The following is a 240,261-nucleotide window of genomic DNA, read 5'->3' as shown; positions in this document are numbered from 1 at the left end:
AGCCATTCACCCCTAATCCTCTAGATTTGCTTCAAATTCTACGTCACAAACGCGCGTGCCACGCACCCCTTAATCCTCTAGATTTGTTTCAAATTCTACGTCACAAACGCGCGTGCCATTCAGCCCCCCCTCCTCCATTGAATTTGCCTCAAATTCTACGTCACAAACCAGTTCGCGCCGAGAAATAAATGTGGTGCGTGTTTTAAGGTGAGTGATATATCCATGAAGCGTAAGCATCTATACTAAATCCTCGCTAGAATTGACTACACTCGGTTTTGTAGTCCATCTTCCTATTTAGTCTTTAGTAAGCCTTTGACAGCGCCTCAATAGGCGTTTACGAGAGTCTATTTCGCTTCACCTACGTCCCTTCATAACAAACTTTCAGTAAGCAGTGACAAACTTATGGTACATATCTTATTAACTTATGTTGGAAAGTAATGGTATTTCTATGTAATAGGCCTATTATACGTAGCGTACTTTCTTTTGTTGTTTCCATTTGGGACTGTCCGTAAAATACGTCATGCCAAAATAGCATTTACTGACCCCCCCCCCCAATCACGCTTCGTTTTTCAAAAGTTGTATGAACTCTGTATAGAATACTGTAGTTTTGAACCTGTCCTACATGATCCTATAACTTCATGAAAGGTCCTATGAAATACTATAGCTTTGAACCTGTCCTACATGATCCTATTATTTCATGAAAGGTCCTATAAAATACTATGGCTTTGAACCTGTCCTACATTATCCTATTACAGGGTTCGTACGAAACCTGGAAAACCTGGATAAGTCAGGGATATGGAAATAGGGGAATAAGTCAGGGATTTAAAAATAGGGGAATAAGTCAGGGATTTAAAAATAGGGGAATAAGTCAGGGATTTAAAAATAGGGGAATAAGGCAGGGATTTAAAAATAGGGGAATAAGTCAGGGATTTAAAAATAGGGGAATAAGTCAGGGATTTAAAAATAGGGGAATAAGTCAGGGATTTAAAAGTATTTTCTAAGAAGTCAGGGATAAGTCAGTGATGTAAAAATATTTTCTAAAAAGTCAGGGATATGTTAGGGATTATATAAAACCATGCTTCGAGCAATGCTAAACATGAGCTAATTATGAAGTGGGCTCTGATAAACACCTTAAAATGGTCAGGGATATTGCCAAAATTTGGTCAGGGATAACCAATGAGATAGATAGAGTTACAATTCAAATCGGCTTACCGCGAAACACATTGTTTTTATCAAGCACGTTTATCAAAACATGACAGCACCACCTGTTAGCCTCTAGCGGAACTAACTTGCTTATTTGCAATCAGAAACATCGTTATGATTTTTATTTCATCTATTTATTAGATTAAAAAGAACTAGAGTTTTTATTATTTAACTCGCGTATTTTATTTAACACGGTAAAAAGAACTATCTTGACAGCTTGTTACACAGATTATAGCAGCAGACGGTAATAAAAAAGATCTTAGGGTGGCGCCACTCGTATTTGATAAAGATTCATGCTCGACAAAAGGTGTATTGCGAAACGTCGATCTCGAGATCTCACGTTGTCACTCTAGGTTTCATATTTATATTCTATCTCATTGGGGATAACCTGGAAAAGTCAGGGATTTTCAATGTAAAAATTTCGTACGAACCCTGTTCTATAATTAATTTAAAGTTGTTTCTTTAATTAATTTTACTGAATTTAATTTAAAAGGTGATTGGTCCCACCTCTTGGCGAAATATTTGCGTGCTACTATGATTGTGCACGTTAATTCAACAAGGATTTCGCGGAAAAAAAGTCAAGATGACGTCACAACATCGGCCTATTTTCATTTCACCTCTAATCTTACTATATCATCTTTTATGAACTCTTGACATCTCAATGCAATGGATGCTTTAAAGCTTGGTGGTACCGTGAGTCTTTGAGCAAATTTTCTTGCTTGAACTTTAATTAGGCCATGAGAATAGGGTTTTTATTTTTAAACTAATCTGACTTCGAAGGAAGCAGTTTATTTATAACAGGCGCTGAGAACTCAGATTGGTTTATTTGTCAGGAAGTGTATATTTATTTAGTTAGTTGAGACCCGCGGGGCCTAGGTCTTCCGGGTGCTTGCATGTGCGCTCGATGTGACTGGGGTCGCCAAGGGTTAAAGTGTTTTTCTAGTCAAATCAGGAGTGTTTTAGTGTTAGTTAAATTTAGTTATAGTGTAGGTTGAGCTATTTCGTGTTAAGGTTTATAGGTTATTTAGTTAATGTTAAGAACTGGTTTGTTCTGCGGAGGTTTCGGGTCAGAGGTTAAATAGGTTATAGTTATCTACACGTCGATTTGTCTTTGAGACCTTTAAATTTGATATAGTTTTCGCTTAAAATATTCATTTTACACGTCGACATATTAAATTAAAAAGTTGTTAAACTTGTCAACTCTTCAAAAAAAAAAATACATTCTTCAAGTTGTTGTGTCAATTTCTTTTGGGAAACGCGGCGGGAGGGGAAGTGGAGTAGTTCAGTTCAGTTAGTGGACGCGTTATCGAGGAAGTAGCCGGGCCTCGATCGTAGTTAGTTCCTTTTAAGTCATCGAGACCTTCCGGAAGACATCGCCGCCGCCAGAATCGTTCTTCTTTATCGATTCATCTTCTATCTTATCCAATTTTCCTCATCCTCATTCTTCTTTCACTCTTGATTCTTGTAAATCATTCTTTATGATTTAGAAGAATCTTGCCTACACTTTTTTACGTTAGCTCTTAGCTAGGACCTATTACTTACAATGGTTTCGCGGTGTCCTTGACTGCGTTAATTGCGAATTGTAATTAAGTTCCAATACCAGACTCGGACGCTCGAACCATTAATTATGTTTTAAAGTGTTTAATATTGTACTAATCTTTTCCCCCGAAGCTCAACAGAGACCTTCAGTCCTCCTAATGCGAGGCAAATAGAACTTTTCAATCCTTTTGATCTCCCTATTGGTTGAATTTAATGACCAATGGGAAATTCAATTAAGGATTTAAAAGTTCTACTCTATGTTTACGTGTTGTGTTGTGTCCTACCAACAATAAATTGTACCGTATACGTTATGTATCTGCGCGTGGTACTGGTACAATATTATCGTTGGGAGGACCCCCTCTCCGGGGGCTTCCACTAACGTTGGTCGACTTCCGGTTTGGGGTCTTTGCTTAACTATCTCTGATTTTACTAACATGGGACAATGGGACCCACTGCACACTTCCCATCACCGTGGGAGTTGGGTCCCGAGTAGGTGCCCACTTACAATCCCCTTTACTAACGTCTTTTAGTTTTAAGTATTTTGATAAAACCGAGTAAAGACATTGTTTTAAACATTGTTTTTGCTCTTGCGTCTATTGTGTCCTATATGTTTGTTTATTTTTATGTGACGTTGTTTGGGGGGAGGGGAATTTATGACTGACTGACGCGTTTGCCGTAAATAATCGCGATTTTGATGTGATATTAACTATACTATGATTGATATTAATTATTTTAACTATTATTAATAATTTGATGATTTATAAAAAGAACTTTTTTTAAAAATAAAGAAAATGTGTATTTATTTTTCTTGTGTATAATTTAATATTTTCCCCCACAGGTGTCGCTTTATAATGATTATAATTTTTTTAATTGAATTATTATTGTTGTTTTGTTTGGTATTTTATTATATAGATAGTTTTCACACATGGAGAATTTATACATTTACACCAGGAGGTCGGGCTACCTATGGGACAAAAACCCGTCTGCTTTTGTCCTTCAGGTAGACCGGCCTCCTGGTGTAAATGGTATGAATCCTCCATGTGTGAAAACTATCTATTGTTATTTTTATTGTATTTCTAATGTTTATTTTTTTTCTCCCTACAGGTGTCGCGCACTAACCTTTTCTCTCCCCACAGGTGACTCTGGGTCTACCTTAAGGCGGGCGTATTCGGTGTAGGGATTTTACGGTTTACCCTTGAAGGAGAGAGCAATGGAGTGGAAACCCCCATACCTATAGCCAGAAGGGGATAATAGAAGAAGGATGACACTCTGTATCCTCTTAATGCTTTAGTTATGTAACGTCATTCTTCCCAGGCTTACCCTTTTAGTTTGCTTTCCCGCTCATCAAACTACAAATGGGCATCGCACCGTAAGGTGAATTCTATAGTTGTTGGCACTAAATCCCCAGCAATCATCCCACACCTCGTCTTGACGTGGGACAAAATGCACAAGCACGTCTTGCCAAATATTTAAACGCTAATAGAGTAATGATGAGGGAACTATTTATCGTGCACTGTGATTCGGTTTAGTAACCTTGCTCTAAATGTTCCGATGTTGGGAAGAGTGACGTTACACTTACCCCGCTTTGTGGTATACTTCTCTCGAAGAGAAGAATTATATACTTCTGCTATAGCGTTGCCTCTGTACCCCCACCTACGGCACCGTAGTCCTCCCAGCATCCTCAGCGGCTAGGTAGGGTCGTACCGGACGAAATTGTAAAGGACGCTCCCTCTATCTTAAAAATAGAAGCTAGTTTTCATACAAATAAAATGGCGCTAGGCGGCAGCACTTAGCAATCGCCTACCGAAGGGTAGGGGCGTGCGCGAGGTACACTGGGAGAGATACGGTGCCGCAGGTCGCCCATCATCATTTCCAATCCTTCTCACCTCCCTTATCCCTGGTTTACCGTTCTAGCAACCTCTCTCGTCTAGCTCTTTTCATTGACGTCATACGTGGGCTCCAAAGCATACGCCAGCTGTCTTATATGAGATGTAAAGTTTGTGTGTCCGGAAAATGGAGAACGACGTTAAAGGCCTTCGTATACATGTAAAGAATACGTGTCTTTTGTTTTCAAAATTGCTACATTTAATAATGTTCAACGTTATTTAGGATAATAATAATGCGAAGCGGTATACAGACCTTGGGGTCTACCTTCCCGAGGTGAGAGTTGTTAAGGTTGTCGATTACATTTTTTTAATTATCTCCCTTAATTCGGCAAATCTTAGTTGAAAAATAAATTCACCCAATTATTTTGGTATTTGAAATTAAAAAAAAAAAAAATGTGGTCTACGACCAACCAAATGACCCACGCACTTTTGCAGGGTTCGTACGGAATAAGTAATTGATTTGGAAAATGGGATTTAAAAGTTTTATACGCCTTTTTCTAAAAAGTCAGGGATATGTCAGGGATTTCGTTTGGTACATTGAGCTATGCTTCGAGCAATACTAAATATGAGACAGGTGTGATGATGTTTGCTCTGGCAAACACCTTAAAATAGTCAGGGATATTTTCAAAATTTGGTCAGGGATTTTCAATGTAAAAATTTCGTACGAACCCTGTGTAAACTCATGGCAGGTCCTATAAAATACTACAGTTTTGACTTTGTCCTACATTATCCTATAATTTCATGAAAGGTCCTATAAAATCCTATGGTTTTGAACCTGTCCTACATAATTCTATAATTTCATGAAATGTTCTATAAAATCCGATAGTTTTGAACCTGTCCTTTATTATCCTATAATTGCATGAAATGTCCTATAAAATCCTATTGTTTTGAAACTGTCCTACATGAGGGTTCATACAAACCTGGAAAGATCAGGGAAATAAATAGTTGACAAAGACCTCAGGGAAATTTAGAATTTTTAGTAAAATTCATTATCCTATAATTTCATGAAAATAGTATAGTTTTGAACCTGTCCTACCAAGAAGTTTTATCAGTATCTCAGAGAGAAGGTATAAGAGGCCTAAGTATTCTCGTGCCATAGTCCTAGTTCCCTTTCAAAATACAAGGGGGGGGGGACGTAAAAGGAGGCGCCGGGCTATTTCGCCTCTCCTCCGTTGGAAAATACGTAATTTTCGTCATTCGCGTCGTCGCGCTAACGTGAGTTTTCAAGAACCAATGAGATGCTGGTTGCAATTTAGAGGCGGGGCTTAACTCCGGACCTACGTTTGGACTGGAGATAAAGCTGGAAATCTGGCGAATTTATACCTTCTCTCTGAGATACTAGATATAACTTCTTGGTCCTACATTATCCTACAGGGTTCATACAAACCTGGAAAACAGGGAAAACGTGGAAATGTCGGGGAAATAAATAGTTGGGAAAAACATGGAATACTCAGGAAAATTTAGGATTTTGGTAAGATTCAGGGAAATTTGCGTCAGAGGCTTAATTATTATTAATTTTTGTTAGGATTAGTATTAAGGGAAAGCTTACATCCACGAAGGCATAGGAAATTCATTACAAAGCTGGGTTCGCGCAAACCTGGAAAACCAGGGAAATAAATAGTTGCTTCCTTTGTTATTAGCATGGGTTTAATTACACGCGACTTTGGAGGCTCATAACTCTGCTTCTATTACAGATACGAAGTTGTTCTTTGCTTATGTAAAAGTGCTATTTTTCAATTTTTCTTTTTCCAACGTTATTAATTTGGGGTTAAAGCAAAATTTTCATTACCTTCCCTGCATATTCCATATAGTTTCGAGCCAAAGTTGCTTTGAGATTTTGTTAGTGGTTCAATTCTCGTACTTGGTATTTATTTCTGGCTATTTAAATTTTAATTGTAGTTAAATTTAAGGCCGTTGACGTAGAAGGTTGGTGTGTTGGTGGCGGAGAAGGTTGGTGTGATGGTCCGCCCGGAAGGGTGTTAGGTCGCACATTGGTGACTAACGTCCCTTTCGTCACCCCTTAGCTTGACCATATTTTTTTTAGATTAGTTTTATAATATCTTCAGTGCCTGGATAAAACGTCATAGGCTTAGCTTTGGTAGTGGGCGGCCATGTTTGGTACCACTTTGTTTCTGTGGGCATAGGAAATTAATTACAAAGCTGGGTTCATGCAAACCTGGAAAACCAGGGAAATAAATAGTTGCTTCAACCTTTAAGAACCACTTCCTTTGTTATTAGCATGGACTTAATTACACGCGACTTTGGAGGTTCATAACTCTGCTTCTATTACAAATACGGAGTTGTTCTTTGCTTATGTAAAAGTGCTATTTTTAGCCACATCAATATATATGATAAGGCTACTAGTCTGTCCCGCGAGCCTGTGGTGGTGGTGGTTTTCGCGATTTGGAAATGGTTATGTCAGAGCTAACCGAAGAAATGGTTGTTTTATGCCTTTGGCAGTACAAAATGTTTCGTTCGTCATTGAAGGGAGGGAGAGTGAATGTGAGAGAATTGTGGTGTGGTGATATTTTTCGTTCTTGTATTTTAAAAGGATGGGGATTATATTACTATGTTTAAGCATTGCATTTAATTGTACCTGTAAGGTTAAGCTTTGTGAATTGTGGTTTACGTTTGCTCGATATATTTAAAGCTAGAGAGAGAGGATTTTAGTATTGCCTTAATTTAAATGGAAGGTTTAATACTCCCTTTAAAATTCAGGTCACCCGTGGACAATGAGAGTTTCACGCTTTCACAGGGTTCATACAATCCTGGAAAACTGGGATAACCTGGAAAAATCAGGGAAATAAATAGTTGACCAAAACCTCAGGGAAATTTCGAATTTTTAGTAAAATTCAGGGAAGTCAGGGAAATTTGCGTCAAACAGGAACCGAGTAATTAAGTAAAATATTCATAAACATACCCTCCATAGGATTAACATTACACTATACTTTGGAGGCTCATAACTCTGAGATACGGAGATGTCCTTTGAGTATTTTATAGTCCAATTTGTCCCCTATCCAACCATACTAAGAGCTTAGGCCTACTACAAACAGGGATCGAGTAATTAAGCAAAGTGTAAACAAACAACCCATCCATAGGAATAGCATTACACCAAACTTTGGAGGCTCGTAACTCTGGTTCTACTAGAGATACGGGGATGTCCTTTGAATATGTTATAGTCCAATTTGTCCCCCATCCAACCATAATATAAACTTAGGCCTACGACAAACAGGGGCCGAGAAATTAAGCAAAATGTTCGTCAAGTTATGGTATCGTCTCACTTATTGTTATTATGTTACTTATGATTTTTAACACTGAACTTTGGAGGCTCATAACTCTTGTTCTACGATAAACAGGGGCCGAGTAATTAAGCATTTCCTATAATTGCATGAAATGTCCTATAACATTAACATTACACTAAATTTGGAGGCTCATAAATCTGGTTCTACTAGAGATATGGGGATGTCCTTTTTATTATGTTATGGTCCTATTTGCCCCCCCCCTCCTTCCATGTGTGCCATGACGTAGAAGGTTGGTGTGTTGGTGGCGGAGAAGGTTGGTGTGATGGTCCGCCCGGAAGGGTGTTAGGTCGCCATTGGTGACTAACGTCCCTTTCGTCACCCCTTAGCTCGACCCTATTTTTTAGATTAGTTTAAGACGATTCGAAAGCCAAGATGCTTATTTTGTTCTGCCTTGGGACCGAATTATGATTAATTAATTTAGTTAAATAATATAGTTTTGACTTCAAATGGGTTTACTGCCAAGATGGCTTAGCCCAAGCTTAGCTCCTTCTTAGCTCGACCCTAGATTAGCTTAGTTTCACGGGAGTTGAAAGCCAAAATCGTTATGTAATTCTGCCTTTGTGATTCTTCCTGTTAAAGTAAGTTCCAATTGGTTTTACTTCTCTTTTCCTAATTCTTAAGAAAAATTTTGCTATTTATATTCTAGCATCTGCGCGTCCATTTTTTAAACTTCTCTACATTTGAATGATATTTTGAGGAATAGGTTTTCATTGAGATTTTGAACCACAGGCTTCATCATTTAAAATTACTATTAAGGTAAATATGTTTTTCAAGCTGAACTTTGTGTTTTTGGGTTAAAATTGTAGGCGGTCAATACTCTAATTAACTAAGGTGCAATAAATCGCGCAATTTATATTGCTTTCAGGTCTTAATTTGACCTTTGGAAATTTATTCGGAAGGGCCACGTATGGCCATCATCGAATTAATTACGAATTTAGCGGTCCAGTACCTGGAGGATCGCGGGAACCCAATCTTGATTTGATTATTATAAATGACGTCATGATGGTTCCCAAACGCGTAGTGTTCCGCGGTAATTTTTAGTCGGGTTACTTATTTAAAATTCGCGACGCGTAGTTACCTTCCAACGGTTATATGTTCTATCATCTTGGTGAGTACATGTTTATGAATTTTCAAATTGATTTACATTAGCCATTGTTTCGTGGCACAAACACAAAAACAAACAAATAACATAAATTGATAAAACATAAAACAACATTAATACAAAACACAAATACAAAGAATAAGGAGAAAGTAAAACGAAAAAAAAAAGAATGTCAACAGACCAAAAAAAAACAAAAAGAAAAAAAAAGAAAAAGAAAGAAAAAAAGAGAAGAGAATTTTTTTTACAGCAACCTTTCCCCTACAACAGCCTTGGATTAGCCATAACTGCCTATTGCACTGGCTATATAATTAAAGGCCGAGTGGTCAATGATTAAATTCCCTGAATATTAAATCAGGATGATCTTAGATTAACATAGAGCCCTAGCTGCATATCGCAATGGCTTTTGTATTTAAGACCGAGTGGTCAATGGTTAAATTCCCTGAAAATTATATCAGGATGATCTAGGATTAGCTTTGAGCCCTAGTTGCATATCGCACTGGCTTTTGTATTTAAGACCGAGTGGTCAATAGTTAAATTCCCTGAATATTAAATCAGGATGATCTAGGATTAGCTTTGAGCCCTAGCTGCATATTGCACTGGCTTTTTTTATTTAAGACCGAGTGGTCAATACCTAAATTCCCTGAATATTAAATCAGGATGATCTTGGATTAGCTTTGAGCCCTAGTTGCATATTGCACTGGCTTTTTTTATTTAAGACCGAGTGTCAATACCTAAATTCCCTGCATTTTAAATCAGGATGATCTTGGATTAGCTTTGAGCCCTAGTTGCATATTGCACTGGCTTTTGTATTTAAGACCGAGTGGTCAATACCTAAATTCCCTGCATTTTAAATCAGGATGATCTTGGATTAGCTTTGAGCCCTAGTTGCATATTGCACTGGCTTTTTTTATTTAAGACCGAGTGGTCAATACCTAAATTCCCTGCATTTTAAATCAGGATGATCTTGGATTAGCTTTGAGCCCTAGTTGCATATTGCACTGGCTTTTTTTATTTAAGACCGAGTGTCAATACCTAAATTCCCTGCATTTTAAATCAGGATGATCTTGGATTAGCTTTGAGCCCTAGTTGCATATTGCACTGGCTTTTTTTATTTAAGACCGAGTGTCAATACCTAAATTCCCTGCATTTTAAATCAGGATGATCTTGGATTAGCTTTGAGCCCTAGTTGCATATTGCACTGGCTTTTGTATTTAAGACCGAGTGGTCAATACCTAAATTCCCTGAATTTTAAATCAGGATGATCTTGGATTAGCTTTGAGCCCTAGTTGCATATTGCACTGGCTTTTTTTATTTAAGACCGAGTGGTCAATACCTAAATTCCCTGCATTTTAAATCAGGATGATCTTGGATTAGCTTTGAGCCCTAGTTGCATATTGCACTGGCTTTTGTATTTAAGACCGAGTGGTCAATACCTAAATTCCCTGCATTTTAAATCAGGATGATCTTGGATTAGCTTTGAGCCCTAGTTGCATATTGCACCGGCTTTTGTATTTAAGACCGAGTGGTCAATACCTAAATTCCCTGAATTTTAAATCAGGATGATCTTGGATTAGCTTTGAGCCCTAGTTGCATATTGCACCGGATTTTGTATTTAAGACCGAGTGGTCAATAGTTAAATTCCCTGAATATCAAATCCGGATGATCTTGGATAGTTAAATTTAGGGTCGTTGGTGTGTTTGGTGGCGGAGAAGGTTGGTGTGATGGTCCGCCCTTGGGGTTCTTTGGTCTCGTTTGGTTCCCAAAGGCCCTTATGTGATCCGTTTCCCTGAACCAGACGAAAATCCCTGAAAATTATATCAGGATGATCTTGGATTAGCTTTGAGCCCTAGTTGCACATTGCACTGGCTTTTTTTATTTAAGACCGAGTGGTCAATACCTAAATTCCCTGCATTTTAAATCAGGATGATCTTGGATTAGCTTTGAGCCCTAGTTGCATATTGCACCGGCTTTTGTATTTAAGACCGAGTGGTCAATAGTTAAATTCCCTGCATTTTAAATCAGGATGATCTTGGATAGTTAAATTTAGGGTCGTTGGTGTGTTTGGTGGCGGAGAAGGTTGGTGTGATGGTCCGCCCTTAGGGTTCTTTGGTCTCGTTTGGTTCCCAACGGCCCTTATGTGATCCGTTTCCCTGAACCAGACGAAAATCCCTGAAAATTATATCAGGATGATCTTGGATTAGCTTTGAGCCCTAGTTGCATATTGCACTGGCTTTTTTTATTTAAGACCGAGTGGTCAATACCTAAATTCCCTGCATTTTAAATCAGGATGATCTTGGATTAGCTTTGAGCCCTAGTTGCATATTGCACTGGCTTTTGTATTTAAGACCGAGTGGTCAATACCAAAATTCCCTGAATTTTAAATCAGGATGATCTTGGATTAGCTTTGAGCCCTAGTTGCATATTGCACTGGCTTTTTTTATTTAAGACCGAGTGGTCAATACCTAAATTCCCTGCATTTTAAATCAGGATGATCTTGGATTAGCTTTGAGCCCTAGTTGCATATTGCACTGGCTTTTGTATTTAAGACCGAGTGGTCAATACCTAAATTCCCTGAATTTTAAATCAGGATGATCTTGGATTAGCTTTGAGCCCTAGTTGCATATTGCACTGGCTTTTTTTATTTAAGACCGAGTGGTCAATACCTAAATTCCCTGAATTTTAAATCAGGATGATCTTGGATTAGCTTTGAGCCCTAGTTGCATATTGCACTGGCTTTTGTATTTAAGACCGAGTGGTCAATACCTAAATTCCCTGAATTTTAAATCAGGATGATCTTGGATTAGCTTTGAGCCCTAGTTGCATATTGCACTGGCTTTTGTATTTAAGACCGAGTGGTCAATACCTAAATTCCCTGAATTTTAAATCAGGATGATCTTGGATTAGCTTTGAGCCCTAGTTGCATATTGCACTGGCCTTTTTTATTTAAGACCGAGTGGTCAATACCTAAATTCCCTGCATTTTAAATCAGGATGATCTTGGATTAGCTTTGAGCCCTAGTTGCATATTGCACTGGCTTTTGTATTTAAGACCGAGTGGTCAATACCTAAATTCCCTGCATTTTAAATCAGGATGATCTTGGATTAGCTTTGAGCCCTAGTTGCATATTGCACCGGCTTTTGTATTTAAGACCGAGTGGTCAATACCTAAATTCCCTGAATTTTAAATCAGGATGATCTTGGATTAGCTTTGAGCCCTAGTTGCATATTGCACCGGATTTTGTATTTAAGACCGAGTGGTCAATAGTTAAATTCCCTGAATATCAAATCAGGATGATCTTGGATAGTTAAATTTAGGGTCGTTGGTGTGTTTGGTGGCGGAGAAGGTTGGTGTGATGGTCCGCCCTTAGGGTTCTTTGGTCTCGTTTGGTTCCCAACGGCCCTTATGTGATCCGTTTCCCTGAACCAGACGAAAATCCCTGAAAATTATATCAGGATGATCTTGGATTAGCTTTGAGCCCTAGTTGCATATTGCACTGGCTTTTTTTATTTAAGACCGAGTGGTCAATACCTAAATTCCCTGCATTTTAAATCAGGATGATCTTGGATTAGCTTTGAGCCCTAGTTGCATATTGCACTGGCTTTTGTATTTAAGACCGAGTGGTCAATACCAAAATTCCCTGAATTTTAAATCAGGATGATCTTGGATTAGCTTTGAGCCCTAGTTGCATATTGCACTGGCTTTTGTATTTAAGACCGAGTGGTCAATACCTAAATTCCCTGAATTTTAAATCAGGATGATCTTGGATTAGCTTTGAGCCCTAGTTGCATATTGCACTGGCCTTTTTTATTTAAGACCGAGTGGTCAATACCTAAATTCCCTGCATTTTAAATCAGGATGATCTTGGATTAGCTTTGAGCCCTAGTTGCATATTGCACTGGCTTTTGTATTTAAGACCGAGTGGTCAATACCTAAATTCCCTGCATTTTAAATCAGGATGATCTTGGATTAGCTTTGAGCCCTAGTTGCATATTGCACCGGCTTTTGTATTTAAGACCGAGTGGTCAATACCTAAATTCCCTGAATTTTAAATCAGGATGATCTTGGATTAGCTTTGAGCCCTAGTTGCATATTGCACCGGCTTTTGTATTTAAGACCGAGTGGTCAATAGTTAAATTCCCTGAATATCAAATCAGGATGATCTTGGATAGTTAAATTTAGGGTCGTTGGTGTGTTTGGTGGCGGAGAAGGTTGGTGTGATGGTCCGCCCTTAGGGTTCTTTGGTCTCGTTTGGTTCCCAACGGCCCTTATGTGATCCGTTTCCCTGAACCAGACGAAAATCCCTGAAAATTATATCAGGATGATCTTGGATTAGCTTTGAGCCCTAGTTGCATATTGCACTGGCTTTTTTTATTTAAGACCGAGTGGTCAATACCTAAATTCCCTGCATTTTAAATCAGGATGATCTTGGATTAGCTTTGAGCCCTAGTTGCATATTGCACTGGCTTTTGTATTTAAGACCGAGTGGTCAATACCAAAATTCCCTGAATTTTAAATCAGGATGATCTTGGATTAGCTTTGAGCCCTAGTTGCATATTGCACTGGCTTTTTTTATTTAAGACCGAGTGGTCAATACCTAAATTCCCTGCATTTTAAATCAGGATGATCTTGGATTAGCTTTGAGCCCTAGTTGCATATTGCACTGGCTTTTGTATTTAAGACCGAGTGGTCAATACCTAAATTCCCTGAATTTTAAATCAGGATGATCTTGGATTAGCTTTGAGCCCTAGTTGCATATTGCACTGGCTTTTTTTATTTAAGACCGAGTGGTCAATACCTAAATTCCCTGAATTTTAAATCAGGATGATCTTGGATTAGCTTTGAGCCCTAGTTGCATATTGCACTGGCTTTTGTATTTAAGACCGAGTGGTCAATACCTAAATTCCCTGAATTTTGAATCAGGATGATCTTGGATTAGCTTTGAGCCCTAGTTGCATATTGCACTGGCTTTTGTATTTAAGACCGAGTGGTCAATACCTAAATTCCCTGAATTTTAAATCAGGATGATCTTGGATTAGCTTTGAGCCCTAGTTGCATATTGCACTGGCCTTTTTTATTTAAGACCGAGTGGTCAATACCTAAATTCCCTGCATTTTAAATCAGGATGATCTTGGATTAGCTTTGAGCCCTAGTTGCATATTGCACCGGCTTTTGTATTTAAGACCGAGTGGTCAATAGTTAAATTCCCTGAATATCAAATCAGGATGATCTTGGATAGTTAAATTTAGGGTCGTTGGTGTGTTTGGTGGCGGAGAAGGTTGGTGTGATGGTCCGCCCTTAGGGTTCTTTGGTCTCGTTTGGTACCCAAAGGCCCTTATGTGATCCGTTTCCCTGAACCAGACGAAAATCCCTGAAAATTATATCAGGATGATCTTGGATTAGCTTTGAGCCCTAGTTGCATATTGCACTGGCTTTTTTTATTTAAGACCGAGTGGTCAATACCTAAATTCCCTGCATTTTAAATCAGGATGATCTTGGATTAGCTTTGAGCCCTAGTTGCATATTGCACTGGCTTTTGTATTTAAGACCGAGTGGTCAATACCTAAAATCCCTGAATTTTAAATCAGGATGATCTTGGATTAGCTTTGAGCCCTAGTTGCATATTGCACTGGCTTTTTTATTTAAGTCCGAGTGGTCAATACCTAAATTCCCTGCATTTTAAATCAGGATGATCTTGGATTAGCTTTGAGCCCTAGTTGCATATTGCACTGGCTTTTGTATTTAAGACCGAGTGGTCAATACCTAAATTCCCTGAATTTTAAATCAGGATGATCTTGGATTAGCTTTGAGCCCTAGTTGCATATTGCACTGGCTTTTTTTATTTAAGACCGAGTGGTCAATACCTAAATTCCCTGAATTTTAAATCAGGATGATCTTGGATTAGCTTTGAGCCCTAGTTGCATATTGCACCGGATTTTGTATTTAAGACCGAATGGTCAATAGTTAAATTCCCTGAATATCAAATCCGGATGATCTTGGATAGTTAAATTTAGGGTCGTGGGTGTGTTTGGTGGCGGAGAAGGTTGGTGTGATGGTCCGCCCTTAGGGTTCTTTGGTCTCGTTTGGTTCCCAAAGGCCCTTATGTGATCCGTTTCCCTGAACCAGACGAAAATCCCTGAAAATTATATCAGGATGATCTTGGATTAGCTTTGAGCCCTAGTTGCATATTGCACTGGCTTTTTTTATTTAAGACCGAGTGGTCAATACCTAAATTCCCTGCATTTTAAATCAGGATGATCTTGGATTAGCTTTGAGCCCTAGTTGCATATTGCACCGGCTTTTGTATTTAAGACCGAGTGGTCAATAGTTAAATTCCCTGCATTTTAAATCAGGATGATCTTGGATAGTTAAATTTAGGGTCGTTGGTGTGTTTGGTGGCGGAGAAGGTTGGTGTGATGGTCCGCCCTTAGGGTTCTTTGGTCTCGTTTGGTTCCCAAAGGCCTTTATGTGATCCGTTTCCCTGAACCAGACGAAAATCCCTGAAAATTATATCAGGATGATCTTGGATTAGCTTTGAGCCCTAGTTGCATATTGCACTGGCTTTTTTTATTTAAGACCGAGTGGTCAATACCTAAATTCCCTGCATTTTAAATCAGGATGATCTTGGATTAGCTTTGAGCCCTAGTTGCATATTGCACTGGCTTTTGTATTTAAGACCGAGTGGTCAATACCTAAATTCCCTGAATTTTAAATCAGGATGATCTTGGATTAGCTTTGAGCCCTAGTTGCATATTGCACTGGCTTTTTTTATTTAAGACCGAGTGGTCAATACCTAAATTCCCTGCATTTTAAATCAGGATGATCTTGGATTAGCTTTTAGCCCTAGTTGCATATTGCACTGGCTTTTGTATTTAAGACCGAGTGGTCAATACCTAAATTCCCTGAATTTTAAATCAGGATGATCTTGGATTAGCTTTGAGCCCTAGTTGCATATTGCACTGGCTTTTTTTATTTAAGACCGAGTGGTCAATACCTAAATTCCCTGAATTTTAAATCAGGATGATCTTGGATTAGCTTTGAGCCCTAGTTGCATATTGCACTGGCTTTTGTATTTAAGACCGAGTGGTCAATACCTAAATTCCCTGAATTTTAAATCAGGATGATCTTGGATTAGCTTTGAGCCCTAGTTGCATATTGCACTGGCTTTTTTTATTTAAGACCGAGTGGTCAATACCTAAATTCCCTGAATTTTTAATCAGGATGATCTTGGATTAGCTTTGAGCCCTAGTTGCATATTGCACCGGCTTTTGTATTTAAGACCGAGTGGTCAATAGTTAAATTCCCTGAATATCAAATCAGGATGATCTTGGATAGTTAAATTTAGGGTCGTTGGTGTGTTTGGTGGCGGAGAAGGTTGGTGTGATGGTCCGCCCTTAGGGTTCTTTGGTCTCGTATGGTTCCCAAAGGCCCTTATGTGATCCGTTTCCCTGAACCAGACGAAAATCCCTGAAAATTATATCAGGATGATCTTGGATTAGCTTTGAGCCCTAGTTGCATATTGCACTGGCTTTTTTTATTTAAGACCGAGTGGTCAATACCTAAATTCCCTGCATTTTAAATCAGGATGATCTTGGATTAGCTTTGAGCCCTAGTTGCATATTGCACTGGCTTTTGTATTTAAGACCGAGTGGTCAATACCTAAAATCCCTGAATTTTAAATCAGGATGATCTTGGATTAGCTTTGAGCCCTAGTTGCATATTGCACTGGCTTTTTTTATTTAAGTCCGAGTGGTCAATACCTAAATTCCCTGCATTTTAAATCAGGATGATCTTGGATTAGCTTTGAGCCCTAGTTGCATATTGCACTGGCTTTTGTATTTAAGACCGAGTGGTCAATACCTAAATTCCCTGAATTTTAAATCAGGATGATCTTGGATTAGCTTTGAGCCCTAGTTGCATATTGCACTGGCTTTTTTTATTTAAGACCGAGTGGTCAATACCTAAATTCCCTGAATTTTAAATCAGGATGATCTTGGATTAGCTTTGAGCCCTAGTTGCATATTGCACCGGATTTTGTATTTAAGACCGAATGGTCAATAGTTAAATTCCCTGAATATCAAATCCGGATGATCTTGGATAGTTAAATTTAGGGTCGTGGGTGTGTTTGGTGGCGGAGAAGGTTGGTGTGATGGTCCGCCCTTAGGGTTCTTTGGTCTCGTTTGGTTCCCAAAGGCCCTTATGTGATCCGTTTCCCTGAACCAGACGAAAATCCCTGAAAATTATATCAGGATGATCTTGGATTAGCTTTGAGCCCTAGTTGCATATTGCACTGGCTTTTTTTATTTAAGACCGAGTGGTCAATACCTAAATTCCCTGCATTTTAAATCAGGATGATCTTGGATTAGCTTTGAGCCCTAGTTGCATATTGCACCGGCTTTTGTATTTAAGACCGAGTGGTCAATAGTTAAATTCCCTGCATTTTAAATCAGGATGATCTTGGATAGTTAAATTTAGGGTCGTTGGTGTGTTTGGTGGCGGAGAAGGTTGGTGTGATGGTCCGCCCTTAGGGTTCTTTGGTCTCGTTTGGTTCCCAAAGGCCCTTATGTGATCCGTTTCCCTGAACCAGACGAAAATCCCTGAAAATTATATCAGGATGATCTTGGATTAGCTTTGAGCCCTAGTTGCATATTGCACTGGCTTTTTTTATTTAAGACCGAGTGGTCAATACCTAAATTCCCTGCATTTTAAATCAGGATGATCTTGGATTAGCTTTGAGCCCTAGTTGCATATTGCACTGGCTTTTGTATTTAAGACCGAGTGGTCAATACCTAAATTCCCTGAATTTTAAATTAGGATGATCTTGGATTAGCTTTGAGCCCTAGTTGCATATTGCACTGGCTTTTTTTATTTAAGACCGAGTGGTCAATACCTAAATTCCCTGCATTTTAAATCAGGATGATCTTGGATTAGCTTTTAGCCCTAGTTGCATATTGCACTGGCTTTTGTATTTAAGACCGAGTGGTCAATACCTAAATTCCCTGAATTTTAAATCAGGATGATCTTGGATTAGCTTTGAGCCCTAGTTGCATATTGCACTGGCTTTTTTTATTTAAGACCGAGTGGTCAATACCTAAATTCCCTGAATTTTAAATCAGGATGATCTTGGATTAGCTTTGAGCCCTAGTTGCATATTGCACTGGCTTTGTATTTAAGACCGAGTGGTCAATACCTAAATTCCCTGAATTTTAAATCAGGATGATCTTGGATTAGCTTTGAGCCCTAGTTGCATATTGCACTGGCTTTTTTTATTTAAGACCGAGTGGTCAATACCTAAATTCCCTGAATTTTTAATCAGGATGATCTTGGATTAGCTTTGAGCCCTAGTTGCATATTGCACCGGCTTTTGTATTTAAGACCGAGTGGTCAATAGTTAAATTCCCTGAATATCAAATCAGGATGATCTTGGATAGTTAAATTTAGGGTCGTTGGTGTGTTTGGTGGCGGAGAAGGTTGGTGTGATGGTCCGCCCTTAGGGTTCTTTGGTCTCGTATGGTTCCCAAAGGCCCTTATGTGATCCGTTTCCCTGAACCAGACGAAAATCCCTGAAAATTATATCAGGATGATCTTGGATTAGCTTTGAGCCCTAGTTGCATATTGCACTGGCTTTTTTTATTTAAGACCGAGTGGTCAATACCTAAATTCCCTGCATTTTAAATCAGGATGATCTTGGATTAGCTTTGAGCCCTAGTTGCATATTGCACCGGCTTTTGTATTTAAGACCGAGTGGTCAATAGTTTAATTCCCTGAATATCAAATCAGGATGATCTTGGATAGTTAAATTTAGGGTCGTTGGTGTGTTTGGTGGCGGAGAAGGTTGGTGTGATGGTCCGCCCTTAGGGTTCTTTGGTCTCGTTTGGTTCCCAAAGGCCCTTATGTGATCCGTTTCCCTGAACCAGACGAAAATCCCTGAAAATTATATCAGGATGATCTTGGATTAGCTTTGAGCCCTAGTTGCATATTGCACTGGCTTTTTTTTTATTTAAGACCGAGTGGTCAATACCTAAATTCCCTGCATTTTAAATCAGGATGATCTTGGATTAGCTTTGAGCCCTAGTTGCATATTGCACCGGCTTTTGTATTTAAGACCGAGTGGTCAATAGTTAAATTCCCTGCATTTTAAATCAGGATGATCTTGGATAGTTAAATTTAGGGTCGTTGGTGTGTTTGGTGGCGGAGAAGGTTGGTGTGATGGTCCGCCCTTAGGGTTCTTTGGTCTCGTTTGGTTCCCAAAGGCCCTTATGTGATCCGTTTCCCTGAACCAGACGAAAATCCCTGAAAATTATATCAGGATGATCTTGGATTAGCTTTGAGCCCTAGTTGCATATTGCACTGGCTTTTTTATTTAAGACCGAGTGGTCAATACCTAAATTCCCTGCATTTTAAATCAGGATGATCTTGGATTAGCTTTGAGCCCTAGTTGCATATTGCACTGGCTTTTGTATTTAAGACCGAGTGGTCAATACCTAAATTCCCTGAATTTTAAATCAGGATGATCTTGGATTAGCTTTGAGCCCTAGTTGCATATTGCACTGGCTTTTTTTATTTGAGACCGAGCGGTCAATACCTAAATTCCCTGAATTTTAAATCAGGATGATCTTGGATTAGCTTTGAGCCCTAGTTGCATATTGCACTGGCTTTTTTATTTAAGACCGAGTGGTCAATACCTAAATTCCCTGAATTTTTAATCAGGATGATCTTGGATTAGCTTTGAGCCCTAGTTGCATATTGCACCGGCTTTTGTATTTAAGACCGAGTGGTCAATAGTTTAATTCCCTGAATATCAAATCAGGATGATCTTGGATAGTTAAATTTAGGGTCGTTGGTGTGTTTGGTGGCGGAGAAGGTTGGTGTGATGGTCCGCCCTTAGGGTTCTTTGGTCTCGTTTGGTTCCCAAAGGCCCTTATGTGATCCGTTTCCCTGAACCAGACGAAAATCCCTGAAAATTATATCAGGATGATCTTGGATTAGCTTTGAGCCCTAGTTGCATATTGCACTGGCTTTTTTATTTAAGACCGAGTGGTCAATACCTAAATTCCCTGCATTTTAAATCAGGATGATCTTGGATTAGCTTTGAGCCCTAGTTGCATATTGCACTGGCTTTTGTATTTAAGACCGAGTGGTCAATACCTAAATTCCCTGAATTTTAAATCAGGATGATCTTGGATTAGCTTTGAGCCCTAGTTGCATATTGCACTGGCTTTTTTTATTTAAGACCGAGTGGTCAATACCTAAATTCCCTGAATATCAAATCAGGATGATCTTGTATAGTTAAATTTAGGGTCGTTGGTATGTTTGGTGGCGAAGGTTGGTGGGGAGTCTTCCTGTTAAAGTAAGTTTAAATTGGTTTTACTTCTTTTTTGGTATTTCTTAAGAAACCTTTTGCTATTTATATTCTAGCATCTGCGCGTCAATTTTTTAAACTTTACATTATATCATATTTTGAAGAATTGGCTTTCATTGAAAGATTTTGAACCACGGGCTTTAAAATTACTATTTAGGTAAATATTATTTTCAAGCTGGACTTTGTGTCTTTGGGTTAAAATTATTGGCGGTTAATACTCCAATTAATTAAGGTGGTATTAATCGCACAATTTATGAATCTATAATTAATTTGAATTTGTTTCTTTGATTAATTTTACTGAATTTAATTTAAAAGGTGATAGGTCCCACCTCTTGGCGAATTTCGTAAGATATTTGCGTGCTACTATGATGGTGCACGTTAATTCAACAAGGATTTCGCGGAAAAAAAGTCAAGATGACGTCACAACATCGGCCTATTTTCATTTCACCTCTAATCTTACTGTATCTTTTATGAACTCTTGATCATTCGAGCTTTTTTCGCAGGACGTACAAATGGACATTGCAACAATACAACACGAGGAACTATGGCTCGAGGTTTTAATTGGGAATTTATAGGTACTAGTTTGAATTCAATTTGCACCAATACGTTCCCAGACGGTTCGATAATGGAAACTTTTAACCAATTGATACATAATACCTTTCCCATAGACCAATACGTTTCCATCTAATGACCGATTGGTGACCAATTTATTTTTTCGTAAGGGTCAAATGGACATAAGAACAATACTACACGAGGAACGATGGCTCAAATAGACATCTCAATGGATGCTTTAAAGTTTGGTGGTACCGTGAGTCTTTGAGCAAATTTTCTTGCATGAACTTTAATTAGGCCATGAGAATAGGGTTTTTATTTTTAAACTAATCTGACTTCGAAGGAAGCAGTTTATTTATAACAGCTGGCGCTGAGAACTCAGATTGGTTTATTTGTCAGGAAGTGTATATTTATTTAGTTAGTTAAGACCCGCGGGGCCTAGGTCTTCCGGGTGCTTGCATGTGCGCTTGATGTGACTGGGGTCGCCAAGGGTTAAAGTGTTTTTCTAGTCAAATCAGGAGTGTTTTAGTGTTAGTTAAATTTAGTTATAGTGTAGGTTGAGCTATTTCGTGTTAAGGTTTATAGGTTATTTAGTTAATGTTAAGAACTGGTTTGTTCTGCGGAGGTTTGGGGTCAGAGGTTAAATAGGTTATAGTTATCTACACGTCGATTTGTCTTCGAGACCTTTAAATTATGAAATAGTTTTCGCTTAAAATATTCATTTTACACGTCGACATATTAAATTAAAAAGTTGTTAAACTTGTCAACTCTTCAAAAAAAAAAATACATTCTTCAAGTTGTTGTTGTTGTGTCAATTTCTTTTGGGAAACGCGGCGGGAGGGGAAGTAGAGTAGTTCAGTTCAGTTAGTAAACGAGTTATCGAGGAAGTAGTCGGGCCTCGATCGTAGTTAGTTCCTTTTAAGTCATCGAGAACTTCCGGAAGACATCGCCGCCGCCAGAATCGTTCTTCTTTATCGATTCATCTTCTATCTTATCCAATTTTCCTCATCCTCATTCTTCTCTCACTCTTGATTCTTCTAAATCATTCTTTATGATTTAGAAGAATCTTGCCTACATTTTTTTACGTTAGCTCTTAGCTAGGACCTATTACTTACAATGGTTTCGCGGTGTCCTTGACTGCGTTAATTGCGAATTGTAATTAAGTTCCAATTCCAGACTCGGACGCTCGAACCATTAATTATGTTTTAAAGTGTTTAATATTGTACTAATCTTTTCCCCCGAAGCTCAACAGAGACCTTCAGTCCTCCTAATGCGAGGCAAATAGAACTTTTCAATCCTTTTGATCTCCCTATTGGTTGAATTTAATGACCAATGGGAAATTAAATTAAGGATTTAAATGTTCTACTCTATGTTTACGTGTTGTGTTGTGTCCTACCAGCAATAAATTGTACCGTGTACGTAATGTATCTGCGCGTGGTACTGGTACAATATTATCGTTGGGAGGACCCCCTCTCCGGGGGCTTCCACTAACGTTGGTCGACTTCCGGTTTGGGGTCTTTGCTTAACTATCTCTGATTTTACTAACATGGGACAATGGGACCCACTGCACACTTCCCATCACCGTGGGAGTTGGGTCCCGAGTAGGTGCCCACTTACAATCCCCTTTACTAACGTCTTTTAGTTTTAAGTATTTTGATAAAACCGAGTAAAGACATTGTTTTAAACATTGTTTTTGCTCTTGCGTCTATTGTGTCCTATATGTTTGTTTATTTTTATGTGACTTTTGGGGGGAGGGGAATTTATGACTGACTGACGCGTTTGCCGTAAATAATCGCGATTTTGATGTGATATTAACTATACTATGATTGATATTAATTATTTTAACTATTGTTAATAATTTGAAGATTTATAAAAAGAGCTTTAAAAAAATGTGTATTTATTATTTTTTCTTGTGTATAATTTAATATTTTTCCCCACAGGTGTCGCTTTATAATGATTATTATTTTGTTAATTGAATTATTATTATTGTTGTTTTTGTATTTTATTATATTATATTGTTATTTTTATTGTATTTCTAATATTTAATTTTTTTCTCCATACAGGTGTCGCGCACTAACCTTTTCTCTCCCCACAGGTGACTCTCAAAGACGTGGGTCTACCTTCCCGAGGTGAGAGTTGTTAAGGTTGTAGATTACATTTTTTTTTAATTATCTCCCTTAAAGCAAAGTGCGGGTCTAGGGGATCCCCTACAAGTTGACTTTCCTTACGAACTCAAGTTTTGGCTTGGCGAAGGCAGGAGACATTTGTGGGCCGGATTTATAAGTGCACTTATAAATCCCGCCCACTAGCCTTTTCCAAGCCAAAATTGGAGTACGGGGGGAAAGTCGCCTTGTAGGGGACCCGCTGTACCCGCGCTTTGCTTTAATTCGGCAAATCCAGGTTGAAAAATAAATTCACCTAATTATTTGAAATAAAAAAAAATGTGGTCTACGACCAACAAAATGACCCACGCACTTTTGCAGGGTTCTTACGGAAGTTAGGGATTTGGAAAATGGGATTTAAAGTTTTATTCGCCTTTTATCTAAAACGTCAGGGGTTTCGTTTGGTATATTAAGCTATGCTTCGAGCAATACTAAATATGAGACAGGTGTGATGATTTTTGCTCTGGCCAACACCTTAAAATAGTCAGGGATTTTCAATGTAAAAATTTCGTACGAACCCTGTGACATTGCATTTTATTTTATAATTTAATTATCTAATACATCAGTAAATGGTAAGTGAAATAACCTAAACCATAAAGAAAACTTTTAATTAAATTTTTTGATAAGTTTGTTTGCTTTTTACTTGTTTGTTTATGTTTATTTGCTTATTTATATTTGCATAATATTATTGCCTTTAAGGGAGACTAAAATGCGTGCTCCTGGTCCAAATTTTTAGTAAAAATAAAACCCCATGATGTGGTAACTATATTATATAGAGAGAAGCCAGAGGGGTGTAGTTTAATATGGCTCCCTCCCCTTTATATGTATAAATACATATCCATGACACAAGAGTAACAAGTTTGCTATATTATCCACCCAAATCATCCTTATCTAATGGAAACGAGAACATTAAGAATTCCTTGTGTCTTCTCTATATTTTTTGGTTATTTTTAGTAATTTTACCGTAGTTATTCTCTTCTTCCGCTATTTGCCGTGAAAAATCGTATATATACATTTGAAAATGGCACTCTGACGTGAACCATTACTTCCGCGGAAAATTTGCATTTCATTTAATGTAGTGAGCTAGGGCTTTTCACTATGGCTCCCAGCCTATAGAGCTACTTCAATTCGGGCAATCAATTTCTATGGTGTTTTGACCATGTCCTCTGTTCTATTGTTCGAAATGACGTGAAATTTTAGCGTCACGCGTGTTTCAACGTATTCTATTATACTAAAACAGGTTAAAAAATTTAGAGTGGATAGTTTTTTTAAATAGATGTAAATTTTCCACGACAAATAAAAACAAGTTGGGAAACAGAAATTTTAACTCTCCGAGTCAAGAGGAGGACCCCTAATTAAGGCATTTTCAGATGATACAACTTTTGACTCAAAGTAGATGATGTTAAAAAGTTGAGTGAGCAAAAATTGGTCAGTGACTGATCAATTTATAATTTGGTGATTCAACAAGTCCAACTTCCGTTCACAAGTCCCAACTAGTTCACTCAACGCGATTTGACCCATCTGAATGAGTCAAAAAGTTGTATCGTCTGAAAGGGGCTTTATTTCCTCACGCGTATCCTTTATCCATAATAGAGTTGAAAGACAGTATATTTGAAGTTGTAAATTTTTAAGCCGTTTGTTAATAAAAGAAATATTTTGTTCATTTTCAGGTTCTTTACGCAACATACAGAAAATACACATTTTTAAATTATTTTATTAATTTATTCAATCAAATCGAATGTATAAAATGTAATGTTTCAAAATAAAACTTGCTCCAATAAGTCTGTGTTATAAAATCATTTTTATTTATAAGCTTACTAGGGACCCACTATAATAGAGCTATCTCTAAAGACTTGGTGTGACGTCACCCACGCTATTTGTGTATAGAACCAAAAAAGGGACCAAAAATGGCCGCCCTTTGCCAAAGCTTAGCCCTAGACACTGACGAAACAACTGAGATAGCTCTATTAATTGTTTAAGAAGCTAATTATTAATATTTCACAATTTAAGAAAGGATCAGATCTTAAATAGAAGGGTTTTGTTAAACGTATTTAAATGGTCTTGCGTTATTATATTCAAATGAAGTCTGTTATTTAGCTTTAATCGTGGCTCTTTGGATTTTACCGCCTAGTCTTTTGATTTGCCGAATTACTACTCTATTTTACCGCCTAAATTGAAAGTCAAGTCAATCTAGCCAAAGGGTGTTTTCTAGCAGACGACGCACAGTGGAAAAAGTACTATTGTAGAGTTTTCTACTGTCGGCAGATTTCAAGTTGGCGGTAATTTAGTGAATGCCCCTTAAAAGTTTGTTTTAAATAAGCAGACGACACTGCCTGTTCACTCAACAGCGACCAGGCTTGGAAATAAGGTTTATTTCTGAACTAGTCCTCCGGACCAGTGACCCCTGATGTCTTAAATATGAAACTGGTCCCGGGACCAGTGACCCTTCCCCTATTTAGTTTTCTACTGGTCCCAGGACTTGTGGTCGTTCTCTCTTCTAAAAAAATCTCTCTCGGCTTAGGGTTGTATACACAACTAGACTCATGGAGTCGAAATTTATGTTAAAATGAAAATAATTAAAGAGGTCCCCATATCAATTTTTAATAAAAGTAGGAATTAATAAACTAGTCATTGGGACCAGTGACCCTCACGTTTTGAATAAAAAAAGTGGTCCTAGCTATTAATAAACTGGTTTTTGACCTGTAAACCTGTCTTATTTCCTAGCCTGACAGCGACACCCATACCGTTTTCCATTGGCTGCTAGCAATCTGTCACCATGGAGCAATATTAGAGGATACATATACTTATTTAATGAAATTTTAAAGGAACTTTGGTTTTCATCCCGTAAAACTACTCCATGGAAAATTCCAATGCAAATCGGCAAAAGTTTTTTTTTGTAGTTCATGACGGTTGTCGCCCTCTTCTGGGATTGAAAAAATTGAAAATGCTGCAGTTCGCTTTGTTCGGTCGTGCCATGGTCGTGCGGCCTACGTTCGCGGTCGTGGTTTTGTAGCGATTTAAGTTAGGTTTAAATCAATATTAACGTAAACAAATTATCATAAGCCTCAAAAAACCTGCAAACACATTATTATAGACAAATTATAGAGATAAAACATCGAAAATTAAATTTTTTTGTGGTGTTTTCCGATCTTTGAAAGCAGGGCCTTGGCTCGTAAGTTTTTTGACAAGAGTCGCGAGTCTTCGGACAGAAACATTGGTCGGAACCAGGTGTGAACTGATAGGATAGCTAGAAATCCCAGGTGCTGTGTGTTTCAACTAGAACGTCTCTGTTCTAATGGATACTTAATATTTTCAACTTCCTGTAGGTAAAATACATCTTGAATTATATAATTTATTAAGTTATCAAAGAGTTCCGTTAAAAATTGAGCTCACAGAGCCCAATCCAAAGTTTGATTGCAGACAAGCATTATCATATCAAACTGTCAATCAGACTATGGGTGTGGGTTCAAAAAGGCAGTTTTAGATTATTTAAACAATGTTTCATGCTAATGGAATTCTGTTAACACTGTAAACTTCGCGCTATCTTAAGAAAAACACTTAGAAACTGGCTTCAATATATTGTATGCTTAGCAACACCCTTTTTACTAGCAAAATTCAGGAAACGCGCTAATTTAATCAGGTGCATGGTATCAAAATAAGCAATCTCATCATTTCCGGGATGAGATAACATTGCGTTTAATTTATTGGTATCATTTTAACCTTCCTATCTACGGCCAAAATTATTCCATTAATATGGGAGCCATTAAAATAACCACCCTTTTTTGGTATTCTAAATATATTGACCTTGGATATGTTTTTAATTAATGCTAGGGGAATTTAATAGAGTTAACGGTTTTTTCTTACACATTATGAAAAAATGAACCCAGTATTTTAATTGAGGGTTGTCCCGACAAAGAAATTCCGGGGGGGGGGGAAATATTTAAAATTCTTTTGCTCGTTTTCTTGTAACTCTTCATTTATTCATTATCATTGGGAAGGTTTCAAGCTTTTCCGGTTTGTTCGTTTTTTTTTTGTTTAAAAACGTAATTTTAACTGCTACTAAGTTGCACAAATTTTATGACATTCGTGGGAATTCTTCAGTAGAGACGCTTCTTGAGAAAAATATTTCAAAATAGGATGAACTCTGTGAGCTTGTCCGCCTTCATGCAAATGTACTCTAAATTCAAACCGTGCCATATCTAATTCATTCTTAATTTGAACTTAACGGTAATTAGGCCTGGGGATGAATCTCACCCTGGCTTTTTATATTTAATTATATTAATAATAAGACTAGACATCAATTAATTTAATTTAATCTATTAAAAGAAACCTTGATAATTAAATTAATGGGTGGAAACGAAATTATAATAATATATTGAAAGTACATAACACGATGTAAAAATACTATAATATTTTCTAGCCTTAGACATAAATATTTATATCTATTCCACTTTTGACCTAAATTTCGTCTAATTATTAACGAATTCCGGGCGTGTACTCTGATCTTTTCCACACTTTATTTGTTGCACGGAGAAATACACTTTTACAATTTTAATAAATAAAACTGGGAATAAATATGAAGTTCTTGGTCTCAGCTACTCATTCATTCATTTGAAACATAATATACCGTGTCATTTCCTAGTCTGTCCCAATGTAAAAGACTTATCAAGATATATGGGGTCAAGTAGGGAAGCCCTATTTAAAATTTTGGGGCTTCATAGAAATAACCCACTCTCGTAGAACAGGACGAAATAACCCTATTTCAAAGTGGAGAAGAATCACTTGTGTATTATTTTCTAGCGCCAAAGTTGATTACATCATTCTCAAATGGGTTTTAGTGATAAATTTAGCGCGATGTTTTCCCCTCTAAGTCTAGGGGTTTAGACCATTCAAGCAGCCAGCTGTCTTGGGGTCGGTTAACCCCTCTTTCGTTTTTTTTTAGTCTAAAAATAAATATATTTTGCTCTTCTGTAACTGTCGCCAACGAGAGAGAGAGAGAGATAGTAGTGTATCTTCTTTTCTACCTTTAACGACGTTAAACGGTTAGAATTTCAATTCCTACAGAGACGTAACTCTCTCCTAACCATTGAGAAAATTATTTTACCAACCACGCGGAAACCCTAAGGGCCTTCTAATTATTATTATTTTTTATGGTCGATAAGGGACTGTAAGTCTGTTGTAACCCATAACAAGAAGTGATATCTAGTTTATTTGGGAGAAGGTATAAGATGCCTAAGTATTCGCACGCCATAGTCCCAGTCCCCCTTTCAAAATACAAGGGGGGACGTAAAAGGAGGCCGGGCTATTTCGCCTCTCCTCAGTCAGAAAATATGACTGTAATTTTCGTCATTCGCGTTGCGCTGACGTGAGTTTTCAAGAACCAATGAGATGCTGGTTGTAATTTAGAGGCGGCGGGGATTAACTCCGGACCTACTATACGTTTGGACTGGAGATAAAGCTGAAAATGTGGGGGCGAATTTATACCTTCTCCCTAATAAACTAAATATCACTTCTTGCAAATAGCTTGAAGTTGTTGAAGAGGTCAGCATTTACCTGCAGTTTTGTTCGTTTTAAATGCTTGGTAGTGTGGTTTTTTTATTGTCCAAATTTAACACATAGAATAATAAGATATTTGTGTCAATCGGTGGTGCACTTCTTGGCTTAAATTAAAGTTAAGTGGTCGTATATTAAAGGGTGTGATGGTCTTATGGGCAAAATGAGTCTAAGAACATGGAGTCTACAACATTTAGTTAAGGAGATATGGCCCCTTAAACAAGAAAACAGTCGTACATGTGGAGTAAGACATATCAGTATTCAATCTAAGAACATTATTGAACCTTAATCTAGCAGCAGGAATGTGTAGTGTGCTTAAATAAAGCTGATTACACCACATATGTTATTACTGTCTCATTATTTTTTAGGACCTAATCAATGTTTGGGCACCCATACCTCCGTAACCAATTATTGTAAACCCTATGATCTTTGACACCTCAACCCTAGTTTGACCCCTAAGAACACAGCACCCTTTATATTATGGCAGACTTATCAGAAACACACTGTCATGTCCTGTTTAATAAAATAATTTTCAAAAAAAAAAAAACAAGTTTTATAAACATAGGCCTAGTAAATAATGTTTTAATTTATGGGCTTCTATTTAGAAGCTTATCCTAATGAGTTTTTGGTGTAGGCATGCACGTCTAGCACGTCTCGTAACGTAATTAGACACTTAACACGAGTTTCAAATATCAATTTTGTTAACCTCGTTGTGTTTGCAATGCAACGAAGTTACAGTAAGTATATATAGGAAGTTCATGAGAAGGTTTTTCAAGGAGCGGGTGGGGGTTTGATGATATAGAGGCCGCACCAATCCAGATTCCGACGACGACACTTCGTCGGGAATCGATCTATCCGACTTTCAAGAGTGTTCTTTGGTTATGTGTTTTGACTCTTGTATTTTTCTTCTTCTTCTTAAGCCGCACAATAGGTCGGTACTCTTTTTAAGTTATTGCGGACAGAAAACGACCTCCCACTCCCTCTAAGACGTTGAGCAATTGTTGATAGGGTTATTGAATGAATAGTTTAACGGAGAAATGGTAGTTCAAAAGTTGAGAATGTCGAAAATGCGTTTTTTTTTTTTTTTAATATAATAGGGTTTTGCCAATGAATTTGAAGAAAATAGACCATTTTGGAAATTACATACAGAAAAACTAACACACAGGGGCGAGGATGCCATTGTGGTATTATACCTCCCTATTGATAAGAAGCTACTGCAGACGGAGTCAAGAGCTCACTACGCGTTGGAGGATAGCCAACTCGCACTGCCTCTGGTGGAGCTTCTTGGCGAGACGAAGGATACCCCAATGGTGGCCTCGCCCCTGGTTGTTGGTTTCTCTGTTTGTAATTTTGGAATTGGTCTATAGGCCATTTTATTAATTCCAAACGTGAAGCGAACACCATCACAGGATATTAACGAAATAGACTTTAGTAGGATCCAAACCTGCTTTTTAGCCATGCTCATCGTGGGGGTACTCACTCACGTTTTCCGTTCGTGTCACACTATTAATTATTATTATAACAGAAGTAAAATATTGAAGTAATCATTTTAAAACAGTTAAGGTAGCGCATCGAGGGGCTATTCACTCAAATTTTCTGTACGCCTGTTAAGTACGGTACGATGTGGCTACTATTACGAGCCCAGCCCTTGGGTCGTCTTGTTTTTTTTTATTATAAATTTCACCAGCTCCCTCGAGTCCCGCTAATTTAATTATAAAATTGTGAACCTTCAAATTTATAACAAGTACTCTTTAAAACCAGGAATTATCAGGGCTGGGGCAATCTGTTTTGGAAGTTTCCTACGAACTCTAGCTGTATTAAAAAATCATATTTCTTTCAAACACAAGTTTTTGGTTGGTGACTGAGTGAGAAACGACTCGCACAATACCATGTACTATCTGATACGATATTAGATTTGTCTCGCTAATTCGCGACAATAAATGTCGTTTTTCCCTCCCCCCTCCGATTACATTCATTCTTAGCTAGTAGAAACTCAGACAAAATCATTGCCATTGCCCATACCATAAAAGGAAACATAATGGTTCATTGACTTTCCTCGTTGTCGGTGGCTCTCTCTCTCTTTCTCTAAATGGTAACAATGGAATATGATAAGTTTTAAATTTCGGGGGAGAGGGGCTACCCAATTTATTCTCTTGTAATACGCCATTGGAATAATAATTTACGTTCGTTTTGAACTATTGTTAATTAAATTATAAATAATTGTATTTAGCTTTGTGGCCTGTTTTCCTCTAATCGTGAGGGAAATAATTTATGTCTGTTTCATTCATAAGTATGACCCTTCGTAATAGTTTTAAGTTTGTTTGAATTTATTCATGAGTTTATCAAGAAAGATGCGCGGTTTATTTAAAGGGCAAGTCTAATTTAAAATGCATTTTCTTTAAATACAATTTTATGAGGTAGGGAGTCTTTTTCTGTTTAAAATAAGACCAGTTTCGTAAAAATCGGTTAAGATTTCACGAAGATATAAATTTTGGAAATAATTTATGAACCCAGTTCACCCACTATTATACTTGAAATGCTCGGTATTATTACTGTGCTAAGCTTTGAGAGTCCCTCTCTATAATTCCTGACGTTTGACCAACGAAAAAGCTCCCAGTAACCCGTTATAAACTATGGAACATAAATGATTTATAATTGAACTTATTAATGGTTACTACTGTTTAATTTGTTTTTGTCTGAAAACGTGTTTTCCTTATCTGCTTACAGAATGAGCTATTTTCTGGAGGCCCAACTGAAAGGTAAACGTCGGTGACTCGATGTTTCAACATGTCTCTGTGTCTTTTACAAGGCAAGAGATTCTTCTGTCGAGAATGGGCCTTCGCCAAGATAGCCCATTGCCTGGACAACCGGCCAGCGTCCAAAACTTGCGGGGCTCTTATTATGGGAGGCCCAGGTTGCGGCAAAACGGCCCTGTGTTGCGAATTAGTCTCCCCCACCGTTACGCGGGGCAAACAGTTGGCTCTAAGCCGACGCGTTCTAGTCTATCATTTCTGTCAAGCTCATGACACGGACACTCTTTCCTTGGTCGATTTCATTCTAAGCCTCGCGCGGCAAATAACCGATTCCGGATTGATACCGGGATACGGGGACATAACTGAGAAACCCGAGTTTCAAAGCTCCCTCGAACCGGAAAATATTCTGAAAGATCCTGACGAATGTTTTCGCAAAGCTATCTTGTTCCCTTTAATCGAGGCTGACAGTCCCAAACAAACTCGATTCTTTCTAGTCGATTCGATCGACGAATCATTCTTTCACTCCGAATCGATTAATAAATCGAGTAGAGGCGTCAGCGGGACCATCGCCGAGCTCTTGGCCAATCATCATCACATGTTCCCTAGATGGTTACTCTTGGTTTGCTCGGCGCGAAAACAGAGTAAAAGCGTCACCAAGATGTTTACCGGTTTCCGCAAGATTAGTTTGGACGATCTCAGAAAGAGTCACGTGGTTCATGACGTACAACAGTATATACTCTGTCGGTTGGACCAGGAACCCAGATTAAGGCAACATTTAAGTCGAGAAACAGCTGAGATGTTGAATCAGTTGCACATTAAAAGCAACGGATGTTTTCTATATCTCGAAAAGGTAAGGCCGCCCTCGTCATTTGCGTCATAATTCTTCCATCTGTTGGCCCAGAGTTAGAGACCGACATCCAATATTTTTTATAACAGGTTCTTGACGGTGTTGCCGAAAACTTCATCATGTTACGCGAAATTCGCGAAATCCCTGGTACCCTAAATGGTCTCTACTTATGGTTGTGTCAACGGCTTTTCGTTAGGAAGCAATTTAGTCGCGTTCAACCCATCTTAAACGCGATTCTGGCAGCTCGCAAACCTTTAACTACCGAACAATTATACCATTGCGTTTGGACTAGAAACACGTTACTCACTTGGATAGAGTTTCAAAAAAGATTCAATCTCTTATCTAAAGTCCTAATCGACGGACGAAACGAGACGAAAATACTGTTCCACCATAGCTTCGCGGAATGGTTACTGGATGTTAAACATTGCACCCAAAAGTATTTGTGCCACGCGAGTGAAGGTCATGGAATGTTAGCCATGAGGTACACTTTGAAAGCCAAGACTCTAGACCACGAGGAAATTATGGATTTCGCGTTACATTTGAGTAAAATTAATACCGTACCTCCTTTGCAACCTTACCATTTGCCCTTATGGATGATGCTGTGTCGAACCCCGGTTCGTGACGCGTTAACTAACTTTTGGCAACCGGTAACGGACCCTAAAATTATTAAGTTACTAGTTCAAGCCGGAGCCAAACCAACGGATTCGCCTCAAGACGAAAATTTCAAAAGGAAAGAGAAAGAAGGAGGTGTCGGACAAGGAGGTGACGCGAGTCCATCGGCGGTTATACTGCCCGAAGATCCTATAGATGCCTTGCTAGCGACCGGTGGAGATATTGACGGGACAGATGCTAATCAAAGGACCCTATTGCATACAGCCGCTCATAATGGTGACGCGCAGTTGGTTCAAAGGCTAATAGCTAATAATGCCTCGCTGGAAGTAGTCGATAAGAATTGTCAAACAGCTCTTAACTTAGGTTAGGCTCGTCTGCTTTTAATTTTATTAACATAAATCACGTGTATAATAGGCCTTGGGAACTGGTACATTGTACCGTTTCTATTTTAAGTCAAATTTAGTTTAGCCTTTCGCCAAAGTCATTATAACACCGCCTTTAAAAACTCATATCCGGTTCCAATTAGGATATTGCCAGTAGCTTTGGCTTAGCTTAGGCCTAACGTAATTTTTGATACTAACCTTTATGGTACATACCTCAAAGGTTCTCATAGTTAGGATTGTAATATAATTGCTTTTGGGGTAGCTTCCCGACAAGGATACGGAGAGGTTGTGAAAGCCCTTTTAAAAGCCAAAGCGAACCCGGACCACGCGGACAACGATGGCTGGACCCCTCTAAGGTCTTCGGCTTGGGCTGGACATACCGAAGTGGTTAACGCCTTATTGGAAAGCGGCGCGGAAGTTGATCTCTGGGACGCCGATCAAAGGACGGCTTTGAGGGCGGCAGCTTGGGGTGGACACGAAGTGATAGTCCTAAAGTTATTGGAACACGGAGCTTGTGTCAACCAAGAGGATAATGAAGGCAGAACAGCCTTGATCGCGGCGGCTTACATGGGACATACGGAAATAGTTGAACATCTGTTGGATCAAGGAGCTGAGATTAATCACGAAGATGCCGATGGTAGAACTGCCTTATCCGTCGCCGCACTTTGCGTCCCTGCCTCAGAAGGTAAGTTTCTTTAGTGCGGGTAGGCAAACTCTTTCTTGGCGCTGCGCATTCTTGTTTGAATTTCGGGTACAAACTCAATTGCCCCCTGTTCAGGTCACGCTGGCGTAGTTAGTTTACTTCTCGAATGTGGCGCTGAAGTCGATCACCGTGATAAAGATGGCATGACGCCATTATTGGTCGCTGCATTCGAAGGGCATAGTGAAGTGTGCGAATTACTTTTGGAAGGGGACGCTGACGTAGACCATACTGACAATAACAATCGGACACCGTTATTCGCCGCTGCTTCAATGGGACATCCTGCTGTGGTGAATCTCTTACTCTTCTGGGGAGCGGCCATAGATACTATCGATTCCGAGGGTAGAACAGTCCTGTCGATCGCCAGCGCTCAAGGAAACCCCGAAGTCGTGCGACAACTTCTGGACCGAGGTTTAGACGAAATGCACAGAGACAATGCTGGATGGACACCGTTGCATTATGCCGCATTCGAAGGACATCAGGAGGCTTGCGAGATTTTGATTGAAGCGGGTGCAAGGATTACGGAAGTTGATAACGATGGTCGAATCCCTTTGATTCTCGCCGCGCAAGAGGGACACACGCAATTGGTTGGAAGACTACTGAAGTTCAACCATTCAATGGTAGATACGAAATCTCATGATGGTAAAACGGCCTGCAGGGTAGCGGCGTTAGAAGGACACAAAGAAACTGTAAGTAATTGACCCTTAAAATAGTTAAACTTTGTAGTTGTAAAAAATTAATATAGGCATATATTTTTTAATTCAAACTTTTATTTAACAAAGGTTGGTCTTCTGATTGCCGAAGGAGCTGATGTAAATTATAGAGACGCTGATGGCCGTTCCACACTGTATCTCGTTGCATTAGAAAACCGGGTAGAAATGGCTGACTTTTTATTGAATCACGGAGCTGATGTTGACGCCAGGGACTTGGAAGGTCGAACCCCGCTTCATGTCTCTGCTTGGCAGGGACATTATGATATGGTGGACTTGCTTTTATCTCATCGCGCTAACGTCAACGCTGTTGATAATGACCAACGTACGGCGCTGCAATCAGCGTCCTGGCAAGGACACGCGTCCGTTGTTAGGTTACTATTGGAAAGAAGGGCACACGTTGACCATACTTGCAATCAAGGCGCGACGGCTTTATGCATCGCCGCCCAAGAAGGACACGAAGAGGTTGTTCTGGTACTTTTGGAATATGGCGCCGATCCAAACCACGCCGATCAATTTGGACGTAATCCACTGAGGGTGGCTACAAAAGGAAACCATAATTCAGTCATCAGGATCTTGGAAGAGTACGCGAGCCAAACGACCGAATACGGACGTCCGGCACAATGCCATGGTAGTACCAGTACTACGTCTTTGACTTCGGCGTCGACTGCTGAAACTAAGCCTTGTTCGGCCATCCTATGCCAACCGGGAATTACTCCCGTCTCAAATGAGGTACTGCTTGAGTCACCGACGTCAGGCGGAGGAAACAGGAGGTCCTTCGTGTCCAATCATTCTTCCTCTAGGTATATTACATTTATTAAATAGTTTAGCGATTGAACAACACCAATTGTTATGGGAAGGCTTGAGTTTTCATTCCACAAGGTTTCCTTTTTCTTCTTGTAGGTCATCTAGTAATTTAACTACTTCTACGAACAAGTCAACCCAGCAATTACCGTCTCAAATGGTAATTGAAAAGGCTAACTTCAATAATTCTTCAGGTAATCCTCAGCAACCTTACCAACCATCTACGCAATCTCAACAACCCGCGCAACAACAGTTGAGAGTAACTTACCAGCCTAGTGTCCCTCAAAACATGACATTTACCCAACAATTGCAACAATGCACTCGTAATCGCAATCGATCAAGTAGATTATTATCTCCTTTAAGCGAACCTCAACATAGTCCAGTTCCTAGTCCACCCCAATCGCCTCTCAGCGAGGTTTTAAGTCAAAGACTTTCACCCGCTTCCCTTAGTCCTCAGGGTAATTCGGAGGGACACTCTCCCCTCCATCATTCGAGAGTTCCGGTTCTTATTAACCCTCCACCCCCTATCAACAATCAGCCAATCACCGCGCAGAATAGATCTCCCCAGCGACAAATTGATACTGCAATTCCCAGGCCACCTGAACCAAAGTTTAGGAGAAATGGGATTGTTACTAACCCTAATTATAAGGGTGGTTACGTCAAAACTAAGGACTCGAATCAATCCAATACTGGGGTTGTTGTCGTCAGTGGTGGTACTCAAGGAGTTAAGAATCAGGTAGGGAAAAATAATAAACAAAATAGTTCCCACGTTATGCCTATTTACGAAGAAGCTATCAATTTACCAATTAAGAAGGAAACGCCTTTGTAATTTCGAAAATTATATTATAATATTATGGAAATAGGCTTAAAGTTCTGCCTTTTCAAAAATATGAAGAATTTAAAATAATAAGAAAATATACTAAATTGTATTAGATACTGGTATGTTAGTAGAGATTAAAAATAAAGTTTCACGTTCCATAATTTAATTTACGTTGTATCTCATTGTGTTTTATCGGAATTTTATCCAAAAACGAAGAATTGAACTGGCATTCACGTGTACGACACGAGTTTAAAATTCCCCGCCAAATAATTTCGAACTACGCTTCAACCGCCATCTTCCTGCATACCGGAAATTTCCTATTTGCATATTATTGGAAATAAATATTGTAAAATAACGTGAATTCGATAAACTTATTCTATTAATTATCATACATTTTTATTAACATATATTATAATAATTAAATTAGTAAGTTTAATCATAAAATTTGCATAGATGTCGCTAACTTACTATCATTTCCACAATCAAGGCACGCCAACTTCATCAAGCTTATAGTTGGTGTTTGGTGGTGTTTGCTTGGTGATGAAGCTGTGGACAGATTCAGCAAGTGCTACAAAAGCAAGTCGCGTAATTAATTGCAATGTTTCGCGTTAAAATATATTCATTGCGCGGAAATAATCCTCCTAATAAAGTCAAATATAATCAGTTTAACCTTCACAATTAACGGTGAACTTTAAGATACTCCTTGTGCTCTAGTTTTTAAATTAGATCGTTTGTGTGACAGCCAGGACTCCCTAAAGTCCCCATCATCTTCATCATCGGAACTTCGGAAGTAGACCTTTAAATATAGCCTAAAGTGCCGAGGGTTAACTTTCACATTAGGCTTACTGTTATGACTAATTTCTCAGTGAAATTAATGAATGTTGTGAATAAATTAACTGTGGATTAACTATAATAAAAGGTAAGCTTTTCAAATAATCAACGTTAAGCCTAATCTAAGTTGTATTTCACTTCTAACTAACCTAATCTTACTTATACTTCACTTCAAACTAATTCACTTCAAAATAACTAATCTTACTTAATTTTACAGTTATTCCAAACCGAACTATATTTTTATTGCCAAAGAGTCTAGACTCATTCATTCTAAATAAATATGGGTGAGTTAAATTTATTTTCAGTAGTTGTGCATGTAGTGGTATATTATTTAGGTTAGAGTTAAATGTTTGCTTAAGTTAAAATAACCTATTAAGCATTGCCTAGGCCTATATGTGATACCACAATTTAACTGATTTAAACGGAGAAATAGCTTTAGAATAGTTGTACAACATAAATAAGGTTTCAACTTGACTAAATGAAAAGATAGAAATGTTTGTTATCGTTAAATTTGAAGTTTCTTGACCATTGGGACATAAAGTTTTAATTGAGCAAATCTTATATTATCAACAGTTATAATTCAGGGCACAGAATAATTGGTTTTGAGTTTAAACTAAATTTTAAACCATATTATAATCCTAGTAACCAAATTTTCTCGGTAGCTCATACAGTTCAATCATGCCTCCTCAATAAATATGAGGCCTTTTCCGCTTTCACCTTATTAATTTTTACGCTCAATTAGACAACGTTTTTAAAACGTTTTAATAGATTATTTTCTTTAAAAACTCCTTTTTAAAAACCGGCTGCAGTTTTAAGGAATATATTAGAAAGGTTTTTAACACCTGACTAAGATAGTTTAACTTAGAGAAAAAAAACATTTTCCACCCTCAAAAAAATGTTCTAAAAGCAAAAAAAAATAAAGGAAGTTTATCATAAGACACGCGAATTTCGTGATCCATGAACTGAAGAATACCCTGGACACGATTTTACGTGAAAAACGTTTTCTCTCTTTTTTTATATGGGTGGAACATTAGTGAAAATGTTCTTTTTAAAACGGACAGAAAAAGCTAGCCTTCCAGTAAGGCGTTCTGGGTCATTCTACTTTCATACCTTTGTTCACTTTTAACTGTTGAATACTGTTTAATGGGGGGAATAGGTGTCAGACCTTATGGGTGTTTTACCTCTTCTCCGAATCCTCTTTATTCAACTGAACAACTTGAATAGAGTAGGCGGTGGTCGTATTTTATCTCTAATCGTTTTCTTCCAACATTGAGTTGAAAATTTTGTTGTGGCTGTTACGCTGATATTTAGGCGATTATTTTATGTGCCCCCTGCAAGCCTGCATTTGATTTTTATTTTTTTTATTTTTTGTTCATGAGATGCGCAGGTAAATTGTTATTCATGCAGAAACAGCTAGGGGCCCGTACTTGAAAATATCTTAGCAGTCTTAGTATTAGATAGGGCTAGACACGATGTATTCTAACAAAGGAAAGGTGAACGAAAACCTGACCTGACCTGACCTGACTTGAGTCATTAAACTTCAATTCAATTAAAGCTTATAAAAATTAAGTCAAACTTAACTATTATTAATCAATGAAGCAAATTTCCCTAAATTTTAATGTATAAAATAAAATTTAGCTAGTTACGAATTTCATTTCACCCGCACTTTAACTTAAAGATGAGAGACATTCCGATATCATCTGTCAGAAGCTGTAGACTTCCCTTGTACAAATTTCTAATTGTAGAATGTTAGACCGCCGATACTTTAAACATAGCTTAAAATAAATATAAAAACATTTGATAAGGTGGTCAAATATCGTTTGTTTATTTCAAATATCAAATGAGGAAGTACAACGTCATAAAACAGTCAAAGGTTTCGATGGAAAAAAAACCCACCCCATCCGTAACCAATGATACCAATACGCGTAGAACGAAAAAGGCTTAACCAAAATTATAGGGAAATAACCTTAACCAATTAAGTCAATGTTTCTTCGGAATTTCATCTTATGTAGTTTAATTTTTTTTAATGCCTTGCTATTTGGTTTCGGTTGATCAAGTTTATGAGAGCCTCTTCTTGTTGATAGCTTGGGTATCATAAACGCGGGGGCGTGTTTGTGTCTGTGTGTATCCACATCACGTGACGGGAACAGCGTAGTAATCGGTAAACCGTGACTAATATTGGCTTCTTGAGAAAAATAAAAAGAAATAATTTTCATTGTAAAGTGGAGTATGCATGCACTCTCGTAAGAGTTAAGTAACGCTATATGGTAACGGACGGACAACTACACTAGGAAATAGTGAACGTCACTAACTGTGAAATTTTGATTGTCTTAAACCAGTTAAAGTTTAATGGATTCGTGGTATAAAAAATTTAAATTTCTCGACCTAGAAATACACAAATATAGGCCTATACGATTGAGGATATTGGAATGTTTCTTACTAGCTGAATTTATAATTTTAATTATACTAATTATGAGTTAATTAACTGAAAGATAATGCTAATTTAATAGGGACTTGACAGTAATATGTCATGCAACTACGTCACTCTACCTTCCACTAGTGCTAAAAACATACCAAGGGTAGGGGCCTTTATAGCTTTAATTCTGTAAAAAAACACCACCATAATGGCGCTGGGGGCGGAGTTAAGCCCGAATTGGCTCCATATTAAAGGGAGGGTGAAGTGGAAATTTAAAAAATTAAGTGATTTTTTTATCGATTCTTCTACTAATTATAAGACCATTCTGCATAGTGAAACATCCAGGAATTTATCTCCGAGTGATTTTAAAATTCAAATTAGGTTCAGTTTCTATGGATAATTTGAAATAAGGACCTCCAACCAATCGCGTAACGCCCTGCCTTCTTGTTAAAAAATTCTAGTGGCACTCTCTACATCTCACGCGATGATTGTCACATCGCGAGCAAATTTTATCAAATCTCGCGCCTAAATTTCATTCGGCATGGAGCGTGCCACGAGAATTTTGTTAACAGGAAGGCAGGGCGTTACGTGATTGGTCGGAAGGGCCTATTTCAAATTATCCATAAAATCTGAACCTAATTTGAATTTTAAAATCATTTCTTGGATGCTCTGCAGATTGGTCTTATAATTAGTAGAAGAATCGATTAAAAAATCACTTGATTTTCCACTTCACCCTCCCTTTAAGGGGTCATATGTAGAACAGTCCAGTTTCGGTACATTTTGAAATCGGTATTTATTTTTATTACGTCAGAAATTAGCAAATAAGAAACCTAGCACTCGGAAACACTACACCTGCATTTATAAAGATCGAAGTTCAACAAGAAATAGTTTTAATCGCAACCCACATCCTACACAATTTCCCTTGCTGTTCCTTAGATAACGTTATTGTGATATTATAAAACCCAGCCTATAGTTATCATAATAGACTTAGTTCTCTTCGAGTCTCTATATATACATTAATTGTGGTTATCATCGTTAAGAATTAAAAAATGTCTCTTGGAAAGATAATATCAAAAGGTTCGTAAACTCTCATTTAATGTCGTGCCGTGGTATTTCTAGTTATGTTAAAACCCGTACACGGCAATTAAAGTGTAATTTTATTCATGGCCATGTAGGCCTATGCCAGCCAGGACTTCAGTAGAGTATAGTCTGAAACAACTATGTCCTAGGCTAGCTATGTCTAAGCCAATTCCCCTTCCCCTCTTTCTCTCTTGTGACGAAGCTAAAAATACAATTGAAACTTTCAAATACAAGAAAGAAAACTTTCTTATTAACTGCAGCATCTACATCTAGGTTAGGTATAGGAATAACGCTCCAATAGTTAGGCCTAAAAAACGAGAAAGAACAATGATTTATGGTATCATTGAACCGGCACAAAACAGGATGTGACGATTTCTTTTCTAATTTGTTTGGTTTTAATTTGAGTCATAAATATAATAACTCTGGTACAAAGGTACGACTTTATTATGTAGGAAATGTTTCTTAGATTTATTTTTTACAAAACAAAATTAATTTCAATTTAGCTATAAATTCAATACGAATTTTAATGATAATAATTAATTTCTTACGTGGTAGATTTCCCCCCAAAATTATATTAAATTCTATAATGTTATTGCTCCATGCTTTTAGTAGTATCTACTCCATTATCGCAAGTTTCACTCCTCCATGTCTTAAACAAATTTCGATTTTATGATCTTGGGGCGCCGTTGTATTTCTTTCTAATTTTTATCCCCTAGACGCTTCCACTTTGAGAAATTTCACATAGCTTTAGGCGTATTACCTGTGTTTTTAATGGTTTTCGGGCGTGATAGACGCGTTGCCGCTCAAAGTGTAATCTTTCCTTATCAAAAAGGGGATTTTGGCGCGCCGTTCCCAAAAGCATAGCCTCCTAGATCACGCGACTCGCGGACGTAGGTTGCACGCGCTAGAGAAGCCCGTTCGAATAGTTATCTTTCTATAAAGCACGTATCGTGGATTACCGCTTGATAAATCGAAGGAGTTCAAATTTGACATGCTCGTCTATAAGAGAAACCCCATTTTGGGCCCTAATTTTGATAATATTGGTTCAAATCTCTTGAGATAAGGCTTCTTATGTTCGTGCAAAGTTTCTAAAGTCTCTTTTTCATAATTTCTTTGTAAAAAAATATGAAGGGAAAGGAACGTAATTAAAGTATTTAGCCTATAATCGAAGGGAATACGTTTTCTTTGCCTTCGCTGGTTCAAATCTTAGAATTGATACGCGTTTTTGGGCCGATTAAACGGGCTTTTATAGCACGAGCAGCCTTCGTCCGCCGAGGCGCGCGATCTAGGGGGCTATCCCAAGAGGCAGCCAACGTTAACCGTAACCGCCAATGCGATTCGGCCATATTCAATTTGTTCATATTGAATGATGTCAAACGTCTGATGCAGTTCAAAACCAGTTAATTAATCAAAGTCGGTGGCTAATTTAATGTAAATTAAGTTCATAACGGTAAAAAATAACCGAACGCTATCAGTGAATAGATTTAAAACCATTATTAGAGTTAGTAAAGCGGAAGAAACACAAGATTCGGTTTCGTGACCAAGGCTTAGTAGTTTTCTCAGGCGGCGGCCGTCGGCCGAACGCACGGCATAAGCATTTGTATCTTGACCGGATTTTTTTAAACCTTTCGTCCACAGTACAAACTACTGAAATTTAACGCTATCTAGGGCGTCACCGCGTGTTATTGACCCACGGTTTTTGTCCATAAAAACGGAACAATCGTAAACTAAAAGAACTACGTAAGAACTGAGGCAAAGTTGAAAGTTACAAAAAACTAAAAAAAAAAAAACAAAATGTTTGGCAAAACCTACTCTTACTCAAGCATGCCCGTCGTTGGAACCAGCAAAAAAGGGTGTCATTGTTCATGTAAGATATAATACCGGTTTTAAACTAGTTAAAATAACGCGTAGGGGTCAGACAATTGAGACAAATGGTTAAATATATGTCAAAAGGTCAAACCTGGATGGGTAATTTACCAGGTTGGGTTCCAAAATCCTCCATGGCCATCACTCCCTTAATCTGTATAGAGTGCTGTCAGTTGTGACGTCAGATCCAAGGTTGAACGTCACGAGTCTGCCTTTAGCAATGGACGGCCATGACAGTTACCGTTTTTTCTTTATGGGAAAACAGCATGGGTGACGTCACACCGGCGCTTCTGACAGCACTCTATATGGAGCTAACAACTGGCTGGGGTGAAGAGATAGTCTGACGTCACTCAGCCCCCCCCCCCCCTGGTTGGCATTCTTGCGTACAGAATACGGTTTCCAACCATTAGGGGGGATGAAACTCCAGTAAGAGATAGAAGGGTGTGACGTTTCAGGGTCAGAACTGTTAGCTCCCTATTGAATGAAACCTTGAATTTCAAAGTACTTAGGATAATCCCTATGAATAAAGTGGGCGAAAAAATTCGAAACATCATACCTTTGATAATATCTGACCCCCTGGTCCAGTCTAAACTTAGCACACACACACCTATTGAAAATTATGATTCCAAAAGCAATTGAATTGAACTGTCGCTCACCACCTGCTCTAATATGGCTACACTTGACTTGACTTATAACTTGTTAACCCCCTGCAAGCCTGTGTGTTAATTCAATTATGTGAAGCCATACTAAGTATCTGAGCTCAATTTTCGATGTTCGATGTTCGCTAACCGGGTCTGCCATCTCTTTTAGATGCAGTTTCCCCTCCTTAAATGAGGGTTTATCATGAAATATTTGTAATTATAAAAATCATGAAATGCACCGGCGTATAATTAGGGATAAAGTCAATCAATGCTGGACTTGCAAATTAAAAATGGAGACATTTGCTAAACATAATTGGAGCGATCATTGCTTGCTTTTACCACCAACTGGACCCATATGGAGTACCAGTTGCGATGATTTGAGATCAATTTTAAATGGTCCCTGTGGTTCAGGGGTCGGTTTAGAAAATAGTGGTGGAGGTGGTGGTGGTGGTGGTAGATCGAACCAAGATAATTGGAAAAAATTGTGGTTTCAATATACCGGCAAAAAAATTAAAAGGCCTTGTAAGTTTAGGGTTTTTTTTTTGGGACTCTTGGGGAAGTTATCACGACACGTTTTTGACCTAAAGACTAATGGCACCCCATGTTATTTCCCCATAGAGATTAATACAGTCGAAGGCAGAGGGCTGCAATTACCCTATTTTAGATTTATTTAAAATATTTTTTTTTTTGAGTAATTAATATTAATTTCTTTTAATTAGCTTGTTGCGGTGGATGTTTGAGATGTTTATCACGAATCCCTTATGCCACGTTGATTGCCACAATATTATGTTGCGCTGGTGTTGGAATCTTTCTTGGTTCCATGTACAGAGGTGTTGCTCTCTCTTTGAAAATGTTTGAAAGCGTTTTCAAGTTCCAGTTTTATGGGTAAGTGAATTTCAACATGAAGTCTTTTATATTTTTATTATTGTTATTATTATTATTATTCTACATCTATGCTTATCATGATTAAATTAATTTACTTAATTAATTAATTAAATAATCAATCCAAGTAGGGAAATAATTAGATAATTATCTTATGAAATTAATTTAATTTAATTTAATTTAACTAACCGTAAAAATGAAAGAAATCCCATACTCTTAAAATTTTTATGGTATTCTGATACCGGTACCGATGTACAACTTATTTTTGGTTTGTTGGTTTTATTAATGCTTTTCACCCACCTTTTATCATTTGCTGGTAACTTCTGTTGGCTTCGATACTTTTTTTTGTTAAAAAATTACTTATAACATTAGTACTATGTAGAAATAAGATCTTAATTTTTCCCCATCGGTGAAATCTTTTAAATCTCTTGCACATTTTATTTCTTGGGTCCTTTTTTATCTTATTTTATATAAAAAAAAAATGGTCAGCTACATTGGTCCAGAGGAACGCAGTTCAACGAGGTGAGATTTGGTGTACAAATTTCTTGAGAATGAACTATTATATATAGTTCATGGAAAATGCCTTAAATTTGCTTGAATGTCGGTTATACACGCACAAACTCTGCTTTTTATCGCAGTCTTTTGTTTCTGCATTGCTTATTTGCTGTTGTTTTCATTGGTTTCACGTCACTCAGACGTCATTACTTAAAATTTCACTCCATTTGCTTATCCATTTTATTTTATTATTTTGAAAATATCGTAGTGTTACGTAGCCATGCTTTATTCGCACGTTTACCCTAATGTAGATAAGAGTACCATTATTTCAGAACAATATAGATTCAGAGATATGATTGATTGATTGATATTTTGGCCTATATTTTCAAGCATGTACAGTTTTACTTGATAGTTACTAACTGGATTTTCTTTCAAAGTTCCGTCAAGTATTTTAAAAGTAATGTTTTACCTTGATAATTACTTTCAGTTTGAACGATCTTCAAATTGTCTTCATCATTGTCGGCGCTGCCATGGGCTTCCTAAGTTTAGTTTTACTCCTAGTCGGATTTTTAGCCACTGGACCTACCAGAGAAAAGGTTTACCGGGGTTGGAGGGCTCGACTTGGCGGAAGGATATCTTGCGCAGCTGTAAATAACAGGGTTCTAAATATAAACCTGAAAAAACTATTTCTAAATGAAACAGGGTTCATACAAACCTGGAAAACCGGGAAAACCTGGAAAAATCAGGGAAATAAATAGTTGACAAAAACTTCAGGGAAAATTCAGGGAAATTTAGAATTTTTAGTAAAATTCAGGGAAATCAGGGAAATTTGCGTCAAACAGGGGCCGAGTAATTAAGCAAAATGTTCAATATAACACATCCTCCATAGGATTAACATTACACTATACTTTGGAGGCTCATAACTCTGGTTATATTAGAGATACGGGGATGTCCTTTGATTATGTTATAGTCATATTTGTCCCACCCTCCTTCGTTAACATTTGCTCCAAAAACCTGGAAAATTCAGGGAAGTATATGGGGAAATACCTGGAAATCTCAGGGAAATTTGTTTTCCAAAATGTGTATGAACCCTGATGAAATTAGGTCTATTTTGGCCTATTTTTTAAATAGTTTTTTAGGTTTATATTTAACGCGAGTTTCTTTCTTCCGATATCTAAAAGAATGTAATTATCATCATTCTTTAGTTCTTGATCATTACTTACTTGTTGGAGTTGGTTTGGTTGATCGTACTTGGGGTCATCGTCGTTTGCACATTCATTTGTTCAGTTTTATGGGGAATGTGTAATGATTTAAGACACGAACCTGATCCTGAGAAGAGATGTATTGATTTAACGCAGTTTGGTTAGTGGTGATGATTTTCTTCTCGTAGTGTAGTTTTGGTGTTCGTAGGCTTAATTGCTAGTGTTTAATATAAACATTTCACTCGTAAGACTTCATGTTTCCGAACACGACTGATATAAATCACCTCAAAATGTGTGGGGAAGGTAAACGTAAGGAATTCTGCAAAGATTACATTGAGGAAGCACTCGTCATGTTTATATTATCTCTGTCTGCGTGCGTTTTGGTCTTGCTGAGTCTGGTAAGACTTTCAATTCTTATTTCGATGTTTTACCACTCTGATGGGGTTCATACAGGCAAAGTTTTACAGTGATTTATTGCTGTTAAGTATCTTAAATATAATTCCATATGATGCTAAGTATTCCTGCAAAATAATTGTGGAGTTTTATGATAAATGCTCCATGATGTTCCTTCCTGAATGTCATCTCCCATTTTTTCCAAATTTTCTAAAATATTCCTCTTCTCCTGAAAGTACCTTCAAAATATAGTGCATAATTTTTCTGCCATAAAAGTGCAAAATGTTGTTTCTGTGCGAAATGTTTTCTGCCATAAAAGTGCAAAATTTTGTTTTTTTGTGCGAAATGTTTTCTGCCATAAAAGCGCAAAATTTTGTTTTTTGTGCGAAATGTTTTCTGCCATAAAAGTGCAATGTTGTTTCTGCTGTAGTAGTGCGAAATTTGGTTTCTGCTGTAGTAGTGCGAAATTTGGTTTCTGCTGTAGTAGAGCGAAATTTGGTTTTTGCTGTAGTAGAGCGAAATTTGGTTTCTGCTTTAGTAGTGCGAAACGTGGTTTTTGCTGTAGTACAGCGAAACGTGGTTTTTGCTGTAGTACAGCGAAACGTGGTTTTTGCTGTAGTAGAGCGAAACGTGGTTTTTGCTGTAGTAGAGCGAAACGTGGTTTTTGCTGTAGTAGAGCGAAACGTGGTTTCTGCTTTAGTAGTGCGAAACGTGGTTTCTGCTTTAGTAGTGCGAAACGTGGTTTCTGCTTTAGTAGTGCGAAACGTGATTTCTGCTGTAGTAGTGCGAAACGTGGTTTCTGCTTTAGTAGTGCGAAACGTGATTTCTGCTGTAGTAGTGCGAAACGTGGTTTCTGCTGTAGTAGTGCGAAACGTGGTTTCTGCTGTAGTAGTGCGAAACGTGGTTTCTGCTGTAGTAGAGCGAAACGTGGTTTCTGCTGTAGTAGTGCGAAACGTGGTTTCTGCTTTAGTAGTGCGAAACGTGGTTTCTGCTGTAGTAGTGCGAAACGTGGTTTCTGCTGTAGTAGTGCGAAACGTGGTTTCTGCTGTAGTAGTGCGAAACGTGGTTTCTGCTGTAGTAGTGAGAAATTTGGTTTTTGCTGTAGTAGTGCGAAATTTGGTTTCTGCTGTAGTAGTGCGAAACGTGGTTTTTGCTGTAGTAGTGCGAAACGTGGTTTTTGCTGTAGTAGTGCGAAACGTGGTTTTTGCTGTAGTAGTGCGAAATTTGGTTTTTGCTGTAGTAGTGCGAAATTTGGTTTTTGCTGTAGTAGTGCGAAATATTTATTCTATAATAGTGCGAACTCATTTGCATGAAGCCTTATTACCAGTTTATCGAAATCCATTGCTATGTATGAACTCTTATCATGGGTGGTTAAATTTCAAACCCCTCCATACGTAAATCTAAAATACACCGTGACGTCATTTAAGGTGCATTACCTAATGTGCTTGTCCGCCAACTACGCTCACATTAAGGACAACGAGAAACTGCAAGACTTGCAGGAGCTTCAGTACTTGCAAGAGACTGAAATGGGAACTTTGAAAGACAGGTTTTAGGACATAAGCCAAGAAATCTTTAAAGAAGAGACAGGTAGTACCAGACGATACAGCGGTTATCGACATTAGATTAAGTTTAATTATATTACATAATTAAACGACCAAAATTTACCAAAAAAAAAAAATTTTTATTCATAATGCAAAACGACAAAAAAAATCAAACCATCCCTTGCAATGAAAAAAACAAAAGAAAACGAAAACAAAAACACATCTGATATAAAATCATTCCTGCAAAATTTATTTACATTTTGGGTTATTTATTTTAATTATTTTTAATCCACTTTAATTTGATTTAATTTGAATTAATTAATTAATTTGGTCTTTTCTTTTGAAGGTTTCTTGGCATATTTTAAAAATGTTTTCTTTTTAATTTTCCTCCGTATTTTTCACACATTTTTGGGGGAAAATTTAAAGAAATGACGAAGAGTTTGTTTAAATATTATTTAGACCAATTATAATATTAGTTTATATTATCGTACTATATATAGATAATTCAAGTTGTACATAGCAATCAATGAAAATGAAAATGTGGTACATAACTGAACATATAAACTATATATATATATATAATTTTTTTTCAGACAATTAATTAATTATTTCCCCTTTCCCAGAATACAACAAATGTTAATGGTGGGGAAACTTGTCTCATTATTTTATTTTCTTTTATAGATAACCTAGAAAGGTTTGTTTTGTTTTGTTTTGTTCACACACCTTAATTAATTTTTTTAGGCCTAAATAAGTGATATCAGAATTTTAGGCCTTAAGGATTTTAATTTAATTTAGTTAATTAATTCATTTTTACTTTTGCGCTCTTTAGAGCAGCGAAAGTATTGTTCAAAATTACTAGCTAGTTATTTTGTGGTGAACATATTTTTAATCGATTATATTACACTTTAATTCATTTCCATATATATTAAATTTAAAATGAACAAAGTTATTTCATAGAAAACCAAGTTAATTAATAGGAACCTAATTATTTTTATTTTGAATTTAATGAATTTTCAGTATAAGTTTACTTTAGGTTAAGTTTAAAACACTTTAATTAATTAATTAATTAATTAAAGAAAAAGGATACAGTTTGAGTTTTAACACATGACGAAGTGCCTGAGAAAGTTTTTTGGTTTAGTTAAAATTGACACAAACTATTAAAATCCCTAGTCTTGTCACGTCACGTTACGTTACTTCACTTCATTTTTGTTTTTTTTTGTACATAAATGCATGATTAATTGATAATTAATTAATTAATTTAGACAAGGATTTAAATTTAATTACAATTAGTTGAAGGGAGTTCTTTCTTCAAATTAGTTGTAACTTAAGGTTCTTCTAACACAGGATTGAAGTGAATCTAATTCATATTTGATCTCTTTTCATTAAATAATTTCATCCAATTAATAAAGTAATTAATTTGGGGGACGAGTTTAATTAAAATATTTACTAGAGAGTAATATTCATTGGAATCTTACACAATTTTTAACACCTCACACATTTGACTTTAAACACTAATTAAATACACTAATTAGGTCAGGGAAATTTTAAAACTAGATAATTACTTAATTAGTTATCATAGTTTATTAATTTTTCCATAGTTAAGACATATTTCTCACTTAAATTTAAGTTAAATTCATTCATAATTGACGTTAAATTAATTAAGCCTATTCTTAAATATTTTCTTCATTCATTTCTCATTAATTATTTTAATTCTTCAAATTATCTTTTGGCACCAAATTTAATAGTTCATCAAAATTAAACCAGTTTTGAGGCAATAGATTAAAACACTGTGATTTTAAATTAAGCAAATGTAGTTAACGAGCAATTAAGACACACTTAGTTGAGAAGAAAATTTGTGTGGCACTTCTACTGTAAAGACACTGGGTGCTTCGTGTTAATTAACATTTAAAATTAAGTAATTAATTCATTCACTAATATACAAGTCGACGGATACTCAAAATTTGAGGTAAAAACAAACATGTCACGTTTTAAGACTGAAAATGATTAGCTCAAGAAATATGAACAAAGTTGGTTTAATTTAAAGTTTTAAACCAGATGAATTTAACTATATTTATTTTAATTTTAGCTTAATTAATAGGCAACTTTAGACTAAGCTTATTACAAATTTAATTAGTTTGGAAAGGCTAAATATTGAACTTTGACTTTTGGTATTGAAAGTTATTAACTATAGGTCAAATACTGCATGGGTTTTAGGCTTAAAGTTTGAACTTTGACCTATGGCATCAAAAAACCAAATTAATTTGGGTTGTGTATTATTAGCTTACAGTTTGTAAAGGCTAATATTTTAATTATTGGTACTATTTGTTATAGGTCAAATATCGGGTTTAGGCTTAAGGTTCAAACTTTGACCTTTGGCCCTTAAATTACTTGAAACCATTTCCACCCCCCTATAGGTCAAATATTGATGTGGGGTTAGACCTAAATTTTAAATATTGACCTATTTTGTTATAGGTCATATATCGGGTTTAGGCTTAAGGTTTGAACTTTGACCTTTGGCCCTTAAATTACTTGAAAACATTCTCCCCCACCCCAAGTACAACTTTATTAATATAGGTCAAGGTAATGGGGTTGGAGTTAGGCCTAAAGATTAAATATTAACCTTTCACCTATGGAATCAAAATTAAATTTGGGTTGAATAATATTATTATTATTATTATTAGCTAAACTAATTGAAAATAGCTTTGGCCTAAAAATGACTTCAAATCATTTTCCCCCCAAGTACAAGTAAATAAAGGTGTGTGGGTAATCTTTGCCAAAAAAAATAGTATAATGAATTAAAATATACAAGAACATAAAGTAGTTTTATAAAAAAACATTTACGAAGGACTAAAACCAAAAAAATAACAAATCTGTTTAAACTCTTTGAAATTTTATTTTTTTCTCTGCCGTTAATTGACCATAATGAAACAAAAAATTAAATCTAATTATACCGAAATCAAAATCTTTAAAAAATATACCGAAATTATTTATGAACAAAAACGTAACGTTAAAAAGATATTTTCAGGTTTATTCCAACATCCCTTAAAACGTTTGCGTAGATGTTAGATTAAAAAAAAATGGTCACAAGTAGTTTTTAAAATATATCGCTTGTTCTCAGCATTGCCGTCCATTGCAAATCTATAATAACATATAAGTATATTAAATATATATTAATCACGCTCCTATATGTAGCTTTAAATGCCATTTTTCCATGTTTTACAGTGTTTTTTATTTTACCCTTACACTACTATAAAAATAATAATATTATTAATAGTTCGTTATCATATTCAAACACATTTTTATTTTTAAAATTAATTAATTAATGCCTATTGTATTATAAACAATTAATATTAACGAAAAAATAATAATTATTATTATATATGAATTAAGCAATGCGCTGGGCCACAAATTGCGAATATTGTATATTTCATGATGATGACAGTTTTAGATGTTTATTAATTATTATATTGCAAGTGATAATTTGCTACCCCTTTCCCCATTTTCCCACCTTGCCAATTATTATAATATGATGGACAGAAAAATACAATACAATTGACAACAATTATCATAGCATTGTATTACACATTGTTGTTTGATGGTATTATCAGTAGGACATGGTCAATAAACAAATGTTCATTTTCATCCCGGAATTAAAGTCAATAAATTTTTATGACTAATTAAGTACCTGCAGTTCATGTGGGACAATTCTGTCTTTGAACTGCAACAGGCTTGGTTTATTTCCATAAAGGCAGCACCCCAAATTGTTAAGGTTGACTTTCGGTTATTTCAGAATTAAAGGTGATAATAGAAGAAGTATGACACTCTGTATCCACTTAATACTTCAGGTACGTAGCATGATTCTTATCAGGCTCATGCACCCTTTTTGCATGCTCTCCCTCCCATCAAAATTCAGATGGGCATCGCACCGTGATAGGGTGAATTCTATAACTGTTCAACCCACAAACCTAGCTCGTCTTGACGTGGGACAAAAATCCACAAGCGCATGCTGCCTTGGCAAATAATTAAGCAGCGCTAATAGAGTAATGATGAGGGAACTATTTATCGCGTTATGTGATTCGGTTTAGTAACCTTACGTGCTTCAAATGTATAAGGATGTTGGGAAGAACCGTGTTACAATTATCCCACTCGCTTTGTGGTGGTACACTTCTCTCTCGAAGAGATGTATTACATACTTCTTATTACATCATGTAGATTTCCTTCATCCGTCTTGATTTTTGTTTCAAAATTCTTTTAATAAAAAAAGAGGGAAGAATCGATTTTTGCTATTATCACTGACAGTGTAAAGAGTCCAGAGTGATTGCGCTGGAAACTCCGTCCATGTTTCAAGGGGTTAAAATAACAATACTTGACCCTGTAGCTTAGTTCTTCCTGTCTTCTTTCTTGAGGGGTTGAGCCCCAAAGGAAACGGGCATCAAGATATGTGTCCGTTTTTCCCAAGATGTCACAGTGTCACTTGTCCAAACTCTTTAGAGTCTATCTACTTTTTACACCGGTCGAACAATAAACAATTCGCAGAGGGATCCATTAAAGTTACTATCGGTGCCCCAAGAAAGAAGAACAAAAAAAAAGCCTTTGAATGTTTGCTTCTTTCGACAAGGTCCATATAAAGGAAGGACTTAGACCCTTTTCCAGGAAGGAGGGGAGGGGAAGCAGTATTACAAGTCCACAATTTCCTTTTGTTTGTAGTCTTTTCTATTGTCTTTGGATCCACAATGGATGTTCCGTTTTAAGAAAAGGTGGTCAAGACTATACCAATGAAGGAGGTTCAGATTATTTACTCGCAATATCTTGTAGAATGAAGATGGCGCAGCAGTCGCGTTAATTCTTTTCTCGCATGGACAATGCCCATAGCGTAAGACCCATACTTATGTATGATAGGGTTTAGATCCAAGCAAAAAAGCAACCGCATTAAATTTCTGTTAAATTTTTCTTTTTCAATCATTGCAAAAATATTGTTTTTTAAGCGGTTTTTCCAAGGCATCAACCTAATTGCCTAGCATTATAATTCGCTTAAAAATCGCTTGAAAAAATAAAGGGGATATTTAATATCCAAAGAGCGAGGGAAGAAATCCATCCTTAATGCCTTGGAACAATGTGAAAAATCGCTCAACAGATTCAAGAGTAAATCAAGAAAGAGTAGGGAAAGGAGCTTCTAATCCAAATCGAAGCATTTTTAGGCGGCGGCCTGGCAAGCCAGAGAGGAAGTTGATTCCAAATTTTTGGACAAACTTCGACTCCGTAGATATCTTCGTGAGAAACTTACTGGGTTTCGCAGAGAAGGGAGACGAAATTTAAACTTTGATGACTCTGAGAGTTTGTTAAGTAGACCTATACGTGCTAAATTGGGTCGCCAAGGTTTCTGCAACGTTTGCTGGGTCCTGATACATATTAGTTGATTCACTCTTGGTAGAATCAACGGGTAAAAGTTTGTTCGACACGCAAACTAACCAAAGTTCATTTTGAAAGTGCATTTGGAAAATTCGTTGTCTTATAATATAACCAATGGAACATGGCCACGCAGATGTTAACGCTAAAATTTAGCAAAGTATCAGTTAGAATTTTCATTTAATATTACAAATGGCTTTGTACTAAATTGTCAGAATGAAGTTCGGTGACTTTTCAAAATGCCCTTACTAAATATTTAGATGAAAGTGAGCTAAAAAATTACGTTAGAACTTATTTTGAAGGGTTACTAATCCCTGTAGTATGAATACACGCTAAAGGTCACGGGTGTAATTAATCCCAAAACAGTAATTAAAGTTCGTAAAAGAGATTTATGGAATAGTTTTTAATATCCGTGACTTTCCCAGACCCAACAATAATCGATGGATCGACCAATTATCGATTCCTAATCGAAGTAACGGATGCCTGAATATACCACGTGATCATTTGTACTTCAGTTTGTTTGTACGATAATTTTTACTTCTCTATGAACTTCTCTTGATCAGTTAGGCTAAGGCCTTTGCCAATCATTCTTTTGGGCATCCATACCATACTCGAATTACGTTTACCATCACCAGGCCTCGCCTGCTTCATCATCATTGCGTCCACAGTCCACACACTATCTACCAACCCAGAAGTGAGATGAGACCAGAAGTACTGAGCTAACCAAATTCTTCACTCGGCGAAAGTGAATATTCTTGATAACATACCAACGGTTGGCCCTCTGGTGTCGGTTTCAGAATTTCCCCTCCAAAACGTGAGACGCTCGCGGTGGTAGACGACCGAACTAGATTCAAGGAGCCGCGTCCGTGTTCCGCGGCTTAAGGTTAAGGGGAAGGGTGTAGGAAATGTTTTTGGAACTCGACCATTTTTTTTCTCAGTAGTGTAGGCGCGTAGGAAGCGGCATAAAATCCTCAAATTTGTTCACTAGTGCCAGGATCTACTATCAATGCTAGAGCCCTTCACTTCTAGTCTCATCTCACTTCTGACCAACCGCATCTAGGGAGGGTATACTAGCTCTTTCAGAATGTTCTATTTTTTCTTTACTCTTCTTCTTCTTTCTTGGGTTCATCTGAACTAACATTTGCCACATCTGTCGCCAGCACCACGTACCGGTAACCGTTTAGCGTAGTATAGCGCACTCGCCTAACACCTTTCTATAGTATATCCCTAAATCGTCTGGAATCCATAAAACAACCAATTTCTCTTTTCGATCGTATAAGGGAGAAAGCAAACCAAAAAAAATCACGTGGTTTCTTTTTATATTTAGTCAACGAATCGCGTAATGGCGTGGCTAAGGCTAGCCATATAGATTAGGTCATAGCGAGAACTACACGATTACGTTTTACAAATAAGTCTTTTGACACTAGCTCGTGACCTTTATGGTTTAATAACACTTCCGGGCGTTTTATGTATGTCAACTTTTAGTCCTCAAAGGAAAAGGTTAGGTTACATAATATTGTACCAAGAAGTGATATCTAGTTTATTAGGAAGAAGGTATAAATTCGCCCCACATTTCTAGCTTTATCTACAGTCCAAACGTATAGGTCCGGAGTTAATCCCCGCCTCTAAATTACAACCAGCATGCATCTCATTGGTTCTTGAAACCTCACGTCAGCGCGACGCGAATGACGAAAATTACTTGTATTTTCCGACTGAGGAGAGGCAGCGAAATAGCCCGGCCTCCTTTTACGTCCCCCCTTGTAGTCTTAAAAACTATCAAGGACTAATGCGTCATCCGCCATTGGTTTAGAGGCGTCTGCTAAAACGAACGCCTTACCTTTACCTCTCAGCCTGTTAGAATTCAACCAATTGGGCCCGTAGTGAGATTCAATCAAATATTGATGGATAAAGATCGCTTTTCCTACAATTAATTTGTCATTAAAAAGTGATTATTGGAAAAGTATACAAGCCTATGCAAATTTTGGCCTTACTATCCTTTACAAACTGGAAAATATATTGATGGATTACTTTAAGCTTTTGGAAAGTCATTTAAACTTAAATTTATCAAAAACGAAATATAAATTGTTTTTTAAGCAAATTTTGCTAAAATTCGACTGTTGGTTTTTTTTATTAAATCCTTGCCTTTCATTTCTCATGGCAAGACTTGACTATTTACTTAAAGCATAAGTTTATAAGATATGTTCCATAAGTACGACAATGATAGAGACTTACTGAGAGCTAGTTCGAGAACGACGTCTGTATTAAGGCATTGACAGCGCCAAAACCAGGCGTCACTTTACCTCCACGTCACTTCATGACAAGCTCTCATTAACCAGTGACAAACTTATGGAATATAGCTTATGAACTTATGCTTAAAGATAGCGTTTCTCATTTCTTGTTCCGTTTGAATTCCTCGGTCAGTGGCTTTATGGGGATTTAGTTAAGTACATGGTTAAGTCATGGATTGGTCATCCGCAATGTTGCTCTGAATTGAAAAAAAAGTGTTTTCTTTCAATTTCTTCGTATGGGAAAAAACTTAAGAAATCGCTTCGAAGTGTTGTTTCCGTTTTTACAGAGTATCCTCCGTCGAATCTCTTTTAAGAAGCAATATAAAATGGACCGAGCCTAAAGGTTCCTAAAACTCAATGGTAAATGTGGGACTAGAACTTATAGCTTAGTAGTTGGACCCTCTTTTGGGTTTTAAAAACTAAATTCTAACAAAACCGTCTGGAACCAGCGAAAACAGATACAAGCCTGTATTTCTTTATATATTTTTTGATAGCTCGGCAAGTTCTTTCTTTTACAACAACACACAAGTGCAATTTTGGCAATACAGCATTCGCTTTCAGTCTGTTTCAGAATTGTATTTTTATATTTTTTTATTTGACAGTCACCGATATTAAAAAAAGTAGCTTAGTTTTCACAGCTTGCAACAAAGGAAAGTGGCCTATTTTTCGTCTATTAAATTTTCTACAATACAGGAAAACTAAACGCCATAAAAATCATTTTCATATTTCACTTATTTTTAGTTTTATCAGGGATTGATTTAATTTTAGAAGTAGGAATGGAGAACGGTTAGTATTTACTTCAGTCCGACTCATAGACCACCCAGTATAGAGCCCCTCCCTCCAACACGTAACGAAAAGTTTAAATTATCTTATTGGCTCACTTAAACTACGTTTTGATGACGTTGCTGACGGGGACGGTGAAAAATACGTAATTACTTTTTACCTTTGTCGCTACGACCCGCCTCTTCTTTCAAAGCTCCCCCCGTCCCGTGGAAGGGGGTCCGAGACTTTGACGCGCGCCCACAATACTCTGTTCTCCATTCCTACTTCTAAAATTAAATCTATCCCTGGTTTTATTGACTTATAGCGGAGGCTTCCATGCAGAGTTGCCCAAGTCAAGCTACTTATAAAACGGTTAAAATGTACGACGAATTTAACTAATCAAAACTACACCGAGAATTGCGATATTTAGTTGATTGTCCTCAAGTTGTTTATCAATTTTGAAAAATTTCAAAAACATTTATGGCTACAAAAGTGTGTCACAGTTATGGCGTCACTAAAAACCACCAGAAACACGAGAAAAAAAATATATTAAGTTTGTAGTTCTCTTGGAGAATAAGAAACTTCTTGTGACTGGCACCTTCCGCTTGGAAACTTGCGCAGCAGCGTAAATGAAAGAAGTTGCCCAGTGTTGGGTTTCTTATCAAGCGAAAGACGCTCCCTAGAGCTTGTGGAGAAACGCTTTACTATTCTATTCCATACTTGAGTCGAATAATAAATGAAGAAAAAGGTGTATTCTGACATATTAAACTGGAGCGCCGTTAAGACATACCTACCCAGGCAGGCACTAGTAGTTGCCAAGGGGTATCCAAGATTCACTTAATTAAATATGACAGATTCTCGCAACAGGCCGTGAAATCTCTGGGGAAACGATATACTAGAGAGGCTGCTGTAGTTTTCTTAATGGGCAGATCAATAGAACCTATTCAAAAGGAGAGGGGACATTTTCGTCTGCTAGGGTTAAGACGCCTGAACATTGATAAGGCATATGGATAACAAAGACGTTAGAGAGGACTTCAATGTTACCAGTCCGTATTGTTTGAAGCGTTTGCTAAACATCCATCGAATCATATTTATCGATCTCTCGCTATTTTCTCTAGAAAGATCTTCAACACTAAGAAATACAAAATGAATTAACTCATCATTAGTAAAATAACCCATTTATTATTATTATTATTATTATTTTGTGTGTAATATATTTGAAATTTGAGACACCTAGAAGGTAGGGTCGCGACGTTTGTCCTATAGGCGCCTACGTCAAAAAAGTGTCCTTTCATAGGTCTATATTTGAGCATGGGTTCTCGTAGTTACACCAATTAATCTAGATTTGAAGGGAATAACTCACTCCATTCCATATTTTTTCATGAAATCCATTAAAAGGTGGGTAATTAATGACCCAATAAAAGTGTTGACGCACTTGTAAGGAACCTCTCTGTTTTTATGGAACACAAACTTGTCCCACTTCTTTTTTTACCTTACCCTCTCAGTGAGTTGAACTAATAATTGATCAGAGTAGAGTAGAAATTATTTTTCTTTTACTTGTGAGCACTCGGTGTTTTTATGGAGTCGATAAAGGGTTGTATAAATATGAGACTCGCGTTTCGAGGCTAAATAATCAAAGAGAGCGTTGGACCTTTCATCGGACACGGTATCAGTTTATTAGGTAACATTTTTTCCCGAGTAAAGCTTAAAATGTATGGAAGCTACCGGTCATGATCTTTTGGTTAATTTTACAGAACTTTAGGTGGATTTCAACAAATGTTAGTAGAACCAGTTAAAACCTTAATCTAGATACGAAAATTGACTCTTTATGTTTTAAAAACAGTAAGCCCTGTTCGGAAATTGGATATTACTTTATCCAACCCTTATTTCGAGGACCATTTTTGTCAGTCTCTTTTTTTGGTTGTTGAATCTCAAAGGGTCTTCTTCAATTTCTAACCTCTATCCGTTGAAATAGAATCAAAATGAAGAAAGGCTACAACCATTTATCGCATATCTTCATTCTTCCTTAAGTACCCCATTGTTTCCTTTTCGTTAAACAGTCTCTAGTGCCTCCTATACGTCATTTGATTTTCCCTTTCGATAACGGATGATAATCTTTAGGACAGACGTTTTTATCCACAATTCTCATCTCTCTCGATAACTGATTGAGTGTGGGGAGAGAATGGAGACGAGAAAGCTATTATTCTCTAAGCCTTTGCTTCGTGTTATTTCTGTCAGAAGACTAAAGTTTTTTTTCTTCCTTTCTATATCGGGATATCTCGAAGAAGGCGACAAAGATAATCTAGCGCGCGAGAAAAATAGATTGGGGCAAATAATTTAGGCTTCTGTTGTTACTAAAGCTACTGTTTTGACGTCTTTTCTTATGTTGTAACAACCTTGGGCTTGGTGTGGGGATAAAAGGCGAATTCATTGATAATACACCAATTCACCTTGTATAAACGTAATTATTTTAATTAAATACAACGTCGACGATCTTACCTATAGAAATAGACCAGATCTATGCCTAGTACATTTAATAATTTATTTTTCATTTTTATATAATATAAATGCCTTTCATTTCATCGGGTATACAACCAAAGTTCTACGTATGCAGGAAAACCCTTGAACTTCTGGTATTAAGAGGTAATAAATTGCAGGTGTGGGCGTGGACAAATAGGATATATGGGTTTATAACCACTTAGGTTATTATTCGACTCAATCTAATTTGGCCTATAGATAAATATCCGAATGTCTTTGATCGCTTTGGGTGTAGTTTCAAAGGATACACGTAAACCCCTTTATTTATATTCATAAACTCGTAATGTAAAAGTATGGGACCACCGTTGGGCCTATACTATAAGTTTTGCCCATGGTAGAAAAGTTGCATCTGGAGAATGTTGCTATTTTTACTTTAAAACGTTTTTCCTCCCAGCCGGACCAGAATAGTGTGTGATATCCTTGATTACTTGAGTCGTGTTGAGACCCATGTCTGTTTCCAACAACTCCGCCACCAGGAAACGGCCCTCTATTCGTTTTTCAAGGTTGTCTTCTTGTAGCAGATATACTTTACTTACGGAGAATATGATAGCCTTATGATAGAGGATTGTTCCATACCATTTGTACACTAGAATAACTGAAGCGAAGTGGTACACAACATTGAATCTCATAGGACTTCAAGCAGTCCATGCAAACTCCTTCTGTTTTTAATAAACGAATTGAGATCCGTTGAGAATTACACCTTCCAAACTTAACAGTTTGAGTAATTAAGACAATAAAGGATTAGTGACAAATTAGTTTTGATGCGCGTCCCAGTAATTAGGCTTAGAAAAAAATGTCTACAACTTAAAATTTAAACAAGGGCAAAAATAATTTTGTGTGGTTTGAAACACCCTACTACGTGCTAAGGCTATAAATTTTAATTAAAATTACGTCACTGGGCCTTTAATCGATGTTTGGTTTATACGACGTAGTGGAAACTCAGAAATTCGATTAGACGAATTTTGCTTCGTCCTCGAACGTGTATCCCGAAATGCGTTTCCCTTTTGATAAGTAAATTTCAAAGGACTCACCCCGAGTTTGTTAAGAAAGGCTCGTAATGTGCAATCGCAAATTACCCCAGTCTATTTTATTCTTTATTAAAAAATACCATTGAAATTCATCCGCTCAGCTATCGACTGTAGACGAAACTCGGAATTGAAATCGGTCTCAGCCCCCTTTCATTCAATCTTTTTTTTTAAATACTTCATTTGCATAAAAACAAAGGAAAAGTAGTGAAACCATGGGCGAACCAACCCCTTCCTTTCTTAGTGGTAAGGGATTTTGGGGGCGAGATTTTCTTTAGAAATTTCAGGGGGACCACTTTTCACAGGATCTTTTATTCTGGCATCTCTTTGGTTCTCGCGTTTAAAATTAGAGTTTAAAACAATGAAGTAGAAAAGGCTTAGAAATTTTCGTTACCTCGTATATTTTGCCTCAATTTCGTTCATCGTCCATATTATATATAGAGATGTCAAATTACAGATTGAAATTTTGTCAAAAATTAATTTAAAGCTTTGGCAGTAATTTAAAATTAATTAAATTCGTTAAGTAACGGTTGTATTCCGTAATGTTCCGAGCGCTATAAATACTGAAATCATTGGTAATTATCCCGTAACAAATTACGATATGCTATAATCTATAATTACCAATGTTACATCTTCAATCGCCATGATGGTGGTTTTTATAAGTAAAAGTTAATTAAGTGAAACTCCTTCCTTAGAAATGGGAAATGTGCAGGCTTACTAAAATCAGGGATAGATGTAATTTTAGAAGCAGGAATGGAAAACGGTTAGTATTTACTTCAGTCCGACTCATAGCCCAGTATAGAGCCCCTCCTTCCAACACGTAGCGAAAATTTTAAATTATCTTATTGGCTCACTTAAACTACGTTTTGATGACGTTACTGACGTGGACGGCGAAAAATATGTAATTCCTTTTTACCTCTGTCGCTATGACCCACCTCTTCTTTCATACCCCTCCGTTCCGTGGAAGGGGTCCGGGACTTTGACGTGCGCCCAGATTACTCTGTTCTCCATTCCTACTTCTAAAATTAAATCTATATCTTATAAAATTTAACTGAATTTGCAATAAGATCAACGTTTAAGTATGTTGTTAGATCTCACTGTAGCCTACGTTTTCACTCTTATATTTCAACGTCGCAACTTCAATGCAAATGCTTTCTCAATAAAAGTCTATAACCTGACGTTAATTGAACATAAATATTTTTCGGATTGACCTATATTTTTATTCAAGAAACACATTAGTATTCCTAGAAGGTATTCGATATAACTTCACCCTGTGACTTATTGAGGTTAGGCAGAAGTAAACATCAACGTTTAAAGGGATGATATAGCAATTAACTAGTTTAGTAGACGTTTCTTTAAACAGTTGTTTATACAAAAAAGGATATTATAAAGAAACTAAACACTGTGTTTTAATCAATTAGCCTTATTTATTGGGGACCAAGCTACTAAGATTTGGAATTTGAGCTATTCTCCAAAACTTCAAGACATATTCCCTTTAAAAAATCGACTGTAAACACTCTCCAAGTCTTATTTTAGTTTTTGGCCGTCAATTCCAGGCTCCTTTAGCACGGAGTTTTCCAAAAAACCAATTTTATTCGGGCACCCTCGAGAAAGGCTGCAGTATTTTTATTTTACCTTTTTTATTTTTGGTTCATAAATTCGATTCGAATAATGACTATGACATGGAAATCCACTTAAAACTGGGACCACCAAGGCCTAGATACGCGTTTAAAATTTAAATGCACTCGCACACGTAAGGTTTTCTCTGACTTTTTTGATACTCTTTTGGGAAACATTTGAGCTCAGGCGATAAGCCTACTTAGTTCTTGAAGACAGCTGGTTAGTTTTTAAAAATCTTCCTCTAAATTCATATTGAATAACCATGTTTTCTCTTGGAATTTAAATAGGTGACTTCTAAGACCAAATCAAAATATTGGATAGAATGTATAAGTTTGTTCTGGTTGGTTTCCAAAAGGTTAATATTTAAAGTAACGGCTTATTTTGATGAACTATAATCCTCACTTTAAATTTAGTAGGCTATACAGGGTGTTTCTGAAAAGTCCATCACAAATTAAGGGGCGTGTTTATGGGACCAAACTGAGCGGAAAGTACCAAAGAACATGGGGTGTACAACATTTTGTTACGGAGATATGGCCTTCCAAACATTCGTCCCTAAAACAAGGAAATATCCAAAAATGAGGAGTAACACTTAAGACCGACTAACCAGCTTGTTTAAAATTACTAGACAATTTCAATAGCCTTTAATCGAACAATTGATTTCTACCTTTACTAATCAGAAGCGTATAAATGAGTAGAAGTATGCCTACGGTGGTAATGTAAAATTAATCCCAAGTGACATGATGTTTCAAGATCTTCCCAGCACCAAGTAAAATGGTTCTGATTGAAGGGACTTTTATTAGCACAGCGTAAACAACGTTATTTTCAGGAATTAGTCCAAATGTCCACGGGCGGCATTACAAAAACGAGGCAGTCTTTCGAATGATACTTGGACATGTTGGAAGATCCCTGGCTTGTTCCTGTTATCTCAAACCGTAAAAAGCTACGCAAATCTTCATCATCACGGACAACACTCTTGTACGTTAGGTATGACCTTGAGAAAACCTAAAAGGACATCTCGAATGTATTTGAAAAACCCATCTCCAATTAAGGGGCGTGTTGTTTGTTTCCAACAGAGTAAACTCGCCCAGAGAACAATTACAATGCAGAGCCACGTTTCGGCGTTAATGGCCCACAAAGGTGGTCCCAAACAAAAGAACAAACTTTAATTTGTTTCGTTCAGTAAGTGTTTCATGTGTCATAGATAAAACGCCATGATTAATGCACAAAGAAAATGTTATTGACAAGTTTTCGGACCGCGATGCTGAAATGTGGTGGTGCACCATCGTGCATGAACCACATTCTGTTTATTAAACCTAAGGGTACGTCTTCGAGTAGTTCTGGTAAATCGTCCCGTAAGAACTACAAGTAAGCCACACCGTTTAACCTGGGCTCTAGGAAATATGGCCCAATTAAATTGTCACCCACAATACTACACCACACGTTTAAGCTGAATTGTACTTTGTGAATTCTAACGCAAGTTGCGTGTGGTTTTTTCTTAATCAGCAAACCAATTGGCGGCTGCTTGTTTTTGGATCGTCCTCGAAAATAGTGAGAACTTCGCCTATTCTTAAAAAACAGAGCACTAAAACAGAGCACTATGTTTTTTAAGAAAGGAATAAAAGAGGTTTCACGTACATGTGTTTGTTTTATTAAACTCATAATTCAACGAAGTCTGTTACAATGCCTTTCTTCACAAATGCCGAATATGCGGATATGCACCTAATGTATGGACTAGCCGAGGGGAATGCCGCTGCAGCTGTACGCTTGTATCAGGAAAGATTTCCGCAGAGGCGACTACCAAATCGACTGACGTTCGAGGCTGTGGACAGACGTTTGAGGCAAGATGGACGAATCCAACCGGCTGGACCTCAACCTAGAGCGAGAGCCATCCCAGAGGCCGTAGAAGACGAAGTTCTCACCATTTTCGAGGACGAGCCTGAATCAAGTACCCGCCAAGTTGGTCGCCGATTAGGCGTAAACCACACGCTCGTGTGGAAAATCCTCAGAAGCCACCGGTTTCATCCTTTCCATGTTCAAAAAGTTCAAGGTTTGAATCCAGCGGACTACCCACGACGCACGGCGTTTTGTCAGTGGTTTCTGGCTAAAGTAAACGATATCGATTTCCCACGGGATTTGTTGGTTACTGACGAAGCTAACTTTTCACGGGATGGTATTATTAACTTACATAATAAACATCAATGGTCCCAGCTAAACCCCCACGCAACTTGCGTTAGAAGTCACCAAGTACAATTCAGTTTAAACGTGTGGTGTGGTATTGTGGGTGACAATTTAATTGGGCCATATTTCCTAGAGCCCAGGTTAAACGGTGTGGCTTACTTGCAGTTCTTACGGGACGATTTACCGGAACTACTCGAAGACGTACCCTTAGGTTTGGTAAACAGAATGCGGTTCATGCACGATGGTGCACCACCACATTTCAGCATCGCGGTCCGAAATTATCTTAACGCGACCTTCCCTTTGCGGTGGTTAGGTCGAGGTGGACGTGTGGAGTGGCCTGCTCGATCACCCGATCTGAACCCTTGTGATTTCTTTCTTTGGGGCCACCTGAAAGACTTAGTTTATCAGACTGAAGTGCCCGATGTTGAAGAGCTACGTCGACGAATAATTCACGGCTGTCAAACAATTCGCGAAACTCCAGGCATTTTTCAACGTGTAAGGGAATCATTTGTAAGACGTGCTAATGTGTGCCTTAACGCGGGTGGTGAACACTTTGAACAATTTTTGTAACTAGTTGCAATTAAATGTTAAAACTTGTCAATAAATTCATTTTCTTCGTGCATTAATCATGGCGTTTTATCTATGACACATGAAACACTTACTGAACGAAACAAATTAAAGTTTGTTCTTGTTTTTGGGACCACCTTTGTGGGCCATTAACGCCGAAACGTGGCTCTGCATTGTAATTGTTCTCTGGGCGAGTTTACTCTGTTGGAAACAAACAACACGCCCCTTAATTGGAGATGGGTTTTTCAAATACATTCGAGATGTCCTTTTAGGTTTTCTCAAGGTCATACCTAACGTACAAGAGTGTTGTCCGTGATGATGAAGATTTGCGTAGCTTTTTACGGTTTGAGATAACAGGAACAAGCCAGGGATCTTCCAACATGTCCAAGTATCATTCGAAAGACTGCCTCGTTTTTGTAATGCCGCCCGTGGACATTTGGACTAATTCCTGAAAATAACGTTGTTTACGCTGTGCTAATAAAAGTCCCTTCAATCAGAACCATTTTACTTGGTGCTGGGAAGATCTTGAAACATCATGTCACTTGGGATTAATTTTACATTACCACCGTAGGCATACTTCTACTCATTTATACGCTTCTGATTAGTAAAGGTAGAAATCAATTGTTCGATTAAAGGCTATTGAAATTGTCTAGTAATTTTAAACAAGCTGGTTAGTCGGTCTTAAGTGTTACTCCTCATTTTTGGATATTTCCTTGTTTTAGGGGCGAATGTTTGGAAGGCCATATCTCCGTAACAAAATGTTGTACACCCCATGTTCTTTGGTACTTTCCGCTCAGTTTGGTCCCATAAACACGCCCCTTAATTTGTGATGGACTTTTCAGAAACACCCTGTATACGTTTGTGAGATAATTTATAGTCAGGTCTATTCGTAAAGATGCACGCCTTTTCCCGTTAAGTTACTATTTAAATTGATTAAGATGTGCAAATGGTTTCAATTTCTTTCCGTCATTCTTAAAGATGGCGGTAGATTCCAATTAAAATTCGTTTACCATGTCAAACATGAACTATTGGTCAAAGCCTGCAGGTTAAAATGTACAGACTTTACTATGTTTTCATCCCTTTTTCTTGCCACCATTTTCCAAGATGGCGGCGACGTGTTTACACGAAAAACCATATATACAAACCTTTTATATGATGTAGTGAACAAGTATGCTTAATTTCAAGCAAATCTGTTGAAATGCGCTAAAGTTATTCCGAAAGAACGTTTATTTCATTTCCTACTACCATTTTCTAAGATGGCCGCCGTATTTCCTTGAAATTCTCAGATCTTAGGGCCTCCATAATAAATGTTCAGCCCAAATCAAAATGGAATAAAATATTTTCCTAGTTTAAATGGGCATTCACTCTACGGGACTGGCAGTTCAAAGTTGATCTCCCTGAGGAGAAATTCACCTTTATCCTTTCGACTTTCCTTTACAATTTCTTTACTTCTTGTAAGCGTAAAAACCTTTTTAGTTTCTTAGAAAATATTTGTCTCGGTGTGGGCTTATATGATCTTTCTGAATTTTTTAGTATTTTGAAAAATTTTAAAGGTACCCTTGGGAAAAGTGTAAAACAGTTAAGTCTCGGATAGGATATAAGCTGGCGAGCGGGGATTTATGGTTAAAAGAGAGTCGGTCTATTTCAAGTACTTTTTCTTACTTCTTAAGATATCTAGATAATAATAATAATTTATAGTGAAATTGTTTCGATGGCTCAGTAAAGAAAACACTACGTTTGCTTAAATATTCTGTCCACTGTATGAAAATGTCTATATCCGGTTTAATGTTCTGTCCACTGAGTGAAAATGTCTATGTCCGGTTTAATATTGTCCACTTCCGTTCTAAAATGTCTATATCCGGTTTAATATTGTCCACTTCCGTTCCAAAATGCCTATATTATGTTCAATAAAGTCCACTTCCGTTTAAAAATGTCTATACACTTCCACCATGTCCACTTCCGTTTAAAAATGTCTATACACTTCCACCATGTCCACTTCCGGTTCAATAATGTCCACGTCCGGTCCCAAGAGCTCCTATACGTCCCAAAAACTCAAATTTCTTCATAAAGATATACTTCCGTTTCAAAAATATCCATTTTCTTTCCTTATACTTCCTTTGTAAAATTTCCATTTCCGGATCTATAAAGCATACTTCCGTTGTAAAATTTCCATTTCCGGATCTATAAAGCATACTTCCGTTGTAAAATTTCCATTTCCGGATCTATAAAGCATACTTCCGTTGTAAAATTTTCATTTCCGGATCTATAAAGCATACTTCCGTTGTAAAATTTCCATTTCCGGATCTATAAAGCATACTTGCGTTGTAAAATTTCCATTTCCGGATCTATAAAGCATACTTCCGTTGTAAAATTTCCATTTCCGGATCTATAAAGCATACTTCCGTTGCAAAATATCCATTTCCGGTTCTATAAAGCATACTTCCAGTGCAAAAGTAATCATATCTGTTCACGTGTTGACACAAATCCTTTAAGAAAATATTTATCCAAAATATTTCCTGGAAAAATTTATTTCATCCGAAAACACAATATGAAAATATTTTTGACAAATATAATTATTGGGGAAATTTTAAATCTATTTTTGGCTCTTTTTGGATGAAGAGTTGAGACTAATTCGAAGAAAGGAAATTACATTTTTCAACGTATGTACCTTGACATTTACCAGCTTTCACCGTTCTTTACTATTAGTCCTGGTAGAGCTTTTTCCACGAAATTGAAAAAAATAAAATACCATAAAAATCCCGGACAAAATTGGATGATTAAAAAAATCCTTCTAAGCCTTGGTTGGCTCAGGTCTAAAAATTCATTTCCATTGTTGGAAGATTTAATCAAAACCTGAAGTCCTCGATTTCTATATTATTTTTCCGGCGAAATTGCAATGGCCAAAAAAATAATAACCGCTTTTTTCCCTATATATTGGTAACCCTAGAATCGTAGATTAATTTTTGAAGACGAACGAAAAAATCAATTAAATTTCGATCGAAGCGGAAAGAAATTATTGGATTTTATTTTTTTATTATTATTTTTGGCTTAGTAAAATTACCTTTTAGGCTTTTAGGCCTTTCTATCTATCAGTATCTAATATACGCTTGATTAAATATGTTTTTTTTAAAGTATAGTTTATTGCTAGGAGCATAAGATTATTTTGATAAGTCTCTGAAATTATTTACACAGAGATTTAAACCGTGTTTCGTGAGGCTTTCAATTAAGAATAATCTGAATGCATTTTAGTTTCCATTCAGGATTGCAGGAAGGTTTGGGCGTAGTTCACTTCAGTTTAAATCAGTTCTTGGCATCACAAAACGCCTGTCAGAACTGCACTGATGTTAAAACTGTATTTTAAAGAATTCTAGACTTATTAATACTCTATTTATTATGAGCTTATGCTAGTTTTCTCATTTTGAAATAGTGAATCTCAAAAGCAAAAAATGTAGTATAGTTTTTAATATGTTTATATTATCAATATTGAAACTAAAGAAGTATTTATTTATATTTGTCCTTAATAAACTTTGGGAGAAAATAAGCCTTAGTCGAACACGTTAAAAGTTTTGACCACGTGATCATGAATAACAAAAATGTAAGGCAAAAATGTTTAACACGTAAAAATCTCGTTGGATATCTGCAGGCCGGGACCTTAATTTGTAATTGTAATATCGCGTCTCTACGTACAAATACAACGGAAATAACGCTGCTTTAATTAGCACCGTTTGGTGCTTTTTACACAGGGATACTCATAATATATTGACCAAGGCCTATATGAAAATAACAAAGAACTTTCTTTCTTTCTTTCTTTCTATAACCTAAGGGGCGTGACCCTTTACGAACTAGGCGCGTGCCTGGGCGGAAATATGTCACAAAATCGTGACAATCATACTGGAATGGCGGGTGTGGTTCTAATATACTTTAAACAGACTTTATTATGCAATTAAGAATTAACAAAAATTCGGTAATATTAAGTTGAAGTAAAATTGTATTTATCAATATTGAGAAGGAACCTCTGTCTTTAAAGGGAGAAATCCATATTCTAGACTGACTTATTGATTGTCTGATAATCGACGCCCAGCTCAAACCGCTTCACCTTGGAAACTTTAATTTTGCAGGGACGTTAACCTTCAAGTAGAAAGTACATACGCTGAAAGGCATTTTCATCGCCATCTTGGAAAATGGAGGCAATAGCCCAATGACTCGGTTGAACCTTGGCCTAGTGCTAGGTAGTTCAAAATCCTACTGTTCGAACCATATCTACTTGAAACCTTGAAGGACAGAGGGATATTGAGTTGAAACCCCCATACCTATAACGTTCCTACTGTACCCCCACCTACGGAACGACACCGAAGTCCTCCCAGCATGCTCAGCGTTTAGGTAGGGTCGTACAGTATGGAATCGTAAAGTACGCTCTCTATGTCTTAAAAATAGAAGCTAGTTCTCATACAAATGCAATAGCGCTAGGCGGCAGCACTTAACAATCGCCTACCTTAGGGTATGGACGTGCGCGAGGTACACTGGGAGAGTTACGGTGCCGCATAGCAGATCGCCGACATTATTTCTACTCCATCTTACCTCGTTTCTCCCTGCTGAAAGCCTGAAACCTTTCCTAAATTTGATAGCAAACTCCATTTTCGATTGAATAAGGAAGCTATGTATGTATCCATAGCGTCTGCGTGTTTCCAACGCAACTCCCTAGGGCTCATTTTCTCTCTCATCAACTTAGTTACTGACGCGTGACAAATGAAACTGCACCGAGAGAATTTCAATTATTCATTTGGGAGAAATCTCTCACGCATAATTAAACTTTGCCCGAATCCATTAAAAAATAAACGCTACATATTCTTGTATTTAAAGTACTCGACATAGAAGAAGGATTGAGAAATGGTTGTATAAACGACATCCTGTACAATTCTGAAAGAAATTATGAAAGATAAAGGACGAGGTGTATATCTCGTAAAATTAACGTTCAATATTACTTTGTTTTGTTTAGCTCTCTGAGTACGATGATATTATTTAGGTACAACAAATAATAATTATTAAAAATAATGAATATCTCAATATCATTTGTCTATTTACTTTGTATGGAATTTTTGTAGAAGGCAATAAGAACTATGGCTGGTGCTTTGAGGTTTCGAAGGTTTAACATTTCCAGTATGGTCAGTTTGTAACTTCCCCCTCTACTGAAGGTGCATGGTCCTTATTCCCTTCTGATTTTAAGTTTTCGTGATCTCCTTATTGAATAGTAAAATAGGGTCGAGTCAAGGTCTGTTTCTAATATTAAGTATTTTGATCACGCGACAACCAGCGCTATTTAGTTTCAACGCCTTCCAACTAAAATATACATAGTGCATGAGACTTACATTTACACCTATTGAACCGCTGCATTGGTAGAAAATTTTTATAAATCTATGCTTTTTAAATATAGCCTTTTTCCCCATTGGATTTTCCAAGTTTTGCAATTTTCTTAATTGCAAAATAGGTCTCAAAGTCCGAGACTTTTATGATATCAGGGATAGAAGTATTTACTTCAGTCCGACCAGGGGTAGATTTAATTTGAGAAGTAGTAATGGAGAACAGAGTAATGTGGGCGCGCATCAAAGCCCCGGACCCCCTTCCCTTGGACGGAGGGGAATGAAAGAAGAGGCGGGTCATAGCAGCAGAGGTAAAAAGGAATTACGTATTTTTCGCCGTCCCCGTCAGCAACGTCAGCAAAACGTAGTTTAAGTGAGCCAATAAGATAATTTAAACTTTTCGTTACGTGTTGGAGGGAGGGGCTCTATACTGGGTGGTCTATGAGTCGGACTGAAGTAAATACTAACCGTTCTCCATTCCTACTTCTAAAATGCAATCTATGGCTGAATTATATCCAGTTTCTGAAGAAAAATGTTTTGTATATCACTCGATACCAGTAAGTAGTTAACTATAAATGCATGTAAAGTGAAGTATTTTAAGTATTATTACAATATTCTTGCAATAAAAGTAGAAAATTCATGAAATCACAAAAATAATTTTCGTCGTCCAAAAATGACTCCATATTTGACCTTTAGGGAGTGATCATTTAAAGGTATACTCTAGTGTCAAATTGTTCTGGTTGCCTAGTGAACCGAAAATTCTTCCATATCACGTGGTGCATGCCTATATAGAACCTATATACTTAAAGTTTTTAACTTCCTAACAAAAAAAGAAAGTTAAGTCTCAAGAGAGACTTTGAGAGTTTTTCCGAAGCCACTTTCATGGCAGATTACCGCCGACACGTTTTTTTAGGTTCCAGAACGACAAGAGATGATCGTCGTAATTGGCGCACATTGATTTTTGACTGCGATTTCATTCAATGATCCGTGCACCGAATCGGGTATAGTCCTGTAATAAATTTAGCCATTTTGATCCAATATTGGCAAAGGCTTAGCGATAAGGACGAGACGTTAAGAAGGCGTTGTGTAAGGTAATGACTGGTTACCCTTCACCTTGTTGGTTTCATATAAGTGAGCAAGGTTTAGTTCGTCCCATAATTAGATTACGGTTGGTATATATGTATTAATATTAATATCTTGCGTATTGTAGTCCATTGAAGGAAGTAAATTACTTAATTAAGGTGCTCATAGATAGACGTATGACTTGCAAACTGGAAATCCGTCAAAGTTAACGTTCCAATAGCAGGTTTGCGCGCATGGCGTTCGGTTTCACCGGTGCAGAATAGACAAGTACAAAATAATAAGCCAAAAAACCTGCTACAATCTAGAAATTTTACTAAAATTTATTTTCAAAATGCAATTGCACACTTTTATACGACAATAATTAGCATAAATCTATGTAAGTTCTTCAGGTAATGGACTTCTAGCGTTCAATGACAATTTGACTGTCGTATCGATGTACCTGCTAGCAGCTTCCCCTTTTATTGAAGTCTCTAATTGACTTGAAATCGCTTCCAAGGCCCCCTGACTCTGAGATTAATAGCTCTTCCATGCAATTTCTGTCGGTAATCGCTTAAATGTTTTACTTTTTTTATTTTTAAATAGTTTTTTTCCGCATCGGTTCGTTCTGCTCATCTAGGCATCCTCATTTACCGGTTAAAGGAAGAGTATTGGCTAGCAAACGAAGCCTATCACGATAATTATTTTAACTAAATGTCTAGTTTGAGTTACATGGCTTGATTCAGAAAATATATAGATTAGTCTTAGTAATTAATTAAATTTCGGACTGGATTTTTTTAATTTTCTGAACGATTTGGACTGATTTCAGAACGTATAAACGAAGTCATATCCCTTTTCTGGGTTCAGTGTTACGGGGTTAGGTTTGAGGTGTTATACTTTACCTTTAATCGATTGGTTCCAAACTCAAATTGGGCAAAAAGAAATTACTCGTAATTACCCCGGGCGGGCTCGACTCCCTCTCAAATTGCTAGCGACCCGACACTGCCTCTAGTTGCAAAAAAAAAAAAAAAAAAGAAAAGAAAGTTTTTCAAAAAAATTATGGGACCGGAAAAAATGTTCAAAAATTGAAATTTCTCTAATGGGATGAAACTCTTCAACTAAACTATATTAGATTTTTTCCCTTTATATCATAAGTAAATTAATATTCCTATAAGTAAATATCCTACCATTGACAATCGTATAGTTCTTGTTGTTCGATCTCATATTAACAGCACGAAAGGCTGAGCCAATTTCTTTAAAAACGTAGCGGATAATTATTGACTTATGCTTAGGTATCACATATACATAGATATTAGAAAAAAATAAATAAAATGTCTTACTTTTCTCCGAGTGACCCAAGAAGGCATCCAAATAATTATTAGTAAAATATTAGTAAAAGCGTGTATGTTTTATGATATCTATGTCTTATACGATTTCGATAATTTGAGAAAAGCAGGGAACCCTCTTTCAACCCCTCCCCCACCCAATTTCGGTCAGGGTAATTTGATCTCGAGTAAAATTACTAGAAATCTAAAAATCAGATGACAAAATTGATTTATTGCATACCTTATACGTCACCACGGTGAACAAATTTGAATTTTTTTTTATTAAACTGAACCTAAGGAAATATATTTTAACGTTACAAGTGGGTGTATACTGCGCATGCTCAGCTATGTCCCTTTAATAAATACCCTTAAGCAGGGACGGAAATAAGCAGATACTTTAATCAGGCAATTTGTTTTTAGCAAATCCTTTGTGCAGGGTAAAATGTTGTTGGGTGAAAAATAATCGATGCAATTTTGAACTTTTTTTTTTTAAATGTGTCACTAAAAATCCAATAAAAAAGCCTCACCAGAGAAATTTACAGTTAATTAAACTTAGAGGTTTGTTTTTTGCAAAGTAAATTTGTATTCGTTTTGGTTTGCGTTGCCTTTGAGCAGAGAAGCTCAGAGGGTGAAACACTTCTACAGGGGCTATGGAATCATACATTACGTGCTAGCCCCTATATTTAGGCGTTTCCTAAATACTCTGAATCCTAAAGGTTTTTTTCTTAAATGAGAAAGACTCGGCTTTGTCTGTTGGCAAAGAAGCTCAGAGGGTGAAACATCTCTACAGGGGCTATGGAATTATACATTGAGTGCTAGCCCCTATATTGTAGCTTTTGCTAAATACTCTGAATCCCAAGTTTTTTACAATAACTTTTTCTGTTGGCAACAAAACATTGTTTATCTTGGAAAAAATGTACTTAGTAAGATTAGGCCTAGTAACTGATAACTTTTAATTGTAAAGAAGTTACCATTGTTATGGACAGCAGGATTCAAACTTGGATCTGCCGGACAGTCGTAATTTTCCCTACTCCAGCTAATCCCTGCTGGCTTAGCAAGGATAATTAAGATGAGTGTGGTAATTATAGTCCTGGGGAATGTAATTATTCTAAAGTAAAATATACGTGCATAAAAACAGTGATTAATTTAATATGCATAGCTAATATTTAAAAAAAGGAAAGAATTACAATTCAACGAGGTTAATTTTATTGAAAATAGGTATTGAAAGGCAAAGAGGCTTTCTCTATACACTGGATATATATTTATATATAAATGAATATTTTTTTTTTTCAAGTTCTCTTTATATAGTTTCTCTGTTCATTGTTTTTCACATATCTGATAGTATTTTATTTTTAATCTATTAGTTTGTTGATTGGATTATGTACGTATACATGTACGTCACGTCACACGTCACTGGAATCTCGCTTTACTGGAACAGTTTACACAATATTTTATTTTCTTATTGTCAGGGGGGTACAATTTATTTAAACAATTTTTACATATGGGGGGTGTGCCTCTTTTTGTTTAAAAAAAGTTTATTTTTTTCCGACATGTTTACTAAGTTATTTACAAAGATATTTTTTATTTATTCTTTGGGATTTTCAAGTTGTTTTTTATGTTTTTATCCCGGCCGAATTAAGTTTGATTTTTTTGGTTTTTTTATTTATTTATACGATGTTATTTGATTTGGTTTGGTCAGACGGTGACAACGTCTTTAGGTGTGCAAGCTGCGCATTGGGGGTACGCTTTTATCACCTTTTGTTTGACCCCTGTCTGTTGACTCTTGTCCATTTGTGCCACTAGGTGGCGTTTAGGCGTCGTTGGAGGACCACCCTCGGGGTCCAGTTCTGTGTCTTTGCATCGCCGGACGTTACTCAGAACAAGCATTAAGATGATGGCGATATAAAAAACCATAACTACCTGTCAAAAAGAAAAGAAAAAAGGAAAAAAAATTCAATATTTTAAACCATAGAGTCTGGTGTTTATCCACCTAGTTTTCTAGTCGACAAAACTGCAAAAATGTCTGCCAACACATTAGGTTTTGACGGCCAATTGAACAAGTATATTGAGCGTCACATTTAAGTTGGCCGAATATTCTGACCACCCTTTTGAGGCTATATTTTTTTTAAACAAATTGTAAAACATTTTTTTATATATTTTATATTAAGGTTTAATGATATTTGAATGATCTATTGAATGTAATTTAGTTTTTATGGCGCCACCATATTTTTATCCAATATTTCACAAATAATATCTTTTTTTGTTCCAACAATTTTCAAAAATAACAAATAAGGCGTATAATTAAATTAATAGCCCATTATATTTCCGAATTTCCTTTAGTAAGTTTTTATACATATTCAAAAAAGGGTGATGATTAATAATAGCATTAATTAAAATAAATTGGTGAATAAAACCATAGGAAAAATTGGGAAACTAAAAAAAAAAAAAAAAGAATTAAATAAATAAATATATTTCTAATTCCGCCCAAAATGTAACGCTCAATTTAAGTTTCTCAGTAACAAATCCGAGCCCTAATTTCACTCCTCAGAATTCTACCCGTACTTCGATTAACTCAATTAGTAAGCTTTTTGGAGAGCGATTCCACGCTTAGCCATACGAATTCATTAGTTTTAATTCCCCCTTTTTCTCTCTCTCTCTTTTTCTTTATTGCTTCCAAATAATCGCCTTTTCAGGCTTAAGTGAAGGAAGCTCGAATGTCTTCTAAGGCTTAAGAAAAGGAAACTCGCTCTAGTCTCGAGAAGGATCTTTTCGGTTACAAGGTTCTTTTCGATAACCACTAGGGACTGGCTGGACTCCCTCCTTCCGTTACGTTAATGACCCATCGTTTCACTTCGCCTTAGCTCAGAGACGCGAATTGGAAAAGTGTTACTTAACTACGCTTACTAAAGTTAGCGGACGAAAAGAGCTTGAAGAGAGGTTAAGGAAAATTTTGGTTAGTTAAACATGCAGGAGACGATGTCTAATAAATTAGAGACATTAATATACCCCAAGCAGGGATAGATTTAATTTTAGAAGTAGGAATGGAGAACAGAGTAATCTGGGCGCGCGTCAAAGTCCTGGACCCCCTTCCCCGGGACGGAGGGGTAGGAAAGAAGAGGCGGGTCATAGCAACAGAGGTAAAGAGGAATTACGTATTTTTCGCCGTCCTCGTCAGCAACGTCATCAAAACATAGTTTAAGTGAGCCAATAAACCCTTTGCCTCTAATGATTAAGCATTTGATATTCAAGTAATCTTGTAGTAATTAAATGTATCTTTTTAATTTTTCAACTCCGCAAAACGTTAGGCTGATGGTAGTTGGTTGATGCTTGAACTTAATCTCTCTACAGTTTTTTTTTCAGCTGAAATTTGTGGCAATAAATGCTTTATGTACTCAGGGGAGGTTCGATAGACTGATAACACCCTTTAATGGCGAATTTTCTTTTGCCTGATTAATTTTAACGAAGTATTGGGTTTACTGACGTTTTTCCATAGATTTTAGAGCAGACATTATTGCTCGTTTTAGGCAAAGATTCTATGGCCAACCCAAAAAATATGTATTGCAAAGTTGACCGTGAAATTCCATCGTCAATGGCGCCCTCCATGAGGATAAATGGAAAAATGCGCAAATTTGCATGAAGTTCATTACTATTTCTCGGTTATATTAAACGTTACACTGTAATTAATTTTGATGGTTTTTCGCGCTGCCCCGAGATTACTCGATCGTGTCTTTAAGATGCTAACTACATACTTAAACCTCAAATGAGGCTCAGAAACACCTGCTCTCAATAGCCCTTTCTCCCCAAGGGAATGTCCGCTATTGGTACATGTACATCGCTGGGAGGGAAAAAATTTAGGCGGGGTGAATTTGAATTATACAGCGTGGAAAAGGACAAACCGCACACAAGAAACGAAAATTCCGCATAAGCGTTCTGTAGTCGCGGTGATAGAAATATTCATAGCCAATGAAGAGGCTTTTGTTGTAAACTTAAGTGAGGAGTTATAGGCTTCTGGTATAGGCCTAGAAGGTAATCTTTTAATAGATAACATTATTACCGATATGTAAATGAGGGCATCAGTCGATTCGTCCGGATAGACAAGTCGTACTTCGCCTGTGTGACTGAGACGGCCATGGCTCAATCCCAGAACCGCTGGCGCCGACGTGGACTTGCAAGGCTCTCCCGAAGGCAACCTATAAATTTAAATAAAGAAAATAATAATCAATATTTTAATGACTTTTAAAAGTTCCAACGGTAAAAGGTCCCCATGGAGAGTTATTTTGTTTTTGATGAAAAATATTAATTTTTCTAAATAGGTCGAATCGACTTTCTGAAGTTAAAAGTATATTTTAAAAGAACCATTATGATAATTTATAGTTCCTCTCTACCACTTATACAGGGTGTTTTCGAAAAGTCCATCAATAATGAAAGGGCGTATTTATTGGGCCATTTTGAGTCGAAAATGTTCTATGACATTTTGCCGTCCGACCCACGGTTTTCGAGTTATGATTTGAATATTTTAGGGATGACCCCTTCATTAAATTAGCGCTGTCTTTCAATTTCTTAATTAAATTTAAGGGGGTCATCCGTAAATTACTCCAATCATAACTTGAAAACAGTGGCCCGGACGGAAAAATGTCATAGAACATTTTCGACTCAAAATGACCCAATAAATACGCCCTTTCATTATTGATGGACCTTTCACAAACACCCTGTATTTTAGGATGTTAAAAATATACTGGGTACAGGAAGGAAGCCATAAAATCCCGATTAATTTTGCGATGTTGTACGGTACAGGACTCAATTACCATTATTAATAATTATTTCGTGATAATTGATGGGTTTTACGGGCTGATTAATTTTTTTACCGTTAATTTTTCTAATTTAAACTCCCACTCGAGTGGAAACCCTTTATTATCGGTTTGATCTCTAGTGTTATTTTATAGTTGAGTAAATTCGCATTCAAGGGGTTAATTGTATTCTTAATAATAGTTAATTTTGTATTGTCCTTAATTATTAATTACGCAACTAATTGATAATTGACCACTCTGTTTAATATTTCATAGATCTGCAGTTTAACATACTCATAAACAGATATACAAATAAACAACTGTAGTCTAAAATAATCACATATTTACAAGAAGTCACTCTCTTATAGAGTTTCACGTTCAGACATATACTCTTACGAGTTACCTCGTTAACCCGGCAATTGTCCTGAGTATTACCTACGTAATCCTTTGAAACCACGTAGGAATGAATATATAGGATGTTTTCTACTGACGCGTAACGAATAGTCTTGTTCGAAAATGAGATCGCTAAGCCTTGGCTATAGTTGAAAGTAGAAGTCTTCTTTTCATCTCTTTGCCGCCCTCTGGCTTGGCCGCAAATCGAAAGCTCGGATCAATCACGATCATTTCTGAACAATTGCTCTGTTTTCTTCCTTATTTTTTCCTCCGCACCTCCTTCCTTCCTGCATACATGGAGTCTAGGGAAAATTCAAAGAAGTCGCCCCCCCCCCACCATTTTCTCTTCCTCCCTCTGATGTATTGTGTTTAGTGACCCGTACTTTTACTACCTGAGGACTGGCTGCGTTCTACTTTTAGCAAGAAACTACTATGTTGAACAGTACATTCATTACATACCCCAAATTCTTTATAGGAAGCTAAAGTGTAAGTGAAATGCGTATAGTTCATCTTCACACTTGTGTATACAATATTTTACAATAGTTTTAAATGTATTATGTTTGGTAACTGAGTTATCTAGATACGTGTTGCTTTTCGAGGATGGAAATTTTAAAATGTACGCTTCCTTAGAGGTCTGATCTTAGACAGAGTTAAGGAAGTTTTCTTTCCATAGAGATCTTATCGCTGTTACAACGTAAATATAAATATTTTTACTTTGAAGTCGAGAAGACATCAATGTAATTTAAAATTCTCTTTCTAGACTAATCAGTATATTTTTTTAAAAGTATAGAAAATAAACCCAAATATTTCCTTAAGAAAACAGAGTTTTGTCTTTGTAGGATCAAATCTTCGAAAAAAAAAAAGATAATTTCGTCGTTTATAACTTATTTTTTCCACGTTTCCTGGAATGTTTAAGGGTTAAAATTTACAATGATCATTTGACGAGCTAACTTATTAGTAAGTTAAATGTACTGTGGAAATTATTATATCAAGGATTTCAAAGAAATTTATCTGTCTTAGAGTTATTTCACTTCGCCTTTCAATACGAGAATTATCTATGAATCACGTGAGAGGCAGGAAGTATATCCAAATTGCACTCGCCAAAAATACCTCTGCAAATTTTCCAATCTCGGCAAATTCGCGCGCGCTCTATGATTTTGTACTTTCCTTTGAAATCAGGTGGAAGAAATACTGAGAATATTTTTCTTCGACCGCACCAGCGTGCACTTTTTTTTTCATTTCATTTCATTCGGCAGCTAGCCTTTGAATGAAAATTTAGGGCCACATGGTATATATTCTTTTCAATACCATCTTCTTCTTTTTATATATATAAAAAAAGAATCCATTGAAAGCATTCATTGATAAAGTTCTTGAAGTTTAGCAATGGATAAAGGAAAGTTATACACTTTGGCCGAAGTAAAAGGGATTTTTTTTTCTTATACATGATGATCAAAGATGAACAAATTTATCGTATTGAGTTGCGTGCAAAAAAAGAGTTGGAAGATTTATTTTTTTGGTAGGGTTGAATTCGTTAAAAAATGAAATTACACATTTCATTCATGAAAATGAGAAATTAAAATTAAAATGTTCGTTAAAACGAATATTAAAGCAAAAGTATATAGGTTAAAAACAAAAGTGTACTTCGTTGAAACTTGCACGCGCTGCCTAATATGAGAAGCCTTCTTATTCTTCCCAGAATAGTGACGACACCAGTCTACATGGCACAGGGATCAAGCCGTGAATAGGCTCATAATGTAGCAGATTCAAGCTCTAGTATCAAAATTTAACGTTTGGATCTACTTTCTATAAACCTATGACGTCAAGAAGCTCTCCCTGATTGGTTAGTTCGTCTAGGTGGTTGAGAGGTGGGTAGTTTGCTTCACAGTTTACATGTCGTCTACTGCCAAAGGCAGGGAATTCTTAATGAAGTATACTTTTATTTTTATATCTATATACATTTGATTATAGTATTTAAATGATACCTCTCAAAACATTACAAGTATCCTTACCACAGGGAAATCAAATGTTGGCTTTGTGTTTATACGTTATTCGAAATGACCGGAAGAGCTCTTCAGTCTCTTAGTGATCTTATAACCTCATCTCATTTACATCGGAAAAGCCGAAAATAAATGAATGCAAATAGATGCTCGGATTCAATCTTAACTCGGATATCTGGTTCTGTACAAGTGAAAGTGCATGGAATACATCTCTATTCCTTTTTTTTGGTGATCATTTATTTCTCTTGGGGGTTATAACGGCTCACTTACAAGGACTGAATGTATAAGTAATATTGGTTGTAAATTTACGAATATTGCGTTGAAAGTTAAATGATAGGGATAGCTTTTGATGTCGTATAAATTTAACAACTTTGCCTCGAACGTTTGGCCCAAATTATCAAAGTATTGATTTTCAAACGGTGTTTTAGAGATTTATGATGAAACGCGATAAAATGCATTTGAATAAGAGCTCCATTTATTTAAAGGTAAAATGAACCATGGTCATTTAATATAGAAGGTCATATAACCCTCTTTGGTGTAAACAACTGGGTAGGCAACCATTCATTAGGCACATTTTTCTCTCTTCACAAGCTGCAAGTTAGGTCGAAAAGGAAAAACGCTATGTACCTAATAATTTAATAAAATAGTCGCTAACCATGTGATTCAATTTTAAACTACGTTCTAGTTAGTTACCAGACGGCGCTACAGACCAACGTTACCTGAAACCCCCTTTTTTAGTCACATTTTGTCACTAATCTTTTGCTTTGCTAACATGGGAGAGATAGGCGAGCTATGAACTCTTGATTAAACAAACCCTGACTATAAAGTATAAACTCTCAATATTTAGATTTTTGAATAGGAAACGTCCCAGTATTTAAATAGACTCGACTCTGTTTGAATTTATAAAAATAGATACGACAATTCGTTATTCATGTAAACACAAAAGTAGGTCTATATTCAATTTTGTTAAAACAATTCTTCAATATACACAAATATTTTGAGAAATCGAAAGGAAGTTGCGGCGGCGTCATCTCTCATATTTCAATCGCTTTGATTTAAATTCCACTGAGACAAGTCCGTATGTTCCTTTTCTTTTTTTTTTATGGAAAAAACTATAGCTTCATCCGATCTCAAATTTACATAATATGTAGGAAACTCCTCTCCTTCTACAGACTTATATCCGAATATACCAGGCGTTCGAACACCGCTTCCTATATCCGTTACATATCAGGCAATAGGCCATGAGAATTCCTTGATTGACTGTGATGAAATTTCTGTATTTTGATCTTTAACTCTGTTTGTAGAATCAGGGATAGATTTAATTTTAGAAGTAGGAATGGAGAACGGTTAGTATTTATTTCAGTCAGACTCGTATCCCAGTATGGATCCCCTCCCTCCAACACGTAACGAAAAGTTTAAATTATCTTATTGGCTCACTTAAACTACGTTTTGATGACGTTGCTGACGGGGACGGCGAAATATACCGAATTCCTTTTTACCTCTGTCGATATGACCCGCCTCTTCTTTCATCCCCCCCGTCCCGTGGAAGGGGGTCCAGGACTTTGACGCGCGCCCACGTTGCTTTGTTCTCCATTCCTACTTCTCAAATTGAATCTATCCCTGGTAGGATGTAATATGCGATATTATAAACTGTTTAATACCATTAGTGAAAGTGAACACGTGGTAGGGAATGATGAGTATAGGAAACATTATTTAAACTGCAATTTATATTTTTCAAAACATAATACTTTTTTATATCAAACTTCCTTATTTTTTATTGGGAAAAATGTTTAATTTAATCATAGATTGATTAAAAGACGTTGATATCATAAGCACTGTAGCCCATGAATTTCGCCGGAACTTTCCCAATCAAAATAGAAAAGCTATAGAATTATTGATGGTAGAATAACGCAGGTTACAGAAAAGAGAGAAAAAAATACATATAAAAAAACCAAAATAATAAAAAGAAATCTCTAGATAGATTTTTGGGGAAAATACTAAAAAATGCAGGGGTAAGTACAGTCCCTAAATTGAAATCTTATGGGATAGATGCTCGAAAGCATTCACGATACAATTCGAACCCTCCAGGAATGACTCCCAGCTGAAGAAGCTAATACGAGGGGCAAACCACTCCACCAACGTCTGTCTTCACCACACCCTTTTTAGTAGTTTAGAACTAGTACGATTTTGAAAGTGAAGGAAAATACAACTTTAGATAAGGTAAAACCAACAAGTGATATCTAGTTTATTAGGGAGAAGGTATAAGATGCCTAAGTATTCGAGCGCCATAGTCCCAGTCCCCTTTTCAAAATACAAGGGGGGGGGGGGGTACGTAAAAAGAGGCCGGGCTATTTCGCCATTCCTCAGTCGGAAAATACGTATTTTTCGTCATTCGCGTCGCGTTGACGTGAGTTTTCAAGAACCAATGAGATGCTGGTTGTAATTTAGAGGCGGGGATTAACTCCGGACCTACGTTTGGACTGGAGATAAAGCTGGAAATGTCGTAAATGTATACCTTCTCCCTATTAAACTAGATATCACTTCTTGATAACACTAAACGTTGGTTAGCCCCACGGATAGAGCTTCCTGTACAGATTGGGAGGTAACTCGGTACACCCTCTTTATAGCAATACACTTTCGTCTTTCATTTCTTACATGAAACCGTGGGCCTTTGTTAGGCCTTGGTTTCAGTGTAAAAGTATCCTCTCTCAGTATAGATTTTTGTCGTATACATTTTTGAACGTGTTTCAGATCATCAATGATTCAACAAATTCCAGCCACTAGGCATAGATAGCTATGGAATTTCCGATGAAATTTATTTGTGGTTCCGCGGCTTTTCGACAACTCCGTTACGTTCGGAGAGTCCTTTTAATGAAGTTGGTGGTTTCAGGGGTTTTAATTTACCAGAGAAGATATATTTGATTGTTCAATTTTTAGAAGCGTGCACCGCTGGCCAAAATAAATAGTAATTGGTCCTATCTAAATTGTTATTACTGAAGTGAAACTGTAGCTCGTCAAACAACAGGAACTTTTAATCGAGAAAGCTATTATTAGGTAAATTATTTGAAAGTCTATCTGTGAAATAAATTCACTCAATGACTTGTTAAAAACCTCTGACCTCTGACTTTTGATGGTGAATATTTTTGTTGGGAAGTTGATCTTAAATACTTGATACCCATTAAGGATGCTTTTTCATACTTCTGATGTTTTTAAGATATGTTATAGTAAAACCAGCTACCTTAAATGTTAGGACTAAAATATTTATTACCTTTGTTTAGACTGTTTAGCGTACACCAACTTAAGTCGTTAAATCGCAATATTGATCAGCTTGATAATTTTAAATATTGACTTTCGTCTCTTTGATGCGATTTTCAATAAAACTTCAAACCTTCCATAGTTTGCTTATACATTTAATTGAAAATTTCTATAAAGAAAGAAAAAGTTCCTATATATTATTAATTATAATCTAGCACATTTACCCGAAAAAATAAAAACTCAAAAGCAATAATGACAGAAGTTGAATAGAAACTTTGGAGATACTTTCGATTTGTCGTGGTTTCGGAACACAGCGCGTGCGAAAATTCTTCCTGTGACATTATAACGTATTGATGTTCGGTTCCCGCCAAAAAAAGACAACGGCACCACGTGGAAGGTATTTCTTTCGACATGGATCTGAACGAAGTCCGCTTTTCTATTAAGAGTAATCTCCGGATGAGACGAACCCATCACCAATAGAAATAGTTTTCGGAAAAGAATTTATGTCCGATTCATCCAGGATGGATTTTTTTATTGGCCGCGGAAATAGCCTTGTAAAGTGAATCTAGTATGACGAGTCGCATCCGGCGCCCCAGCGGGAAACCGACATCCAGAATCTGCTCCATTTTCGCGCCTTTTTTTTTCCTTCCCGCCTTTTTCTATTTTCCCATTTTCCTACGATCCTCCTAAAACGCGTCTTCTGTATTTCTAGGTTAAGCCTATTTTATACTCTATTTCAAACTAATTTACTGTCAGTATCACGTAACTCTAAGCCTTGGTTAAGGTCTCAGTTACTGACTTTTGGGCAAGCAAGTTTGGGGTTCTAAAAATGAGTTTCATATCGTTTGTAATTTCTAAAAATTTTAGTATAAACCGGGTTCCAATTTTTTTTTATGGGGATTGGAATGTTCCTGGACATTTCACTTTTGAACTGTGAACATTTCTTTTGAAGTATGATCACCACTATACGGTGGTGTTAAAGAAATTGGACCAACTGGAATAGTCAAATGCATATCTGTGAAACTGACTGTGAAAAGTTGTTAGTTTATTTTTATGCAAACAATTAGTTACTGAATTTCCTAATTATTTCCTCTTCATTGATTCCAAACCCTAAGACTGTATTTTCTTTACTCGCAAGGAAAGGAAAGGAAAGTTCAACAGGGTCTTAGGGCCTTAATCGTAAAGGTCCTATAATTTACTTGAAACAATTTTACGTTAATTAAACGTGACAATGCTATAAGTTTAAATCACAGACAGGAGGCCATTGACGAGAACGGTAAACATATTAGTATGTAATCTTCCCCACGCACCACACCCCATCCCCCGATAAGGAAATCAATGTTTTACCAGGTTCTCTACGTCCGGTTTGACGCGCCTCCTCCCTTCCCCCTGGTATCCATTTAATGACCGTAAAGGCTTCGATACCTTCACGCTTGGAAAGGCTAAGTTCCAACGCTAAGCTTCATCGCTTGGTTAATCGCTTCGATTAAGAGCGAATACAGACAGGTATCCTGAATCCGGCCGGGATGGAGTGAGTGAGAGAGAGAGAGAGAGAGAGTGGGCCGATCACACGCCCAAGTTGACTCTTCCCGGACGACCAATTTCAGGCTTCGCTGATTGCCTCGTAAGGCTCGCTAAGGTTTTCTTAGGCCCTCAAGCACCAACCGGTGTTTAGTATAGGATTATATATATTTTAACTATACGTACAGGGTGTATTTGATACGTCTGATGTAAATATAACTGGTAGTGGTAGGGTCAAACTGTGTCTGAGTGGAAAGTGCATGTGAAAGAACATGTTGGTTACGGAGATATGGACTTCCAAACATTGATTGGCCCAAAAAAAAAAGAGTATGTAAAGTGAAACATCAGCCCTCAATAGTCTAAGAACGTTACTGAGCCTTTATCTAGCGAAAGAAATGTGTAGAAGTGCGCGTGCGCTGGTAAAGTAAAGCTAATTACTACATGTGTGATTAAGTCCTCGGTTTGGTATGCTATCGATTGGGCGTGTTATCAAAACAGCATTGTCCAAAACCGCTTTTTCATAAACGCGTTTGCCTTTATAGCCATTTCTCGTTTTAGCGCATTTTGATTACAGCGTTTATATCTTGAGCGTTGTTTCGTACGCCTTTTCCAAAATATTGTTGTTTATATTCATTGACTTCCCAAAATAATATGCCTTTTCCAAAAAGTTATATTTTATATTTACTTCCGATATAACATTACTCCTTTTGCATAATATTGTTCTTTGTTCTATATACTTAATAACATAGAGATTTCCCTCCCTATCAATCACAGTTTGCGCGGAAACAGCAACCGCTGTTTTGGGAAATAGCGCTGTATTGAGAAACGCGGAAACAGCAACCGCGGTTTTGCTTCCACGCGGTTTTGCAAACCGCTGTTTTGGGAACCGCTTTATTCCAAAACGCTGTTTTGAAAACCGCTCAACTACCCGTGAACCCTTGGTTTAGGGGCCAAATAATTTTTGGGAGCCAGTATCTAGGTAACTAGATTTTTCTTGAATTTTCTTACTCAGTTTCACCCAAAAGAAGTATACCCTTTTATTTAAGGCAAACTTATCGAAAACACCCTGTTTAAAACTTTAGGGATTTGACGGCTGCAAAAATCCTTATTTAATGTTAAGAGTGTCTTAGCGAGGATCTTTAAAATTAACGACATGGCGTCTAGTGGCGTGACGTGTCTTTAGGGAAATTGTTACGAAGTTGCGTTTAACGTGTACTACTAAAAGCTCTTTGACTTTTATTATTCAACATAGCACCTAGAACATTTTTATTCTTACTTGCCAAGGGTTTACTAAAATAAAAATGACTTTGTAATTTAATACCCGCTTAAAGTTAGCTTGTCCCTCAAATAATGTCGAAATGATTTTTACAAGCTCTAGGTACATGTGTCTTAAGGGTTTTTTTAACGACCAGAGGTAACTTATTTTTATTATATTACGATTCATGATAATTTGGGGCAAAAATTCATTGGGTTTTATCAACTTTGATATTGAATTTTATTTTAAGTAAAAATATTTGAGGTATTATGAAAATTATTAAATAAGTTATGGAAGTTATTCGAGAACTTGTTTTTGAAGAAATTAGTCAAATTAAAATGGTAATTAATTAGAAATTATAGGCTTAATTTTGTAAAAAGAATAGGTGAACTTGAGGAAACAACCGGCAAAATGTAGTAAAAAATAATAGAGTAATGGTGGTAAAATAATTTGGGAAATTGTCTCAATTTATAGAGGAACTTAAGGAAAGGCTTCTGAGAAATACTGTGAAAGAAAAACTAAATAACTCATAAAAGTTAGTTCAGAAATATCCTCCTATAAACTTTCATTAATTTCATGTAACATTTTAAGAAAAAACAATTAACCCTTTTTTAACTTCATTCAGTAGCTTAATTTGGTAAATAATTCAAACCAGAAAATGATAGGGGAGCTTAAAGAAAAGTCGTTAAATTAAAAATTATTAGCGAAAGAAGAAACGTTACGAAAGATTTTGAAAATAAAAAATAGAGAAGAAATTAAAGAAGCCTAGGCATAGAATTTGAACCTCCTGGAAACCCAACATTAAGTTTTAACTATGCATATTTGATATATTTGAGCGAATAAATTGAAACACAGATTTAAATCATAAAGGGCATATCCCTTAAATATAATTGGTCTCTTCACTCTTTCAAATCCTTATTGTTCTTTTCTTCTTATTATTATAAATACAGCTTCCGGCAGCCGGAAAATTTGTAACTCACACACAGTAGCTCCATCAAAAGTAAAGAAGGATATATTTTAGTTTTAAAAAAAGAAAACTCGAGTTCCAGTTGAGAAAAGTTAAAAAACAAACTAGAAGGACTTTGTCCCCTTTCGCTCTATTTACTTTATCGTTCAGTTAGCCGTAAATATTATTCCAAGCTTTTTCTTCTCCCGCAGTTCTCTTCGAGTTTCTGAAAAAACCATTCTAAACAAAAAGAACACTTGGAAAAATAGAGAAACGGGAGAGAGAGAGAGAGAGAGGGGGGGGGTCAAACTAGTCGTGCTTCGAATAAGAAAAAGGATCAAGAGGGGGTATTCCCCCATGAGTCTCGTGATGATCCCCTCTCCAGGGATTTAAGGGGATTAAGCCTCCAATGGGTGTCCAATTTCTCCTCCAAGGTCTCCTCAGTATTTACCCTATATCCCTATGGCTTTTTTCTAGACTGTAAATTACACTTTCGCCAGAAGTAAATAAACAGAAGGAATAATATTGAAAGATTGATGAAACGGTACTCTATTCGGGGGTAAGGTGCAGCAAACCGACCCAACATAGTATTCATACTGTGTTAGGTAAGGTCAGGTTTTGGTTTTCATGCTCAATAAAGCTGCAGTTTGGCCTGAACATTGATGAATCGGTCACTCAAGGGTTTTACCAGGATTTCTTTTACTTTGAATGTTTAATAGACCATTTTCTGGACCTTTCTGCTTGAATTCAAGGGGAGGAGAGTTAGAAACCCCGTGACATTGACGTAGCTATCGACCAATGAGCGTCAAAAACAAATGTAAACAAATTCCTCTTGACGGTTGTCCTATATATGTGAATAGCCAATGAAACGCTAGGAAGGAGGAGCGGGCGGTTGAACAAAACTTGAACTCCTTCCCCTTACCTTCAACCAGATATTAGTCGGGGTTCTATGGCCTCTATGTATTCCTGCTTTTACTTAACTTGTTAAACTTCGTTTATCTTTCTTATTTCTATCGTTGGATCTCTGATTACATCACGATACTCAGAGACCATTTATTAAGAGAAGCCAGCTAGTTTTCCCCAAGCCCTGTTTTAACCCCTTCATTCCTGGCCTATCTGTCCAGAGTTTGAAGTAAAAAATCGAAAACTAAAGAGAAGGCAGGCAGGCAGGCAGCTAGGAGCGGCTCAAATAACTCAATCAGCGTTAAAAAATCGTCCAGGATCATTTTGCCAAGATTAGAGCCTAGAGAAATGTTCGTCTAGGCCCTTCAAAAGCTATAGGAGGCTTAATGGCTTCCGAATATTGCCCGTTAAAAGTCATTTTTATATGGGCTTTTTATACCCTTTATCGAGTGATCCTATTTTATAGTGTAAATTTGAACTTAATGGGTGCGGAAATGATGACATTTGTGACGCGTAGTAATTCCTTAGATTACCGGTATTAAGTAGTTCTTGAGAGTTCTATGACCTACGACACTTCATGACAAGCCCTCAATAACCAGTGACAAACATATTGAAGCTATCTCATGAACTTATGCAAATAAATCCCTCGGTCTTTTCATAATCAACTTTATCAAGTCTCTATCGCTTCACTGGCAGCCAAAACTTATAATAAACAAAGCTTAAATGTTAAAGAAGAACTGTATATACCGAAGAAGGACATCTGCCCTGAACCGAAAACGCCTTCCTTTTGAAAATTTGGCATAATCAATCAATGTATCGTCCCTGTCTCGAGGCATCACTCTTTTAGTTTCCGAAGAACCACGCTAGAGGTCAGTCGACCCCGGCCTCGTTGCTTAATTTATTATTCATAGAAAATGTGATCACACGATATGAAAGGAACGACCCTTCCTCTTCTTCTAAAACTTTCCCCGTTATAACTTGTCACTTTCTTAACCTCATTATTAACTCTTAAAGAAAAACAAGTAAAGCGTATACTGGACTCGCGGAAGTTCGGAACAACCGAGCGGAGAAAATTCACCAAGACATCAAAACAAATTGATAAGATTCTTCATTGTAAAATGATAAACACTAGCTCCAAGCAGGGATAGATGTAATTTTAGAAGTAGGAATGGAGAACGGTTAGTATTTACTTCAGTCCGACTCATAGACCACCCAGTATAGAGCCCCTCCCTCCAACACGTAACGTAAAGTTCAAATTATCTTATTGGCTCACTTAAACTACGTTTTGATGACGTTGCTAACGGGGACGGCGAAAAATACCGAATTCCTTTTTACTTCTGTCGCTATGACCCGTCTCTTCTTTCATACCCCTCCGTCCCGTGGAAGGGGGTCCGCGACTTTGACGTGCACCCATTCCTACTTCTCAAATTAAATCTATCGCTGCTCCGAGTTACTTCGTACTTCGTAATCATAAACCCATACGAGAACTGAATATTAAAACCTTTGAAACGCCGCGGCTAGGATCTTGGAATATAGATTGGGCTCATTAAATCTCAACTCCCGTTTATACGTTTATATCACGTCGTTTGTAATAAATGCAACATTACAATATCGTGTTGAAACTACTAATATTTTAACATTATGGAAATGCAGTGATTTTGGGTGCCTAAAACATTCTAGATTGGATGAATCTGTGTTTGAATTACTGCTCAAAATTTATCATACAAAGATAACACACTTGATGGATTGGTATGTAACTCGAAATGCATTCTGAAAGACGCGTTATGTTCAGTTCAGTTGAGTAATAGCATGTTCGCAATTGAGACAAATCCCAAAATGTACTGCACTTCTTTTCTTTCGGAACCTAATATGTTTCGTGTCAAGTTACATTAAAACAACAAGAACTTCTGTTCCAGTACTTAGAAAATTGTCAAAATAAAATCAGTTCCGGTATAATGTAAAAACACTACTGCATGGTGTAGAAAAATGTAACGACATTTTATTTATCTAACTAGAAATTCATTATACCTTTAAATTTATTTCACTATCCCTTTAAAATACTTATTTTCTCAGATCATCCACAGCTTATTTTAAATAAATTCCCCTTTGACCCCTTTCTATGAAAGCCTTAACGCTGGTCGTGGGTCGTAATAGAAAGGTCATATACCCTTAGCTAGCATTCTTTAGGCCAAGAGAATAGCGATGCTACCTCAAAATTACAATCCGTGAAGTTACACCCCTATTTTTATCTACTGGTATAAAGCGTCTCCATAGAAACCCATGCCTTCTTACAAATATATAAGTCATTGAGAGTTACCAAGTATATTGTTGTAAATAGTTTAAATATTGTATATACTCAAAATACCGAACAAAGTGTACATAGAATTCTTTAATAAGCGCGAAGAAGAGTTTCACCCGCGGTACCCGATGTACGAAACAAACGGTCAAGGACCCTAACACCTGCGCGAGTGGGACAAAACGCAGATCCCCAGAAATACCCGAACGGGACGATGAAGGAAGGACAGACGTCAAATAACCATTGACGTCATATGCAAAGACCAAGAAAGCCAGTCGATGATTCGCCAACAAAGTCATGAGAAAAGGCATAAATACTCAGGCCTTCAATAGACCAGTAATCAAATGACACCGGCCAGTTCCAGCCTAAGGCTCTGCCCAAAGATGACCAGACTCCATTCCTCACGGCTACTATAGTTCGCGCCAAAATAAATGTTAGGACTCTAACCCGAAACCGAACTTGATCGCAAAATCCCAAAAGAACTCTAACTCGATCTCGAGTCTATGTTAATCGCGGGTATGCCGATTTTACCATAATCGCGAATTCAAAAAGAACTTTGCCGCTGGAGTTAATCTTTGGATTACTACTAATGCCGGACTCCTAAAACAAAGACAGGACCGATAAACTTGGACGCCGTCACCATCGTCTAAAACCTTCGCCCGATGGAAACCATCCCATCTATATATACCGTTCGTTCGTCCCTTGGGACCGTGCCTCGCGAAAAGGACTTTTAACAAGACTTCGCGTTATGGACACCATAAACTCACGTATCGTTATATTTTAATTACTGTTTATCTTACTTTATTTATGCAATGTATAGTTTTAGTTTAATTCTTATGATTAGTGTTTATGATTCATTATTTTAGGTTAGATTAAAAAGCCAAAGGTCATGACCAGTTAGAATTTATTAGCTTAACTTAAGTATTTGTTAAATGATTAAATCATGGTAACTCTCAAGACCGCCTTTTTATTATTTCCCCACAAATCCCCTAGACATAACTGACCATTCTTAAACTTAACGCTATAAGCCTATAGATGAAAATAGGTAACCGAACCGGACCAACCATTTATTTCATTCACCTTTGTAGCTAGCTATACTTCTTGGTTTAAAGATATGATGAACCGCATTGGTTTTAGTATCTCCCCTTTAACTAGAAACTGTTAGCGCTACAAACTGGGGGTCCTTTGCCGGGATCCTTTTCGATTAGTATTATTGAAACAGAGAATGAAGAATTTAGGAACGCAAAAAGTAAATTACGTATGAATCTACCTTAGAATTAATTAATCTCGATATTTCCTGGTTACCCACTGATATAACTTAAGGGTTGTTTTGTTTATTATTAGTTTGTTTGTTAGTTGAGTTATTCAGTAGTTTTTCCAGGTTTTAGAAGTAGAATATTTTTTTTAAGGTTAGTTAGTATTTAATTCTTTAAACGACGTCCAAATTTTAGTTAATATTATTTAATTTGATAACTTCGTATCCAAAATTTTAGTTAGTCTTTGTTTGCAAACTATATCTGATACCATAATTCGTTGATAACTGAAAGTACTATATGAGTAAGGAAAACCCCTATAGTAGATTTGATTTATTAGATTCCATTAATTGTAGGCAATCACGCAACGATCGTTACTTAAATAGAAATTTAAACATGCCTCTCGTAAACCATAGCAACCCTCCTTCACGAAGCACTTCCCCAGCTAGGAATACTCCGTTAATTCCCGTGGTTAATCCCCCAAATACTCCGTTAATTCCAGTTGTTAATCCCCCAAATACTAGTGCGGTAGCAACCGGAAGTAACCCACCTCCAGGTAGTCAAAATCCGCCATTGTCTACTGTAATTATACCCACCAATAGTCAGGTGCCTTCGACTGGTGCTACGAACACTGTTCCGAACACCACGAGTATGCCTAATGACGTGTTAACACTCATTATGGCAAAATTAACGCAGCAAGCCGCCGAACAAAAGAGGCTAGGAGACTTAGTAACCCAATTGTTAGCTTCCCAAAATTCGAACGCTGTTCCTCCGCTAACAATTCCTGTTATTACCGCGCCCCAACAACCAGTTTTACCACCTTCTTCTAGTGTTAGTGTACCCTTGCCAAATGCGCCCAGCGTTTCTTCTGTAGTTAACGCACCCTTGCCAATAGTGCCAAACGCTAACGCCCAAACAGGTACCTCTAGTATTGCTTCGCACCCTAGCGCTCCGCTTAGTACCAATAGTGCGCTACCTATTATTAATCCTGTGCAACCTGCGTTACCCCTGGCCCAAGGTCAAGTTATTAATCCCTCAATTAGCTCTCACCAATTATCCGTAGAAGCTGTACCCTTCGTATACTCAGCTCCCATGCCAACCCTTTCATATTCAGGGAACCCAACAGATTCAGGTCCCAAAGATTTCTTAAAAAGGGCCAAACAATTAAGATATTCCCATAATGTGACAGACGAGATTTTTTTGCAAAGGTTCATATGCCCCTCGCTGCACGGCCCTGCTTTCGATTTCTATGTAGAAAATGAACCTTTTGCTACCTACGCCGACTTTGAGGCAGGATTAAAAAGCAAATTTGAAAGGAAAGGTCAGGATGAGATTACCAAAGGCAAAATATACGATAGGAAACAAAGACCTAATGAAAGTGTCTGCGAGTTTGTAGAAAATATGCAGAAGCTATTTAATCAATTAAACCACCCCTTTTCTGAAGAGAAAAAGATCAGAGTAATTCGTCATAATTTAAAAGACACCATTCAAAAATACCTAGTTGTAAAAGATCACTATGAGACTGTCCGCGAATTGTTAGATGACGCAATGGGGGTAGAAAGAATCGTAAGGCGAGAGGGTAGAGATCAACCTGAGGCAGTTAGCCAAAATAGTAGCACCCAAGGGCAAAATAGGCCTAATCAACCATCCCGCCATTCTAATCCCCCTAGCCGGGCAAACGATTTTAATGCAAGGTCGACAAATTCCATTGGACGATCCAATAACTTTAATAATAATAGACCTAGAAATAATGGACAAAATAATTATCAGAGTCGTCCGAATAACAGGGGAGGTCAAGAAACTCCTCGAAATAGGGAAACACATAGAGAAACGCATAGAGAAACAGTTAATACTTCAACGGGTCCCTATTATAATCCCAACGTCACCTGTTATGGGTGTGGTAAGGTTGGCCACGTGCGACCTTATTGTACTGATTCAAATCCCGCGCCAATTTCGGGAAACGGGCAGCGCGGCGACATGAGCGACGTCGGAGGCGTACCCCCCGGCGCTCCCATGCCGCCGGTTTAAAGAACCAAGAAGCTAGCACGGTACATTCACCCCCAGAGTCCCCCTTTTTACCAGATGGTAGAGATTTCTTAAATATTTTTATTGGTACAATACCGTGCTTAGCCCTAATTGACTCTGGATCTACACACACATTAATACACAAAGATTTGAAACCCCTATTAGAAAAACAAGGGTACCCCACGGCTAATCATAACATCGCCCTTTATCAACCTGATTCGACTTTGTTAGCTACACACGGCACAGTAACCGCCCCCTTTTCATTGCCAAGAAAACACCTGAATTTTGAAGCTTGTTATGTATCCGACCTCTCGTACCAATGTATTTTGGGGCGAGACTTATTAAGCCACGTTGGCATGACTGTAGACTTTGGTCGTAGTAGTTTTTGTTATACCGGAAATGATAACGAACAATTACCCTTTGCCCCCGCTTTTGGCAGCAAAGGTAGTGTTTTTAGTTTAGCTTCAAAGAATGTCGATGTAATTATAGATCTAGATGGCATAAAGAAAGCGTTGGACGAAGCTCCTCTTGACCAGGATAAGAAAGCAACATTAGGCGCTTTAGTTAATGAGTACAAATCTATATTTTCGTTACTGCCAGGAAAAACTAATAAAGTCGAACACTACATAGATATAGGAAATAGTTTACCGATATCGTCAGCCCCTTATCGGTATTCCCCAGCCAAACGCTCAAAAATAGACGAAATAATAGATGAGATGTTACTTCAGGATCTAATCGAACCTTCTGATAGCCCCTGGGCAGCGCCAAGTGTCTTAATTTGCAAACCCCCTCGCGCCCCTCGGTTATGTTTAGATTACCGTCATCTTAATTCCGTCACGCGTAAGGACGCCTACCCTTTACCGCGAATTGACGACATATTGGAGTCAATTCTCAAGCCACGTTACATCACCACGCTGGACATGCGCAGTGGGTATTGGCAGGTCCCGTTGCATGCCGGTCATAGAGACATTGCGGCATTTGTCACCCACAGAGGTCTTTTCAGGCCCAAGGTTTTAATGTTCGGACTGACCAATGCCCCTGCCACGTTCCAGCGTATGGTTAATAACATATTTGGCGACTTATTTAATTCCGGCGTCTGCGCCTATTTAGACGACTTGATAATAGCGTCGTCTGATTTTGACACTCATATTGCTACCCTAAGAAAGGTTTTTGAGAGATTACTCAATGCTGGCTTAACAGTAAAAGCCTCAAAAACGCAATTTTGCAAGCAAGAATGCCGAGTACTAGGGCACGTAGTTAATTACGATGGCATCAAAGTAGACAGCGAGAAAACTGATGCGATAGGCAACTATCCCACTCCCAAAAACTTGAAGCAACTTCGCAGGTTTTTGGGAATGGCATCCTATTATAGACGCTCTTTATAAAGGATTTCTCAAAAATAGCCAGCCCACTCAATTCATTATTGAAGAACGATACTGTTTGGAGTTGGAATATGCCCCAAGAGTCAGCTTTTAACGCATTAAAACACCACCTATCGTCAGCACCCATACTTAGTTCCCCGGATTATAGGTACCCTTTTATAATTCATACAGACGCGTCCAATGTAGGATTAGGCGCAGTACTTTCCCAGGTCATTAACGGTAAAAAGCACGTAATACAGTACGCTAGTAAATCCTTAAATGCCACTCAAAGAAAGTACTCCACAACCGAACGAGAATGCCTAGCAGTCAAGTTCGGAGTAGACACCTTTAGACCTTACGTAGAGGGAACTAAGTTTGACATATACACTGACCATAGCGCTTTAAAATGGCTTCACAAAGCACCCGACCCCACGGGCAAATTCGCTCGATGGAACGCCCACTTACAAACTTTCGATTTCGAAATCCATCACGTCCCTGGCAAAAGTAATTCGGTAGCAGATGCTCTTTCCCGAATTCCGGAAGACACTGTCGAACCAAGTCCGCCACCGACAGGCCACATTACGGCCTTATCTAGTATTAATCCTGATAAGCGCCTAGTCCTCTATGAGGATAAAGAAATTATTGAATCCCAAAATAATGACCCAAAATTAGGCCCACTTATTGTTTATCTACTCGACGGTCAATTACCCAAGGAAAAATCCTTGGAAGACTGGGTAAAGAAGATAGCCCCGTTATGTGAGATTCGCAATAACATATTGTATAAGGATACGGGTAAAACATCCCATGGGTGGGACTCCTTTAAAATTCTGGTTCCCGACGCCTTAAAGGCTCGAATTTTGTACATGAACCACGACCTCCCGTCCGCTGGACATTTCGGTTCCAGGAAAACCCTTAAACGCGTACAAAGTCAGTTCACTTGGGACGGCATTACACTCGATGTCGTCAAATATTGCAAGTCCTGCTCTGTTTGTCAAAAGCATAAAAGCCCTCGCCAATTACCGGCAGGCTTAATGAAATGTAGCGATGTATCGGAACCATTTTCCGCCATCTCCATAGACCTCAAAGGTCCTTACTGCCGTAGCAAACGCGGTTTTAAATATATTCTCGTAGTGGCCGATTACCTTACAAAATGGGTAGAAGTATTTCCCCTTAGATCAGCTACAACCAAACCGATAATTAATCATTTAGTTAATGACGTATTTACTCGCTTCGGACTGCCATCCTCAGTTACCAGTGATAATGGTAAACAGTTTTGCGGAAAACTATTCCGTGGGGTATTTCAACAGTTGGGAATAAGACAACGTTTTACGTCTTTATATCATGCCCAAGAAAACCCCACCGAAAGGTTTAATCAAGTCCTTGGGACAATGATCGCCTCCTTTGTTAGTGATAATCACAAAGACTGGGATGAGCATTTGCAACAATACGCAATGGCGATCCGAAGTGCGGTGAACGAGTCCACCGGCTATAGTCCGGCCGAACTGATGTTCGGTCGCGAATTACGCACAGCCTGTAGTTTAATCACTCCAAAGAACCCAAATGATTACTTGGATCCAGAAACGGAGAAGAATTATGGCCTCACCTTACTTCCAAAGGTTCAAAAGGCATTAGAGAGCGCGTACGCTAACATTAAAAAGGCCCAAGTTCGTCAGAAAGCGAACTATGATAAGAAGCACAGAGCTTTTGAATTAGAAGAAGGAGATTTGGTTCTGAAACGAACCCACCACCTTTCTCACGCCGCAGATAATTTCGTAGCCAAATTAGCAGAACGTTATGCAGGTCCTTATAGAATAGCGCAGAAGCATAGCGCGAGAACGTATAGGTTAGAACATATGAAGACGAAGAAATTGCTCTTCGGAACATACCATATTTCGCAATTAAAACCCTTTACGGATAGGACAGACTTAATTCTTCAAGATAAGGATTTTGATAGTTTTGATAGTTCCCCTGATAACACCCATGAAAGTGCGCAAGACGACGATAACATGGTATCAGAAAGTTTCACTGGTCGAGTTTTGCGACCGAGGGATGCCCTAACTGGAAGGGTCAGAACTCATTAATTTATGCTAGCACCCAGTTAATTTGTAATATATTTTTTTTTCTTTTGCGCAACTTTTTTTTACCTTTTAGTTATTTATTGGGCCCATGTACATATCGAGATCTCGTTTAGTTTATTTGTTTCCCCACCAATTTATTTTTGTTATTTCCGACGTTCTCATTTTCTTGTTTTGATATTAGTTCGAACGGGGACGTTCGAAGCCAGTCTGGGGGGAGTTGTAACGACATTTTATTTATCTAACTAGAAATTCATTATACCTTTAAATTTATTTCACTATCCCTTTAAAATACTTATTTTCTCAGATCATCCACAGCTTATTTTAAATAAATTCCCCTTTGACCCCTTTCTATGAAAGCCTTAACGCTGGTCGTGGGTCGTAATAGAAAGGTCATATACCCTTAGCTAGCATTCTTTAGGCCAAGAGAATAGCGATGCTACCTCAAAATTACAATCCGTGAAGTTACACCCCTATTTTTATCTACTGGTATAAAGCGTCTCCATAGAAACCCATGCCTTCTTACAAATATATAAGTCATTGAGAGTTACCAAGTATATTGTTGTAAATAGTTTAAATATTGTATATACTCAAAATACCGAACAAAGTGTACATAGAATTCTTTAATAAGCGCGAAGAAGAGTTTCACCCGCGGTACCCGATGTACGAAACAAACGGTCAAGGACCCTAACACCTGCGCGAGTGGGACAAAACGCAGATCCCCAGAAATACCCGAACGGGACGATGAAGGAAGGACAGACGTCAAATAACCATTGACGTCATATGCAAAGACCAAGAAAGCCAGTCGATGATTCGCCAACAAAGTCATGAGAAAAGGCATAAATACTCAGGCCTTCAATAGACCAGTAATCAAATGACACCGGCCAGTTCCAGCCTAAGGCTCTGCCCAAAGATGACCAGACTCCATTCCTCACGGCTACTATAGTTCGCGCCAAAATAAATGTTAGGACTCTAACCCGAAACCGAACTTGATCGCAAAATCCCAAAAGAACTCTAACTCGATCTCGAGTCTATGTTAATCGCGGGTATGCCGATTTTACCATAATCGCGAATTCAAAAAGAACTTTGCCGCTGGAGTTAATCTTTGGATTACTACTAATGCCGGACTCCTAAAACAAAGACAGGACCGATAAACTTGGACGCCGTCACCATCGTCTAAAACCTTCGCCCGATGGAAACCATCCCATCTATATATACCGTTCGTTCGTCCCTTGGGACCGTGCCTCGCGAAAAGGACTTTTAACAAGACTTCGCGTTATGGACACCATAAACTCACGTATCGTTATATTTTAATTACTGTTTATCTTACTTTATTTATGCAATGTATAGTTTTAGTTTAATTCTTATGATTAGTGTTTATGATTCATTATTTTAGGTTAGATTAAAAAGCCAAAGGTCATGACCAGTTAGAATTTATTAGCTTAACTTAAGTATTTGTTAAATGATTAAATCATGGTAACTCTCAAGACCGCCTTTTTATTATTTCCCCACAAATCCCCTAGACATAACTGACCATTCTTAAACTTAACGCTATAAGCCTATAGATGAAAATAGGTAACCGAACCGGACCAACCATTTATTTCATTCACCTTTGTAGCTAGCTATACTTCTTGGTTTAAAGATATGATGAACCGCATTGGTTTTAGTATCTCCCCTTTAACTAGAAACTGTTAGCGCTACAAAAATTATAACTTCCTGTAATAGAAAAACACTACGGCACACAATAATGACGTCTTCCTGATAAACTAATAAACATTTCCGGCACAGAATCGTCAAGTTCCGGTTTGAAAATGTCAGTTTTCGGTAAAATAAGAAACATTACTTCATCTTTTGGTCCAAAAAGAGCAGAAAAGCCTCAATCATCAATGTTAGGCCTAAACCAAATGCCAATATTCTTCTCTGGATAAATTAACTTATTCCATATTAGAAACAAATTGGACTTTAATAATGGAGTTAATTTGTTTTCCTTTTAAACGTTAAACTAGACATCAGTTACTTTTCAGTCTAAACTTTTTCGATTAAAATGCCTTAATTTATTCTAAATTAACTTCAACAAATGTTTTGATTGCTTATCTAGAAAAATATGTTTCCGACTTGTATAGTATACAAATAGACTCGTAGAGTTAGTCGGTACTAATTTTTTAAAAAGATAACTTGTCGGGAAATACGACACTTTTCCATTACCGGAAGTTATTCCCCTGTAGAATGGACGAACCGGAAGTTATGTTAGATAAGAACCTTTACCCCCTTCATTGTATAAATCCCTTTGACAATAAGGCGCGAGGAGACGATGGAAAGAGGTGCAAAACTCTCTGACGTAATGGATGAACCTTTTCCCCCGCCAAAAATGAAAACCACGGTATTCTTAGGCCCTAATGGACAAACGTTCAACGGAGGTTACAAAAAAGGTCACTTTTGGCGGGAAGGAATTTATTTTAAACACGACGGTTTAGGCACGTGATTAATTGAAACAGGTGTTAAAAGTATAACCCCCAATGGGATTTGAATCTAAAGTGGAGTTTTAGGGTCTCAGTAGGCGTGATAATTTAAAAAAACAACGTTAGTTTGGCCTAAAAATGGAATGATATTAGACTCCAGACTTTGGCGGGAAATTTATGAAGACATATTTCAAGCACGAGCTATAACCAACGGGTTGAATCTGATTCTTTTTTGTTAGAATATGAAAATTACTAGACCGTGAATATTTTATTCGGGTGTTAGGCCTTGGTTAGGCTTAGCAATTTAAAATAATAATAAATAATATTTCTGGGGACGGAATGGCAGATATTGCATGCGGAACTAATCCGTTTATCAAAAAATTGCATCCTTTTTGAAATTTATTTGAGTTTTTTATGTTTTAATTTAAAATAACTTTTATATAGCTAAAATAAAACAGAGCGGGTCCCTCTGTCTCTGCCTATATACGATATAAAGTAAATTCCAGGGCAGAAAGAGTATATATATATATATTTATTTATATTACGATCCTAATATATAGGGGTTCGCGGACCCCAGCTTGTGGGACTCAACCATCCAAACCACTCGTAAAACCTTAGTTACTGATAGTGTTACCAAATGTGGATGAGAGGAAAACTATGACAATGGCTTAGAGCTTGTGTTAAAAAACGCGGACATCAAAGTTTCGCCAATAACTATTTAGTTTACTAGTGACTGATGGACTTGCAAACTCGCCACTGAAAGTAGTTCAGACATTTATGCTCCTTGGTTTAACCATAGCCCACTCGATCACGCGCATCACGACGCGAGTTGCTCGCGCTACAGCTAAATCACCGAGATTTATTTTTAAGGTATCTAGTTTTATGTGCTCTTCTATTGCTTCGATAACCTTACTTAAATCCATATTATACCTTCAAAAACCTTTTAAAATATTACCAGCTACTCTGTCCTGACTACAAACACAAATCGAGGAAGTTCTAGCATACACAATAGCAGACGACGGTAACCGTGTAACCGCGAATTAACACAAGACCTATTTTAAGGGAGTGAACAGGCCCAGTATAGCTACGCCAATAAAACGGTCAACTACGGCGAAACTCTGATGACTCGCGACTTTTGGCCATTTTCGTACTTTTCCTCTCATCCACTTTTGGTGTTACTGATATTAACCACGGAGTTAGGTGGTCAAATTCGATTATACGAATTATGTCTGAGCATAAGAAAGAGCAAAAATACATTAAACAAACAAATATAAAAATTTCTGAAATATAAGATGAAAATTCCCATAAAGTAAACCACACGTCTTTTAAAGAACATCATATTGTAACCTCCCGAAATAATCAAGGGACCTCCTGGGTTTCTACTCCAGGGGTGTGCGGTTACATAGAGGATTAACACACCGAGTTACCTCTGACCTTTCCCCGTACTATATAAGCATCGTCTGCTTATGACTTTAAGTCAGTCATTCTCCACTACTAGAATGTAGTTGTATGCTCGAGCATAGGGCGTCTTCGCCCAAGTATTGGACTTCATCATTAATTAGTAATTATTATTATTATTATTATTTCTTTAATTATATAATGCAAGTGGCATTTAATTATTATTTAATTAGTTTAGTTAATAAAGTATGATTGAATCTAAGGAAACAGTGTAGTTATTCTTAGTAGTAGCCAAGGCTTTTATGGCCACGTGGGGCGAGCTTAGTAATCTCGCAAGCGTGGTTACAATATTTTATGAAAACAAACACACATTAAACAAACAAAGAAATTTCTGAAAGATGAAAATTCCCATAAAATAAACCACACGCCTTTTAAAGAACATCATTTGTTATGAAAACATTACCTATATGCAAAAGTACCTGTGTTATATCATAAGTGAATTGTATTACCGATCCTTTTTAGTCTAATCCAGGAAAAGCCTTGCAAAAATCTGCCAGTGTATAAAATCAAATAACAAGAAAATCCGATGCTATAATTCAATAAATGGCGCTAAATCACCTTACCAGACTATATATAGTTTCTCGAATAAACTATGTAGGCGTTATTGGGATGGAAGTCTGAAGACGATAATTCGGTTATTAACGCGTCCTCGCTAAAATTAGATGGACATTTTCGATTACGTTGTGGTTTTTTTCCTCCCCTTCTTTATGTTAACCACAACACACCGAGGATTGATTCTACTCGAAGGGAAACGTAAGCACCGTGTTCAGAACTTAAGACGTTACAGAAATCCATTAATAAGAAGTTTACAAATTCCAAACTATATCAGGTTTAGAATTGGTAAATTTTTTCGAATGTATAGACGACTAGTCACTGTCATGAGAGATATTTACTTTTTCGTGAAAGATTTCTGGCCCAAATTTATGGAACTGATGTATCAATTTCTACCCAAGGCTTACCTTAGTATCTGAACACGTCAAGCTGCAGGTAGGCCTACAGCTTTTCTCCAATTATGTAATACATTGAACCCATACAAAGATTATGAAATTGACCCAAAAACTATTATGATATCATGCAGTTACCAATATGTTTCTACATTTTAATTTCCACAATTGTTCGTTTTTTGAAAGTGAAAATTCAAAAGCACCTGTGAATTTTTCCTTTTCTTTTTGCGATTAAGTTTTGAAAAATGTCTAAACCACTATAGAAGTTTTCGGACTCGGTTTTTCTATAAATTATTTACCTGTATTTAAAATTTTAGTCGATAATCTGTATTTTACACTACACAATATGTGAAATTTATTTTTAAAGTGAATTCTTGGTAACGTCAGATTAATCTACTTTCATATTTCTGATACGTAAAAAAGTAAATTTCATCGTGAAAAGAACCTAGTCGTCATATTTTCGCTATGGCATATACACTTTATCCTTTAAAAAGGAACTAATACAGGCCAAGGCATACGCTAGTATCTCACATCACTCCACTTCTTCGTGCGCGGCTTCCATCCTTACTAGCTTCATTTTCTGGACAAAGTATAGCCTTATCATCAAAAAAAATGAAAGCTGTATATATATTTGTGCACGGCTAAAGATGGGTGTAGAAAAAACCGTAAAGTCGACTTAGAGCAAAGTAGACGTAAGTGTTTAGACTCGTTTATATATAAGATACGGTATTTGGGATGTATTCGCCAATAGGGATATAAAAAAACGTTTTTATTTGGCACTTTTTCGTCTTTTTCACGTTCTTATAATCACATCTGACATTGCGAAGAACCAGAGAAGAATCTTCACATATTGTAAGGTCTTTTGGGAAGAGATTTTCGTGGTATTTTTTTTTATCTTGAGGTCTCACCGCACTAGCTTTTGGGAAATTTAAACTATAATGCATATAGAATCAACTTGAATTTGAAACAAATTTTTTCTGGTTTTATTTTATTTTGATTAGTCAGCCTTATAGTATACAAACCCGATGTTTTTTCATGAATTATGTATAGCGTATGATTATTTAATATATTTCGGATTTCGTTTTTTGGTAAGGGGGGATTTACACTATTTCACAGACTCTTTTTATTTATTTATTTTTCAATATTGAAAAACCTTTCAAGATGATTCTTGAATCGAGGAAAAACCGAAATATTTTATAGGCGTTACAAAGAACCCATATATAACCTGATAACAAACGTGTATTTTAGTACAATCATAGGTAAATGTATGTACACCTATTAGGCTAAGTGACTCGCCCCTCGAAACTGATCTATAAATTACTATCGTAAAATAATATACTAAATTAAAACTTAGAAAGTGAAATTTCACCTGTAGCTCCATAATCTCATTATTTAATCTACAAGTTCTTTAAAAGCTTCAAGGATTAAATTATATACGAAAAAAGAAAAAAATTTGCTAAAGAAAACTAAGAAACTAACTTGAAATTTTACTCAAATAACGAAATTTCCAGGTATTTCGCGATGAGTTACTTTCAAGTTGGAAAAAAAGAAGGAACTAGAAAAAATTTTAAGTAAATAATTCTAATCCTATCTCTCTGTCTTTTAAGGATTTTTCTCAAATTAGGAGAGAAAAATTCTGCATTATTTATCCTCAAGTTTTTCTTTTACGAAAATGCGGGAAAGCTCGCGAGTTTTGGCGGGAAAACGCTCGAGTTCTGGCGCGAAAAGTAACGGAACTCCGAAAACGTTAAACCAATTCAGCTCATTACCAATTCTTATTCAGTCCCTGGTGGAAATAAGTAACGTGGACTTTTTTAACTTAGTTATTTACTTATTTTTTGAACCGGGAACTTTCATACGCTTCCAAAGACTTTAATTAATTTAAATTATATTTTAACGTCAATACTTCCAAGAACTTATTTTAGCTTATCCTTCAAAATGAATTATATCAGATTTTTCAAAGGTAAATTAAAATAATTATAATTTATTCAGGTACAATTAATCGTATTAAAGAAAGGTAGTTTGCCTTTTGCAAACTGTGCTTGGGCAATTCTATGAAATATAAAATATATTAAAAATTAGATTACAAGTTTTGTAAATATAATCTTATATATTATGCTCTTCAACAAGTATAAATGGTCAGGTTATATAATAGTTAAACCGACCTTTAAAAACTTGATCTAATCGTAAGATCTCAAGTTGTATGAGTTAGAAAGTTCTAATGTTAGATGTTACTGGTTTCGGTTGTACTTCCGTTTCAGGCTATCTCTTTGAGTGTAAAAGTGAAATAAACTTTCAAGAAACACAATTACGTTTAGTTCTCAGCTTGGGTTGAAACACTCTTCGGTGAGAATGAAGTGGTTCTATTGCCATTCTCGGAATTGCATTTTGTAAAGGCACTCCCAGGGTTTGGTAAAATGATGTCAGTACGTAAATCTCCCACTTATATTTCACGGATCAGTGTCTGTAGTTAAAGATGAGATCAGCTGGTAAATGATGTGTTAGAACCCGTGGGATCGCTGACTTTTCTTCCACGGTACTTATATATATATATATATATAAAGGGGCTAGAGCTCGTCTTTCTTGGGTTGAGGGCCGCATCATCAGATTGCACGGGTGGAAATGTTTTATTTCGTATATATGTAGAGGATAGCTCCAGCGCAAATCCTGACCTTAGTACTTTGCATGGTTCCAGTTTAATCGAAATTTCGGGAGCCAAGGGAGGTGCTTCGATTTTTCAGACCTCTCTCGCTTTAAAGGGTAAGGTCCCGAAAACATTTGCAATACACAGAGATCCAAGAAGGGTGGTAGGACCGATGCGATTTGAAGTCGAAAATGTTACATGTGACACTTTGACCTCAATGGGACATCGTTTAAGTTACGATTAGAGGGTTAGTGGACAACGACTCGAAAAAGTAAAGATAAGGGAACAAAATGGAATGACTGAAGTCCCAGATATTGAAAATTTCAGTTTAATTAGATGATTGTAAAACATTAATTGAATGTTTTTCAGTTTGTTCCTTAATTTTATACGTTAACCCGTAAAATACTTAGGTTTATAGCAAAGGGAACTACACCTACTTAGCAAAACTCGGTATTCTGGTGTCCCTTCAAAGCCATCTTCGCTATAACCCTTGCATACTATCCATTTATTTTTGTCTCTTACAAGGGCGTGGACTGTTAGGGATATCTTTCTAGTTTTTTATAGTGGGTTGTTCAACGTTAGACTATGTATAGACATCGGCTCGATTTTCGCTGGCTGCCATTTCACGCGGCATCGAAAAAATGTCTAAATCGATTAATCGATTTATTTCTTCATCGATTTTAGGTACATACATAGGAAACTACGTGTCTATAAGTAATCTAGATTCGAGACCGGGTCGCTTACGGAATATTTCAGCCAAGATAAATTGTCCAATAGCGAACGATTAGTGGGTCAAGATCTCTTTTACACTACAGCACGTGACAACACCATTGCCAAAAAAAACACGATGCTAGTGGCTAGATCTAATACGCCAGGGAAGGTATAACCCGCCGGTACATTGAAAGAATTAAAATAAATTATTTCGGTATGTGTCGTGCACGATAACTGACGTAGTTTATCTTGGAGAACTTCGAAGTTTTTATTAGAGATAGAAAACAAGTCAAGTCACACGTGATCGGTATAAATTAATTTATAATAATTAGAAATTTTTTGAAGTTTAATTAAGAAAATGCTTATTTCTAAGAAGTTTGAGACCATACTGATTAAACTAAATCCATGTTATTAATTTTTAGTTTAAGATCTTCCAGTTAATACTCCTTTGAAATAATGGAATTTGAAACATATTTCTGCCTTTCGTTTACAACCTCTTGATACAATATTTATGGTATTTTCCTTGAAAATATAATAATAGAAAAATGCCATGGGGGAATAATTTTCATTAATTATTTCTTAGGGTTTGGGTTTTCCAATTTCAGAGCTCCCTGAGGGTATGACAACGTTACAAGAAAATGAAACAGATACTTTAATATAAATACAATTATCTTGAAGTTGCACTTTCCATTTTTTTATATCGCTTCTTTGGTGCGTAAAAGAAAATAACCCAAGCCCAACTTTACACATCTTTCTGTTACAAACTCTAGTATAAACTTTATATTACAAAACGCGATTAGAAACTTTTGCAACAGTAACGTTTGTTCAATCCTGATATTTCTAACCGCACGCACGTTCATGGGTAATTCTCAAAAGGTCGAGATAAAATCAAAAGAATTCTATACGACTCGACAACTAACCATAGTACAAACCATAGGTAACCGTGTCATTGTCACAGTTCTGGCTCAGTACACACTTTGAGGTATTCCTTCCAGACTAAGTGAAAACAAAGAATAGTGTCCCTTATTTTACATTTCACTGAATTTTAATTTGGACCCTTTTAACGAGAAACGAGTGTTTCTACAGGCAAACCCTTACAATTTGGGTTTAAAAGGTCAAAAATACGGAAATCTTTATTGTTTATGTTCAGTTCGTCGAGGACCGCTTTGCAACGCATTCATTTAGCCTTGCGTGCAATGCACCCCTTAAAAGTTTGACAGAGCGCGAACTCGAACATCGGCACGATCGTCCTACCATTGTTATTATTTCGATACTCGACTTAAGTCCCACTGTTTTGATAGTGACGTTAACAGAAGAACATCTAAAACTTAATATAATCTGTTAATTTTAGACCTTATTTCAAGTTCAGTTAAAATGAAGCGATTGTAACTCAAAAGCATTGGATTCGAACACAATTGCAAAGTTCACGCCTGAAGCTAAAATTCGATTCGATTTTATTTTAGTTCATTAAACAAACTTATAGCTCATTTCGGTTGGAAGGCCTTTGCACTTCACAGAACAACAACACTGCAATTCCTCCTTTACACCCCTATATATTATTTCGATGCATTCAGATTGTTAATCTAAAAATCAATGTTATAAGTTCCCATTCTTTGAACCCTAATGATATTTACAATTGTTAGAATTCCCCCGCAGAATGTCCTGCAAATGAAATGCCCACAGCCTTTTACTTCCACACTATTTAATTCATTTCCCTGTATTATAATATAACTATAGATGTATGTTGTCTTCAATTTCCACCATTAAGTTTAAATCTAAACGAGAAGAGAGGAAACCTTTAAGGAACAAAGGGGGAAATTTTAATGTTTGTTAAACTAAATTAAGCCCTCAAAATCCGGGAGCTTTGGTTGGCTTTTAGTTGAGGTTAAACCCTGCCAGATTACACAATAGATTCCGAACACGTTAATGCGATTTTCGCCCCGTATATAATCGAGGCTCCTTTCCTAATATAAGAGTGTTTCTAAGAATCAAAATTTATTTTAAATTTATGATACAAAACTCAAAAGTGATTAGAAATGTATTGTTGCTTAGGAAAATTAATTGGCGAGTTTTCCCGTGAAAACTCGAATTTTCTGTCGTTAATATTAAATTTTCAGAAGTTATATTAAATTGATATTTTTGGTTTAGAATAAATTGTAAGCAATAAGAGCGTAACGAAAAGGAGTAGAAAGCAAGGTAGACATTATCGTCTCAACTTCCGGTATGAGCACGCTTCTTTCCAAGCCCTCTAATAGGTCCTTTTCAAGTGTGGGTTAAAATAGAGTCTGTCTAATAACTCTCTTCTTACATTGATTACGGGTTACCTGTAATAATTTTAGCACTAACAATAAGGGCATGAAGTGCTTTTAAAAATTACCTGTACAGCGCATGCATGTTTACCTATTTCATAAGAGCAATTTCGTACTCCTACTCACCCAACTTTGTTTATTTTTAGTACAATCAATATTTATTAAAAGCAAAAATTTTAATTAGTCAGCGCTTGCTCCAAGCATCAATTTGTTCAAAAGCCCGAAATATAGCAAACGCAATTTAAAATAATTTAAAATTTAACCCTTTTTAATAACATTATTATACGCGGAGCAACAATTGTTATACAAAATTTAAATCCTGAAGGAGCCCAAATTAAATTTCGTATACTATTATTTCTTAGCCTTAAGGCTTAAGGCATAAAGCGAATCTTTCCTTACACAAGGCGGGGGCACGTGCAGTGGAGCTTCCATTTAAGTCCTTTGTATTCCGAGAAAATTCCTAACCTTTCCACCCACTGGCATAAGCTCTTAAAATTCTCGAGATGGTTTCGCTATTAAAACTTAAAATGAAGAGATAGACTTTTAAAAGTATATTTTTTGGAAACAAAGCGATAAATTGTTAAAAGACAATTTGATGAAAGGTTTTTAAAGAGAAAGTGAAGTGTTAATGGACATATTTCCTACGCCAAAATTATCACCGCAAAAACGGAAATTAACAGAAACATCATCGAAAACTCATTTCCGCAATTTTAACAATAAATGTTTTAATTTCTTTACGAATATACAGACTTGTACGGTTTTTAATCAAAATTTCGAAAATAGTAACCATAAAATTTATAGGATATGTGCAATAAGTATGACAATACCAATACTTCGTAATGCTAGAGACTTACAGCTCAAGCTAGTTCGAGAACGACAAGCAAGAATTGAAGTACTATACAAATTTTGCAGTCCATCTTCCCCTACTTTGTCTGAACTTACAGCGCCTCACCAAGCTTCTTCGCTTTACCTCGAATCTATGACCTACCTCACTCACTTCATGACAAGCTCCAGTTTGTAACCAGTGACAAACTTATGGAACATATGAACTTATGCCTTAAAGTAAAGACATCCTGAAATTTATACTCAAAACTCGTCACCTTTAAGAGTTGACGAGGAAATTAAAACTTCTTAATTACAGAAATTACAAAGAGGAATAGACACTAACTACCCTTATGTCAAGGTACGCATACGATAGTGCTATTCTTGTAAGGTCTTAATTGATAGTTAATAACCAGTCAGAGCATTATCACCACCTTTTTTTAACCCCACCGCATGACTTTCTATTCCATAACATAATCTTCTTTAAGTAAAACTTTCAAAGTTAAAAGAGTAAAATTCTTCGGGTCCTCTTGATTAACGAGAAAGAGATTTTGGAGAAAAGATTTCAGACCAACTCCATCTAAAACTTTGGCTTTGCTGGAAGATAATTAATTTTTGGGACTATATACTAGCTTAAAGGGAGGACCGGTGCGTTTGATGCGATGGCGGGAAACCTAATGAATCAAAGAGGGGAAAGAGAGGGGGAGGGAATCTTCGGAACAGTAGACCAAAAGGCGGGAATTATTAAGATATCCGCCTTCCCTTCTATAAGGCTCACGCTAACGCCTGCATCATTAATTGGACTAATAAACTCCATAGCTCTGCTTCAATGTTCGCCTAAAGGGTACGTGGGTTAGCTATTTGAGATCAATCTGTACACATAATAAAGACGGTTCTTCTTTACCACTGTATTCAATAATAACTTACCTTTAGGTTCGTTACACATGCGCTCTCTAGACATGTTTGTTAAAGTTCTAGCTTAGAAACCAAGGCTTATGGAATATTAGTATTAGTACTAATCACTCGACGTCATGTAAAATCCCTCTAGAAAATTTTAAAAGTTGTAAAATAGGCTAAACTTCACGATTATTATCATTTATAGGCTAGAGCCCGTTGTATTTCCCGTCTCAAATAGCTATCCCACACTGCATATATTATATTTAATATTAAATTACTCAGTTAATTTCTAGGCAAGACGGTTGGTTGTTCATTGCGAACACATTTCTCAAGACTTAATGGAAATAATTTGAATTATGATTGAAGATGAATTATAGCAATTAAGATTTATTTTTGTTCAATTATTCTATTAGTTTTGACAGCCTATAAATTTTTTGAACTATAATAAATATTTACTTTACAGATAGTTTCGCTAGGGTATATTTAAACTAAACAATTTTTAAACTAGTTAATTTGCAACAATAATTATTAAACCTGATTTAAAGCCTTCATGCACTGAAAAAGGAAGTGAGTTGTCCCTCGAATGCAACACAAATTTTGGGCGGGAACAAGAGTTGGCCGGGGTCATACTGTATGACACGTCGACACCTTGCGCGTGCTTCCGTATTCTTAAGCCAATTACGCGCCAAAATAAACGCGTGAAAAATCTTCATAGCGTAATAATGCAAGGCAGCACGTGGGGGGACATAGGGGGGCACGCTACAATTTTCGCGCGTCTTCTTCCTTGTTTAAGGAACATGTTATGTTATCCCATCCTGTCCAGCGTCCACGCAACTGTATATACCTTTTAGCCATCTTACCTGTCTCTACATTCTACGAACCCCTAGCTTTTATCGGCACTAAACTTCAGTGAAAGCTAGCTATAGGTAATCTGGGAAACCTGGCCACGTCTGTAATAATGAGCTTTCAGTAGAAATCGCGGGATTAGAACACGTAGGGGGGCTATATGTACTCCACATATATATTGCTCTTTAGAAACCGAGAGAGAGAGAAAGTTTAGAAAGCAATTTCAGTTCTTGGCAGGTAGAGCTTTATCTTCAACACATAATTGGCCTTTCATCTGGCCGACAGCGAGACGTAGAGACGTCATCACGTGACTTTAGAAGTCTATATGTAATCCAAGTTTCGAGGGAATAGGTGGTAACTTTATTTATTAGCAGAAAGTTCATTCTACCTCCTTACCTTTGTATATATTCAGAATTATTTAAGACACAAGGGATGTTTACGTTTCCTCAAATGGAACTTTATACTAACAAATTAGATTAACCCCAACAAAAACTAAAGAGTTTTGGATCTAGAATAGGACTTAGTTTACAGACTTCGCCTACGTCTCAACCTTGAGGAATTAAACTACCAAACCACTTCAAGAATATTTCCCTTGTGTTACTAATGTCAACTAATCAGTTTTGTCGAATTCATTACCAAACAATTAAACAAACAAACCGTGCACTTTCTCAAACATTTTTAAGAATAAAGTTAGTGTTACTATATTAAAGTAACTTGTAAATATACGTTGTTTTGGCTCTTCGAATCAAATAAAGTTTTATCAAGAAGCGATATCTAGTTTACTAGGGAGAAGTTATAAATTCGCCATATATCTAGCTTTATTTCTAGTCCAAACGTAGGTCCGGAGTTAATCCCCGCCTCTAAATTACAACCAGCATCTCATTTGTTCTTGAAAACTCACGTCAGCGCGACGCGAATGACGAAAATTACTTGTATTTTCCGACTGAGGAGAGACGAAATGGCCCGGCCTCCTTTTACGTCCCCCCTTGTATTTTGAAAGGGGGACTGGGACTATGGCGCGGCGAATACTTAGGCATCTTATCTTTCTCCCTAGTAAACTAGATATCGCTTCTTGGTTTTATATTCGACATATATAAACTCTTTTTTCCAAAAAGTGACTCTTCGGGGGCTACCCTTGGCACTTCATTGGTCTCAGAATCCCCTACGTCTTTTAAAACAACTCTTGATTCTTTAGCTTTAGATGCTATATTTAAAGATAGCCTTGTTGTTCCATGGCTTATCAAAATTCCTGGAGCGTTTTGTTTCCCCTCCTCCAGTGCACTGGTATCTAAAACACAAGTCACGTTCTGCCTTGTAAATCCTAATTATACGTGCCTTAATTTTACTAAAAGACTGTACCGCTTGTAAGAGAATGAATCTTGACTCCTTGTTTATTCCTAAATGGCGCGAAAGATTTTTTTGGCTTCTGACAGCTAGTATGCGGACATAGGATGACATGAATATCTCCAGATATCTCGTGACAACCTGTTGTTGCTTTGAACTTCTAAGGAATTAACGCTTAAATTATAGTTTTGAATATAAAGCGATGTTGAAAATTAATATACTGGAATTTAACTTTAATAAACGTCAAATGTGTATGCTTTGTTCCAAATTGTCAAAAGGCACAATTTTGAACCTTAATATGCAAAGCTCTGAATTGAGATTATTTGGCAGGTTTAAACTATGCTGATATTAATTAAGGCTGAACAGTAAAGACCGAAAATTTATAGATATGTCTTTGTTTTTATGTACAAAGTGTGTCTGATAAGTCTGTCATAAATTCAAGGGGATGTTCTTTTTACCGATTTTGAGTCAAAAATGTAACTTCTAACTCCATTTCGAGTAAAGATTGGATGGAGTATTTTATGGATAACCCCTTAAATTTAATTAAGAAACTGATAAGACAATGATTTCTAATTTAATTAAGGGTCATCCCTAAAACACTTCAATTATAACTCGAAAACAGTACTGGGCCAAACGGCAAAATGTTCGATTCTTTACCATAGATAATCTTCTGATAACTTCAAATAGGGGATATTGTCAACATTTTGAAAAAGATTAATTTCTCATACACCCCTTGAACTGATAATATTCAATTACTGTTTATGTCTCAAAGTTACTAATTCTCAGAACACAAACTTGAAGGAGTAATCCCATAACTGACATATTTTCAAAAGCGTCAAACTGACGTTAAAGTCTCTTGACAAAGCCACTCCTTCAAGACTTTACTGAGCATTTTTTTTAACAAGTGAGTCAAAATTACCATTGAGAAACTTGTGTTTTATTGATGCCGTAAAAGCCCCTCAAACTATCATAATATATTCAAAAAGAATGTCAGTTTTTTTTTCAAGGCAAGAAAAGTATACTTTATTTGTGAACCTGTCAATTCGACCTAAAACTCGATGCACCCCCATGACTTAAAATTCTACGTTGCTTTGTTCGGATATTTGTGAAGAGAATAGGTCTAAGAAGGAAAAAATAAACAAAAATTTATCGATAAAACGCCATAAAGGGTTAAGGAAAATAATTCGATTTATCGACTGGCTATAGTTCTACTTTGTAATAATAGAAACCACTTTTATCTTTTATCAACTGCATGCCTCAGGCGATAGGTTCCAATTGAATATGAAGGGTTGATTTGAGCCGTAATTAACCAAGGCTTACCTATTGAGTTTAACAAGGGCAGTTTAAAGTTTCTTAAGGTACAAAGCTGAAACCTCATGAGAGATAAAATGCTACTGAAGAAAAAAGAAATGAAGCAGGCGTCAAAAAGTCTCTCCAAACTCAATTTATCCTATAAGTCACTCTTTATTGAGTGAAAATATTTTCTGACAAGGCAAATCTAACATTTTTCTGCACTATTTTTCTTGTATCGAAACTCCGAATATATACCTATAAAAAGAAAATAGAATTTTAAGTTGCCAAGAAATCCCGTGACAATCATTCGAAAATATTATTTCCGTAAACCGCGATATACTTTCGATGTGAAATGCTGCTGCTACAACCAAGGGTAGGCTACTCTTTATGGATTAATATACGTTCAAGCTTACTCTGTACTAAACACTCGCGATGAAAATGGAGGAAAGAAAAAAGGGGGTGTAAAATGGTGATAACAAATTCACTTTCTACTACCAAAATCAAATCGATCACAAAAACCGCAACAACACAAAAGATACGGAAAAGACTAGACTATAGCTTTTATTATGAATTTAGAGCTATGCCTTGAGAATATGGATGTTTTTAGTCGATGGAGCGACGTTTATTACTACAATTTTTCAACGTTCTATAGTCAAGGGGTTTGGTTATCCAAGTGGCAATATTCTAGAGATAAATGATTAAATTCCGAGTCTTTTATGTAAGATGAAAAAATAACATTGAGTAGATGGTAGCTACCGCTGCTTGAACTAACTCACTCTTCTGGCGTTATAAAAATAGTATCATACCCTATCTTATCTGTACTGCAAATGACATACTGGCACATGCTGGCTTACGCTTGCTTACAAGATGAGCTAGGTTTTGTTATTTTCCACCATTTTTTTGGGGGGGACTCCGTGAACCCACGGTCCGCCTTCAAAGCTAAGCCAAAAAAACACGCGTATCGGAAGTATTACAACAACGAAATATTGGCTTCATTTTTTACCCCTGCAGATAAAAAAGGGGGAAAAAGCTAGCGTTATTAATGAAGTATCTTGATTGAGTTAATTAGGTAAATAAGTTAATTTGCAAAGTTGCCAGGATATAATTAATTGCAAAGGAAATGTGAAATGATCGGATTTGATCATAGATTATTTCTTCTACTTGTAATCTTAAACACCTGCCATTTTCTATGCCTTTCTGGTTGAATTAAAGGGGAGGAGCTGTAGAAACCGTCACCACTGACGTCATGCAGGGCTTATTTTAACATAGAATTCACGTGAAATCGACCTGCGACGTGATTAGCTCCCCAACCTTTGCGCGAAGAACTCGAGTGTCAACATCCCTAGTGTTTTCCAAAACATTTGAATCCGTATGCAAAGGCTTAGGGAAGAACTCGAGTGTCAACATCACTAGTGTTTTCCAAAACATTTGAATCCGTATGCAAAGGCTTAGGGAAGAACTCGAGTGTCAACATCACTAGTGTTTTCCAAAACATTTGAATCCGTATGCAAAGGCTTAGGGAAGAACTCGAGTGTCAACATTACTAGTGTTTTCCAAAACATTTGAACCAGTATGCAAAGGCTTAGGGATCAATTAACCAATGAAAGGAGCTCGGAGCTGGTGGTTAAACGAAGTTTTAAGCCCTTCCCCTTACCTTGAACCAAAAATTAGTACATGGAGCCCATAGCCGCTTTAATATTCCAAGTACAAAGCTAGTTTTCTATCCAATAAATAAATAAATAAACGTTTCTGCCTCTCTTGATTCAGAGATTTCTTTTAGCATCTCAAAAAACTCTTTTGTGTTTTACCCTCTCAATCCCAGAGCGAATGAAAGTTGAAAAAAATGAAAGGTTGGTGCGAGGTTAGGTTACAGGCGTACTTATTTTTTATTATTTTTCTCGTAGGGATTTTTATGACTTACAGTTACAATTTTACGATATACTTGGGGATTGTATACAATACAGTATAGTATATCACATAGCTAGCTTCCCAGTACATATTTCCCTCTTAGGGAAGCGTCTAAGAAAAAGAACCCAGTTAAGACCAACGCTATTCGGAGTAGATTCTAAACGCTATTCTTCGCCGCCTTCCCTTACATGAATCAAATGGATGGAATGTTTTTTTTCTCCTTAGTTTTTTATTTAAGCTTAAAGCTTCTGTACCGCGTAAGAAATTGCGCGCTGCTTTCCTTTTCCCGCCAAAAAAGTACCGGAGCTATTTGAAGAAATGGTTAATGAACTAATATTTCATAAAACATTTATTGTAATATTCAAAGATTGAAAATTTATACAAATTTATATCCCTGATTAATAAAGATAGACGTTAAAGGGTTTGATTTTTTTTTAAGAAATTATTTTTAATTAAACCATTTTATTGTATTAACTATGGCAGAAACAGTTTAGGTAGAAGAAGACCTCTGCTATATTGCCCAAGTGTTATTGGTATATAAAGATAGCGAACCCGAGTCCCTATGCTGGCACCAACACTCTTTAATGGAAATCCGAGAAAATTAATCTATCTAGCGTATATATAAAGCCACAACTAACTTCTATATTTTACTCCCACTCATCTTTAAGATAAAACTTTTTGACCTTAAGTAATTGCAGAAAAGAAAGACGTATCTTATTCCAACTGTCTGTGTAAGAAAATTTAAATATATACGTAGCTTCTAGTGACAGGATTTAAATTGCCAATGACTGACGCTTATTTATGTATATCTCTTAAATTGTAACATAAACAACGATTAACCATGGAGTGGTAATACAGTGTTAAAATTTTAAAGCAAGGGTAATTAATAATTACGAAAGTTGTTAACAATAGTTTCGTTAAAATCAGAATCAGTTTAAATAAAAGTATTTTACCATCCTATCCTTTTAAACTCCAATGAATAATTAAACCTTATATTCTAAATTTTTTAATTTTAAAATTATCGCAATATTTATAAACCTATTTCAAATATGCTAGATGGATTAGCTATTTGAGAACGTCTAATAACTTCTTTCGTAAACTTGATTTCCCAACTGAACTGAACTGATGTACCTATAATTATAGTCCTCCTCAGATGGGCCATAAAAATTTGCTCGTCAAAGCCCATAACCGATTTACGAAGTTAACCCAAGGATGCGGTCACTTGCCACCGATTCAACGAGACGCTAAACTTCGCGTCATTTCGCCCTTGCTGCGTCACCGCGTTAATGATCTAATGTACCTTTATGACCTTCTCAAAGGCGCCATCGATATTCCGGTCACCGATTTCTTCGAGTCTAATCCTGAGACACGTACTCGCGGCCATCGCCAAAAACTTCGAAAGCCACGTGCGCGTACCCGGTATTCTTTGCAACACTTTACATACAGGGTATTGAATGACTGGAATGGGCTTCCTATCGCTACCCTTGCCCTTCCGGGGCGAAACTCATTTCGCACTGCCGTAACGGCGCTATTTGACTCTTAATTCAGGCTATACCGAATTTGATCTGCCGTATTAACAATATTTTTCTTTATATATAATTTCATATTTGTAGTTTTTTCATTTAATTTTTTTTATTTCTTGTTGTAATCCTTCACACTTTACCGACGAGGGAGGTTGTACATAAGCCCATGGCTTCACGACCCTTTACCTCATGTCTCTCAAATAAATAAATAAATAAATAAATAAATAAATAAATAAATTTCCATTTAAAACTAGGCCTAGACTTTCATATATATTTATGTAATTCTACATCATCAAATAATTGTATAATTAATTAAAGTAAAATCATTACACCATAGAAGCTCCTCAAATAACTAATCCATTTTATATAGATCGGTCTTGAGTTAGGTATATTATAAGTCATCCGATATATTTTGTTAAATAATTCACCAGTAAACATACCTTTAATCTCAGCTTATTTACTCAAGAGAAACTAATTCCGTATATTTACTTGGTAACTTTTAAGTTGACATTCTCGAAACAAATAATGCATTAAGGAACTCCATTTGAAATGCACCGGTTGGGGGGTACTATTTTTTCTTTTCTTTGAGGGGGACCCCTTTGAGTTCCAGGCTGGTACGAGCCTTTGATACTCAGCACACTAAAAATTTAACGACATCGTTTTTTACTTAATACGGGCCCCGTAATGGAATTCTTGACTGCGTGCTACTAGAAGGTTTGGTTCAATGAAAGAAAGAAGAAACAATATAGGGTATAGTACTCTGAGAGAAACTTTAGGTAATTTAGGCCTTTGCCTACTAGGCCTTCCATTTAGTCGATAAATCGAAATGGTTTAAGCGTTTTATACTTTTTTGATTGCTTGGAAATGGGTCAAATTCGTTTAATTAAAGGACGAGTATTACGGTATTAGTTTTAAATCACTATTTTGTAGATTAAAAACAGCTTAAAAGATAGACAAACAAGCGCAGAATTCATTGTTTTATAACATTGCAAAATTTTAATCACATTTAACGTTCTAACTAAAGTTTCGAGTCGAGATATTTAATTAAAACGAAGTTAATTTTACTTTGTACGATAAGAAACCCTGCTATATGCTTTATAAACTTTAATACAGGCCCAGAGAAATTAATGGGCCTATACTGTGAAATAACCCTATCTCTTGCCATAAAATGCAGGCTGATGTCGAAACCGCTGCCTAGGAACTTCTCAGTTCAGTTCTCTGAAGCTTCTCTAATATCAATTTTATCCTACACGCTTGAATTGATATGATTGACAGGTATATTAAAATTTATCATGAGGAGAACATTATCAAAACATCAGTTTTATCTTGACTCCGGAAGTTCGTCTTGCAGCCTTTATGCAATTATCAATTTAATTAACTGAACGGAGACTCTTTCGGTTATCGAAAATAATGGAACCCTTCAAACGCAATCAAGGATTAACTTGACTGTTAAAAGAAAGGGTAAAATAACAATGTTTAGTTATTTTATATTATTATTATTAAATATTTAAGGTAAGAGGGAAAAGCCACCTTTTAGGGGATTACCTTCCCATGTATTTTGTACGAGCGCCTGTAGAAATGTTTATCTTGCAACACACCACCGCTCAGAAAAAAGTTGTCCACCAGGGGCCATTGAAAATTCATTACATATATGTATATATATATTTTCTTAAATATAATTTTTAAGCGAAAACTATTTGTTTAAGCGTGAAAATTAATATTATACGTTAAAGGGATAGTAGTATATAAATAATATCAGTGCATACATCTTGGGTTACAATTTTTTTAATTATATTTAATTCTGAAACAAATAAAACGAAACCGATTCCAAATTTTTAGAAAAATTCAAAAAAGGCTTAAAATTTATTATTTTAACATAAAAAAATTCTGTACTTGAACAAAAAATTAATCCTTTTGGTTAAAGAAATATTTAGGCATTTGAGGTGTTTTAGAAATCGAACCCAATTTTCCACTGGAATACAGTTATTCTGGACAAACTGACCAATCGTTTTAAATTGAATAATTAAATTTATAATAATTATGGGCTAGAGACATTAAGTATTTATTCAAAGGCAAGACATTATTGAGAGAAAAAAAGACTGAAATAGCGACTTTTGAATAATTTAGTCTATACATTTGGGCGTTGTAACCACACCCAAAAAGTATATAATATAATATTAATGAATAGTGCATCAGGATTTGTCCATCCAGAATTTCAGGGCCCTTTTGTGTTGTATACAGACATAATCTTGTACATCTTGACAGAGAAAGAGGGAGAGAGAGGGAGATAGGGAGAGCCAGTGGGAGAAAGCGGTGGCTCTTCATGTCACTAACAACTGTTGTTCGTCAAAGGGAACAGTACGCGTATATTGGGTGTGGTCTTCCATGAATCTAGGTATTATATGACCTTAATTCAATTTTCTGACTTTTAGTGCCAAGCCCCTCTAAAACATAGTCTAACAATCTACTGTATAAACCCTTGAGACCTCGTACCTAACATACTAAAAATAGGCCTAAATCAATTCAAACATCAATCAAGTTAAGAAAGGAACATTTGTAAGGTTTAGATACATTATAACAGAAGAACGTGTACTCTGATAAAAACAATGTGTATAATTTACAGGTGTTTTTTTAATTTCCCACCTATCTGTTATCTTAATTCACTCTTCTAAAATTCATTGCGCCGACTTTAATGCATGCTTAAGGCTAATTTTTGATTAAATGCAACCTTCTAAATATTTTGAATACTGTTGTTTAATTTTTTTATACTGAACTACAGAGTCCAAAAATGGGAAACGAACTTATCTTAGTTAATTTCGTAAAGAAGGAAGTTGTCTAGGGAGGTTTTAATTTCCGGAAAAAAGGGTTACAGATTATCCAGAAAAAGTAATTTTTACGTTGCAGTCCTAATAGGAATCAGGTTTAGTTCAGTTCAGTGAAAGGTTTATATAGCAAGAGAGGAAATACAACGTGGTCAGATCAGATTCATCCTGAGAACGGAAATAGACTTAGGAAAATCGTTTTCTTAGACGATATTATATCGCTTTCCAATACTTTTTTTCAATAGAAACTATTATACGGGTTAAGACACAGGTTGAATATGTTTGTCTAAATCACCCATAGGCTAGGGATTTCCGAAACCGAATTGGTGAAACTTACGGTCAACCATAAAATCTGTTGCACACGAAAATCTACTATGAAGTACCTTGGTAATCTCACAAAGAAAATGGAGGGAACAATTTCGCAACGGCATTGCACCGACTAAGGAACTGTTAAGACTTAAGACCCCCTGTTTTTACGAGTTTCTCCATCCCCACTCGACGATTTTTGTGGCCTCGTAAAAGAGACCCCGAGAAAAGCTACTCTTACTTCCGGTCCGTTTGGATATAAATGCTATAGGATCCTCTCAATTGACGAAACGAAAAGAGAGCCTCGCGGTCAAACGGATATGTCTGTATATGGTTAGGTTAGTGGCCCATTTCCGGTATGGTTTTACGTTTCCGTATTCATGTCCCAGAGATAAAGTTTGTTGTTTTTGCATATTGGGGTTTATCATATGACAAAAACAATACATGTCTATATATATTTGATTTGGAAGTTGATGTCCAATTGGATTTTTTCGTGTTTTCCAAACATTAGGGATACGAGTTGCTAATTTATTGGTAATTAAAAATAAATTACTTAGTTGAAAATAAGTAAGAATAAATTATGGTTAAACTTTCGGTTTAAAACTTAACTAGCTAATAACTTGCCGAGTTGTATGTAAACTTTCGGTTTCAAACTTAACTATCTAAATTTCTTAAGTTGTTTTTACGAAACCCTTTAAATCTTTCGAGGCAAGTTCAAAGGAATAAAGAAACAAGATCATTTCGATTAGTAAAATGAGGTCAAAGTGGGCTGAAAGGTTTCACTGTAAAAAAATAGACGATTTCAGTTTAAAACACGATATGCCCTAAGCAAGCCCTTGAGATAGTTTTGAGTTAGGGTCAAGTAGAACTGAGCGCGAGTAATCTCAAAGTTTGACTTGAAACTGCCCATCCACTCTTTGGATCGGGCTCTAAATACTGATACTTTTTTGCAACGTCTTGGACACCGTGACTGTACGAGAAGAAAAATCACATTGGGAACACGCCTGCCGGTAAATTGCCTACAATGTTCGCAATCTGGTCTTTGACTTTTTTTTATTAGAATTACTTGGAGTCTAGGCTAGTCCAGACTTCTTTCTGTACGAAAGTCAGGCATTTTTTCGCCTCAGGGTTGGTATCTAAGCATTGGGAATTAGACCTAAGTCAATTTCATTCGTAAAATGCTCCAAACACGAAGATACGGCGAAGTTATACGTAATGTAAACATTCGCGGACGAAAAGTAGGACGTGAATTCTCTAGATGAAATAGACCAATATTCTCTCGCTAAATTAAGTAACTTAGTCCGTAAGTTTCAAGTTTTGTAGTTTGTTAGTAGCTATACTATAAGTGTTTATAAATTTCCTTGAAGTATACATTACCACGAATACATACGGATTAATAGGAATAATTGTGAAGCTATTTTCTCAACGTATCTAGGGGGCTTTGTGGGAGGAGCTAGACCAATCATGACGAATAATATATCTCTCTGCGTATTGCAATTTGCGCGCTCACGCCTGGCCTCGGATTGGTACCTACCAATTACATCACAGCTAGAAACTCGTCAAAATTATGACGCCCGGCCCACAAAACCAGCTTACAAATTAACACGAGAGATATGGAGGCACAGTGATTCCTTTCAGCTTTATGTATCCCTGACAATCTGTGTATTTATCTCAATAGAGCTTAAGTATTCTATAAATTATACTAGATACTTTCTAGTTTATACTAAATGAAACTTATTTCATAGCAAAGGGATTTTTTCTTCTTCAAATTCCGATGAGATTAAAGAGATTTTTCAAGAAGCGATTTTTTTAAACTGCATAATATATTCTGGGAATTTCTTAGCTTAAATATTCTATTAAGTCTACCAGACTAGATAGCTTCCAGTTAAAACTAAATGAATCTTTATTCCATTGCGAAGGGATTTTTATATTTTTTCGTCTTCAAATTCCGGAAATATTGAGATGAAAGAGCATCTAGAAACGATTTTTAAAACTGCATGATATATTCTGGGAAATTCTTTGAAATTTACAGGCCACGCCCATCCGTGCGTTTTTCAACTTTTTCTTTACATATCACACTAAAACGAGAAGCCTACAGGCTCGACTAGTGAACCCGTTCAACTTATTAAAATTAACGAAGCGGATATTGAGAAACTCGTGGAGAAATATTCGACTTTCTAGCCTATTACGTATTAAATGTTTTAAAGTGATCGTAGTATAAAAAAACTCAAGGAAATATGTTATTCAGATCAGATATTCAACTGCCTATCGCATTTCAAAGCTCCCATCAAAACTTCAAAGGTACCTATTCGAATATTCAGCTTTGGCTCTATTGAGGGTTTTTTTTTATTTTTGTCTGTTTTGAATTTGGGCTTGGTCAAATTGCGGTACGCGTTGGTTTGGTTTTATCAGAGTTTTATTTTTATCACAGTGTAAAGGAACATACGTGTGAAGTAAGAAAAAGGGACCGTAAGACTTTATCTTTAGAAGAAAAAAAAATCAATTTTTAAAGGTTAGTTTTTGATGATTTAAGCTAAACCTAATTTCTGATTTTGTTTTTCTTCGTTTGCAATTGTTAGCGTGGGCGAATTTACGTTTATTGTTTGTTTAATGAAGTTCGTTAGGCGCATCGGAAATGAGTGGGTTAAAGTAAATATTGTACAAAATGGGGTGCAAAATTAACTTTAATTGAATTATAGTCGTAGAAAAGTTAATTTATCAATTTTAATTTTGTAAAAATTAAAATCCCTTTTATAGCATGTAGTCTATAAGAAATCATCTACAAAAAAATAAGTGGTAAATTATATGGTAAAATTACTGTATGTTACAAATCAGTATTTTACTGTGATATTTGTTAAGTTATCCGTAATTTATAGAAGTATTTGACAAAAAAACGGTAATTTTAAGCCTTTGGTAACAATACCCATTCAAGTCTCTACTTAAACGTGCAAAATTGTAAAGTCAAACCAGTTTCAATTGAAATACTAACCAAAAATAATATTATACGCGGTTAAATTTGAAAATTTTATTTCTGAATGTTTCAATAGCGTTTCTTAATTTAATTAAGGTTTTGATAATTAATTTATTCTTTTAATTAAAATGGAATGCAAATCCCTTGGAGAAGCTTATATATTTTCCGTTTTTCGTGGCTTATTTTGAGAGATGGTATAAACGCAGTCGGAAATATGGGATTCCGTGGGTGGTTGGGGGAAACTTGGTTAGTATTTAATAAAACCTTGTTGCGAGAATAATTGTCTTTGTTTTAATAAGGTTCCTAAGCCTTTAAGGCGTGTAATTGCGAGAATATTAAGCTAAACGGGCCCAAAGTGTTTTATTTAATAACGAAAATATGCTGTTCCAAGTTTTTTTTACTTCTTTTGCATTTGCAAAGGAAAGAAACTCGAAAAATTATTATTGCTCTAAACGCGTGCGAGTTCAAGTATGTTCCAAGAGGTCGGATACTTGCCTTTTTTGCATAAAATTTAAGAGATATTTGAGGTTTAAGGGACAATTTGTATGTTTCTTAATGCCAGCTTAGTCAAATTATATATCCTGAACATATTTTCAGAGAGAAATAAATTTCTTTTCAAAATCAAATTTCGGTACAAGTGTAAATGTCCGACTTATTTGTAGTTCATGCACGTGAAAAGTCGCACGCGATGTTTGGTTCATTTTTCACAGTGAAATTTTACCACAGTCAAACGCGGTATACGTGTATTTTTAATATAACCATATTTTAACGCAAATTTAGTGTATCCGTGTTATCGCAATTGACATGTGAAATTAATTAAATCATTTTATATATATCGTTACAGCGTTTCTTTGCACTGTTATTAAACGTTATTTGGGACGTTTCTGATATTTAGCTATTGTTGTAATTACAAACTTTCAAAACCATATAAAGTTCTCCTGTACTGTCAAGTTATTTTAGTTCTTAATACCATTCAGTAATAGCGTGATTGTTTTACGTTAGTAAACATGTACTTAACTACTTAGGAATATAGGTTTTAATTCAAAATTCGTTACAGATTAACCGTTTAAAGATGAGTAATTTATTTGAGCGAAGTATAAATAAAAATACTAAGGCAACTAATGATATTCATTCATTATAATATTCGTTTTTAATGGAAGGGAAAAAAGGAAGGGGTAATTTCCGTTTGCCATAAACGTATATATAAATATGAAACACTGCAAAGATGTATCGCTCACGAGTCTTTGTACCCAATTTTTGTTAAGCACCGTTTCGCGGTATATTCAACAATTATCATTAAGGTTAATTTTATAGCAGCAGACGATGTCATATTATACATTATATTTATACAGAGTGTTATGAATTATGCGTAGTTAGTTTTATGTGCAGTTTTAAAGTCGTTAAAAGAATATATTGTATTTTGAAAAATTCATGGCGACAAAAAGGCTACTGAAGAACATAATTTTAAACTGTATTTTTCATGAAAAAACTCATTGTATTTCTTAGAGAATTGACCATAAAAATTCCCCGAAACACAACAACTTTAACCAAAACGTTTTGTCACTCAACAAAAATATAACAGAAACAACTTTAGGTATGCAGCAAAAAAGGGCATCAAATTCCCTAAAAGAATTCGCAAAAATGTCTTCCCAAGGGTCCCTAATCTTTTCCTACCCATAGTTTCTTCCCAAACAACCATAAGAACATCGACACGTACAAGAAGTTATGGTAAATAGAGAGTTTAAGCACCTAAACGTAATAAAAACTACATGTTGGCACTGGTTTTTAAATACAAACTTGTATGGTGTAATGTTGTTTACACGTTATTCTGGTCTTGCTTAAACTGTCTATGACTTTCTCAGGTAAACTTTACTTACCGTCCATCGTGACACGGTCCGTGCCGGGCAGTTTCCACGTAAAGATACGGCATTTTGCAGCCGGAGGGGGAAAAACTTCCTTTCCTTTTGACTTCAAGTATCGTAGTGCAACATTCGCGTTATGTCTTCTATACCGAAGAAATGGTCAGTTTTTGGGTAGGAACGTTACTGGTCTTAGGAATTCAGAGTTCTTCAAGTACCCCCAAAGCCCCGTAGAAGTAACGGTGTACCAATGCGGAACGTTCTTGCTACGCTTTAACTCAACGGCTGCTTGCCGACGAGTGACGGCCCGACTGCTCCAATTTGCCGCTTTCTCTACTCTGTCATACTCCCGACTCTCTCTCTCCTACACTCTAACCAACTCAACCCATACTCCTCTTTGGATAAAAAGTGATAATGTTACTTTTAACATTTTACTTAGTAAAAGTATTTTCTTTAGTTGTTTCAATTGTCTATTTTGGCCAAGAACGTAACCAAGGGCAACAATAAATTCTAGGTCAATGTAGTACATCTTAATGACATGCAAAGTCATGAACTACAAAGACTTCTATTTATAATTCATTGAGTTATGATTTCATGAATGAGGTTAAAAAATAAATTTTAAGAGCTGTAACTTCAGTGTAGTGATGTCAGATCCTCTGTCTGTCACGTTAGCCAAGTACTGATTTAAACTGAACCACGAGTCTTTCTCGCTTGACTGAAATGGTTTGGCAACATCTTGTAAAGGCACAACTAACTTTACTGAAAACAATACGATAAATGCAACCATAACGTTAATTTGAATTCCATAACGATGTTTGCTCAGCAAGCATTGAACCATCAGGGCAATCTGTGTTAGAATTAGGGTATTCGTTATTTCGTTTGCTTAGAGTAAACACTGAACTGAACGGCTTCGAAGACACTTTATCCACTTCATTTTATTTTATCGTAAACACTCTCGAGTTTCGTAGCTTGGTTCTCTAAGATAGTGGGAAAAAGCTAGTACCGGAGCATGGTTGGGGTTGCTATGGGAACGAGACCCAACAATTCGGCCTATCCGTTTTACCAACTTCTCGCGCTTGTTTGAAGCTAAAAGTTAGGCACGTGCTTTTCCCCGCCAAAAAAAAAGGGAATCGGTGTTCTGGCAGCACCATCTGCAGCTCCGATCTTTATCGTGGTTTAGAAACCTCTATTTTTCCAGGAAAATTCACGGAAAACCAAAAAAATACGAGAGAAAAAGTGATTCAAGATTCCGCGATGAAGGGGAAAAATGCTATTGTAAAGCCATCAATTTGTTCTAGATGCGAACTCGGTAAAGCCAAATCCCAAGGACTCTACTCGATTCAAGAGAATGAGAATTTAGGTTAAAACGTTGTGGGATTTGGTTTCCAGGAATCCATTTAAATGGGCTTTATACGTTACAGGTTTAGAGTATTATTTAGTTGTTGGATTTGAGATGTGATCTAATTGGGAATTTCGAACTATCTTCAAGTGTTTCGTACGATTTTGTGCCATTTGACGAATCAAATTTTGAAGTTTTTGGAATCGGTCATTTTACAAATGGATAGAATCGAATTCTGCTAATGGAAAACGAATTGAAAGAAATAAAACACGAATGATAAATGAACCAGAGTAGAAAATCTCGAAAGAACATTTAAAATAATGATTATTTTAAATTGGGACTTTGTACATACTCAGGATATCATGAGAAATGATCAAAACTCACTGGAGCACCATTAAATGTGAAGCAAATGACTTAAAGTTAAAAAAGTTATCATGAATTATTGCCTACATGACGGATAATATGTCATTTTCTTCTAAGTATAAGTTAAGTTAATTACATGTATTTTCTTGAATATTGGTTAAAATTTTAAATATTCTGAATTTAATCTTCTTTTTGTGAATTCAGGAAAAAATTAAGTATTACTTCAAGACATTTGTTTAGTCAACAGCCTTGGGCTTACGTTATTTATTTAATCTAGTCAGGTTTGAAATAAATATTTAATTCTGAATTATAATTTTATCAAATCTTCTATACAGCAGGATTATTAAGCGAAATTTAATTTAAGTACTGTATGTACCAACTCAAAGGAGATGGTTTTAGCGCTAATCTTCACCTCCGGGTTCCATACTGATGGGATTTTGCAAAGATGAGATTGGGGACTATGCGATATACAGTTGAAAATTTGTCTGTAAATCCTTCCAAATCAGATTATTTTAATAATCTTAAAACATATTAATCAGAAGCCATTATTAAATCGAGGAATTAAATTTAAAGGGTCTAGCCCTTGAATGTTATGTAGATTAGGTAGGCCTGTATTGTGACGTCAAAGTTGGTAGGGAGGGGCTTAAATCTAACCGGATATAGAAATAGAATCGATCGAGTCACTCTGAATCTAAAAGCTTGCCTATTTCCAAAAAAACTGAGAACTCTAGGAACCCCATTTTACTCCATAAATGGCACCACCCCTTTAAGGGTCCTTATAAAACGATTGTTCATTCCCTGGGTTAAATTAATGGCTTTAACCACGAAGTTAATCTTCTAACTTTTGAGTCAACAAATTCCTAAGTCCATATAGGTCTTTCGGTACATTTCCATAACGATTTTCTATTCTTATTGTCTGAGCCACTGGTTTTGCGCGCACCCAGATTTAAACCCACTAGGAGGTATTTAAATCAGAATAGAGGCGGGAGCTTTGATTATTTCCAGTCCTATTTCCATTTTAATTAATCACTAGATTCAATATACGGTAACCGCGGAGAACCTACGCCCAACTTTCTATTAAGTTTTTCTAATATCCCTGGGAAACGCATGGTTTTCCGCTATATTGAACTGAGAGGGTCAGGATATTAATTTTGCGATAAATACTTAATTCAAAGTGTAACAGTCTAAACTATTCAAATTAGTATCATATTTGATCAGGGATAGATTTAATTTTACAAGTATATATAACAGAGTTATGTGGGCGCGCGTCCGGACCCCCTTCCACTGGACGGAGGGGTATGAAAGTAGAGGCGGGTCATTGGCTAGCGACAGAGGTAAAGAGGAATTACGTATTTTTCGCCGTTCCCGCCAGCACGTCATCAAAACGTAGTTTAAGTGAGCCAATAAGATAATTTAAACTTTTCGTTACATGTTGGAGGGAGGGGCTCTATACTGGGCTATGAGTCGGACTGAAGTAAATACTAACCGTTCTTCATTCCTACTTCTAAAATGAAATCTATCCCTGATCATATTTGATACATCCCCGGCGTTTGGTATTGGGTAAATATAATTTTATTATGGTTAAAGGCGACAAAGTTTTCCAGTCAAAAATTTTAAGTTATCATTTGAAAACGGTATTGTAGCTTAGGGTTACTCATCTTGTACGAGTTATTTTTAATTTGTCAGTTATAGTCCAGTCGCCATGAAGTTGGGTTAAATGAATTGTGAGGTTTATACTCTAATAATATTACTTTTCAAAGTTGGCCCGTGGCTTAGGTTTTAATTAACGGTTATACGGTTGGTTGTCTCAAACGAACTACGTGCGAGGGGTCGGACCTGGACAGCCTCCTTCCGAGTGGATGAAAAATGCGGGTAACGACTGTGCTGGCGTATCTCTAGCCCAAGAAGGAAGTCAATGTGAAACTGAAATTCCCGCTCGGTGATGCTTATTAGGCGATGGCAACATAATTAAAAGTCAGAGAACTGCAGAGAACCGTGTATAGCTCAGATTCCGAAATTCCGCTCTCTTAACTCTTGGAGCTCTCGCAATGCATGACGGGAATATTCGTTGGTTGATTCAACCGGAATACAAAAATACTTTCCGGTCGTTATTAGCGATGTTAAACAGGGTTCTCACAGTACCTGGGAAACTTGGAATGAAATATCAGGGATTTTTTTAATGGGTTTGAAATGTGAGGGAGTTTTTTAAATGGGTTTGAAATGTGAGGGAGTTTTTTAAATGGGTATGAAATGTGAGAGATTTTTTTAATGGGGATTGCCATAAAAGTAATGGAATTTAATATTAAGTAATTTTCCTATTATTAATTTTCTTTGTAATTTGTTAAAATGTTTTCAATTAAAATTGAAACTATTCTGTATATATAGTTACTACACAACAGCTTCTAGAAAGTTCTAGCCGGAAAAAAGATACGTTTGGGAAACCAGATAGTCCTGTAAGGAAACGTAAGAAAGATAGCATCAGCTTTCTGGGAGATATATCCGTACGAGAAGATCTCAAGCTCGGTACACAGAGACAGAGGTGATGAAAAAAGGAGACAGGGTATTAGTGATTGTCGAAAAGAAAAGCCTGGAAAAAGGAAGTAAGACTTGGTCGGGCCTTGGCAGCCGTTGATGCCGAGTAATACCCGACCCCACCTCCACTCAAAAGATAAATTGAACGAGTGAAGAGCTCCTTCTCTCCTTTAACCTTCCATGCTCTTCAAATATACGATTGCAAACCTAAAGCCACGTACTCCAAGATTCCTTACACACCTTTTGCGAAAGGATATCTGCGTGATTTGACCCATTTATTTAATCAATTAAAGTATGGAGACAGATTTAGAGGCGTGAAGAAGAAACGATTTTATCTCTAATTTAAAATACCTATTTCTTCACTAATGGAATTCGGCTTGTAATGTCTCTCAAAAGAGAATATGGAACAGGCTATAACTTTGTAAGATATTTTACAAAAGTGTTGTATTGGTTACTTAGGGGTGAAAGGTCATGAATAATCATTTCATCGGTAACTATCTTAGCTTATTTCTATTTCAATAAAACGCTGCTTATTTGTAAGGGATTCTCGAATTGAACCATGAGGAACTCAACACATTAACCACTTTTAAAATCATCCCCTGATGTTACCATTCATTTTGATCATGTTTGGTAACGAATTTTGGCTGTGCATAAAGACAATCGAACAACTTTGCGATCTATATACATAAATAGTGTTTAAGCCTATCATCGGCAGGTGGTGTTCAATTGAAACTGTAAAATAAATAACTGTAATATATGGAAAGTAATTTAAGTCTCCCATTGTGATAGAGCCACGTTAAAAATTACAATTTATGGATTTATTGAAAAATATATCCAGAATGTTGTGGTTTTATTTCGAACCGTTTCGCCTATAAGGGATTTTAGTTAAGTTAAATAAATGTGCAGTTGTACTTTCAAAGATTCTCAATAACAAAACAAATTGACAATTTTCAAATAATGTATCTGTTTAATTATCACGGTATAATTAGAATATTACGTAAGCAATATTTCATAAATTCCCATAGGTAAGATGTTTTCCAATGAAACATGGCTTAAATACCTTGTGAACTACATTGTATATGCCTACATTTACATAGCACATAGCATTTGCAGGTTTTTAACCTTTTTCCGGAGAAATACATAGATGCGCGTCCTGTTGTTCTAAAGCACGTTTAGACCTCGGATAACGTCGTATAAGCGTTTTTAACTTTTCAGTGTAGTTGTTCTCCTAACACGTGGTTTTTGAGCTACTGGTAGGTGTTGCAGTAAAAGAAAAGTGATATTTTAAAGCATTGCGTATGTTTTTGAGATTCAAAGAACCAACGTAATATGGATGAAGCAAACGAAAGATGCTCCTTTCCTAGTGCTTTACAAATAATGCCACCTGATGAAAAGCCCCAGAATATGACCAAGGGAAGAATTTATAAGAATTTAATAGTTGTTGGAGTGGCTTGTATGCTTTTTCTGTTTTCACAAATGCCTTGCAGGTAATGTTTTGCCTTTTTGAACTTCATATTAAGATATGGAAAAATAGTTAAGGTGGATATTGTTTATTTACTAGTAATTAGAACAATAATCTATTTACATATTGACAAACAAGATTGTAGATGGGGTGTAAACTAATTGAACTAATTAATCATTATTAATCTGAGATTGAATAGACAAAGGCTTATGTCAAATTGTCAAATGATTGATTTGAATTTATTACAGAGAGCTTCAAAGTAGCATTAACTTTAAAGATGGCTTAGGAACATACTCTCAAACAGTTAACGGATGTTTGAGCGTCTTTTCATTGTCATTTGTTACACCTTACGTCAACCGGAAGTTAGGCTTAAAGAAGAGTATGATTTTCTCTCTTACCGTAGTCACTGTCTATTATTTAACCAATTTTTATCCGAGTTGGTACACTATGATACCAGGCGCCATTGTAAATGGACTTGGTTGGGTGCGTATCTAAATAAATTTCAGTATAAAAGTACCATGGTTAAAAGAAATTAAAATACAATTTAGGCACCAATATGGCCGGCTAAAGCAAGCTACATTACAATCTTGTCTCAAGAAATGTCTGACACTTATAATACCCCTTTGGACTCAACCGTATCGTTGTTGTTTGGAGTTTTCTACGGTTTTTACTATAACGGTTATGTCATTGGAAACCTGGCTTCTTATTTGATTCTTAAACCGGATGAGACTGTCCACTTACTCCCTAACCAAACGGACATTTGCGGAGTTGAGTTTTGTGATTGGAAAGTGAAGGAAGATGACGTTGCCTTCAAACGACCACCTGATTGGGAGATTTACCTCTTGTTTGGCGTTTTCATGGTAATATCGTGGCTTGCCGCCATTATAGTTTTCTTCTTCCTGGACCCCATCGAAGATCCCAACACCTTGATCTCGAAAGACGAATCAACTTGGTTCCTGATATCCAAAACTTGGAGGAGTTTGTTCACACCCAAACAAATGTTAATTTTTCCAATGGGTTTTTTACGAGGAATTTTGAGAACGTTTTTGGCCGCGGAATTCACTAAGGTATGATGAAAAATATTTTTCTGCATATATCTGTCACGTGTTGAGCGTTTCAGGCGTTCGTAACATGTTCATGGTCCATTCACTCAATTGGTCTAACCATAATTGGATTCGGGGTTGTTTGTGGGATTATGTCATTGGTTCTTGGAAGATTGGTCCGTTGGACTGGTCGACTGCCTCTATTCTCATTGGCTGTTGTAGTTCATGTCATAGTTTGCGTCATCGTTGTGTTATGGAAACCTAATACTGACCAACTGGCGCTTTATTTTGTGGTGCCGTGTTTACTTGGTGTTAGCAATTCAATATGGGAGTCTCAAGTTGCCAGTAAGTGTTGTTTGTAGTATAATCTACTCCTCTCAAAGACATTAACGGGGCATTTATCAAGGTATCTACGCGCTGGTTTTTCCTAACGACCGTGAAGTCGTATTCGCCATTTATGGTATGGCCGAAGAAGCTGGGGCTTTAGTCTCATTCGGTTACAGCGCTTCCTTGTGCGTTCAGTACAAATTAACAATTTTCATGATTATGGTAGCGGTTGCGTATATTTGTTATCTCGTAACAGAGTTTAAGATAATTAAGAATTTACCAATAAGTGGTCAAAAACAAGGTACACATTGAATATGTCTATGGCCTCGTTAACTGTAGAAAGTAATAATTAAACAACACTTTTAACGTTTTTATTATATTATAAATTATGTCGAGGCACCTTTGAAAAATTTAAATAAAACATTGGATTTAAATTGTAAATTTTATTAAAATAATTTTTGTCTAATTTCATTGTGTTCAAATTTTTCAGTAAAATTTATATCTATCTACCTGTAGGTGTCAAGTCGCGAGATCTCGTATACGCGTGCAAATGCTGGCTGCGTTCAGTAACCGGCATCAAAAACATCGATGACTAAAAGATGACATCGATGTCTTACTGAACGGTTTTTCGCGTCTTTGGGCGTGACGTCATGATGCTCATCGGATGCCCATCAGAAAAATTAGCTGTGAGAGGAGGTTTTTTTGATGAGCATCGGATTCATGACGTAAATTTCGTCATTTTGCGCCGCTACAATTAAAATAATGTAGATTTGACAAATATTATCCTTATGGATAATAATACTAAAAAGCAATATATTATTTCGGTAAAAATGGATTCTGACAGAATTTTGATTTAATTGATAAATTGAAGTACAATATCTTTGTAAATATCTCGGATTTATTATTTAAGCCTCTGCCGTAACGTTATCATAATATCGTCGCCATTAAGAAAAGCATCGATTACACAAAATTGCGCCGTTCAACAACTGCAACGTCATCATGACGTCAAAAGAACACCGATTTCATTTTCCCAAACATCGATGTTTTTCCTGATGAGTGTTACTGAACGCAGCCGCTGTGTACCGGCTAGCGGTATCGATTGTTGAACTTACCCTCTAACACAGAATATTTGCAACAATATCACGCCATCTGAGTATATTATGCAACGAAGCTGATAATCAAATATAATACTATAAAGAACTGAAGAATTTTAATAGAACTATAGTGAATGAAAAATAATCAATCATCGTAGGCTATAAAATAACTCGGTACCATTTTTTATCGATTTATTATTTATGAAAGAAAAGCGGCATTAGTTACGTTCCATTAAGCTATCGGAATGTACAAATATATTTTATTTATATTCCCTTTAACAAGTATGTAAATTAGCTTCATATTTCTTTAGTTTTATCATAACTTATAAAACAATTAAGGAATGAATACTTATAGTGTTTATGACCTGAATTTTAAAAGACATCATTAAGATAAACAAATTAAATCTGTAGATGTATTTATAATTCAGTTGAAATACGAGATTTTAATTGAATAACACCGAATTAATTATTTACCAAAATATTTGGTATGACTGCATTCCAGATACATTTAATAGCTCGCCTTAGTATACTAGTCCTAATTCGTCTGGTGCATACAGATGTTTAAACCATTTGAGGCCTTTTAAAGTGTAATGTATTTCATTGTATACTAGAAAACCTTGTCTCCCGGAAGTAAGACGGCCATAGGTGAAAAGTACCTTTACCTTTAGTGTCAAGAGACTACTGTTAAAGTCTTAAACGCTTTGAATTGGAATATAATTTAGCTTAAATTATTGTTAGTACAGGTTTTTTCCAAGGTTACCTTTTCAGTTAAGTCCGAAGCACGATTTGCTATTTTACGAAAATAATTAGTTAAAGACAGTTTTTTTTCGAATCAGCAGTTGTAATGATTTCTAAGAATAATGTACCTTAAAACTCAACTTCAAAGAATTTGCGAAAAGATTTAACAAATACCGCTTTGAGATTGGTTCTGAATGACGTTAAAACATTTCAAGTAGATTATTTTAATATAAAAATGGAGTTGCAACCAGTGTCCGAGAAAATTTCATTAAGGAAACAAGACTCAAGAAGTACAAATACTTCCGGTAATTCTTCACCCGCGCAGTTTAGACAAAGCAAAGGACGTATTCTGAAGAATTTAAGCGTGATTTCAATTGCGGTAATGTTGTTATTGTGTGCCTTGTTACCATGCAGGTATGTAAACAATTTAATCTTTTCCTTTCAAATACTTAAATTTACCTGAACAATCTATTAATTGACGCAGAGAACTTCAAGGCAGCATAAATATTAAGGATGGACTTGGGACGTACTCCCTTAGCGTTGCCGCTTTCACAACTGTGGCTTCATTGCTATTTCTACCGCCGATTTTGATTAAGAAAATTGGACTTAAACATAGCGTCACTTTTTCCCTTATAATGGTGACTGTTTTTTACATGGCAAATTTTTATCCATCATGGGCAACTATGATACCGTCCGCGATTATAAGTGGTATTGGAGCAACACCAATTTGGCCTGGTAAATAAATCAATCAAGTATACCATTTTTAAAACTAAGTACATTGTTTATTTTGTGCAACAGCCAAGGCTACTTATATTACCATCATGGCCGAACAGTGGTCAGCAGCATTCCACACCTCATTAGACTCTACTCTGTCCTTTCTATTCGGAATGTTTTACGCCTTCTACTACATGGGCTATATCTGGGGCAACGTTGCGTCTTACTTTCTATTGTCTCAACAGCACTCTTCGAACGAAACCGAACCATTTGACAACGAAACTATATTCGATGATAATTTCCTAGACAATGAAACCAGTAAGTGTGGTCTGTATTTCTGCGATTCAGACGCCCTCACTGGAAAAAATAAATTCATCAGACCACCAGATGAAGAGATACACGTATTATTTGGGGTTTTTATCGCCATGTCCTTGTTCGGAGCCATAATTGTAGTTCTATTCTTGGACCACGTTGACTTACCAACCAATATCGAATCGACGAGTGCCATGTTGCTTAAGACATTGAGAAATCTAATCAAACCTAAACAGATCTTGCTCTTACCCATGGGAATATTGAGGGGTGTCTTGAGGACATTTTTGGCAACGGAATTTACTAAGGTAATTAACTATTCCCAAACAACTCTTTAGCATTCATGGATGAGAAATGGTCTTTATTTACCTTAGGCTTTCGTCAGTTGTGCCTACGGTATTCACAACATACCATTGACCATGGTTGGGTTTGGAATCGTCTGCGGTTTCATGTCACTCGTACTTGGGCGACTGGTCCGCTGGACTGGCAGGATACCTTTGTTTATTTTAGCCATTATTATCCACGTGATCGTTGCCATCATAGTGGTTCAATGGAAGCCTGACGCCGATGACGTATTCTTGTACTTCTTGGTGCCGTGCTTACTGGGAGTTAGTAATTCTATATGGGAATCTCAAGTAGCTAGTAAGTGTCCTTGAAGTATTTTAAGCCGAAATTCAGGCAAGTTTACATGAAGTTATTGCGTAATTCAGCCATTTACGCCATGATGTTTCCCGGGGAGAGGGAAGTGGTCTTCACCATATACGGTCTGTCCGAAGACATTGGTGGTATGATTGCCTACGGATACAGTGCCATTTTATGCACCCAATACAAACTCTTAATTTTTATGATATCAGTGGCTGTAGCTTTTGTATGCTATTTGGTAGCAGAATTTAAATATTTAAGGCGAACAAAAAAATTTGTAGTTTCCAGTAATCAAGATTAATAAACAAAACAAGCTGTGTCGTATTATTTTCAATTCAGTTTCGATTATAAAAAATAACAAGTAGCCGATATGTTGATGCATTAAAATTTTAGTGTACTTTTAAGAAAACTCCACAACAAACAATAATTTTATGTAAAAAGTAGAAAACTGCGTGGGTAATGTTAATGATTTACCAGTGTATGTACCAAAAGCCCTGTTATGAAGGCAAAAACTCTACAATTACCTGTACGGAAGAAAATTCCAGCTGGTGAGAAATAGCGAGCGTTTACTCCATTTAACCATACTAGTTTATAGCGACTAGATATCGTTTTTCGTATTCTTTGAAATGTCCCAAATAATAGCTGCTAAAGACATAAAACCGCGTTTAAGTTTAGAGCCGGACATTGCAGTACAAAAACCGCCAAGTAGGTTTAATGTTGTAAAGAATGCGTCAGTTTTATCCATTGCAATCACTCTTTACGTAACGGCAAGTTTACCATGCGCGTAAGTAACATTATTAAAATATAAAGAGAGACCGTCCTATGCTAATTACATAATATTATAAATTTAAGTGAACTGCAAAGCAGCGTTAATATAAAAGACGGTATTGGTGTATATTCGGAGGCAATACGCAATTGCGGTTACATTATAGGTTACCTCATCTTGCCAATTCCTTTAATGAGCAAGATTGGTATCAAGTACACTTTGACCTTCGGTATACTTATAATCACACTATATTATATGGCAAACATGTACGTCACTTGGGGAACTATGATACCAGCTGCGTTTATAAGTTCGTTTGGAAATTCACCAGTCTGGCCTGCCAAGGTACGTTAGCAACTCTAACCTTGACGTCTTGTTTTCATATTGCAAAAAAAAAACTGCAACCTTTTTTAGGCATCATATTTGACCATACTGTCCGACCAAGCTTCAACCTCGTTTAATATAAGAAAGGATCACGCGCTAAGCCTTTTGTTTGGGTTTTTCTATTCGTTCTATTATTTTGGGTACATTGGTGGAAATATTGCCAGTTATTACATCCTGCAACCAAGTATTTCAATTAAATACTTGCATATTCGTTACTTTGATTGCGTAATTTTATTTAGAGGAAAAACGAAATGTCACCGAGGAACAGTTGAGGACTTGCGGAATTTACTTCCGTGACTCTGATGCGATAAACGATGGAAATGCTAATTTTATACGACCTGACGATTGGAAAATATATACTTTATTTAGTATATTCATCGGGGTCACTCTGTTAGCTGCCTTGAATGTGGCCTTGTTCATGGACCCGGTGAAAAATATTCAACCTGATAAATCTATTCTTCATTTGATCTCAAAGACTTTACGGTTTTTGATAAAGCCGAAACAACTCTTATTTTTACCTCTTGGGATGTCGCGGTCTATCTCATCGTCCTTCTTGACAACTGAATATACCAAGGCAAGAATTATTTAACTTATACATGATGACGCTAATTGTTTTGCATTTTTTAGGCCTTTATTTCCTGCGCATGGGGAATGCACAACATGTAAGTTAAACTTACCTTCCTTAATCTTTTAAGATAATTTTAAAATTTGGGTTCATCCTTAAATTTAATCATGAATAGTGCCCTGGTAATGATCAGTTACGGAGTAGTGTGTGGAATCTCTTCTTTACTCTTTGGGAGAATTGTCCGGTACACTGGACGGATTCCGTTATTCGTAATCGCCCTAATAACTGACGTCATAGTAGCCATCTTCATATCACAATGGCATCCTAAACCAAATGAAATATACCTTTTCTTTGTAGTTCCCATATTAATGGGTTTTAGCCACTCAATTTGGTTATCGCAGGTTGTAGGTAAGACCAGTCATCAGAAATTTCAAAAACACTAGTAGCTGAGCTCAAGTACTTTCAGCTTTCTTGCCATTAGCTTTTCCAAATGACCACGATATCATCTTCGCCATTAATAGTCTATCAGAAGATTTGGGTGGAGCAATTTCCCGCTCGTATAGTGCCACTCTGTCTACAGAATACAAATTGATAATTTACATGACATCTATCGGAATCGCATTTATGTCGTATATTGTAGCTGAGTTCAAGTATTTAAGGCGTAGACCGATATCATCCTAATAATATCGGTTGAATTATGTCTCTAGAACTATCCCATTTTCCTTTGTAATTATAATAAATTAAACCTACACAAATACTAACTCATTTCAACTAGACTTCATAATTATTAAAGATCAGTGGCACGCGAAGCAGAAGTATAATGATTTACCTGCTCGTATACTAGAAGGAGGAGACTTCTGTCTTTTTACCCAGTTTATTATATTAGACAAGGATAAAATCTAGAAGTGACACTTGTAATCTTTATGTTGATATGTATCATATCCTTTTTTTGTCATCTATGCTACTTACTTTAGACTATAGAGTAACCGCCCATATCTCAAACTTTTCATCAGTGGAGGGCGGATAGATAAAGATTTCCCGTGTCACTTCTATTTTTTCACCTATTTCTATTTGTTTAAATCTCTTTTGAAATGAATATTATTATAAGCGTGGAATCGCAATTAAAAAAAAACAAAAATATATTGCAAGTTCATCATTTTGTGAAGCTGAAAGTAAGCCACGGTTTTTTTTCACTATACTTGTGTATTCAATACATGTACAATAGTGACGACTTTCATTGCAGCTGTTTATACGATATCCTTTGACGCCAAACAGCTCTGGGTTTCGCTTAGATGTGAACGATTTAAAATATGATGGAGGTATTTGAAACTAAAGACGAAAACTCCTTACCTGGCGAAGTTGAAGCCAAGAAAATTCCTAGCAAATTAACAATAATTAAAAATGCATCTATATTATCTATTGCAATCATGCTATATTTATCTGCTAATCTACCATGCTCGTAAGTTTGAAATTTTATTTGATATTACTTTTATTACATATTTATTATTTTAATTTTAATTATTAAGAGAACTACAAAGCAGTATTAACATTAAAGATGGATTAGGCGTTTATTCTGAAACAGTTAGCAATTTCGTTGGTATTTTTGCATCTTTAACGTTACCAACGTTATTTGTTAATAAATTTGGTTTGAAACATACCATTAGCTTTGGTTTAATGATAATTACCCTATATTATTTCGCAAACCTCTACGCCACATTTGGTACCATGATACCAGCGGCGGTGATAAGTTCAATGGCAAACGCACCATTATGGCCAGCCAAGGTAAGACCGTTCAAACACTTCAGATAATTTAAAAACTTAAGTTTTAATTATTTTTTCAGGCTTCATATTTGACGATATTGGCTGAGCAAGCTTCAACCGCTTTTAATCTAAAGTTAGATCATACCTTGAGTGTGATGTTTGGATTTTTCTACTCGTTTTATTATTTTGGTTACATATGGGGTAATGTAGCCAGTTACTTCATCTTAGCGCCATGTAAGTGCAATGTTTGTTTGTTATTTTAAAACTATATTTATTTACAAAAATATTTCCCATGGCGTTGAGTTTTATGATTAGCTTGTATGAATAGCGTAGGCCTATTTGACCTGAATTATGCAAGGACTATTTCGGCCTCCTTCGCCTCTCATGGCATGTTAGTTAGTTGACTAAAATTTATGTGTACATATGTGTGTCGGTAATTGCGAAATACCTCTGTATTTTTATTAACCGATTTATAGGTAAAATATAGGTATTTGCGGTGCATTACAAATACTTTTGTCAATCATCTTTTGTATTTTTGGGGCTTAGAACCTTTGGGAGTACAACAGTTTTATAATTAAATATAAATTACTAACAAACATCTAAATATTTCTTAATGAACTTACCTCTCAATTACCAAAACAAAACGGGACAATTTAATTTTACCATAATTAAAATCTTTTTTATAAATTTAATTATCATTGCTACCGGTTTTCAAAGCTACCAACATTTCACAACTCTACTAAGTGTAGGCGTAGAAATAGATTGAACTGTTGCTGAATTAAGGTTCAAAAATAGTACGCCCTTGAAAAGAAATGTTACAGCTTTTTATGTTTTGGATAAATGCCAAGTAGATATATTGACGACAGTACACATTATGAAAACCTTAAAGGGACTGGCAATGAAGGGAGCAATTAAAAGCCTTTTGAAAAACGTCACACTGATTCAAACATTTGAAGCAACTGGAAGCAATTAACTTTAACTCATTTTAACCATTAGCTAATGCAGCCAACATTACCGAGAAACAACTGAGCAAGTGCGGACTGTATTTTTGCGACTCCGACGCTACTGACGGTGACAATGCCAATTTCACACGACCACCTGACCGGGAGATCTACATTCTGTTTGGAGTTTTCATAGGAATAACGCTATTCGCTGCACTAGTGGTCGCCTTATTCATGGATCCCTTGAAAGAGGTTAAAACTAACGAATCGGTTTTAAAACTGGTCTCGAAGACTCTCCGAGACTTGTTGAGACCGAAACATATCCTAATTTTACCTTTAAGTATATTGAGAGGAATTTCCATATCATTTTTATCCACTGAATATACCAAGGTATGCCAAAATATTTAAGCCTATTATATTATGATTAAAATTAATTTCTTTTTAATTGAAATTTCAGTCATTTGTATCTTGCGCTTGGGGAATTCATTACATGTAAGTTAATTGGAGCTATCGTCAAAGAAAAATGGTCTCATGTAATCCGTAATCGGAATAGGACAGTGATTAGCCCCTCGGGGTGGTCAAACACCAGACTTTACCTCCGACTTTATGCGTGTTCATTCTGACCCCATTTAAATTTTCTTTCTGTTTTAGAGGACTGGTCATGATAAGTTTCGGTCTTGTTTGTGGAGTTTGTTCGTTGTTATTGGGCAGAATGGTTCGGTATACTGGCAGAATACCATTATTTGTTAGCGCCTTGGTCATCCACGTTATGGTGGCAGTTATTGTTGTCGAATGGAGACCAACTACTGACCAAACTTACTTGTTCTTCCTAGTTCCGGTATTGCAAGGTTTTTGCAATTCAATTTGGGAATCTCAAGTCGCTGGTAAGACTCTGATCTGAACCAAGAAGGGCCCTCGTAAGACCTAAGAACGTTTGGATGACCACCTAAGGTTTCGATGAGATCTTATGTTTTTCATTGGATTGTGTGACTTTGATGTATGCAGTAACTAGGAATGATAGAGTAAAAACCTGAGAACATGGCACTACAACCCAAGTGCATCCTTGAACGCTCACAGTTCTTATGAGGGTTGTTATTCCAACCCATATGGGCGCTAACTCTAATTATTCTTTTTCAGCCATATATGCCTTAATGTTCCCAGATGATAGAGAAGTGATATTTTCGATTTACAATGTGGCAGAGTCTTTGGGCGCAACAATAGCCCGTTCTTACAGCGCAACTTTGTGTATGCAATATAAACTTTTAATTTATATGATTCTTGTCGGAACTGGGTTTGTGTGCTATATAGTGGCAGAGTTCAAATATCTGAGGTACAGAAAAAAACAGTGAACTAATTACTCGACATAGCTGTTTTATTAAACCATCTGTTTTTAAACCATATAATTATATCCATCTGATATGATATTACTTGTTGTTAAGAAGGGATTAACAAACCGTTTTTAAACTAATTAAATAAATAAAATTAATTAAGAAAATGTCAAAATCCTTCAATTAAAGAGAATTTTATACTTTTTTTGTAACGAAGTTGAATTACCATTTTTTATAAAAAGTATTTTCGACAAAAAGTGAAAAAAAAAATCTGCTAATTTTTTATTTTCTATCCTTCTGTTTCAGTAAATTAGAAATAAAATATGACAATCATACATTATTTTGCATAACCATATAACTAAGAATTCCGTTTTCAAGGGAAGGCTTTTATTTTATGAACAGCGTAGTGGGAGTTTTGTAGGTAAGTGTCGCGTAAATTCAGTTGAAAGTACGTTTACATTTGATCTTTCAACCATAACGCTCAGTTTAAACACGTGTCATAGGCTGTTAGTTGTCGCCATATTTCCTCTATGATTCTATATTATATTTACTAAGCCTTGTCGAGTGAATTAAATGAAAATCGAGTATAGAATGGTTTCGCAAGAATCAGATGCTCATCCAGGTGAGAGCATTGAGTTTGATTCCCACAATGTCAAAGACGAAAGGTCAAGTGGTCTCAATAAGGATGGCCCTATTCTGAAGAATTTGGTTGTTGTAAGCATCGCAGTTATGCTTTATCTGACTTCATCATTACCTTGCAGGTAATTTTGAATGTTACTTAACTATGACTACTAAGTTAACAGTGTCTGGTCTTTGTTTTCATGCCTTATTATAATATAATAATAATAATTATTAAATTACCTGACACCTTATTTCCACTTAAAAGAATTTAATTGTTAAAGTTTCTAATCATGTTTTTTAAGTTAAAACATTTAAAGATCATTATTAGTCAGGTTCTTTCTCATTATTATTATATTATAATCAATCCACATCACCCATAAAATTATCAAATTATACGCGACTAATTATATTTCAAAACGCTTTATTATATTAATTATGACATATTTCTAATTTATAGGGAGTTACAAAGCAGTATTAACATAAAAGATGGACTAGGTTCAACGAGTCAAGCCGTTTTTTCGGCCTCCTCGGTGATATCCCAATTATTTCTACCATCTTTCGTCATCTATTACTTGGGTCTTAAATACTGCATAATCGTGTCGCTATTATTGGAAACCATCTTCTATTTCTCCAACTTTTACCCCGTCTTTGGAACCATGATACCAGCAGCGTTTATAAGTGGTTTCGGTGGGGCACCAATATGGACAGGTAAGCTACTGTTCCTAATTAAGTAAAATTGAAATGTAATTTAATTATTTTAAATTCAAGCCAAGGCGACATACCTAACCTTACTAGCGGAGAAATGGGCCAGAGTATCGAACTTAAAAATGGAAACGACACTGAGCCTTCTTTTTGGCGGTTTTTATGGGTATGTAAACAATTTAAACAAGATCTTAACTTATGCTGTATGGAATCAGGAAATTATAGAAGTGACACAGGAAATTCTTCTCGTTATTGACGTTATCATTGCTAAAGCGTCGTCAGTTTACTATAGTACCGCCCACGTATCTTAGAGTGGAGACTGGATGATAAAGATTTCAAGCTGTGTCGCGTAAATGATTCCTTGTTGAACCACTAAGACTTTCATTTTCATTGTAGGTTTTATTACGCTGGGTACGCATTTGGCAATGCTGCCAGTTTTTTCATATTATCCCCCATTGATGGGTTACAGTCTACGGTCAACAGTAGCTACAAATGTGGCATCTCTTTCTGTGATTATGAAGCTGAGAAAACAAACTCTCATTTCACACGACCACCAAATTACGAAATTTACACCCTCTTTGGTGTATTTATAATGTGTTCTTGGTTTGGGGCACTACTTGTAGCCCTGTTTTTGGATCCCATTCCCGGAGAAGAACAGAGAGTCGATTCCTCGATGAGTTTGGTCTTGTTGACGGTCAAAGCGCTGAAGAATCCTCAGCAATGGTTGCTTATACCAATCAGCATGTTTCGTGGAATCATGAGAACCTTTGTTGCCTCTGAATTTACAAAAGTAATTATAGAAACAGACTAGTAATTGGGGAATATTTCAATTGAGGTTAATTATTTTTAACTTAAGGCGTACGTGACCTGCAGCCTAGCAGTCCAGTACGTTGGCTTGACCATGATTTCTTTCGGAATTCTTTGTGGAATTGCGTCGTTATGTTTCGGACATCTTGCGAGATGGACAGGACGAATTCCACTCTTTTTCTTATCAACTGTCATCCTAATTCTTTTGACCGTGACCTTGTACCAATGGACACCGGATGACTCCACTTTCCCCTTATTTTTCATCATTCCCGCCCTTTTTGGAGTTAGTAACTCTGTGTGGGAATCGCAAGTCGCTAGTAAGTCGACGTAAACAATCCATTCTCCAAGCTAAGCCTAATTTCAATAAATTTAAAAGACATCTACGGAATATTGTTTCCGGGACAAAGGGATGTTTCATTCAGTCTGTACAGTTTTGCTGAAGGCCTCGGTAGCACTATTGCCCAATCCTACAGCTACTCATTGTGTCTGAACGTAAAGTTATTCATATTTGCGTTGTCTCTCGCTGTCGCTTTTATTTTCTATTTAGTAACCGAGTTCAAAGTTATCAGAAAACATGTGAAAACAATGGCTGAATAAACTTCTTTTTGGAAGACTGTCATTGCGTAAGTTTTAAAAAAATGTGTTTTATAAATTTGACATTAATTATATATATGAAGTTAAAAGTGACATACGTCTGTTAAGGAGCTTTCACGGCCTTATTTAGCTTATGAACTGGATAGAACCCATGTTTATTATATCAATAATGATAAAAAAATAGACCTTGTTACATATTATATAAACTTACGCTATACCACAGATGTTAGATGTATTTTTATTTATATAAAATTTTAAGAATAATAACTTTTACACCAAAAATCAATACACTTAGTGTATAAAAAAATTCCCTGTAATGAGGGTTAATTAATACCGTCCTCAAACATACGAAGAAATTATATTCATATACACATTGTTTAGTTATCTTATAGGTATAGTAATTAATTTATAATTTTTGCCTGTAGGTGTGTTTTTGTTTATAACAACTACCTATACGTTTTGCCCTAATATACTTGATACGTGAAATATGTATGTACGCGTAGAGAGGTTTGTGCTAACCATATGTTAACGTTAACGTACGATACGTCCACTGCAGTTTCAAATAATTATTCCAATCCTGGCGTATCAACAACGCTACCACATATTAACTATATAAATATATCTCTCTTGTAAACAGTAAAGTCTACTATGCCGTGATTCGTGGCTATGTAAAAAACATATTCTATATATTCAAGAATAACTTTGTTTTCAACTGTGATAAAATATTGAGTTTCATGACCTGCGACGTAGATCAATGGGATTAAGACGCTGAAAACGTTAAAAAAAGGGTGCAATTTCGGGGATAAATTTAAATAATTACTTCGTGCCTTGTCGTATCTCTCAAAAGGTGAATGAATATTTTTTTCCACTTTAATATTTATTTAAAAATGAAACACATAGTGGAATATAACTGAATGAAACCTACAATATTGACATGCCAAAATTTAGATTATTGATATTTCACCATAATTGATCCACATTTCTAAAGAGTGCTATGAAAAACAAACATATCAAATATATTGTACATATATGCAAAGTAACTGTTTATATTGACTTCAAAATATATTAGATACGCTTAGAACTCGGAATCTTTACCCCTAGATAACTAAAGAAACATTTTTCTTTTCATTTCGTGACGAAGCGATATTTGGAAAGATTTATTTTTTTCTCCATTCATTATAATATTGACTATTGTATAGTCTGTACAGATAATTTATGACTGTACCATTTATTTTTAAATGCTAAATATTTTAATTTTTTGCCCTGAAATTCCCGTCATAGTCATCAAAAAACGATATCCAGGTTTCTTCGCTCGACTTTGAGCGGTTCTCAGTTAGGAAAACCGTCTTAAGTCTGGCGTCGAATACATTTTTTTTTAATTAACAGCGAATGCGTAAGTTTTATTTTTTTTAATTTTACCATAATTATTTATTTTTTTTGCCCAGGTAGCTAGTAATTTTTAATTTAAAGCGATATTCGTTGAATTATTAAATTTTATAGATGTTGTAAATTATTTAACTGTAAATAGCAATGGTGTCACTTATAGAGTAATAAGAGAAAGTTCGGTAAATTAATTTTATGATATTTTATAAGCTTGCCAAATTTTATTTATCTAACCAAATAAGACTCAAGAACACATGGATATTTATATATTTATCTATCTTCGGTTACCAAGAGCTCATTTTGCATTAGGTCTTCATATTCTTGAAAATATGTCAGTAGTGTGAACCAGGAACAAAGGAGAGATATCATGGCCCAATTTTAGCTTTTGAACATTGTCAAAATTTATATGTTCTTGATCTCACCAATAAAAATCGCGTGAACTCTTAAAATTATCTAAGTTACACCGCAAGACATTTGTTTTTATAACATGCGAGTAGATAGCGTCTTTTGAACCGGTCTTAATAGTTTCAAGTTTATATTCTCTTGATGGTTTACTTCCATTGCAATAAATGCAGTTCCTCTTTTTGATAACCATACACTATACTTTATCAGTAAAATTTCCCGCGGGAAACCTAAATTAACTCGTGGGTTAAATTGATATCAGCGTATGCATTTAGTTTAATATCTACTTACGAAGATACATAAGTGTTCTGAAAAACTTTCCATTGAAGAATTAATTGCTCTCCCTATTCAAAAAGGATATATTTTGACTGCAGATGAAGTTTTGGTTTCAGACTTACACTTTAGAAGGTTAGGGAGTGATTTTTAACGTTGTCAAGCTTAGGGTTACGTCTGTTCATCCGCGTTTGAGTTTTATTGAAAATTAACCGAGTTTTTCAAGAGGGTCTTTAGCCAGGCTAGAGTGCTCGCTATCTGTGTGTCGAATTGAAGGCTTTGAATCAATTGAAAAAACGTTTCCCTTTCCGTTAAGCTATTTTTTTCGAGCCAAGTGGAGTTGTCGGAGCACCAAATTTCTTCCGCGTTATAGGCGCTTTAAACTATGCGGGATGCATTGCCACCCAAACTATATAGTTAATGTTAAATTACCAACGACCATCGCGATTTGAAAATCAAGACAACAAGATCTATTAGAAAGGTTAGTAAAGGCACTGAATGCTTAATGAAGCTTGTCTAGGTCTTAATAAGCTATTAATTAATGAGTTTTTATTTATATTACGTGTTTTATTTGGCACTAAAGATCCCCTATGTATATTCAAATACAGCCTTAAAAAGGAACTAATAATCCTTTTGTAAAACCGGTTAAAATCATACCTTTCCAAAATTCGAAATTATCTGTTTAAACTTAAAACGATTATGAATCATTATTGAGTTATTAGTTAGCAATTTTCTTAAATTGAGTTATGTATATTAATTAATATTAGCTAGTATCCCTAAATTAATTTTGCCATTATGGTTAAGGTTATTAATTTTAATTACAAAATGAATTAAAATAATTATTTCTAGATTATAATATCGCGATCAATCGTCATTTATTTATATATTTCAAAATTACATTTCATCAAGTTTTGCAAAGCAAATACAAAAGAGACCCTATTGAACTTTTAATATAAGTGTACTATGAAGCTTAAGCATTTGATGGTTAGCAAGTGTTCTTTTCCAACGTACATTTTATCCCACACGATATAATATGAAAACAAAACAACTGTAAGCCCATAAGACACATTTGACGTTGATAATAACTGATAGTTAAGGGTTTTTATCCAAACTATATGAATCACAAAATTACTCGGGAATTTTAAAGTTCATATTGTGCAAAAGGATAAGGTTCGTGTCAATTTATCGTGTACTTTTTTCAAAAACCAACTGGGTTTTTTCTTAAGTATAGGAATGACTGTTAAAAACATTGCTTTCTAGTGTTGCAAGCGGTTTAGAGGGGAATGAATATTATGCACCAAGGTAGTAGCAAATTTCGGTTTTCATCGCGAGGCGACATATTCAACGCTCATAAGAGTTACACTACATCTAAATTCCGGTCGCAAGGCTGTCGGAAATAATCCAAAACCTTACACCTATATAATACAGCAATAGCATATGTTTTCTGCTCATAGTTAGAATTTATCCTTCAGAACGTCTCTTTATCTGCAAAAAAGGAGCTAAAACCATTTCGACAACATGGACGCTAAAGAGAATGGTGATAAAAGAATGGACACTCTTCATGACAGTGGACTAAATATGGCTGGTAGTAAGACAGTCTTCAATCTACAAACGGAAGAGACAACGGTTACGCATACCAAGGCTCGAATGTTTAAAAATTTGGCTATAGTTGGTGTAGCCATTATGTTGTATCTTTTCGGGTATTTACCATGCAGGTAAATGAAGTTTTTGATCGTAATTTATAGACATATTTCTAATTGAGGTTTCTTTTAATTGAATAGAGAACTACAAGGTAGTATAAATATCAAAGACGGACTAGGAACGTATTCCTTGACTATCCAAGGAGCCTGTAACATCGTTTCTCAACTTTTTTTGCCACCTGTTCTAATTGGAATGGTTGGCTTGAAGGTAGGAACTGAAGAGAATTTAAAAACAAAGGAGAAGAAAAGACAGGCTCGGCTTTGATATGAGGATGGTTGATGGGCTGAGAATTTAGGGACCGCAGCCCGGTAAAATGTGGTGATGTAACAAAATGAACCCTAATTGCCCAGGGTATTTTTACCAGGATACTCTGTGGGTCTCTTATCTGTCGAATGGGTAGAGAAGTGCGCCACCTTTCCTTCTCCTTTCTTTTATATCTCCATGGTATCAGAGTATTTTTTGAAAGAGATCAAGAAGATACCCATAAGTAGTTTTCTTTCGTATGCAAGTCTGCTATAGTTTGAACTTTGTTGGTGGTGGTGACCACATGGTCAAAGACGCATGTTTATTTGATCTGGATTTTAAGGGGGTTTTCTTAACGACTTAAGGGTTCTTGGTGTGTCTCAAAATTGGCACGATTAATAGGTCACGGAAAGCCAAGGTCAAATAAGCGTTGACCTGTGGGCATATTTCGGAAGAAAAGTATCCAGAATTAACTTTACTAATCAAAGCTAAAATACAACTTATTAATTATTTAGAAAAGTATGATGTTCTCTCTAGTCATGGTCAGTATCTACTACTTTGCCAATTTTTACGCCACATGGGGGACAATGATCCCAGCCGCAATTGTCAGTGGATTTGGAATGGTACCTATCTGGGCTGCTAAAGGTATAATTTACCAATTGAATGTCTTAGCCAGAAATATTACAAACCTCGACTTCTTTTTATCTAGGGACTTATCTAACGGGCTTATCAGAGCAATGGTCTCAGAATTTCAAAACGTCAGCCGAATCCACAGCTTCCCTGATATTTGGCTTGTTTTACGGGTTTTACTACTTTGGTTATGTGTTCGGAAATCTCATGAGCTTTTTTATCTTGGCTCCAGGTTGGTACATCTCAAGTACTAGTCATTTAAGAATGTGAAAAAAATTAAATAAATTTCATCATTTACTCTAGCCCATGAACCAAACATCACTGCGTCCCAGCTGCAAATGTGTGGTCTGTATTTCTGCGATTCTGACGTGGATTTGGACACAAATGACAACTTTATCCGACCGGATGATGTCAAAATTTATACTTTGTTCGGAGCCTTCATTATCATGTCCTGGTTAGGGGCCGCCGTCATAGCTATCTTCTTGGATCCAATGGAGAAATCTGAAGCGATGCGCAAAAGCCCGAAGACCCTTATTCTGAAGACTTTAAACGCCTTCAAAAATCCCAAACAGTTACTAATCCTACCCATAAGTATACAAAGAGGAATTCTTAAGTCTTTCTACTCAACAGAGTTTACTAAAGTATTTAACTAAGATATAACGTAACGTATCTACAAATATACTAATTTCTTATTGTTTCTTACAGGCTTACGTCACTTGCGCCATTGGTATTCACTATGTTGGTCTCGCCATGATGAGTTTCGGAGTTGTCTGTTGTCTAAGTTCATTGCTTTTTGGACGTTTAGGCCGTTGGCTAGGACGAATACCCCTTTTTGTTTTAGCATTTGTTATGCATTTCGTGGTTTTAGGTATATTAATACCTTGGAAACCAACTCCTGATGTCATGGTTCTCTTTTTCGTTGTGCCTTGTCTTCTGGCTATCAGTAACGCCGTTTGGGAATCTCAAGTAGCTGGTACGTTATTTAATCTAGAAGCCCAACTTCATTAAATCGCCCATAAGATAATTGATTGATAAAATAACATATTTATGATTTTAATTATAAATTGTTAAATCATATTTTTCTTTTAAATATATAGGAATGTATTCCATACTGTTTCCGGAGGACAGAGAAGTTGGGTTCACTATCTACGCAATGGCGGAAGATTTAGGTTCCATGATTGCATTTGGTTACAGTGCCACATTGTGCTTCCAGTACAAACTGGGAATATTCATGGCTATGGTCGGTGTTGCCTTTGCCTCATTTTTAGTGACTGAATTCAAGTACATTCGTAAACAACAATAATAAAGACGATAAACGTCTTAAGTTTTAATTTTGAAATAGACTCTTGAAACCAACTATAAACATCCTTTTAAATATAACAAAAATATAGTATATTATAAACTTTAACATATTTAAAAAAGATATTGATCGTTTTTAATATAAAAACACGTAGAATTCACGCTATCTACAATGTAGTATAGCTTATATACATTCAACCATTCATCAAAACTGTTGTTGATTTTATACAGTAATTAGAGATTATTTTTAACTAAATTTAATACAATTAATGAGTAACATTTACCCTGTAAAGTTTCGAAGTAGATGTCGTGCGACTCGTTGTCATTTCAAAAACGAGTATTCGCATACAACCTTGGATCGATTGCACATGTTGGAATCTACAACTGCTTTTTGACGGTTAAAAGAGTAGCCTAGGTAGTTGAGCTAAAAATATATAAGCTCTGGTACAACTTCACGTGGAAAAGTTATATTTTGGTGAATGACTCTTGGTTTTTACCTTGAAAATTCGAAACTAGTTAAAATTAAAGAACTTTTAAACATAATAAAAATTTTTAAGTTTACAAATCGTTTATATTTGGGTGACGTACCATATTAAACGTAAACACCTACGTTGTTATATCATAGTTGCATAAATTATTCCAGTGTATCCATACATTTTATAACAATTAATTGTATCCATATAAAATCAGGAACCGAACCCTCCGTTTATCATATAGAACACCTATAACTAAGAATCTATTCCAAAAATTTCTCTGTCCGGTTTTAAGTCCTGGGTATAGTTACTTAGTAACTCGGTTTGTATTGACTTTGATTAGAAGAGGTCTACTTACCTTAAGTCAACAATAAAAGTTGGGTATCAAGATGGTAAGTGTCTTTAGGGAATTTCTAAGACTTGTATATAGCGGAGTTAGACTCAAACTCACCGCTCTATTCCTGTATTGGATTTTCAGAACGCTACGTACCAAAGAAAACAACGATTAGGGTTAGGCCTGAGTTTGGAACCTCAGAAACCTTTCTCGCTCGTTAGGGGCGTTGTATCCTTCAGGGATGCCGAGATAGGAAATAAAAGTATAGTATGGACTCGTTAGGGTATCGAAGGGTTCTACAGTCTCGAGAAAGTTCTCCTTTCGCTTTAACCTTTTGACCCGTTTGCCCGAACTGGCGGAAACAGAGGCTTCTAAATTAATCGGCCCATTAATTTCGGTCCGATTACAATTACCGAACAGCGTGGAACCCCAACTGAACTAGACTTTGGTCCCTGTCCCACCCGTTTCCCGTCAGGCGGTCCCTACTCTTAAGTCTCCCAACGGATCCTCCTATCCTCTTAGGTTTTCCCATCCTTATTTCGCTAATGCTAATTGAGCCAAGGCCTACCTACACGTCTTACGGATGCTATCCAAGGACCAGAGTGTTTAATTAGAGATTGTCTGAGAATACACGCCTACGAATTGGGATCGAGTACTTCCGAATGACGCTGGTTTGGGTTATGTATATGGAGTTGTATTGGTGTAGGCAAGTGTGCCACACTTCTGACAAGTGTCAAATTCTTCTGATAATCCTTAGTATTTTTGGGTTTTGTTTGAAGTGGTTGTGAAGAAAATTGAATTCGGGATAAGTCACAGGGTTGTTGGTAGCAAAGGGACAGTCCCTTATAACCTCAAACTTTCTACCACAGTTGCACTCCCGACCATACAAATATTTCAATTAATTTCGTTTTTTAAATAGTAGGCCAATTTTATTGAGAAATAAAAAGTAAGCAATTTAATAGAGGGTCGAAGTACAATTTGGCAAGCTGCCACGTTTTGATTTTTAACGCAGAAAGCGTGGCTTATTTCTTGTTAAATTTTCGACAGTGTAGTTCGTTTTCGAGTTCCACCATGTGCTGCATTTGGACCCATTTACATTTACGCGTACGTGTTTCGGAAAATAATAAGTTTAACTTCAGCTTTGTGTATGGTTAAACGTAACAAATCTACATTCTCCATATTCGTGTTAAGGATTAATTCGATGGGTTGCGCTCGCTAGAGGCCACATAGTCAACAAGTTGCAAGTACAAAAATCTCAATTTCTAAACTACCCTCATCTCCTCGGTATCGTATTTTACACATTTTGGGAGCTATAACGACAGTCTGACCTCATAGTATTTATGGTGCGTTAAGTTTTGCCCAGTTCGGACGCTGTCAACTTTAACGTCTTAATTCTAACCCACACTTTGACTTCGGTATATTATTGAATACTAATTTTTGTAAATGACGCGTAATACTACTAGAAGCTAGTTGCTTTGTCTCAAGGCATTACCTAAATTGTAAAAGTAAATACAGTGATTTGAGAAACAAATAAATTTTGGAGAGCAAATTGTAGTTTTCGTAGTAAGACCTTTTTGTCAGAAATGATCCTAAACTGGATATGTTTTGACCTTTAAACTGTTGCATTTTTCCCATCTCCACAACCAATTCTAATTAATTTTTATCACGCAATTATGACCTATAAAAGATTAGGTCTAAATGTGTCACACGTCGGTGCTTACAGGGGCGTGCCAACATGAGCCAAAATTTTCTACTGGAGCGGGGGCAAAATGGCCTTCGCCCCCGCTGCCCCCGTAGTTGCCACGCCCTTGGGTGCTTATAATTAAGCGAGCTTTTTATGTGAAAGAAAAGGTTTCGTGGATGTAAGTGGGATATTAACTACGGTATATTTGTCTGTGGTAATACTCATTACTCTCTGCGTCCCCTTGTTATTCTGATTTAACAAAACATTACGTTAATCACTCCACAAACCTGTCAAAAACCCGACTAAATTAAAGTTCGAACCATTTCTCAATTGCACCCTTACCAAACCCTTGCATGCGAATTCAAATACCTCTGTAACCAATCACTGACACATTATAGCAATACAAGATTTAAAACATCAAATAATTTAAATTTAAAAAAAAAAATTAAATAGAAAAAAACCAGGCACCATATGCTATTATAAAATTATACAATAACCTAAATGCTAAAATAAAATTCATAACTCATATACAACTACATAAAAACAAAATATAAATATGGTTATAATGTATAAATAATTTAGAAGCGCTCTTTAGAATGAAAATTTACTATCGATAACAGACTTCTAAAATTTAAATATTTGCTACTGCTCGTACGTAATGACCTCAACATATCTATTTTGAATGGTCTTCGTTGTACACGCACAAGTTATACTTATGTGCACGATGACAACTTTCCTACTATAATTATAATTCAATATAGTAAATTATAACAAGAAGTAATAATTACAATAATAAAACTAATAAACTAAATTGATGGTCTATAAAATCATTTAACCCACAATGTAGAAACTAGTTCTGTATTGAATTTGGTCTTGCACTCTAATAAATATTTCTAATCCGCGACTATCACGGAAAATGGTAACCAGATATTTTAGGGTTAATTCGAATTTGTTTCTATAGATTTCGCTGGGAATTAATTTTGACTACCATAGGTTTTAAAAGTTTTAAATGTTTAAAAACGCATAAAGTTTTAATATATAAAAATCGAAAATATGTTTAAAATGTAAATGAAAATAGGTGTATGTTGTTGCTTTGTCGCCTTCTATTTAAGAAATGTCTCACGTTTGCTATTGCAACGTTTGTCTCGTGTCGTGTGACACCAGAGCGGCATTATAACTGTTGATATTTCGAAGTGAATCGCTAATCGAGTTAATCTCGGAGAACAGATTTTATATCGAGACCCGTGCAAAGTGTTTCCTGGTTCTTTTTCTTCTGAAAACTTGTACAGTTTGAAGGAAGAACAAGAAAATTCTTTGCCTTAGAAGTTTAAATGTTTCGTCTGGCTTCATGCGTTCTGAATTCAGATTAACAGGAACTTCATTAAAAGCTGTTCCACATGATGAATTTAAATTAAAACCTACTAGGCTACTTAAGTTAAATCGTTGTTCCATTGCGGTGTATATTACTAACTTTCGTCTGGCTTTAAGCGTCTTGATTGCGAAAACAGTAACATCATAACAACTGTTCCACTTGCTGAGTTTTGATTAAAACCTTGGTCACTTTTTCCAATAGTTAAGATTTCCTCGCACCGTGTTGCGGCGTATATTACTAACTATTGTCTGGCTTCACGCGTCCTGGTTGCGAAAACGGTAACATAATTAAAACAGTTCCACTTGCTGAGTTTAAATTAAAATAGTAGTCACTTTTTCCAATGGTTAAGGTTTCCTCTTGCAGCATTGAAGCATATATATCTTTCGTCTGGCTTTATACGCGTTTCGAATTAACAAAAGCAGTTCCGCATACTGAGTTTAAATTAAAACCTAGGTTAAGTTTCCAATAATTAGAATTTGCTCGCAACTCGGTTTTCTAATTTTCGTCTGGGTTCACGCGTTCTACTTCCGAATTAACTATAACATAGCTGCCTGTATTTTTACTTTAAACTAAAACCTTCGATACATTTTCCCATGGGTAAGATTTAACAACTACTGAGCAACGTCGAAACGTTTTTGCAAAAAAATCTACATAAATCAACATGACTTCGCCTGAGAAGTACGTTCTTAAAATTGCAGTGAGTTTCCATTTATAAGAAGGTTTAAATGTTGTGGACCTTAACATATTTTTTGTATTAGACTCCTAATCCTTGGTCAGAGGGGCATACTCAGCATTTCTTAGCAGGAGATTTTATAGGTGGCATTGTGGAATCGGCGATGCAGTATATTTTGCTAAATTTAGTAAACGTAAGGTAATATGAAAATAAGATATCTGGGTTTCGTATAAAATCTGTAACATAGTTTTCAATCTAACTTAAAATTTCAAAATTGGTATAATTACATGGTGGGAATTACTCAAGTCTTAACGTGTTGCCATTTCATTCTGTCACGGTCTCGTTGAAAACATTTTACCGACAAAATAAATTTCAAGATGAAGAAAATATTCCGAGGTACTTGAGTGTCGCTTACGGGGTAAGTATAGTATACTGGTCATCTCTAGTAAGTAAAATAACAGAAAGTGAATCAGTGAGGAGAGTGCAGATGTCACGTGATTCACGTTGCTTTGGAACAATCGAAAAAAGAGATAAACTGCTTCCTCTCAATGGGTTATCTCTAGTATGATTTGCCTTTTCAGCTTGCGGACTTCCTTGCTCGAAGCGTTCATCCATCTTTACCACACATATTTCATTATTCACCCTCATTTCAATTTATTGAAAACAAAATAATGTCCTTCGTAACCCCAGCGAGCGAGCTGAACGTCAACGACAAAAGATTATCTCTTAGTGGGTTTGGCGGATCTATTTGGTTAACGACAATAGCCTGTCTCGTATTCCTGTCAATTTTATCGGTCTTCTTCAAGAAATTCATTCACAACCGTTGGCGAAAAGAGTTTTTGTGTTTGGAATACTTCTGGTTTTTCACATCGAACGTATTACAGAACCGTTAAGTATAAAGCTTGATATTGTGTAGACATAATTATATGCCAGATAGTATTTTTACTAGGTATTGTTAAGAATTTAGATATAATAAGGAACCAGGAATGAATATCACAGCATAACAGCTCATTTTTACTTAATCATAACCAATGAAGAGCTCTACGCTTCTTCTGGATCTCGTAAACCTACGACTGGGTTTAGGGGATAGTAAAAACATATTCTGTCAATGTAGGTCGTCTCCGAAGATGGGACCCATCCCTTGACGACTGTTGTTTCATCTTACTTTTTAAAAAAATTCGTACCATATAATGGAAGAGGTCACAAAAAAAAAACTACATTGCAAAGTGACTGTACATTTTAAAATATTCATTTTAAGGTACTAACATTCCCCTAGTAAGTTGATGCGAGTTTCATAATGTACAAATAATTAGAGTTCCAGAAAGGTGTAGAACATATTCGCGAAACTTACTTTTGATAACAATAGCCACGAACGCTGATCAGTTGAAAGTAGTAGATTTACACACGACTCACTCAAGAAATTGCCAAGAAGCGACAACTCAATTCTTACATTTTTCAGCTCCGGATGTATTTCCACGAAGAACTTCTACAAAGTTGTTGTTGTCGGGATGGTTACTGGGCACATCAGTTTTAATCAAAGCATACACGGGGAATTTGAAGAGCGAAATGATGGTTTCCAGATCTATTCGAATTAATACAATAGACGATCTTATGAAATCTTCTGGTACCAAACCAGCCATAAGAAGGAATTCGGCAATTGAAACTAAAATTATGAAACGTTATGGTTTTACTCCAGAAATGGCTCGATTAGCGACTGAGACTAAATACTACAAGGAATTTAACAGTGGCGTGTTCTCCACTTTCCCCAATGGTACCCATAAATACGCCATATTGGATGGTGTCCCGGGATTACAATCGGAAATAGTTACTAACCATCAGTTACGCAAGTACTTGGAAAACAGCGGCATTAAGGTGTACTTTGCAAAAAAAAATTATCTTTCGGAATTCGGGACGTTTTCTTTTGATAAAGCGTTACCACCGAGGATTCTGGAAAATGTTGATTACTTGTGAGTTGCGAAAAAATACTTAGACATAAAACACCAAAATGAAAAAAATATAACCGTTCGGCGAGAAACGAACGGTTATATTTTTTTCAATTTGGTGTTTTATTTCTAAGTATTGTTCATCACATGAGAAACGAAATCGACAAATGTAAAACCGGGGGTGCTTCGTTGAGCAACGGAGGGTTATACAAATAGAAAGGGGTTTGACGATTCGAAATTCGAATTGAATAAGCGCTAACAATTCCATGCTATAGCCTTTTATTTTTTCCAAGTTGGGCATGAGTCTATGGACAACATTTTGTTCTGGTAACTCGTTTTCATCTTCCTTAGAAAGTTTATTGAATAGGAAAAAAACTCTACTGTTCTATTATAATCATCAGCTTCACGCAAACTACAGACGTCATTGTAGAAAACGACTTAATTCGGCTGAAAAAGAACGTTCGATTAGATTGGAAACGGTCTTAACAAAAGCATTTCTTCCAGGTTTCTCATTAGATGAGTTTTACTGACCGTAGACCAAATGTATCATCCATAATAACTACACGTTCTTGAAATGTCTCTGTTTCTAATTTAGGACAACTCGGTTTGTGGAAACTGCTCAGGCTCATCGATGTATTATTTTCAAGAATTTAAACATAAATCGTTTTTTAGCATCGGATGAAGGAACCACCTTCAATGAAATCACCGTTACGACCATACAGGAATTATCCATTATATTTAACCTGTGGTCTTGCGGAATCGGAATCGCTTGCTTAATCTTATGCCTGGAAATGATTATCAATAAAATACTACAAAAGGAACCGAAATCCAAACAACGCGACATTCGTTGGGAAATGGAATAAAATCCCACCTTTTGCCTATAAATACAGATTACTCTTTTTCTGTAAAACATTGTAATGATCTTCGTGAACGATACTTGCGAATCTGCAAAAAGCAACACTAACTTGGGTTTAAACAATGCTAATTTAATCCTAAGTGAAACATTCTCACTTGAACTTATGTTAAACAAGCACAACTGTGTTAAGCACACGCCAAGTTTTCTAAACCGGACAGTTCACGGCATCATATAACTTGGATTGTAAATAGACGAATACCTAATGTTTGATAAGTATGTGGAATCATAACCTAAAACACTTCGCTACATATCAAATACAGTTTTAACATTGAGTTAAATTTAACAGTTCGATTTTATACGTCAGTCGGATATTTACTACGGTTTAATTGTCTATGGTAATACTCATTACTACTTTCTGCGTCCCCTTGTTATTCTGATTAACAAAATATTACGTTAATCACGCCACGAACCTTTCGACAACCCGACTAAATAACTTTGTAAACAATAATGGGTTCGAATTATATCACAATTGTACGCTTACCAAACCCTTTTATGTCAATTCAAATATATCTATAACCAATCACTAACACATTATCGTAATACAATATTTATAACATCAAATAAATTAAATTTTCAAATAGAAAGAAACATAACGGTCATAGGTCATAAACCAGGCACCATATACTATTATAAAATTATACAATATACTAAACTAAAGTCCATAACTAATGTATATAATATAAAAACAAAATATAAATATGGTTATAGTGTATAAATAATTTAAAAACGCTCTTTAGAATGAGAATTTACAAACTATAACAAACTTATAACACTTAAATAGCTGCTCGTACGTAATGACCAACATATCTATTTTGAATGGTCTTCGTTGTCTACGCACAAGTTATACTTATGTGCACGATGACAACTTTTCTACTATAATTATAAAGCAATATTATAAAATAACGAGTATCAATAATAATAATAACGATAATAATATGCTATTAAGTAGAAAGTTTATAAATATAGATCACAAGTGGAAATTCTCTCTTTTTCGATATAAAGACTTACATTTGCACCAAATACAAACTTATACGAATGCCTTTGAATGGAAAATTTGTTATTAGGTAAGATAAACGATTGTTAGATGTTGCAATCCCACGAGTTTGGGGGGATGGGAGTCGGGGACAAGGGAATTGTGTGACAGTTTTAGCGGCGCCCGCTGGTCATTATATTCCCATTCATGCAATCTAATCTACCTGTACTTCTTATACATTTTTTACCAAACGTTTAATTAAAAACGGAAAGTGCTATTTCGTTCGAATTGATTTGTTTGTTTCCAAAATCGCCATAAACCTAATGTACCGAAATGTAGCCTGGGAGAGAGAGTATTTTGCAAAAGCGAATCTAAACGGACTGACAACGCTAGCGCTACAAAGTATATTAAGTATTTCTAATCCGCGACTACCACGGAAAATGGTAACCAGTTGAAACTTCTTGACAATGTAAATATGTTAACTCAAAATATATTACCTACTTTGTTTACATAATTTAACGTACAATTAAGTGCTTTGGCGAGAAAGTTATAAACTGCTTTATGGAGACTCTAAAGCTAATTGGCATTAACTCCCTTTTCAAAAAGAATCAATATTTGTTTCTGTATATTTCGCTAGTAATAATTAAAGATATAGTAAATTATATTTTTGTATGCACGGTTTCAATTTCGACTATAATTTTAATTTGAGCTTAAATCTTGGTTATATTTTTTTCATGTGTAAAATTTCCACGAACCGCATTGCAGCTGATATTTCTAACTTTCATGTGGCTTTCCGCATCTTACTTTCGATTAAACAATTAATCAGTTCCGCATGCTTAGTTTAAATAAAACTTAGGGTAAAATAATTACTATTTACTCGCACCTCAGATACTACTTTTCATTTTGGCTTCACGCGGCTTGCTTCCGAAATAACATAGCTGCCCATATTTTAAATTTGAACTAAAACCTCGGTTACATTTTTTCATGGGTAAGATTTTCTCGAACCGCATTGAGTAGTATCTTATCAACTTCTGAGCAACGTCGAAACGTTTATATAAAAATAACTCCTTAGATTAATATGAACTCTTCAAGGAAGTTAGTTCTAAGGGTTGCAGTGAGTTTCCATTTATAAAAATGATTAAATGTTGTAGGCCTTATACATTTTTTTTTGTAATAGACAAGGTCTCGATGGTCAGAGGAGACATTTCAGAGTTTCTTAGCAGGGGATTTTACAGAAAACATTGTGATTTCGGCGATACAGTATATTTTGGTAAATTTAGTAAACGTGAGGTAACGTGAAAATAAGAGATCTGGGTTTCGTATTAAAAGAGTCGCGTAGTTTTCAATTAAACTTACTATTTTAAAATTTGTATAATTACATGGTGGGAATTTCCTAAGGCTGGTCATGGTGCCATTTGATCGTGTCTCTAAAATGTTGAAATATGTTTACCGAGGAACTAATTGGGAAAATAAGGAAAATATTCCTAGGCACGTAAGTGCCGCTGTCGGGGTAAGTTTAGTATACAAGTCATAGTTAGAACAGAGCCTCCGAAATGAACTAGGCCCATGCAAGTCGATTTTTACGTGGGGAAATATCCAGTTTCATAGAGGAAATATTTTTACCCTTTGAGTGTACGATCTGGCGCTATTATGACCGTTGCGAAGGGGGTCTTCCATAAATAATCGTTGATATTTTAGTGGCCAATTATAAAACTTTTATGAAAGAGAAAGGTTTCACCTTTAAATTAACGAAATTTTTTAGGGGCTATTCACTTTTTATTGAATCTATTGGTTAGATTGTATTAACAAAAAAAATAATTATGAGATTTTAACATCGTTGTTTTTTAGTAAAACAAAACTTCTTGAAGTTTCTAATTCACAGTTTTAAGATACCATTAGAGGATTTTTTTACCCCTTCATAACCTTTCATTTTTTAACCTTAACTTTTTTATCCTTTACTTCTTTGGAATGATTGTTTAATAAAGGTCTTCGGAAATTTTCTAAATCATTTTTTAACTTCCCGCGACCTCGGCTTCACCGCTCTACGTCTATACCTTGCCCTAATATTTTAGCAGTCAAAGGGGTCATGAGGCTGAACTTATGTTTATTTTACGGTACTAAAAGCGCCCACAAGCGGGAAAACAATGCGAAATAAATTAGTTAAAAAAATATTCTCGCTTCGCTACACGCATGGGCCTAGTTCATTTCGGAGGCTCCGGTTAGAAAGAACAAAACCGAAAGTGAATGGGTGAGGAGAGTGTAGATGACACCTGATTCACGTTGCTTCGGAACCATCGAAAAAGATATTAACTACTTCCTTGCAGTATCCTAGGGGTAATTTTGAGTAGGATTAGTAGCGTGAGTATGGATGAGTAGTATCATTTTTACCAGGATTCCACTGAGAATTGATTGATCATCAAGAATCAAAGATATTCTAAGGCTTCGAACGCCTAAAAAGCCAAACTGGGTAAACGCTCAGACTTGCCTAGCTAAAAAGAGAAATACAAAGAATCCATTGTACTGGGCACAGAATTTTTTCTTATCTTCCTTTCGAATTTTATAATTGGAACAAACTTCGCATTTTTCAGATTGCGGACGTGTTTGGTGGAAGCTTATATCCATTTTCGCCAGAATTGTTTCATTATTCACCCTCATTTCGATTTATTGAAAACAAGATAATGTCTTTCGTAAGCCCAGCGAGCGAGTTGAACATCGAGGGCAAAAGATTATCTCTTACTGGGTTTGGCGGATCTATTTGGTTAACGATTATAGTCTGTCTCGTATTCCTGTCAATATTATCGGTCATCTTCAAGAAATTCATTGGCAACCCTTGGCGGAAGGAGTTTTTGTGTTTGGAATACGTCTGGTTTTTCACATCGAACGTATTACAGAACCGTTGAGTATAAAGCTTGATATGGTGTAAACAAAGGGAGTGATATGCCAGATAACATGTTTTTCTCAGGATTATTGATTATAACTAAGAATTATGTACGATAAAGAAACAGGAATGAATAACATAGTAAAACAGTTAATCTTTATTTAATGATGACCCAATGAAATGCTCTAAGAGTACGAAAATTGTAAAGTATCCTTTGGATCTCTTAAATCGTTGCCTACGCTTAAATCTATGTTTTGATGATTGTGATTAGGGTATGGCAAAAACGTATATTCGGTTTATTTAAGTACTCTTCGAAAATGGTCCCGTCCCGTGACGGAGCCATTGACTCCTGCTATTTCTTCCTTCTTCTTTTAAAGGGCGTCACCGGAGGCTTGCGGGTGCGCTGGTCAGTTGCGTACGACTCGCTCAAGAAATTCTTACTTTTTGCAGCTCCGGATGTATTTCCGCGAAGAACTTCGACAAAGTTGTTGTTGTCGGGATGGTTACTGGGCACATCAGTTTTAATCAAAGCGTACACGGGGAATTTGAAGAGCGAAATGATGGTGTCCAAATCGATTCGAATTAATACAATAGACGATCTGTTGAAATCTCCTGGAACCAAACCAGCCATAGCAAGGAACACGTTGATTGAATCGTTATTGATGGAACCCGATGGTTTTACTCCAGAAATGGCTCGATTAGCGACTGAGGCTACGTACTACAACAAATTTGGCACTACTGAGTTCTCCTCGTTTCCCAACGGTACCCATAAATACGCCTTATTGAACGATGTCCAGGGATTACTATGGCACACAATTATTAACCTTGAATTCCGAAAGTACTTGGAAAAAAAACGACATTAAGTTGTACGTTGGAAAAAAGAATTATTATTCGGAACTCGCGACGATCCCTTTTAGTAAAAAGCTACCGCGAAGAATTCTGGAACATGTTGATTACTTGTGAGTTCATTAACATGGTTGCGTTTAGTAAAAGTAATCGCAAGCTTCGTTTAGCATATACTTAGTTCGGTTAATGTAGTGGGATAGTTCATAATACAGGCAATGTAAAAGCAGGGGTACGAAGATGGTTGACTATTTGCAATTCGCATTGAATACTAGCTAAGAGTCCCATGCAATAACCATTTCTTTTTATCAAATGGTCAATATTTTGTTCTATAAACTCGTTTTCATCTTCGTTAGAAATTCTATTGAGAGGAAAAACAGAAGGCAGCTGTTTTATTATTCTTGGTAGAAAAAGTAGTTCTCCCCCCCCCCACAATAATAAAAAAAAATTCTTTAGTTTGGTAACTGTCTCAACAAAAGGATTTCTTACTAGGGACGGTTTCGTCTCCGTTGAGTTTTGCTGAACGAACCCCAAGTGTATCATCCGAAATAACTGCACGTTCTTAAAATGTCCGTTTCTTTTATAGGACAAGTCGGTTTTTTGAAACTGCTCAGCCTCATCGATATATGATTTACTTCAATTTAAGGATTAATCGTTTCGTAGCGTCGGATGAAGGAACCACCTTCAATGAAGTCACCGTGACGACCATTCAGGAATTATCCATTATGTTTCACTTTTGGTCTTGGGGAATCGGAATCGCTTGCTTAACCTTATGCCTGGAAATGATTATCGATAAAATACTTCAAAAGGAACCGAAATCGAAACAACGCCACATTCGTTTGGAAATGGAATAAAGTTCCTCTTTTTCTCGATAAATACAGATTACTCTTTTTCTGTATTACATTATAATGATTTTCTTGGAAGACACTTGGGAATCTACAAAAAGCAGAGCTAACTTGGGTTTAAACAATGTTAATTTACCTTAATGGAAAATTATGAACCTCTCACTTGAACTAATGTTGAGTAAACCCAACTGTGTAGGGCAAATTGGATGACACACCAAGTTTTCTGTTAAAACAGACAGTTCACAGCATTATATAACTTGGATTGTAAATAGACGAATACCTAAAGTTTGATAATTATGTGAAATCTTAACCTAAAACACTTAGCTATAGCAAGATCTCATTCACGTAAAGAGAGAACGTTCGAGTCAGTCTAATCCGCTTCCATGAAGTCAGAGTTATCTTTTTTTTTCTGGGAGGGGCCTAGTTTAGGTCGGTTTAGCCATAGCCCACTCACTCTGCGCTCCCAGACGCTGCGCTGCTCGCGCTATAGCTATAGCTATAGCTATAGCGACGTGACGCGCGTGATTGAGTGGGGTATGGTTTAGCTCGCCACCTACTAACCTGAAATTACTGAATAAAATGTTTAATGGACAGGCCAGTAGCGACTCGAGAGTCGGCCTAGACAAGAAGTCGAAAGAAACTATTGGCAACAATGTTAAGTATTAGTATACGATTCAGATTAATAACATCGGATCGGCCTTATTAAAAATATATTTTTTATCAATCGGGGTATAGGGACAGATAAAAATAACGTGGTATTATATTAAAATATGGCTATTTACCCGAAGTTTCAAACGTAAGCCTTGGTTGTTCTGACACTTAAGGAAAATAATAGTGGCCTTTCTTGTTATAATAATCGAATAACTATTGTCTATTTTACTATTTACTATTCGGTCTATATTTATATCGACATAACCAGCACTATCAACTGTTGCTTTAATAAACATTTCTACTAATTCTGGAGTCGGTCTCCCTCACATCGAGATCGAGAACGACAATTTCGATAAATAATGAATGGATAGTCCACCAGGCGGTGTTAGTGTATCGATAAAATGGCGGGATTTTTTTTAGGGAGGGGACTAGGTAGTACTTGATGGTAGCGAAGATGAAGGTAAACTCGAACGTTCTCTCTTTACGTGAATGAGATCTTGGCTATAGCTATATACATATCAAACATACAGTTTAACGTCGAGTTAAATTTCACAATTTGATTTTCTACCTCAGTCGGATAGTAACTATAGTAAACTTTCTGTGTCCCCTTGTAGTTCTGATTAACAAAATATTACGTTAATCACACCACGAACCTTTCGACAACCCGACTAAATTACTGTTTAAAGAATGCAAGGTTCGATATATTTCACAATTGCACGCTTACCAAACCCTTGTATGTGAATTCAACTATATATAAAATGAACCACTAATACATTATCGAAGTACAAGATTTATAACATCAATAATTTAAATTTAAAAAGAAGAAAAAAACATACGACCATAAATCAAAACCAGGCACCATATGCTATTATAAAATTATACCATAACCTAAATGCTAAACTAAAATTCATAACTAACATACAATATAGTGTGTAAATAATTTAGAAACGCTCTATGGAATGAGATCAATTTACTAACAATAACAAACTTATAACGTTTAAATAGCTGCTCGTACGAAGTGACCTCAACAACTAAAATTCATAACTAACATACAATATAAAAACAATATCTAATTATGGTTATAGTGTATAAATAATTTAGAAACGCTCTTTAGAATGAGAATTTACTAACAATAACAAACTTATAACGTTTAAATAGCTGCTCGTACGAAGTGACCTCAACATTTCTATTTTAAATCGTCTTCGTTGTCCACGCACTAGTTATTCTATGAGCACGATGATAACTTTCCTACTTAAATATTATTGAAAATAACGAGTATTAATAATAATAATAATAATAACAATACTAATATGCTATTACATCTTTAAAAAGTAGAAAGTTTTATAAATATAGATCATAAGTGGAAATATTCTCTCTTTTTCGATATAAAGACTTACATTTGCACGAAATACAAACTTACACAAATAAAATATACGAATGCCTTTGAATAGAAAATTTGTTATTAGGTAGATTAAACGATTGTTACATGTTGCAATCCCTCGAGTTTGGGAGGGATGCGTGTCGGGGGCAAGGGAATTGTGTGACAGTTTTAGCGGCGCTGCCTGGTCATTATACTCGCATTCTTGCAATCTAATCTACCTGCACTACTTATACATTTTTTACCAAACATTTAATTAAAAACGGAAAATGCAATTTCGTTCGAATTGATTTGTTAGTTCCCAAAATCGCCATAAACCTAATGTACCGAAATGTAGCTTGGGAGAGATAGAAATTTTGCAAAAGTGAAACTGAACGGACTGAGAACGCTGGCGCTACAAAGTATATTAAGTATTTCTAATCCGCGACTATCACGGAAAATGGTAACCAGTTGAAACTTCTTGACAATGTAAATATTTTAACTAAAATATATTACCTACTTTGTTTACATAATTTAACTTACAATTAAGTCCTTTGGCGAGAAAGTTATAAACTGCTTTATGGATACTCTAAAGCCTATTGGCATTAACGCCCTTTTCGACAAGAATCAATATATGTTTCTGTATAACTCGCTAGTAATAATTAAAGATATAGTAAAATATATTTTTGATAGCACGGTTTTAATTTCGACTATAATTTTAATTTGAGCTTAAATCTCGGTAACATTTTTGTCAAGGGTAAGATTTCCATGAACCGCACTGCAGCTGATATTTCCAGCTTTCTTGTGCCTTTTCGCGTCTTACTATTTTGATTAAACAATTAAGCAGTTCCGCATGCTTAGTTTAAATGAAACTTAGGGTAAATAATTACTATTTACTCGCACCTCAGATACTACTTTTCATTTTGGCTTCACGCGTCTTGCTTCTTAAATAACATAGCTGCCCATATTTTTAATTTGAACTAAAACCTCGGTTACATTTTCCCATGGGTAAGATTTCCACGAACCACATTGCGTCTTATGAATTACCAATTACTGTGCAACGTCGAAACGTTTTTGCGAAAATAACTCCATAGATTAATATGAACTCTTCAGGGAAGTACGTTCTAAGGGTTGCAGTGAGTTTCCATTTATAAAAATGATTAAATGTTGTAGGCCTTATACATTTTTATTGTAATAGACAAAGTCTCCAACGTCAGAGGAGCAGTTTCAGAAATTCATAGCAGGGCAATTTACAGAAAGCATTTTGGAGTCGGCGATACAGTATATTTTGGTAAATTTAGTAAACGTAAGGTAACGTGATGAAAATAAGAAATATGGGTTTCGTATTAAAAGAGTCGCGTGGTTTTCAATTAAACTTACTATTTTAAAATTTGTTTAATTACATGGTGGGAATTTCCTAAGTTTTGTCATGGTGCCATTTGATCGTGTCAATGTTTTGTTGAAATATGTGTACCGAAGAACAACATGGAAAAATAAGGAAGATATTCCGAGGCAACTATCTGTCTGTAGAGGAGTAAGTTTAATATTCTCCTTATTTTTAGATAGAACGAAACTGAAAGTGAATGGGTGAGCACAGGCTTCCATCCAACCAACACCACATTTAGTTATTTTTAATCTTTTTTTCTTTTCTTCGTTTCGAATTTCATCATTGGAACGAACTTCTTATTTTTCAGATTGCGGACGTGTACGCTGCAAGCTATTACCCATCTTTACCACACATATATCATTATTCACCCTCATTTCGATTTATTGAAAACAAAATAATGTCTTTCGTAAGCCCAGCGAGCGAGTTGAACATCGAGGGCAAAAGATTATCTCTTAGTGGGTTTGGCGGATCAATTTGGTTAACGACAATAGCCTGTCTCGTTGTTCTGTCAATATTATCGGTCATCTTCAAGAAATTCATTCGCAACGCTTGGCGAAAAGAGTTTTTGTGTTTGGAATACGTCTGGTTTTTCACATCGAACGTATTACAGAACCGTTAAGTATAAAGTGTCATATGGTGTAAACAAAGGGAGTGGCATACGGGCGTGGTATCTTTACATGAAGTAAAAGCAAATTCGTCGTTAGTGCATGTAGGCTTTGAGCTCCCACAAGCCTCAGGTGGTGCCTTTGAAATAAATTCCTACTATGTTAATTTAATTTCTAAGTGAATGTCTTAAAAATGTTTGTCCGCGGCAGCTGTACATTTTACAATAATAATCTAAACTTTTGTCTATGATATTCAGCATGGTGCCAGGTACTAACGCTCCCTCGGCTGCACCACTGATAACGTAACTTCATGCGAGTCTGGAAATGTACAAATAATTAGAGTACCATAAAGCTGTAGGGCTTCTTCTTGAAACTTAATTTTGAAAATAATTATCTCTGGGCAGTTGCATACGACTCGCTTAAAGAATTCTTACTTTTTCAGCTCCGGATATATTTGCGCGAAGAAGTTCGGCAAAGTTGTTGTTGTCGGGATGGTTACTGGGCACTTCAGTTTTAATCAAAGCCTACGCGGGGAATTTGAAGAGCGAAATGATGGTCTCCAGATCGATTCGAATTAATACGATAGAGGATCTGATGAAATCTCCTGGTACCAAAGCAGCCATAAGAAGGGATTCGTGGTTTGAAATAATTTTTCTGGAACGTATTGGTTTTACTCCGGAAATGGCTCGATTCGCGAATCAGGCTACATACTACGACAATTTTTACAGCACCCTGTTCTCCTCTTTTCCCAACGTTACCCATAAATACGCCTTTTTGGATGGAGTCCATGGATTACAGTATAGAATAGATATTAGCCATCGGTTCCGCGAGTACTTGGAAAACAACGGCTTTAAGTTGTACTTTGGAAAAAAGAATTATATTTCGGAACTCTCGACGATCCCTTTTAGTAAAAAGCTACCGCGAAGAATTCTGGAACATGTTGATTACTTGTGAGTTGATTACCATGGTTGTGTTTAGTAACAGTAATCGCCCACTCTAATCGTGACTGCCTACTAGTCTCGTAACTGTTTCAACAAATTGTCCGTTGAGTTTTATTGAACACAGCCCTAATGTATCATCCATAATGACTACACGTTCTTAAAATGTCTTTTTCTTGCATAGGACAAGTCGGTTTTTTGAAACTAGTCAGCCTCATCGATATATGATTTACTTCAATTTAAAGACTAATCGTTTCGTAGCGTCGGATGAAGGAACCACCTTGAATGAAATCACCGTGACGACCATTCAGGAATTATCCATTATGTTTCACTTGTGGTCTTGGGGAATTGGAATCGCTTGCTTAACCTTATGCCTGGAAATGATTATCAACAAAATACTTCAAAAGGAACCGAAATCGAAACAACGCGACATTCGTTTGGAAATGGAATAAAATCCCACCTTTTCTCGATAAATAGAGATTGCTCTTTTTCTGTATTACATTATAATGACCAACCCTTAAAAAGTAACCTTTGTATAAAAAAGAAAATTTGTAAAACAACCTTTCAACCTTTTTAAACTGTATTCCTGGAGAACTTCTCTACCGAGCTAGCGAAAGGAGAACGTCCCCAAAAAACCCAAAAAAACACCACCAAGTGCCCAAAAACGACTGCACGTTTACCGCAGAAAGCTCGGAGATGATTCGCTAGCTCAGGCTCAGAGAGAGGAGATCTTTATAAAATGAAAACTACCTTGTAAAAACGCACTTAACTCTTTACCTTGTCATGGGAGGACCATTCGAAAAATCCCACCTTTTCCCGATAAGTACAGATTGCTCTTTTACATTATAATGATCTTCTTGGACGACACTTGGGAATCTACAAAAAGCAGAGCTAACTTGGGTTTAAAAAATGTTAATTTAACCTTAAATGAAAATTATGACACTCTCACTTGAACTAACTTTGAACAAACACAACTGTGTTGGGCAAATTGGATGACACGACAAATGTTCTGTTAAAACAGACAGTTCCCGGCATCATATACCCAGGATTGTAAATAGACGAATACCTGAAGTTTGATAAATATGTGCAAACTTAATCTAAAACACCAAGTTACATATCAAAGACTATTTTAATGTTGAGTTAAATTTTACAGTTTGATTTACGTCAGTCGGATATTAACTACGGTTTAATTGTCTAAAGTAATAATCATTTAACTTTCTGCGTCCCATTGTAGTTCTGATTAACAAAATATTAAGTTAAACACTTCATAAACCTTTTCGACAACCCGATTAAATAACTGTATAAGAAATAATGGGTTCCAATTATACCAAAATTGTACGCTTACCAACCCTTATATGTGAATTCAAATATCCTTATAACCAAAAACTACCACATTATCGTACTACAATATTTATAACGTCAAATAATTTTAATTTTACAAAAAAAAACAACCATAGCTCATAAACCAGGCACCATATACTATTATAAAATTATACAATAGTCTATATGCTAAACTAAAATAAATAAAAAACTAATATACAACAATATAAAACAATATATATATATATGGTTATAGTGTATAAATAATTTAAAACACTCTTTAGAATGAAAATTTGCTAACCATAACAAACTTAGAGCATTTAAATAGCTGCTCGAGCGTAATGACCTCAACGTATCTATTTTGAATGGTCTTCGTTGTTCACGCGCAAGTTATACTTATGTGCACGATGACATCTTTCCTACAATAATTATAAAGCAATATTGTAAAATAACGAGTATCAATAATAATAATAATAAAAATACTAATATGCTAAAAAGTAGAAAGTTTATAAATATAGATCATATGGTGAAATGTTCTCTCTTTTTCGATATAAAGACTTACATTTGCACTAAATACAAACTGACACAAAATTTGTTATTAGGTATATTAAACGATTGTTAAATGTTAAATCCTGACAAACTCTTCAAGCAGTCCTTTTCAATTAAGAATGTCAAATGATTATATTATTGTTGATGAGGAGGGTACGCGCCCTAGCACCGATGCCAAAGGCATATTGTGCATCCTCGTAATCAGGCCTTGAATAGGCCTGTAGCTGCAGCGTAGCGAAGAATTCGCTCCACCGTGAGAGAGGAGACCCTCGAGGGTTCCAGGGTGTGTGAATCAAACTTATTCTAATCTAAGCGAGGCGAAGTAGTCGCACTCGCAAAGTACGTGGGCGGATGTTTCTTCCATCTCCTGACACGACCTACAGAGAGGGTCGTCGGCAAAACCCATCAGATGGAGGTGCCTATTAAGCCGGCAATGCCCGGTCAAAAGACCGGTGGCCAGCCTAATATCCCATCTGCCGAGCGAAATTAGGTCCCTAGCACGAGACCTGCAGGGACCATCGACAAACAACTTTGTCTGTCTCTGGCCCTCCATGCTGTGCCAGAGCTGATTTTGTATGACAGTCAACCTGTCATGCAGACACCGTTTGACGTGCCTGTAGGGGATGGGGACGGCCGGCTCCGGCCCCAAGAGCTTGGCCTCCGCACCCCTTTTCGCAAATCTATCGGCTTGCTCATTGCCATAATATCCGCTATGCCCTGGCACCCAGTACAGCAGAACCCTGTTGCAGGATGCCAGTCGCGCTAGCAGGTCGAGGCAGCTACGCACCAGTTGAGAAGAAATCTGACACTGGTTCAGAGCGTTCAGGGCAGCCTGACTGTCAGAATAAATTCTCACAGTCCGTCCGGTATACCCTTTGTTAATACAGTAATCTGCGCAATAACAGATCGCGGCCAAATGATAGTAAGGTAATCTACAAGAAGAAAATGTAAAATTAAATCTCCATTTTACTTCATAAATCTAAATAGATTTAGGGTAAGTCATCGCGAAGAAATAAAATCAAATCTGGCGAAAAAGCTCTCAAAAAATCCTAGTCCCAAAGATTCTTGAAATGGACTTCTAAATTTAAAAAAAAAATGCATTTTAAGGCGTCCGCATCCGAATCCCCCCTATTTTGACACTGAAGAACTGTGGCTTTCTTAAGTCAAGTATCGTGTAGGTGGACTCCCAGATTAGGAGTCCATGAAGATCGATACTGATCGAGTTTTTCATGTTTGACTTCACCAGGAATTTCCACCTGACAAAATCTTGGGTTTCCAATTTCTCTTGGCGCGACTGATTTCTCGAGAACTTTATTCACCAATGGATGCATCTCTTAAGGGCTCACCAAATACCTCGTGAAGACGTCGATAGTTTCCGTTTTTAATTAAACAGTAAAGCAAGTGTACAAGGGGAAACTGTCGATAAAGAAATTTCTCTCTCCAAACTCTTTCTTAGTTCTTAAAGATCTAATAGAAAAGGCTTTGGAAATTTCTAATTCTGTGAGAGCTGGTCTCTTTGGCAAAGGAGAGATTTTTCCTGATCATTTGTAACAATTACCTAAGATCAATAAGATCTATTTTATGCAATGTACTTCTTAAGGGGCTGTGGACAGTGTATTGCATTTAAGTGGGGTTGATTTTAGCAATATATTATGTTCTAATGATCGCAAACAGTAATCAAAAACCGTTTAATTGGTAATAATTCTGACAGAGTTACACTTTTTTATGAATTGATCGAAATGCGTTTTGTACGAATGAAATGTACTTCCATTTGACCATGTGTCAACTATAGATAAAACTTAACTTGGCACAAGAACACAACACTATTATATTAGGTAAAGTGGGAAAATTCGATCAGCAATTGTTCAAATTGGTCTGTTTTTCGACTGTATATAGATCTATTAGAGATTCGTCCTTCTTTCTAAGATGTTCCTTCTATCAAGGTGTTTTCCAAAAACTTACTTTATTATTGTAAAAATTGTTTGAGTTTATGTGTGTAATTTTTATCACGATTTTTTTTTTCATAATTATATTTTGTTAAAGGGATTGTATCCTATAATTGAATCTGAGGAAAAAGTATGCTTTCCCTCTACTGAAAGTATGGGAAAACGGTCTGAAAAAATTGTTTTTGCATCAGAAGGTACGCTTCTGTTTAATCTCAGATTGTACGCATCGCTGCTTAATTGAAAATTTAAAAGTTACTTTGAAGTTTGAACTTTTTTTTTGTTTTCGCGGCTCCGATAATTTGTTTAGGGACCCGCAACTAATGTGATAAGTAGGGAACTTGATTTGAACCGAAAGAAGGAAAAAATTAAACTATGCACCAAAGCGCAAATCCCTCTAAAAGCATAACTTAGATCAAAACTTCATAGTGTAATAATTAATTTTACGAACAAGTTGCGAGAGTTGGAAATTTACAACGAAAGGTCCTCAACACCTTACATTTCTCGTGGAACCACGAGATCACGTGATCTTTGACGAAATCGCGAAACATCGAGTAGGTCTGTACACTTAGTGGGTGCGAAGTCTTTTCTTTTAAAAGTGTGTTTTGTTCAAAATAAAAAATTTTAGGCAGTGGTCTCTATGGTTCATCATTAGTCTTGACTATGGAAATTTAATATTATATATAGTGATGAAATTATATACTTGTGAAATAAAAACGAACATGGTTTCTCGAATATTGCTCTTGGCAAGAACCCATGTAACACCTGAGAAGATAGAATTGGGCTGAATCCATGATCTTGCCATATTGGCAAGCAAAAGTATGTACTCATGGAAACCTTATCAGGTTTTATCAAGGCTTTTTGCCTAAAGATATAGACGAAAATATGTCGATATTTTTATAAGTATAAAATAAAGGTTCCGTATAAGTTAGACACAAGTTACTGAGAGCGTCTCGGATATGGAGTGACGTAGGAAAACGTCATGTATATTTTAGTACAGTTAGAGAGGTGAGTGTATTTAAACTTATTTGTTGTTGTTGTCGTTTGCTAAAAAGTTCTATCATTACAAAATATACACGGGAATTTATTTATTTATATGATGCAGGAATTAATAACCGTTTATCAATGAAATCTTCACCCCTCATCTTGCAAATATTTTTTTTAATATATTATTGACCCTCTTAAATTAAAAGAAAGCTCTGATGACGTTGTTGAAATCATGTTCAACCAACTTTTATTTAAATTCATAAATTCCTGGAATACATTGTACTTGTGGAACATAACTTATATTATAAACTTATGATATTATGGATTGAGTGAAAACTTGAAACGTTGAACGAAAGCTTTATCAAAGAAAAAAGAGCATAGAATCTTTTCTTTTTCAGTTTCCTGCTTGATACGGTTTGACTCCTTAAAAGTGGAAGCCTAAAGGATGCCTCTCAGTTTCAGGTTTCAAATACCGAAATTTCGAGTTGACCCTCAAAAGCCCCCGAACTTTTGAGTTAAGTGTCTCAAACATGTATCTCCAGAACGTTATGGATTCCTTTCTATTTTCTCTTTCATCTTTGCGAGATATTTTTTGAGCATCACTTCTTATCGTCAGTGTACCTACTGATTCGTGAAGAAAGAATGGAACATTTTTGAAATTGCCAACTACGCAAAAAGTCTTTTAATTTTAGATCCACTTGAACTTTTTATTTATTTAGCTATGGGTTTGTTCTTAATACAGTTTGGTGAACCGAAACAGAACCTTTTCCAAAAGTATACGGTAAAATGGAGTCTTTTGTTTGACGTCCGGTATGTGGACAACAAAGACGTTAGATATGACTTCAAACAAAATGGACTGGTAGCCTTAAAGTCCCATCTAACGTCATTGTATCCATATACCCATCAATGTTCCGTCTTAAGTTCTTAACCCTAAATAAAGCTTACGAAACAAGTTTTGAAAAGGGTGTTCAAACTATTCGTCAATAGAGTAATTTCAGTAGAGAGGGGGGGGCTGAACTGTGTATCCCCAACGTTGGGGCCGACTTTGCATGAGAGAATGCTATTTGCCTCGGATGGGGATATCACTTAGGTAAGAGATATAGGGTTATGACTGTGCTATATATGGGAAAGAAATTACTCTGTATATGGGCTCGTGCTGTCCGAATATGATAATCTATGAGTTATATTTAAGACAGGCATTGGGCCCTTGCGTAACAAGTCGTCCAAAAAATACCCCAACGCCATCTTCTCATGAACTAACACTAAAAAGCTAAAGTTAACTTAAAATATTAAAAAATAATAATTTTTTTTGGTCTAAATATTCTCTTTGATCTAAAGTTAAAATAGGGACATAATATAAAAAAAATTAAGTCTCTTTTTGCACCTTCCTTGATCTTATTATATTCTCCACGTGACTGTTTTGTAAATCATTTCACCCAAGGCGGGAAGATGTGAAAGTACCAAAAAAAGGTATATGCAAATTAGATATTCTTTGAAGAGTTTTAGCCGGCAGCTGGTTTCTCTTTGAAATAAAAGGTTCGTGGAACAAGGGTATTTAAAACAGAATGGGTGAAACATTACAGAACAATAACCTTTTCAAAAGTTGTAGGTAAAATAATTAGTCTGGTGGTTGCCCAGCTTGTTTTCTTTGAATGTGTACAACAAAGACCTTAGATATGACTTCAACTAAATGGACTTTGGATGGCAGGTATCCTGATACCCCTTTTTGAGAAAGGTCTATTGGCTTAACCTCTGTAAAATAACCTTGTGTCCAATAGGGGTTACAAAGTACGTAACCAACGCGCAAAAAGTGAATACGTAGTAGGTATTTTCAGAATTTTACATCACCCAAATTTGTTTTTTTGCTGAGCAAGCTTGAAAAATTGTCTCCTTGTGATGTCACGCGAACACGCGACAAAAAATTTGAATTTTTTAAAGAAGAAGTATGCCTGAAAGGGCGTTGTTTTTCTTTAGTAAGAGGAATTGATAGTTCGGGTTTAAATTGTGCTACCAAGGTATGCTACGCTGTTTGAAAATACACGTGGAGATGTATTGTATTACTAATACTTGTGTTTTTACCTCTCCGAGTGACGTATGTCACGGAGAGGTTCTAATTTCGACGTGTCTGTGTGTCTGTCTGTCTGTGTGTGTGTCTGTCTGTCCGTTGTTACACCCACGTGACCGCGTTCGCAGTTTGCAAATCGGAGCAAACGTGTATTCAATTTCCAGACTGCATTTACAGTCCCGGAAATTGTATTCCACTTACAGGCTATTACTCCATTGCCTGTCTAACAACTCTGTTCATTTGTCCACCCCACATGGACACCAATCTGAACTTACTAACTTCTAAACACCACCATCTTCTAGTCTTTCGCCCATTCCACATCGACACCAGTTTGTACTTACTGGCTTCTAAACACCACCACCTTCTCGTCTTTGTCCATTCCACATGGACACCAGTCTGTACACCTGGCTTCTAACACCACCATCTTCTGGTCTTTGTTTTTGTCCACCCCACATGGACACCAGTCTGTACACCTGGCTTCTAACACCACCATCTTCTGGTCTTTGTTTTTGTCCATCCCACATGGACACCAGTCTGTACACCTGGTTTCTAACACCACCATCTTCTGGTCTTTGTTTTTGTCCATCCCACATGGACACCAGTCTGTACACCTGGCTTCTAACACCACCATCTTCTGGTCTTTGTTTTTGTCCATCCCACATGGACACCAGTCTGTACACCTGGCTTCTAACACCACCATCTTCTGGTCTTTGTTTTTGTCCATCCCACATGGACACCAGTCTGTACACCTGGCTTCTAACACCACCATCTTCTGGTCTTTGTTTTTGTCCATCCCACATGGACACCAGTCTGTACACCTGGCTTCTAACACCACCATCATCCTTAAGGTTAAGACATACGCGGCGATCGGCTAGGGTTACGAGAAACGTCTAGCCTTCCAATGGAGGGGTCTTCCTCCAAGGTTCACGCAATTGCGATGTTCTTATCTACAGCTGCGATTCGAATCCTTTATATACTACCTATTTGAGTAAGTCGAAACAACAGTCATATCCTTCAATTCAAACGTCAATATTAGTCAAGTCTCTCAAGGTTGTTTAATTATTCTTTTTTAAAACGATGTAACGCTCAATAAGGCGAACAACTAACGAAGAAAATATTACATATTAATTATATTTATTTTAATATTTAAGATAATCTCTTTTCTCAATTCAAAATTAATACGGAAAGAGTTAAAAAGCAGTCTATTTTTTGTCTGTGTGTGTCCGTCCGTTATCACACTAGTATAGTGCGCCGAGTTAGCGGTTCGCTTTGTTTTGATGTGTTAAGAAATCCTACAGAACCTTAATATTCACTTTTTCCATAATATAAAGTGAATATGTGGAAATCTTTTTCGTAATTACGATGCATTTAGTACATTTGTAGCTTTAAAGCTCTGTTTCATTTTGATATTCCAAGGATGTTTTTTAATATTATTATTTGAAATGGCTGTTTATATATTACTTAAGCTATACTACATCTGTATATAGAATAATCCTTGGTTTAGGTATTTCAAGACGAAAGCTATGGCCTCGATTCTGTCGGGTAAATCAAGATTGATCCGCAATAGGCTTAGTGAACCAAAGAGTAAATAATTGAGACCTGAGGTGGAGTAAACTCTGGGTTTTGATTATCGTGTCTGTAATGAAGGGACATTAACGGTTCAGAGTGAACCGAAAGTTAAATACACGTTTAAATAATCAAATTTAGATTTTATAATAGAAGAAAGCATCATGGTAGCAATTAGATCAGTGAAAGGGCTAATCGTTATCGGATCGTAGATTTGAAGTTTTCATTCTTGTTTCAAAGTTAATATAGAACGAGTATTGATACTGTTAGTTATTTAAAACAGAATTGTATATTTGATTTGCGATAAATGATAAAATGAAGTTTCAAGTGTGTGACTCTCTGAAATACGGTAGGGGGTAGAGACGAGTGCTTTTTATTGATATCGTTAGTTACTAAATTCAATGTAGTGAAGTTAATTTTGGGATAAATGACAAGCGCTGGCTCTCTTTCAAATGACCGTAAACGGTTGGTCTTTCATAATACGGGAAATCAACGACAAAATGTATAATGCAATACAATGCAAAAAGGTCAAAGGTTATATTCTTCCGTCCATACTCCGTGATTGTTACCTCTCCGAGTGACGTATGTCACGGAGAGGTTCTAATTTCGACGTGTGTGTGTGTGTGTGTGTGTGTGTGTGTGTCTGTCTGTGTGTCTGTGTGTCTGTTGTTACACCCACGTGACCGCGTTCGCAGTTTCCAAATCGGAGCAAACGTGTTCGCCATTTCCGAACTGCTTTCACAGTCACGGAAATGGCTCCTCTACTTGAGTTCTCACACCACCATCTTTTGGTCTTCGTCCATCCCGCATGGAGACCAATCTGTACTTACTGGCTTCTAATCACCACCATCTTTTGGTCTTCGTCCATTCCACTTGGACACCAGTCTGTACATACTGGCTTCTATTCACCACCAACTTTTGGTCTTCGTCCATCCCACATGGACACCAGTCTGTACATACTGGCTTCTAATCACCACCATCTTCTGGTCTTCGTCCATTCCACTTGGACACCAGTCTGTACACCTGGCTTCTACTCCATCGTCATCGTTGGGTTTAAGACATTCGCGGCGATCAGCTAGGGTTACGAGAAACGTCTAGCCTCCCTAAGGTGGGATCGCCACCAAAGGTTTTCGCAATTGCGGTTTTTCTTGCTTTTAGCTGTAGTTCAACACCCTTATATACTACCTATTTGAGTAAGGCCAAGCAACCGGCGTATGCTTCATTTCAAACGCCAATATTAGTCAAGTCTCTCAAGATTGTTTAATTGTTCTTTTTTAAAACGATGTAACGTTCAATAAGGCGAATAACTAACGAAAAAATTATTAAATATTAATTATATTTATTTTAATATTTAAGATAATCTTGTTTCTCAATTCAAAATTAATACGGAAAGAGTTAAAAAGCAGTCTATGTTTTTGTCTGTGTGTGTCCGTCCGTTGTTACAGTAGTGCGCTGCGTTAAAAGTTCGTTTTGTTTTGATGTGTAAAGAAATCCTACAGAACCATAATATTCCCTTTATCCTTAATATATATAAAGTGAATATGTGGAAATATTTTTCGTAATTTTGATGCATTTAGTACTTTTGTAGCTTTAAAGCTCTATTTCATTTTGATATTCCAAAGATTTTTTTTAATATTATTATTTAAAATGGATGTTTATATATTACTTAAGCTATACTACATCTGTTTATAGCATAATCCTTTCTAAAGTGAATACAAGCACAACGCTACTATGTTGGTCAAATGAACTTTTATTTGTCAACATGCCTAGTGAACCAAAAAGTAAACGCTTGGGTTTGGTTTTCGTTTCTGTAATGCAGAGACATTAACGGTTCAGAGTGAGCCGAAAGTTAAATACACTTTTAAATAATTAGGCTTAGATTTTGGGCGCGTTCAGTAACGCTCAACGGAGGCTCTGTTGAATGCGCATTCGCCACTGAACGATTTTCGGAACTTCCGGTTTGACGTCACGATTGTAAGCGAAGAGGCATCGAAGTCATCGGCTGTAAGAGCCGATTACTTCGTTGAGCAACGCATTTGTGACGTAGCAGCAATGGAGGAAACTTATATCCCTGAACGATTTCGAGAAGTTAATTTGATGGATAATTTCGGAACTATTTATAAAAACTAAGAAAATTGTTGAGGTGAAACGAGAGGATCGTGTTTACATGGCCACCCTGTTGTGAATATGGCTTTGAACATAGAGGGCATACAGTTGAGGAGTAGAAAATCAGGCCTTTACAAACACGTAAAGGTAATATCCCTCCAAAGTTTTATCTCTTCATTTCCCGTTTTTCCCCCCATCGGATGATTTTAATGTGTACAAGTATATCATTATTGGATGTAAAATGTCGTCTGATTTACAGTATATTTGCTATGCTTTGTATACTGCTTTAATATTTCATAAATTTTAACTTAAGAAACACTTCCATATCTGGGCAAATAAGTTTGTAAGTAGTCGTCTTGACTCGGAGAGGTAATATTTTGGTTTTCCCAACTTGTATGTGGCTATCTTTGGGAATTTTAATGCTACATGGATACTCTCGATACATGAACTATGACCCACACATTGACGTATCAGTCTTCACCGTTGAAGCTTGTAGAGAAGCTGGCTAGAGGGTGAGTGATTCAGTTTTTTTTCGCAAGGCATGTTTAACAATTATTATTATTTCGTGTATTTGGCCCTATTTTAATTACAAGCAAGAAGTGTTTGCATTTTTGCCCAAGAAATTTGTAAGGCATTCTACTCTCCTTATATGTATTTGCTCAGCTAAGCCTTTGTTAGAGATCAGACAAAATAGGTAGAAAATGGCGTTTAGTTAAAGATAGGTTTTGTAGTTACTGAATATTAAATTCAAAATACACACCAAATATGTTAAAGTCGGACAATTGCAAAGTCGAAAAGAAAATAAGTTTTTTTTTCATAGAACAGTGGGTTTAAACTCTGATTGAAAAATCTTTATTGCAAAAACAATAAAATATATATTAGTAATTGCAATTTCCAAATTTTACAAAAATTAAGATATGTTTACATATTTTATCGGATACTTTTATAACAATTTTTACATTTTTTTAAGGTTTAATTTATGTTTACCTATGCCATGATAATCTAATTTTTTTCTTTATTTAGTAAACAATCTAATTAACATTTAGCTCATTTTGGTACATGTACCGAGTTAATACTATGTATTAGATATTTTAATATTCGACTTAAAATCACTGCGATGTCGTTAAATTTAGTTTGAAGTGTTTAATTAATATACAATTTAGGGAAAACGTATAAGATCATGTACAAAATAGGTACTTGACAACGTCAGGGTCTCTAAAAAACTCACCTGAAGGAGGGGCTGAAATAGCTTTCATTATATATAAAAAGAAATATCTTCAAAAAAATTCAAATTTATTAAACCTAAAAAATGCAGAAAATTAGTAGGTCTTGAAGTAAATTTACTGTAGAAAATTTAATAGGTTGTTAATTTGCTCTTAATGATATCTTTTTATGTCTCATTACGCACGAATGTTTTTTAAATTTCATTGGGTGAATGGCATTTTCAATAGCATGTTCATAATAAAAAAATTCTTTTTTTTTTAATAGTGGCAGACGGCCTCGAATTGAAATGTGTTAAATTTGAACTTTAATTTTGAAAGTAAGTTTGGATTTCATTTGGCTATTTGGAAATATGAAGATTTGTTGTTAAATCAATCAAGCCTAAGCGTAAAATACTTCTTCGATTATTATTATTAAATTTCTATGGTGACGTGTAACTCAGCCAAAAATAATGAAGCTATCAGGTTACAATCTTGGAAAGGAGCGATTGTAACATTGAAAAACTGATTTTTCTAAGGGATTTTTTGTTCCTTTCTAAGACCTGACTATGATTTTAATAATAAATTTTACCGCAGCCTACCCATTTTAAATAAATTTTCTTACCACTTTTACATGATTATTTATCATTATATACAAATATTGTTTATTTTGAAATTTTTGTTTTACACTAAAAATAATTCTCAACATCTTTTGATATTTTCAGACGATGGCCACGTCTGTCCTTCGTAGTGGATTTAGAAATTCTTCGGCTTCTTTGGGAGATGTGCTAACAATGGCCGAAGAACCATTCGATTCAACGAATATAATGCTTTCCTTGGCTGGCGCGGGAGGCGTTCGACCAGGAATTCCACGGAAACGTTTCAAATTAGTCCCAATCAGAAGAAGAATAATTGCGGCGTAGAATACGATCACAACCTGTTGGGTGAGTCAATAAATTGTTCGATTACTTTCTTATACTTAAGCCTTGGACTCTTATTTCAAGAGTAAGACTTGGAAATGCAATAAATAGATATAAGCAAAAGTTGATAAACCTTGACCAGAGATAGATTTAATTTTAGAAGTAGGAATGGAGAACGCTTAGTATTTAGTTCAGTCCGAATCATACCCCAGTATAGAACCCCTCCCTCCAACACGTAACAAAAAGGTTAAATTATCTTATTGGCTCAATTAAACTGTAAGTTTTGATGACGTTGCTGACGGGAACTGCGAAAATACGTAATTCCTTTTTACCTCTGTCTCTATGACCCACCTCTTCTTTCATACCCCTCCGTCCCGTGGAAGGGGTCCGAGACTTTGACGCGCGTCCAGATTACTCTTTTCTCCATTCCTACTTCTAAAATTAAATCTATCCCTGCCTTGACAAACAATTCGGCCATGTTTTCACGGTTTTAAAGGCCTAAATTTAATTCCATTCTCGCCTATCATATTTTGAAAACTTAACTTGAAAAATGGTTCACCCTGAATGATTTTGAACACTATTATCTCTTCCTCTATTAAAATTGGTTGTCAGAAAATTAAGTTACGTAAGCCAAGAGAACATAACAAGATATTCTTCTTACTTAAGGAAATTTCATAAATTTTGGGAAATTCATTTTCACTAACGTCAAATATGCCTTAGAGGCCTAAACAAGAGATATTTTAGAATAAATAGCGTTGCTTCCAAGAACCAATACCGAGTGAACCTGGGGCCTTAGAGCGATTTCCTTTGCTTGTATTGGTTCTATTTTTGAGAACAAAATATATTCGATATACTTTGCAATTTGACTGTGTACACCTTTTACGGGACACATACTTTACCTGTCAAAAGCTAATTAATAAGTTTAGTGTAGGGTGCTAGAAACTTGAGGGGTCTGTTATGGAAGTGTCTGAAAACAAATAAACTAATTGTATACGAAACACGGGGTCCTCCACGCTCAGAGCGACAGGTTTGGAGACAAAGTGTCCCCTCTCAGTGAAGCGTATGTTATAAAAGTATATTGATTTTGAAAACTTTTAACTTCCCGAACCAGGAGCTACGAAATTAATTAAAATTTAAAACGCGTTAAATTCATTCAATAGAAATTTCAGACTAATCTCTCCCTTTGCTTATTTTATCAACGTTAAAATTTAAATCGTTGGAATGTATTTGATTAGTTTTCGATGTAAGTTTAAATAGCAATGAATATTAACTACGTATAATTAGTTAGGAAATCAATTTAGACTAGACAATTATTGTCAATATATGACTATGTCGCGTAGTCATATTAATTTGCGAAACTCTTTTGAAGTTAACCTTCCTAGTAAGTCCAACTCGTTTCTTAATGAATTAATATGAGCCATTCTAATATAAAATATTTCTTTCAAAACTCATCTTTCTCGGAATAACACCATTAACTTTACTAAAATTGCTCAATATCGTCCTCAAATTTTGTCATTCCAAATCCAAATATCGTGGAGATACTGCGCAGTAACTTGCGCACAAGGAAAGTAAACGTTTCTAAAGGATATATATAGTCTGTTTGGGTTTATTAAAAGATAAACATGGCTCTATTTATTTGGGATATGTTGTAAATGTAATTGGTTCATGCTCATCGGTAAATTTTGTTTAAATCCCTTCGGTATTGGAAAATTCAGGAAGTAAAAGTGTTTCCCATAGGTTCCTCACTTCTACTTTATTAGAACGTAGGTATATTGCAACTAAAGAGCTTAAAGTTGCTGGGACACTGTTAGTCTCGTAAACAAAGGAATCTTCTATTAGATGGTTTTGGGGGATTTCTACTATAGCTCGCTTTATACAAGATACGCTAAAGCACACCAGGATCAGGGAAACTCTAAGCACTTAATATCACCCGGAACAAGGTGAATTTTCCATAGAGCTGGACATAAACCTTTGCTTCGGTGGTCTCTGTAACCTCTTCGGAATCTATCGCTAAGCCTTGGTGGAAACCTTCAGAAAACTCGTGATGAAACGAAACTTTTACTCTAGTCTTCTAGTAAAAGATAAAAAGACTTAAAAGGTCCCTTAATAACAACGGTGACCAACTACACTTCGAAAGACAAGCGGAAATTAGAAATACAAGTACAAAAGTTTTCTCTCCGTAGCTACCTGGATATAAAGATCAGTCGTGGTTCTGTAGGTAGAATACTATGGTGCAACGATATCATTTACTAATCTTCTATTCTGAGAAAGTAGTTTCTGACCTTTCAAGGTGATAAACTGTAGTAGTATATTTAGTATTGCGAATGTTTTACCAATATCTAACCTTCCCTACATTTTAAAGGAAGCGTGTGCTGGCGTTATCAGCTGTATTTCTTCAACGGAAGAGATTAGACTGACCCTTATTTTGTCTAAAAATGGCGATATTCCCTACGGAACGAATTTAATTCAGCCGTAACCGAAATATTTCCTAGAATTCTTCAAAACTACGCCCAAGAACAATATAATTCTGGCTAAACAAATATTGTAACTTGAAGCGTTGACCCCTTTTAGTTATTACCCTATTGTCTACAATACCGCATTAACCAGTTAGAAATGATTGATAACTCTTGAAGATGTCAATGGCGTCTTGCATATATCTAATTTTATCCCCAGTTGCTTAGGTTTAGCATACCTATTTGATCCGTCGGAATAAATACAACTATTAAGAATCTTTGTGTACCCATTTTCCCAACGTATCTAGGCGGATTTTGTGGGAAGAGGTATGCTAATCATTAATACCAAACAATGAAATCACAATTGTGTTATAATGTTGTCACGTGACCCAGACGAGGCTAGCTTATTCACGTGATCTAGACTGGCCAATAAGAAACTTACACGATAAACAAAGCTACAGTCAGGCTAGGTAGATCGGGGAGACGACAGTCAGGATCAGATACTCGAGCGATGTAGTCATTCTTAATGTTAATTTAACGAGCTTATGTCAAAGTAATAAAGATACTGTTTTTAAGTTTTATGTCGACTTATTATTATAACATGGTGATAGAGGTGGGATAACGGCCCCACGCAAACGTATACAGAAAGATCCGCACCGTCACAACACGCCAAGGCCCAAATTGATCTCGACCACGGAAGAAGGAGACTGACTCCAGATGGCATCGTTCAAAAGCCCTGCGCAATTTATACCCGGTACAGACCCTGCTACCGCTTGGAGGGAATACAAAGAAGGCTACGTCATATACGCCACTGCAGCCAAGTTAAATGGCGAAACCGTATCGATTCAACGCGCCACATTCTTACACGTATTAGGCCCGGTCGGCAGAAGAATATACAATACGCTTCCAATTCCAGAAGTAGATGACGCCCGCACCGTTCCGGTAATTATAGCGGCATTTGACACTTATTATCAACCATACAAAAACCTGCTCTATTCGCGTTATTTGTTTCTAACAACGAAACAACAAGAGAACCAAACATTCGATCATTTCTTCACGGAGTTGAAGGCCAAGGCTTATGAGTGCGATTTTACTCCATTAACTGATCAATTGATAACCACCCTAATCGTCGTAGGCATACACAATGACAAACTACGGAAACAACTACTATCTACACCCAACCTGACACTTGACATAGCTGTTGCCCGATGTCAAGCGGAAGAAACATCCAGCATTCAGGCCTCCTTGATGGGCACACAGCACGCCACTCGGGTAAATACAACAAACGACATACCAATTGCGACCCTTGATGCAATGAATCGACGGAGCTTCCAGACACGGCGACCACGTCACACCGCACCCCCAACCATCTTGCGCCAGCCAGACTACCAAGCTAACTCTTCGCGCTTTTCAACCAGTAATCGCCGGAATACCCCATATGAGGAGCGGCAACCTAATCACGACTGTCCCAACTGTACTACAAGTCACGGGGGGAGACCTTGCCCAGCACGGAACTCGAAATGTCTCAATTGCAACATTAGGGGACACTGGCGCCCCAAGTGTCGAAAGACGTTTTCACTTCAAGAAAGACAACAGGCCCAGGAGGACAGAGAGCCCTTACAGGACTACTCACGCCAGCCCATGGTATTTGACGAGATCCCAGCCGATTATAACGAGGTTTTCAACTACAGTATCACATTGGACACCCACACACTTGATGTACCCAAGTTAGAACTACGTCCACTTACACACTTACCGAGAGAGGACGAGATCTACGACCAAATATATCTCCTTGACAAGCCAATAACCTTCAAGGTGGATACAGGATCTCAAGTAAACATCATTCCAAACCAAATTTACGAAACATTACCAGGCAGGCTGACACTACGACAACCCGTCCACACGGTAACAGCATACTCTGGCCATACAGTCCCGATAGAAGGCATAGTCGATCTCCCATGCACCTCTTATAATGCATCAATCACCTGCCCATTTTACGTCATAAAGGACGACCGGACGCCAATCCTGGGTGCCGCAGCCTCTTTTCAACTAGGCCTCATTGAACACCACCGAAGACCATTGGGACCACGTCCAGAATATCAAGTGAACTCTACATCATTAGCTGGCGAAGAAGACCATACGACAACGACTCTACAAATTACACCCACGGAAGTAATTCGACAATACTCCTCAGTATTCGGCGAAATTGGCATAATTCCGGGCACCCATCACATACAATTGAAACCAAACACTATGCCTCACATAGCCACCGCCCACAAAATACCGATAGCACTGCAACAGCCAGTGAGACATGAACTAAACCGACTTCTACAACTCGGAATCATAGTCCCAGTCCAGGAGGCAGTGGATTGGGTCCATCCGATGGTGGCCGCCCCAAAGAAGGATGGCACAGTCCGCATTTGTCTTGATCCTCGGCGGCTCAACAAGGCCATAATGCGCACACCATATCCAGTTCCAACGTCCCAACAAATATTTGCGGAGCTAAATGGAGCTACAATCTTTACTGTATTAGACGTCCAGAGCGCTTTCTGGCAAATAAAACTTGATGAGTCTGTGCACATTTGCCACGACAGAAGGCCAATATCGTTTCACGCGCCTCCCCATGGGCATCTCAACAGGCTCGGAAGTTTGTCAAGCAGCCTTACGGCGCATCTATCCAAAGACACAATTTCCAGAAGTACATATATCGACGGACGATTTTCTTATTGCCACACCGGACATGAACTCGCACATACATTCATTAATAAGAATTTTAGAAAAAGCCTACCAAATAGGATTACGGTTTAGTAGTCAAAAACTACAACTGGCAGTAACAAAAACAACCTACATAGGACATCTCCTTACCCCATCTGGAGTACAAATAGATCCAAGAAAAGTCCAAGCGATTACGTCCTTACCACCACCAACAGACAAACTGGCGCTACAAAGCTTCCTCGGCATGATAAACTACAACGCAAAATTCATTCCTAATTCTAACGAAGACACAGCTCCACTACGAGCTTTGCTTAAAAAGGATGCAGATTTTCGATGGGAAGCCACACACCAACGCCATTATGACAACTTAAAAACACTTACATCCACAGCTCCAGTACTGGCATATTTCAACCCGGAGCAACCAATCGTACTATCAGTAGACGCAAGCCCGCACGGAGTAGGAGCCGTTCTCCTACAGGACGGACACCCAGTGGAATACGCATCGACATCTTTTAATCCAACCCAACAACGCTACGCCCAAATAGACAAGGAATTACTGGCTATAGTCTACGCATGCGAACACTTCAACTACTATGTGGCAGGAACACGATTCACCGTACAAACAGACCATAATCCTCTCATAGGATTGTTGCAAAAACCTCTCCGACTCATCTCACCACGTCTACAACGGCTTACCATGCGATTGTTTCGCTACCAGATCGATCTAATTTATGTACCTGGCAAACAACTTTTGATCGCCGACATGCTCTCACGAGCCCCTCAAAAACACATGTTAATCAACACACCTGAACTGGAAGGCCCACAAACCGCAGTACATACCATAACTACCCACCCCCAAGAAGTACAGGATCGATACATAGAAATGACGCAGCAGGATTCTACCTTACAGCTGGTAATTGGGTTTGTAAAACGAGGCTGGCCTAAACATCAAAAGACATTACCAGAAGAATGTAAACCATACTGGCCCTATCAGGACGAATTATACTGCAAGCACCACTTACTCTTTCGTGGCACCAGATTGGTCATACCTCAAAGTATGAGACCAGAGATTCTTGGGAAAATCCATAACACTCACCAAGGCACAAATGCGTGTATTGCCAAGGCCAAACTCAACGTCTATTGGCCAAACATAACACAAGACATCACTAACTATGTGAAGGAATGCACGATCTGCATGGAACGGCAACGGGCTAATCCTCCAATGAGCATGACACCACACCCGGTACCCGCTTTACCATGGGAAATGGTTGGCACAGATCTGTTTATGATCGGATCACAAACATATATTCTTCTGGTCGATTATCTTTCACATTACGTTGAAGTACAAGAACTACCTAAAGCAAACACGCAAACAGTAACCACTTTCCTGAGATCTCAATTTGCACGATATGGTCCACCTCAAAGGCTCATATCGGACAACGGACCCCCATACAACGCCATGGACTTTAAACTCTTCTTGAAGAAGTGGGGCGTACAACATGTTACGTCCTCTCCTCACTACCCCCAATCAAATGGGCTGGCCGAGAGAATGGTACAAACAATTAAGAACGCCATTATCAAGGGTAATCAAGACGGAATAGACTTAGAAACGGTCCTATTAGAATACAGGACGACCCCCAAAGTGAATCGTCCATCCCCGGCAGAATTAAGCATGGGTCGCCGGTTACGCACGTTACTCACAACTACAAACAAAACCTTGCAACCCCAGTTCCCGATACAAAAGGCCAGGACTGGCATAATTCAACAACAGGCAGACATGGTAAATAGAGCCAACGAAAAACGGACTATGACGTCAACGCCGCTATACCCGGGTCAAGCTATTTATTATCAAAAAGGGAAAAGGAATTGGCAACCGGCAAAAATTGTTGCTAAAGCAACAGAGCCTCTGTCATACAAAATCGAGACGCCAACGGGTCAGATCTATAGACGCACCAGAATCCAACTGCGACCTAAACAGCCAGAGAACTTTTCCAACATCAGTACTCGCAATTCCACTCCACCAATACTCCCAAGACCAGACAACACGCCAGAGCAGAGTCCAAGTCCAGCAAACCATACAGCCTCGTTCAACTCAAGGACATTTTATCGAAGACAGACTGATCAACGACAGGTCCCAACACTACAACCAGAGGTCATAGACGAACAACACCCTCCCGGAACAGTTCTTCAGACAGCGGGCAATCTTGATGAGACTGAACCCTCCCACACTCACGAAAGGATCCAGATGCCTGACAACGACGTCAACGAGACCAGACCACAGAGCAACCAACGGGAGGACTCCAGAACATACGCCCAGCCTAGCAGAACCAGTAGGAGTGGTAGACCATTAATACCACCACGGCGATACCAAACATAGGATAGGGCAACACTAGCATAGGCATAAAATTAAAAAAAAAAAAAAAAAAAAAAAATTAATGAAAAGAAAGATGTTATAATGTTGTCACGTGACCCAGACGAGGCTAGCTTATTCACGTGATCTAGACTGGCCAATAAGAAACTTACACGATAAACAAAGCTACAGTCAGGCTAGGTAGATCGGGGAGACGACAGTCAGGATCAGATACTCGAGCGATGTAGTCATTCTTAATGTTAATTTAACGAGCTTATGTCAAAGTAATAAAGATACTGTTTTTAAGTTTTATGTCGACTTATTATTATAACAAATTGCACTGACGTCAGAATTATGGGGCGTGACGGACAGTACTCAAGCCCGGCCCACAAACCCCGCTTAGAAATTAACGTAGTATTTAAGGGGGCACAATGATTTCTTCTCAATAGTATCGCGCTTTTCAAACAAATAGTGTTGCTTCGTTCTCTTCCACACCTTATCATGATAGATCCTTTTTTATTTCGTAAAATACTTTCAAGCTTATTAGTATCCTGGCGCAGTAGAGAGAATTATAGACGAAACTCGAGTTATCGTAGCGTGTTTGGGGCTGAAATCGACAAAATTCCAATAGCAGCGAGAAAGTGAATTTACCAGCACCACCACCAATAGTCGAACAAATCGTCAACTTGGGGAATGCGACAGTAAAAATAGAATCCTTACAAAACCCCAAAAAATAAAATTCGATCACAAGGTGAAACTATTTCCATTCCACAATATATAGTTTTTTTCTTCCTTCTTTTATCCCCAAAAACTAATTCAGAAAGGAAGCAAGAAGTAATATCTAGTTTATTAGGGAGAAGGTATAAATACGCCACATTTCCAGCTTAATCTCCATTCCAAACGTAGGTCCGGAGTTAATCCCCGCCTCTAAATTACAACCAGCATCTCATTGGCTCTTGAAATCTCACGTCAGCGCGACGCGAATGACGAAATTTACGTATTTTCCGACTGAGGAGAGGCGAAAAAGCCAGGCCTCCTTTTACGTCCCCCCTTGTATTTTGAAAGGAGGACTAGGAATATGGCGCGCTTATACTTAGGCATCCTATACCTTCTCCCTAATAAACTAGATATCACTTCTTGGAGGAAGTTTATAGTGTAAAGGATTTTATTCCGCTGTGGCAAAGGGTTTCGAAGTTCAGTTCCACATAGATTTATATTCCTGTTTTTCGTTTCAAGTTTCGAAAGATTCTTAAGAATTTTGCCGAGTTTTATTGGTAGTATCTTCTAAAGAAGATATTCTATAGGTTTATTTATTTTTTTACTGAAATTGGGAGCAAAACAAGGGATTGGAATTCAGCTGCTTAAAGAATGCCTTCGTTTTTTATCTTTTTTGATTGGATTGAGGAATAGAAATATGACACTAAAATGAGATTAGATAAAAAGTTCGCACTCAAGAGAATCTGGTATCTGATACCTTTCAAGGTTGTAAAGGAAATATATTTCGAATCTGCTCTCGTGCTCGAATAAAATTTAATTTAATCTAGCACTTTCTTATTTTTATACACTAATTAATAGAAATTCCTGAAAATATTCCGGTCTTAATCCAGAACAATCTTAATTAAAATTTAAAGCTATAAATTATTTGTTCCTTTTTGGACCCGGAAATGTGGTTCTTTCGGGAACTGTTAAGCTTGTATAAAAATTAACGCGAGGGAAGCCAAACTAATTAAATGGAAAACAAATATTCGGCTACACGCAATTAAAATTATTTCTCAAATTCCAACTGATTTAGCTAAGAAATAATAATTGAATTCTCACTTTCTGTGTATTTTTAACTCGTAAAAAAAGCCATTTCATTTCCGATCTAGACTAATGCGTGATTTAATTTTAATAAAAAATTAATTGACTAAAAGAAAGGTGAAGAAAGTAGAGATAATGGGAAACTTCGATGAAAAGGTTTTGCGAGATCATTACCAAAAGTAGATAACTTCCATCTTGAAAGTAATACAACTCTCTCTTAAAGCAAGGGTGACATTATTATTTGCTTTTCTTCTAGTGCATATACATTTAGAATCGGTTTTCTTGAAATGATATTCATTTGGATTTCATTAATTTAAACCAATTATGAATAACGAGAAACCTGGCTTAAGCCAAATCAAAGTGTCTTACACTTCATCTTCAAGAGATGTCCTTCTGTAAGAGGTTTACGGGGTCGTAAAAGGATCACCTCTTTCCTATTCTTCGGGTGTATAGTAGTTTAATTTCCGTTTTTAGTCCATAGGACTGAACTTGTTGGCGATGGGTGTGTTTGGATGTATAGGGAGTATCCGTGAAAGATTTATAGAGTCCCTAGGGTACAAAGAGCTCTGATTTTTTTTTTCTGGTCGTCAAAGCTCTTACACAAACTCTTAAAAGTTTGCCCAAAGCTTTAAGAAGAAATCTGTAGAAGACGGACTTAAATGGGTGAAGGAGTCGAGGCGAATGTTCAGGTTATCAAAGAAGCTTTAGTGAAGGTATTTTGCAATCTTGAAATAGGTTTAATTCCCTATGGGATTCCCCTTTTTTATCGGTTGGTATCATTATAACTGAGTTATTTATTCCACAAATAGGGTATAAATTCTGAATATCAACAGAGATTAAGTATTGAATGGATAATAAGGCTATGACGAATTTAAATATTTGAAATGTGTAAAAGATAACTCAAAAGGTTAGAGTTGTTGTTACAAAATTGAGAATATCCCAAAGAACATAAAATAAAACGGCGAACTGCAAGCGTCATTCATGTAAAAACTAATGTAGGAGAAAACTAATTAACTCTATTGGGAATATATATTTTTCAAATTTATCAGATTTCGATTTATTTGATCTAAAAGTTTGTTTAAAAATGTAAGCTGAAGTCCAATATCGAAAATTTACAGTTCGTCGTATTTCAAAGAGATTTACTGGAAGCTAAAGTTTTGATAATAAGGAAATGTGAAGCTACGGCTGAAGTTAAGCTCAGAAGTTCATCATACTTGAAGTAACTCTTCAAAGTTCTACAATATAGCGTAAGCAAACACTTATTCAAAATAAGCAGTAGATAACAGTAGGTGAAATAAACCTTTGATTGTAAATTATAATTTTTGCTAAGCAATAACCAAAATTGAGAAAGGAAAGAAGTCATTTCAAGAAACAGAGAAAAATATGAGCTAATTTGGGAAAATATTACTTCGACTAATGAACTTCAGATGCTTTACATATACAAAAGGCGTTTCTAGAAAAGAGAAATAAGTCCCCGATACAGTGGAGATGAAATTGGAGAATTCCAGTCTCCAGACTTCCGAAATTTCAATAAATCTCCTCTCTTATCGCTGGACGCATTGGTACCTTATAAAAAATGGAATTCAATACCGTATCACTTGTCACAATTTACTACACGGTTAGGATATCCACTAGACCTTACTTCCGCAGTCAACCTTAGAGCGATTGCAATATATCCCACCGAAAAGAGTTGTGTAACAGCGAAACCAGTTTTTCTTTTTTCTAGCATTGAAAACGATATTTTTTCTATACCCAACTATATTTGAACCAGTGCAACGGAAGGAGGAGAGATGAAGCATTTAAAACAGTTTATCGTACCTTCATATCATTGGTTCAATTTAGATAAACGTTGGATACGTTTTTTTAGGGAATGGGAATCTAGAAACCTGGACATTCGTAAGGAAATTCCGAGCTGCGAGTCTAGACTATAGCATCCTTTTATGATAAACCGTGATTTAAAAGTCTGTCTACTGAACATAAATATTTTACGGGCTACCCTAACTTTTACCGTGCACCAGGGACTGTGAAAGATTTGGTTCCGTTTAGCCGGCCTTTTTATACATTTATAAATATAAATTAGTGTTATTCTTTTGTCTTGGACTCAAAATCGTCCAAGGAACATCTCACTTAATTTATTTCAGACTTATCAGAACCACCCTGACTCTGTATACAAATTGTGCATAAAATAAATACCAAAATAAGTATGAACTACGAAGTAATTGCACATTTAATATTAATCAAACCAAATTTCCAAATCGAAATCATTAGTATGCTTCAAACGCGACAAACCCTTCTGTTGTTGGTATTTTTTCTGCAAAAAGAAATTATGGTCATTAAGGCTTGACACGATGTTGGAATTCCCCCCGGAGTTATTATTTCCTCGTAGCTGTAGGTTCGTATTACCATAGAAACAAGGCTTACTAAGAAAAGTCTGTCTTTATCTGAGATAGTAACGGAATGGTATTAGAAATTGAGTAAGAAAATAAATGCAGAGATTGAAGAGATCAAGAACAGAAGGCGAAAATCTTACCGTAACGTAGATGATAGCGTCAGTTGATTGTTCAGGAAACACGACACGGACAGTCTTGGTTGAGAGAGCCCCTGCTATTCCGTTCGTACCCGTTGAAGAACGTAGAGCACTCGGTAACAATGTACTGTTACATAATCCACCGAAAATCAATCTGTATAAATACACAAAAACTAAATTATCATACAGGAAGTATTATTTATAACTTATCAAAAGAACATAGGCTGAAGTTGTTACATGGTTTTTAATGAAAGAAAATTGGTTTTTAAATTAATTTTAATTTCAGTAAATTATCATAATTGGAAGTGTTCAAACAGCTATAGAACTAACGTTAAGCTTGTAGGTTCGCGTACATAAGAGTTAATATATCAGAAGAATTCTGGTTGCCGGTTTTAGCTTCCGGGCAAAAATTTGGTTATTCAAAATGGAAATTAGCTAGATTCTTAACAGCACCTAAAATGAGGTTTACGTAATTATAGAAGTAGGCTTAGATGTTGTGAACGATGGAATTGTGAAACTGCTTAAAAATTAATTTTTAGTAGAGAAAAAGTGAAGCCATCTTACAGGGGCAAACGTTAACATTAGTTTTCCATAGACGCCTGTAAAACATTTCACTGCCGTACTTCAGTGTATACGAAAAGGCTGTTTTGGAGGTTGAAAGATTTGAATTTGCTATCAGGATAATTTTCAGTAGAACTTTCAATTTTGTCACGCCACTTCCATAAGTAACATAGTCTTATTAATATGTCTACGTCTGTATTTCCCGCCTTTCATATCGATCGTCTAGACAGAATTTCGTAAAATCCATTTTTCCCCATTTGAAATCCGCTTCCCCGAAGGATCATTTTTCTCCCATGAACTCCATAAATAGCAAAATTAATCGAAAAATAAAGTTCCTTTGAAATTTTGCTCTTTAGAACTTGGGGCAATAATTTTTCCCTGCATCCTTAATATACGCTTGCATTTTCTACACACACCCGAAGTGCAGAATTGAAGTTCAAAATGTAATGCAGAGTTTGAGAATTAGACCGAAAAATCGTTCACGAAAGCAGGTAAATCTCTAAAAGTAAAATCTTTCAAGTATGTTGCTAGAGAAATAGCGCTTGATATTCGATTTTCATTTATAAGTTTAGGTTCGACTCTTAATTATTAGTTAAATTAAAAATAACAAAATTAATAAACTTCTTAAATAACTCTAACCTTTTGAAAAGATTTTTTGATTTTTTTCTAAATTACTTTTCCACGCTTTTCTTAAATTTTTTTGATTTTGTTTCAAAACCATTTATTCACTTGAAACCAAGGTTTAAGGAATATGTTAATTACTAGTTTAATATTCTAGCGCCAGTTATATAGGCCTTATAACCGTGATTTTCTTCAAGGGTATGAACTTCTAATTATATCCTATTCAGTTCCATTTCCTTCACGATTTATGGTTGCCAATAAACGTTTAAATGCACGTCTAGAAATCGTTTTCTGAAGCCTTTAATGCCCGAGTTAGTTCTACTATAGTATACCGTATTTTAATATAATCAATTTCCTCCAAGCTTCGATAATTACTAGCTAAGCCTTGGCTAAAGTCGTTACGGACTAAATCTTGAATTTTCACGCTTCGTCTAACGGAGCACGTTTGGATAATTTCGTAGCGTTGGAAAGTTACATTTCACTTATTTGGTGCACGCTTTTAACGATAATTCAATTGCAATTATCGATGCACTTTTCTAGTTTTTCTATGTAATAGAATCAGGTTTATAGGGAGCGTGTTAAGGTTTATGATATTTTAAAGGAAAGATAAGCTAAGCCTTTGTTGAGTCCCTGTTTGAGGGGAAGTCAACGGTTTTTAAATAGGCGTGTATCAAAACGTTTTCTCAAGTAGCTCCTCTAAGAAAACACTGTTTTATCTATTCGAACTCTCTTCTCTTAAATTTCTTGATATTTTAACGATTGATTCAAGTGTCCGACTACTTGAGGATTGGTTGCATCTGGCGTATAATTAAATTTCTAAGGAATGATTGCCTGGAGTATTTGATCTTTGATATAGTTCAGTAAACAATTGACTAAATCGACCATATTGCAGAATGCTGTTTCCTTACAAATGCCCTGCAAAATAGCAATTCTCAAGGGTGTTATTCAAAATGAATCATTTTCCCATCATCATTGTATCGAATCTACGGACCATTAAACTATTCCATTTGAAATGAATGGAATTTTAATGATAATTGGATTCGCTTAAATGTAAATTATTTAGTACTTGTCTCGAGCATAAGTTTCGCCATGCAAATATTTGAAATATTTACAATTATTGTTGGAACCTAAATGCAACCAATTTTAATATATCCTATCAAATCAGAGTGAATATGTCAAGAGAGGTCAGAACGTTAAGCCTTTGACTTGGCAAACTACGTCATATTTCTGATGATTGGCTTATTCGCAATTGGTTGGAGTTTAACATTCCTTCTTGTTGGAGTTATCAAAACGAGTGGTTCTGAGATAATGTTAATTTTAATTTCATTTTCACTCTGATAGTTGTAATTAACCCTTTTGGTACTAAAACGTAGTATTAACTTACCATCCATATTATTTTAACTGAATCGTAAAGTCTTAATGCACCGCGTACACCAAAAGCAATCGTGTGACCGAGACTTTAACCCTAAGACTCTTGGTCCATAAAAATTCTAAATACTTTTCTTGTTATATTCACTCCGATGCAATGATAAAAGAGAAAATTTTAATAATATTAGATTGCTAGGTATTTGGAAAAAAAAAGTTTTTTTTGCGTTAATAAAACTTTGCCCACTAAACTATTTTTAGCCAGGTTCCCAATGGTATCTGAAATTTTCTAGGAAAAAGTGATGAAAAGCTCATTGAACATATTACGCTCGACCTATCTTTCTCTTCGACATTGCATGAATTATTGGATAGGAGGGGGTTACAAAAGGAAGGGGTTATCTCTCTGAAAATACCAGCAAAAGAGGGTTCATCTTTTTTGGCATATCTTCTAGCGCTCTTTTCATTATGCTTCAAGGCAGGACGTACGCATCAAACTAATATCTCTATGCTTTAACCATGGTTTTCATATCTTTTTTGTGATCGATCGACATTATTCTGGCATTACTATGTAACCTTGCTTAGGCCTAACCCTGCAGGAACAAGCGAATCATAGATATGATGAATATACATTAGGAAATTAGTCAGTGAAATGAACTGGAGGATCTTTGGTTTAAGCTACAGGGTGATTCTGGAAAGCCTGTCAAAAATAAAAGGGGATGTTCTTTGGGCAGTTTTGAGACGAAAATGTTCATTGATATTTTGCCGTCGGAACACTGTCTTTAAATTGGCGTTGTCTTTCAGTTTCTTAATTAAATATAACGCGTACGGGCTGACGGGCAACGCCGGGTCCTTTGCAATTATATCTTGTATGTTTACTTCTCTACACTAAAAAGGAATGGCTCCCTTATCCAAAAATATTCGGTAAAATACAGGGCTATGATTGTTATCAACCTTTTAATATTTCTTATATCCATCTAAAAACACTTGTATGTACATCTATGCAAGGCTCCAAATTAGTTTTGTGACACAAATAGCACGGTTCTCTAGGCTTGGCACGCGCGTGCATCTCGAGATCTTTGATGATGCAAGATATTCAGTACGGCAACTCATCCGTTTTATGCAACAACAGAGAATCGTTGGAAGCGTGCGTCGAATAAGATTCCTTGCGCCTATTCCACTTTCTTTTGCTACGTATCAGATTGCCTTCGTTAAAAATGTAAACCCCCAAACGTTAATTCGTGAAACTATTTGGATATACCTAGAGAAGTTTCGTATTCTAAATTTCTAAGAACTGGAAGATGATATCTAAAAGATATGGCCCACTTCATGAGTTCTAGGGAGTATGTTTGAGTCTTTTAATGACTCTAATTAGTATAAGTTTATTCTATATTTTTTATAAGCATGTCATTATTGTTCACTTACTTAATTGAGGATTCAGAATTTTGATTTTAAACGAGAGTTTTCGTTTAGAGGAAAATTATACATCATCAATTTAGGGAAACTAGGAAAACCTCCAAGATTTCAAAACCCAAGACAAGAATAAAATCAAATATTCATTCATACTTTTGGAATAAATGTAACATTTCCTATTTTAATGAGGCACTTATATTTTTAGAACTGAAACCAATTATACCTTTTTTTTTGTTACGAAAGAACATCGTCTACGCGATAGTCTGCGGCTTTTTTTCCAAGCTATAGCTATTATTGATTTTCGAAAATTTTCTCCTGTACAACGTATGTTTTGCGGAGATAACGTCGGAGCGTCTAAGCCCTAATATGGATGGCGCAAAGGGGAAATTACGGTTAAGTTCCTTTCTCGAAAAAAAGATGTAGAAACATATTGTCTAAGTGCTTTGGAAAATCACCTTTAGTACAGGAAGTAGTTTTGCAAAACTAAAATCTAGTCGTTCCAGTGCAATATCAGGAACTCTGTATGTGTTCGTATTTGGGAATAGTCTCAAACAATGATTTTTAGACTTTGGAGGATAATACTAGTTGAACTTTACGATACAGGTGGAAATTTACCATGGGAAAATCTTCATTTAATATTAAAAGATAGATATGGGTGGAGTTTGTTTCTTATCTCATAAGCCACGCCCCCTGAGGAGCTTAGTTTCATCAATCTCAAACAATTATTTTTAGATTTTAAGAGATAACACTAGTTGAACTTAACGATACAGTTGGAAATTTACCATGGGGAAATGTTAATTTAACTTTAAAAGGTAGATATGGGCGGAGCTTGTTTCACATCTCATTACATTACAAGCCACGCCTCCCGAGGACCTTAGTTTCATCTCTACGCAGTGAAAAACTGGTCAGATAAATTCGGGTGTCACAGAACTATTACTCTCTTGTCGCCTTGGAGTAAAATTAAACGGTTATTCATTCCTGTTTCTTTCAAATATATAAATTCCTCACCCTTATAAGCTATTCCAAGTTGATTTTCTAACCCACAACTTATACATGTATATCTATCTCCATATGTCTCTTCAAACCACTAATACAACATTCCCGATAAAATTGTCCGCTGGCAAGCAACCCATCGCGTCTCTACATTTTGCTAGTCCCTTAGGGCAATGTAGTCGCGCTAGAAATGTCCCTGTCACTCTGTTGTAACGTCCCCGATGCCTCTTCCCATATAGAATGCCACTCAAATTATTGACGTTAATAATAACTGGCTAGAGGAAAATGACCTTTTTTCGCCAATATGGGAAGCTTTTGTCGCGTAGCGTTTTTTTTTTATAATTTTAGCAACCAGCTGTGGCTCTCTCGTATATATATTGGACACTTGCTTGAAGTTTCTATATTATATTAATATGAAATTTTTCGCCTCAATACAAGACTTAATAAGTGTTTTCTTTTAATATTATTCTCTACAGAACTTATTTCAAATTTAGTTTATACCAATATATCTTATTATTAAATTCAAATTTAGACATTTTCAAGAATTTAAAACTATCAAAAACATATTGTTAGTCAAAATTGAACATCATCTCTTTAAAGTTCGTTATAAAAAAACCAATTTTCTTCCAAGAAATTCAGAGTTATAGCAGTTTGAAAAAAATTGCTGAAAAAGTAATTTTTAAAAATAATTTATACATCAGCCTATCCATTTTGTCCACTTATTTTTTGTGTTGGTCTACAAAGACAGATTTTATTAATATTATTACATGCCATAGATAAAATATTTTTAATTTTTCTTATTTGAAAACATTGTCTAATATCTTAACGTAAGGCATTTAAGCCTTCATATTGGTTTAAATTGAACCAAAAAACTTTATTTAAATATATCTGGTATATTTTAATATTTTTATACATTTCAACCTCACAGTGGCTTTACGTGTTTACCGGAAACTAACACCAAAAATATTCGGAAAGACAAACATTACTTTATAATATTAAAATAACAAAGGGAATGGGATTTTAGGATAATATTTTTATAGTTTCATAAGTATATACATATGTAGGACATAAAAGGGTGGAATGTTTTATGGTGCGACAAGAAAAATCGGAAGCTCATAAGTGAATGTTAATAAATACTCGAAAGTATTTTCTTCAAATCAATCTACCGTCTAAGGAGTCACATACCGAATGTTTCAAGCAGACCGTATTTCACCCCCTGTTTCAAAAGTGTATTGTGAAGCATGCATACACAACAGAAAAATATGTCACATGGTACTAGTTGTCCAATCGAATTTTAAACACCAACACCTCATCTGCTTTACAGCGTGACCTGAAGCGTACAGGTATTGCTTAGAGTTTAGTTAAGGACTCATATTTTGAAATATTCAGTATTTTAAAAGATATTTTGATTTAATAGAAAAAGATCTCATGTGACCATTTCCAATAATGGAGTCGAAGATAAGATGTACACGGTTACTTGCCATGATACCTGGATTATCTTATCTTGAAATTTTGAAAGGGGTGACGCTTCGCCACGTCAAGCGCCGATACCAAAGTTATATTGTGCACCATTATCTTATCTTACCTAACATACTTTTGGTGTTATTTTATACCCAGAACTGTAATGCTTAGAATCCGTGGTTTTTATGAAAAAATGTCACGGAATATTTTTTTGATAGGTAAAGCCCTTTGTAGAGTTCGTTTCTTACAGGCGCTTCGGGCTTTATTTTGATCTGTTCTTATAGAAAATGTTCCTTTTCATTGGAGCGTATTGAAACTGAAACGCCCGAGCTGCGCACCCACCAATATATATTTTTGAAAGAGGAAATTCGAAAAGAAATTCAGATGAGGGGCGAGGGTAATGTTACGATGTATTCCACGGAGATCTTCGGGATTTAAATTTTTCAAGAATAATACTCGAGAAATATTAATGGCAACATCATCCGGATGTTATTTGTTTCAAAATATATTCCGACATAAGCTTGGTCCGTTGTGTTTATATTTGAAAGGATTCGGAATTTTTTTTTCGATTCTGAAATATTTTAAGTTCAAAATAGTCTTATTTCAATCTTCAATCTTACTCCAGGGTATATTATAGTGCCAGAAGTGAATAACTCTGAAGTAAGTTAGTGTATTGACTGTAATTACCTAAATTCATTTATGGGAAAGCCATTTAATTTTTAGTTTAAATTTAAATACTCGGAAATGTGACAATTTAACTTGATAAGATAGTTTTCTATATTGAACAAACAGAAAATTAGGCGCATCTTGCAAATGGTGACGTCATAACTTAGACGACGCCATCTTGTATTAATAACTGTACATTCGTAGAAAAATGTTTTGCTGTTTAGTATATTTAGTAAAACCTCTTATAATTTTTAAATAGTCTATGTAAATACTAATCATTACTTATATACTTCTTTATATTTTTCATTTGATGCATAACGTCTTGCATATTTCGTAATACCGCCTACGTTTTATCTATGTAAGAATTATCGCAGAAAGGTATTTTGACAGAATTCTCCGAGCACCGTCCATAACTTGTCCAATATTATTGCAACTGTCTTAGCTGGCTTATAGCGATATAAAAAATACAAGACGGAAACTTCAGAACTTTAAACATCGTAAATCTCTCCAAATATTTCATTTTTTGACTGGGTTGTTGCTGGCTTCCGTTTGTCTTGGTCAAAAACTAGATATATACATGTATATATGAAAAACAACAATTATACCAAGACAGAATAAAGTTCATTTGACAGATAACCTCTGTTTAAATTTTAAAGCGGTAGGGAAAAGTCTATGATGCCCCTGTGTTTTAAAAATAGAAGCTAGTTCTCATACAAATACAATGGCGCTGCGCGGCAGCACTTAACAATCGCCTACCAAATGCTCATCACCATTTCAACTCCATCTTACCTGATTACACCATTAGAGAGATTCTCTTGCTAGTAGGGAAAAAATAGAGAAAAAATATAAGCCCCTAATTTTGAGACATAATACCGGAGATAACAAATTCATTTTTTTTTTGGCGCTCATTTCTGGTTTTTGAAATTAAATTTTAAATACTTATACGGCAGATTTCTTGAAAAAAAATTCCTCAAAGTTGGGGTTAAAATATTTCTGAAATAAATATGTCTGAAGGAATTTTCTAAATGAGCCATATCTTTTTACTGTAACTTCAACTCTAGTTGCACAAAATTTATGAAACATAACTAAATATGTGAAAAGGATAAGTCGGAAACTTCAAGAGTTAGTGACCTCGCGTTCCTGCAACTGATGTGTTGGACACGAACAAGGCCAGGTTATTTATTACTGGCGACCATTCTTCACCGTGAATTCATCGACGCCGCTAGAGATCGCCAAAAGTTGACAATATTGATGGAAAAGAGTCTAAACCATCGTCCAAGAAAAGCGCTTTTGCTCTGCTCTCAATTTTCCCACATATATAGAAGAAGAAAAAAAACTTTGAAGAAATCTTGAAAAATGTCGATTTATCGAATGGGCTGAGTCTAGCTAGCAATTACCGCGAGTTTCTAAAAACGGACGAAAAATTGCTTCGTCTTCTATATTTGAACCCGATCTTAAAAAGGATTAAGGTTCCTTTTTAAAAAATGTGTTTTTCTATGACAGAAAAATTCCTTCTAAGTATGAATTGCTCCGTATACAAGACCTCATAAGTTTTTATATAAAAAAAAATAGTAAGAGGTCCTTAAATGGATGAGCGCATCTTTAAAAATTTTAAGTATGAAGTTGCTTTCAAACAATTTTTTCCAACTCTCTCGAAGATCCATTTATGGATAGCTCAAGAATTTTACGTAAAGTAATTAATTACAAATGATTTTACTTGTTAATTTTGAGAAAATTAACCAAGGCTTAAAAAGTTTCCCCACCAAAAGTTCCATTAATTATAAACGAAAGCGTTCTACGGCTGTTTAAGTTTAAATATAGTTCGTTAATGGCTTGACACCAGCTTAATTAACCTCTAAAGGCTTTGGAAAACTCGGTCCCATTCTAGCGAACTTGCATGGACTCTCTTTTCAGTTTCCTTTAATTCAACTACAAACCATACGCGTGACACCACTCAGTCATGTATGTACATACATGTAAGTTCAGTACAGCGTTAGAAACCGCTATACTAATTTTAGGCCTACTTTATGGGGGGAAACCATTTTTAATTATAAGCACATCACGTTCAGTAGCGTGATAAAATCTGCTCCAGCTCAAATTTTACTGGGGTATTAAGTTCGTAATGACGCATTAGGCCTATGAACCCCAAAGTTTTAGGAGAAACGTGGCCACATTGCAAGTCCTTTGATTTCCCTGTCAAATTACTTGTATGTAATGTTTTTACTGTGGAATATTTGCACCTACATTGAGACCTTACATTTAATGTACGTTTGGTTTACTATTAATGTGGAAAAGTTCCAAGGTTAGTGATGCCACATTAATCTGGAAAATAGCCAATTTGGCTTCTTTCGAAGTGGGATTGGCTTTATGAAGATGTCTTGGTTGTCGGAGGTCTCAATTTTGGTAAAAATACATTAGAATTGGGCTAGAACTTTAGTACTTTTGGGCTGTAATTTGGAGACGAGATTTGTAAATAAATTTTAATGTTGATCTCGGGAGGCAGTTAATTTTTTCACTTGCCGGTCATACAACGTTAGGATTAAATATATTAAAGTATAACCTGTACCATGAAAGCGTGTATTATATTAAATATTTGGGATTTGACTCTAGACATGGCTAATTTCGCTAATCCCCATTCTTTTCGAGTCGATAACTGTAATATATAATACCTCAAGATTGAAAATATTGATTTTTCTCGTACAATATCTTGTAGTACCACTACACCGCAGACGTTAAGAAGATTAACAATTTTTTTTAACTTTAAAAATATTCAAATACGCTTCGTCAGTAACTTAAGCCTTTGCCATTTAATCCCTCGCAATCCGGCTTCAAAAAGCACATGGCCGGCTCCAATTATTCAGTGATTTCTTAATTACTTTTCTAAGTATAGCAACATGTACTAGCCGAATTTTTATTGATTGCAAAAGACCTCAAAGGAGCTATTAAATTCTTTTATATTTTTTTAAGTTTAAGAATGTTCAAAGCCCTTGATAATTATGATACTTATAAAAGTGCACTTTCAAATCACGTGCCTTAGAACATAGCGGTTTTTAGCTGTTCAAAATCGAAATACTTGGATAAATCAAACCAAAGGAGCTTTAGTTTGTGTTGTTCTCGAATTACAACTTTACTAGTCTTTAATTTGGAGAAAAGATCAAATAAAATGGCATCAACTTTCTCCATTAGCGAAATTTAACAGAGAAATAAAAAAATCGAGTATCCAAAAGCTACCACGATTTCGTTCCACTAAACGTTTCAAATCCAGTTCCTAGGCTTATTACAAGTCCTTTCCTTTTGCAAAAATCTTCTCTTTCTGTATGTTATGGCTAGAGGGAAAACAATGAGTCCACTTACGCGAAGAAAACTTCGTGGCATGAATAAATAACTAAAGCAATTGAATTGTTGCTAAGGGCTTATGAGAATTCAGCGAAAGTCTTAGGGGCTTGCTTAGGCCTTTGGAAAATCGAAAACCGAAAAAGTTTCATTCTATTCTTAGTTAATTAAGAAAGCTCGAGTTGGAATGGCAATTAAAGTACCTTCAATCGATCTACTTTTATTTTTAGTTTAGTTTTTTCCTGGAAGAACCGTGGGAGTGAAAAAGATAATTGATGCTGTTAGTTTTCCTATGGTTTGATAAATAAATACTGTATTGATTTTCAAATAATAATAATAATACAAAATTATTCTGAATCAGTTTCAGAAAAATATTCACCGTTCTTAATATATAAAGTAACCATTTCCCTTCATAATATTGGTGCACTCTCGAATTAAATGAAGCTTCATAGCCTCCAGACAAGGGAAGTAAGAATGATACGTCCCGAGAACGGTTGAATCTTGAGATATCTAGCTGCGTCAGACCGAGAAGACCTCGAGCATCGTGATCTCAGAATGCATGCCATTAAAACTTTACAGAGTTCGGGATTTTAATGAGGTAATTAACTTAGATGCAGTGGTCTCTCTCTTTAATATCGTCTTTTCAAACCGCGCGTTTTCGCCTCTCCTATATGCAGCCTTAAAAGATTGGAAGGAGTGTGCACCGTCGGCTGGTTGGTTTATTCTATGACCACTTTAAAACATTCCCTTCTAAAACGTGAGCAAAATTTGTGTCCGAAATATTCCTAATTAACTTCGGGGTGAACTCATTAATTCAAAGGAATATCGCCCTTTCTCGAAGTCTAGTCTAAGTATAGCCGGGTTTATCGTAATAAGTTTTAACCGTTTTAGTCCAACGCAGGCTTTCTCCAGTCGTAAATAAGAAAGCCGTGGTACACTTAAGGTCTGAGTGTCTCCGCCTCTTGGAAGTTTATATAGATGAAAATGCATTCCATTAGTGGAAGATGCTAGATTTCAGAATTAGGAAAATATTATTGGAACGGGGTTTCTACGGCTGAAAGTTTAGTCTGGAGTACTTCTACTGTTCATCTAATAGTTCAGGTTCAAAAATGTTGGTCTTATATGGGCTCTTTGTAATACTGATAAAAGCAATATCCTTCAAGACATGAAAAATGTCCACCTCTATCGAATGTAATACAACTACCTATAATTTTATTTCTTAACTGATTTATTAAATTGAAATCCAGGAACGGTCAAGACGTACAAGACGGACGCTATTGGATAATAAAATCTTTCAATGCCATACCCTCAAGTTCTTACCTAACTCGTTCATCTAACCCAAGGGAGGGCCACTGATTGGAAATATGTAGTTAAACCAAGCGATAGTTTTCATTTCTTGCCAAGGCACTAAGTTACTGTACGTTAGAAGCTCTTATCCCATGGACATTAATCAAGGGACTCGAAAAAGTCAGAGGCAACTCGGTTTCGGGGTTTGCCAAATCTTCTTTCCTACAGTCTGAGACCTTACTAGGAGAAACAAATGTACGACGTGGAAAAAAGGTGGGAAAAATCCATAGCAACAGCTGAGAGAAAACCCCCGCGCTCAAACTCCCGCTCAAAGGGTCGCTTATTAGACCCCAACACTACAAATGACCAAAACAAGATGTTCAAGACATATTGAACTTTTGCAAGTGGTAAAATAAGACTGTATCTTAGCAGTTGCACCTCAAACGCTAGCGAAAATACTGCCATATCTGGTTAATCCTTCAATTATTGAACTTGCCTAGAAGAGCACTACGTAGATACTCTCAATGTATTAATGCATCAAACCGGACCAGCTATGGCGCTTAATAAGCTTAATTTTTCGTCACAAAATCATCCAGCAAAAGCAAAAAAATCTCCAAATTTCTTTTTCTCTAAGAGAAACCAATTTTCTCCGTACATCTAATCGGGAAAAGAAAACCAAAAGTAAAGATAACCCTCTTCCAACGTTTCCTTTTACTCTTTGTCCACTCTCTGGTCAGTTTCCCAAAGAATAAAGGTTATTCTAGCGATGGAAACTATGGGGAGAAAAAAAATCGGTGTTGGTCTCTCCAAGGGTCATCGGAGGGATGGGAACTATTGATGCTTGGTGGTTCGGATACTAGACTGGGCTTCCGAGCAAGAAATAAGAGGGGAACCTTCTTTTATCTATATAGCCTTACTGTTCATTTGACCGTATAAATAACGGGAATTTTCGGATGGTTCTTAGTGTATGGTAGCAAAAAGGTTTATGACAAGATATTTTTCAATTTTGACTGGGACATATTAGACAACTGTGGCATGAACAATGATTATAAGTTCGAGGGAGTGAAATACTGAAGTGATTATCCTTTGCCATGCTGTCATAGATATAAATGAATCTTAGTTTCTCATCGACTGATTGAAACTAATAATAAAATTTGTATATATAACTAATTGGGTTATCAAACCTTAAGCCTTAGTCAAGCATCGTATTATTGAATTTTAAGCAGTATAAAATGCTAGTGTCATTCAGATATTTGATACGGGTAGGACCAAAGGCTATTTATTGTTCAGTATCTACCTAGACTGGAAACGCTTTCCGGTTTCATAACACCCTAGGCAAAGCAAAGTAGCTTAGCTAGTAATGAAGCTTTCATTTATAATATTAATGATATACGAGCTGTAAGTTAATCTATAAGACTAATGCGCATTAAGCCTTGGCCTATTCACATCTATAGTTGCGAGTTACAAGGAACGCCGAGTGAAATGCCATACTTATCAAACGGATGGATGTTAGTCCAAAACTGTAGCGTCCATGTTATCACGTCAACCCAGTTTAATTTAATTTCGGCCGAACAGTTTATCTGAAATGGACAAAGGCCTAGCTAATCATGTCAGTCTGTTATTAAGCCCGTGTTTTATCTAGCTGCCTGGAGGCATTCATTGTTATCTTGGAAAATTGAGCTGCCCCTAATCCCTTAATCCTCCCTTAGTAACAGTTAACTCCCTGCTTAATCCCTGTTAATCCAAATGGGATTTTATATCGCATTGACACGAGAACCAAAAGGCAAGAAAATCGGTCATATTGGAAACGATAATCTTATAGCAAAAACCACGTATCCTTCATGATGAAATACGCCAAGGTTAATTAGTAATAAAAGGCGTGCAAGTTATTTGCATTTTGTATTAACACATAAAACATTATGGTACTAAATTACTGTTTGCATATCAGGGTTCGGGAATCGTGTTAGGACTTGGAAGCCTTAATGGAAAAATGGGATATATCGAATTACAACCATGACTTGAGTTAAACTATCAACTAAAATAAATCTCTGGTATATGGGTTATTTAACCTAAACCTAGGTTGCGACGAAAAATGTAATATAGCAAGGGATTATTGGTACTACGTATGAAATATTCCAACCGAATTTATGACTGTCGTTATTCGGGTTGTTAAACTAGACCCATTATAAAAATATCCTAACGTAAAAGGCGCCCCTTAATAATAAATGAGTTTATTGAATTTTGTGTAGGAATATTGAACAGGGTTTAGTTACTGAATAAATTAGTTACCATAAGTATGGTAGGGTCTATTGTGTCGGGACCAATTTCTGGTACCATATTAAGTTACTCAAGTATTATAAGCTTATGATTTTATCCCAAATCTTCTGTATCCTCCAATATAGTTGAATATTAATGAAAGAGTTGTTCCATTCATCATAAAAGAATGGCGCATTATGTATCTATATCTATATAAATCAAAGTCCTGACTGACTGACTGATTGACTGACTGACTGACTGACAGACAGACTGACTGATAATCAAAGCCCAGCCCAAACCGCTTGCCCTAGAAGGCTGAAAATTTGCAGGAACGTTACTCATAGGTAGTAGGCGCGTACTAAGAAAGTTTTTTTTGAATCCGCCGCCATCTTAAAAAATGGCGCCCAGAAATGTAAAAAATCTTTTCTATGCAACAACGTCCGCGCGTTTCAACCGATTTCGCAAATATTTAGTACACTGCTTTCCTTTAACCTATAGACAGGCTGAATGTTCTTTTGGGCTCGATTTGTTGCCATCTTTTAAAATGGCGGCCAGAAATTTAAAAACCCTTCTTTATGGAATAATGTCCGCGTGAAAAGTAATAAAAAAATGTTCCGACGGGCTGACGGGCAACGCCGAGTGCCTTCGCTCCTAGGGTGCTACAAAAATATTAGTCATCAGTAAAATCTGACCATTCTTTGTATCATTTTGATGGAAGTTTTTATTATACGCGAGCGACGCCGCGGGTAACAGCTAGTTAGGTATAAATGGTTGACAATTCAACGCTATTTAATAGACTATTTTTAAGCGAAAAACATAAACTACCGACAGAACGGGAATTTTAAAAACTACGGGAATTTTAAAAACTACGGGAATTTTAAAAACTACGGGAATTTTAAAAACTACGGTAATTTTACAAACTACGGTAATTTTAAAAACTACGGTAATTTTAAAAACTACGGTAATTTTAAAAACTACGGTAATTTTAAAAACTACGGGAATTTTAAAAACTACGGGAATTTTAAAAACTACGGGAATTTCACATCTCTAATCCTTCATGTGTACTTTTTTCTGAATGAGGTAGAGAGCTGCATTTTTTTCCCTTAAACTCTTAAAATGCATTCTTATTTGCTGTTGTTTACCAAGTCACTCCCATCAAAATATAAACAAAATAGTCAAGAACAGGGAAATAATTGGCTATACACCGCTCCGTTTCTGATAAAAGTAATACAATTAAAAATTCCATCTTGTAATGTATATATTCATCTTGGAAATTTCGGGATTATGAAAGCTAATACGCTATATTCATAGCACCTTGGAAAAATAGTAAAAATAATTATTTTGCGACTATAACTTAGGCGGAACAGTCAGTATATTTCCATTTTAACAATATATATGCTATGAACTCTAGCTTAGACTTTCCTGGATCATAATCTATTGTATTCCACCTGGACTTCCCAGTGTTTGCAAAGATGGACAGTTGTGGTAAATTAAGACATTTCATAGAGGCAACGGTTAGTGCTGAAAACTCATATTGAAACGCATCTATCCGAATCTATTTTTATTTTTATAGTCAGCTAAAGTTTTAGGAAAATTAATTTAATTTATGGAAAAGCTTGGAGTTTCGTACAAAAGATCGAGTCGAAGAATAGTTCGGCGAGGGAAAATTCAAACAAAATAATTGGTTCCGCTTCAGGTAAAATGCCCGCGAGTTTAGCTCGGGTCTTCTAATTAATCTTTTCCGATATTTTCTCGTAGCATGATAGTAGACTTCATTAATTTAAACTAGAGGCATATGAAATGAATGAAACAAAGGGTTCGCCGACTAAATGGGTTTAATAACGGCGAGTCTAGATAAGGAAAAGCTTTCCGCTAAGTGTTTAGGTGAACCTATAGTAGGTCTACAGGAAATGCGTAGGAAGTACTTAGTTAAGGACGTTGTTAAGCTGCGCTATAGAGGTGACACAGGGAATAATTATCTCAACGTCTCTACTATGCCAGGGTGAATCAGGTCGGGTACTTCGGTAAGATCACGACAAAGAAAATATGCATTTTAAGGCTTTTAATGAAAGTGTTTTAAGGAACTACATCCACTTCCTGGTTATGTTATTGGTTGAAATATGTCGTCTGCTTTAAGACTGAAATCAATGACATCTGAATTCAGTCTGTCAATGTTACCTCTGTAATTTCCTGCTCATACTGAAATAATGTCTTGTCTTTCTATAATCAATATAAATAGTAAGATCAATTCTCCGATACGTATCGCTTGGGATTTGTTCTTGCTTGCTTGCTAAGGCCCAAATGTAACATTCTTACTTAAACAAACATTCTATGTTGTACAAGACAAAGACATAAATTGCTACCGCAAACAATCCCAAGCCAGCTTATCATAGAAGAAAAACAGAGGACAATTTTGTCTAGATGGTGAATTGTAGCTTTGGCCATAGAGAGATCTTAGCACAGAATGATGGAACGCAATGTAGGTGGATACTAACCTAGGTCAGGGACGTTATTTTGCTTACGTTGTAATCTAAGCGCTTCTGATTGGCTTACAAATTAAGGAGAAAGAAATTAAGCAAATAGGTCCCACCAATTGTCATATGTAATGTTCAGGTCGTGCAACCATTTCAAAGCCCTAGAGTAAATTGTTTATCTGATTCGTTTCAAGTAATGCAAATAGCTTCTGCATATATGCACTTAAAGAGTTTGGTGCTTTATTTGGTTTAAAAAAGGGCTCGCTTTATCACAAAATGCGACCGAACGTTCGTGATTATATTGCACGCTATGGATATAAGACGGATTATCAAAATGAAAGTCCCTTTGGGAGTGGAGCACGTTTCGCTTATTTTTTTTTTCAATATACTCGGTGTGTTTTCGAAGCAACTAGTTGGCGCAAAGCCGATCAATAATTTATTTAGCTCCGGCCCAGAAGGTCAATGTGAGAGTATAGCAATATAAGATCACGTGTCTCTGAAAGAAAACTGTTTATATAATTGAGCTCCATGTGTTTCAACAGGTGGTTCAACTGCAGTACACAACTCATTTAATTGTGACACAAGTAGTCCCTGTAGAAGAATTTCACCCTTAGAAACCTGACTGTAGGAACTTCACTTGTGCCCAAATATGACCAAACTTTTGCAATCTCCTTTAGTGTGGGTTGCTTTAGCTGCACGGAAACTCCTTGAAGGGTCGAGAAGGAACAATATCTTTGGTATAGCCAGAACCCATATACATTCGGAGAAAGTTTGAATAGTCATCATGGGTTTGAATGAGCATTTGGAAGCCATTCATGAGGTCAATTTTATCAGGGAGGGTTCTCAGTTATTATATTGGTTCTCATATATAGGTGCCGAAATAATTGAGTTTTATTTTTGGCTTTCTTTTTCATTTTTTTCATTTTTCTTGTGGAGAGAGCTAAGGTAGCTAGTTTCCACTCTATAGCGCTAGCAAATCGATGGTTCTCTGCACAACTCGACGTACGGAAAAGAAAAATTGGCCATTTCTCCGGGCAAGCTATACCTTCTGTTAACTTTCCTCAGGTATATCTAACTTTTCCCTTATGAATTTTTAATCCAAGTTTCGTTTTTGAAATGAAAAACCGATTTACCGTATACGTCTCAGTTTAGCCCCTTGCAAGCTGCCGACTTTTTGATTAAAAACGGACACCTGGGACTTGAACCCTTTTTTTGCAAAGGGAAGGTGTGATAAAAAGGATTAAAGTATTATAAATTATTTCTGAATTTTTTACTCGAGGCTCTAAGCCTAATCTTGTTAGCTTTTCAAACTTAAGGAATTTTCAATTTCACGTTCACTTTAAGGGTTCTTGGGTCTTTTTAATTTCGAAGGACGGAACGGACGGGTTTATGTCAGGTTTAACGAAGGTGTCACTTGACGTATAAGTGGGTTCCTAAAGTTTTTCTTTAGAAATGGAAGAGAAAAAGGATGGGGTTTTTTTTTTGTATTTTGACTTCGGAAATGTCAAAAACAGTCCTGTGTATTTTTGAGGTTTATCTGGCAAACACCCACTTCTTTTTTATTTATTTCAGGAATGAATAGGTTTTTATAGATTGGGGATATTTTTATACTATGTCAACGTTTTACCAAAGGTTAAAGTGTATTTGCTGTGGCTTTTTTTTTTGTTACATGTCTTATACACAGACTGAATTCGTTACCAAACTGGATGGTAGGTATCGCTTTTAGAAGGGATTTGGTTTAGTTCCTCAAAAGTTAGGTTTCACGAACCCATAGCTATTTTTAACCTAGTATAGAACGTTCTATTTTAGAACCGTAACATTTTAAGATTATAAAACCCATTTTTAAAATAATACTTTTATTGAATTTGAAGCATCTAAATCACAACCTCATGCTGATACTTCAAAGATTATTTATAGTTTAGACGAGAAACCTTTCCGAGTTTGCAGGTCCTTTAAATATCCGGTTCTTGCCGGGTAGCTTAGCTATTTAAATCGTTAATTTAATTAGTTTTAATTTAAATTGCATGCAATTAATTAATAGTTCCAATCTGTAAAATTCAAATATGTTCTAAATATTGCACGAAACATTTATTAAAAAACGTGCAAACACGGGAAGTATTTTACATGAAAATTAAGGTTTGACATACCTGTCACCTTTACATAAATGATATCCGGCGGTTTCCACATAGAGATATGGCATTTTATTAATAGTACAATATAAACTAGTTCAACTTAACAGCGGTCTTGGAGTGGCCTTTATTGTACCTGTACTGCTATTTAGAACAAGGTGAAAAGAACGGTAGCTTTTAGGAGAGTAAAGTGCTGTTCTTCTGGGTGTTTTGGGGTTTTGAAAATACGTGCCGAGCGTCCGTCAACTTTATGAATATTTTATGAAACGTCACTATTTCCGTTGTCCCCGTAAAAGCCCGTTCCTGATGCCTGAGGCAGCAGTCTGAAATAGCGTAACGTCATGCTCGAAAACCTTTGATCTTATGCCGCGTGCTGGGGACTGTCACCGTTTTAGCAGCCAACCAATCTCTCTTTCCCTCTCAGGCTCGATCCTCGAACTACTCCGAAGACTCAACTCTGAAAATCGGGATTCTGTTCTGTGAAACAAAACTTAGTTCAATAAGTGTAACAACACACACAGAGGGGGACTTTGGTCGAGCGTGCGCCTCGTGCGCGCCATCTGGGGCTCTTTCGATAATACAATTTTATGCTCGGTTAAGCGTTAATTGGTTTAGATTGATGTTGGTTGGAAGACATCAACTCGGTGCAGGTTTGCAAGGATAGGATGACTTGAAAGGCGGTAGACATGATTGACTGCAGCGTTTGAAGGTTCGGATTTGGAAGTTTTCTGATACTTTAGAGTCATGGGTATACTTTAATAGAGAAATTGAGAAAAAGTATTAGTTCAAATATTAATTTTCTTGTGAATTTTGTCGAATCTTATGTTTGATGTTCGACTAAAAAAATCCTGGAAGCAAAAACCATTATAGCACTTTCTCGAATAGTCGTTAGACTCGTTATAGTGAGCAAACATAAAACACAAACTATCTAAGTAAATTGTAATTTCTAGTTTCAACAAATGAAATTACGTGTCCAGTTTTTCCAGCTATAGTTTTTAACACGAGGAAAGAGCCGGTGTGCGATTCAATTTGCTTTGCTTTGTCTTTTGGTTAAAAAAGAAAAAGAGATAAAAGACCCTGTTCCCTAAAGCTTTTTTTCATGGTCTCCCAAAAACTTGTTGACTTAGGGCGGGTTCCTGATCGTGTTCTATTCAACTAACGCACAAAGAAAGACGACAGTTCTTTTGTTTTCGCGGGTTATCCGTTTTATTCTGGCTAGCCTTTCAAAGGAAGCTCACTACGAAAGCTCTCCTTTGATTTTTCCTCACTGCGTCGCATCCACATTCTTTATAGCCTCGAAATTAAGGCGAGCAAGAGACCTATTTAGGTTTAAAAGAAGTGTCTAGGACAAATAAGAGAGACATGCCATTGGGGCGTTCGAGTCTGCTATGAACGATGATAATTGCAATGCCAAGAACCAGATCTTGACATAGTGAAGCCTAAGTTCATAAATCTCTCCGCATTTCCGAAACTAGGGCTTCATCTAATATTTCCTCCCCATTGCGATACATGCATTTGTCTTTTAAATGAAGCTGAATTGTATTTGTTCTTAAAATCAAGCAACATCTTCACCGCCACCATGAAAGAACTTTTCTAAAAATGAAGCGTAACCTCTAGTTGACGAGTACTGGGATTCCTATGACGAAACCTATCCGCTAATCTTGTGGAAATCGGGGAAAGGCCTGAGAAGAGCAATGTCAACAGTCCCCAACTATCTGAAGAACTAATCAGGCTTACACATAGGGTTGACGTTAGTCTAAGTCTACGGCAAAACGTTACAAGGGTCAAAGGTATACCATCAATCAAACTAACTAGGACTCCATCCTGAGTTTCTCTCCACAGAATCTCCGTCGTAATTATAGAACCCTTTACCTTACCCCGGTGTTTCGAGGGTCCTAACGTTAGTCCACCGGTGGAGTATATAGAATCCAACTCATTTATCTCTCGGTAATTGAACTCTCGTCCTTTTCAAGGTTTCCGGAGCCATTGGAATCTCATTCCAGTCATGATTACAAAAACAAGCCTTTTCCCGGTATCATTAATCCAGTTAAGTATAGCGCTAAGGAATCCCTTGAGCTTAGTTCAGACGTCAAGGATGTGCCAAAGTGAACGATGAACTGATTTTAAAATAAGTCTATCAAAAGAAATCCTGGACCTTCATTAGGAGTATTCAAGTTTCACTGCACTTAATATATATATTGATAGATCTTTCTAATTATCTAATAGATGATTTAACTCGGCACAGATTTGATAGTGTCAAAGAAACTTCGAAAACGAACTACGTCGCATTCATACTAGATTGAAGCCTTACGTTTATTGCGTCACAAATTTTTCACATGGGAAATTGTTCAGAATTTAACTCAAGACCTTTAACCTCAATATTATGAGTTCATTATTTGATATTTTATTATTTAATTGAAGTCTTTTTTTAATTTTGATTGTTCTCACTGAAACTACGGTTCATAACTTACTTTTGACAAGAAAATTGTATCGATTTTTAAATTATATAGCAACGGTATAGTCTTACAACAATGCATTCGCCGTACACAGTTGATTCTCCGTGAACATGTGTGTACGTATTACAGATAAAAACGTTAGTTTTTCATTGAGCAAACGTGCATAGCGTGTGAAACATGGCTACAAGCGTGTAACAGAAATATAGTATTGATTTAACTGCACTATTTAGGTTTACAATACACAAACCATTAGGTGTGTTGAAAACTTGAAATACGAACTGTTTGCCGCTGAAATAATAGCAAAGTATTTAAACATCCCTTTGGAAATTTGGACTGAGGTAAGATTGAGAAATCACACTCTCTAACAGATGTTATCCATTTAAGTTGCGTGAAAGCAAACCGTCGCGTATGTAAACAAACTATTTATCGATCTTGGATAAAATCATAAGCCGATCATGCTCTCCATAAGTGTGGGTTAACTATCTTAGGTAGCTAATGCCAACATTATAAGCCGCCACTATACGGCAGAACCGTATTTATGCAGTATAAGGTTATGATGAAATTAATAAGCATTTAAGGACGCAAACCGTATCACAAAGTTTATGAAAAATTACCCCGTGCTTTGTTTAGTAAGCCAGAACTACTACAGTGAAAACGGGGTAGTGTGCAAGAGTGTAATTTCCTCGTCTCTTTTGTCTTACTTTCGTTCTATTAGCTTTTGTTCCCTTAACGAAAAATATTTCCAAGCCATTTATTTTTAAAGCGTAAGATGAAACTATCGATTTGAAGTCTTGCTAAGTATTAAGGCGCACGGTACACAATACCTCCATTGTTAGCAACTCTAGTTTGACGATCAATCAATCTACTTGTTAAACGCTGGGTAAATGTTTTTTCTTCAGCTATTTCACCATAAACGTTCTGTATTTTTAAACGAAGCAAAAGTAAAATTCAGCGTTAAGTCTAAATATAAGCTACGTATGGCTTCATGGAACTCTTAGGATGAAATGAAGGCGTGGTTGTTAAACTGGGTAAGAGTTTAGCACCCTCAAACGGAACCCTCTCACGAAACTCGTGCTATTTATAAATTAAAGGGTGAAAGAAGAATTTAGAAAAAGTTTCCGAAGGTAAAACTTAAACAAGAATTTTTAATTTGTTGATATGAATAATTATAACGTTAAAATCCTTCTTTAAAATTATGTTTTATCTTTTTAATTTAGTTTAATGTTACGTTCAAGACTCTATTGATTTCCGGTTTAGAAATAGGGTAAAACACGCCGTCTAGTGACTGAAAGGTGAACTAACGTTTCATAAAGTGTCTGTTAGATGGGGTGCGTGATTTGTGTGTTGGTAAAATGTTTATGAATTTTGGTCGCGTTTCTAACTTAGATGTTTTTAACCTCCTGATTGACTTTTTGATTGAGCGGATTTCCTAGAACATGGTGTCAAAACACGTCACACTATATTTCGTGCTCTATATATATGTACTTTTCGGGTCGTTTGTCATTCGTGCGCTGGTTAATTGACTGTCAAAGTGTACTTAACGTTTTGTTTAAAGATGACAATGTCATTATAGATTTGCTAATTTATGAAAATATAGTTAAAAATTTAATTTTAAGCCTCTTAATACTAAACACATATATAACAATTCACGAAAACGTAAAATTACTAGCGAAAAGGTACAACAGTAGGCAAAATTTTCTTAATAGCTTTAATTTTGACGAACTAAAATTAATTATTTAAACAATTTTCAATTCATTAAATTTCTCTGCCACTTTAAAATACTATTAGATATACATTCAATACCATTCAATATCAAGAACTAATTCATGTAGCTATGAATATGTGGAATTTAACAGCGTAATTCGTGTGCCTCAAGCTATCAAGTTCACAGAGGCAGAGTTGATTTTCAACTCTGGTTGGTTGAAACTTTGACCAATGAGACTGCCTGTCGAATCTAGCCGGAGAAATTGGCACAGAGTTAAAACGGTCAAAGTAACTTTTGGAAATTCCACATAGGAGCTTATTTTCCCATGTTCTTATTTACGTGAATGTATTCTCGACTGAATTATATCTTAACCTCATTTCCAATTTTATCGATTACAGCTTATAGCTATCGCGTGGAAACAAGACAATATATATCCATACAGGAATATATAGAAGCTGTTAGAGTAACGAGCCCCTACGTATACACCAAAAAGCCAAATAAGCTGTACAGACTTTCTAAAGTATTTGCGTCAGAACCTTTATAGCATATGAAAATGTCCTTAATTTATTTGTTCGAATCGATTCCCGAGTTGGGTTGGACTATAGCGTGACTGAAAAATTTTATACTACATAAAGTTAATTCGGTAGTTCATTTGTAGAAGTATGAATAATTTAACAATTTAATCAGGCACTTCCTGTTCAGAGAGTTTTATTCAGAATTTACCTATGAGGATTAAGAGCAAGGAGTCTTAGAGTGGGGAATTTCTATAGATCCGTCAGCATTATTTTTCAACTTGTTTTAAGTAAAGGATAGAGTGCGCATCGATGTGCGCATTGCGAAGAGCGGCAAGGTAAAGATCTAGATGTTTTTCATGTCACATCTCAAGACTCCATGCGTTTTATTATTCCAACCTCGGCCTAGAGTGCCTTTTACTTCAAGCAAATGAACTTCCGGTTCTATTTATACATTTACGTTGCTTCCCAACGCAAAGGGACAAGAAGTTGTCGTTTAAGAACGTCGAATTGGACGGCCATTAGCTTCTCTTTGAACGTTCTTATCAGCTAAACGTCCCACCATTTACTGCTGCTATATAGCAATCCCTTACTTTCTCAAATTGCGCGGCTAAATGTCCCCTTTACGTAGAATATACGAAACTTGGACTCTTTTTAAAGTAGATTGGGTTTGTAGCTGGGCTTATCCGGATAAAAAGCCACGAGTACTTTTCAAAGAAGGGGTCTTTCCTAAATAAAACCTTGCTTCAAGATAATTCCAGATATTTTGCTACGAAGCTAGCTATTTACTTATATATACTAATGAAATATATTCGCTGTAAAGTTTTGACAAAGGGAAAATCTATTAAGCAAACGGTTTTAAATTTAAAATGAGCTGGTTTTAAAGGTGTAGTTCCCGAATTGAGTTCTTTTAAAGAAAGGTATCTTGCGGAATTTACTTCTCCTCAAGAAGGTGTAAAATAATTATTTTAAGTTTCAATATTATTGAAGATAACAATAGACCCCATTAAGTTGACGTCATATGGCGGCCATCTTGAATTGTTGCATATCTAGGCGGTCACAACTACTCGCATCATCTTTAATAAACACCTAACTCCATTTTGAAATAAATGCTGATTCAAAATCTTTTTCTTTAATGATTTAGATCCCATAGAATCTAGCAGCACCGTACGAATTTTGTAGCTGTTCCCTTGGAATTAAATAAACGGCTCCACACTCTAAAAAAGCGGCTGGTAAAGAAAAAAATAGTAAAGCCGCGAATTGGTAGATTATGCTCGTCTGGTGTGGTACGTTTTCTATTCGAGGATTGTAAATCTAGGGCTTAATGTGAGGTACTTTGTGATCTTCCATAACGGGAGTCTCATTAGCTCGAGTATACTGCCTCAGTTAAATAAACATAACTACCCAAGCCAGATGATCAATTAGACGATGGAAAAAAACAGCTTATAAAAAAGGTGTAAAAAATACAGATTCTTTTTCTTCAGTTCTTTACGCGTCTTTAGCATTACGTTATTTTTCATTATAACTATGCCTACATTATTAATTATTTATAAAGGCGTGTTTTCATTTTTAAAGAGAAGTACTTACAAAGTGTCTGCTTAAATATTCGCACACTTTATGTAGGCTAACATCGTACTTCGCTTTCAACTTTGATCTTGTATTAAAATCCCTTGAGTGCAGCTTATTCATTCGGCCTCTACTTTGTTCAAACAAATAAACAAGACTTAAAGTTGTGTAATTTTGCTTTGTATTATATGTTATGTAGCTTACTTTACTAGAAACAACTTGAGATGACCAAATGAGTGGTTCTTAATTACTTGCTTGTTGTCCTTGGGAGGACTCCATAAGGAATTGAAGTTCTCACTAATTTCGTTAAAACATACTCCGGTTAACACAAACAATGCTTATTAACAATAATATTCTTGAAAGCCTTCATTCTCATAATAATTTTACTGTTAAAGGATGGATGATAAGGAAAATCAAGTGATTTTTTTTTCATAGATAGTTTTATTAATTATAAGATTTTAAATTCAAATTAGTTTGAGATTTCATAGATAAATTCAAATTTGCACCTCTTATATCAATCGAGTAACGTTAAGCCTCAATTTTTACAAAATATACTTCACTATGCATCCTTTCAAGGTTGTAAGGGAGCTATTAACAATTCGAAAACGTTACATATTTATTGAAACGATCGTTCTGAGAAGAAATATAGGCCTTTGGAAACGGAGAATTAAATCTTAAGGAGTAGATGGTCGCTGTAAAATGATCTAGTCGTGTTTAACGACTCCATTTAAAGCTTGAATAAGATTTCCGCGCTATACTCGTCAACACGTTTCGATTACATTAGTATCACTTCTAGAAAGTAACGTCACAGCAGAACTAGTTTCAGTTTCCAAGGTAGGTGAAGCGGGTTGGGTTGGACGTTGAATACGTTAGCCTAGTGTTAGACATAAAATGCCTTCTACTCCAGTGATGATTCTCTATTGGCCAAAAAACCGCTTAGTTGTGATAAATAGAACTTCCCTCCAAAGTCTAAGAAATTCTCGCTAGCAGCTCCCATGGAGATAGATTCTTACAAACCGTTATAGCCGCCTGTGGCATCAAAAAGGGGTAGTCGGTTATAAAAAATAAAAGCCTGCAACATTTTGATTGATTTTATGGTAGAACCTGTAACCTTCTTCTTTGGTAGAAAAAGAAAAAAAATAGGAAGAAGTCGTAGTAGGGTCCAGGGGGTGTCGAGAAAACCGCTTATATGAAAGTGAACAATGTCAGGCTCTACAACCAAGCGGCATTGGCAGGAAAGTCGCCTGAGAGAGAGGGTAAAAAAAGCAATAGCTTTCAAATAGATGGCAAAGGCCTAACACCCCTGGGTTGCCAAGCTATTAAAGAGGCGATATTGGTTTTCAAAATTATATATCATCTTTCTCTATTTTTGACACCGTCATATAAGTCTCCGCATAGCCTTTATTACGCAACATAGAGACACGTTTTTATAAAGCTGCAATTCTGAATTTGCCACGGTTTAATTAACTGGAAAGTAATTGAACCCGTCATCATTTCTCTTTAAGAATTAACGAATTACTTTGCCTGTTTAATAATTTAAATCGCAATCTCGGTTAAATCTCCGTAGTAATAAATATTATTTTATTTAATCCTAGAGATAATTACAATACGAGAGAGAGAGAGAAAGATAAAGAAAAATAAATTAAACAAAGCCTAAAGCAATTTTGCATCGTGGTTTTGTAAAAATTAGATTTCGTTAAAAATAATTGAGTCTGCTATAGGAATTCCCACGAGTGATGAGAAAGAAAATCTTCACTTCTTTATAAAGAAGCCTTTCTTTAGATGGTTAATTTTCTTTTCTCAAGGAATTAGGGCGTCTAGATTTATCCTTAGAAGAAAATTTGTGTAAAATAAAGTCTCCCTTCCTCCTTGGGAATAGAATCCATAACTCGAAGTAAGTGAAATTGTTTCCAAAAATGTAGATATTATTTGAGTTATTGCATAACTTAAATTACAGCAGATAATAATAAGTTTGTCACTGGTTACTGAGAGCTTGTCATGAAATGATAACCTAGATGAAAAGTCATAGATTATCGTAAAGCGACGTCTGGTGAGACACTGTCAAAGGCTTAGTACAGGCTAAATAGGAAGATTCTCGCTTGTCGTTCTCAAACTAGCTCACAGTAAGTCTCTATCATTACAAAGTATAGAAAGTGACATACTTATGGAACATATCTTATAAACTTATGGTTTAACATAGTGAGAATGAAATGAAGCTTAACTATGCACTTTCAAACCATGCTCCCTAGCGTGACTTAAATCTGCAAGTTTGTTGTGATCAAAAACATTTTCCCTGCAAAAAAAGAAACAAAAACTATCGACCATTTCAGGTTATGTTTGGTTTCCCTTAAATCCATAGGGGGCGATGTAATAGGGTTAATCCGAAATCCGTGATACGTGTAAAAAAGGTGCATGCTTTTTCTGATCTTGCGTATTGGATTTAGTATCTTTCTTTCTCTTTTTCCTAGCTAGGCCTAGCTTCTTCAAAGAATTTTTCCTTCTCCTTTTCAGCCTATATTATGTCTTGGTGCAAGGATATTAAATGTGTACAAGGATGCGAAAACAGATGGAAATATGGACGCGTAGCTTGAGTCTCTTGCGCAGTAAGTTCAAAGGGGAAGTTTCTCAAGGCCAAAGATGATGGAACATCAGGTATGTGGACCCATTGACATTAGACAGGGCTTCAATGTTTCCAGTCTATCTAATTTGGTCCGTATTATTTAAACTAATCTAACGTCTTTGGATTCATATACCGGTATGTTCAAAGGTGACGTTTCTCAAGGACAAAGATGATGGAACATCAGATATGTGGATCCATTGACGTTAGACAGGGCTTCAACGTTTCCAGTCCACCTAATTTGGTCCGTATTATTTAAAGCTAATCTAACGTCTTTGTATTCATTTACCGGTTGTTCCTACTTAAGACAACAAGGTGGTCAAACACCTGACTTTGTTTTTTTACCATTGACTTTGAGAAGGGCCTTAGCAAAAAAGAGGACTCAGTAAATCTACCCTTACGTTTCTCATCCCTCTCTACACGCTTAAGATCATTGGTTTATACCGTGCTGGTTTTTTCCCTAGGGTTTTGTTTTAACACGTGCTGTTTTTAGTACTCTTTTGTAGCCTGTGATAATGACGTTTCGACACGTACTTTGCTAAAGAGCGTTACGTTGCTTCGTTAGGCAACACAGCCTTTCCATACATTCATTTCACGGCCAGATGTGTAATCAAAAGTAAATTAACTGAGCTTTAGGTACTTTCAACCAGTTATTTTGCGCACAAAAAGGAATGCAATGGAAAGTTACCTAGCTATTAAACTTGATCAGTGTAACAGAAATACTAGGTCGTAAATTACAAAATAAGATATTCATAATCTAATATTATACATTATTACTATTCTTCGTTATATTTCGAAATATATTATTGAAACTTTACAAAATTTCATATTTAGAAAAATACGGAATATTTAAATTTTTAAAATGAGTTTCTTGAGGTGGAAACTTATTCTCTTTGAAACAAACAAAGTTTTATATTAACATATTCATTATAGATACTGCGTAATTGCGTTTAAGAATAAACTTAAGTGTGAACTTGACTTGAACTAGATATAAAATATTCAAGTTAAAGGTACTTTATAAGGGATTTTATTCCAGCTATTTTCTGTATGGATTTCAAGCGAGACAAGCTTTCGAGCGTCTCTTGATCCCATTCTCAATTTTCAAGAGGTGTAAAGCGTATGGCAGAGTTATTTCAAAGCCAGATACTTTAGTCTCTATTGTAAAGTCCACTTGAAACGGATTGTTGCTTTTTAGCCATATCGTAGTATACGATAGGCTCTTAGTTTGACCCGAGCCGTAGTAGTAGTTGTTGTAGTTGTAGTAGTAGTAGTAGTAGTAGTAGTAGTAGTAGTAGTGGCCGGAGTTTTCGCTTTCGTTATCGTCAGATTTTAGCTTAAAAGGAACTTTATATTACCACAACCCACCCATAGGGGTTACTGGGCTCGGTTAGAGATTTAATTTTTATTAAATTTTTTTCAGGTCAGACCCGGGAATCGAACCCGGGTCGCTGGCGTAGTAGACAGACATTCTACCATTGAACCATAGAGACTTAATAGAAACCCCGAGTTTTTTATTATTTATTTTTATCTCTAAAATGTCGGGGTGATGTGGGGTGCGGTACCTCTTAATCTGTGGGGTCGGATACTTTTGACATTTTATCTGTGGGGTCGGATACTTATGAATTTGTATGTTTGTATTTATTTTCTTTTTATTTATGTGCTAATTAAATAGATAACGATTTTCCCCGTTTCCTTCCGCGCTCCTCATGTGTTTCGTTCTCGTTCGGTAGCTATCGTCATCTATGTTATGTTTGACTGGAACGTTTTGGCGGTTAATTCAAATGTGGGTTTAGATAGAGCTAACATAGTGTTAAATGAGAGTTATGCGTTTGATCATTTTAGCATTGCTAAAGGTAATTCGAGGGGATAATCACTAAAATGCGTAATCACTATAACTAAACTTTCTCTTTCAAAAGTTTCTGGGCATAAGTCCTTGTTAGAAATTTATAATATGCGATAAGTGTGAATCGGCATAAGTCTATGTTGTAAACTCATCGAGGGGATTATCACTAAAACTATCTGTTCTTCGATTCGCCGGAATATTAGAATTACAGCATAAGTAAATTTATACGGTTATAATTTTATCACTGTTTAGAGTAGGGAATCGAGGGGCTATTAACTCTGATTTTATGCACGGTACATCATTTAAGCATTGAAAAAGATAGCGCTATTCACTCATTTGGGTAAGGTATAGAGGGGTTATCCACTCATTAGGGTAGGGTATAGAAGGGCTATTCACTCGTACGATATGGCTACTATTACTAGCCCTTGGGCCGTCTTGTTTTATCATACAAGCGTTGAGAGCGTAGTATAAAATGCGTAACAATCTTGTGTCCCGTTTCAAGCCGTTTCGGCGGGTTGCTATAAAACTAGCGTCCCTAAATTTGGGATGGGTTTCTGAGGTAAACCATAAACCTATATTGCCTAAGAATGGGTCTGCCTTAAGGGATTACCAACATTGTTGAAGACGTAAGCAAACAACGCCATCTTCCTTTAATTTTTTCTCCATCAAGGCAGAACAGAGCATGCATGGGCAGGGCTTACTCTAATGTTTTTTTTTGTGGTAATGTGGGCCTACGGATGAAGATTTAGATCACAGTAGGTGATGACTTTGTTTTTCGGTAAAAAATGTGCCTCCAGGAGGTATTCTTTTACAATTTAGTAAAGGGTACTTGCTCTTATATAGTATGTTTTCGATTCATACTTATGGAGAGTATGATAGGTTCATGGTTAAACTTGAGATAATTCTCGGGCAAGGCCTGACTTGAGAGGATAAGTTTTAGTAGGAAAACCTGCGTTTAGGCCTATTTTGATGAAACCGTAACATAATAGATGAGATACGATCCTTAAACCTCATTTGTATTGAAATTAAGTCTAAGTAACTAGGAAAGATTCTTTAATCATCCGCCATCTTGGAAAATGGCTGCCCAAGAAGTTAAAACATTCACGTTACTAATAATATTTGTACTTAGCTTTAACATCTGGTCCATCCTCGTGGAAATTCTTCTTCTAATATTTGTTCTAACACTGAGATAACTCTGTTATTTTAATGTAAAATTTTATCTTGGAAAAGATTGATTTATTTGAAAATCAAATATTTAACTGTCTTAAATTAAAAATATATTAGCAATCAAAGATTACTGTCTATTTGAGCGATACAAAGATAAATTTAGGCTCAATGTGATACGCTTTCAGACACCGAAACAGAGGGTGTTATTACGTAAACTTCTCCTTTAAACGCAAACAATGTATTATATTTCTTGGAAGACAACTTCTCTGTTACGCTCTTGAAAGGTGTGAGTGTGTGAGTGTATAGAAGGTGAAATAGTCTTTATATTAATTGAATTCTATAGTAATCCCTTAGTTTTCTATGTGTACTGTATTAAATTGCCTTTGAAAATTCCAATCTTTAGGGACAAACCCGTCTCTCCTCGCTGCTATCCTTTGTTCTCGTTTGACGCCCCTTAACTTCAAGGATAACGGGAACACAATATACAGAGTTAGGAGGGGGGGGGGGACTAATTGATGGGATAAGTTTAACCTATTATTCAAACTGGGCTTGGCAAAACTGCTTACCTTATCTAGCGCAATGGATTTAATATCAGGCGTATCACGAAATGTCCTATCTTCCCTGAAATATACAAATTCCTTCAGATTTTGGATAAATAACGGTTTTCCATAATGCCAGGCTATACCTTTAACACTAGAACGTAAATTTAAGCCAATTTTATAATTAAAGATATGCAAATTAAATCCTAGAAGCGCGGTTGATTTGATTTTCGTGTGTATAATTAATTTTTAATTAAATATTTCTCAATTTTACTGAATAATTAGAATAAATTATTATCCCAAGCCTATCATTCCAAGTCTGGATCTAAAGTGTATTTAAGAGCTAAAGGTGCGTCTAATAGCTGCGTAATTTCCATAAACCATCGCCTTCTGTGATCTTTATCTCTACCTGTAGCCAGACTCGATCAATTAAGAAAGTAATAATTAAGACCATGCCTCTGTTCTGTTACGGTTTTGAGGAGGAAGATTTAAACGAATATTGAGCCGTAGTCACTAATATCAGAAGTTTTTAACCTCCTTCGAAGTTCACATCTGACTGTTCACTGTAAATATTTATATTTGGTTCAACTAACAGCAATTTATCGAAAAGAAACATACTTATGTGTTCATAGAAATTTTTACAGTATTTCCGCATTCTTATTAACATTATTTCAATGGCCTGACCCTATTTGACTAGAAGAAATTTGCAACAAAAGATTGAAACCCAACTTCAATTTACATGAAAGGGAGAGAGAGGCATTTTTAATTAAATATTTGAAAAGGTTCGGATTAAATTTCCTGGTGAAATTTAATTTTGAAGAGGGTGCACGCTGGTATTTGAATCTTGGCTTGAGCAAAATGAACGGTAAAAACGTTACTAGCCACTTAACCGAGCCAGCGTGGTTTGAAATTTAACGAAACTTAATAAAAGACTTGAGGAAAAAGGCTTAAAACCAAAGTTCTGTATTGTGGCGTTGCCTTGGAAACCGGGCTTTTGAAGTTAAACCGCTTTCTGGTTGTGACTGCGTTTGATTTGTACGTACGTACCTTTGTGGTTTTGATGGTCGAGAAAAATTCCTTTCATATTTATTCCGGATGTCGTCGTCTCAGAAGGGAATTTTTGAGGAAATCGTACTTTAGTTTTAATTAGTTAAGGATTTTCCACTCAAGAACTCTGCGAAATGAATGAAGCTAACTTAAGAACTTCGAATATGTGGGAAGTAATAGCATAGGCTTAATAATTACCCTCTAAGTTACTGACAAGTTTTTACTCTAGCCACATATATAGATTACTGGAGAATTCGATTCAAGATGGTAAACATCACCAAAATATTTGTTGTAATCGACTTGTTAGAATATTTCACTCTCATTTCAAGATTTAAACGAAAATGAACATACATCTGTAGCGGAAGAAATAGCCCAAGAAATTTTTCTTCTTAATAACTTTTGGCTATTTCTGATTGAACATTTCGCAAACAAGATAAGACTGTTCGAAATCTGGACAGAGATGATTGCTATTACGAAACTTTGGATCTTAGTGAATAAATAATAAGCCTATGGTTGCAAGCGGGTAGAAGAAATTATTTAAAGATATATATATGAAAGGCCTGGCACCACACCGTAAAAAAATACCACCTGAATTCTTCATCCTGAAAAAGATGAATAAGTGCGTTATGGAGAACTTTAGAAAGTTTCTTTGGAGCTGCTTGACTGAAAAGCCTTCTCAAGTAATGAAATATGGAAGCTTTGAGTTCTAGCACTTTAATATTTTTCAAAAACATCATATCTCCTGTGCTCATCTATTACTAAACTTACCCTTACCTGGATCTTAGTAAGTATTACATGTACTGTACTTACTATATTACATACGAAGTTTTAAAAACGTAACCTGAGAAATAAGCTTCGGTATATATTTGAGAATGAATCGAGACACTACGAAATTAATCTTTGATCTCTCTGATATAGTTTCGGCATCAATACATTTTTAAGAACGAAAGGCAATCTTGCTTAATGACCACCCTGATCTCTTCTCAACCCAAGTTCTTCGACCACTTCCCTTTATTGACAATTGGGTCATTATGGCTAAGAGATGAAGAAGGTAGGTAAAAGACATCCTAAAAGGTTTTTGGGATACCCACCTTTCCAAATCAAACATAGAGCAATTTTACTTTCGCCTTTAACAATGCTGTAATTTTGATATAAGAGAGATACTTGTTCTAGGTATTTGTGAGGATATAATCGATTGAGCCTGTGCTGGTACGGCGTCTTTTGAACAAATTGAAGGGCTTCCACTAAAATCCCTCTTTATGAGATTGGTGGCCGACTAAAGGTATAACCGTGCATGGTACTCGCTGGTCTCTGATGCTGTCAATTGAATTTGATGCCGAAAAAAGAAAAGATTCGCTCCTTTCTGTAATACGGATTATGCTTTTATTTTTGAAAATCTATACTTGCGTTCAACGGGTGAATAGGTAAACTAATCTAATTTTAGGTTCGATTCAGTGAGCCAAAAATGGGTTTAAACGCTCCAATAAATTATATTTTGCATGGAAAAATATTCATATAGTCAGTCCACTAGCAAAATATACCTAGACTCTTTAGTAGGCAATATTAAATTCCACTGGGACTATAGAATAATCGTTTGTGGACTAAATTTGAAAATATTGAAATTCCATTGAAAATTATATGTAAAAAAAACCATACTTTTAAAGAAATTCTAAAACTTATTGCCATCCACTGAATTAAGTTAATTTAGAGAAGGAAATTGAATTTTTGTCTGTTTATATTTGATTTAAAGGGAGTAGAAGGCAGTTAAAATTTTGGGGAGGAAAACGGGCGTAACAACTTGTGTGTTAACGAAACTAGCGCCACTTTCTAGTAAGATCTGTTTAACATGGTGTCAAAATGTGGAAACAAGGTAATCTGCATTAAATTTTGCTCTTTATACTCCCTTTAAATTCACTCTTAATTAAACCTATTCCCCAGAAGTGGATTGAAAGCTTGAACAAAAAACTTCAAAGGCCTATAAGGTAATAGTGTTATTTCGAATTTTCCTTTGGGAATCCTAATAAATTACTAATTAATTAATTTATTTAACGTAAGATAATTAATACTGGCTCCACTGTGACGTAATATACCCAGGCGGTGAATACTTTTTAATTAATTCTGTATAATTGCTTATTTTTTCTAAACAAGACTCTACATTCTATATCACACAAAAAGCTTTGCCTTAATCTTAACGAACGCCTTGATAAACGACCCATCTCTCCCGAGTCATAAAATTAGTAGAGTGGCGGCTGGGTTCTAAAATTATCGTTAAGCCTTGGCCAACCTATGATTATGAAAAATAGGCTTAATGTTATGCGAACGAAACTCTGAAGAAAAAAGTCTATAACAACTCATCAGTTTATACGCAACGAGTTCAGTTCAGAATATAATAGAAGTTCTTTAAGGAAAAGTTTTTGAGGGTGCCAAGGCTTACGTAATAGGTTCACAAATACTTCTAGGCCTATATATGGTTTGGACCCCTTAAGGGGTTTTCTTCTATGGACTTGGAAGAGAAGAAAAGACTCGAGCAAGACGATAGGTTCTAGCCCAAGGAAGGAATTTAATAACCGCGCCGTTTCTATGAGTACCCTCTTTAATGCCCCATCTCGAGATAGCAAGAATGAAGCAAGCGACTCGTACCGTGGATTGAATTTTCACGCACTGAAGCCTTGAATGTTGGACTATAAGCTATAGTTTAAATCGAAAAGATGCAATAGCATCTTAGAATGCAACTTCTACGACAATTCAAGCTAGGATTTGCATATCTTGGTGGATTATTTGGGGTTTAAGAAGTTGATATATTAGTTCAAACCTCATTAGCAATGTGATTTTAACGTTCGTAGAACCCCCGAGTAGCTACAAATCCACTTTGAAATTGCAATTTGCAATTTTCCTAATTAGGAAATTAGGCTTAACACGGATGCTGATATAGCAGAGATATGCTAATGTTAAACTGCAGCGTTATCATACTTCGTTTTAAACGACTGCCTTTAATCGATGACCCTTCCCCAGTGATTGTGACACAACAATACTTGTTTATCAATTTAAAATTATTCTATTTTATTTAATAGGTTAGCATCAAACTTCTCTAGGTTACGTTGGTATCATTTCTCCACTTGGGTATCGGAGAACAGAGAAAGACAGACTGGAAAAAAGGCCTAAGCCTGAACCCCCAGCCTTTTGTGTCAATCGTCAAGGATTTCCCCGTGTATGAAGGGAAGGTAAGAAATCAGCACCGACCCATGAAAATATTAGGAATTTGCAACGTACAGGCTATTAACCGTATTAACTGTTTGGAGTCGAACAATTTTTAGAAATATGCATAACCTTCGGCTCTCATCGTTGCCGACACTTCTAGTATGAAATTAATATAGAGGAGTCTGAATTTTTAAGGAAAGAGAAGAGAAGAAAAAATGCTATTCCTTCGTTTATATTACGTTTTTGATTTAGTGGTGGTTTAAGGACCGAAAAGTCTGCTTAAAAAATAATATAAAGCTATAAAATGTCACTGTGACAAGTAATAATATTCTAGATATTAATATTAAAAGTCATATAGTTTTCTCGGACAGTTCATTTATACGTTGATATAGATAATGTGAAGTAAAATATATTTTGTGAGGTTATAGTTAAACACCTGTCTTGAAATTTACTGCGAATTTGTAGTCATCGTCATGTTAAATCAGCAACTTCCCAGCCTTTGGCAAAAGAATGTATCTCATTGTAATTAAAAATTTAAAGAATTTGTTGATATTTGACACGTGCCGGAGCCTCCAAAATGGGAGGCTCCGCACGTGCATTTGGTACTTCGAGTTTCTCTACAGTTAATATCATTTTTCACTCAATCTGAAATCACAAGGTAGTATCTCACCCTGGACCATAATCGATATATCTGAGAGAAGGACTTGAGGGCAAACGTCCCTTGAAACCCATACCCTATATCATCAGCGCTTCACCTGTAGAGCGTTTCTTCATTAGAGGGTCCGAGCACGGTTCTTTTCCGGAGCAGAATAACGTATCCCGAGGGTCAACCGTACGGGTGCTGGTCGTAAGCCAATATCGAAAGGTAGATTTTGGGGCAATCCCAGGGGCCAACCAAACTATCTTCTCTTGATGGAAACTAACGAAATTAGACACCGAAGTACGTTTTCTTTTGTGGAAATTGCGGGAAAAGAGTTCATTTACTCAGAACCAACATAGGCCTAAGCTTCAGGGTCAATATTCAACCTATCCCGAGAGTGTATAACCATCAGTACAACCTTGCTCTTTTAAACCTTTCTTTGTGTTACGTCTATTTCCATTGATTGTTGTACGGTGAATTTTCCTCTGTACACGCTAGATTTGATACATGAAAAGAAAAAAACCAGGTACACAGTTTCTTTAGGCTTAGCTTCCGGCTGATTAATTTATTAGACATAATTGGATTATGATAAGACTTCTATACCCTTGGTACTAAGATACTAATGGCATGCCAGGAGATCATCACCCTTGGGCGGCGTTATAGACCTCTCGATGACTCTGACTCATCATCGGTGAGCATCGTGACGTCAATACTATCAGAAAAACACTGTTGGAGGCAACGCAGACTCACCGCAATAAGAGGTGAGTGCAAGTATAGTGTTCTGTATTATAAAGGCAAAAGAAATCGTAAGCTAAACCTCCTCCTATGAAACAGGATTATAGTGAGAGTTAGGCTGCTTCTTAAGCTTCTGACTCCTTGGTTAGCCGGCTTCTGATGTGTGTATTTGGTCGGATGGCTTTCGTCCCAACTTTGATCAAAAATAATATTAGAGTGGTTTTTCTCTTCGATATACTTGGCTTCTAATATTAATAGGTCAAGTTGCCTTTAAGGGATGAAACTATATGGGAAAGTGCAAGGAAACCTGTACGCTCAAACGGTATAGTTTGGGCATCCCACGTGTTTGCTTATTGCTTCTAAAGCTGGAATCTGTAGTTTTATCTTTTTCGTTAAGTAAAAAAAAAGAATAATACCTGGAGTAAGATTGCAACTGCCCATGAACTAAATATCTGTTTTACGGATTTCTCTTAAGAAACAGTTTATACTACACGGAGTTTAGAGATAAGTTTTCTCTGAACGCACTGTAGATTTCGTTCTATATGGTTCTTTACCGTCTTTTTTACCTTATCATCCCATTATCTTTTGTGGCAATATGGCTTGCTTTCAAACTATAATCGCTTTATGGCTCTAACTCTAAATGACCTTTACCACTACGCATTTTCATATAGCCTAACGCATACTACGAGTTGCCCCAAAACTAAGTAAGTTTACGATGACTTTTAATGGTTAATATTGACTGATTTTTGGGAGAGCCGCTCACTACATTGTAGAGAATTTTCGAGGGGTACTTCACTGTGTACATTTTTATTCTTCAATAATAACTTAATCCTTTTATAAATATATTATCAACTATCTTCAAACGTGAAAGGAATGTGTGATGCAAGCTTGAATTTAAAGTGATTATCTCCTCGACAATTTTAATGGATCTAATATTATTCTCCCATCATTTCATTAAGGGTCGTACCGCGATAGAATGTTTAAACAATGTTAGCTTAGAAGAGGAAGGCCTGCTCTTTTGTTTAAACATTTTCTAATATGGTTAAACCCCAATTTGATAGCGGTTAAAATAAAATTTAATTCCATTTAATAGTTTTAAACCACATATTTAGGTTTCATCTCTATAAAACGTTATATCGATAAACTTTGTTGTCAGTTAAATGCTTTTATTGGATACAGAAAGACCTGACTTACCCAGAATTCCTTCAGCTTTCTTAATACATTCTTCCATTAAAATAAAAATAATGAATGTAATAAAATATATCTTGAGCAGGACTTCTAAGAGGGGAAACTCGCGCATAAATTTCATCCTAAAATTTTCAGTTTAGTTTTCAAGTACGTAGATATTCTTATAACTTAATTTCACCAATTAAGTTGTAGCGTTGCATCTACGTCATTAAGTATCATTTAGAACAAATTAACTTTTGTAATTATATCTTTCAAACCTTTTAAGGAAATATTTTTAACTTTACTCAATTAAGAGAAATTTTGTTGGCAACAGTTTTTTTAATGAAAAATTGATAAAAAGTTTAATTGATGAAACGTTAATTACCTTAATGATTTCCCCCATCTTTGAATAATTAGAGAAAGACGGCCATTGATGCATGCCTAGCTCACTTTTAATTTCTCTTGTCGGATTAAATGGTAAAAGCAACCTCGACCAAAAACATGAATTGTTTCAATTCTCCCCATCCTATAAAATGTCTCTATTTATTACACATATCTTCTTTGGTGGACTACACATTTTTCAGTTGATGTTATTGGGGTTTCGTATTGTAATTGCAGTTTAAGGTCGGCGAAGTAAAACTGCTTTATGTGTAATAATCCTAACATTCACATCTGAATTGAATTAATTCATGTCAAAATAGCAATCCCTCTACAAGATCTTGGTGATCCAATGCAAATTGGCGTCGAAATCAACCCCAATCGTACTTGAAACCCCTTAATTATTATTCGTCAAGGGAAGATTACCTAAATATTTTAGAATAGTTTCAAAACGTATAGATTTTCCACGGGTTACGAACTGAGGTGCTGCGTGCAAAACTGGGATCGGTCATCTTCCCTTTGAAGTGAGAATAGTTGGGTGTAAAGAGGATAGGGGAAAAAATTCTTGCTTAGCAGGCATTATCTCCTTTACGAGTTAAAATCTTTAATTGCTCTTTGTGCCGAGGATAATGAACGTTTCGCCGAAAGAAGATGCGCTTATTTGATTAACAGTTTGAGCTATTTCACAATCGCCTTTGATACTATTGCTATTTTCAATATTAGGAAAGGGCTAATGAGATTAGTCGTTTTATCTAATGAAAATAGTATATGGAAAGTGATGCGATATAAGAATGAAAAGACTTTGGTAATAGGAACAGAAGTTTTCAGTTTTGCTTTCATCGGTATTTCGATCATTTGAGCGCCAATGAAAAGATTGTTTGTAGTTCAAAGTTCAAATTTAAGTAATACGCTGACTTTGGACGAAAACCATTAAAAAAGTGTCTGGTAATGATACAAAGATTTAGTCCCATTTCCCCCAAAATAGTTCTCCCAAACTAGAGATGTGAAATTACCGTAATTTTTAAAAATGGTAATTTACCGGGTAAATTACCGAAAAATTACCGGTAAATTACCGATTAAAATTTTGAAATTACAAAAATTACCGTAATTTATGGTATTTTATGTTTTAATAGGCTTATTACCGCGGTAATTTTGTAATTTACCGGTAAATTACCATTGTAAAATTACGGTAAGATATAAATCGGTAATTTACGCGGTATTTGGTAAATTACCGGTAATTTACGGACGGTAAATTACCGACTCACATCTCTATCCCAAACGCTACTTATCCCAATCCCAGTTTACCCAAAATTATTTCTCCCAATGATTTCTAACCCAAATATTTATTTCTCCCAAAATTAAAATAAGTATCGTATACATTTTACTATTCTAAATTAAAACCATATTTTATTGCCTCCAAAAACTCTTCGGGTGTTTTAGCGCCGGTGTCCAATTGTTCTCTTAGAATATTCCGTTTGTTCTCAAGATCGCGGAACCTTTTTAGAGGTGGTCAAACAGGGTGAAGAAGGCTCATTTCTTGATGGACCTCTTCTCTTTTCATAAACTGTATGAGTTCATAGATGTTGGGATGGAGGACCTACAACGCTTTGTTTCACTTGTTATGTGTGCCTTCACAATCATTGTTCATTCTTGCATCCGCGTTGTCACCATGGCACCACATGAATTCTGCAGGGCTGAAAGATAAACCACGGATTGCGGCGATTGTTTGTATGGCGCGAAATATACGACCGTAAGTTTATCTGGTAGCAATACAAATAGCTGAGGTAATATTTTTTTTTAACGAAACAGTGCAATGTAAGGAGTTGAAAAAATAGTGCTGGTGAGCTTTGAATGTTCCATCCATGCAAATGCGTTGAGCAGAACAGTTTCTCCCAACCATCCGATCAGTTCCGAAAATGAGTATCTTATCTTCGTCGCCTTCGTTGAATAACAGAAAATTATGCTCAGAAATAGTCCTTGTCGTTCGGAGAGGTAAAAAGGTAGGCCTAACTTGATTTTGAAATAAGCGCCCGACAGTAATCACGTGACGGTATACTAAAAGGTATCGCCAGGGCTGGATATAACCTTAAGCTCTTTTCAAAAATAGATTATAGAGTTCTAGTGAAGAATGAAGATTTTTCTTGTCCAATTTAACATAATTAATTTTTATCTATCTGATATTTGGATTCAATTATTATCTTATTTGCTCGTTTATTGTCTAATTTGTTACCTTATTGTTCTATTTGCTCGTTTATTGTTTAATTTGTTACTTTATTGTTCTATTTGTTTGTTAATTCTTTTATTGTGGTTTATGTAGTTCTATGCTGTTTTATTGTGTTTTATGCTGTTTTATTGTGTTTTTATGCTGTTTAATGTGTGTTTATGCTGTTTTATTGTGTTTTATGCTGTTTTATTCTGTTTTAAGCTGTTTAATTTGTGTTTATGCTGTTTACTGTTTTATTGTATGTTCTCGCTGTTGTATTGTGTTTCTATGCTGTTTAAAGTGTGTTTATGCTGTTTAATGTGTGTCTATGATGTTTTATTGTGTTTTATACTGTTTATTGTGTTTTTATGCTGTTTTACTGTGGTTTATGTTGTTCTATGCTATTTTATCGTGTTTTATTGTAGTTTCTGTGCGTTTTATTGTAGTTTTTGTGCGTTTTATTGTAGTTTTTGTGTGTTTTATTGTAGTTTTTGTGTTTTATTGTGGTTTCTGTGCGTTTTATTGCAGTTTCTGTGCGTTTTATTGCAGTTTTTGTGCGTTTTATTGTACTTTCTGTGTGTTTTATTGTATTTTCTGTGTGTTTTAATGTACTTTCTGTGTGTTTTATTGTACTTTCTGTGTGTTTTATTGCAGTTTCTGTGCGTTTTATTGTAGTTTTTGTGTGTTTTATTGTAGTTTTTGTGTTTTATTGTGGTTTTTGTGCGTTTTATTGTAGTTTTTGTGTGTTTTATCGTAGTTTCTGTGCTAACTAAAGCATTCCAAGTATTAATACTAGTGTTTATGTCGATAATGAGTTTAAAATGAACTTTTCTAATTTCAAGGAAAAATACAAGCATCTGCCGCATTATGAGCCTATTCACGTCTTCTTCCCAGTGCCAAGCAGAGGGGACGGGATCGACGCCATTCAGTGATATCACACGCCGCGAGCAAGTTTCAATGAAGTTTACTTTTTGTTTTTATATCTATATACTTTTGTTTATACTTCATAAATGTACTATAGAATAAATAAATTGTTCGTCGATTTAATGAATCTCGCTTTTTATTCCTTTTCTGTCAATTAAGTTACAGCAGGCATATATAGGATTTTAAAATGCTTTAATTAGATTAAAAAGGATTGGGAATATGGGATAATTATAGGTTCCTGGTAATCACTTTAGCACTGTTAAAGGCAGCGCGTCGAGGGGCTATTCACTAATGAAAATTTTCTTTTATTGGTTATTTTTATTCACGCTGTTAAAAAGGATAGGGATTCATTGGTGATTTAAAATGGATGGGGATGAATGGTTGCGTCTGTATTACGAGTAATCATCGAGGGGCTACTCACTAAAAACTCGTTAGCGATTTTAAACGGGATTGCGATTGTGGGTAACTTAGGGGCTACGGGTTGTTATTATTTTACTAGTTATGAACGGATTATTAAGCATTCACACATTTGCCGCTAGGGGCGCTGTGTACGTAGTTACGAATTTACTGACATCTAAAACATGATAAAATTCTGCCAGACATTCGTGTAAGCAGTAGATAGTTCATAAATTGCCGCTAGGGGCGCTGTGTACGTAGTTACGTATTTACTGACATCTAAAACATGATAAAATTCTGCCAGACATTCGTGTAAGCAATAGATAGTTCATAAATTGCCGCTAGGGGCGCTGTATACGTAGTTACGTATTTACTGACATCTAATACATGATGAAATTTGCCGCTAGGGGCGCTGTCTATAATATTATATAGGCCTAACGGTGTGTTCTCTAATTTGAATTAGCGCCCACGTCACACTTCGAAGCGCCCCCAACGACGGAATTTACTATAAAACTCGGACGCCACTTGTCCACGTTTCTTTTCTCTCTGTGCCGGCGACCAGTCAACATCGTTCCTTGATCATCTCCTCGTAATCCTGACTTTCGAAGGCAGTATTGAATGGAAAGCCACGTTTTACGCCGATGGTGGGACGTGACTTTAAGCTCTCCGCCATTGAATGTCCATTAGAACGTTGAAATCAACGCGAAAGGTTAAGCCTAATACGGTATGTGTGAAAGTCTTTCAATAATCCAAAGCCATCCAGCTAGCAATTTATTATTTTATTTAATCCTAGAGTTTAAATTATTTAGGTAGAGTTAATTGTTAGTTAATTATGTTTATTTATTAAAAATTAACTACAATATGAAGAAATTTCCAGACACGAGGTCAGTTAGTCAAGGCTTAATTTAGAACATATTAAATCAAGTACTTGGGCTCATATTAGGAGAAATTAAATTCCTTATCTATTTTAAATAATAAACCTCGACTGTTTGCAAATTAGGTCTCATTTAACGGCGCGAAACTATATTACCTAAAATGAGTAACGTATGGTTTAACGGGGCCAGATTAGGTTGCACTAGGCTAGGCTAAACCTTTTATAAAAATTTATCCGGGCTTGGCACTAATCTCTAAGTTTTTACTTTATGCCGTCGTTTTAATTTAAATTAACGAGGATATCTTAGAATTATTAGGCGTAAATTATAGATTTGAGATTCTAAAATTTCATTCGAGGCCGTATTTAATTACTTTAGATAATGAACTACGTTCTATTTAATAAATTAAATGGTTTAAATTAATTAGGGTTAACTGTTAATAAGTTATCATTAATTATGGAGATTAAGTCAATTTAATAATTTTAAAATGAGCCACGAACGCGAAGTTAAGGCTAGAGATTTTTAATTTATATTTACGTAGTTTATTTCTTAAATTATTTTAATCTATGGTATTGTTTCCGTGAGTTATTATTTTGTTGGGACCTTGAGTAGCCGTTTAATTCTGATATGGAAATTGCTTAATATTTAGTGCAATTCTTACATATTATTTATGGGAATATTTTGCTTGGTTTTTTTCTTAAATTATTATTTTGCTAGGACCTTAAAGTAGCCATTGAATTCTGATTTAGCTTAATATTTAGTGCGATTTTTAAATTTTGATTTTGGGAATATTTTACAAAGTTTTTCTTATATAATTTATGGAAACAAATCCATAGATTAAAATTATTTTTTTGTTAGCCCCTCTAATTCTTATTAATATTTGTCATTAATATATTTTCATTTTTAGACGCGATGACGTTCTTGGATATTCTTTTGCTGGTCATTCGGAGAAGTTTCCTAGCAGATGAATTCAACCTTTGTTAGAGACGCTCATTCCAGATGACATCTTCCTTGGATTTGCGATACAAGATGTTTTCAACGTGTGGTGGCCTTGCAATCATTCTCTACAAAGATGCGATGAACATCACCGAATCTAGAAAATTAAAATTTTTAATAGAATTATATTTGCAACTACTTAATTTCTTTTTACACGTTCAAACTTCAATTTACTGGACACTTTATATCTTTTTTTGTTGAAAATTTTTGTAAACACCTTATTTTTTACTTTTTGTTAAATAAATTATGCCTTAAACCACTTTTTTTGTTTTCTTAAAAATTATTAGATTAAGAGGGAAGGTTTGAATTTTTTAGCTCTAAACAGATAGCCTATTTTTGAGGACCCTCTTTTAGCTTATACATAAAAAATTAAAAACGATCAAATTGTTTTGGAAAAAAATTAGCCTAAAACAACCTTAAATTGTCTAAAAAAGAAAAAAAAGCCTTAAAAAGGGTCCAAAAATACTACCCTAAGTCCAGACCCTAAAAAATTCAGGCCATCCCCAATATCGAAACTTTTTAAAGAAAACAAAGAACGTGAGGCAAGAAAAAAAAATTTTATTGAGAAAAAAACAATTGAGGTGTTTACAAAAATTTTGTACAAAAAAATATTTAAAGCGTTCCATAAATTAAAATTTGACCGCGTAAAATTAAATAGGGTAGGCTAGTTACCGATTAAATTTAAGAATAAAATCAAGTTAATTGGCGGAAAAACTTCAAGTCCAATCTCAATTTGAAGGCCTCGTGTTTCGCAAATCCAAGAAAGATGTCATCTGGATTGAGGGTCCTTAACATCGGATGAACTTCCAAGTCTACTTGAAAACGTCTTTGAATGACCAGCAACAGCTTATCCAAGAAAATCATTCGCGTCTAAAATTTAAAATAAATTAATTACAAATATTAAAGCAATGTCTAATTTTAAAATAAGTGCCACTTTAAGCCTAACAAAATAATAATTTACCGAAATAATCCCATATATTTAAAAAATTAGCGAAATACAGGCGATATATTGCTAAGAAGTTCTTTTTTAATAATCTAAGTTAAATTTCTTAAGCCTTGTTCAAATGTCTTAACCTCGTGGTCGTGGTTTATTTAATTTTAATTCAAAATTAAAATTTAATAGACTGAATTTACGTAAATAATAATAATTAAACGCCTGTTTCATTTAAAACTACTTAATTTATTAAAACAATAAGCTATTTAAAAAAGGCTTACATTTGCTGCGCATTAACAAGTTTTTGTTCATTCCAACACGACCTCGCTGAATCGATTCCAAAAGAACATTCAATGGCGGAAAAGAGCTCTAGATTCTGGATTTATTCCTTGACGGCGAAAAGAAAAATGGCTGATCGTCGGCGAAAGGCCTGATTTCCAAGAGCTGAGCAGGAAACGATCTTGACTCCACGATGCCAATCGAAGAAAGAAATTTCGGCCGGTTACTCAAGAACAAAGTTCTCTCCCGCAAGATTTACGCCCTCAAGACGTTAAAAGCAGACGACACTAATTGGAGTAATACCGTTTTTCCGTTGGTCTATTCCATGGAGTAATTTTCTAGGAGCGAGAAGGAAACTTTCTTTAAAATTCCATAAAATTTGGTGTCTCCTACAATAATGCTCCATACCTTCCATTGTCGTTTTCCATGAAGTAATTTTTATGGAGCGAAAATGAACGTTTCCCTAAAATCTGGTGTCTCCTAAAATAATCCTCCATACCTTCCATTGTCCTGTTCCATGGAGTAATTTCATTAGAGCGAAAATGAACGTTTCCCTAAAATTTGGTGTCTCCTACAATATTGCTCCATACCTTCAATTGTCCTTTTCCATGGAGTAATTTTCGCTCCAAGGAAATTACTCCATGGAAAGGACAATGGAACGGAAAAACGGTATCACTCCTTTGTTGAATTTACATCAATTAGTGTCGTCTGCTTTTAACGTCTTGAGGACGTAAATCTTGCGGGAGACAACTTTGTTCTTGAGTAACCGGCCGAAATTTCTTTCTTCGATTGGCATCGTGGAGTCAAGATCGTTTCCTGCTCAGCTCTTGGAAATCAGGCCTTTCGCCGACGATCAGCCATTTTTCTTTTCGCCGTCAAGGAATAAATCCAGAATCTAGAGCTCTTTTCCGCCATTGAATGTTCTTTTGGAATCGATTCAGCGAGGTCGTGTTGGAATGAACAAAAACTTGTTAATGCGCAGCAAATGTAAGCCTTTTTTAAATAGCTTATTGTTTTAATAAATTAAGTAGTTTTAAATGAAACAGGCAGTTAATTATTATTATTTACGTAAATTCAGTCTATTAAATTTTAATTTTGAATTAAAATTAAATAAACCACGACCACGAGGTTAAGACATTTGAACAAGGCTTAAGAAATTTAACTTAGATTATTAAAAAAGAACTTTTTAGCAATATATCGCCTGTATTTCGCTAATTTTTTAAATATATGGGATTATTTCGGTAAATTATTATTTTGTTAGGCTTAAAGTGGCACTTATTTTAAAATTAGACATTGCTTTAATATTTGTAATTAATTTATTTTAAATTTTAGACGCGAATGATTTTCTTGGATAAGCTGTTGCTGGTCATTCAAAGACGTTTTCAAGTAGACTTGGAAGTTCATCCGATGTTAAGGACCCTCAATCCAGATGACATCTTTCTTGGATTTGCGAAACACGAGGCCTTCAAATTGAGATTGGACTTGAAGTTTTTCCGCCAATTAACTTGATTTTATTCTTAAATTTAATCGGTAACTAGCCTACCCTATTTAATTTTACGCGGTCAAATTTTAATTTATGAAACGCTTTAAATATTTTTTTGTGCAAAATTTTTGTAAACACCTCAATTGTTTTTTTCTCAATAAAAATTTTTTTTCTTGCCTCACGTTCTTTGTTTTCTTAAAAAAGTTTCGATATTGGGGATGGCTTGAATTTTTTAGGGTCTGGACTTAGGGTAGTATTTTTGGACCCCTTTTTAGGCTCTTTTTTCTTTTTTAGGCAATTTAAGCTTGTTTTAGGCTAATTTTTTTCCAAAACAATTTGATCGTTTTATTTTTTATGTATAGCCTAAAAGAGGGTCCTCAAAAAATAGGCTATCTGTTTAGAGCTAAAAAATTCAAACCTTCCCTCTTAATCTAATAATTTTTAAGAAAACAAAAAAAGTGGTTTAAGGCGTAATTTATTGAACAGAAAGTAAAAAAATAAGGTGTTTACAAAAATTTTCAACAAAAAATAATATAAAGTGTCCCGTAAATTGAAGTTTGAACGTGTAAAAAGAAATTAAGTAGTTGCAAATATAATTCTATTAAACATTTAATTTTCTAGATTCGGTGATGTTCATCGCATCTTTGTAGAGAATGATTGCAAGGCCACCACACGTTGAAAACATCTTGTATCGCAAATCCAAGGAAGATGTCATCTGGAATGAGCGTCTCTAACAAAGGTTGAATTCATCTGCCAGGAAACTTCTCCGAATGGCCAGCAAAAGAATATCCAAGAACGTCATCGCGTCTAAAAATGAAAATATATTAATGACAAATATTAATAAGAATTAGAGGGGCTAACAAAAAAATAATTTTAATCTATGGATTTGTTTCCATAAATTATATAAGAAAAACTTTGTAAAATATTCCCAAAATCAAAATTTAAAAATCGCACTAAATATTAAGCTAAATCAGAATTCAATGGCTACTTTAAGGTCCTAGCAAAATAATAATTTAAGAAAAAAACCGAGTAAAATATTCCCATAAATATAATGTAAGAATTGCACTAAATATTAAGCAATTTCCATATCAGAATTAAACGGCTACTCAAGGTCCCAACAAAATAATAACTCACGGAAACAATACCATAGATTAAAATAATTTAAGAAAAAAACTACGTAAATATAAATTAAAAATCTCTAGCCTTAACTTCGCGTTCGTGGCTCATTTTAAAATTATTAAATTGACTTAATCTCCATAGTTAATGATAACTTATTAACAGTTAATCCTAATTAATTTAAACCATTTAATTTATTAAATAGAACGTAGTTCATTATCTAAAATAATTAAATACGGCCTCGAATGAAATTTTAGAATCTCAATCTAAAATTTACGCCTAATAATTCTAAGATACCCTCGTTAATTTAAATTAAAACGACGGCATAAAGTAAAAACTTAGAGATTAGTGCCAAGCCCGGATAAATTTTTATAAAAGGTTTAGCCTAGCCTAGTGCAACCTAATCTGGCCCCGTTAAACCATACGTTACTCATTTTAGGTAATATAGTTTCGCGCCGTTAAATGAGACCTAATTTGCAAACAGTCGAGGTTTATTATTTAAAATAGATAAGGAATTTAATTTCCCCTAATATGAGCCCAAGTACTTGATTTAATATGTACTAAATTAAGCCTTAACTAACTGACCTCGTGTCTGGAAATTTCTTCATATTGTAGTTATTTTTTAATAAATAAACATAATTAACTAACAATTAACTCTACCTAAATAAGTTAAACTCTAGGATTAAATAAAATAATAAATTGCTAGCTGGATGGCTTTGGATTATTGAAAGACTTTCACACATACCGTATTAGGCTTAACCTTTCGCATTGATTTCATCGTTCTTATGGACATTCAATGGCGGAGAGCTTAGAGTCACGTCCCACCATCGGCGTAAAACGTGGCTTTCCATCCAATACTGCCTTCGAAAAACAGGATTACGAGGAGATGATCAAGGAACGATGTTGACTGGTCGCCGGCACAGAGAGAAAAGAAACCTGGACAAGTGGCGTCCGAGTTTTATAGTAAATTCCGTCGTTGGGGGCGCTTCGAAGTGTGACGTGGGCGCTAATTCAAATTAGAGAACACACCGTTAGGCCTATATAATATTATAGACAGCGCCCCTAGCGGCAAATTTCTTCATGTATTAGATGTCAGTAAATACGTAACTACGTATACAGCGCCCCTAGCGGCAATTTATAAACTATCTATTGCTTACACGAATGTCTGGCAGAGTTTTATCATGTTTTAGATGTCAGTAAATACGTAACTACGTACACAGCGCCCCTAGCGGCAATTTATGAACTATCTATTGCTTACACGAATGTCTGGCAGAATTTTATCATGTTTTAGATGTCAGTAAATACGTAACTACGTACACAGCGCCCCTAGCGGCAAATGTGTGAATGCTTAATAATCCGTTCATAACTAGTAAAATAATAACAACCCGTAGCCCCTAAGTTACCCACAATCGCAATCCCGTTTAAAATCGCTAACGAGTTTTTAGTGAGTAGCCCCTCGATGATTACTCGTAATACAGACGCAACCATTAATCCCCATCCATTTTAAATCACCAATGAATCCCTATCCTTTTTAACAGCGTGAATAAAAATAACCAATAAAAGAAAATTTTCATTAGTGAATAGCCCCTCGACGCGCTGCCTTTAACAGTGCTAAAGTGATTACCAGGAACCTATAATTATCCCATATTCCCAATCCTTTTTAATCTAATTTAAGCATTTTAAAATCCTATATATGCCTGCTGTAACTTAAATGACAGAAAAGGAATAAAAAGCGAGATTTATTAAATCGACGAACAATTTATTTATTCTATAGTACATTTATGAAGTATAAACAAAAGTATATAGATATAAAAACAAAAAGTAAACTTCATTGAAACTTGCTCGCGGCGTGTGATATCACTGAATGGCGTCGATCCCGTCCCCTCTGCTTGGCACTGGGAAGAAGACGTGAATAGGCTCATAATGCGGCAGATGCTTGTATTCTTCCTTGAAATTAGAAAAGTTAATTTTAAACTCATTATCGACATAAACACTACTATTAATACTTGGAATGCTTTAGTTAGCACAGAAACAACGATAAAACACACAAAAACCACAATAAAACGCACAAAAACCACAATAAAACACAAAAACTACAATAAAGCACAGAAAAACTACAATAAAACACACAAAAACTACAATAAAACGCTCAGAAACTACAATAAAACGCTCAGAAACTACAAAAAAACACACAAAAACTGCAATAAAACACACAGAAAGTACAATAAAACACACAGAAAGTACAACAAAACGCACAAAAACTGCAATAAAACGCACAGAAACTGCAATAAAATGCACAGAAACCAAAATAAAACACAAAAACAACAATAAAACACACAAAAACTACAATAAAACGCACAAAAACTGCAATAAAACGCACAGAAACTGCAATAAAACGCACAGAAACCACAATAACACACAAAAACTACAATAAAACACACAAAAACTACAATAAAACGCACAAAAACTGCAATAAAACGCACAGAAACTACACTAAAACGCACAGAAACTACAATAAAACACGATAAAACAGCATAGAACAACATAAACCACAGTAAAACAGCATAAAAACACAATAAACAGTATAAAACACAATAAAACATCATAGACACACATTAAACAGCATAAACACACTTTAAACAGCATAGAAACACAATA

The 240,261-nt window shown here is 36.1% G+C and overlaps 14 protein-coding genes and 3 long non-coding RNA genes across 22 annotated transcripts; 14 read left to right on the top strand and 3 right to left on the bottom strand.

Moving 5' to 3' along the window:
* The first annotated feature begins 26,044 nt into the window (after window positions 1-26,044).
* On the top strand, window positions 26,045-36,453 carry LOC149654275 (uncharacterized). 2 transcript variants are annotated; one of them, XM_089845721.1, is made up of 7 exons: window positions 26,045-26,427; window positions 31,386-32,261; window positions 32,348-33,233; window positions 33,516-33,938; window positions 34,032-34,642; window positions 34,736-35,466; window positions 35,567-36,453. In XM_089845721.1, exons 2-7 carry the CDS (start codon window positions 31,446-31,448, stop codon window positions 36,294-36,296), a joined length of 4,197 nt encoding a protein of 1,398 aa, XP_089701847.1. In that variant the 5' UTR covers window positions 26,045-26,427; window positions 31,386-31,445; the 3' UTR covers window positions 36,297-36,453. The 2 variants fall into 2 exon arrangements, with proteins under 2 accessions (XP_089701847.1, XP_089701846.1); XM_089845720.1 differs by having other exon boundaries at window positions 26,045-26,431.
* Window positions 36,454-36,817: 364 nt separating this feature from the next.
* Window positions 36,818-51,276, top strand: M6 (neuronal membrane glycoprotein M6). 3 transcript variants are annotated; one of them, XM_089845719.1, is made up of 9 exons: window positions 36,818-37,206; window positions 37,336-37,402; window positions 43,841-44,006; window positions 44,493-44,525; window positions 44,986-45,145; window positions 45,704-45,860; window positions 45,950-46,098; window positions 47,521-49,977; window positions 50,132-51,276. In XM_089845719.1, the coding sequence occupies exons 2-8, from the start codon at window positions 37,399-37,401 to the stop codon at window positions 47,644-47,646; spliced, it is 795 nt and encodes a 264-aa protein (XP_089701845.1). In that variant the 5' UTR covers window positions 36,818-37,206; window positions 37,336-37,398; the 3' UTR covers window positions 47,647-49,977; window positions 50,132-51,276. The 3 variants fall into 3 exon arrangements, with proteins under 3 accessions (XP_089701845.1, XP_089701843.1, XP_089701844.1); XM_089845717.1 differs by lacking the exons at window positions 36,818-37,206; window positions 37,336-37,402 and adding an exon at window positions 41,943-42,481; XM_089845718.1 differs by lacking the exons at window positions 36,818-37,206; window positions 37,336-37,402; window positions 44,493-44,525 and adding an exon at window positions 41,946-42,481.
* Window positions 51,277-61,716: 10,440 nt separating this feature from the next.
* On the top strand, window positions 61,717-67,379 carry LOC149654273 (uncharacterized). The gene is made up of 3 exons (XM_089845244.1): window positions 61,717-62,257; window positions 62,347-63,545; window positions 67,279-67,379. The coding sequence occupies exons 2-3, from the start codon at window positions 62,954-62,956 to the stop codon at window positions 67,377-67,379; spliced, it is 693 nt and encodes a 230-aa protein (XP_089701370.1). The 5' UTR covers window positions 61,717-62,257; window positions 62,347-62,953.
* Window positions 67,380-72,942: 5,563 nt separating this feature from the next.
* LOC149654272 (uncharacterized) lies at window positions 72,943-123,287 on the bottom strand. The gene is made up of 3 exons (XM_089845189.1): window positions 122,961-123,287; window positions 75,814-75,949; window positions 72,943-73,679 (listed from the first exon to the last, which is right to left on the bottom strand). Exons 1-3 carry the CDS (start codon window positions 123,011-123,013, stop codon window positions 73,455-73,457), a joined length of 414 nt encoding a protein of 137 aa, XP_089701315.1. The 5' UTR covers window positions 123,014-123,287; the 3' UTR covers window positions 72,943-73,454.
* A 2,975-nt stretch (window positions 123,288-126,262) lies between these two features.
* Window positions 126,263-133,864, top strand: LOC149654270 (N-acetylglucosamine transporter UNC93A-like). The gene is made up of 7 exons (XM_089845716.1): window positions 126,263-129,121; window positions 129,187-130,026; window positions 130,088-132,254; window positions 132,325-132,575; window positions 132,639-133,171; window positions 133,238-133,505; window positions 133,574-133,864. Exons 3-7 carry the CDS (start codon window positions 132,076-132,078, stop codon window positions 133,804-133,806), a joined length of 1,464 nt encoding a protein of 487 aa, XP_089701842.1. The 5' UTR covers window positions 126,263-129,121; window positions 129,187-130,026; window positions 130,088-132,075; the 3' UTR covers window positions 133,807-133,864.
* Window positions 128,506-130,320, top strand: LOC149654271 (N-acetylglucosamine transporter UNC93A-like). Its single transcript, XM_089845243.1, has 5 exons — window positions 128,506-128,663; window positions 128,887-129,121; window positions 129,187-129,705; window positions 129,759-130,026; window positions 130,088-130,320. Exons 1-5 carry the CDS (start codon window positions 128,506-128,508, stop codon window positions 130,318-130,320), a joined length of 1,413 nt encoding a protein of 470 aa, XP_089701369.1.
* Window positions 133,865-134,005: 141 nt separating the features above from the next.
* On the top strand, window positions 134,006-135,924 carry LOC149654269 (N-acetylglucosamine transporter UNC93A-like). Its single transcript, XM_089845242.1, has 6 exons — window positions 134,006-134,613; window positions 134,683-134,836; window positions 134,892-135,238; window positions 135,280-135,314; window positions 135,393-135,625; window positions 135,684-135,924. Exons 1-6 carry the CDS (start codon window positions 134,464-134,466, stop codon window positions 135,896-135,898), a joined length of 1,134 nt encoding a protein of 377 aa, XP_089701368.1. The 5' UTR covers window positions 134,006-134,463; the 3' UTR covers window positions 135,899-135,924.
* Window positions 135,925-136,483: 559 nt separating this feature from the next.
* Window positions 136,484-139,579, top strand: LOC149654268 (UNC93-like protein). The gene is made up of 7 exons (XM_089845241.1): window positions 136,484-136,676; window positions 136,744-136,999; window positions 137,059-137,212; window positions 137,975-138,309; window positions 138,377-138,411; window positions 138,571-138,803; window positions 139,057-139,579. The coding sequence occupies exons 1-7, from the start codon at window positions 136,528-136,530 to the stop codon at window positions 139,266-139,268; spliced, it is 1,374 nt and encodes a 457-aa protein (XP_089701367.1). The 5' UTR covers window positions 136,484-136,527; the 3' UTR covers window positions 139,269-139,579.
* A 103-nt stretch (window positions 139,580-139,682) lies between these two features.
* On the top strand, window positions 139,683-140,650 carry LOC149654267 (N-acetylglucosamine transporter UNC93A-like). The gene is made up of 2 exons (XM_089845188.1): window positions 139,683-140,008; window positions 140,326-140,650. Exons 1-2 carry the CDS (start codon window positions 139,821-139,823, stop codon window positions 140,600-140,602), a joined length of 465 nt encoding a protein of 154 aa, XP_089701314.1. The 5' UTR covers window positions 139,683-139,820; the 3' UTR covers window positions 140,603-140,650.
* Window positions 140,651-141,048: 398 nt separating this feature from the next.
* On the top strand, window positions 141,049-142,414 carry LOC149654266 (N-acetylglucosamine transporter UNC93A-like). The gene is made up of 3 exons (XM_089845187.1): window positions 141,049-141,360; window positions 141,427-141,694; window positions 141,754-142,414. Exons 1-3 carry the CDS (start codon window positions 141,163-141,165, stop codon window positions 141,972-141,974), a joined length of 687 nt encoding a protein of 228 aa, XP_089701313.1. The 5' UTR covers window positions 141,049-141,162; the 3' UTR covers window positions 141,975-142,414.
* Window positions 142,415-145,524: 3,110 nt separating this feature from the next.
* Window positions 145,525-147,934, top strand: LOC149654265 (N-acetylglucosamine transporter UNC93A-like). Its single transcript, XM_089845714.1, has 7 exons — window positions 145,525-145,744; window positions 145,811-145,937; window positions 146,489-146,618; window positions 146,683-146,835; window positions 146,907-147,244; window positions 147,309-147,576; window positions 147,701-147,934. The coding sequence occupies exons 1-7, from the start codon at window positions 145,548-145,550 to the stop codon at window positions 147,904-147,906; spliced, it is 1,419 nt and encodes a 472-aa protein (XP_089701840.1). The 5' UTR covers window positions 145,525-145,547; the 3' UTR covers window positions 147,907-147,934.
* An 11,351-nt stretch (window positions 147,935-159,285) lies between these two features.
* On the bottom strand, window positions 159,286-161,141 carry LOC149654264 (uncharacterized). Of its 2 annotated transcripts, none has more exons than XR_016370557.1 (3): window positions 161,000-161,141; window positions 160,481-160,942; window positions 159,286-160,378 (listed from the first exon to the last, which is right to left on the bottom strand). It is a non-coding gene; the product is annotated as an uncharacterized LOC149654264 (long non-coding RNA). The 2 variants fall into 2 exon arrangements; XR_016370556.1 differs by having other exon boundaries at window positions 159,286-160,352.
* A 674-nt stretch (window positions 161,142-161,815) lies between these two features.
* LOC149654263 (uncharacterized) lies at window positions 161,816-167,732 on the top strand. Of its 2 annotated transcripts, XM_089845712.1 has the most exons (7): window positions 161,816-163,333; window positions 163,858-163,980; window positions 164,043-164,155; window positions 164,267-164,378; window positions 164,539-164,845; window positions 165,279-165,786; window positions 165,959-167,732. In XM_089845712.1, the coding sequence occupies exons 2-7, from the start codon at window positions 163,945-163,947 to the stop codon at window positions 166,224-166,226; spliced, it is 1,344 nt and encodes a 447-aa protein (XP_089701838.1). In that variant the 5' UTR covers window positions 161,816-163,333; window positions 163,858-163,944; the 3' UTR covers window positions 166,227-167,732. The 2 variants fall into 2 exon arrangements, with proteins under 2 accessions (XP_089701838.1, XP_089701839.1); XM_089845713.1 differs by lacking the exon at window positions 161,816-163,333 and having other exon boundaries at window positions 163,960-163,980; window positions 164,043-164,135.
* A 10,102-nt stretch (window positions 167,733-177,834) lies between these two features.
* Window positions 177,835-209,278, bottom strand: LOC149654261 (uncharacterized). Its single transcript, XM_089845711.1, has 3 exons — window positions 208,849-209,278; window positions 190,278-190,428; window positions 177,835-178,446 (listed from the first exon to the last, which is right to left on the bottom strand). The coding sequence occupies exons 1-3, from the start codon at window positions 208,899-208,901 to the stop codon at window positions 178,231-178,233; spliced, it is 420 nt and encodes a 139-aa protein (XP_089701837.1). The 5' UTR covers window positions 208,902-209,278; the 3' UTR covers window positions 177,835-178,230.
* Window positions 181,256-185,974, top strand: LOC149654262 (uncharacterized). Its single transcript, XM_089845193.1, has 2 exons — window positions 181,256-183,580; window positions 183,660-185,974. The coding sequence occupies exons 1-2, from the start codon at window positions 181,600-181,602 to the stop codon at window positions 185,972-185,974; spliced, it is 4,296 nt and encodes a 1,431-aa protein (XP_089701319.1). The 5' UTR covers window positions 181,256-181,599.
* A 7,897-nt stretch (window positions 209,279-217,175) lies between the features above and the next one.
* Window positions 217,176-226,009, top strand: LOC149654260 (uncharacterized). Its single transcript, XR_016370555.1, has 10 exons — window positions 217,176-217,477; window positions 217,581-222,100; window positions 222,167-222,274; window positions 222,346-222,549; window positions 222,612-223,066; window positions 223,201-223,333; window positions 223,456-224,152; window positions 224,221-224,264; window positions 225,354-225,503; window positions 225,597-226,009. It is a non-coding gene; the product is annotated as an uncharacterized LOC149654260 (long non-coding RNA).
* A 4,301-nt stretch (window positions 226,010-230,310) lies between these two features.
* On the top strand, window positions 230,311-231,654 carry LOC149654259 (uncharacterized). The gene is made up of 2 exons (XR_016370430.1): window positions 230,311-230,400; window positions 231,446-231,654. It is a non-coding gene; the product is annotated as an uncharacterized LOC149654259 (long non-coding RNA).
* The last annotated feature ends 8,607 nt before the right edge of the window (window positions 231,655-240,261 follow it).

Source organism: Phalangium opilio, unplaced genomic scaffold (genome assembly GCF_054372755.1).
Source record: "Phalangium opilio isolate 3A_F unplaced genomic scaffold, DU_Popi_V2 ptg000079l_1, whole genome shotgun sequence".
Lineage (NCBI taxonomy): Eukaryota > Metazoa > Arthropoda > Arachnida > Opiliones > Phalangiidae > Phalangium > Phalangium opilio.
Note: the sequence above shows the minus strand (reverse complement) of the source record. Positions and strands in the feature narration are given on the sequence as shown.

What these genes read in the sequence shown, in the direction of transcription:
- LOC149654275 (XM_089845721.1), top strand. Translation starts at nt 31,446, where the DNA reads ATGTCTCTGTGTCTTTTACAAGGCAAGAGATTCTTCTGTCGAGAATGG. An exon ending in TAGAAGGACACAAAGAAACT is followed by an intron (nt 34,643 to 34,735) that starts GTAAGTAATTGA and finishes TATTTAACAAAG; the next exon opens with GTTGGTCTTCTGATTGCCGA. An exon ending in TCCAATCATTCTTCCTCTAG is followed by an intron (nt 35,467 to 35,566) that starts GTATATTACATT and finishes TTCTTCTTGTAG; the next exon opens with GTCATCTAGTAATTTAACTA.
- LOC149654270 (XM_089845716.1), top strand. Translation starts at nt 132,076, where the DNA reads ATGGAGTTGCAACCAGTGTCCGAGAAAATTTCATTAAGGAAACAAGAC. An exon ending in AGCAACACCAATTTGGCCTG is followed by an intron (nt 132,576 to 132,638) that starts GTAAATAAATCA and finishes TTTGTGCAACAG; the next exon opens with CCAAGGCTACTTATATTACC. An exon ending in ATGGGAATCTCAAGTAGCTA is followed by an intron (nt 133,506 to 133,573) that starts GTAAGTGTCCTT and finishes TGCGTAATTCAG; the next exon opens with CCATTTACGCCATGATGTTT.
- LOC149654269 (XM_089845242.1), top strand. Translation starts at nt 134,464, where the DNA reads ATGAGCAAGATTGGTATCAAGTACACTTTGACCTTCGGTATACTTATA. An exon ending in TTATTACATCCTGCAACCAA is followed by an intron (nt 134,837 to 134,891) that starts GTATTTCAATTA and finishes AATTTTATTTAG; the next exon opens with AGGAAAAACGAAATGTCACC. An exon ending in ATACCAAGGCAAGAATTATT is followed by an intron (nt 135,239 to 135,279) that starts TAACTTATACAT and finishes TGCATTTTTTAG; the next exon opens with GCCTTTATTTCCTGCGCATG.
- LOC149654262 (XM_089845193.1), top strand. Translation starts at nt 181,600, where the DNA reads ATGGCATCGTTCAAAAGCCCTGCGCAATTTATACCCGGTACAGACCCT. An exon ending in CAAAGACACAATTTCCAGAA is followed by an intron (nt 183,581 to 183,659) that starts GTACATATATCG and finishes TAAGAATTTTAG; the next exon opens with AAAAAGCCTACCAAATAGGA.
- LOC149654272 (XM_089845189.1), bottom strand. Translation starts at nt 123,013, where the DNA reads ATGCCGTATCTTTACGTGGAAACTGCCCGGCACGGACCGTGTCACGAT. An exon ending in GGACCGTGTCACGATGGACG is followed by an intron (nt 75,950 to 122,960) that starts GTAAGTAAAGTT and finishes TTAAATTTATAG; the next exon opens with GTTGCCTTCGGGAGAGCCTT. An exon ending in ATGCCCTCATTTACATATCG is followed by an intron (nt 73,680 to 75,813) that starts GTAATAATGTTA and finishes TCTTTTTGACAG; the next exon opens with GTAGTTATGGTTTTTTATAT.
- LOC149654265 (XM_089845714.1), top strand. Translation starts at nt 145,548, where the DNA reads ATGGACGCTAAAGAGAATGGTGATAAAAGAATGGACACTCTTCATGAC. An exon ending in ACCTATCTGGGCTGCTAAAG is followed by an intron (nt 146,619 to 146,682) that starts GTATAATTTACC and finishes CTTTTTATCTAG; the next exon opens with GGACTTATCTAACGGGCTTA. An exon ending in ACTCAACAGAGTTTACTAAA is followed by an intron (nt 147,245 to 147,308) that starts GTATTTAACTAA and finishes TGTTTCTTACAG; the next exon opens with GCTTACGTCACTTGCGCCAT.
- LOC149654271 (XM_089845243.1), top strand. Translation starts at nt 128,506, where the DNA reads ATGGATGAAGCAAACGAAAGATGCTCCTTTCCTAGTGCTTTACAAATA. An exon ending in TTTTCACAAATGCCTTGCAG is followed by an intron (nt 128,664 to 128,886) that starts GTAATGTTTTGC and finishes AATTTATTACAG; the next exon opens with AGAGCTTCAAAGTAGCATTA. An exon ending in TTGTAAATGGACTTGGTTGG is followed by an intron (nt 129,122 to 129,186) that starts GTGCGTATCTAA and finishes AATACAATTTAG; the next exon opens with GCACCAATATGGCCGGCTAA.
- LOC149654263 (XM_089845712.1), top strand. Translation starts at nt 163,945, where the DNA reads ATGAACTCTTCAGGGAAGTACGTTCTAAGGGTTGCA. An exon ending in AACTATCTGTCTGTAGAGGA is followed by an intron (nt 164,379 to 164,538) that starts GTAAGTTTAATA and finishes CTTATTTTTCAG; the next exon opens with ATTGCGGACGTGTACGCTGC. An exon ending in CTGGAACATGTTGATTACTT is followed by an intron (nt 165,787 to 165,958) that starts GTGAGTTGATTA and finishes TTTCTTGCATAG; the next exon opens with GACAAGTCGGTTTTTTGAAA.
- M6 (XM_089845717.1), top strand. Translation starts at nt 42,409, where the DNA reads ATGTTTGGCAAAACCTACTCTTACTCAAGCATGCCCGTCGTTGGAACC. An exon ending in AAAAGGGTGTCATTGTTCAT is followed by an intron (nt 42,482 to 43,840) that starts GTAAGATATAAT and finishes TCTTTTAATTAG; the next exon opens with CTTGTTGCGGTGGATGTTTG. An exon ending in TATTGATTTAACGCAGTTTG is followed by an intron (nt 45,861 to 45,949) that starts GTTAGTGGTGAT and finishes TTCACTCGTAAG; the next exon opens with ACTTCATGTTTCCGAACACG.
- LOC149654266 (XM_089845187.1), top strand. Translation starts at nt 141,163, where the DNA reads ATGTGTTCTTGGTTTGGGGCACTACTTGTAGCCCTGTTTTTGGATCCC. An exon ending in TTGCCTCTGAATTTACAAAA is followed by an intron (nt 141,361 to 141,426) that starts GTAATTATAGAA and finishes TTTTAACTTAAG; the next exon opens with GCGTACGTGACCTGCAGCCT. An exon ending in GTGGGAATCGCAAGTCGCTA is followed by an intron (nt 141,695 to 141,753) that starts GTAAGTCGACGT and finishes TAAATTTAAAAG; the next exon opens with ACATCTACGGAATATTGTTT.
- LOC149654273 (XM_089845244.1), top strand. Translation starts at nt 62,954, where the DNA reads ATGCCTTTCTTCACAAATGCCGAATATGCGGATATGCACCTAATGTAT. An exon ending in CAGTTTAAACGTGTGGTGTG is followed by an intron (nt 63,546 to 67,278) that starts GTATTGTGGGTG and finishes GTTTCCATTCAG; the next exon opens with GATTGCAGGAAGGTTTGGGC.
- LOC149654267 (XM_089845188.1), top strand. Translation starts at nt 139,821, where the DNA reads ATGAAAATCGAGTATAGAATGGTTTCGCAAGAATCAGATGCTCATCCA. An exon ending in ACTTCATCATTACCTTGCAG is followed by an intron (nt 140,009 to 140,325) that starts GTAATTTTGAAT and finishes TCTAATTTATAG; the next exon opens with GGAGTTACAAAGCAGTATTA.
- LOC149654261 (XM_089845711.1), bottom strand. Translation starts at nt 208,901, where the DNA reads ATGCCATATCTCTATGTGGAAACCGCCGGATATCATTTATGTAAAGGT. An exon ending in CATTTATGTAAAGGTGACAG is followed by an intron (nt 190,429 to 208,848) that starts GTATGTCAAACC and finishes GTATTTATACAG; the next exon opens with ATTGATTTTCGGTGGATTAT. An exon ending in ACGCTATCATCTACGTTACG is followed by an intron (nt 178,447 to 190,277) that starts GTAAGATTTTCG and finishes CTCACCCAACAG; the next exon opens with GTTGTGATCGTATTCTACGC.
- LOC149654268 (XM_089845241.1), top strand. Translation starts at nt 136,528, where the DNA reads ATGATGGAGGTATTTGAAACTAAAGACGAAAACTCCTTACCTGGCGAA. An exon ending in TATCCACTGAATATACCAAG is followed by an intron (nt 138,310 to 138,376) that starts GTATGCCAAAAT and finishes TTGAAATTTCAG; the next exon opens with TCATTTGTATCTTGCGCTTG. An exon ending in TTGGGAATCTCAAGTCGCTG is followed by an intron (nt 138,804 to 139,056) that starts GTAAGACTCTGA and finishes ATTCTTTTTCAG; the next exon opens with CCATATATGCCTTAATGTTC.